At 43.3% G+C, this 259,606-nt stretch overlaps 3 protein-coding genes and 3 pseudogenes across 8 annotated transcripts; 2 read left to right on the top strand and 4 right to left on the bottom strand.

Moving 5' to 3' along the window:
• Positions 1-7,104: 7,104 nt before the first annotated feature.
• On the top strand, positions 7,105-9,501 carry LOC128596393 (BRCA1-A complex subunit RAP80-like; annotated as a pseudogene).
• A 10,890-nt stretch (positions 9,502-20,391) lies between these two features.
• On the top strand, positions 20,392-145,915 carry TP53BP2 (tumor protein p53 binding protein 2). Of its 6 annotated transcripts, none has more exons than XM_053605336.1 (18): positions 20,392-20,455; positions 100,677-100,824; positions 108,134-108,247; positions 112,129-112,211; positions 115,960-116,061; positions 120,272-120,446; positions 121,420-121,601; positions 121,990-122,154; positions 122,542-122,770; positions 124,063-124,173; positions 125,033-125,181; positions 125,941-126,394; positions 128,218-128,993; positions 130,552-130,689; positions 131,936-132,069; positions 134,665-134,831; positions 139,445-139,644; positions 143,224-145,915. In XM_053605336.1, exons 1-18 carry the CDS (start codon positions 20,420-20,422, stop codon positions 143,263-143,265), a joined length of 3,405 nt encoding a protein of 1,134 aa, XP_053461311.1. In that variant the 5' UTR covers positions 20,392-20,419; the 3' UTR covers positions 143,266-145,915. The 6 variants fall into 6 exon arrangements, with proteins under 6 accessions (XP_053461311.1, XP_053461316.1, XP_053461314.1 ...); XM_053605341.1 differs by lacking the exon at positions 20,392-20,455 and adding an exon at positions 24,388-24,404; XM_053605339.1 differs by lacking the exon at positions 20,392-20,455 and adding an exon at positions 24,495-24,551.
• Positions 34,696-34,752, bottom strand: LOC128598052 (uncharacterized; annotated as a pseudogene).
• LOC128596024 (deubiquitinase DESI2-like) lies at positions 85,563-86,293 on the bottom strand. Its single transcript, XM_053605364.1, has one exon. It carries the CDS (start codon positions 86,275-86,277, stop codon positions 85,693-85,695), a length of 585 nt encoding a protein of 194 aa, XP_053461339.1. The 5' UTR covers positions 86,278-86,293; the 3' UTR covers positions 85,563-85,692.
• On the bottom strand, positions 103,064-104,256 carry LOC128595595 (GTP-binding protein 10-like; annotated as a pseudogene).
• Positions 145,916-151,338: 5,423 nt separating the features above from the next.
• CAPN2 (calpain 2) lies at positions 151,339-219,706 on the bottom strand. The gene is made up of 21 exons (XM_053604890.1): positions 219,189-219,706; positions 212,904-212,973; positions 179,882-180,000; positions 179,168-179,301; positions 177,765-177,933; positions 175,555-175,638; positions 173,563-173,648; positions 172,579-172,653; positions 170,373-170,533; positions 168,033-168,202; positions 165,764-165,775; positions 164,484-164,695; positions 161,725-161,761; positions 161,136-161,201; positions 159,068-159,125; positions 156,043-156,107; positions 155,032-155,100; positions 154,405-154,483; positions 153,137-153,253; positions 152,823-152,881; positions 151,339-152,292 (listed from the first exon to the last, which is right to left on the bottom strand). The coding sequence occupies exons 1-21, from the start codon at positions 219,423-219,425 to the stop codon at positions 152,269-152,271; spliced, it is 2,103 nt and encodes a 700-aa protein (XP_053460865.1). The 5' UTR covers positions 219,426-219,706; the 3' UTR covers positions 151,339-152,268.
• Positions 219,707-259,606: the final 39,900 nt, after the last annotated feature.

Genomic DNA, 259,606 nt, shown 5'->3' on the forward strand with positions numbered 1-259,606 from the left:
GAAAGAGATTCACAGTAATAAAGTTTTGCCAAAAAGCCTTCAAGACACTCAGGCTAGAAAGGAACCACTTTTTGTTCCTAATGAAAAACAATATGTTCTTAGCATTACTTAGAGTCAATTGTTGGTTAGGCACTCAGTGTTAGTGGGTTCTTTTATGACCACATTCTAAAATCTTGCAATAAATGGTTTCTATCACAAAGTCTGATGAATCATTATAACACAGAGTTATCTCTGACAGTAAAACCGTTATCTCTGTGGCTTAAAAAACTTAATAGTCTCACTTCCTCTTGGTATTTATATAGTGCACAGAATTCTTTCCTCTAGAAAATATTGACTTCGAAATGCGTATATATCTATTTTTTTTTTGAGACAGAGTCTCACTATGTCACCCTCAGTAGAGTGCCATGCTGTCACAGCTCACACCAACCTCAAACTCTTGGGCTTAAGTGATTCTCTTGCCTCAGCCACCCAAGTAGCTGAAACTACAGGGACCCACCATAACACGCAGCTGATTTTTTGTTGCAATTATCATTGTTGTTTAGTTGGCCTGGGCTGGGTTTGAACCCACCACCCTTGGTGCATGTGGCTGGCGCCATAACCACTGTGCTACGGGTGTGGAGGCAAAATGCATATTTTAAATATTATTCTTTCAACACAGGGAATTACTTAATATTATTTTAGCATACCAGAATATCTTACTACTTTCCTACTTGGGCTTGATTTGAGGAACCCTCATTTACAGCTCCTCTTAACCCAAAGTGTTTGTCAAGATAGGGAAGAACAAGGGGTGCAATAAAAATACCATTCTTTAGGGAAACAGAGACTTAAATTTGTTTAAAAATTTTTTGTATTTACTTAATTTTTTTAATTGACAAAAATTGTACATATTTACAAGGTACATAGTGATGTTTCAATTCATATAATATATGGTGATCAGATCAGGATAATTAGCATATCCATCATCTCAAATATTTATCATTTCTTTCTGTTGGGAGCATTCAATATCCTCCTTCTAGGTATCTGAAATGAAATGACGTATTATTGGGTGGCGCCTGTGGCTCAAAGGGGTAGGGCACCAGCCCCATATACCAGAGGTGGAGGGTTTGGACCCCGAACCTGGCCAAAAACTGCAAAGAAAAAAAAAAAGAAATGACGTATTATTGCTTATTGTAGTCATCCTACAGTGGTATACAACATTAGAACTTATTCTTATCTAGCTGTTATTTTATAGCCTTTAACAAATAATTCCTTGCCTTTCCCTTCCCCCTACCCTCCTCAGCACCTAGTACCTTTTGTTCTAGTTTTTACTTCTATGAGATCAACTTTTTTTAGCTTCTGTGTGTGAGTGAGAACATGCATGATTTAATTTTTTATTCTTGGCTTGTTTGATTTACCATAATGTCCTTCGGTTCCATCCATGTTGTTGTGAATTACTGGATTTCATTCTTTTTATGGCTGAAAGTATCCTATGGTGTATAAATATATTTTCGTTATCCATTCATTTATTGTTGGATACCTAGGTTGATGCCATCTCTCTCTCTCTTTTTTTTTTCTGTCACCCTTGGTGGAATGCTGTGGTGTCACAGTTCACAGCAACCTCAAACTCTTGGGCTTAAGTGATTCTCTTGCCTCAGCCTGTGAATAGCTGGGACTACAGGCACCTGCCACAACACCTGGCTATTTTTCAAGACAAGGTCTCACTCTGGCTCAGGCTGGTTTCCAATTCGTGAGCTCAGGCAATTTGCCCACCTGGGCCTCCCAGAGTGCTAGGATTACAGGCGTAAGCCATTGCACTGGCCCAGCCCAATTCCATATGTTGGCTATTGTAAATAGTGGGGCAATAAACATGAGGGTGCAGTTATTTCTTCAATGTAATGATTTCCTTCCCTTCGGATAAATTCCTAGTTGTGGGATTGATGAATCATATGATAGTTCTCCCTCTTCAGAGAACCCTATAATTTGTATATCTAAATGCTTTGTGAAGTCTCACAATTCTCTGAATAAATGTTCTGCTTTCTCTCTCTTCTTTTCTGCCTCTTTGATTACCTGGGTTAGCTCATGAGCTTTATCCTCTAGCTCTGAGATTCTCTCTTATCCATGGTCTAATCTGTTACTGATATTTTCTACTGCATCTTTAAGTTCCCTGATTGACTTCATTTCCTTAAGCTCCACCATAACCTTTTAATATTCTTCATATCTTTCATCCATTTTTTTGTTCTGTTTTTCCACTTTCTTGTCAATTCCCATTATTGCCTTTACCATTTATATATATATATATATATTTTTTTTTTTTTTTTGTAGAGACAGAGTCTCACTTTATGGCCCTCGGTAGAGTGCCGTGACATCACAGCTCACAGCAACCTCCAACTCCTGGGCTTAAGCGATTTTCTTGCCTCAGCTTCCCAAGTAGCTGGGACTACAGGCGCCTGCCACGACGCCCAGCTATTTTTTGGTTGCAGTTTAGCCGGGGCCGGGTTTGAACCCGCCACCCTCGGCATATGGGGCCGGCGCCTTACCAACTGAGCCACAGGCGCCACCCTACCATTAATATTTTAAACTCCCTTTATGTCATTTCCATAGATGGAGTCCCCTGCAGTAGCTGCCTCTTGGTCCCTTGGGGGAGGAGTTGTTCTGTTTTGATTTTTCATGTTGTCAGACTTTTTGTTTTGGTTCTTCCTCCTGTGTGTTTTCTTTTTGTTCACTTGCTTCCCCTTTTTCCTTCTTATTGCCTCCTTTGAATTACCTTGAATTACCTAGTCTCAGAGATTAGATGATGAAGTGGCCTCTTTATATAAAGCCAAAATGAAAAGAATGGTAAAGAGTGAGAAGAGAAGAAGAAGAGAAAAAGAAAGAAAAACAAAAAACAAGGAGGGTAAAAGAAAAGAATTAGAGAAAATGAGAGCAGAAAAACAGTAAGAGAGAATGAGAGCAACAGGAGAAATGGTGTTGTTCGGCAGGGCGCTATGACCACACCTGAAACTCCAGGACTTTGGTGGGTCTAGGGGCAGGCTGGGCAGGCCCCTTGATGCCAGGAGCTCCTTACCAGTCTGAGCAAAAGGAAGATCACATCTACACCAAATATAGAAAGAGAATGAAAAGAAAAAAGAAAAGAAAAATTCAGCAGTATGTCATAGTGGGGACCTGCCAATACTGTCTTTCTAAAGGCCAAATCTAGAAGGACACCCTGGACAATGAGTGCATGACCTCCTTTTTTAAAAAAAAATTTTATTATTTTTTATTATTAAATCATAGCTATGTACATTAATGCGATCATGGGGCACCATACACTGGTTTTATAGAACATCTGACACATTTTCATCACACTGTTAACATAGCCTTCCTGGCATTTTCTTAGTTATTGTGTTAAGACATTTATATTCTACATTTACTAAGTTTCACATGTACCCTTGTAAGATGCACTGCAGGTGTAATCCCACCAATCACCCTCCCTCCGCCCATCCTGACCCCACCCTCCTCTTCCTTTCCCCCTTCCTCCTATTTTTAGGTTATAACTGGGTTATAGCTTTCATGTGAAAGCCATAAATTAGTTTCATATTAGGGCTGAGTACATTGGATACTTTTTCTTCCATTCTTGAGATACTTTACTAAGAAGAATATGTTCCAGCTCCATCCATGTAAACATGAAAGAGGTAAAGGCTGCATAATATTCCATGGTGTACATATACCACAATTTATCAATTCATTTGTGGATCAATGGGCACTTGGGCTTTTTCCATGACTTCCAAATTATGAATTGGGCTGCAATAAACATTCTGGTACAAATATCTTTGTTATGATGTGATTTTTGGTCTTCTGGGTATATACCTAGTAGAGGAATTATAGGATTGAATGGCAGATCTATTTTTAGATCTCTAAGTGTTCTCCAAACATCTTTCCAAAAGGAATGTATTAATTTACATCCCCACCAGCAGTGTAGAAGTGCTCCCTTTTCTCCGCATCCACGCCGAAATCTCTGGTCTTGGGATTTTGTGATATGGGCTAATCTTACTGGAGTTAGATGATATCTCAAGGTAGTTTTGATTTGCATTTCTCTGATGAGTAAAGATGATGAGCATTTTTTCATATGTCTGTAGGCCGTGTGCCTGTCTTCTTCAGAGAAGTTTCTCTTCAAGTTCCTTGCCCAGCCTGTGATGGGATCACTTGTTCTTTTCTTGCTTATATGTTTGAGTTCTCTGTGGATTCTGGTTATTAAACCTTTGTCAGAGACATAACTTGCAAATATCTTCTCCCATTCTGAGGGCTGTTTGCTTGCTTTACTTACTGTGTTCTTGGCTGTGCAGAAGCTTTTTAGTTTGATCAGGTCCCAGTAGTGTATTTTTGAAGCTGCTTCAATTGCCCGGGGGGTCCTCTTCATAAAATACTCACCCAGACCAGTTTCTTCAAGGGTTTTCCCTGTACTCTCTTCTGGGATTTTTATAGTTTCATGTCTTAAGTTTAAATCTTTAATTAAATGAGAGTCTATCTTAGTTAATAGTGAAAGGTGTGGGTCCAGTGAAAGGTTGCCAGCCAGTTCACCCAGCACCATTTGTTAAATAGGGAATCTTTTCCCCACCTAATGTTTTTAATTGGCTTGTCAAAGATCAAAAAACGGTAAGTAGCTGGATCCATCTCTTGGTTCTCTATTCTGTTCCAGACATCTACTTCTCTGTTTTTGTGCCAGTACCATGCATGTTTTGATCACTATTGATTTATAGTATAGTCTGAGGTCTGGTAGCATGATTCCTCCTGCTTTGTTTTTATTTCTGAGTAATGTCTTGGCTATTCGAGGTTTTTTCTGATTCCATATAAAATGAAGTATTATTTTTTTCAAGATCTTTAAGGTATGATAGTGGAGCTTTAATAGGGATTGCATTAAAATTATATATTGCTTTGGGTAGTATGGACATTTTAACAATGTTGATTCTTCCCAGCCATGAGCATGGTATGTTTTTCCATTTGTTAACATTTTTAGCTATTTCTTTTCTTAGAGTTTCATAGTTCTCTTTATAGAGATCTTTCACGTCCTTTGTTAGATAAACTCCCAAATATTTCATCTTCTTTGGCACTACTGTGAATGGAATAGAGTCCTTAACTGTTTTTTTCAGCTTGACTATTGTTGGTACATATAAAGGCTACCAATTTATGAATGTTGATTTTGTAACCTGAGATGCTGCTGTATTCCTTGATCACTTCTAAGAGTTTTGTAGTAGAGTCCCTAGTGTTTTCCAGATATACAATCATATCATCTGCGAAGAGCAAAAATTTGATCTCTTCTGACCCTATATGGATATCCTTGATTGCCTTTTCTTCCCTAATTGCGGTGGCTAAAACTTCCATTACAATGTTAAAGACAGTGGAGACAATGGGCAGCCTTGTCTGGTTCCTGATCTGAGTGGAAATGATTTCAATTTAACTCCATTGAATACAATATTGGCTGTGGGTTTGCTATATATGGCCTCTATCAGTTTAAGAAATGTCCCTTCTATACCAATTTTCTTAAGTGTTCTGATCATGAAAGGATGCTAGATATTTTCAAAAGCTTTTCTGTATCAATTCAGAGAATCATATGGTCTTTGTTTTTTAATTTGTTTATGTGTTGAATTATACTTATAGATTTACATATATTGAACCATCCTTGAGACCCTGGGATAAAACCAACTTGGTCGTGAAGTATAATTTGTTTGATGTGTTGCTGGATTCTGTTTGTTAGGATCTTCTTGAATATTTTTGCATCTATATTCATTAGTGATATTGGTCTATAATTTTCTTTTCTTGTTGGATCTTTTCCTGGTTTGGGGATCAGGGTGATGTTTGCTTCATAGAACGTGTTGGGTAGTCTTCCTTCTTTTTCTACGGAACAGGTTGAGTAATATAGGTCCTAGTTCCTCTTTAAAGGTTTGGTAGAATTCTGACGTGAAGCCATCTGGTCCTGGGCTTTTCTTTTTAGGGAGATTTTGTATGGTTGATGCTATTTCAGAACTTGATCTAGGCCCGTTCAACATTTCCACTTGATTCTGGCTAAGTCTTGGAAGGTGATGTTCTTCTAAGTATTGGTCAATTTCTTTCAGATTTTCATATTTCTGATAATAAAGTTTCCTGTAATATTCATTAAGGATTTTTGAATTTCTGAGGAGTCTGTTATTTTGTCTTTGTCAATTCTGATTGATGAGATTAGAGATTTTACTCTTTTTTTCCTGGTTAGGTTAGCCAAAGGTATTTTATTGACCTTTTCAAAAAACCAACTTTTTGATTTATTGATCTGTTGTATAATTCTTTTGTTTTCAATTTCATTTAATTCCGCTCTAATTTTGATTATTTCTTTTCTTCTGCTGGGTTTGGGGTTGGAATGTTCTTCCTTTTCCAGTTGCTTGAGATGTCATGACCTCCTTGAGCGAGACCCCTGCTGTGACCTGCCAGCACTCAGAAAAAAGAAAAAAAAATAAGAATAGATAAATTATAAATATATAAGATGAAGAAAGGGAGACTCTGGATGTTCTGTGGTTGCTCCCGACCCCCAGTTCCCTGGAGGAGGGGTTCTGCTGAGCGGCAGAGGAGGGGTTCCGCTGAGCAGCTTGTGGCACCTCCACACACCTCCAGGCCACCCTCTTTCTGCCTCCTCCTGGCCCTGAGGAAGGCTGCTGCCAATCCCTCACCCAGAGGGGCATTTCCTGATGCCGATGTAGGCCTCTCTGGATGCCAGAGTGGGCCCCTTCCCCCGTTGAGACAAAAGGATGCCACGGAGAAAGAAAAAAGTTAAAGAAATCGCTGAAGCTCAGAACCTGGAGAAGAAGGATGTAGAAACTACCTGTTCTGTCAGTGTGAAGAGGCAGCATTGACTTGAGGATACATTCATTGTGATATCTGATAGTGATGGAGAGGAACCAAAGGAGGATAATGGATGGCAAAAAATGAAGAGAAAACAGTCAAATAGAGCAAAGTGTTTGGCTAAAAGAAAAATTGCACAGATGACAGAAGAAGAACAGTTTGTTCTGGCTCCCTAAATGAGTGAGCAGGAAGCTATAGAGGCAAATAACCAGGAGGAGGAAGAAGAGGAACTCTTGAGGAAAGCCACTGTTGAAAGCCTGAATAGTCGTCAGCCTTCTGATGCTTCTGCTACCAGATCTCGACTTCTGGTCACTGGACCGTCCTCACAGTCCCACCAAGGGAAAAACCACAGACTCTGGGACCACTGAAGGCACGTCTCCCTGTTCTGACTCCTTTTACTCACTGAGTATTACCATGTAAGAGGGATCTCATGTTGAAAGTAGATATATAGAAATGCCCTAGTTCCTTTGGTGATTTTAAAGAAGTTAAATTAGACAGTAAATACTTTTATCTCCAAGGAAAAGCCAACATTTAGTTAAAGCCAAAGAAGACAAAGAAGAGCCTTTCTTAATCACATTATGTAATTCTTGGTAAGTGATAGCTTACCAAGTCCTCTTAATAAAAATGTTTGTCCTTAGCCTTACCTTTAATCAAATACCTACAGGCATATGGTAGCTGGTACCTCCATCACTATTTAAAGGCCCACATATCAGTCAGAGAAACAAGGTTGAGGAAAGAGAGAAGCCTTAGGACCACACTGAAAATATTGAAGAGGAGTTGATCTCTGGCAACTCAGGAAGCCGGGACAAGTCAAGCCTCCCAGTGTTTGAGAATGAGAACGTTGGATGTTTTGACAGATGTTCTGGCCACTTGGCTGAGCACACACAGTGTGGGAAGCCATGGAAAAGTACTGGGAGAGATTGTGTTTTCAAAGATGCCCAGGGTAGGGGGGACACAGTCTACCTACCCCAGCAGATGCCAGAGGTCTCCAGGACATTGGTGACACTGTGCACTACTTCTGGGGTGTTCTATTTTGCCCTGCTGGAGTAGACCCTAACCAATAAACCAAGGCCATTCTCTGCCAGCTGAAGTTTTATCAAAACAGCCTGAAAATAGGTGGTGCCCATAGCTCAGTGAGTAGGGTGTCAGCCACTTACACTGAGGTGGGTTCGAACCCAGCCTGGGCCAGGTAATGTCGACAATGACAACTGCAACAAAAAAATAGCTGGGCATTGTGATGGGTACCTGTAGTCTCAGCTACTCACGAGGCTGAGGCAAGAGAATCCCTTGAGCCCAAGAGTTTGATGTTGCTGTCACCTATGACGCCACCGCACTCTACCAGGGGCAACAAAGTGAGATGCCATCTAAAAAAAAAAAAAAGCCTGAAAATGTGTCAGAGGCAGCTTTAAAAAAAAAAAAAAAGGAATTAGAGAACCAGTGTTACCTAGACTTCCTTCTCTGAGCCAGAATGAATGTGGCCAAAGAGATCACGCTAGTGAAAAACAAATGAAGGCATCTCAGAAGATACTGGAGATGAAACCAAAGAGGAAAGACAGAAGTTTGGGGCACCTGTCTGGCACTCGAAAACCAAAGATTGTCAAGAAAGCCCTGTTAAAAGCTTGAAAGAGAAACTTTTGTTGGAGGAAGAACAACCAGTCATGGTTGGTCTTCTTAAGGACTATTTGTTGAAAAAACTTCTGAAGAAGGAAACTCTGTACCTGACTCACAAAGCATTGCTACTTTGACCAGTAAGAGAAGCTCAGTTCCTATGCCAGAGAATTCTGGAGAAGAAATCACTGTTTGTCCTGAGACACAGCTAAGTTCCTCTGAAATTCTTGACCTTGAAAAATAATTCTTTCTTCTTGAAAGAGAAGTCTCTCCAGGTAGCAGTGACCTCAGATGAAGTAAGAATAATAACAACAGATAAGGAGGTTGGTAATAAGGAAGATGCCAGGAAGGAAATGTCTGTTTCTACCTTCTCAACCAGTACCCAGGTAGCCTGCCCACTCTGTGACAAGGGCTTCCTACCCACAAAGATTGAGTGACATTCCACATACTGCAATGGTTTGATGGAGCAAAATACAGTATTGACTTGGAGACAAAAAGAGGCTAATATCAAGAGTGACAGTGGGACAGCTGCTCAAACTTCTTTAGACATTGACAGAATGAGAAGTATTATCTTTGTAAATCCCTGGTCCCATTGAGAGAATATCAGTGTCATGTGGACTCCTGTCTCCAGCTTGCAAGGGGTGACCAAGAAGGTGGGCCTGAAGGGAATGGAAGAGCATGCTTAACTGTGGAGAGAAAGTGGCAGGAGAGGCTGAGGACCCCAAAGGAAAGAGGCCATAGTGAAGGATGACTCCTCAGTCTCTTGGAACATTCTGAGCACAAGACTGTAGATGCAGAGATAAAGACTAAGTCTTCAGAAATAGGAACCTTCAGGGGAGGAACCTTCAACAACCAGTGGAGGAAGAGGCAGGCTGCAGCAGAGAGATGCAGAGTTTCCTCCTGCATTTCAACTTAAATGAGTCTCCTATCAAGTCTTTTGCTTCTATTTCAGAAGCCATAGATTGCTTAGTGGACTTTAAAAAGCAACTTACTGTCCAGCTGGGTAGCCAGACACAGACCAAAGCTGTCAGAGGAAGGAGAATTTTCCTTCCTCAGAATTTTCCCTGAATTTTCAGGGTCCAAAGGTTGAAAAAATCATTAGCAATAAGATAGCAGTAAGCCATAGTGAGCTCCTATAGTTGAACAAATTTTGGCCCTGCAGTTTTTACCACCAGCACCCACTAAATATCCTGGTTTTTCTTTTTATTATCTATACAGACAACTGGGTATAGCATTCTGTTTTATAATAGTCCATTTGAATTTACTTATAGTTAAAAGATAATTGAAATATATTTATGTTTGTATGAGATCTTAAAAAAAGATAAAGAAAGAAAAAAAGGATATCTTAGCTGTTGTATGAAAAATTTATGTGGGAAAAATGAGAAAAGTGGAAGAATCTCTACCAAAAGAGAGATAAAAGGAGAGAAATAAAAAAGAAAGTATAAAGGGCTCAAAAATGAGGGAACTCTTGCTACTGGAGTGAGTAAAAATGAAAAAAATAAAAATACATCCAACCAAACAAAAAAACAAAAACAACCACATCAATAAAAAGAGAAGGAAGGGAGGGGGGAGAAAAAATATATATATATATCAATTTATTGCTTGGACTCTAGGTGGTACTACGGTTTTAGGAGACAGAGGACACATGCTGGTTTTGTTGTGAGCAACGAGTGCTAGAAACAACTCTCTAGTTGCCATGGAAGTTGGGTCTTGTCTTCCTGACTTAGTTGTCCTCAATCAGGGCCTGGTTGTTTTGTCACCATTCAGTCTCTGTGGGATTGGAAACTTAAAGGTCTCACCAGATTATTTAGGTGGCACATCTCAATGCTCCCTGACAAGAATCCGTGGGAATGTGGGAGCTGCTCAGCTCACCACAAGAGTGGAAGCCCCAGCTCAGCAGGTGTGTCAGAGCTGGCCTTACAGTAGGACCCCGCAGACTATTTCTTCCACATGGTCTTCCCATTGGCAGCCCAGCTAGTAGCCAAGCGGTTGGTAGATCCAACCCACTTGGTATTTAAACCCAGCTACTGGACACTATTCAAGTCCATCCATTCATTTAAGTGTTCCAAGGCAGGTCCAGTGAGCAGTTTTGCCTCAAATCAAAAAAGTGCAGGACAGTTCCTTCCTATCCCCAGTCCTCTATGGGCAGGCCACCTGTTCCCACATACTCACCTTCTGTGCTGTTTTTCTTCAACTGCAGACCTCCTTGCTGGCTCCTGTGGTCCACCACTGCTTCACTGTGTCCCCAGAGTGATGGCTCCAGGTAGGTTCCCCCAACCAGAGATGGCTGGAGTTTTCTTTCCCCTGCTTTGTTGTGAGTGGCTAATAGGGAGGTGTTTCTAGTTCACCATCTTGCTCTGCCCCCTATTCCATTTGCCAATTTTTAAATAAAATTATTTGTATTTATTTATTTATTTATTTTTTTTTTGTAGAGACAGAGTCTCACTGTACCGCCCTCAGGTAGAGTGCCGTGGCGTCACACAGCTCACAGCAACCTCCAATTCTTGGGCTTACGCGATTCTCTTGCCTCAGCCTCCCAAGCAGCTGGGACTACAGGCGCCCGCCACAACGCCCAGCTATTTTTTTGTTGTTGTTGCAGTTTGGCCAGGGCTGGGTTTGAACCCGCCACCCTCGGCATATGGGGCTGGCGCCCTACTCACTGAGCCATAGGCGCCGCCCAAATTATTTGTATTTTTTTTTTGTAGAGGCAGAGTCTCACTGTACCGCCCTCGGGTAGAGTGCCGTGGCGTCACACGGCTCACAGCAACCTCTAACTCTTGGGCTTAAGTGATTCTCTTGCCTCAGCCTCCTGAGCAGCTGGGACTACAGGCACCCGCCACAACGCCCAGCTATTTTGTTGTTGTTGTTGTAGTTTGGCCGGGGCTGGGTTTGAACCCTCCACCTTCGGCATATTCACTGAGCTCACCTACTCACTGAGCCACAGGCGCCGCCCAAATTATTTGTATTTTTACTGTTGAGATGTTTGAGTTCCTTGTAGATTCTGGATATTAATCCTCTGTTGGAGCTAGGCATGATGGCTCACATATGTAATTCTAGCACTCTGGGAGGCTGAGGCGGGAGGATTCTTTGAACTCAGAAGTTTGAGATCAGCCTGAGCAAGAGCAAGACTCCATCACTACTGAAAATAGAAAAACTAGCCAGGCATTGTGGCAGGCATCTGTAGTTTCTCCCCATGTTTTAAGAATAACATTTTTATTTTAAAGGTTGACAGGAGCCATGATGGCTCATGGATGCAGTCCTTGCACTCTGGGAGGCCTAGTAGGTAGGTAGACTGTTTGAGCTCAGGACTTTGAGACCAGCCTGAGCAAGAGCAAGATCTCTACTGAAAAAGAGAAAAAAAAATTATCTGGATGTTGGGGTGGGTGCTTGCAGTCCCAGATCCTGGGAGGCTGAGGCAGGAAGATTGCTTGAGCAAAAGAGTTTGAGATTGCGATGAGCTAAGCTGATGCCATTGCGCTCTAGCCTGGAGACAGAATAAGACTGTCTCAAAAAAGAAAAAAATCCTCTGTTGGATAAGTAGTTTGCAAATATATTCTCCCATTCTGTAGATTGTGTTTTCACTTTGTTGATTATTATTTCTTTAGCTATACAGAAGCTTTTTAGTTTGATATAATCCTATTTGTTTATTTTTGCTTTTATTGCCTATGCTTTTGAAGTATTATGCATAAAATCTTTTCTCTGACCAAAGTCCTGACAGATCTGCCATAGGTTTTCTACTAGTAATTTTATCATTTTAGGTCTTTATATTTAGGTATTTGATCCATTTTGAATTGATTTTTGTATAAGACAAGAGGTAGGGGTCTAGTTTCATTTTTCTGCATATGGGTGGACTCCAGTTTTCCCAGTATGATTTATTAAAGCAACTTCCCTTTTGCTAACAACTGTTCTTGGCACTTCTGTCAAACATCAGTTGGCTGTAGATATGTGCCTTAATTTCTGGGTTCTCTATTCTGTTCCATTGGTCTATGTGTCTGTTTTGATACCAGTATCATGCTGTTTTGGTTACTATAGCATTGTAGTATATTTTGAGGTCTAGTAGTGCAATATCTCCAGTTTCATTCTTTTTGCTCAAGATTACTTTGGTTATTTGGGAGCCTTTGAGGTTCCTTACATATTTTGAGATTTTTTTCTATTTCTGTGAAGAATTTCCTTGGTATTTTTTGTAACAATTGCATCAAATCCGTAGATTGCTTTGGATAGTATTGTCATTCTAACAATATTAATTCTTCTGATCTATGAGCATGGATTGTCTTTCCATTTATTTACATCCTTTTCAATATTTTTTCACCAGTGTTTTATAATTTCTTCTTTGTTTTTGACTTTTTACAATTTGACTGTAAATGTACCTCAGAGAGGACCTATTTGGGTTGAGTCTATTTAGGGTTCTTTGAGCTTCCTGGATGTTCACCTTCAAAGATTGAGGAAATTTTGTATTATTTCATTCCATATATTTTCCCTTCTCTTCTTCTTCTATCACACCCACAATACAAATATTTGTTCTCCTAATGATGTTCCATAAATCCTTTAGGCTTTCTTCATTTGTTTTTATTCTTTCTTTCATTGCCTGTGTTTTTTCAAAAAACCTGTTTCAAATTCAGAAATTCTTTCTTCTGCTTAGTCTAGTCTGTTGTCAAACTTCCAACTGTATTTTTATTTTTCATTAAATTCTTGTTTGTTTCTCTTTTATATCTCTTTGTTAAATTTCTCATTCAAATCTTGAATTGTTTTCCTTATTTCCTTATTTTTACTCTTATTATTTAAATCATAACTGTATACATTGAAGCATTTATGGGGTGCAATGTGTTGGATATATGAATGCTTACATTAAACTGGTTAACATAGCCTTCACCTCACTTAATTATTGTGTTAAGACATTTATACTCTACACTTAATAGATTTGACATGTACCCTTGCAATATGCACCATAGGAGTGATTCCATCATTTACTCTCCCTCCTTCCCTCCTTCCCTCCATCCACCCTCCACCCTCTGTCTTCCCCTCCCTTCCCTCCTTCATCCTGGGCTATAGTTGTGTTTTATCTTAAATATGAAATTGTAGGTGATTATAAGTTGGTTTCACAATAGTACTGAGTACATTGGATAATTTTTCTTGAGATATTTTACTAAGAAGATTATGTTCCAGCTCCATCCATGCAAATATAAAAGAGGTAAAGTCTCCATCTTTTTATAAGTATGCATAATATTCCATGGTATACATATACCACAATTTATTAATCCATTCATGGGTCAATAGGCACTTGGGCTTGTTCCATGACTTGGCAATTATGAATTGAGCTGCAATGAACAATCCGGTGCAAATATCTTTGTTGTAAAAGTGATTTTTGGTCTTTTGGAAATATATCTAGTAGAGGAATTGCAGGATTGAACAGCAGGTTTACTTTTAGATTCTGAAGTGGTCTCCAAATTTCTTTCCAAAAGGAGCATATTAGCTTGCATTCCCACCAGCACTGCAGAAGTGTTCTCTTTTCTCCACATCCACACCAACATCTGTAGTTTTGGGATTTTGTTATGTGGGCTACTCATACAGGAGTTAGATGATATCTCAAAGTGGTTTTGATTTGCATTTCTCTGATGATTAAAGATGATAAGCATTTTTCATGTGTTTGTAGGCCATGCACCTGCCTTCTTCAGAAAAGCTTCTGTTCAAGTCTCTTGCCCACAATGAATTGGGATCACTTGTTCTTTTCTTATTAATAAGTTTGAGTTCTCTGTGGATTCTGGTTATCAAACTTTGTCAGAAACATAAACTGCAAATATCTTCTCCCATTCTGAGGGCTGTCCGCTTGCTTTACTTACTGTGTTCTTGGCTGTGCAGAACCTTTTTAGTTTGAACAGATCCCAGTAATGTATATTTGGTGTTGCTTGCCAGGGGGTCCTCCTCATAAAGTATTCTCCTAGGTCAATTTCTTCAAGAGGTTTTCCTTGCCCTCTCTTCAAGAATCTTTATAGTTTCATGTCTTAAGTTTAAATATTTTAACCAGTGAGAATCAATTTTTGTTAACGGTGAAAGATGTGTGTCCAATTTCAGTCTTCTACAAGTTGCCACCTAATTCACCCAACACCATTTGTTAAATAGGGAATCTTTCCCTCAATTTATGTTTTTGATAGGCTTATCAAAGATCAAATGATGTTAAATGTCTGGTTTTATCTCTTGGTTCTCTATTTTGTTCCATACATCCACCTCTCTATTTTTGGGTCAGTACCATGCTGTTTTGACCACTATAGATTTATAGTATAGTCTGAAGTCTGGTAGCGTGATTCCTCCTGATTTGTTTTAATTTCTGAGTAATGTCTTGGCTATTCAAGGTTTTTTCTGATTCCATATAAAACAAAGTACAATTTTTTACAGATCTTTAAAGTATGACAGTGGAGCTTTAATAGGGATTGCATTAAATTAGCATATTGCTTTGGGTAGTATGGACATTTTACCAATGTTGATTTTTCCTAGCTGTGAGCATGGTATATTTTTCCATTTGTTAACATCATCAGCTATTTCTTTTCTCAGAGTTTCATAGTTCTCTTTATAGAAATCTTTCATGTCCTTTGTTAGGTAAATTCCCAAATATTTCATCTTCTTTGGCACTATTGTAAAAGGAATAGAGTCCTTGACTGTATTTTCAGCTTGACTATTGTTGGTATATATAAAAGCTACTGATTTGTGAGTATTGATTTTGTATTCTGAGACACTGCTGTATTCCTTGATCACTTCTAAGAGTTTTGTAGTTGAGTCCCTGGGGTTTTCCAGGTATAAAATCATATCATCTGCAAAGAGTGAAAGTTTGATCTCCTCTGACCCTATTTGGATACTCTTTATTGCCTTCTCTTAGCAATGGCTAAGACTCCCATTACAATGTTAAAAAGCAGCAGAGACAATGGGCAACCTTGCCTCATTCCTGATATGAGTGGAAATGTTTTCAATTTTACTCCATTCAATAAAATATTGGCTGTGGGTTTGCTGTAGATGGCCTCTTTCAGTTTAAGAAATGTTCCTTCTATGCCTATTTTCTTTCTTTTTTTTTTTTTTTTGCAGTTTTTGGCTGGGGCTGGGTTTGAACCTGCCATCTCTGGTATATGGGGCCAGCACCCAACTTCTTTCAGCCACAGGCACTGTTCCATGCCTATTTTCTTAAGTGTTCTGATCATGAAAGGATGGCGAATATTATCAAAAGCTTTTTTTTGCATCAATTGAGAGAATCATATTTTCTTTATTTTTTATTTTATTTATGTGATGTATTATATTTATAGATTTACATATATTGAACCAACCTTGAGACCCTGGGGTAAAATCAACTTGGTCATGGTGTATAAATTGTTTGATGTGTTGCTGGATTCTGTTTGCTAGGATCTTATTAAATATATATATATATATATTTTTTAGAGACACAGTCTCACTTTATGGCCTTCAGTAGAGTGCCGTGGCCTCACACAGCTCACAGCAACCTCCAACTCCTGGGCCCAAGCGATTCTCCTGCCTCAGCCTCCTGAGTAGCTGGGACTACAGGCGTCCGCCACAACGCCTGGCTATTTTTTGGTTGCAGTTTGGCCAGGGCCGGGTTTGAACCCGCCACCCTCGGTATATGGGGCCGGCGCCCTACCGACTGAGCCACAGGCGCCGCCCAGGATCTTATTAAATATTTTTGCACCTATATTCATTAAAGATATTGGTCTGTAATTTTCTTTCCTTGTTGGGTCTTTTCCTGGTTTGAGGATCAGGATGATATTTGCTTCATATAATGTAGCACAGAATGTGTTGGGAAGTATTCCTTCTTTTTCTATGCTTTAGAAAAGTTTATGTAATATAGGTACTAGTTCCTCCTTAAAGGTTTGGTAGAATTCTGATGTGAAGCCATCTGGTCCTGGACTTTTTTTGGGGATTTCATATAGTTGATGCTATTTCAGTACTTGATATAGGTCTAGTCAACATTTCTAATTCTTTCTTGCTGAGTCTAGGAAGGTGGCATGCTTCCAATTATTGTTCCTTCAGATTTTCATATTTATGAGAATAAAGTTTTTTGTAATATTCATTAAAGATATTTTTAATTTCTGAGGTGTCTATTGTTATTTTACCTTTGTCATTTATGATTGATATTAGGGATTTTACTTTTATGTTTCTGGTTAGGTTAGCAAAAGGTTTATCAACTTTGTTAATCTTTTCACAAAACCAACTTTTTGATTCATTGATGTTTTGAATGATTCTTTTGTTTTCAATTTCATTTAATTCTATGTTAATTTTGGTTATTTATTTTCTTCTGCTGGATTTGGAGTCGGAATATTCTTCCTTTTCCAGTTGCTTGAGATGTCCCATTAAGTTGTTAACTTCCTCTATTTCTGTTTTCTTGAGGAAGGCTTGTAACACTATAAATTATCCTCTTAAGACTGCCTTTGTAGTATCCCACAGGTTCTGATAATTTGTGTCTTCATTATCATTTTGTTCCAAAAATTTAGTAATTTCCTTCTTAATCTCATCTATGACCCAGCTATCATTCAGCATAAGATTATTTAGTTTCCATGTCCTTGTATGAGTATGAAGATTCCTGTGTTTTTGAATTCAACTTTTATTCCATGATGGTCTGAGAAAATACGGGGAACAATTTTTATTCTTTTAAATTTGCTGAGGTTAGACTTGTGACCTAACATGTGGTCAATTTTGGAGGATGTTCCATGGGCTGATGAGAAGAATGTGTATTCAGTTTTGTTGGGATGAAATGTTCTGTAGATGTCTGGTAAGTCCATTTGTTGTAGGGTCAAGTTTAAGTCCAAAATTTCTTTCTTTGTCTATTGTTGGAGGTTCTATGCAACACTGCCAAAGGAGTGTTAAAATCTCCAACTATTATGGTACTGGAAGGTATCAAATTATTCATGTCCGTTAGGGTCTCCTTTATAAATTGAGGAGCATTCTGGTTGAGCACATAAATGTTAATAATTGAAATCTCTTCATGTTGAGTGTTTCCCTTGAGAGATATAAAGTGACCATCCTTGTCCTTCTTTACCTTTGTTGGTTTAAAGCCTATTGTATCTGTGAATAAAATTGCAACCCCTGCTTTTTCCTGATTTCCATTTGCCTGAAATATAGATGTCCATCCCTTCACCCTGAGTCCGTTTTTATCTTTTAAGGTAAGATGAAATTCTTACATGAAGCAGATATCTGGTCTGAGTTTTTGTACCCAGTCAGCAAACCTATGCCTCTTTAGAGGATAATTTAAACCATTCACATTAATTGAGGGAATTGATAAGCCTGGTAGTGTTTTGGGTGTCAAGTTTTTCAAATGTCCAGTGGACATTTTTAATATTTTCACCACTGTGGAAGTTGAGTTTTGTTCAAAAATTTCTGAGTGAGGCTCAGTGCCTGTAGCATAGTGGTTACAGTGTTGGCCACATGCACTGAGGGTGGCGGGTTCAAACCTGGCCTGGGCTAGCTCAACAACAATGACAACTGCAATAAAAAAAAATAGCTGGAGACAAAAACAAAAAAAAAAACAAAACAAAAAATAAATAAATAAATAAAATAGCTGGGTGTTGTGGTGGACATCTGTAGTCCCAGCTACTTGGGAGGCTGAGGCAAGAAAATCACTTAAGCCCAAGAGTTTAAGGTTGCTGTTAGCTGTGATGCCACACACTCTACTGAGGCATAGTAAGATTCTGTCTCCAAAAAAAAAAAAAAAAAAGAAAAGAAATGTCTGAGTGAGTTTATTTTGGTGGTAGAGCATTGTACTGGTCGTTGTGGAGGATGGGGGATGGGTCTGAGAATATCCTGGAGATCTGGTTTAGTTATGGCAAATTTCTTCAAGATGTGTATATCATTAAAGTATTTGATTTCTCCATCACAAATGAAACTCAGTTTAGCTGGGTACAGAATCCTGGGCTGAAAGTTGTTTTATTTTAGGAGATTGAGGGTCGATGATCATCCTCTTCTGGCTTGAAAAGTTTCAGCTGAGAGATCTGCAGAATATTAGAAGATCTAATATTCTTCCCCTTGTAGGTTACGATTTTCTGACATCTGGATGCTTGCAGATTTTTCTCCTTCATCTTAACTTTGGCAACATTAATTACAATGTGTCTAGGAGATGCTTTGTTTTTTTAATTGAGTTGTGCTGGGGTTCTGAAACTGTCTTCTATCTTAATTTGACTATGTCTTGCCATGCGTGGGAAGTTCTCCTCAATTATATCTTGGAGTAAAGCATGTGTGCCTTTAGGAACATCCTCTTTACCTTCAGGAATTCCTACAAGGTGGGTGTTTGCTCTTTTTTTAGTGGTCCCACAACTCTCTCAGGGAATGATCCATTGTTACTCTCCACTTCTCTGCCTCTTTAAGTGTTTGGGAGTGTTCAAAAACTTTGTCTTCAATGTCAGAGATCCTTTCTTCTGCCTGCTCCATTCTGTTACTGAGGGATTCTACTACATTTCTCAGATCTTTGAGGGCTGCAAATTCTTGCCTCAATGTGTCAAAATCTTTGGAGATTTTGTCTTTGAATTCATTGAATTCTTAAGACAACTTTTGAATTACTCCTTGAATTTCTAATTACAACTTTTCTTCAAGTCTATTAATTTTATTTGCCATCCAAATTCTGAACTCAATTTCTGACATCTCAGCCATTTGTTTATAAATGGGATCTTCTGTTGTGTCTCCTTTTTTGTTTCTAGGGGAGTTGATCTACTCTGATTATTCATGTTGCCAGAGTTTTTCCACTGATTCTGCCCCATGATTATTTTTCACTGTTTGGTTAGAGAAGCTGATATGGTGAAATTGAATTGAGGACTCCTGAAGTTGTAATTAACCAGTCCTTTACCAAAAAGCTGGGACTGGTGACTGTGGCTTTTCCTCTATAGCTTTACAAAGGTCCCATTTGGTACTGCAGCCCAAGTCTCTGGGGATCCACTTAATGTGATGGGGCTAGGTGGCTCTGTCTTGTATTCAGCTAGTCTCTATCCAAACCTAGTGAATCAGTGCCTTTGGGCTGAAATCTCTGCTGTGGAGAAATACAAGCAACAAAGACACCTCACCCCACCTTGAGCAACAAGTGAAAGAGAAGAACCAGACCCTCCAACTTCAACGCACAACTTTGGAGGGTCCCCAGGTGATCAGCCCAGATCAAAAGATCCAAATCAGTTGTTCCAGTCAGCACAAACCCAGATCAAGTGGGAGAGTTCAAAAGGTCTCCAGCAACTAGACAGCAGGGGACCACTGGAAGCTCAAGTGTGACTCACTCCAGTGCTCTGTGGAGTCAGAAAGGCCCACCCAAGCAAAAGAGTTAGTGCAGGGGTGCTGGTGCCTTCTTCCCCACCTGCACTTCCATCACACCCAGTCTTTGGTAACCCCATGGGGCTATGGCCCAGTTCCCTCCAAGTGAGCAAATGCACCAGGGATTTGCACCTTCCAGAGTCAAAGGAGAGTCAATGACTCCTTGGCCAGGCCACCACACTCAGCCACCAGCCAGCAGGGGGAGCTGAAGCCTGACTATCTCTGGTGTTCAATGGAAACTGTAGAGTGTTCCACCTAAGTTTGTTGCAAGCCAAAGGTTAACAAAGCAGCAAATATTTTTCTCTCTCCAAGGCTGTACCTCTGCCCCAGTCTCACTGCTTCTCTGTTACTCCTGCAGGGCAAGGCCTGGCTCCCTCTGGCAATCCACAGATTTAGGGAGGTGTCTCTCTGAAATTTGACCCCAGCGGGATTGCTCTACTATCGCTGATGCGGCATAGCAGGTGCCTCCACGTGGGTTCCTGAGACTCCACCTGCTGCCAATTTGCCCTTTCTCAGAGTCAGGCCAGACACCCTCCCCCCTCTGTCTTTCTGCACTGCTGCTAGAGTCACTGTTTCAGCACAGCTGCACTGCTGTGGCCCAGGGACTGCCCAGTCCTAGCAAAGAAATGCTGACATGCCAGTCTCTGCAGGGATTGGGCTTCTAGACTGCCAGGCAAGGGGAGAAGGGTGTACTGGAAGTTCAAAAATGGCAGGGAAAATATTTGTTCAACTTTCATGCCAGGTAAGAGAATGCCTAAGCTCACAGCCGGGTCTTTCTGGAGAGGGAGTCCCAGCCTCCAGTGACTCTCTCCTGTGGGGTGAGACAAGAGGTCTTCAGTTCACTGCTAGTTTGTAGAGATCATACAGCAAGCCACTCTCTTGGGGGAGGGAATGGACACTCATCCTCTTTGGAATGGGTTTTGTACCTGAAATTTGCTTCCTTGAAGTTGCAGCTTGCCTCAGCAGGGATGACATGCAGTTATCAATCTTTTCTCTCAGCTCAGCTCCCAACCTTCAGCTTTACTGGGTTCTTTCTGGCCATTACCTTTCCCTCTGGATGGGAGCTTCTCTTGAAATCTGGTTCTAGTCAGCCATCTTCCTCCACCTCCAAGGTTTCTTAATAGTTCAGTTCAGCGGGTAAGGTCATCATCAGTCTATCCATGAGTAACTCAGCTCTTGACTGGAATTCAACCTGTCGATTGGAAAGTAGGAACTCCTGGTCTGTTTACCTGATTTCACTGAATTATCTGTCTGTATTCTCTTGTATCACATTGTTTCGTTAAGATTGTTATTTTGATCCCCCCCACCACCGACATTACATATATTTCTTTATGATTAAGGTCTGTTACTGGAGAATTTTTTCCTTCAGAGATGGCATGTTTCCTTGCTTCTTTATGGTTGATGTGTCCCTACACTGATTTGTATGCATCTGTTGGAAAAGTTGCCTCTAATTTTATGGAGTAGATTTCACAGGGAAGGCCTTATTTGTGTGAATGGGTCTTGAAATATCAGTTTCATGGAGTGCGTTGGCCATTGTTCTAGGTGGTTGAGATACTGTAGTCTTTGTGTAGTTTCTTCAACTGTAATCCACACTAATGCCATTTATGAGTTTCTCAGTTGCCTAGGCTGAGAGAGTTTTTGGTGATGGTGGTTCAACATTGGCAGACGTAGGCTTTCCAGGCTGTTCCTCAGGTTGAGAGTGCTTGCGTGCACATGGTGGATCAGCCAACTTGAGGTCTGGCTCACTGGGGTTGTTATTCTGGCCAGGAGAATGAGCATGTGGCTGCTTGGCCAGCCTGGGTGTATGTCCACCAGCCCATGAAGCTGTTTCTCAGGGGCAGGTTGTGGGCACAAGGCTGCTTGGCAGGCCTGGGGGTATTTCTCTGGGGCATGACCCACTGGGCTGTTTCTTGGGCCTGGGTTTCTGAAACAGAGCTCCTCAGGTGGCCTGGGGCTTGCCCATCAAGGGCATTTTGCAGAGCTGTTTCTCAGTGCCAGGGAATGCAGCATAGCTGCTCAGCTGGCCTTGAGGCATTTCTTTCAGAGGAAGCCTGCAGAGGTGTTTCTCCAGCTCTGATTGTGGGTACAGGGCCATTGGCAGGCCAAGAGCTTGTCTGCATAGGGTTGGGAACCTAAGGACTGTTACTTAGGCCCTGGATACAGGCATGTAGCTGCTCTGCTGGTCCAGGAGCATGACAGTTGCTTGGAGGCTTAAGTGACTCTCATGGTTGGGGGATGGCATGCAGCAGTTTGATTGGTTCAAGGTTGGGTTCACCCTGGATGGGACATCTAAACCGTTCCTCTGACTGGAAGTGAGGGCAGTAGGAGTGGCTTTCCCTGCTGTGCAGGACCAGCAACACAGCTGACATGGACCCAGGCTCTGTGCTACTGGAATTGTACATCCATTCCCTGATATGGCCTTGGTAAAATAAAGATTGAGCCCCAGGGCTGGAGAGGTGTAGTGGTCACTGGCCTCCAGTGGAGGGTACACTCCAGGGATAGCTCTGGTTTCAAGAGGGCATTGTGCCCTAGCCCCTTGTCTCACAAGGAATGTTTGAGGAGTGGAGAGTGCATACAGTATGCTCCTAACCTAAGGCACTGCAGCTACATGAATTCTGGGCAGCTCTCCAGACTAGAAGACTGTGGGATTCTCTTAATGTAAGAACTGTTAGGTGTTCATGGTGGCAAGGCGGGATGGTGGGGATCTTCTCCTTATCTTTCCTGCACAACAGGAAGTCCCTCCTGACTGCAGACAGAACCCTTCTGGGTGGAAAAGTCAGGGATGCATAGGCTGGGTTCCTCCACATTGCCCTCCTGGACTTACGACCATCACAGGTGTGTCTACATTCCCCCACTGCACTCTAGCACTCTCCCTTGGACACTTCTGTCAAATCTAAGCTGTTTGTTCATTGCTTTGGTCCTTTCTTTTCTTTTTTTTTGTAGAGACAGAGTTTCACTTTATTGCCCTTGGTAGAGTGCTGTGGCATCACACAGCTCACAGTAACCTCCAACTCCTGGGCTTAGGCGATTCTCTTGCCTCAGCCTCCCAAGTAGCTGGGACTACAGGCGCCCGCCACAACGCCCAGCTATTTTTTTGTTGCAGTTTGGCCGGGGTTGGGTTTGAACCCGCCACCCTCAGTATATGGGGCCGGCACCCTGCTCACTGAGCCACAGGCGCCGCCCAGCTTTGGTCCTTTCTTGTTGGGGTGGGGGAGAACGCCAGGTGTTTCTAGTCATTCATCTTGCTCTGGAACATGGCTTCCATGAGGGAAGGCCCTTGTATGACATGACCAGGGTCTTAGCAGTTATTGCTCCTTTAGAATCTATCTCTAGCCACTAAAGGGTCTTACAAGATCTTCTGTGTGAGGACAGTCAGTTCTTTGGTGGGACTTCATTTTGCTGTCTACAATTATCTTCTCCCATTTCTACAACTTCTAAATTACTAGGTACTATCTTCTGTTACTAGAAAGCAAACATCCAGACTGAATAATTAGATCATGATCTCAACTTAAACAACATTACATTTAAATAGCTATGAGATAGTATCTACCTCATAGAGGTTTTGTAAAGATTAAATGAGTTCATGTACCTAAAGCACTTAGAATCACTGACATAAAAAGTGTTACTTACTATTAGTATCATTATTTTCTTCAGATTAATTTGCTGTAGCAATCTCATGTTTTTACAAGATTATTCCCAGCAATAGACTTAGTATATGCACTTGGGGCGTCAGTGGGTCTGTTCAACAAATACACATTGTGTAATAACTGACTCAGCAAAAAGACCCCTAAAGGCCCCTAATTGTCTCAGCCTGAGACACGTCTCAACTCCCCCCCACTTCCACCCCCTCAGCAAAATTCAGGAACAGGTTTCAGAATAGAAAAGGAAGTTCCCTGAGTTCCCAAAGACACCTAGCCACAGGTAAAACAAGCTTACTTGGGCGGTGCCTGTGGCTCAGTGAGTAGGGCGCCAGCCCCATATGCCAAGGGTGGTGGGTTCAAACCCAGCCCCGGCCAAACTGCAACAAAAAAATAGCTGGGCGTTGTGGCGGGCGCCGGTAGTCCCAGCTGCTTGGGAGGCTGAGGCAAGAGAATCGCGTAAGCCCAAGAGTTAGAGGTTGCTGTGAGCCATGTGACGTCATGGCACTCTACCCGAGGGTGGTACAGTGAGACACTGTCTCTATAAAACAAACAAACAAACAAACAAAAACAAGCTTACTCAAGCAGAGTTTCCCAAGCTACTGAGTCTCCCAAGTTGTCTCCATGCCAACTGCCATGCTGTAGCCCCCTGAGCCAACTGTAACCCTGCCCCAAGCTAACTGCCAGGTTCTGCTTCTGTGTTTGTTTGCTCGCTTGCCACACAGCACAAAGAGGGGTATAAAAATCAGCCTGCACTGCACTTTGAGGCTGTCTGCCCTTTTGGGCAGCAGCCCCTGTGCAGGTGTAATAAATCACCATCTGATTTATACCTGAAGTGGGGTCCGAGTTGTTCTTCAGGTGGCAATGAGTACATTTCTGGAGGCCCCAGCGTGATTGCCACCCCTAGACCCCCACCTAGGCCCCCGCCACCTGATGGCTCCAGGAAAAGGCCTTGGAGAGAACTTCCTCTGCCCCCAGAGTCCTTGGACATGTGGAACCAAGGGCATAGGTTTCCAAAACTTCTGTAGTTGGTAATCAATCAGTGACACCCAGGTGAGTTGCAAAATCTGTTCTCTAGAGATTTTTTGGGGGAGGGAACCAGACCAGTTGGACACAACTACACTGTCAGTTCCCCAGGTGGGAGGAGATGTCTCCCTGTCCCTGGTCTGTGTCATGCAGGACTCACAGGGGTGAATCCAGGTCTGTATCATGCAAGTCTGTATCATGCAGGGCTCACAGGGGGTGAGTCCAGGTCTGTATCATGCATGTCTGTTTCTCTTGGTTTCTTGGTCCTTTTTCTGTCTCTCGGTGAACTCCCTCTTTCATGTCAGTGAGATTGTGCGAAACCTGTCAGTCTTCTTTGTGCCTAGTCTGTCTCAAGTCTGTCTAAATTTTGGACTCACAAGGGTGAGTCTAGTCTGTCTCAAGTCTCCCTGGTCTGTCTCAAGTTTTTCCTTTTAGGACTCACAGAAGGTGGGTCTTCATTTTGTCTGGTTTTTCTCTTCTTTGGGCTCACAGAGGATGAGTCTTTGATCTGTCTGGTTTCTCTTTAGACTCATAGTGGGTGAGTCCCTGGTAAAACCCAAATTTATGTCAGCACTGCTGTGTGTGAGTTGTCAAATCTGTGTTTGCTGTTTCCAATGGTTTGTCAGAATTCCTTTCAAAGATTTATCAACTCCAACTTTGGATGTCAACATCTCTGTTTCCTTGTTGCCTGTCAATGTATTGATATACAATTTGTTTTAACCCAGGCTATGGCCACTGGTTGTGGCTGGGGCATAAGAGCTGATTTTCACCCAGGGGGTGGCAACTGAGAATTTCTCAGCCCCTGGTGAAAGACTGACTCTGTCCCCCTGCCTCACCCTACCAACTAGCCTTTTTATCTTCTCTCTCTTAAATCCCCTATGTCTCCCACTACCCTTGGCATTGCTTTCTGGGTGGGAGTTAAATTTTAACATTGTAGTGTAAATAACCCACTTGTGATTGAGACCCTCTCTTTCCAGCAATTAAAGAGTTACTACAAAGTTTATTAAAACCATTCCTCTTACCACACCTACAGTGCATCTTACAAGGGTACATGTGAAACTTACTAAATGTAGAATATAAATGTCTCAACATAATAACTAAGAAAATGCCAGGAAGGCTATGTTAACCAGTGTGACGAAAATATGTCAAATGGTATGTAAAACCAGTGTATGGTGCCCCATGATTGCATTAATATACACAGCTATGATGTAATAAAAAAAGAAAACAGAAAACCATTCCTGTTTTTGGCTGCCAAAAACTGGTTGCTATGTTACAAATAGTCTTGAGATAAAGTGCTGGCATTCAGCAAAAGACCCAAAGTCAATTACCCATTTAAAACTAAAAAAAAAAAAAAAAAAAAAAAAAAAAGAGAGAGAGTCCTTTTTAAAACAATAGCCGCTTGGCATTACTCTGGTTGGCATGTATTCTTCCGATCCTCAGGCAGCCTCCAGGAGGGGGACAGTCTGTGTGTGGTCCCTCTAAGGGGAGGCGTCCCCTGGAAAACATCCCAGGGTCCCTGGAGGACCTGGAGCCCTCAGGAGAATAGCCGATGATCACTCCTAAATTTATCTGTGAGTCCACCTCTGGAGGTAAACCACTTTAACATCTAATTTTAACTAGTGTCTGCAGACATTAATATAATTATTCATAGTATTTTTGTTGTGCTTATTTATTGTAAATTGTTAAAAAAAATATATAACTGTTTGTTAAATTCGATTATTGTAATTTGTATAGAGCCTCTGAAGGAAAACCAAAGAGACAGAGACCTCAGGTTGCTGGGCTATTGGCCTGTCAGAAGCTTTTGGAAGCATGAGAAGCCTCACGAGAAGGTGTTCTGTTTCTGGTTTTGAGAATATAAAAGTGTAAGAGTAAATATAAACTTTTAGACATTGTTCATGTCAGGCCTGTGTCTGCCATGTCATTTTATGTCATTTTTTCAGTGTTTTATGTCATTGTTTCAGGTCTCGGCCTGAAACAATCTTGTATTGAACTGAAGAGAAAAGGAAAACAAGTGTAAAAAAGTTAAAAAAGATTCCCTAGAACTCAGCATTTTATGCCTCAGGACACCTGAGTTCTAGTTCTTGCTAGCAATTAGAGGTTTCTTCCTCTATATTGTTAGTATAAATGTTTTTCTATTTTTTTTTTTTTGTTGTTGTTGCAGTTTGGCCGGGGCTGGGTGTGAACCCACCACCCTCGGCATATGGGACTGGCACCCTACTCACTGAGCCACAGGCACCGCCTATGTTTTTCTATTTTAATTCACTGTTTTCCTGCAACATTCTTATTCCCTTATGAGAGTGCTCCTCAGCACTCTGACTGATGCCATTCCCTAAAAGCCCTCCCGTACTAATTACACGGAGAGGAGGGCCCAGGAGGGTGGCAGGAAGGTCCCACGGTGGTTCTCTGTGACAACAGAGCACCAATAGAAAAATGAACATAAAAAGGAAAAGCAGGCTCTGACAATGAACCTACTTTTGTTAACTCCATCTCTGAAGTAAAAAGTAAAATACAACCCCGTGTATTCCACAACTTCCTCATCTCTAGAAAATAAAGTTTAATTACACCCCCACTGTTTTTATAGAATCTTAAAGTTAAACACCTAACTCCTTTAACATCACAGACTTTTAGAAAAACTTTACTGAAACTTTGTATACAATTTTCCTTTTCTAAGTTTAGAATTAAAAATAAAAAAGAACTAATAAATAGGGGATAGAAAGTTGTGTAAAAAGACATGAGTATAAAGATATAGTTTTAGTAAGGAAGGATAAAAGAAAAAAGAATAATTTAGTAGGAAAAATCTTAAGTCATAAATTTGTCTTAAAACAAAATAATTGTGTAAAAAAGTGAAAAACAAGACAAAGGTTAAAAAGTTTACATGTAATCCAGTTAACTTTCATTAGGAAGATAACATGTCTAAGAATATTGCTAACCTAACTTCAAACAGAACAGAAATCAGTTATATGAAACTGGACTAGTCTGTAATGACTTTTTGTTTAAAATATTGTTGATTCTTTCTGTGTTCTGTTTTACAGAAGTCAGGAAAATAATTTTCTGTCTTTTGAGCTATTTGTAACTTTTTAAGCAATGTATATACTTATGAGCAAAACGTGAAACATGTATTTTTTCTCTCTCCTTACTTTCTCTAAAATTTAAAAGCCATTTGTAAGTATTTTTAATTCCTGACAATACAGTTATTTGCGTAAGTTCAATAAGAATCTGTTTTGTTCTATGGAATAATGAAAGCACTAGCTTTGTCTGGAATAACATTTCCAGAGGTGTCCAGACTGCACTAAGGAATTGAGGTTAACTTTATAAAGCCAATAAAAAAAGCCCTTTAGAAAACTGGCCAGATACCTGTCAGTAACATTTCCTGATCTGTGGTAAGTAATGAAGGTCGCTTGCTAACGGGTCAGGGAATCGAAATATGCTTAGAGACCTTAAAGGAAGAGGAATTTACCCAATGCATACAGGTATCTAATGGCACAGATGAAACCTGGGCTCGTAAAAGGCTTTCAAGAAAGTCCAGCTGAGATTCCTTATAAAAGGTTCCAGCAAAGTCAATTTTAAAGGAAAGAAGTGCCCAGATGGCCAATAATTATTCTTACTGCACTCTATGCAAATAATTGAACTCAGTATACTGAAAGTATTTTGCTTTTAGTAAAAAGAAAAAATTAGAGAAAAATAATTCAAAGAGAAAAAAAAAGCTGTGACCCACCTGTATTAAATTCCAACCTTGTTTGTAATGTCAACTCATAAAATGAAACGTAACTGTTTTACTAAACTAATCTGTTAAATGGGGCTAAGAGACTAGTCAAAGAGTTTAAAATTATATATAGTAGTTATATTTCACTGTAACACCACATACTACTGTGCCTAATCTGTATACTCTGCTGAGTCTGCTGATGACAGAAGTCAAGTAGCCTACTTGCCTAGACTTAAAAGATGACATCTAAAGACAGTCAACATGCCCTTCTCCAGCCACATAGCTGGTTGGTCAACGCACGGCTGAAGCCTGAAGAAACTCCTCAAGAGATTGTCTTAATTGGAATTTTAGACTTTAGGAAAAAAGGAGGAAATGTCACAGGAAAAAGTAAAAACTCATATGTATATTAGCCCACCACCATGGTACTATTAAGGCTTGAGTAGAGAACCCAAGAAGAGTCACAGTCCCTAAGACCTCAGTGCTAAAATATCAACACCTGCAAAAACAAGCCGATATTAAAACCCTAAATTAAAACAAGGTATAATCAACTCCTTGGACATTAGATCACCAACAGGTCTGTTAAAAAGTGTATAAGAGTGTATAAGTGTGATGTAACTGAGAAAACTCTGAGGGTGGAGTTAGACCACCCTTCACAGGGTCTAGCGGAGTGTTAGTTTGCCTCCTATGGCTAAGTAACAGCTCAAGTGAGAAATCAAGACTGCCCTAGTTAAAAAAATGAGTTAGAATTGTATAAGTGTGAATTCTTAAAAAATAACTGAAATGAGTAACAATAGGTAGGGCTTCACTGCCCCCCCCACCATTCACAGGGTGAAACAAATGTGTGAGTGTGCCCTTCTTCTCCAACTTTTTCCCCTGGCTATTCTAAATGTTTAAAACTACTTTGTTCATGACCTTGCTGAGACTCAGAGGGTTTGTGCCTAAAGATAAGAGTCTAATGTCTAAGCTCACCTGAGTGTAAAAAATAAAAGTTCCCTGCCCAGCCCTAAATATTAGCCCCTTCCCAGCAACACAAATGAATCAAGGATTTGATTCCCCAAAAAACCAGAGGGGAATGTAATAACCAACTCAGCAAAAAGACCCCTAAAGGCCCCTAACTGTCTCAGCCTGAGTCCCCACACGCCTCAACTCTGCCCTCCCCCCCCTGCCCCCGGCAAAATCCAGGAACAGTTTCAGAACAGAATAAGGAAGTTCCTTGAGTTCCCAAAGGTTCCCAAAGTTCACCATTGTTTTACCTAGCCTCAGGTAAAACAATGGTGAAAGCTTACTTAAGCAGAGTTCCCAAGCTACTGAGTCTCCCAAGTTGTCTCCATGCCAACCGCCATGATGTAACCCCCTGAGCCAACTGTAAGCCCGCCCCGAGCTAACCGCCACATTCTGCTTCTGTGTTTGTTTGCTCACTTGCTACGCTGCACAAAGAGGGGCATAAAACTCAGCCTGCACTGCACTTCGAGGCCACCTGCCCTTTTGGGAAGTGGCCCCCTGTGCAGGTGTAATAAATCACCATCTGAAGTCTGAGTTGTTCTTCAGGTGGCAATGAGTACAACAATTGAACATCTACTGTGTTGGCCACTTACTGGAGCTGAGTAGATAAGGTGAGGGAGGCATTCTCCTATTTTACTGCAGCAGCCAACCTGTTTCTAGCTTTATCCCCTGTTTATCCATTCTCCACAATAGCTGGATTGCCCTTTCTAAAATAGAAGTCTAATTATATCATATCCCTGATAAGTTACTTGGACTTATGCCCAGGCAATGGAAAGCCATGAAAGCACTTTATCAGGGGATGATTGGAGAATGATGCTCTTTGCCTTGACTGAGATCGGGGAATGGAGTTGGAGAAAAGTGAATAAAATGAAGAAACATTTAGAGATCAAATTGACAGCCCTTGAAGATTAGCCCGTCTTTCCTCCTCCTCACAATCCAATTATTTCCTGGCTTCCTTTCTCATCCCTTTCCCACTTCACTTTGAAGTGCTAGGTGAGTTCCATTTCCTCTTCATTTATCATTAAAGGATTTTCTTTTCTTTCTTATCTTTTTTTTTTTTTTTTTTGAGACAGAGTCTTACTTTGTTGCCCTATGGTAGAGTGCTGTGGCATCTTAGCTCACAGCAACCTCAAACTCTTGGGTTTAAGGTGATTCTCTTGTGTTAGTCTCCCACATAGCTGGGACTATAGGTGCCTGCCACAACCCCTGGCTATTTTTAGAGATGGGGGGGTGTCCTCACTTTTGCTCAGGCTGGTCTCAAACTCATGAGCTCAGACAATACACCAGGCTCAGCCTTCCAGAGTGCTAGTATTACAGGTGTGAGCCACTGCTCCCGGCCTTCAAAAGATTTTCTTAATAAGACTCCATGGCTTTCTTACTTCATTTACTCATACTTGTTTCAAATTAGTTGTTTTTTTTTTGAGACAGAGTCTCACTGTGTCGCCCTCAGTAGAGTGCTTGTGGCATCACAGCTCACAGCAACCTCAAACTCTTGTCTCAGCCTCCAAAACAGCTGGGATTACAGGCGCCCACCACAACACCCCGCCATTTTTTGTTGTTGTTGCAGTTATCATTGTTGTTTAGCAGGCCTGGGCTGGGTATGAACCTGCCAGCCCCAGTGCATATGGCTGGTGCCCTAACCACTGAGTCATGGGCACAGCCCTGACTCCTAATTCTTTATACTATGTAGCAGATTTTCTTTTCTGAAATACTTCATGATCACCTCTTCATCCCTAGTGTTCTTTTTTTTTTTTTTTTGGATTTTGGCTGGGGCTGGGTTTGAACCCGCCACCTATGGCATATGGGACCGGCGCCCTACTCCTTGAGCCACAGGCACCGCCCGTCATCCCTAGTGTTCTTAAATGTTATGCACATGTGTTTTTTCTGTGGTTCTCTTTTCTTTTCTCTTCTCTTCTCTCTCTCTCTCTCTCTTTCTTTCTTTGAGACAGAGTCTTACTCTGTACAGTGGTGTCATCATAGCTCACTACAACTTCAAACTCCTGGGCTCAAGTGAACCACCTGCTTCAGTGTCCCAAGTAGCTGGGACTACAGGTTGTACCACAATGCCTGGTTAATTTTTCCTTTTTTTTTTAGAGATTGGGTCTTGCTCTTGTTCAGGCTGATCTCAAACTCCTGGCTTCAAGCAATCCTCCTACCTTGGCCTCCCAAAATGCAGTGGCTTACAGACATTAACCTCTATTTTAAAATATTGTGCTGGACATTAGATGGGTCCTTTCCATCTGAAAACACCTATCTTTAAGCTCCAGGAAATTTTCTTGAATTATTTCTTTGATAATTTCCTGTCCTATGTATTTTTTCTATTTCTTTATAGAACTCTTATTATTCGAATGTTAGACATTCTTGACTGATCCTTTTATTTGTATCTCCATGCTCTATTTTCTTTTTCTTTCTTTCTTTTTTGTTATTTTCCTCTACTTTCTGGGAAATTTCTTCAACTGTATTTTTCAAACCTTTCGATGAGATTTTCATTTCTACTAGTGGTCTCTAAATAGTCTTATTTCTTGAATACAATATTTTATCTTTCTGAGGTTATTGATTATAGTTTTATGATGACATATTTTTTCTGCAGTTTCTGTTTACACCAGGTTGGATGTTTAATTTTGTTTTCTGTTTGTATGTTGTGATCTGTTTTTCACACTGGACATTTTCCTCGTATGCTTGATGAACCTTAGATGTCTACTTATATTTATAAGAGTCAACTTTGCAGAGTGTTTGGAAGCTCTGTGGGTGGGGCTTGTTTGTGTTACTGTATGATGATCTGGCTAAGGCATGTCATTGAGGAACCCCTAAAGTCCAAATTCTTTGGTTTTTCCTCTTGGATTGGTTGAATTCTGTACAGAAGTATCCTCTAATATTTTGTCTGTAGGAAAAAGGCTAAGCAGTAAAGACTCCTTTTAATCCTCTGTAAATAATATTAAATTTCCTGAAAATGGAAAACCACCTTCAACAATGCCTTATTGTCCAGATAATGTACCTCCTACTAGTGAGGTAGGGAAGGAGCTGAAGGGATCTATTAGCTTCTTAAAGCAACCTTCATCCAATTGGTTTTTAGCTCACCTTCCTCCTCACTTCCAGTGGATCCTCATTCCTCCAAACCCTGAACTTTAAGGACTTTGGTGTTGCACATGGAATTGTTACTTGGCTTTCGTCACTCCTGCCTTACTAACTGGCTTTCTCAGATGGGTTAAGTTAGTTACCACTTATTTATCAGCTTTTCAAATTCCCAAACTTTGTTGCTGTTATGGCTTCTCTATTCTCCTTATCTGTGTGAGTCTATGCTTTAAAAAGAATTCCGTTGTGTTGATTTATTGGGTTTTAAGAGGAAGCAAAATTAGATGGAAGCTTCAGGCTACCCTCTTAATTTAGTAGTCCCTCCGCCAGGCTTCTGAGTTAACTCTTTACTTCTCTTGTCCTATTTCTTATTCCTTTTTCCCTGATGGGCCATTACTCATCCACTTTTACCTTGGGATTTTCTTATAGAATTTTTTTTCATTATCGTTTTTTTAAATTTCAAACTAATATGAGGGTGCAAGTTTTTATGTTACATTGTTCTCACTTCCAAGATAAAGTTCATGGTATAGTTAAGCTCTTCACCCGGGAGCATGCTGAACACCTTCACATTACACATGTTAGATGAGATCCCTCCAGTTGTCCTCCCTCCTCCCACCAATCATCCTCTCCACTCCCTCCCTCTCTCCCTCCTCTCCGCTCTCTCCCTCTCTCCCTCTTCTCACCTCTTCCTTGATAGACTATACTTGTTTTATCATTTGCACACATACCCTTTGGCGTGCACAATTGTGTACATTCTCACACTCCCCTGCAGTGTCCCTCACACACTTTTATGCCTTGTCTCTGTCATCCCTGATCTGTCCCACAGCCAACACCTATGTTCCCTTTTTCTCAACCTACTGACAGACACATGTCTGCATTTTTCTTTTCTTTTTTTTTTTTTTGTTACCACGAAAAAAATTTTTTTTATTGTTGGGGATTCATTGAGGTTACAAGAAACCAGGTTACACTGATTGAATATGTGGGGTAAAGTCCCTCTTATAATTGTGTCTTGCCCCCAAAAGGTGTGTCACACACTGAGACCCCCAACCACCCACTCCTTCCCTCTCTCTGTTCTTTCTTTCCCCCACTCCCTCCCTCTTTCTCTATCTTTCTCTGTTCTCCACTTCCCCCACTCCCTGTGTACTAGGTCATTAACTGTCCTTGTATCAGAATTGAGTACATAGGATTCTTACTTCTCCATTCCTGCAATGCTTTACTAAGAATAATGTGTTCCACTTCCATCCAGGTTAATACAAAGGATGTAAAGTCTCTATTCTTTTTTAGTGGCTGAATAGTATTTCATGGTATACATATACCACAGCTTGTTAATCCTTTCCTGGGTTGGTGGGCATTTAGGTTGTTTTCAAATTTTGGTGATTGTAAATTGAGCTGTGATAAACAGTCTAGTACAAGTGTCCTTATGATAAAAGGATTTTTTCCTTCTGGGTAAATGCCCAGTAATGAGATTACAGGAGCAAATTGGAGGTCTAGCTTGAGTTCTTTGAGAGTTCTCCATACTTCCTTCCAAAAATGTTGTATTAGTTTGCAGTCCCACCAGCAGTATAAAAGTGTTCCCTTCCCTCCACATCCACGCCGGCATCTGCAGTTTTGAGATTTTGTGATGTGGCCATTCTTGCTGAGGTTAGATGATTATCTCAGGGTGGTATTGGTTTGCATTTCTCTAATAATTAGAGATGATGAGCATTTTTTCATATGTTTGCTAGCCATTTGTCTTCTTTAGAGAAGGTTCTATTCATCTCCCTTGCCCATTGATATATTGGATTATTGGCTTTTTTCATGTGGATTAATTTGAGTTCTCTATAGATCCTAGTTATGAAGCTTTTGTCTGATTCAAAATATGCAAATATCCTTTCCTATTGTGTAGGTTGTCTATTTACTTTGATTGTGTCTCCTTAGCTGTACAGAAGCTTTTCAGTTTAATTAAGTCCCATTTGTTTATTTTTGTTGTTGTTGCAATTGCCATGGCAGTCTTCTTCATAAAGTCTTTCCCCAGGCCAATATCTTCCAGTGTTTTTCCTATGCTTTCTTTGAGGATTATTATCGTTTCATGCCTTAAATTCAGGTCTTCTATCCATCTTGAATCAATTTTTGTAAGTGGAGAAAGGTGCGGGTCCAGTTTCAGTCTTTTAAATGTGGATATCCAGTTGTCCCAGTACCATTTATTGAATAGGGAGTTTTTCTCCCAATGTATGTTCTTGTTTTGTTTAAAGAAGATTAGGCGGTTGTAAGATGTTAGTTTCATTTCCTGGCTTTCTATTCAATTTCAAATGTCTATGTCTGTATTTTTGTGCCACTACCATGCTGTTTTGACCACTATGACCTTGTATTACAGCCTAAAGTCTGGTATGCTGATGCCCCTGGCTTTGTTTTTATTACTAAAAACTGCCTTAGCTGTATGGCTTTTTATCTGGTTCCATAAAAAACAAAGAATTATTTTTTCCAAGTCTTGAAAGTACAATGTTTGTATTTTAATAGGGATAGCATTGAATTAGGAAGTGCTGACTTTTTTTATTTGCCTTCAGGTGATCAGCAATGAGTATTCTTTTCATTTCAGGTCAAATTGCCATCACCTCAAATACTTCATATTTGAAATGTAAGGTGGCATCCATAGTTCAGTGGGTGGGGCGCTGGCCATACACCGAGGCTAGTGGGTTTGAACCCAGCCTGGGGCTAGCTAAAAACAATTGCAACTGTAACAAATGGTTTGATGTAAGCACATCAGAAAGTATAAAAAATCAACTCATTGTACCCCACATATGCATAAATGTATTCATGACCTATGTGTATATGACTTAATAATAATAATAAAATAGCCGGGCAGTGTGGCAGGTGCCTACAGTCCCAGACACCTGGGAAGCTGAGGCAAGAGAATCGCCCAAGCCCTAGAGTTTGAGGTTGCTGTGAGCTGCAACACCACGGCACTCCATCCAGGGTGACAGCTTTGAGACTCTGTCTCAAAAAAAATAATTTTTGAAATGTAATTTTTCTCAGTTCACCTACTTCATATTCATGATTCATAAAATGTTTCATATTTTCTCCTGTAACTTTGTCCCATGTGTTGAACCAAGAAGAAACATTTTTAGCTTTGAGCAGAAAGTGATTTTCTCTACATGTTTTTTGTGGCTAAAAGTTTATCTGTCTTGCTTCAGATAAACTGGAGACCTGGCAGTGCCCAGATTTATCATGGGACAGATATGCAGGAAGCCTTGATCATCATTAATTGGATTTGCAAGAGAGAAAAATGCGCACAGTGGTTCTTCAGTGAATGTAAAAACATGGGATCCATCGCTGATGTTATAAAAGGAAATGTTCGGCTTGGCACCTGTGGCTCAAGCGGCTAAGGCGCCAGCCACATGCACCTGAGCTGGCGGGTTCGAATCCAGCCCTGCCCACCAAACAACAATGATGGCTGCAACCAAAAATAGCTGGGCATTGTGGCAGGTGCCCATAGTCCCAGGTACTTTTGGAGGCGGAGGCAGGAGAATCGCTTGAGACCCAGGAGTTGGAGGTTGCTGTGAGCTGTGATGCCACAGCACTCTACCCAGGGCGACAGCTTGAGGCTCTGTCTCACAAAAAAAAAAAAAAAAGAAAGAAAGAAAATGATTCCAATGTCCATATCCAGGAAAATGCCTACTCGGGTTAATGGGAATCTCCCTGAGAGGGGGGTTAAAAGCATAGTGCTAGCTGAAAGAAGCTCTTCGTTTCTCAAACCCATGGTCCACAAGCCAATATCTGAAGACAGTAGAATTGACTCTGGTCAATCAACAGATTCTTTGCAAATACCCAGGGCCCTTTCTTTGCTTGTCCCCATATCTACCTCCAGTAATGGCATTCAGAGGTGAACCGAGGGGAGCCCAGGACACAGATTTAGTGTTCAAATTTCTCAAAGCATTCTCTGTGATTCTGTGTGATATGTCCACAGTGGATGTGCCTCAAGTCATCAGAAATGATTAGTCGAATATTGGCTGTGTCAACATGGAAAGTCATATTGCAGAACTTCAGCATCCTTGGGTTCTGTTGTAGAATTGCTCTCAGCTGGGGCTCTAATTTCTTGACTTTGGAAACCATCCTCCTCAGTGGGTGATGGAGCCTGACGTCATTCTTCTGAGAGACCACAGAACAGAAAGGGCGTGAGATGCCTTCCCCATGGGGTTCCTTCTGGAGAGAGCCGATGCATCGGAGGCAGCAGATGTAGCCACAATTTAGGTACACGGGGTTTTCAAGATAAGCAGGCAGGACACTTGCTTCCTTCTTCAAATAGTTCAGCCATGGCCACTGTCTGTGGGAAAATGTACATGATATTGTAGTTCCACGAATTGAATGACAATACTCCTTGGGGCTCTTTCGTCTTTAAGTGAGTAGGCATCTCAGTGTCTAGTAATAGGTAATGACAGCATAAAAGACTCATGGCCCTGAACCTATGATATTTGGTCTGCTAGTCAGAATAAAGGACATGATTCTTTGGGAAGTTTGTTTAGTGAAAGGGTCCAGACCCTGCTGGCCAGCCCTTGGAATAGGGCTGATGGGAGTTGAGATGTGTTTCCCATGAGAAAAATGCATGCTGGATTTCTTTTTTTATGAGACAGAGTCTCACTTTGCTGTGATGGGTAGTGTACCCTGGCATTATACTCACAGCAATTCAAACTCCTGGGCTCAAGTGGATCTTCCTGGCTCAGCCTCCTGAGTAGCGTGCGCCACCATGCCCAGGTAGATTGGTTTTGTTTTTGATCTATTTTTAGTAGAGATGGAGGTCTTGCTCTTGTTCGGGCTGGTCTCAAACTCCTGAGCTCAAGCAATCCACCCTCCTTGGAGTGCTAAGATTACAGAATGAGTCACCACATTCTGCATATGATTCTTTCTTTGGGAAGCTAGTGTGGAGAACGGGTCCAGACCCAGCAGTCCATCCCTTGGAATAGGGCTTATGAAATTGAGATGTCCTTCCTCTCCTCCTTATATAGTCTCTAACTGTTTCTACTGACCATTTATAGGATCTTTTAGCACTAACAAGATGAGATCCAACAGGAGTAAATGGTAAGGTTTTATACTTGAAATAAACCCCCCAATTAAACAACACAGAATAGAAGAGGTATCCCTTTTTTTGTTTTTTAAGACAGAGTCTCACTTTATTGCCCCCAGTTGAGTGCTGTGGCATCATAGCTCACAGCAACATCAAACTCTTGGGCTCAAGGGATTCTATTGCCTCAGCCTCCCAAGTATTTGGGACTACAGGCACCCACCACTGTGCTTGGCTATTTTTAGAGATGAGATCAAACTCCGACTCAGGCTGGTCTCGATTTCATGAGCTCAGGCAATCCATCTGCCTCAGCCTCCCAGAGTGCTAGGATTACAGGTGTAAGCCACTGCACCTGGCCACAGAAGATGTATGCCCTTATGCCCACACATACAAAAGAAGACTATAGATTAACATATAGTAAGTAATTCAACGATGTGACATGCCTGCCCTACAAATGCTAATTCACATGTGGGCTGCATTAGAAATATATACTCAGAACAGGCTCAAGGACATAGTCTTTGTCCTCTCCTTAGTATTTGTCTGCAGATGCCCTGATGTGCCCCACTCCATACTTTAAGAAGGACAATGATAGCATATAACAGAAACAGATTAACAAGAATGGTTGGGGTCGGGCATAGTGGCACCCCAGCTATTCAGAAGGCTGAGGCTGGAAGATGGCTTGAGCCCAGGAGTTCAAGTCTAGCCTGGGCAATAAAGGGAGACTCTGACCCTAAAAAATAAAAACGAAAGTGAATGAGTGGAGAGGGGACTAAAACCTCAACACATGAGGAATATGTGAAGCAACTGTTTTGCTTGAGCTAGAGAATCTGAGAGGGGAATGTAAAGAGCTATCATATGGATTGAGAATTAAATTTAGACTGTGTTTTCAAGGGGGCTGGTGTTTGAACTAACAGTAGAAAATAGAGAGAGGAGTGTGGCAGTTCAAGATAAAGACCTTTGTCCTGATAAGAGCTATTTGGAAAGGGGGTGGGCTGGCCCAAGTGATGCTGGTATCTCTGTCCCTAAAGGATCAGTGGTTGTTTTACCAACCACTGTTGATCTGAATGGCCTTTTCATGCAGGGTGCGTGTGGTTGGTCAGGCCCTGATAAGGCTGGATGAACCTACATGCTGACATCTGGGGATTGTTTATTCGCCTCTGAGACCTACTGTCATAGGTAAGTTGGGGAACTGGACTCCATGGTACTGGTCAAGGACCTAGGGCACTCTGTGTGCCCAGTGAAGTGTTGACTAACTAAATTTAATTTGGAGTAAAAATGCTTTGAAGATATAGCCACTTTAAGATAGTAAGATACTGTATAACATTGTAACCTCTGAGGAGGAATCTGTTTAATGTGTTTTATGATGATTAATAACATTGCTGATGTTTACTCCTACTGTGAGAATAAAAGTAACAAAGGGAAACAGGAGGGCAAAACAGCTCTTTGAGGAGACTTCTTCACTGTTCTCCAGAATCGCTGGCTTTTCTGTAAATGAAAATGAAACCGTTGATCTCTCAACTGCTTCTCCGTTGATTGGCTTGGGTGACAAGCAGACCAACTCCTTGGTCCAGCAACAGTTGAATTAAGTAACTTCTAAAAGCCTTTCCAGCCCTGTAATTCTATGTCAAGGTCAAAGAATCGCACAGAGCTGAAAGGGCTATAAATGTGATATACAAGCACTTTCCTCATTTTTTACAAAGAAATTGAGAGCCATCTGGTCAGTGTCTAAGTTCTCCAACCGAGCCTTCTAGCTCCCCACCAAGCATTCCTTCCACACTAGCTTTTTATTGTCCAAACTACTTTTGTGCTTTTGTTATTTTAAAGATCCTAGTACATTTGACATTAATTTATTTTAGAGACAGAGCCTGGCTCTGTCACCCAGGCTGGAGTGCAATGGCATGCTCATAGCTGACTACAGCCTCAAACTCCTGGGCTCAAAGGATCCCCTTGCCTCAAACTCCTGAGTAGCTGGGACTTCAGGCATGTGCCACCACACCCAATATTTAAACCCAAATATTTGAATATTTGAACATACCTGTAGAAGTGTATGTAATTTTAGGTACCAGGTGTTTGTGTTTGTAAAGGATGAAGACCTTCCCATAATCTATGTACCTATTGTAGCCTCTCAGTACTCAGGTCTTAAATAAACACCAAACTTGTTGTCTTTGAGGCATAGTGACACTGTCATCCCAGCAACAGAGACTGCATATGACTGCATATTTTTGCCCTGTAATCCAAGGTGCATGTTGAGAGCTACACTCCATGTTCTGGGACCTAAGTTTGAAGTCTGTCACTTGTGAGTATCCTGACAATAGCTATAATACATATAAATATCATATGTATATGAAATCTAAGGTTGTAACAGCAAACTATATGGGCCCTTCACAAACATTTGTATGGTTACTGACTCCCTGCATTGTCTGTCCTCATTAATTATAAACTCTGGGCTTGGTTCTTTCTGTCTAAGAGTGTCTCCATTTTTTCCAGACTATACATATTGGCTTGGCGGAAAAGCCCTAAAATCAGAGTTAAGAATCTGGCAGCAAATAGGCATCTATGCACATAGGGCATGTGCTAAGGAGCATGATGTTGCTGCATGTTAAGAACAGTCCAGAAATCCAAGGGGGCAAGTCACAAGTTAAGGAGCAGGTGGAAAGTTGCAAATCCAGGGTCAGGCCCAACGGCTAGCAATCAGAGCACTAGGATGAGAACTCCCATCTAGGGCAAATCTGGGAGTACATGGGTATAAACTTGAAAGTCACTTGTCACTCTTGTGACCTTTGATCAGACAGGGAATCATATTCTTGGTAGGGTCTGGTGATTTAATTAAAAAATGGCTCTGAGAATGCTAATTCCTCCTTCTAATTAACCACGTAAGGATACTCATGATATTCTTGACCAAAACAGCAACTAATTCATTCTCTCAAATTTTTATTGGGGAAAATAATTTCGTTCTTCAGAGATAGGTAAAGAGTAGTTATGATTATAAATTCTCATGTTGCAGTTTTAGAAACTGAAGGTGGGAAATTGAAAACAGCTTTTCTTATGTGATCACAAGAAGTGAGCCACCTCCCCCCAATATTGAGGTCTTTTTTTATCTTCTCCTTTGTCCATCTGTGGAGGTAAAAGCAGAATGGCACCAATCTTTTTGATTGGGCAAGAGTCAGGAGGATATGGTAGAGAATAATAATCAGTGAGTAGCATTTCTCTGTAGTGAACTAAGTATCAATTTCTTCATAGGCCGGGTGGGTGACCAGAGATGAAAGGCTCGGTAATCTATGACCAGGCCACTGAGTCATCTAGTTTGAAATGACAGGCTACTATTAAAGTAAATCACTGATGAAAGGAGACCAAAAAAGAAGGACTGACCTTATTCTTTATAAACCTTCTTGTTTTCTTAGCTTAGCCTCTTTTTATTTTTAGAAAGTATAATTATTCCTCTTGAGTCAATCAAATAGGAGCTTCTTTTCTTACACTTTTTTGGCAAGACTTGAATATAATAATCTTATTCTAGGAGACTTCCTGATTATCTTTGAAATGAGAGGGGGAGAAAGCATAAGACAATTTACAGAAAAAAACTATGGTTGGGACAAAACTTTTAAAGATTATTTAATTGCTAACTCTCTTGAGTCATAGCTTCACTTGAAGCCAGGAGTATTTCAGGAAACTAAATTTCTTTACTTTTCTTTGCTTGTCTTTCTTTTCTCTTCTCCCCCCCTCCCCCGCCCCACTACTGTGTTCCATAGACTTTTATTTTTTGAGACAGAGTCTCACTTGTCACCCTCAGTAGAGTGCTATAGTGTTATAGCTCACAGCAACCTCAAAGTCATGGGTTCAAGTGATTCTGTTGCCTCAGCCTCCCAAGTAGCTTGGACTATAGGCACTCACCACATCACCCAGTTATTTATTTATTTATTTATTATTATTTACTTTTTATTTATTTTTTATTATTTATTATTTATTTATATATTTTTATTATTAAATAATACCTGTGTACATTAATGCGATACACTGGTTTTATAGACCATTTGACACATTTTCATCACACTGGTTAACATAGCCTTCCTGGCATTTTCTTATTTATTGTGTTAAGACATTTATATTCTACATTTACTAAGTTTCACATGTACCCTTGTAAGATGCACCGCAGGTGTAATCCCACCAATCACCCTCCCTCCGCCCATCCTACCCCCTCCTTCCCCTACCTCTCCCCCTTTCCCATATTCTTATGTTATAACTGGGTTATAGCTTTCATATGAAAGCCATAAATTAGTTTTATAGTGGGGCAGAATACATTGGATACTTTTTCTTCCATTCATTTATTTTTATTTATTTTTTTTATTAAATCATAGCTGTGTACATTGATATAATCATGGGGCATCATTCACTAGCTTCACAGACCGTTTACCAAGTTTCACATATACCCTTGTAAGATGCACCGCTGGTGTAATCCCATGAATCCCCTCTACCCACCTCCCTTCTCCCTCCCCCCTTCCCCCTATTCTTAGATTGTAACTGGGTTATAGCTTTCATGTGAAAACCCTAAATTAGTTTCATAGTAGGGCTGAGTACATTGGGTACTTATTCTTCCATTCTTGAGATACTTTACTAAGAAGAATATGTTCCAGCTCCATCCATGTAAAAATGAAAGAGGTAAAGGCTGCATAATATTCCATGGTGTATATATACCACAATTTATTAATCCATTTGTGGATCGATGGGCACTTGGGCTTTTTCCATGACTAAGCAACTATGAATTGAGCTGCAATAAACATTCTGGTACAAATATCTTTGTTATGATGTGATTTTTGGTCTTCTGGATATATACCTAGTAGAGGAATTATAGGATTGAATGGCAGATCTATTTTTGGATCTCTAAGTGTTCTCCAAACATCTTTCCAAAAGGAATGTATTAATTTGCATTCCCACCAGCAGTGTAGAAGTGTTCCCTTTTCTCCACATCCGCGCCAACATCTCTGGTCTTGGGATTTTGTGATATGGGCTAATCTTACTGGAGTTAGATGATATCTCAAAGTAGTTTTGATTTGCATTTCTCTGATGATTAAAGATGATGAGCATTTTTTCACATGTCTGTAGGCCGTGTGCCTGTCTTCTTCAGAGAAGTTTCTCTTCAAGTCCCTTGCCCAGCCTGTGATGGGATCACTTGTTCTTTTCTTGCTTATGTGTTTGAGTTCTCTGTGGATTCTGGTTATTAAACCTTTGTCGGAGACATAACCTGCAAATATCTTCTCCCATTCTGAGAGCTGTTTGCTTGCTTTACTTACTGTGTTCTTGGCTGTGCAAAAGCATTTTAGTTTGATCAGGTCCCAGTAGTGTATTTTTGAAGCTGCTTCAATTGCCTGGGGGGGGGGGGAGGTCCTCCTCATAAAATACTCGCCCAGACCCATTATTTCAAGGGTTTTCCCTGTACTCTCTTTTAGGATTTATATAGTTTCATGTCTTAAGTTTAAATCTTTAATCCAGTGAGAGTCTATCTTAGTTAATGGTGAAAGGTGTGGGTCCAGTTTCAGTCTTCTACAGGTTACCAGCCAGTTAACCCAGCACCATTTGTTAAATAGGGAATCATTTCCCCACTGAATGTTTTTAATTGCCTTGTCAAAGACCAAATAATGGTAAGTAGCTGGATTCATCTTTTGGTTCTCTATTCTGTTCCAGACATCTACTTCTCCAGACCATGCTGTTTTGATCACTATCGATTTATAGCATAGTCTGAGGTCCGGTAGCATGATTTCTCCTGCTTTGTTTTTATTTCTGAGTAATGTCTTGGCTATTTGAGGTTTTTTCTGATTCCATATAAAATGAAGTATTATTTTTTCAAAATCTTTAAAGTATGATAGTGGAGCTTTAATAGGGATTGCATTAAAATTGTATATTGCTTTGGGTAGTATGGACATTTTAACAATGTTGATTCTTCCCAGCCATGAGCATGGTATGTTTTTCCATTTGTTAAAATTTTCAGCTATATCTTTTCTTAGAGTTTCACAGTTCTCTTTACAGAGATTTTTCACGTCCTTTGTTAGATAAACTCCCAAATATTTCATCTTCTTTGGCACTACTGTGAATGGAATAGAGTCCTTAACTGTTTTTTTCAGCTTGACTATTGTTGGTATATATAAAGGCTACCGATTTATGAATGTTGATTTATAACCTGAGATGCTGCTGTATTCCTTGATCACTTCTAAGAGTTTTGTAGTAGAACCCCTAGTGTTTTCCAGATATACAATCATATCATCTGTGAAGAGCAAAAGTTTGATCTCTTCTGACCCTATGTGGATACCCTTGATCGCCTTTTCTTCCCTAATTGTGGTGGTTAAAACTTCCATTACCACGTTAAAGAGCAGTGGAGACAATGGGCAGCCTTGTCTTGTTCCTGATCTGAGTGGAAATGATTTCAATTTAACTCCATTCAATACGATATTGGCTGTGGGTTTGCTACAGATGGCCTCTATCAGTTTAAGAAATGTCCCTTCTATACCAGTTTTCTTAAGTGTTCTGATCATGAAAGAATGCTGGATATTATCAAAAGCTTTTTCTGCATCAATTGAGAGAATCATATGGTCTTTGTTTTTTAATTTGTTTATGTGTTGAATTATACTTATAGATTTACATATATTGAACCAGTCTTGAGACCCTGCGATAAAACCAACTTGGTCATGATGTATAATTTGTTTGATGTGTTGCTAGATTCTGTTTGTTAGGATCTTGTTGAATATTTTTGCATCTATATTCATTAGTGATATTGGTCTATAATTTTCTTTTCTTGTTGGGTCTTTTCCTGGTTTGGGGATCAGGGTGATGTTTGCTTCATAGAACGTGTTGGGTAGTCTTCCTTCTTTTTCTACATTTTGGAACAGGTTGAGTAATATAGGCACTAATTCCTCTTTAAAGGTTTGGTAGAATTCTGACGTGAAGCCATCTGGTCCCAGGCTCTTCTTTTAGGGAGATTTTGTGTGGTTGATGCTATTTCAGAACTTGATATGGGCCTGTTCAACATTTCCACTTGATTCTGGCTAAGTCTTGGAAGGTGATGTGCTTCCAAGTATTGGTCAATTTTCTTCAGATTTTCATATTTCTGAGAATAAAGTTTCCTGTAATATTCATTAAGGTCTTTTTGAATTTCTGAGGAGTCTGTTGTTATTTCGTCTTTGTCATTTCTGATTGAGGAGATTAGATATTTTACTCTTTTTTTCCTGGTTAGGTTAGCCAAAGGTTTGTCTGTTTTATTGACCTTTTCAAAAAACCAACTTTTTGATTTATTGATCTGTTGTATAATTCTTTTGTTTTTAATTTTATTTAATTCTGCTCTAATTTTGGTTATTTCTTTTCTTCTACTGGGTTCGGGGTTGGAATGTTCTTCCTTTTCCAGTTGCTTGAGTGTCCCATTAAGTTGTTAACTTCCTCTCTTTCTGTTCTCTTGAGGAAGGCTTGCAATGCTATAAATTTCCCTCTTAGGACTGCCTTTGTGGTATCCCAGAGGTTCTGATAATTCATGTCTTCATTGTCATTTTGTACCAAAAATTTGGCAATTTCCTTCTTAATCTTATCTCTGACCCAGCTATCATTCAGTATAAGGTTATTTAACTTCCATGTTTTTGTACGAGTATGCAGATTTCTGATGTTACTGAGTTCAATTTTTATTCCATGGTGGTCTAAGAAAATGCAAGGAATGGGGCGGCGCCTTTGGCTCAAGGGGTAGGGCACCGGTCCCATATGCCGGAGGTGGCGGGTTCAAACCCAGCCCTGGCCAAAAAACTCACACACACACAAAAAAAAAAAAAAAAAAAAAGAAAGAAAATGCAAGGAATAATTTCTATTCCTTTAAATTTACTGAGGTTAGACTTGTGACCTAAGATGTGATCGATTTTGGAGTATGTTCTGTGGGCTGATGAGAAGTATGTGTATTCAGTTTTGTTGGGATGAAATGTTCTGTAGATGTCTCTAAATCCAAATGTTGGATGGTTATGTTTAAATCTAAAATTTCTTTGCTCAGCTTCTTATTGGAGGATCAATCCGACACTGCCAAAGGAGTGTTGAAATCTCCGACTATTATGCAGCTGGAGGAAATCAAGTTTTCATGTCTGTTAGAGTTTCTCTTATAAATTGAGGTGCATTCTGGTTGGGTGCCTAGATATTAATAATTGAAATGTCATTATATTGAGTATTACCCTTAACAAATATGAAGTGACCATTCATATCCTTCCTTAATTTTGTTGGTTTAAAGCCTATTGTATCTGAAATAGAATTGCAACACCTGCTTTTTTCTGATTACCATTTGCCTGAAATATGGATGACCATCCTTTCACGCTGAGTCTATATTTATCTTTTAAGGTAAGATGTGCCTCTTATATACAGCAAATATCTGGCCTGAGTTTTTGTATCCAGTCAGCTAACCTGTGCCTCTTTAGAGGACAGTTTAAGCCATTCACATTAATGGAGAATATTGACAGGTCTGGTAAAATTTTGGGTATCGAGTTTTTTGTATGTCCAGTGGACATTTTTAATCCTTTCGCCACTATGGAAGTTGGAGTTTGAGCACAAGTTTCTGAGTGAGTTTACTTTTGTGGTAGAGGATTGGGGTGGTCATTATGGAGGATAGGTCTGAGAATATTCTGAAGAGCTGGTTTGGGTATGGCAAATTTCTTCAACATATGAATGTCATTAAAGTATTTAATTTCTCCATCATAAATGAAACTCAGTTTAGCTGGATACAGGATCTGGGGTTGAAAGTTATTTTGCTTCAGAAGATTAAAAGTCGATGACCACCTTCTTCTGGCTTGAAACTTTTCAGCAGAGAGATCTGCAGTCATTCTAATATTCTTCCCTTTGTAGGTAATGGATTTCTTACATCTGGCTGCTTTCAGAATTTTCTCCTTCATATTAACTTTAGTGAAGTTAATTATGATATGCCTGGGGGATGTCTTATTTGGATCGAGTCGTGCTGGAGTGCTGAAACTGTCTGCTATCTGAATTTCAGAATCTCTTGGCATGTCTGGAAAATTCTCTTTTATAATTTTATGGAGAATGGCCTCTGTGCCTTGCGAGGCCACTTCATCACTTTCAGGGATTCCAATGAGGCAGATATTAGCCTTCTTCAAATTACCCCAGAGCTCTCTGAGAGAATGATCCATTTTTGCTCTTCATTTCTCTTCCTCTTTGAGAGTTTGGGAGCGTTCAAAGGCTGTGTCTTCAATGTCAGAAATCCTTTCTTCTACTTGCTCCACTCTGTTACTGAGGGATTCTACTGTATTTTTTCAGATCTTTGAGTGCTGCAAATTCTTGCTTCAGTGCATCAAAGTGTTTGGTGGTTTTGTTTTGAAATTCGTTAAATTCTTGAGACAGGTTTTGAATTTCTCCTCAAATTTCTAATTCCAACTTTGGAATTGCTCCTCGAATTTCTAATTCCAAATTTTCCTCCATTCTATTAATCTTGTTTGCAATCCAAATTCTGAATTCGATTTCTGACATCTCGGCCAGCCGTTTATGAATGAGATCTTCAGTTACATCTAGCATATCTTTCCGTCAAGGAGTTGATCTATTCTGGTTATTCATGTTGCCAGAGTTTTTCCGCTGATTCTGCCCCATGTTTGTTTTACACTGTTTGATTTTTCCTCTGGAGCTTTGTTGAGGACCCATACAGTGCTATGGCCTGAGAAACTGGGGACCTGTTTGTTGTGATGGGGCTAAGTGGTTCTGTCTTGTTTTCAGCTGGTCTCTGTTTGACCCTAGTGAAATAGTTCCTCTGGATTGAAGTCTCAGTTGTGGAGAAATACCAGCAATTAATTTACCCTGCCCCCCACAGGCAACAATTTGAAAAGGAAAATCAAACCTTCCTACAACCACACACCCAGGGCATCACCTGAATAGTCCTCAGGTGATTGGCTCAGTTCAAAAGGTCCAAATCAATTGTCTCAGTCAGCACCTGTCTCAGGTGGGAGAATTTAAAAGGTCTCTGGCAATGGGATCGCAGGGGTCTTAGATATGGCTTTCTCCGGTGCTTCATGGAGTCAGGAGGACCCTCCCAGCAAATAGATCAGTCTGGGTAGGTTTATGCCTCCTTCCCCACCTTGCACCTCTTTCACCACCAGTGACTGATAGCCCGGCAGGGCTGTGACCCAGTTACCCGTAGTGAACAGATACTCCAGGGGTTTGCACCTGCCTGAATCACAGGGAAATCTATTTCTGCTCCACCAGGCCACTGCACTCTGCCTCTATCTAGCAGAGGGAGGTGAGGCCTGACAACCTCAGGTGCTTGATGGAGGCTGGGGGTGTTCACTCAATTCCGGCCTCACCCCTGATTTCTGTTACTGACAGAACAGAACAGAACAACTTTGCAGGAATTTGTTTCTGTCCCTGCTAAATTCCCTTGCAGAAGAGAAGCTGTTTTGAGTTCCCAGAGCCTGTGCCTCAAGCCCTGTCTTTGCTTCTGCAGGTTTGTATTCGATTACCTGTCAGTTCTAGCCTCCTGTTGTCCTTTGTCTATAGGCTGACAATCCCCTGAGGGTTGGGTGCATCTTAGGCTCAGTAAAGTGGTCCTCTAGGTCATCCCTGCCCTGGGAACTTACCGGCTCTGCACGTGCATTTCTAGTCCCTGCATTCCATCCAGGCCGGTACCGCCTCAGGCAAACCCTTTACTCACGGGGCCTATATTTCCGTCCCAGATCTGAGTAGATGCCCGGCCTCCTCTGGTTGCCCAGGGAGACCGGGGGTGTGGCTTCAGAATATCTGGGAGTGAGTGCTATTGTTGCCAAAAGACGGATGCTCCTCTGCATCTTGGGGCACTACCGCTCTGGTGTGGTTCCCTCTCAGCAGACTGTTGTCTCCTCACTCCCATGCCATAGAGTCAGCACTGACCAGCTGCAGTTTAGGCCCTGTCCACACCCCTCAAGAAATCACCCAAGAATCTGGACTCCTGCGGGACAGGCCTCCAGACCTCAGAGTGAGAGTGGAGGGGAGTGCTAGGAGCTCAGCATTGCAGGTAGAGAATATATAGCGTTTTATACTGTTTTACGCCTGGCAGGAGAACGATGTGGCACCCTAGTAGGGGAGGTAGGTCCAGTTTTTAGAGGGTCTGTCCCATGGAGTGTAGTGGGAGGACCTTTGAACTCTACTCGTTTGTTTGTGGGGCACTCTGAGCTGTTCTCATCCATCCGCTTGGTGATGGATTTTGTACTTTTTGTTTGTATCCTTGGGGTCGCAGCTCACCTCAGTGGGGTTGATGTGTGTTCTTCAGCCTTTTCTCTTGGTGCAGCTCTAATCCACCAGGTTACTTGCTAAATTTCTATCCTTTAACTCTCCTTCTGGATGGGAGCCTCTGTGGAAAGCTAGCTTCAGTCAGCCATCTTGTCTCTGCCCCCGAATTTAGTGCATTTCAATTTCCTTCTGAACTTTATCCCAATGTTTGTCTGATATTACTATTTGTCTTAGTTTGAGCATTTTTTTTTTTAGAGTGCCACTCTGTTGCCATAACTAGAATGCCATGGTACCAGCCTACTTGACAGCAACCCCAAAGTCCTAGAGTAGAGTGATCCTCCTGCTTCAGCCTTGTGAGTAGCTAGAACCACAGGTGGGCAGTATAGCTGGCTTGTCTTTCTTTCTTTCTTTCTTTTTTTGATTTATTTTGATTTTTTAAAAAATTTTTTTGTAGAGACAGATCTTATGTGGTCCAGGCTAGTCTTAAACTGCTTGCCTCAAATGATCCTCCTATCACAACCTCCCAGAGTGCTAGAATTATAGGCATGAGCCACTGTGCCTGACCTTCATTACTACTCTTACCTTTATAATAATCTCATGATTTCATCACTTATTCAATGACTTACTCTCAAATGATGGTTTGGTTAGGCATGTGATCTTTTTTGAGGGGGAAGATAATATACATAAAGAGACCTTTTCGAAAAGTTCTTTTAAACATCATACTCTGAAGAGAGGAAAATGGTTTCACCTCCAAGTTGCATACTGACCATTTTTGTGCATATGATAATTATAAAAACAGGCTCACTCTTCCTCAGCTAGGAAGCATGTATATTTTTTCATGTGGCAAGAACTTTATTCTGACTTGAAAAACAGTAATGTTAAAATTGAAAAAGTAATGTCTTTACAGAGTTCACAATTACATAAAATTAGGTCATTTTTCAATCCAATGAAAGTTTATTTTTGAAAATGTTTTATTACGTTACAAATTATTAATTCAATTCTTAACCTCAGTGAACTATTTGTAAAATCTTAAATAATTTGCAGTGTTTTTGCACATGTATCAGGTATTTCCCTGTGATATAGTAACAAGTCTGTTATTCCCTGGGACTGTCTCTTACAAACCTCTAGTTCCTACAAATCCCAAAAACTTTTTGGCAGCCAGGTGTCCATGGGGTACCTCAAAGATTATCTTGGTAAATAGTGTGGCTGCTGCTGCTTAAAGCCTCAGGATGGCATGTTGTTGGCAGCTACAACACCTACACTCAAGAGTCTGCCTGCCCTCCTTGTGGCTTTTCTGTTGTAGAAAGCACCTTGCTTCGAGGAGCAGTGAGTGAACAGCTGGGTGACCTTGTTCTACAGCCTTCTGGTTAACTGCTTTGGTCCTGGTGTAGAGTTAACCACCTCCTATACATTCTGTCTTGATCTTGGAACATTTTGGTTTTCTTTGCCTTTTCTAGTGCTGTGGCAGGTGGCCAACCTCCTTGAATTTTGCTCACTTGCTTGCTCTTTCCTGAAAAGTACCTTTCAACATTCCTTCCCACGTCTCCCCAGCTGCTGGTTCTTGAATTGAGTCAACCATTCTGAGCTAAGACCCATTTTTCTCTGGAGATTTCACTTCACACATATGATCCAGTGACATATGAGAAATCCAGTGACGTATGAGAAATGGGCATTATTGTCTCTATTTAAAGGCAGAACTGAGGCTTAGAAAAAGTCAAAGCCCTACCTCTGAAGGAATGACGTGACTCAAAGATCCTTAGGCTGTTTGTGCTGCAATAACAAAATACCTGAGACTGAGGCCGTGTCATTTATAAACAAAAGACATATATTTCTCATAGTTCTGGAATCTGGGAAGTCCAAGATCAGGGCACCGCCACATTTAGTGTTTAGCGAGGGCATGTTCTTTCTGCTGCCAAGGCAGTGCCTTATTGCTGCATCCTTAGAGAATGGACATTGCGTCTTTATGTGGCAGAAGGTAGAAGGACAAAAGGGTGAATTCTAGCTCCCTCCAACCATTTTATGAGGTCACTAATTCTTTTTATGAAGCCTTTGCCCTCATGACTTAATTGTAGCCTAAATAGCTCGCTTCTTTTTTATTTTTTTAAATTTCAGATTATTATGAAGGTACAAATATACAAATAATTAGATTACAATGTTTGCATTTGTTAGGTAAGGTCCCTGTTGTAGCTGTGCACATTATCCAAGAGGCATGCCATATACCCTTATGCCCATTAGGTGAGAGCACACCAACCCCCCTCCATTCTCCCCCTCCCTCCTCCCACGACCTTGCTCTTAACACTATCACATTGGTGATTAAGTTTCAACATAGGAATTTAAGGGGATACCATCAGGTCACAGCAGGTTGTTTGGGGTAAGACTAAACAGCTACTTTGCTTGGTGAATGAAGAATCTAAAGAAGAAGCTCATGGGACCTGGGACTCTGAGCCAGGGGAGACACAAACCCTGGAGAGAGAGATTCAGACTTTTCCCAGAGAGTTTGTTGTATATGATCAACACCAATAGCAAGTGGTTCTGGGTATGGGAATGGTCTGACTGATACAGGGTCAGAATAATTACAGCTACCCCTTTGGAACGCTTACAATAGCATTAGTTCTGGGCTAAATGTTTTACATAATCTCCCTTAATTCTCACAGTGACCTGAGAGCTAACTATTGATTTCCTCATTTTATGGATGAGGAAAATGTCCAATGCCACACAGCTATTTTTTTTTAATTTCATCTTTTCTTTTAATATATATTACTTTGGACTTGAAAAGTTTATTTTTATTTTGTACTATTATTTTTTTTAATTTTTAATTTATTTTTAGTGTTAAATCATAGCTGTGTACATTAGTGCAATCAAGGGGTACAATGTGCTGGTTTCATATACAATCTGAAATATTCTCATCAAACTGTTCAACGTAGCCTTCATGGCATTTTCTTAGTTACTGTATGTAGGCATTTGTATTCTGCATTTAGTAAGTTTCGCCTGTACGCATTCTAAGATGCACCTTAGGTGTGCCCCACCCATTACCCTCCCTCCACCACAACCTCCCCCCTCCCTTCCCCTTCTTTGGCCCTTTCCTCATAGTCTTGTGCTATAGTTGGGTTATAGCCTTCATGTGAAAACTGTAATTTAGCTTCATAGTAGAGCTGAGTACATTGGATAGTTTTTCTTCCATTCCTGAGATACTTTGCTAAGAAGAATATGTTCCAACTCCATCCATGTAAACATGCAAGAGGTAAAGTCTCCATCCTTCTTTAAGGCTGCATAATATTCCATGGTATACATGTACCACATTTGCTAGTCCATTCATGGGTCAGTGGGCACTTGGGCTTCTTCCATGACTTAGCAATTATGAATTGGGCTGCAATAAACATTCTGGTACAGATGTCTTTGTTATATTATGATTTTTGGTCTTCAGGGTATAAACCTAGTAAAGAAATTATAGGATCGAATGGCAGGTCTATTTTTAGATCTCTAAGTATTCTCCAAACATCCTTCCAGAAGGAACATATTAGTGTGCATTCCCACCAGCAGTGTAGAAGTGTGCCCTTTTCTCCACATCCACGCCAACATCTCTGGTTTTGGGATTTTGTTATGTGGGCTACTCTTACTGGGGTTAGGTGATATCTCAAAGTAGTTTTGATTTGCATTTCTCTGATGATTAAGGATGATGAGCTTTTTCTCATGTGTTTGTAGATTGTGTGTCTGCCTTCTTTGGAGAAGTTTCTCTTCAAGTCCCTTGCCCACCCTGAGATGGGGTCATGTGTTCTTTTCTTGCTAATACGTTTGAGTTCTCTGTGGATTCTGGTTATTAGACCTTTATTGGAGGTGTAACCTATAAATATTTTCTCCCATTCCGAGGGTTGTCTGCTTGCTTTACTTACTATGTTCTTGGCTGTGCAGAAGCTTTTTAGTTTAATCAGGTCCCAGTAGTGTATTTTTGATACTGCCTGGGGGTCCTCCTCATAAAATATTCACTGAGGCCAATTCCTTCAAGAGTTTTCCCTGCACTTTCTTCAAGTATTTTTATAGTTTCATGTCTTAAGTTTAAATATTTTATCCAGTGAGAATCTATCTTAGTTAATGGTGAAAGGTGTGGGTCCAGTTTCAGTCTTCTACAGGTTGCCAGCCAGTTCACCCAGCACCATTTGTTAAATAGGGAATCTTTTCCCCACTGAATGTTTTTAATTGGCTTGTCAAAGATCAAATAACGGTAAGTAGCTGGATTCATCTCTTGGTTCTCTATTCTGTTCCAGACATCTACTTCTCTGTTTTTGTGCCAGTACCATGCTGTTTTGATCACTATCAATTTATAGTACAGTCTCAGGTCTGGTAGCGTGATTCCTCCTGCTGTGTTTTTATTGCTGAGTATTGTTTTGGGTATTTGAGGGTTTTTTTCTGATTCCATATATAACGAAGTATTATTTTTTCAAGATCTTTAAAATATGACAATGGAGCTTTAATAGGAATTGCATTAAAATTATATCTTGCTTTGGGTAGTATGGATATTTTAACAATGTTGATTCTTCCCAGCCATGAGCATGGTATGTTTTTCCATCTGTTAACATCTTCAGCTATTTCTTTTCTTAAAGTTTCATAGTTCTCTTCGTAGAGATCTTTCACATCCTTTGTTAGGTATACTCCCAAATATTTCATCTTCTTTGGCACGGCTGTGAAAGGAATAGAGTCCTTGGGCGGTGCCTGTGGCTCAAGGAGTAGGGCACTGGTCCCGTATGCCAGAGATGGCGGGTTCAAACCTAGCCCCGGCCAAAATCCAAAAAAAAAAAAAAAAGGAATAGAGTCCTTGACTGTTTTTTCAGCTTGGTTATTGTTGGTGTATATAAAGGCTACAGATTAATGAGTGTTAATTTTGTAGCCTGAGACATTGCTGTATTCCTTGATCACTTCTAAAAGTTTTGTAGTAGAATCCCTAGTGTTTTCCAGATATACGATCATATCATCTGCGAGGAGTGAAAGTTTGATCTCTTCTGACCCTATGTCGATACCCTTGATCGCCTTTTCTTCCCTAATTGCAATGGCTAAAACTTCCATTACAATGTTAAAGAGCAATGGAGACAATGGGCAACCTTGCCTGGTTCCTGATCTAAGTGGAAATGATTTCAATTTAACTCCATTCAATATGATATTGGCTGTGGGTTTGCTGTAGATGGCCTCTATTAGTTTAAGAAATGTCCCTTCTATACCAATTTTCTTAAGTGCTCTGATCATGAAGGGATGCTGGATATTATCAAAAGCTTTTTCTGCATCAATTGAAAGAATCATATGGTCCTTATTTTTTAGTTTGTTTATGTGTTGAATTACATTTATAGATTTACGTATATTGAACCAGCCTTGAGACCCTGGGATAAATCCCACTTGGTCGTGGTGTATAATTTTTTTGATGTGTTGTTGGATTCTGTTTGTTAGGATCTTATTGAGTATTTTATCGTCAATATTCATTAGTGATATTGGTCTATAATTTTCTTTTCTTGTTGGGTCTTTCCCTGGTTTGGTGATCAAGGTGATATTTGCTTCATAGAATGTGTTGGGTAATATTCCTTCTTTTTCTATATTTTGGAAGAGGTTTAGTAGTATAGGTACTAGTTCTTTTTTAAAGGTTTGGTAGAATTCTGACGTAAAGCCATCTGGTCCTGGGCTTTTCTTTTTAGGGAGATTTTGTATAGTTGATGCTATTTCAGAACTTGATATAGGATTGTTCAACATTTCCACTTCATTCTGGCTAAGTCTTGGTAGGTGGTGTACTTCCAGATTTCTTTCAGATTTTCATATTTCTGAGAGTAGAGTTTCTTGTAGTATTTGTTAAGGATTTTTTAAATTTCCGAGGGGTCTGTTGTTATTTCATCGTTACTGTTTCTGATTGACGAAATTAGAGATTTTACCCTTTTTTTCCTGGTTAGGTTGGCCAAAGGTTTATCTATTTATTGATCTTTTCAAAAAAACAGCTTTTGGATTTATTTATCTGTTGTATAATTCTTTTGTTTTCAATTTCATTTAGTTCTGCTCTGATTTTGGTTATTCCTTTTCTTCTGCTGGGTTTGGGGTTGGAGTGTTCTTCCTTCTCCAGTTGCTTGAGATGTCCCATTAAGTTATTAACTTCCTCTCTTTCTGTTTTCTTGAGAAAGGCTTGCAGTGCTATAAATTTCCCTCTTAGGACTGTCTTTGCAGTATCCCAGAGGTTTTTGTAATTCGTGTCTTGATTGTTGTTTTGTTCCAAAAATTTGGTGATTTCCTTCTTAATCTCATCTATAACCCATCTATCCTTCAGCATAAGGTTTTTTTTTAGCTTCCATGTTTTTGTATGGGTATGCAGGTTCCTGTTGTTATTGAGTTCATCATTCCATGATGGTCTGAGAAGGTGCAAGGAATAATTTCTATTTTTTTAAATTTGCTGAGGTTAGATTTGTGGCCTAGGATATGGTTGATTTTGGAGTATGTTCCGTGGGCTGATGAGAAGAATGTGTATTCAGTTTTGTTGGGATGAAATGTTCTGTAGATGTCTGTTAAGTCCAGATGTTGAATGGTTGAGTTTAAATCTAAAATTTCTTTGCTTAGCTTCTTTTTGGAGGATCTATCCAGCACCGCTAAAGGCATGTTAAAATCTCCAACTACTATGGAAGTGGAGGAAATCAAGTTGCTCATGTCTGTTAGAGTTTCTCTTATAAATTGAAGTGTGTTGTGGTTGGGTGCATAAATATTGATAATTGAAATCTCATCATATTGTGTATTACCTTTAACAAATATGAAGTATTTATCCTCATCCTTAATTATTTTGGTTGGTTTAAAGCCTAGTGCATCTGCAAACAGGATTGCAACGCCTGCTTTTTTCTGCTTTCCATTTGCTTGGCATATAGATGACCATCACTTCACCTTGAGCCTATATTTGTCTTTTAATGTAAGATGCAATTCTTGTATGCAGCAGATATCTGGCTTTAGTTTCTGTATCCAGTCAGCCAACCTGTGCCTCTTTAGAGGACAGTTTAAACCATTCACATTAATTGAGAATATTGATAAGCCTTTTGAGAGTCCGGTGGACATTTTTATTCCTTTTGCCACTGTGGAAGTTGAAATTTGATCAAAATTTTTGGGGTGGGTTTACTTTTGTGGTGGAGGATTACATTGGTCTTTATGGAGGATAGGTCTGAGAATATCCTGGAGAGCTGGTTTAGTTATGGCAAATTTCTTCAACATGTGAATATCATTGAATTATTTAATTTCTCCGTCATAAATGAAACTCAGTTTAGCTGGGTATAGGATCCTGGGTTGAATGTTATTTTGTTTTAGGAGATTAAAAGTTGATGATCATCCTCTTCTAGCTTGAAAGGTTTCAGCAGAGAGATCTGCAGTTATTCTAATATTCTTCCCCTTATAGGTAATGTTTTTCTTTTGTCCGGCAGCTTTCAGAATTTTCTCCTTCATATTAACTTTAGTGAAATTGATTATGATATGTCTGGGGAGTGTCTTATTTGGGTTGAGTCGTGCTGGAGTTCTGAAACTGTCAGCTATCTGAATTTCAGAGTCTCTTGGCATGTCTGGAAAGTTCTCCTTCATAATCTCATGGAGAAGAGACTTTGTGCCTTGTGAAGCCACTTCGTTGCTTTTGGGGATCCCTATAAGGCGAATATTGGTTTTCTTCTAATTATCCCAGAGCTCTCTGAGAGAGTGATCTGTTTTTGCCCTCCATTTCTCTTCCTCTTTGAGAGTTTGGGAGCATTCAAAAGCTTTGTCTTCAATGTCAGGAATCCTTTCTTCTGCTTGTTCCATTCTGTTACTGAGGGATTCTACTGTGTTTCTCAGATCTTTGAGGGATGCATGTTCTTTTTTTTTGTAGAGACAGAGTCTCACTTTACTGCCCTTGGTAGTGTGCCATTGCATCACACGGCTCACAGCAACCTCCAGCTCTTGGGCTTTTGTGATTCTCTTGCCTCAGCCTCCCGAGCAGCTGGGACTACAGGTGCCCCAGCTATTTTTTGTTGCAGTTTGGCTGGTGGTGTGTTTGAACCCACCACCCTTGGTATATGGGGCCCGCGCCCTACTCACTGAGCCACAGGCGCTGCCCGAGGGATGCAACTTCTTGTCTCAATGTGTCAAAATCTTTGGTCATTTGGTCTTTGAATTTGTTGAATTCTTGAGATATCTTTTGGGTTACTGCTTGGAGTTCTAATTTGTTCTTATTTGCTATCCAGATTCTGAATTCAATGTCTGACATCTCAGCTATTTGTTTGTGTGTGGGATCTTGTGCTGTGTCTGCCCCATTGATCCTTGGGGGAGTTGATCTACTCTGATTATTCATATTGCCAGAGTTTTTCTGTTGATTTCACCTCATGATTGTTTTTCACCATTGCCTCTGGCCATCCTCAGAGTTGGGGAGGTTCTCTCCAAGATTAGACCCTAGCGGGATCACTCTATTGTTGCTGGATCTTTGTAGGGAGTGACCCTGTGAAGTTCCTCTGGGGCTGCCCCAGCTAGGGAGTACTGGTTGTGGAAGCAGCTCCGGAGTGTGACACACTCGGATCCAGCAACAGGGTGGGAGATGGTGCACAGAGTTCTGGAGTGCCTGGTGCCCAGTGACTTTGGCACAGAGAGGCCAAGGCTCCAGCTGTCTCTGGCCAGGGGAAGGGCTCTGTGCAGAGGCAGGGAGGGCTCCAGAGGGCACACAGCTACCAGTATCCCTAGCCAGATGAACGGGCCAGTGTGGAAGCCTGGAGGACACAGGAGTGAGGACACAGGGTTGTGCGGCTCCCGCAGTTCCTGGTCAGGGTATGCGAACGCCCGGTGGGTGCAGGTCGCAGGTTGGGGATTGTGGCACAGCTCTTATGGAGGTCTGGGCGGCACCAAACCCAGGAGTTTCAGGTTGCTATGAGCTGTGACACCACAGCACTCTACCCAGGGCAACAGCCCGAGTCTCCTGTGCCAAAACCCAGTCTCACTCTGCCCCTGAGGCTTAAGTCTGTAAGGCAGCTCAGTCCCCGCCTTTACACTGCTCAGTTACTAGGTTACTAGGTCCCTTGGGATCCTTACTCTGGGACCCTGAGGGCGGAGCTTGCCAGGGCAGTTCTCTCACAATGGCTTCCTGCGACCCAGCTCAGCGGCTCAGTCTGGGGCCCTAGACAATGCCCAACGTTCTCCACACTCCTGCTCAAGCTCTCCCTAAGGCAGTTCAACTGAGTGCCAAGTCCGAAAATGCTGAAACAGTTCATAGGTAAGGCCTTTACGGTTTGCAGTCTCACTGCTGCTTGTCCTTACGGTTGCCGGCGGGATTAGGTTGATCGAACACACGCAACCACTTGCCAGTTTTCCACTGTTTTTGTCCTCCTCTTGGGCTCCAGAAGTCCCTTGCTGACTCCCTGTATCCTCAAGGGGATGATTATAGGCAGATCCCACCAGCCAGAGATGCCTGGAGTCTTATCTCCCCAGATTTACCATGCCCAGTTGCAGGGAAGCTGTTACTCGGCCGCCACACAGCTATTAAGTGACACAGGTAGCTTTCATTATGGTTCTGTATGATTTTATCCTTTAGACTGTGTTTCTTTTCAGAGACTGAAGTTCTTGAACATGAAGTGGGCTTTTTTTTTTTCTTTTTTTTTTATTGTTGGAGATTCATTGAGGGTACAATAAGCCAGGTTACACTGATTGCAATTGTTAGGTAAAGTCCCTCTTGCTTTTTTTTTTTTTTTTTTTTTAATTTCAGGGGCATAGTTAAACAAGTGAATTGAGTCCGTTCCTAAACTAATTAATTTTCCCCTGCTTATGTTTGAGAAGCATTCATTAACAGAGATCCAGCAGGTCTTTGATCTTTTGAAAGACCAGTCCTTTGCTGTCCTGCCCTTCTTAGTCCCAAGAACTAATGTACTTGACAAAGGTTTTATTCTAGCCTGTTGAAAATTCTTCCTGTTGGGCAGCTCCTGTGACTCAGTGAGTAAGGTGCCGGCCCCATATACCGAGGGTGGTGGGTTTGAACCTGGCCCTGGCCAAACTGCAACAAAAAATAGCTGGGTGTTACTGTGGGTGCGGTAGTCCTACCTACTGAAGAGCCTGAGGCAAGAGAATTGCCTAAGCCCAAGAGCTGGAGGTTGCTGTGATCTTTGATGCTATGGCTCTCTACTGAGGGTGACAAAGTGAGACTTATTTCTAAAAAAAAAAAAAAAGAAAGAAAGAAAACCCCTTCTGTTTATTGCCCTGTACCTGCTTTGTCTTTGGAAACTTATTCTCAGACTTACTTAAAATTTATGATTTAGGTGCTAGCATTATCTGAAAGGAGCCACTTACCTTATCACTATCCACCAAGATCTACAAACACGTCCAACCATCTTTAGGTTCAACCAGTTTTGGGTTCACAGTCCTAACTTGGCACCCAGCTTAATATGCAGCTTAACCTCATCCTCATCTCCCTGCTCTCCCAGGCTACTGGTCAATAATGTCTTCTACACACACACACACACACACACACACACACACACACACACACACACACACTTCTAGAGATGATTGTACCAACTTGCCTGCTACTTTAGGAAGTAGCTATAAGGTCCCAGCTCATCTCAATCTTCCCCTCAGGGATTAGCCAGGCTGTCTGTCACCTGGTTCATCAAGTGCTGTCAGTTAACCTGAAGCTCAAGAAGATACTACTTATGAGTTGCACGAGCGTCCTTGCTGAGACATTTAGACCCACATGATGTATTTGTGCCCTACCTCAGGGCATTGTGGTTCATAACTCTCTTCATGGTCACCTAAAACTTTTGGTAGCCTTAAATTTAGGGAAGAAATCTGCTAGTTAGTGGACACCTATCCATTTTCAACCTTATAAGGATCCAGATAAGTTGACCAAGTCAGCTTATCCCAGTCCTTATGATATTCTCAGAGATGTTGAAATATTTCTTCAGAATTTTTAGTGCACATTCTATCCCATTTTAATTTTTGCAACCTTGGCAGGGTGCGGTGGCTCACGCCTACAATCCTAATAATCTGGGAGGTCAAGGCGGATGGATTGCTTGATCTCAGGAGTTCAAGACCAGCCTGAGCAAGAGCAGGACCCTGGTTCTACTAAAAAATAGGAAAACTGAGGCAAGAGAATCACTTGAGCCCAGAAGTTTGAGGTTGCTGTAAGCTATGATGCCATGGCACTCTACTGAGTGTGACAGAGTAAGACTTCGTCTAAAAAAAAGAAAAATTTTTTTTGTAACCTTGAACATTTGAACAAAAGCAATTCACCTCAGAACCTGCTGGGGAACCTGTAGACGTGTAACTGTTGTTTTTACTGCTGACATTTGCTGCTGCTCTGGAGTCTCCCTGAGGTTTCTTTCAGCTTTGGGAGGCACTGCCATTTATAGTTAGGAGCTGAAGCTTTCACTTTAATTCTGATCAAGATGTAATAATTGGTACTAGGCTAGCCTTCCTGCCATAAACAAGTATACACCTAGACATGTATGTGGAGCAGCTGTTTTTAGGCATTTAACAACAGCACAGGACTGTGATCCTTGAGGAGATGGAAACTGGTGTTTGAGCCCCATTTGCCCTGGCTCTTTGCCTGGGAACAATTTCTAGACTATGGCATTGCAGGTGGGGTGAAAGTCGAGCATGGAGGGGCCCTCAGAGCCTGGAAGCCAGAGTTCAGAGTTTGATGTTGTGTGGCAGGGCACTGGAAAGGAGGGCATATTCTGTAGGAGCGGGAGCCTGGTACTGTGGGACACATGAATCAGTGAGGACAGGATGGAGAGCCAAGGAATAAACCTGCATATATATATGGTTAGTTGATTTTTGACAAAGGGGTTAAGATAATTAAACAGAGAAAGGATAGTCCAGTCCACGGGTTGTCCAGTGTGAACTGGATATCCACATAGAAAAGAAAAAGAACTTTGCTATTGCATAACATATACATGAAGTAACTTTATTTTTTATTTTTTATTTTTTTGAGACAGAGTCTCACTTTGTCACCCTTGGTAGAGTGCTGTGGCGTCATAGCTCATAGCAACCTTAAACTCTTGGGCTCAAGTGATTCTCTTGCCTCAGTCCCCCCCCACCTTTTTTTTTAGTAGAGATGGGGTCTCACTCTTGCTCAGGCTGGCACAAAGTAACTTTAAATGGATTGTAGTGTAGACCTAAAATTGTAAAAGTTCTAGAAGAAAGCATGGAAGAAAAAATATATATTTAAAGGTCCTTTCTTGAAGAAGATCTCTGTTTCTATTTATTTATTTATTCAGAAAGAAAGTCTCACTCTGTCATCCTGGTAGAATGCTGTGGCATCAGGCCAACTCCTGGGCTTAACCAATCCTCCTGCCTCAGTCTCCCAAGTAGCTGGGACTATAGGCACCAGCCACAATGCCTGCCTGACTTTTCTATTTTCAGTAGAGATGGGGTCTCACTATTTCTCAGGCTGGTCTCAGAGTCTTGAGCTCAAGGGATCCTGCCACTTCAGCCTCCAAGAGTGCTAGGATTACAAGTGTGAGCCACCTCACCAGCCACTGGGAGAAAATCTTTGATTTCTTAGGATACAAAAAAGATGAAACATAAAAGAAAAAAATGATGACTTTAACTTCATCAGTTTAGAAGTTCTCTTTTTTGAAAGACATTATTAAGAAAATGAAAAGATAAGGTGCTCATGGGAGAAAATATTCTCAGTACTCATATCTGTCAAGGGACACTTTCCCAGAATCTATAAAAGATTCTTATAACTCAATCATAAGACACATAACCCAATTAAAGATGAGCTAAAGTCTTGGATAGATACTTCACAAAAAGAAATATACAAATAGCCCATAAACACAATGAAACAAGGCTTATCATAAGTCATGAAACAACACCAAATGTTCTCAAATAAGTGGAGCAACTGAAAATCTTTCATACATGGCTGGTGGGAGTGTAAAATGGTACAACCACTTGGAAAACAGTCTAGCATCTTTTTATGTAAGCAAATATACAATAACTAAATGATCTAGCAATTCTATGATTACATATTTATCAAAGATAAATAAAAATATATGTTCACTAAAAAAACACATTGTACATAATGTTCATAGCAGATTTATTCATGATAGCCAGAAATAGGAAACAACCCAGATATTTCTTTGCAAATGAAAGGTTAGAAAAATTGTGCTACATGTATACTGTGAGATAGACATGGTGCAGTGGTTCACACCTGTAATACTAGCACTTTGGGAGGCCAAAGAGGGTAGGTTGACTGAGCTCAAGAGTTTGAGACCAGGGGCGGCGCCTGTGGCTCAAAGGAGTAGGGTACCAGCCCCATATACCAGAGGTGGCAGGTTCAAACAGCCCCTTCCAAAACTGAAAAAAAAAAAAAAAAAAAAAAGATTTTGAGACCAGCCTGAGCTAGAACGAGACCTCATTTCTAAAAATAGCCAGATGGTGTGGCACGCGCCTGCAATCCCAGCTAGTTGGGAGGCTGAGACAAGAGAATAGCATAAGCCCCAGAGTTTTTTTTTTTTTTTTTTTGGTTTTTGGCTGGGGCTAGGTTTGAACCTGCCACCTCCAGCATGTGGGACAGATGCCCTACTCCTTGAGCCACAGGCGCCACCCAAGCCCCAGAGTTTGAGGTTGCTGTGAGCCACAGCACTCTACCAAGGGCAACAAAGTGAAACTGTCTCAAAAAAAAAAAAAAAAGTGAGATGCTACTCAGCAATAATAAGGGATGAGTTACTGATATATGCAATAACATGGATGAATCTCAAAAAATTGCGCTGATTATGTGAAATTTGCTAAGAGAGTAGCTGTAAATGTTCTTACCAGGCCAGGGTGGTGGTTCTTACCACCAGCTGTAAAGGTTCTTACCACGCCTGTAATCCCAGCACTCTGCGAGGCCAAGGCAGGTGGATTGCTAGAGCTCAGGAGTTTGAGACCAGCCTAAGCAAGAGTGAGACCCCGTCTGTAAAAATAGCTGGCAGTTGTGGTGAGCACCTGTAGTCCCAGTTACTTGGGAGGCTGAGGCGAGAGGATCACTTGAGCCTGAGAGTTTGAGGTTGCTGTGAGCTATGATGCCATGGTACCCTGCCGAGGGCAACAAAGTGAGACTCTGTCACAAAAAAAAAAAAAAAAAGAATTCTAACCACATACATAAAAATGGTAACTATATGAGGTGACTTGATTATAGTAATCATTTCATCATATATATGGGCTCATGTATCAAAGCATGTTGTATACTTCAAATATTTACACTTTTATTTGTCAGTTATATCTCAATAAGACTGAGAAAAAACTCACAAATTAAGAAAACGATAATAAATTTTGCTTTGAATAATACATGCGAGATTTCATGTTATTGGTGTTCTAAAATTTTTTTGTAGAAATGAGACTGACAATTGAAATCTCTCTTTGAGAAAAGGATGCTTGATTTTGTATTCATTTAGGTTATCTGGGCTGGGCACAAGTATCTCAAACTACAATTCCCCCGAGAATGCAACAATAACAACATTAACAAGCTGAGCAAAAGAAATCAGACACAAAAGAGTCTGTACTATTTGATTTATTCATATGACATTCTGGAACAGGCAAACCTACTCTCTAGTGTCAGCAATAAGACCACTGGTTGTCAATGTAGGGAAGGTTAATACAAAAGGGTATAATAAGGGTGAAGAAAATGTCATGTAGCTTGATTTGTTGATATTTGCGAAGGTCCCACATTTGTCGAAACTCAAATAACTATACACTTAAGATATGTGCGTCGCCTTGTATGTAAATTGTACCTCCATGAAGTTGACTTAAAAAATAAAAACACCAGCCTGAGCAAGAATGAGACCCTATCTCTAAAAACAGCTGAGTGCCTATAATCCCAGCTACTTAGGAAGCTGAAGCAGGATTGCTCGAGCCCAGAGTTTGGGGTTGCTGTGAGCTATAATGCTGCCACGGCACTCTATCCAGGGCAATAAAGTGAGACTCTTGTCTCAAAACCAATCGATAATAAATAAATAAATAAATGAATGAATGAATAAATAGAAATAAATAAAGCAGACTTTTTTTTTTTTTTTGAAATAGCCTCAAGCTGATGCCCAGGGTAGAGTGCTCTGGCATCACAGCTCACAGCAACCTCAAACTCTTGGACTTAAGTGATTCTCTTGCCTTAGCCTCCCGAGCAGCTGGGACTGCAGGCACCTGCCACAATGCCGAGCTATTTTTTTTTAGTTGTTGTTGCAGTTATTGTTGTTTTAGCTGGTCCAGGGCTGGGTTCAAACCACCAGCCTCTGTGTACGTGGCCGGCGGCCTACCCACTGAGCTATGGGCGCCGCCCAAAAGCAGGCTTTTGCAGTAGAGCAACCTGTTACTATTTCTCACTAATATGTGATTTACAAGTTACTTATCTAAGCTCAAATTTCCTTACCTGTAACTGGGAATATTAATGCTATTGATTTCACAGGGTTGCTGCGAAGATTTAATAAGATATTATGTGTTGTTCACTTTCAGGATCTGGCAGCTTAAAAACAAATGTAGTTTCTATAGTTACTATTCATGGATAGTTCCTAATCACATTGTGAAAGAATGAAAGAATGTGGTCATACATAGCTCACTAAAATTTGTTTTCAATTTTAGAATATTATGGTAGTACAGACAGCTCCTTTTTTCAGAGGTGCTGCCTCTATGGAACTCAGAGTGGATGTGCAACTTTGTCCACCACCCACAGATCATGTAAGCAGAACATACAATCACATTCTAGAACAGTGAATTTTCAACCAGTGTGCGTGTGCTGTGAGAGGACTTTTGGTGTGCCTGGAACATTTCAAAAGATAGTTAATTAAATTATCTTCAAAAGAAGTTCAAAGCACAGTACGTGTATTTTTTGTTTTACTCTTTTTTTTTTTAAATCAACATAATTTGAGTGTGCCACAGAAGCTTAACTATAGGTTCAAGTATGCTGTGAGATAAAAAAGGTTGAAAAACATTGCTCTAGAAAAACATCTTCTTTGTGTGTGTGTGTGTATGTTTGTTTTTTAAAAACATCTTCTTTTAAGCCAACTACCAGCAAGAAAATTGGGCTAAACTTCCTTCTGCAGCTGAGCTGGAGTACAGTGCCTGGACACCAGGAGGGGCAGTCTTTTAAGATGAAATGCGATCTCTTTAGAGCAAGACTATCCAGTTAAATCCAGGCTAACTTTAGTGAAAATGTGCTTATATGACCCAGCTAGGTGTCAGAACAGCGTGTCTGTCTTAGATTCATCTGTGGTGTTACATTTCACTAAGGTTTACTGCTGTCCTTGTCTAAGACAGCTTGCCTGGCAATTTGAGCCTGCCCTGCCCACAGTTTGATGCTGTGCTGCTGTCTGAACTTAGCACTCTTTCCCACACACACACCGGTTTGATCATAGCCGAGAGCCAACTCTGCACTACCTCCTGCAGAACTTCTCACCCTATGGCTCCTATGGGCTTGACAGCTTTTCCTCTGGAGCCACCAGAAATATGGACCCTTAAGACTGAATAGTTCTCACTTGGCACTTGTGAGAAACTGGGAGAATTTTTGAGATTAGCTTATCTGAATTTGTATTCTGAAATATCAGAGCTGCATTCCATCAGCCTTGTAAGGGATTCCGGTGTAAGATAAGACTTGAGGGTGCATATAGAGAAAGCCTTTCTGCTTGCAAGACTTTTCTGTTTTGATTTTAAAAAATAGACGTAAGGGGCACAAGTATAGATTTGATAGATGGATATATTGCATAGTGATGAAATCTGGGCTTTTAAGGTAATTTCTCATCCTGCTCCATCCTCTATTTTGACTTTTTATTCCATATATTCCCTAGTCTTTGGATATTGCTCAAATTAACTTAAAAATGCACAGAGTGATAACATGCAGAGTGTTCTATTTGTTCTTTTTTTTTTTTTTTGCAGTTTTTGGCCTGGGGCTGGGTTTGAACCCACCACCTCCAGCATATGGGGCCAGCACCCTACTCCTTTGAGCCACAGGCGCCGCCCTTGTTCTTTAAGGCTATATTGTGTAGTAGTAGAACATGGGACTTCATCCTAGGCAAATGTGGATTTGAGTATCATCTCTACTCTTTCTTAGTTGTGTGGTTTGGGGAAGGCCCTCTACTCTGGCCTTTCTTGTGCATCTCTCGCATACCAAGCTCACTTCTTTCAAGGGTTTTTTGCATTTGCTGTTCTCTCTGCCCAGGGTGGCTCTTCATCTAGGTCTTCTGAGCATAGCTTCTCCTTGTCATTCAGCTTTCAGTTCAAATGCCATCTCTTTGGACAGAGCTTTCCTGACCACTGTTTCTAAAATACCCTATTCCAGTCACTATTACACTGTCTTCTTTTGGGTTTTCATAGCATTTGTCTTATTTACTTGTCTATCATGTGTCAGCCTTAATTAGAATAACCACCTCTAGGGTGGCACCTGTGGCTCAAAGGAGTAAAGCACCAGCCCCATATGCCCGAGGTGGTGGGTTCAAACCCAGCCCCAGCCAAAGAAAAAAAGAATAACCACTTCTAGAGAACAGGACAGGACCTTATTTGCCCTTTTCATCATGGTATCCCTAGGGCTTAGAATTGTACCCAGCACATACATAGTAAGTTTTTAGAAAGTATTTATTGAATGAATCAGCGAGTTAGCATTTCTAAGCTTTAGTTTCTCTAACTATAAAATAGGACAGTATTATCTCCCCATAGAGTAAATGAAGATGAGAAAATATTTTAAAGGACTTGGAATGGTATTCAGCATATAGTGATTATGCTATAAATGATAGATCTAGCTATTTCTATCTTCATTTTCCTCCCCCTAAGCACATAAACTCTTCTAGGGCACAGATGATGTCTTATTTGAATTATTATATTTAATATTGCTTTGCATATAATAGACATTCAATAAAATTCAGTTTAAATGAAATAAAATTGCCTTCTAGTAAATGGGTTTCAAAAAAGTTCAATAGAAAGCACACAGACTTCATGGTAAGCTCATGTCTTAGACGTAGCCTGTGAGCCCTTCTCCCTATGACTGCTTTCTTGGGAGGGTCTATTCCCTGTGCTGACTTCAGCCAGAGCACCTGTGCATTTGATTTCACTCATGCACTAAACTGCACATGCTTCGGATTCTACATAAATGAGGTTTAAATGATGATACAGAAATGTATTCGATTTTTTTCTATTTTATCTGTTTATCTTTAGCAATGGAGAAAAACTTTTATAGCAGCAACATGACTACATTCATTTACTAATTAATTGATAGTGAAGCATTGTATGCTATGCTAAAGGGAATGTCAAGAACTTTAGCAAATGCTCCTTTTCCCAAAAGGACTTTAGCCACATATCTGCAAAACCAGTGTTTTCATAGGTATTCTTGAAAAATACTTGAATAAACCCTAAGTTTAAAAAAACCTATTTTTTTGTGTTTTTTTATTTTATTTTATTTTTTATTAAATCATAGCTGTGTACATAAAACTTATTTTTTTGAAACAGTCTCACTTTGTCAACCTCAGTTGAGTGCTGTGGTGTCATAGCTCACAGCAACCTCAAACTCTTGGGCTCAAGCAACTCTCTTGCCTCAGCCTCCTGAGTAGCTGGGACTCCAGGCACCTGTCACAATGCTTGGCTATTTTTAAAGATGTCTTACTCTGGCTCGGGCTTGTCTCAAACCTGTGAGCTCAGGCAACCCACCCATCTCAGCCTCCCAGAGGGCTAGGATTACAGGTGTGAGCCACTGCACCTGGCCTCAAAAAATGTTTTAAAATGTCTTAAAAAGAGGGGAGTGGGTAGAGCGCCGGCCACATACACCGAGGCTGGTGGGTTCGAACCTGGCTCAGGCCAGCTAAAACAACAGCAACCGTTAGGCGTTGCCTGAGGCTCAGTGAGTAGGGCGCCGGCATGGTATGAAAGTAAGATATGCTCAGGGATATGCTCAGGATACCGAGGGTGGTGGGGTCAAACACGGCCCTGGCCAAACTGCAACAAAAAATAGCCGGGCATTGTGGCAGGCGCCTATAGTCCCAGCAATTAGGGAGGCTAAGGCAAGAGAATCGCCTAAGCCCAAGAGCTGGAGGTTGCTGTGAACTGTGATACTACAGCACTCTACTGAGGGTGACAAAGTGAGACTCTGTCTTTTTAAAAAAAATGACAACTGCAACAAAAAAAATAGCTGGACATTGTAGCTGGGACTACAGGTGTCCACCACAACGCCTGGCTATTTTTTGTTATTGTTGTCACTGTCGTTTAGCAGGCCCTGGCCTTGTTCAAACCCACCAGTCCCAGGGCATGTGGCTGGTGCCCTGACCACTGAGCTATAGGAGCCATTTTTTTCAGTATTTTAAATGAGACTTCTCCTGCTTGTCAATACCAAAGCCTCAATTTAACTTCTTTCTATAATCTTATCAAGTAGATTTTCTTTCTTTTCAAATACTTCACAGAAATTATAAATACAATTCTTTATGAATGATGAAACCATTGGCCAGCTATCAGAAGGACAAGTACTTTAGGCTTGTATTCCAGCAAGGGGTCTGAAGATTGTTTCATCCTTGTTCAATGAGACTTCTTGTTGGCATTTATGAGATGGCCATTCTACCCTGTTTTCCCGAAAATAAGACAGTGTCTTATTTTAAGGTGTGCTCCCAAAGATGCACTAGGTCTTATTTTCAGGGGACATCTTATCTTTCCTGTAAGTAGGTCTTATTTTCAGAGGATGTCTTATTTTCAGGGAAACAGGGTAGGTATAAGAATAATCTACAGCCACAGCATTGAGAAACATACAAAACACTGACTCAAACTACACTAGCTACAGACGAATGAATAACTCATTCATTCATTCATTCATTCATTATATTACTATGTGTGAAGCCCTGTTTTAGGTGTTGAAGAATCAATGCTAAACAAGAATGAGTAGAAGTCCCCACTCTGTGGTTTACGGTGTTGTGGGAGAGACCAACAATAATTGACTAACACTAATACGCAAAGCAGTGTAAATATTCAGAGATGACACATGGTATGAAAGTAAGATATGCTCAGGGATATGCTGCAGCGTGTGCTGGAGGAAGTATGGAGGGGAAAAGGGCCTGTAAACAGATGGCTGAGTCTCAGAGAGGGAGAGAACTATGTTACCTGGTAAGGTTGAAGGATGAGTGGGGACAGACATTCAAGGGCTTGGATGCAGTGTTAAGAAGGCTGTTAAGCAGGCTATCATGATCAGATAGATGAGAGATGATGGTAGCTTGAAAGGCATGGTTGTGGTGATGGAAGAAAAGGAGTTTGGAGAGAGATTTAGGAGATAGAATGGAAAGAACTTGATAATTGAATGTCTTTTAGAGATGAAAGAGAAATAAGGTCAATGATTTCCGGGTTTGTGGCTTGAGAAAATGGAGGAAAACTTGCATCATCCACTGAGAAAGGAAATACTAGAAGAGGACCAGTTTTGAGAATAAAGACTATCATTAGGTTTGATGATGTTACTATGTCTCAGTCCTTTTGAGATAGCCAAGAAGAAATGGGCAAGCCGGCTGCTGGATATGACAGGATCCAGCACTTATTCAGTAGAGCTTTGTCATGAGGGAAGTATTCTTTTTGTTTTTTTCTCTTCTTTTAAATAAGCTTTTTAATATCTAAAATTAGAGCTTTTTATTATCTCTTCATACACAAGAAGAGAGAAAAGTGTATCTCTTGGCTTCCATGTGCACTATTTATCTCCCTGTCTCAACCCCAGTCTGCCCTATCCATGCCCTAGTACACCGAAAATGAAAAAATTTTTTTTCTTTTTACCAACAAAGAAATGTTCCTATAACATTGGATAGACTGAAATTTTTTTTTTTTTTTGTACAGACAGAGTCTCACTGTACCGCCCTCGGGTAGAGTGCCGTGGCGTCACACGGCTCACAGCAACCCCAAATCTTGGGCTTACGCGATTCTCTTGCCTCAGCCTCCAGAGCAGCTGGGACTACAGGTGCCCGCCACAATGCCTGGCTATTTTTTTGTTGTTGTTGCAGTTTGGCCAGGGCTGGGTCTGAACCCGCCACCCTCGGCATATGGGGCCGGCGCCCTACTCACTGAGCCACAGGCGCTGCCCTAGACTGAAGAATTTTAAGCACAGAACGACATGATTACATTTCTGTTTAAAATGTCATTCTTCACTGCCCTCTTAGAGGAAAAAAAAATTGTCATTTTTGCTGCTGGATTTTGCACGAGACAGCAAAACTTCTATTTTTTTTTTTGTGTGTGTGTGTATGTACTGCCGAAGCAAGCACAGCAAAACTTCTAGATAGTCAATATTTTAGACTTTGAGGCCAGTCATTGTGGTACATGCCTATAATCCTAGTACTCTGGAATGCTGAGGTAGAAGGATCGCTTGAGCTTAGAAGTTCTAGACCAGCCTGAGCAAAATAAGACCTCCATCTCTACTAGAAATAGAAAAAACTAGCTAGGTGTATGGTGGGCATCTATTGTCCCAGCTGAGGCAAGAGAATCGCTTGAGCCCTACAGTTTGAGGTTGCTGTGAGTTGTGATGCCACGGCACTCTACTGGGGGCAATGAGTGAGACTCTGTTTTAAAATAAATAAATAAATAAAATAAAAATAAAAAACTAGCTGGGTGTCATGGTGCCTGCCTATAGTGTCAGCTGCTCAGGAGGCTGAGGCAGAAGGATCACTTAAGCCTTAGTTTGAAGTTGCTGAGAGCTATGATCATGCCCTGGCACTCTATCCAGGGCAACAGAGTAAGACTCTGTCTCAAAAAATAAAGAGTATCTCATGTTTCAAGAGGGAGGTTAATTGGTGAAACATTAAATGTTCTTATATGTTCTTACATGATCCAAACACTGGCTAAATCTTCCACCTCTCTTTAGACTCCCCTCCTTATTCACCTGTCCACTGGTCTTTCTCCTATTTCCTTCAGATGCCGAACTTAAGACTGACGTAGACCCTTAGCCCTTGCTGTTCCCACTGCTGACAGTTTGATTCCCTCTCTCCCTTCAGTCCTCAGAGCAGTCTGCTGGCCAACCTAGTTCCTTTTTCCCCTCGTAGCATTATTACCTTTTCCATTTGTTTCTACACCCCACTTTCCCTCCACTGAATATAAGCTTCATGAAAACAGGGTCTTTGCTTTTTTTTTGTTTGTTTGGAGTCTAAAACAGTGCCTGGCAAAATATAGCTGCATGAGAGTATTAGTATAACAGATTTAAAAAAAGGAGTGGGATGGGGCGGCGCCTGTGGCTCAAAGGAGTAGGCCGCCAGCCCCATATGCCGGAGGTGGTGGGTTCAAACCCAGCCCTGGCCAAAAACTGCAAAAAAAAAAGGAGTGGGAGGAGGTAGGGAAGAGTGCATGCTGAGTTGAAGCCACAGGAAATGACGTGACGCTGCAGGAGTGGGAGCCGAAGTGCCTCTATGTCATTGGCCAAGTACCACGGGAGCCCATCTTCTGAGAGGAGAGAGGGATTCAAGGTTTGGAATATCTGTGTGAATGAGAAAGAGAACGTGGGAAGGAGATTGGGAACTTAAACAGTTGAACTCAAACCAGACTGATAATTAATTGAACTATGTCTAGGGGTGGGTTGAGGTCTGAAGGGAAAGATAGGTCCTCCTCACTCAGATGTGGTAATTTGATTTATCTTTCTTGGTGTCGAATACAGAATTATAGGGTGGGGAAAACTAGGTAGAGGCTCTCAAAAGAATAAGCAGGTGAGCGTGGCATGAATAAAAAAGTAAAACTTGGCACAAACAGCCCATTTGAGCTGTAACTCAAGTGGTACAGAATTTGAAGGAATTACAACAAAGCCCAAACAACAGTTTTTTTGTTTCATGTTTCTGCGATAAAAAAAAAAAAAAAAAAGCTTGAAAGAAAGGTTCTCAACATAGACATACTTGCTATTTGGCAGCTGGCAGCTGGGAATTCTCAATTGGCTAGGAGTGAGTTTCAGGACAAATTGCCAACTGCTGTCCCTTTTCCCCCTCCCTTCCTTGGGCAGGGCACTTGGGCAAACAGTAAAGAAATCAAACTGGACCATTCCTCTCCTTGCTTCCATTTCAATGGTAATCATTTTATTAAGTCACAGCTGCCAATAAAATGGTTAGTTTTCATGTCCATTGAACTTTAGTTTTATTCATTAATAATCCCCAGTACTTTCAAGAATACCCACCACATGTTAGGTACAGTATTTGATAAATATTTACTGAACGAAGAAAGGGACAAATTTCTTTTACTTACGTCAGGGTAATCCTCTTAAAATAACTAGAATTTAAACCAGATTTTTTGAGACCTTAAATTCTAATTTAATTAAGTGTAATTTAATATTTCCAGATACAGTAGCTGGAAAGGAGCTTAGGGAGTTTGAGGGAGATTCTCCTAAGGGGGTAAGAATCATCTCTTCTTGAAGCTAGATTAACCCAGGGGCTTTGCTCCATTTAACTTTCTAGAATCATGTATAAAGACAGAAGGAGATATGATTCAGAGTGAGCTTGCGCGGACACTGTACTAGAAATAAAGTTTCCTGGAGTTAGGGTTCCTGGAGCCTTGGTCCGCCTGGAAGGATAAGAGGGTGCCTGACCCCCCCTCTGCTGCTGGTCCAGAGGGAGCGCTGACATATCCCCTAGGCCTTAGCTTCACTCCCTGCAAAAGGACCGTATCTGCAGCTCCGGGTACCCGAGACCCTTTGCAGCACGTTTCATGCCCTCTTCAGAGGTGAAATTCAGTAGCCGAAAAGCACCTTAGAATGCCGCCGTAGACCTTTTTAGACCTCTTCTTTTTTGGGAGGAGATTGTTTTAAATTTTATTTTTAATGTGGTAAAACATACATAAAACCACTTTATCCAGTTAGAGGTGTACGTTTTTTAACATCATAGCAAGTAACACAAGAGTGTTAAATTAGAATTTGGACAACGACAAATGAAAGACGGAGGGGAGAGCTCCTTCATGGGGGAACTTTGGAAATGTGCCGCGGACCGAAGAGACACAGGAATCTCCATTTTGTCGGGATCGACCGGTCCTCGCCGACTCCAAGGAGTCAGGTCGCCTCGGCCGCGCGGCCCCGGCCTCCTCCGAGCGTCCGCTCGGCCCAGGCGCCGAAGCCTGGGCCGGCGGTTCTGAAGGCAAAGGGTCTAACCCCCTGGCACGGTTCGGAACTCGCGGCAGCCTCCATTATCTGTGTTTTGTGGACGCTCCGCCAGGAGGCGCGCGCCCCCGCCCTCATTCCGGGTCCAGAGGCGAAGAAAGAAAAGCAGCCGGGCCCCTGCTGCTCCTCCTTCCGGCTGCAGGCCGGCGCAGGCGCACGCCGCTCCGTCCCCGCGGCCTCCCCGCCCCCAAGCCGCCGGGCGCGCCGCGGGCGGGGTCAGCGCGGGGGGCGGAGCCGGCGCGGACTCTGCTGGGCCCTGGCCCGGGATTAGTTGGTTTCGGAGCAGAGGAGGGATCCCGGGACGTCGAGATCGCCGAGACAAAGCCGCGTCTGGGGGACCGGCCCGGGAGTGGGCCCTGGGCTTTGTGGAGCCCTAGCCCTTCGTGAGCGGAGGGCTGCGGACCTGTGTGCCGCAGCCTCGCAACAGGTCCGCTGCCTCCCGGCCGCCTCGCTCTCCACTTCCCTTCCCCGCACCCGCGACCCCCGGGCCGCTTCCTCTTGGCCCGGGCCGAGGTCTGGCCATCCGTTTCGATGAGGTTCGCGTCCAAAATGATGCCGGTAAGGGGCGCCCGGGGCGTCAGGCCCGAAAGTGTGCGGAGTCGCGGGGAGGAGGGGCTGGTTGTGCCCTAGTGCGCGTCGGGAAAGGAACCCCAGGGTGGGTGCGTTCCGAACTTCGGGCACGTTTCGGAGAAGAAGAGACTCTATCCACTGGCCTCCCCACCGGGTCTCCGGTGTGGGGTCGCGGCGAGACCCTCACGGCGAGGAGGGATCCCCCAACTGCCCCGGAGTTAGTCGAGCGGCCGGTGTGGGGCAGCCAGTGAAACTTTTCCTTTCTGAGTCCTGACTTTTTTGCAGTTCTGACTTTTTCGAAGGTCAAGATTAGGGAAACTGGAAACATTGTTCTTTGCTTCGTTTCTTTCTTTCTTTCTTTTTTTTTTTTTTAACTTTTTATTGGAGCGAAACATACATACTGAAAAGGGTAGCTTTGCTTTGTTTTAATTGAATTTTGATCTCGATACCCGGAATAGCAGCCAAGTCACTCTGTCTCTGTGCAAACTGTTTTTAGTAAATACAACCTCTAAAGTTTTAGATGGAAGGAAAACGTGTGTGTTTGGGCTCCCTTCGTTTTCCATACCTTACTTAGCAAGACCTCTAGAAAGGATTAGTGAGTTCTTTGCAAGTTCCGCAGGGTTTTGACATGGCCACCAACCAGGCCACAGATGAATAGCAGGTTTGAGCTATTTGTGAAATGTCTCCTTCAGCGATCGCAGAATCGGAGGGTTGCGGTGGCTTCTGTAGACATTAACAGGGAATTTCCTCGTGAATCTTGTAATCGCATCTCTCCCACTGAAGCAGGATCATCTTGCAGCCATCCAATGTTTTCTTTTGTGGCTTCATTTGGTTAAACAAGGAGACAGCTTTCCTTATACTTAATAAAATCTGTAGAATGGAACGATGACAAAGTTGATTTGCAGTCACACATACAAAGTATAAAATCCTGTCCCCTGGCCCCCTGCTTGTGTCACGGAGGGTGTCCTAAACTTTCACATACTGGGCAAAAAACAAGTTACTGGAATTGGTAATTGGATTTAAATGGTTTGGGATGTTTTCTTCTGCTAGGATTGAAGGAATTTTGAAGTGCTACTAGTATTGCGCATCTTACTTTAGTTTAATTCTTGGTTATGAAGTCAAGTTTGTAATGTGAATGCCCTGTGTTAAAATGCGTGCTATGGGTTTTGCTGTTAAGATTTTTATTTCTTGGATTTGCATTTCTTTGTGTTTAAATAACTTTTGCAGGTTGTGTTTTTTTCCTAAAAATTAGAGCAAAGAGAAGTGTTAGAGTTCCTATACGATTCCTTCCTTAAAATCCAGTTTTATCTTAAAGTATACTTTGGGGATTTTTTTTAAACGTAGGAAGGTTTCCTTCTTTCAGCTATATACCAGATCATCAGAATTCATAAAAAGTTATGTGGCTCTTGAGACTAAATTTAAGTTAGCAATATGGTTCTTCTGATAGCCTTATTCCTGTCAGGCTAGAATGTTAACACAGGCTCAGTTTGGTGTGGTGTATGTGCACCAGCGTTGTAGTCGGACTGACTCCTCAGTGTTTGCTAAGCTGCTACCTTTAGTGACCATAGGCACTTAAAAAAATGATTTGTTTCTCAATTTCATCATCTTAAAAATGGGGATGATAGTATTCAACTTATAGGGTGATTTTGAGGATTAGAATTACTGTTTAGAAAGGAAGTGGTTAGAATAGTGTCCAGCTTGGCATAGGCTGTGTTTGAAATTTTAATAAGTTACAATCTTGGTTAAACTAGAGATTCTTATGCTTGTGATACTTCAAAAATATGAAACAAATTTTGATTTAGTAGCCTCATGTATTTGTGTCTTTATAGTGTGACATTTTGGATGTTGGAAAATAAACTATTTTTCTTAAATATATTTCTCATCTTTAACCTTTAACATGCTTGGATTTTTATTACAATGAGAGTGAGGTTTTGTTATATTTTATTACTTTGAAAAATTCTAACCAGTTTATCAGGATGAGCATTCTGCTTAGTATAAAAAATGGATAGACTCAGAATATAGACAGTTGGTTTGATGCAGTTTTTTTTTCTTTTTCTTTTTTGTTATTCTTGGGGATTCATTGAGGGTACTTTTTATCTTTTTGAGACAGAGTTTCACTATGTCGTCCTTGGTAGAATGCTGTGGCATCACAGCTCAGCAACCTCAAACTCTTGGGGTTAAGCGATTCTTTTGTCTTAACCTTCTGAGTAGCTGGGACTACGCGTGCCCGCCACAACGCCTGGCTATTTTTTTTTAATTTCTATTTATTTTATTTTATTATTATTATTTTTTTCCCTGGCAATTTTTTTGTTGCAGTTGTCATTGTTGTTTAGCAGGCCCAGGCCTGGTTTGAACCTGCCAGCTTCAGTGTATGTGGCCAGAGTCCTAACTAACTGTTGAGCTACAGGTGCTGAGCCTTGATATAGTTTTTTTTTTTTTTTTCATTTAAAATTTTATTACATCAAAAGAAAAAAAAAACTCTTCACAAAACAAACAAAAACTCTAAAACCTACACCAAGTTAAAGACAGAAAATTATTATCAAGGTTCTAACTCAGTTCACCCCCCCACAACAACCTTACATTAAAAATCTGAAAGAAATAGAAATACTAGCTTCAAAAATATTTATCCAAAAAGTAAGGCATCCACTTTACAAAAAAATAATAATTCAAGGAGGTAAGGAAGTTGGAGGAATGAGAAGGAGCAGGAAGATGGTCCCCTGACCCTCTAGGGGCCAACCCCAGCCTGCCTAATTCTACTTGGAAGGGGCCATAACTCAGACCAAATCTGATGTCTCACCAACTATGGGGTAGGCAACCTGGGTGGGGAGCTGGGGACAGGTATGATAAAATACATATACAGGTGTCTTGGCGCCTGTAGCACAGTGGTTATGGCACCGGCTTCATACACCTAGGCTGATGGGTTGGAAACCAGCCTGAGGCCAGTTAAACAATGATGACAACTCCAACAAAAAATAGCTGGGTGTTGTGGCTGGTCCCAGCTACTTGGGATTCTCTCTCTTACATGAGAGAATCATGTAAGCCCAAGAGTTTGAGGCTGCTGTGAGCTGTTATGTGACGGCACTCTACTGAGGGTGACAAAGTAAGACTCTGTCTCAAAAAAAAACAAAAAACGGTGTAATACATAAAATATACCATTTTAACCATTTTTCAGTCTTCAGTTTTGTGTTAAGTACATTCTTAGATTTGCTTTTAAAAGCATTCTAAAGGTAATGGTTTGCTATTTCTGCATTATATTGAAAATACGCAAATAAATTGTGTTCATGTGTTTTTTTAACCAAATGGTGCAGGATCAAGTGGTTTTCTTTTATGTGAGATATGAAGTGATAATCGAATCCAAAACCAGAAGTGGGAGATTCATTTTATTAATAGAAGGCTAACTAAAAATAAAGAGGCAAACTCTGAGAATCACAGTAGAAGTAATGATAGTGTAATACCGAAATGGGAGTGATAATGACTCATTTTCAGATACCTGCATGGTTAGTGTAGAGATACTATAGTCTGCCTCTATGGTGTTTCTACAGTTGGTGAGGGGAAACTGATTAATCTTTCATACTTGATTCACTCATTGTATTTGATTATCAAATAAAGGGAGGCGATTATCAAAAGCAAAAATTCTCAGCCTTTTGAAAATTATGTCTTTTATTCATTACTTTCATCTCACCAAGTGTTATATTCAAACAAAAATGTATTTTTGTGAAAGAGTTTACCTAACTCTAAAAGCATTCTGTGCTCTTTTAAGATAATAGTTGCGTAAAAATTTTTGTTTATACCTGCTGCTGAAATAGTAAATTTTAAAAAAGTTACATACAAAACTGCACATGGTATTCAGCAATGACACATGGCTTGAGGGCAGAGGACGTGAATTTGCCTGTGTCACTTAGTAGTAGGGGTGCCATATATTCATATGTCTGGCTGCAGTAGAAGTGTTCTACATCTGTGCTGTCCATTGCAGTGGTCCCAGCTACTTGGGAGGCTGAGGCAAGAGAATCTCTTAAGCCCAAGAGTTTGCGGTTGCTGTGAGGTGTGACACCACCGCACTCTACGAGGGTGACATAGTGAGACACTGCCTCAAAAAAAAAAAAAGAAAGAAAGAAAGAAAGAAATTAACTTGAAGAGAACCTATCTGGAAGGGACACAGGATCATTTACTCATACACTGCTACTGGGAAGAACTGTTTTTCCCTCCCTCTTCATAGCCCCCTTTCCCCAGCAGTAAAAACAATAAAACAGAACTTCCTTTTCTGTAGCTTTTAAGGAATTCTGTGGACCTTTATCTTTTTGGGTAATCTACCATAGTGTGTGGCACTGCTTAAAAGCCTTTCTAAAGCCAATTTAACACTGAGGTGTTGTTGAGGCTCCCGTTCTTCAGCCTCTCTTCAGCTCTGCTTACCTGTGCATGCTGCTGTGATTTGTCATCACATCCTATCCACCTCTCACGAGCACACTAACAAGTATCTCAAAGAAGAAGAAGAACAATGGGATATAAGAGTTCGGGAATCCAGAGTGTCCTCTTCAGCTTATGCCACTTAGTTAAGTCAAATATTATTAAATACTTGTTTTTTGGTGGTATCCTAGGTACTAAGCAGAACATTTTTCTTTAATCAGATGTAATTGAGAAAAGAAAACATGCATGATATCATTGTGGATGAAATTTATACTTATGTTGGAATGGTAGGTGAGACATTAAAATTCTACACCTTAGGGTTAGCCAAAAAGTTTTTTCTTATGAGATCCTTTAAGAGCACTAGTGTAGGAGGCAGTGGTTCTTAAAACACTTTGAGTAGTCTCTTATCAAAAGAAACTTGTCTTATCAAAGAAATGCAAATTTTAATCATTATTAGATGATGGACATAAAAAGTTTTACAAGACTTAGCAACTCTGTGGTAATTTTAAGCTTTTTTTCTACATAAAATGTATTCAAAAGCAAATTATTTATTTGGGTGAGAACAGAACCAGTTTTTCCGTGAAAATTTTCATTTGGCCAGTAAGTACTGAGCTTTCCACTTTTGAAATATATATTTCTATTGTTTTTCTAGAAATAGATTTATAAATCTATTCAGTAAACTTAGTAAAACTTGTTTACATTTCAGATATTTCAACCGAAAGTCCTTTAAGGCAACAAGCGTAGAAAAGTAGTAGAAAACCATAATGAATAACCTGTTATAGAATATCGTTTTAAACTGCTGGTGACAATAATAAAAAATGATGGGCAATTTCCTGATCTTCTCAAACAGAACAAACTATTTACATGCAAATAGGGGTGACTCAGCTGTCCCCCAGTCTGACCTCCCTCCCAGGAATGGTGAGGAGCATCTTTATGTGCCTAACACTGTGCTTTCTGATTCAGCTTGGTCATCCTAGCTAATGCCCGTATTAGGCAGGGAAGTTGTGATCTTCTCATTCAACAGATAAGGAATTTAAAGCTCCCAGTGTTTAAGTAATTTACCTGTGGTCACCTGCAGAAATGAACTAAGTCCGCTTGTAGACACATGAATGCTGTGTTCATGATAAATGATTGGTTTAGAATATTTTTAAATGTTTGATAGGGCAAATGTCATGATGTTCTTTTGGCTAATGATAACTTTGAATATTGCTTTTTAAAGCATAATTATACTATAATTATTTTTGAAGCAGAAAAAGAAACAGACATCTTTTCTTACTATAATCTGGACTGTATGAGAAGATTGAAAGTTTTCTTATCAAAATTTGAATGATATGGATGTGGTTACCTCCCTGTGGGCAAAGGAAACATGTTAACTATTATGTTCTTCCTCTAACTGTACTGTAGAGACCTCAGATCTCCCACATCTGGCAGCAGGGAGGGGAAGAGAAAGGGTCTGATAATTAGCTTTTATATGAGGGGTGTTGGATAATGTTCTTTTTTGAGATGGTGGATGATGTGGGAAAGAAAGGAACAGGGAGGAATTGGCATGCTGAGAGATGAGAAGGACAGGGAAACGTGTAACATTTACTGTGAGATGGAGATGGCCTTCGTCATTCTTCACTCTCTTCCAATTGTTGAATGTGTTGTGACTACTTGAGGAAGTGTCGAGCTGGGAGTGCAATGAGTGTCTCCACATACAGCTTCAGGGTTCTGTAGTAAGGGGTTCAACATAATCAGATGAGGAGTTTGTTGGAAATAGGGACTGATTTTGAATGAAATCACATTAAATCATTGCTTTTCATTCTCTCTCATTAACCTGTTTATTGCTTTTGGGTGGCCTTTTTGGGGATAATACCTGTTCAAATATTTGATCACCTGCTGTATTCCAGACAGTGTTCTAAGTACCATGGGTACAGAAAGAGTAAGACAGTGTGAGGGAGCTTACCTTTCATGGTGCTTAGTGGGGGAGAGAGAAAATGGACAAGAAACAGTAACATGAGGAAAAAAGAAAAACATGATAGTAAAATGGAATTTAAGAAGGGCATTGTGACTGGATTGGCTGCTTTAGATATGATGGTCAGGGAAGTGGCCTTTTAACTGAGACCTGAAGGTCTCAAAAAGGACCTAGTTTCATGAAGATTTGCTGGTAGAGCATTTCAAGCGGGCAGAAGGGACTGGGCCGAGGCTTGGAGGAGGCATTGGAGGCTGGTGAGGGAGGTTGGGGGTGAGTGGCAAATGCTGTGGCAAAATTGTTGGCAGCATAGGTTTTCCTGGATCAGGGGAAGAGTGAAAGTGGCTTGGGAAGGGGTGTGGTAGCCACTGGAAGAGTTTTAGGTGGTAAAAGTGACAACCTGATTCCTTAGCAAAGCTTACTCTGTTGTGTGGACAACGGATCTTAGACATGGCTGGAGGGGAAGTCTTGACTAAGGTGGAAAGCATTAGAACTCCACTATAGGAAAGTCTGCAGAAGGCGGCCAAAAGAGACAAAATGTTATTTTACCGTGTCAGGGATCCCGCGGCCAAGGGTCTAGTCCATCTGGTAAGAATTGTTGTGAACACAATCAACACAGTTTGCCTGCCGCTTGATCTAATAACTTTGTTTAGTGACCTTCAGAAGCCCCAGGGGTGAGAGAAGAAACAGTAACACTTGCCCAGGGTTGAGAATATGAGCCAGGCAGGAATGTAGTGGAAGATCACTCCCATATCCCCAAGCTTCTTCCTGTGGAATGAAAGAGAAACCTAACTTTCCGTATTGTCATGAGACCGCTGAAGAGCTACACACAACAATTTGAATTTAGGTTTGAGAGAAAGCCTTCTGTCACCATAGTTCTTTAGCACTGAGTAGGACCTTTCAAGTTTCTCAAGGAAACCAGAACCTTACAAATGCTTTAGTTTAGAGCAGCCTAACTTTTTGACCACAGGACCAGACTGCCCTGGAAGTGTCTTACGCTTCCACCTAAAAGCTCTTAGACTGGTTTTTTGTTTGTCGGTTTGTTTGTTTTTTAAATCAGTCTTATCTTCATTTTCCTGACAGAAGTACAGAAATACAAGGTAGGTAGTGATCTAGGAAAATCAAGTCAGAGCTGACTTTAATTCTAGAAATGGTCTTTATGCCAGCACTTTTCTGCATCACAAAAAGATCTAAATTTTTAAAAGATTTGTTGATTTCCTAAAAAGGAAGTCTGTTTTAGATAAGTGTTGTTGTTTTTGCCTTTCTCTGTGTTCTGAGACACATTGTTATTTTAAAGGTAGATAGGATCTTTCTCTGATAGATTTTGCTTGTTGCTTTTTGATAGCCAGAGACCTGAATGTTTATCCTACTCTCCTTCCTCTGTTTTCTTCTGTAGCTTAGTCACCATGGTGTACAGATCCCTTCTCTCCAGCCCCTGGCGTTCTGTTCTGCTTTGCTCCTGTCCTGCCTGGATGGCTATAATGCGCTCCTTGTCTGTTTTCTGCCCCTTCAGTCAGTTCAGCGCCACTTGCTTGGTGGTCTTTCTGAACAGCAATGTCTCTTTCCTCTCCAGAATTCTTAAAGACTGATTTCTTTTATTTTCTTTGTAAAATAAACTCCTTAGCCAGACACACAGTTCCTCTGTTGTCTCCCCCAGTGGATTTCAGACTTTTTGACCTTGAGACATTTCCTTTCCAGAATTTTTAGCCATATAATAGAAAGACTCAGAACACCAACAGGTCAGCAGTTAAAACACAGCACTGCTGTGAAGCTAGTGAATGATGCCCCATGAATATATCAGTGTACACAGCTATGATTTAATAAAAAAAAATAAAATAAAACACAGCACTGGCTATGGGGGAGGAATAGTGTGAGTGCCTTGTCCTGTGCAGAACATGTGCTCACCCTCAAGATTCGTTTGGCTTCTTTCAGAACTGTGTGCAGTTCCTCCTCTGTGCTCTGAGGGGAATCTGTGTTTGGACCTTCATGAGGTTTCATCGGACTTTGCTATAACTGTGTGTTTGTGCGCTTGTGTGAAACAAGTCTCACACATTGAAAGTTTTTGCAGCACGTGGTGGTTGTGGATTGAGAATTGGCCTTGCCCTGCACCCCCATGCCTCAGCAATTCCAGGGTTGGAGTCAGGACAGCATTCTGGGTGTCCTCAGGCCTCTGTGCCTTGTGTTCAGTGTTTCTCTTCCTTGATAGCACTCTTCCGTTTGTCTTACTCTTCCGTTTTCAGCTTAGTGATACTTCGGGAAGCCCTGCTTTTGCAGGGGATTAGTTGTTTCTGTTCTCACTGGACCTGATACTTACCCCACCATGAAGTTTTCACGTCCTCACATTGTGTGCTCTTCACTGTTGGTAGTGCCTCTTTATTGTTCTGCAAGCCTTTGAGGGTATGGACTTTCATCTTCCTGTTTCCAGCACTTAGCACAGTGTTTGATATACCATAGGGATTTAATAAATACTGTTTGGGTGAATCAGTATTCTCATTTTTAATTTTCTTCTTTTTCTTTGCATTGGAGTCCAAGCAATGATTATGGACTTACTTTTGATTTTCTTTGGTGAGGATGGTTCTTGGCCATACTTCCATAGCAAAGTGGGAGATAGAAGGGAAAGAACTAGAAACAATGCATTGGTTGTACTCAGAGCATCATGGATGGAGCTTGAAAATGTAGTGCTTAGAGAATAAAAGTAAAAAGTAGAATGAAATATGTAATAGTTCCTTTATGGAAAATAAGGTACGTTACCAATGCTCAGCTTAGGAGGAAGCATACCAACACTAAACTTACACGTAGTTGAAGTGGGGGAGGAATTAACTAAATCTGTTTGTTTAGTTCCTTTACTTCATTTATTTATTGATTGTTTATGATAGCTTTTGAAAGCTGAGTAGCCTCATTTGCTTTGAAGGATATAGTCAGAATCGAAACCTGTCTAAATTCAGCTTCAGGCGTAGTTGAAAAAGAGGGAAAAGATTTCTTAATTTATCCCCAAATAAGCAAAATGCTTTGTTGAGATATTATTTGGTTTTGAAAAACCTCACTTTGAAATGATGCCGTTTATGCACAAACATTTCTTGATGCCTCGGGACGTGAACATACTTTGTCATGTTCTCGTCAGAATGTTAACTTTTGCATCCTCCATGGAACTTTGATTCCATGAATCACACTATCAGTTGAACAAATAGGTATTGCAGATATGCTGTGTGTAAGATCTGAGTTAGTTTTTTGAGGAAGTGAGGTGTAATGGAGTAGGAGAAAAACTGGAAGCATTTAGGAACTAAAACCTTTGTCCTAAAGAAATGTATGGATCAGTAAGACAGATAAGACAGAGGCACAAACACCTACATCGGGAGTGGTTGTTAGAGAGTTTACTTCTGGCTGGAGGTTGGTGTACGTGTAGGGGTGGGTTGGAGGAAGTTTTGTGGTTTTTGGATTATGCCAGAAGGATGAGGACAGCAATACTATGGGACAGGGTATAGGGATCAGATGAGTTACCCTGGGGACAGAAGTGAGGAAAATGTGAGGGTTTTCAGATTCCTCTAAATCTAAAATTTGAGGGTATAACTGTGGAGTAAATAATTTAAAATAAGTTTTACATCTTAGTATTACTTGAATTAAAATTCTCTGAAATGCAAAATATGCAAAATACCAGTGTGTATGGATCATGATTGTTTTTGATGTTGTTGGGTTAACTATTGGTATTATAATAGTTGATATGTACTATACAGATTAATATATGCTGCTGTTATCTGCTAATGTAACTAATACTGTACATTATTTATGGCAATTTACTCCAAAATTTAGCTTCATGTTACTTTCCTGCTCAAACCCTCTAATGCAGTGGTTTTTAAACTTGAATGTGATTACTGTTCCCCACCTCTAGGGTTTCTGATTCAGTTCTGGGGCATGGCCTGGGACTTTGTACATCTTCATTCCCTTCTTTCCCTTCCTTTCCTCTTTCATGTCCCTTCCAAAATAGGGGGTTTTATTGTTTTATTTATTTTTGAGACAGTCTTTCTTTGTCAGCCTCTGTAGAGTGCTGTAAAGTCATAGCTCACAGCAACCTCAAACTCTTGGGCTCAAGCCATCTTCTTGCCTCAGCCTCCTGAGTAGCTGGGACTACAGATGCCCGAGTCCCTGCTATTTTATTTTATTTTTTTTAGAGGTGGGGTCTCACTCTTGCTCAGGCTGGTTTCAACTCCTGAACTCAAGCAATCCTCCTGCCTCTGCCTCCTCCAGTGGTAGGATTACTGACATGAGCCCCTATGCCTGGCCCTTCAAAATGGTTTTAGAGATAGGGTCTAACAGACAGGGTCACCTAGGCTAGGGTACAGTGGCATGATCATAGCTCACTGCAGCCTTGAACTTGACCCTTTGTCAAGTGATCCTCCCACTTCAGCCTCTGGAGTAGCTAGGGCTACAGGCGCATTCCTGTAAAGTTAAAAATTTTAATTAAAAAAAAAAAAAGCTTTTTTATAAGGTAGGGTCTTGCTGTGTTGCCTAAGGTATGAGCCACTGTGCCCTGCTGGGACTTTGTATTTCTGGTAAGTTCCCAGCTGATGCTGGTCTGTTGGTCTGGGAACCACACTTTGAAAATCACTACTCTCGACTTTTGCTTTGTGATGAAATCTACACTCCTTCTTCTTGACCTACAAGGCCCTGCATGAGTTAGTCCCTGGCTCCCTCTGTGCCCTCATTGGCATGTGTCTGTATTCCTGCTGCATTGGCCTTTCTGGTCATGGAAATGGGCATGCTTATTCCCACTTCAGAAGCTTTTCATGAAATATCTTCTCTCAGATGTTTCAGGCTTCTTCAGCCTCAGCTCAGATGCTCCCATTCCCTTTACGTGCCTTTCCTAATCACGATTAGCCATCCGCCCTGTATCCCCTCTGTAGTTCTTTATCATATCACTTTATACACCATGCTCATTTGTATATTACCAGTCTCTTCTCTCTGCCCAAGAATGCAAGCTATATTCCCATTGCTTAAACTGTGCTTGCACAATAGGTGCTTAATAAATACTAACAGATAAATGAATAATGTCAAAGTTAGTAAAGAGTTAGGATTGAGAAGTAGGTGTAGAACCAGGAGCTTCCTTATAGTGGTTGACTTAGATACTACTCCTGTAAGTCTTAGTGTTACCTGTTACCTGCTACCTGCTATGTCTATGAAGTGGTTGTCTTATCAGACATCTGGGACTAGCAGGCTACTTTCTAATAGAACACTAGTTTTCATTTTTCTCCCCTAGAATGTTGATTATCACAGACAATGATTATGTGCTCTAGATAATAATGAATGGACAGGATAGTCTCTGTGCGATTAACGTTTTTAACAGAATATTGTTCAAATTGGTATTGAGATTTCATGTGCTATTGATGTTCACATTCGGTTAACCTGCTGTAAATGACCAGAGGAATAGTTTATGATGTAAAAATAAATCTTTTTTTTTTTTTTTTTTCAGTTATAAGAGTATCTTTATCAAAAAAAAATCTCACTTGTAGACCGATGAGGCAGCAAAGCCAGAAAGACAATATACCACCCGCCTAGATGGATGGATATTTGGGTAAAACTAATCCTCCATGGGCACCTTGGGAAATGTGCTACTCAGGGTGGGAGAGAACACGGAGGGGCAGTGGACTCAGGGTCCCAAGCCCTCAGGCCGTGCGTGCTCCTTCACCTCGGGACGGTTTGGGTCTCTGCATTCTGGTGCCCACAACGTTAATAAAACAAAAACAAATCTACATTCTTGATCAGGTAATAACCAACTTTGTACATACCTTTTTATGTGCCTACTATTTATGCTGTATCTCTGGCAATCGTCAGAAGTGTACAAAGATTACCTGCCTAAGTTATGAAGACATGAAGATTTTCTTTCACGGAGGCAGGAGTCCATGCAAGATTTGTAAACAGTGATACAAAATACTGTAAACAGGGTGGCACCTGTAGCTCAAGGAGTAGGGCGCCGGTCCCATATGCCGGAGGTGGTGGGTTCAAACCTAGCCCCAGCCAAAAACCAAAAAAAAAAAAAAATACTGTAAACATAACTTAACAGAGCTTGTAAAAAAAAAGAAGAAGTAAATCCAAATTTACAAGTGGGTAAAAAAAGCAGAGGGCAGCTTCATACAAAGTTCTCCCTCCTGCGCCAACTGATTTTTTTTTTTTTTTTTTTTTTTGATTACAAATATAATCCTGAGCTGAAAAACTGGGCTTTGGGGAAGAGCCATCTTTGCATACAAAATATCCAAAGGACGCTTACTCTGTTTACTTTTCCATATTTATATTCAACTGCCAGAGACAGTTCTGAAAGTGTGACTTTGGAGACATTTATAGTTTAGTGTGGCTCCCGGGTCTGGAGCCTGCAGCGGCACTCACCATGGAAGTGGATGCAGCAGCATCCTCCGCTTCCTCCAGTTCATCCTGGAGCTCTTGGCTGACACTAGACTGCAGGGCAGCAGGAGTGAGCCACTCCTTTGGGAGGCAACTCTGGAGAAAGGGTATACAGGAGCTGAAGTAGGCAAGTTGGTTGATCCAGCGAGGAATCTCTTTCCTACAAAGAATCTCTGATAACGCTGAAGAAAAGTGATTACAGTTTTTACGCATCCAATGATAAGCGTTGCCTTGTATTCTTTTCCCAGTTCTTCTACAATTTTTTTCTATACCATCTTCTAGAAAGTCAGTGCCCCCTAAAACAACAGCTTCTTTAAATTTAAATGTTTCTCCTAGTTCAGAAGCATTTCCTGGGGAAATTTCAAATATTCCAGAAAAGGGGTAAGGATGGCCACCATAAGCAAATTCTCTGCCATATATTTCAATTCCTGAATGAAAAACTCCAATTCCTATGGATGAGGTGTATTCGTTCATCCAGTACATGTCGTACACGTTGAGCACCACTAACTGGTTAGCCCCCATCTTCCTCCCCGCGGCCGCCGCCTCGTCTTCCACGGGACCCGAGGCCGCTGTCGCCCCCGCCGGCGCTTTTGGGGGCCTGAGCCGGGCACTAAGCGCACAGCCCGTCCCGCAGCGGCTGGGCGAAAGCATCGGGCAGCTGGGCAGCTCCGAGGCGCCGCCGACCCGGGACCCACGGAGGCTCGCTCCCAAAATAAATCTTTTGAATATGATTTTGTGATTTTGCTTTGAATAACTTAAATTTGGTTGGTAGAAACTGATGGATGATATTAAAAATATGCCATGATAAGGCCAGGTGAGGTGGCTCACCTGTAATCTGAGTTCAGGAGTTTAAGAACTGCCTGAGCAAGAGTGAGACCCCCATTTTTAATAAAAATAGAAACATTTAGCTAAGTTTTGTGGTGTAGGCCTGTAGTCCCAGCTGCTGTAGTCTTTAGCTACTTGGGAGGCTGAGGCAGGTGGATCTCCTGAGCCCAGGAGTTTCAGGCTGCAGTGAGGTATGATGATGCCACTGCACTCTAGCCCAGGTAACAGAGAAAGATTTTCTTACTCTATCTCAAAAAAAGACCAAAAAAAAGCCATGATTAAAAAATGGTACACTTAGGCTCGGTGCCTGCAGGTCAGTGGTTAGGGCGCCAGCCATATACACCAAGACAGGTGGGTTTGAACCCAGCCCTGCCTGCTAAACAGCAATGACAACTACAACAATAAAATAGCCAGGTGCTGTGGCGGGTGCCTGTAGTCCCAACTACTTGGGAGGCTGAGGCAAGAGAATCACTTATGCCCAAGAGTTTGAGGTTGCTGTGAGCTGTGACACCACAACACTCCACTGAGGACGACATAGTGAAACTCCATCTCAAAAAAAAAAGAAAGGTACATTTAGTATAGAAGTAAGTTTAATATCATTGAGCCTTAATAGAACATTGGTAGACCTAACTCATGGTATTTGATAAAGATTTTAAAAGCCACTTAATGGCTCCAAGAGTAAACTCTAGGTTGGAGAAATAGCTGAAAAATTATAACTTTGTAAGTGGTGATCCTGTGATAGCTGTAGTAAGGTTGGAACCAATCATCTGGGAGGTAGAGAGTGACTCTTTGAGAGAAAGGACTCAAAGATGGATGCAGTGTCCTGTGGCTCCTAAGGGAGGCCCCACAAGAGACCTCTCTGTGCTGCCCACCAAGCTTATTGGGGAGGTGTAGGACAGACTACGCTGGAGTGACTGGGCTGAACACCTTCTGTATAAGGCTGGAAACCCCACCCACAGCAGGAGTGGAGCTTGTCTGAATCTGGGAGCCAGATGACCACCTGTGCCTTCGGTGTGCAGTCCCTGCCAGCAGTAACCCCTGGAGCAGACAGACTAGGTCTTTGAGGAGCAGGAGACACGGTATCCTAGAAGACTGGAATGGTGTGCACCTCAGTTTTAAACCTCTTGCAATGTTGTAAGCCATGGTTGGTCTCACTGGCTAAGTGTGAGTTAGCGAGGTTGAAAGTTTTGGCTATGACTTAATTAAAGCCCTTTTTTATAATGTGATGATGAGAAAGGCATTTTGGCTTGACCAGGTTGTAAGAAGACTAGGTGTATCCTCTTATAGAAAGTAATCTGGGGCCTTCCTTAGAAGGGCACAACAAAATTTAAAAATGAAGTAGTGCTTTACACTTACCTCTCTACAAAGGAATTGTTAAACATAGAAATTATTCAGACTTTTCTTTGATCTCACTATTAGCACAGTTTCCTTGCTGTTCAGGGTTTGAGTTTTCTGTGAGTTGCAATGCAAAATTTGGGGATTTTTTTGAGACAGAGTCTCAAGCTGTTGCCCTGGTGTGGTGAAACCAGCTCACAGAAACCTCCAACTCTTGGGCTTAAACGATTCTCTTTCCTCAGCCTCCAAAGTAGCTACAAGTGCCCACCACAACACCTGGCTATTTTTTGGTTGTAGTTGTCATTGTTGTTTGGCGGGCCCGGGCTGGATTCGAACCTGTCAGCTCTGGTGTATGTGGCTGGCGCCCTAGCCGCTGAGCTACAGGTGCCGAGCCAATTTGGGGATGATTTATGTCACTCTTTTTACAGATGTTCATTTTCTTTAAAGCATTATTTTCACTTTTTTAGGTAAATCTGAGGGATTTGAGTTTTTATAACTCAGAAGACCAAAGCCGTTATTACACATCTTAATTTCCTTTCTGTTCTAGGGAATATCTTATACTTCTGATTCCTTTTTTCTTTCTGTGGAATTTCACATGATTTTCTAAATCAAATGAATAAACTTCAGCCTGCGAGTCAAAGTAAATCTCATGTAAATGCTCTAGCAGTTGTTTTGTATTTCCTCTTGGAAAAGTCTTCAAGTTTTAATCTGAAATAATTCTTTGAAAATGAGTTATTTTTATATCAATAGCATAGCAATGTAGTCACAATGAGCACATGCTAAAAACAATACTTTTTTTTTTTTTTTAAGAGACAGTGTCTCACTTTGTTGCCCTCTGTTGAATGCCGTGGTGTCTCAGTTCATACAACCTGCAGCTCTTGGGCTTAGGCGATTCTTTTGCCTCAGCCTCCTGAGTAGCTGGGACTATAGGTGCCTGCCACAATGTCCGGCTATTTTTTTGTTGCAGTTTGGCCGGGCTGGGTTTGAACCTGCCACCCTTGGTATATGGGGCCGGTGCTCTATTCACTGAGCTACAGGCGCCGTCCAAAAACAGCACTCTTAAAATAAATCTATGACCCATTGTGTTAAAATGAAAATTATCGGTAACCTTGAATTTTTGGGTCTTCATTTGAGTATGACTTGGGCATGGATTACTGTGCAGTTTATCTATAGGTTGTCTGGCACAACCTAAGTGTGTTTTTACCTTTTCCCTGAATTTTCTTCCTCTTGAAGTTGATTGTAAGAGGTAGAAACAAGTTGTAATCACACTTACCACTTTTTGTGAAATATTTCAACATTTTTTATCACAGTTTATATTAAGTATACTTTTAAATTGTAAATTATTGTAAAGATATTTTATCATTGAGATTCAAAAAATTTAAGAGTGATATCTGTACCTGCTTCTAATGACACTCATTTTATTTCTGTGTATTCCATACAATTCATTTCAGATGTACATACATTTTAAATGGTACATATATATATATATTTTTTTTTTGTAGAGACAGAGTCTCACTTTATGGCCCTCGGTAGAGTGCCGTGGCCTCACACAGCTCACAGCAACCTCCAACTCCTGGGCTTAAGCGATTCTCTTGCCTCAGCCTCCCGAGTAGCTGGGACTACAGGCGCCCGCCACAGCGCCCAGCTTTAAATGGTACATATATTTTTAAAATCATAAAACAACTTATTGTTTTGTTTTATAACTTTATCTTAACATTTTCTAACATTCTATACTTAAAATAGTTGGTAGCTGGATCATAGTCCTTCCAGCAGATGATTTTAACTTACTTAGATTTACCCAGTTTAAAATGTTTTCCATGTTGCTGGGTAGTTTTCTATCTTACTGTATATGATCTAACACTGTAGTGAAAATCTTCAGGCATTTAGAGTTTTTCTTCATTTCAGTTCTTTTTTAATTTATGTGATTTTTTTACTCCAAAATAGTAAGAGGATACGGTGTTTTTTGTTACATGGGTAGCTAGTATAGTGCTTAAATCAGGGCTTTTGGGTGTGTCCAACACCAGAATAGTGTTCTTTGTACTAATAGGTAATATCCCACACCCTACCCCTTCCCTTTCTTGGTTACTCATGCCCTTTATATAGCCTTGGGGCCATGTGTATCCGTTAGCTCCCACTTATTAGTGAGAACATGTGGTCTTTGTTTTTCCATTCCTGAGATACTTCATTTGGGATAATGGTCTCCAGTTCCAGTCAGGTTATTGCAAACTACATTGCCGTAGTATTGCAGTGAAATTGTTATTTCATTTCTTTTTATGGCTGAGTAGGCCTCCATTGTATATGAGGTCAGGCAATTAATTTTGAGAACTCATCCTAGAAAAAGTGTTACAGACCTCATTGCTGAATATCACTATGGTCAGTACTTTGAAGGGGACCATAGTGGTATGCAGCAACGAGGTATGTAGCACTTTTTATAGAATGAGTTCCCGAACTTAATTGTCTGACCCCACGTACATATCACATTTCTTTATATACTCACAAATTGATGGGCGCTTAGATTGATTCCACGTCTTTGCAATTATAACTTGTGTTGCTATAGTCATTCAAGTGCATATGTCTTTCTGATAAAATGACTTGATTTCCTTTGGATAGGTATCCAGCAGTGGGATACCTGGAAGAATGGAAGGTGGTCTTTATTTCTTTGAAGAATCTCTATACTGTTTTCCATAGAAGTTGCATAGTACTGTGTTTCAATTATTTCTCTAGGATAAATTCCCAGGAGTAAGGGCATGCGGCATACATTAATTCTCCTGCTCTTGATGTATGGTTTATTTTACCTTCCAAACGGGATTTTTTTTTTTTTTGTAGAGACAGAGTCTCACTGTACCGCCCTCGGGTAGAGTCCCATGGCGTCACACGGCTCACAGCAACCTCCAACTCCTGGGCTTAAGCGATTCTCTTGCCTCAGCCTCCGGAGTAGCTGGGACTACAGGCGCCCGCCACAACGCCCGGCTATTTTTTGGTTGCAGTATTGGCCGGGGCTGAGGTTTGAACCCGCCACCCTCGGCATATGGGGCCGGCGCCCTACTCACTGAGCCACAGGCACCGCCCCCAAACGGGATTTTTAATACCATCATCACATTTTTAAGTAAGTAACTTTCCTGCCACATTATCTGTGTTGGATCTTATCTTTTTTTTTTTTTTTTTTTGTAGAGACAGAGTCTCACTTTATGGCCCTCGGTAGAGTGCCGTGGCCTCACACAGCTCACAGCAACCTCCAACTCCTGGGCTTAAGCGATTCTCTTGCCTCAGCCTCCCGAGTAGCTGGGACTACAGGTGCCTGCCACAACGCCCGGCTATTTTTTGGTTGCAGTTTGGCCGGGGCCAGGTTTGAACCCGCCACCCTCTGTATATGGGGCCGGCGCCCTACTGACTGAGCCACAGGCACCGCCCTGGATCTTATCTTTTAATTGAAGTCAATTTAATGTAGGTAGAACATTCCTAATCCTGAAAATCTGAAAACCAAGTGCTCTGAAATTTGATACTTTTGAGTACCTAAATGATGTTCAAAGGAAATACTCATTAGAACAATTCAGGTTTTGGATTTTTGAGTTTAGGGATGCTCAGTTGGTTATCTACAAATACTCCAAATCTAAAATCCAAGGCACTTTTGGTCCCAAGCATTTCAGGTAAGAGACACTCAGCTGTTGCTCGCAGTGGTTCCTCCTTTTTAAAATTTACATTTATTTACACCCATGCTTTACTATTTGTATTGTCTTACCTGATTTTTCATAACCTCTGAGCTCTTAAATATCCTTTAGAATTTATTCTTTAATCTTTTCTTTTTTTTTTAAATTTATTTATTTTTATTGTTAAGTCATAGCTGTGTACATTAGTGCAATCAAGGGGTACAATGTGTGGGTTTCATATTAATCTTTTCTTTTTGTGGCTGTATTATGAAAATGAAGTTCCTGGTTTCTAAGTCTGAAAGAAGTTAATATTTTAATGTATATACGGTCACTGAGAAGGGCTATTCTAATATTTATTTCTCCTACTACTTCTACCAAGTATCTTTACTCTGTTGCCATCTAAGCTAGATGTTATGAGCATTTTGAGGCCCCAGCAATTTTTTATCTTTGTAGTAAGATATCTTTTATCTTTTATCTTTTTATCTTTTTATCTGCACTCTTTATGATGAAAATAATTTACCTCAAAAGTCGCTTATGGCTGTAATACTAGCACTCTGGGGGCTGAGGTGGGAGGATTGCTTGAGGCCAGTAGTTTGAGACCACACTGAATAAAGTAGCAAGACCCTGTCTCTACTAAAAATAGAAAAATTAGTGGGTGTGGTGCTAGGCACCTGCAGTACCAGCTTCTTAGGCTGAGGTTGGAAAATCACTTAAGCCCAGGAGTTTGAGGCTGCAGTGAGCTATAATGATGCCACTGCACTCTAGCTGGGGTGAGAGAGCAGAGCAAGACTCTCTCTCAAAAAAAAAAAAAAGAAAAAGAAAAAAAAGAAATAGTTGACTGGATCACATTTATAGCTTGAGTCAGTGAATATAGTCAGATTTCTCACAATAGCTTCTCAGAATTTAACACTAGGGAGGGAAGCTAATGAAGTCACCTCCATTTTCAGAAGAATATGGTATTTTTAAAAATGTAGTGTCAGGAAAAGATGACATTTTGGAAATACAGTTATTGCAGATAATTTTAAAAGTTATGTCTTTATGCTTTCTATTAATTTATGCCTGTGCTGAAATCTCAGTCTGCCTCAGATCACATTCATCTTTTTCATTCTGAATTCTATTTTACTAATCTCATTCATGTAATTTAGCATTAAATTATTCTCTCATTTTTCTAAGAGTAAATTTTAATTCCCTTAAAAGATTTTTGTTGTTGTTATTGTTGTTTTTGGTTTGTTTGTTTTTGTGACAAAGTCTCACTCTGTTGCCCTGGGTAAAGTGCTATGGCATCATAGGTCACAGCAACCCGAAATGCTTAGGCTCAGGTGACCCTCTTGTTTCAGCCTCCCGAGTAGCTGGGACTACAGGTGCTGCCACAATGCCTGGCTAGTTTTTTGATTTTTAGTAGAGAACGGGGTCTGGTCTTGCTCTTGCTCAGGCTGGTCTCCCTTAAGAGGTTTTTATATTTCTTACATACTAAGTATATAATGGCCTCTTTTTTTTTTTAACTATGATATAATTCACATTTCATAAAGTTCACTCATGCAAAGTATACAGTTCAGTGTTTTTAGTTTGTTGTTGTTGTTTTAGAGACAGTCTTATTTTGTCATCCTCGGTAGTGTGCCGTGGCATCACACAGCTCACAGCAACCTCCAACTCCTGGGCTTAGGCGATTCTCTTGCCTCAGCCTCCTGGGTAGCTGGGACCACAGGCACCCACCACAACACCTGGCTATTTTTTGTTGCAGTTTGGCCGGGGCTGGGTTTGAACCCGCCACCCTCGGTATATGGGGCTGGCGCCCTACCCACTGAGCCACAGGTGCCACCCTGGTTTGTTGGTTTTTTTGAGCCAGGGTCTTGCTCTATTGCCTAGGCTAGAGTGCAGTGGCATCTTTGTAGTTCACTGCAACCGCAGACTTCTGGGTTTAAGTGATTGAGCCTCCTGCCTCAGCCTTCCATGTAGCACCATGCCCAGGTAATTTTTAATTTTTTTTGAGAGATAGGGTCTCCCTGTGTTGCCGAAGCTAGTATGGAATTCCTGGCCTCAAGAGATCCACTGGTATTTTGCCTCCCAAAGTGCTGGGATTATAGGTGTGAGCCAGTGTGCTCAGTTTCAGTGGTTTTTTAGCAAGATTGTGCTACAGTTATACTAATTTTCATCACTGTAAAAAGAAACTTAGTACTCTTTAGTAGTCACTATCTATTCCTCTTCCCTTCTGCAGATAGCAATCATTAATATACTTGTTATCTTAAGAGATTTTGGATTTCAGCTCAGTGCCTGTAGCACAGTGGTTAAGGCACCAGCCACATACACCAAGGGTGGCAGATTCAAACCTGGCCTGGGCTAGCTAAACAACAATGTCAACTGCAACAAAAAATAGCCAGACGTTGTGGCAGGCGCCTGTAGTCCCAGCTACTTGGGAGGCTGAGGCAAGAGAATTGCTTAAGTCCAAGAGTTGGAAGTTGCTGTGAGCTGTGACAACATGGTACTCTACCGAGAGCGACATAGTGAGACTCTGTCTCAGAAAAAAAAAAAAAAAAAATGAAAAGAGGGATTCTGGATTCTGGATATTTCATATAAATGGGAATTATATAATACGTGGTCTTTTGTGTCTGGCTTCTGTTTCTTGGCATAGTGTTTTCAAGGTTTATTTACATTTTAGCATGTATTAGTACCTCGTTCCCTTTGATGGTTGAATAATATATTCTGTTCTAATGTAGTAGACTAATAAGATCTGTTTTTGACTGCTTGTTTTTAGTGGTCTCCCGACTAAAGTTGAGGCAACATGGTGACCCAAGAAAGATTCTTGTCTTGCATTTTTCACAGCAAAGATCCAGGGATGTAGTCATATGTGCAAATAAAAGTGGTATATATCTTATTTGCATCATTGATTTCTTTAAAAAATCAATCTTATTAGACAAGTGGTATACTCTAGAAAATTTAAGCATAGAAAGGTAAGTTCCCAAATACTTAACTTCAAATCTCACCACCAAAGCATAACTGCTGTTAATTAGGTGATTATAATTCTAGGCCTTTTTCTATGCTTATACTGTTAAATACAGACGGTGCCTAGAAAATGTTCACACATTTTTAGAGGTGTTATCTATGTTAACCTTTTAAAGTTCAATTGAAGGTACCATTACTGGTCAGGTATACCTGAACATGCTACACACATCCATTTTACCTGCAGTTTGTACGCTTTTTTGGAATGATTGATTTTACTTCCAACTAGATCTCTTAAAATGTGTGTACATTTTTTTGGCACCCCCAGTATATGCATGTAAGTGCAGTAGAACCTCTGAGTTACCAGAGAATGTGAAGAAACTGGTCAGCGTATAGAAGTGGTTGACATGAGAAGGTAGGCCTGGGCAGTACTGATGCATGTGGTGCATGTCTGGTCTGTGAAAAGGAGGTCAGTTTAGGGAAGCGGTCAGTGTGGGGAGCTGGTCAGCTGTGCAGTTTCTGCTGTGTGTTCACATGGTCAGTTTCACTTGCATGAGGTATGAAACAATACATTACTGGACATTTTTGAAAATTTTGTTTATTTACTTCTAAAGTATTTTGGTATAAGATACTGGAAGCTTGGACTTAACAGCTTTATTTTTTTACTGTTAGAAATCGTGAATTCAAAGCCAAAATTATTGTTCTGGAGGACTTAGTTGATAGAGTAGCCCAAATTAAAGCATGAAAGTAAATATTTCAATATGCCAAACAAAACAAAATGAAACAAAACCAGAACTATTTATCTTGTTATGTTTTTAGTCAGGGAGTTAACGTATGGTAGATTTTTGAAGAATTCTTTTACCATTTTGGGTTGCAGCACATTTGTAAACTAAAGGACGGTTGTAACATAGAACATGCCCTGCATTTTCTCATATCACCATGATAGGTTAGTCCAACCAGCCCTCTTTTGACTTTTCTTCTTTTGTGTTTCTCTTCCAAGTAAAGGAAGGAAAAAGAAATTGATACTTATATAAAAAAAAATGCCTATGTTTCACTTTCTCTATAAAATTTTAAATACTTGTAAATGGTCGCAATAAAGGCCATTATTGTGTCTAGATTATACTTTAAAAGATTTGAGGCTGGCATTCTTCCTTTCTCTTCTCTGGGATGCCACACAGTTCTCACTCCCTTTCTCACCCCACATCTTCCCGCTCAACTCCCTGCTCTCTCTTCTCTTTCTTTTTTCTACCCTTATTCTAATGTAAAATAAACTCATACTTCTATATTCTAAAAAAAGGTTTGAAATGATATATGATTTCCATCATATATGGAATCAATAATTACCATTCTATGGTTTTAAAATAAAAAAACCCATAAATATGAACTGACTTGATGATTTTATTATCTATTTTGGGTTACATAAAATAATTAAAGTGTTTTTGTTTATTTTTAGTTATAAACCAAAAAAGATCTTTGGGAAAGGGTTAAAAGTTTGTTTCAAAAAGTGATGCCCTTCATTTTGTTCTAATGGTATATTTCTAGGAGGGAAAAAATAGCAATTATAGATATTGTAGCCAACAGTAGCAGTTGGGACTGCTGGTGGCCCTACTCTATCCCATTCTCTCCTGACACTGACAGGTCAAAATTTTCCCTTTGGTTATGCAGGAAATGTCAGGTAGTTAGTGCTTAAAGCCACTTTTTCTAACTGTGTTGTTTCTGCCATGCTGTGGTGTCCAATTAAGAAATTTTCCGGCAGCGCCTGTGGCTCAGTTGGTAAGGCGCCGGTCCCATATACCGAGGGTGGCCGGTTCAAACCCCGCCCCGGCTGAACTGCAACCAAAAAATAGCTGGGTGTTGTGGCGGGCACCTGTAGTTCCGGCTACTCGGGAGGCTGAGACAAGAGAATTGCTTAAGCCCAGGAGTTGGAGGTTGCTGTGAGCTGTGTGATGCCATGGCACTCTACCGAGGGCCATAAAGTTAGACTCTGTCTTTACAAAAAATAAAAAGAAATTTTCACACTTGGCTCGGCATCCGTAGCACTACGGCGCCAGCCATATACACTGAGGCTGGTGAGTTTAAACCCAGCCCAGGCCAGCTAAACAACAATGACAACAACAACAACAACAAAAAAGCCGGGCGTTGTGGTGAGCACCTGTAGTCCCAGCTACTTGGGAGGCTGAGTCTTGCAAGAGAATTGCTTAAGCCCAGGAGTTTGAGATTGCTGTGAGCTATAACACCACCGCACTCTACCAAGGGCGACATAGTGAGATTCTGTCTCAAAAAAAAAAAGAAGAAATTTTCACACTTGATAAATTATCTTGATAATTTAAAAAAGGTAAATAAAGCCTGCAGGAGTTTAAGAGCAGCCTGAGCAAAAGTGAGACCCTGTCTTTACTAAAAGAAAAAGAAAGAAAGAAAAAGAAAAACTAGCTGGGTGTTGTGGCAGGCACTTGTAGACCCAGCTACTAGGGAGTCTGAGGTAAGAGGCTTGAGCCCAAGATTTGAGGTTGCTGTGAGCTATGATGATGCCACAGCACTGTACCCAGGGTGGTCTCCAAAAATAAAAATAAATAAATAAATAAGGTAAATAATTATTACAACAAAGAAAAGAAGCGACTGTGGCAGTTGGCCATGCTTAGTGAGAAGTGTTTGCGGTTCTCCAGATGGGGGCACACGGATGCTGGGTGAAGTGTGAATTTTCAGGGCTCGTGGGGATTCTGAAGGGTGGAGTGCAACTGGACAGTTAATACTGGTCTAGAATGCAGGAGACAAAGAATGGCTAAGAGATTCACTGTCATCAACACCATTTCCCCTTTTTGCTGGGTCATTCCCATCAATACTTTCTATAAAAACTCCTATCTTGAGATAGCAAAGCACTCCTTACTGAATAAATGGTTCCTTTTTCTCTGCCTTGTGTTAAAGTTAAACACATTGGAAGAGTTATCTGTACTGTTTCTACTCTCATCTCTGAGGTTTGCTAAAGGTGATTTCAACCAGGCCCTTACCCCATTACTCAATACTGGTCAGGGCAGTCAGCAGCCTCCATCTTGCCAAATTCTGTGATCAGTAATACTCACTCAACCCTTACTTCTTAGACCTTCTTGATCATATCTTCCTCCTTGGAACACTTTCTTTACTTGTCTTTACTTGGTTTCTGGAACACCACATTGCTCTGGGTTTCCTTCTGATTTTTACTGATGGACCCTCCACATGCTTCTTTGCTGGATCCTCATTATTCCATGGGGCCTCTGGATGTTTGTTTGTCTAGCTGAGAACATGGTCCTCAGCTTTCTTTTCTGACTCTAGCTGTCCCTAGCTGCTCTCATCTAGTCTTACAGCTCCAAATACCTCTATATTCTTGTTTCTTAATTTAGTATCTCATTCAAACTTATATATTAAACAGCCTCCTCTTGTCTCCATTTGAATGTTTGATGGGTTTCTCACGTTTAACATAGAGGCCTATGGGCCCTTCTCCAACCTGTTCATTCCCCTTTCCTCGTCTCAATAAATTGTACCACTTTTACCCTTTCTTACTTTCTTCTATTTTTACATCCTATATCTTGTCCATCAAGCATGTCTTGTTGGCTCTGCCTTCAAAACCTAACATGACTCCAGCCTTACTGTTATCTGTAGGCTGTGCTGTGATTGTATCTCATGTTGGGTACTGTGTTTTCCTCTTAACTGGACTTCCATGCCTTTCTTCCTGTAGTGCTTTACATAGTAGTCATAGTGATTTTTTTTAAAATGACATAAATCACTTCCCTATTCAAAATCCTCCAATGACTTCTTATTTTTAAAGACTGAGATATAATTCACATACCATAAAATTCATCATTTTGAAGTATGCGATTCAATGGTTTTTAGTATATTCACAAGATTGTGCAATGATCACCATTAATTCTAGAACATTTTCATTACCCCCAAAGTAGTCCAGTACCTATTAGCATTCACTCTCCATTTCCCTTTCCTGAAGCCCTTAGCGACCTTAGATTAAAATGTAGATTCCTTGCCCAGCCATTACACAGTGGTTCTCCGTGCAGGACTTCTGGACCAACACTGTCGCCATTAGCTGAGAGATTCGATTTTCAGCCCCTCCCCTAGATTTACTGAATCAGAAACTCTTTAATAACCCTTTGTCCACACCAATCTGAGATCATTGGCTTCTGCTTGCCTCAGTGAATTAATCTCCTATAATCCTTTCCTCTTGTTCCCTTTGCTTGGTACATTCTCTCAGACCTTAGCTGGGTTGTGCCCGCTCTTTGTTTTGGTTGTGCTGTTGCTCAAGAGCCCCCTCTCTGACTGCACCATAGAACTAATCTCCATACATGAAAAGTAGAAAGGGGACCAACTCATGTGTCTACTCCTACATATTCATACCACTGATAAGCCTGTGGGAAAAAGTAGCCTTAAAAGGAACACATCTCTTATCATTCCTATTTGTAACTGTAAATAAGTCAAGCTATTAGTTTTCCAGAAAGTAAAAGATAAGATCTTTGTTAAAGTTTGGGTAGTGTGGTTAAATGTAGCACTTCCTAATATTTTCTTGCTGTTATAAGGGACGGCTTAAAGAGTAGAGGATAGATCAGAACAGAATTAAACCCTGACCACCTCAGTTCAGTAGCTAAGTAGGTATTTCTGAGTCTTTTTCTTCATTTATAAAGAGAAAATAATACCTGTGCTCTTTATCTGAGATAAAGATGTAAATTCTGATGTAAGTTCCTGAGATACTATGTATGAAAGTGCTCTGAAAGGTGAAGCATACAAAGGTAATGTGCTGCACCTTGCATAGTAGTTTTTCATTGATTTACACTCTGCATTTAGTGTAGCCAGTATTTCTATAATTTAATCAACACTTTAAGTCTTGTATTTATAATAAAAAGTTAATTTTTTGAAGTGAGAACTTCAAAGAAAGTTTTCGTGTGGGTGGGGTGTATGGAGAAGTGCTATTTAATGTGTAAATTATTTGTCTTAATCCCAATACCCTGTGTGTTTTGCCCAGGGCAGCAGCAGTGTGGAATTCGGTGCTTAGTTAATAATCTTTGTTATTTTTTCAAGTGATTTTGTCAATGCTTTATGACCTTTTTTCTTTTTGTGAGACATAGTCTCACTAAGTCACCCTCAGTAGAGTGCTGTGGCGCCACAGTTCACAGCAACCTCAAACTCTTGGGCTTAAGCGATTCTCTTGCCTCAGCCTCCCAAGGAGCTGGGATTATAGGTACCCACCACAAAGCCCGGCTATTTTTTTTTTTTTTTTTGGAGTTTTTGGCCGGGTCTGGGTTTGAACCCGCCACCTCTGGCATATGGTGCCGGCGCCCTACCCCTTTGAGCCACAGGCGCTGCCCCTGGCTATTTTTTTTTTTGTTGTTGCAATTGTCATTGTTGTTTAGCTGGCCGGGTTGGGTTTGAACCCACCGGCCTTGGTGTATGTGGCCGGCACCTAACCAGTGAGCTACAGGCACCAGGAATTAATTCACTGAGGCTTTATGATTTTTGTGTGATAATTTTAAGTGCTGCCTTGATGTCTGAGCTGAGGGCTAGAACTATGTACTTTTTATTATTTAAACATACGACAAATTTTACTACATGAGTTAATTTTTATGTCCAAGCACAAGGATAAAGAAATATATTTTCCATGCAAAATATTATATACATTAAATAACATACGGTGGTAACAATGCAGTGTAGGTTTCCCGGTAAACAGACTCTGTGGTAGAAATATACAAGCAGGAAGTGTGTTTACTGGGCAGTGCTGTCTAGATGAGGACCAGTGAGAGTGGAAGAATGAAGCAGGACAGACAGAGCAAGAAGCTGAACTCTTATCAAAATCCTGACAAATATCTCAATTGATCCCTACTCAGTTGATTTTTTTTTAAATTTAGATTACTATGATAGTTTGGATGATTAGTTACATTGTTGGCCTTTGTTAGATGAAGTTCACATTATAGTTGTGCCTGTCACTGAGAAGGTGTGCTGTATACCCCCCACGTTGTGCCAGTTAGGTGAGAGCAGAAACCAGAAACAAAACCCAAATAGCCAAGGCCATTAGTAATAAAAACAAGTCTGGAGCATCACTCCATCAGATGTCAAGTTATACTACAAGTCCACAGTGATCAGACAACATGGTGAATAAACACCAATGCAGATAGTACTGGTAACTGTTTTTCTTTTAATTTTTAGATGTTTCTTACCGTGTACCTCAGTAACAATGAGCAGCACTTCACAGAAGTTCCAGTTACTCCAGAAACAACATGCAGAGACGTGGTGGATCTGTGCAAAGAACCTGGCGAGAACGACTGCCATTTGGCTGAAGTGTGGTGTGGCTCTGGTGAGAGACCCAGACAGCCCTGTGCTTTGTCCTGCTGTCTTGTGTTAGTGTTGGCTTATAAAAATGGTGCCGTGTGAATGCTTGGGTTTCTACAGAGAGAAGCTAGAGAGTAGTGTGTCCATCAGAACACAGTGTTTTCAGGCCAGCTTTATTGTGATGTACAGTCTTCTTTTGCTGTTTTTATTATCTGTAATAAAAGGAAAACACCACAATATAAAGTAAAGAAGGTCATCTGGGATGCTGTGATCAGATGGATGGTGCTCAGTATCTTTTGTATATTTAGGCTTTACTTATTTAGAAATCTTAGGTATTTTGATTGGTTTGCCCTCTCTAAGCTTTTGTAGGTTTTTAAGGAAAGCTACTCAGTGTTGAGGAACTATAGTGGCAGATGGCAGTGGTGAACTCATGCACATTATTGTAAGCCTTGAAATCAGTCCCTCAGTGTGGTTCTTTGGAGCTGTAAATGGGACAGCCTGGTTTCTTTTTGGCCCTGCAGGAGTTGGTAGATGTGGAGTAATTTTTCACCATTTCTGCCTTGTTTCTGGACAGACAGGGTGAGCTCTCACTGTTTCCTTTTTTTCCTTAGGGGGATGCCAACTGTACTGTCCCCAGAGCAAGTTACACACTGTGTTAATTGAGTTCATACCTTCACGGTATCTAATTTCAGCAGAACCCTTCTTTTCAAGCAAGTCCTATTCATCTTTGGTTGACTTTCCTATGATTGGATGTTCTACAAGGTCTTCTGTACTCTTTCTAAATTACTTTCCTTTTTTTCTTTTAAGGAGGAGACCAGATTAGAACAATCACATTAAACAGCCCAAGTGATGGTGGTGCCCATGGCTCAAGTGGGTAGGGCGGTGGCCACATATACCCAGGCTGGCGAGTTCAAATCCAGCCTGGGCCAGGTAAAACAACAACAGCTGCAACAACAACAACAAAAAAATTGTTGGGCGTTGTGGCGGGCACCTATAGTCCCAGCTACTTGGGAGGCTGAGGCAAGAGAATTGCTTAAGCCCATGAGTTTAAGGTTGAAATGAGTTTGAGGTTGCTGTGAGCTGTGACGTCACCACACTCTACCCAGGGTGACAGCTTGAAACTAAAAAAAAAAAAAAAAAAAAGCCCATGTCATCTTTTTTAAATGAAAATTAGATAACTTCACTTTCATGCTTAAAATTCTTTAGTGTCTTCTCTTCCCCTTAGAAGAAAATCCAAATTCTTTATCTGTGATTGTGAAGTTCTATAGATTCGTTGTCTTTTCTGTTGTCTGGTGCCATTGTCATCTTCGTTCCTTCCTGCAGCTTTTAAAATATTCCTTGAGTAGATATGCTAAGTTCTTATATTCTACCTAGAGTCATTTGTTGTGGCTCTTCCCACTGCCTAATTGCTGTCCCTCCAGATTGGTCATTTCTGGTTCCTTCTGGTCACTTAGATTTCAGCTAAAACATTACCTCCTTAGCGAGGTGTTTCCTGAGCTCCCTGCTAAAAGTAACCGTGAAATTAGTTCTCAGTTATATCACTCTGATTTAATTCTTTGCAGAATGTCTGACACTCTCTGATTTTGTGTATATAGATATATTAGTTTATTGCCTCTTTAATACCTATTGCCTCAACAAATGCATTAGAATGCAAACTACCTAAGAGTAGAGGTAGTTTTTTTTCCCTTATCTGTTGTTATATCCATAGCTTGAGGGGAGTGCTTGGCACCTAGTAGATGCTTAATAAATATTTACTGACTGACTAAATGAATTTCTAGCTGCTTCTGGTAACCTCATTGCATCTAGCAAGTTACTTTGCTTTGTACTTTACTGTGATAATCTAATCTATCCATTATATGCTTCCTCAGTTTCTCTTCTCTGTACCTGACATCTCTCTGAGCCACCTACTCTTTCTTCTCATTTTATTAGGAAGAAGTGTTTTGTTTGTTCTTTGCTAAGGCCTTAATATCTTTCCCGAAACTCCTAATTCCACCTGTTCTTTGCCTCTCTGGCGTCTTACTCATTGAGTTTAATAAAGCTTACTATGTGATGGTGAGGTGTAAAAGGTTTCTTTCTTATAGTTTTTTGTTTGTTTTTCGAGATAAAGAGTCTCACTATGTCACCCTGGGTAGAGTGCCGTGACGTCACAGCTCACAGCAACCTCAAACTCTTGGGCTTAAGTGATTCTCTTGCCTCAGCCTCCCAAATAGCTGGGACTACAGGTACCCGGCTATTTTTTTGTTGCAATTGTCTTTGTTGTTTAGCTAGATTTGAACTTGCCAGCCCAAGTGTATGTTTTTCCCAAATAAATACAGAAAATCTTTAGGATTCTAAAGCTGGTTCACCAATGCACGGAATTTATTTTGGCCATTTGGAAAGTCCATTTTATTAATTACCAGGAGGGCAGGTTTTGTCTGAAGTTCTTCTTAGTACAACTCCAACTCTTTTGTAAGCAATATCATAGTTTCAGAGGCAGTTCTGTATTGAGTTTTGGAAGAAAACTGAAATCCACAAATGTCAACAACAAAAAGAAATTGTCTAGTTCTTTCTATATGCTTCAGACATTTGTGGCCTATTCCTGTGTTCGTATGTGCTCCTTCTGTTAAACCTGGAAGGTCAGCTACTGATATCTGTTTGAAATCATTATACATAATCTTTCCAAGTTCAGGCTTTAATGTTATAAATGTATAATCTGCAATTGCAGGTTTTGCATGAGAAACTCGACTTAGCAAAGAGGATTTTCCAGCATTTGGGAATCCTACTAGGCCGACATCAGCTATAAGTGAATTATTTGTTTCTGCCTTTCAATGGTAAGAAATTTGTAAGTGATGGTGAATTATTTATTTCTGCCCTTTCAATGGTAGGAAATTTGTAAGTAATTTACCAAAAAGCTCTCCTTCAGCTATCAGAATTCTATCCCCTTCTTTATTTTACCATTTTCATCAGTTATTGAAATGCCCGCAGGTACAGGAATTTCCTAGTCCTTTCCTTTGGAGCCTTTCAGTTCACTAACCTATTTGCTCCTTCTTCTTTTTTTTTTTTTGTAGTTTTTGGCCGGGGCTGGGCCTGAACCCACCACCTCCGGCATATGGGGCCAGTGCCCTACTCCTTTGAGCCACAGGTGGTACCCCCATTTGCTCCTTCTTCAGTGACAAATTGTTTCTGAGGTTATTTGTCTTTAAGCTGTCTTAATGTCATTTTTTTGTGGGTTACAACCCAGACATCACCACCTCTTCCACCTTCATGAGGATAACCCATTCCACCACTTCCTCCCTTGGTGAAGAGTCTTAGGTATCAATGAAATTTCCATACTTCTGAACAACACACAACCTGTATACACCATGACTGTGTCCGGCCTGGATTCCCTCCCGCTGAAGCTGTAGGAACTTGATTTAATGATTTCTTTATTAACAGATATTTATTTTATTTTTTTGAGACAGAGTCTCACTCTGTAGTCCCTGGGTAGAGTGCCATGGTGTCATCATAGCTCATAGCAACCTCAAACTCATGGGTTTGAGCAATCCTCTTGGCTTACTCTTGAGAGTAGCTGGAACTACAGGTGCCCACCACAACCCCTGGCTAGTTTTTTGTGTTTTAGTAGAGACAGAATCTCACTTTTGCTCAGGTTGGTCTCCAACTCCTGAGCTCAGGCAATTCACCTGCCTTGGCCTCCCGAAGTGCTAGGATTACAAGTGTGAGCTGCTGTGCCAGGCAATACAAGAGAATTAATTTAAATGTTCATTATTAGGCCTGGCGTAGTGGCTTATGCCTGTAATCCTAGCACTTTGAGAGGCCAAGGCAGGTGGATTGCCTGAGCTCAGGAGTTCGATGTCAGCCTGAGCAAGAGCAAGACCCCATCTCTACTGAAAATCTAGAAACTAGATGGGCATGGTGGCTCACACCTGTAGTCCCAGCTGCTCAGGAGGCTCAGGTGAGAAGATCACTAGAGCCCAGGAATTTGAAGTTGTTATAAACTATGACACCATGGTACTCTAGCCTGGGGCAACAGAGTAAGACTCTTGTCTCCCCCCAGAAAAAAATTTTCTTGTGGTTATAAGTGGTTCAGTAAAAATCCTTTTAGGAACCTCTTTTGATTATGTGCAAGTATTTCTGTAGAGTTGATGCCAAGGAGTGGAATTCTGTGGTTAAAGGTTCATGTATTTATTTAAAAATAAATTTTATTATGTATATTTAAGGTATACAACATGATGTGTTATGTGATACGTAATAGTAAAAAGGCACTATAGTGAAGCAAATTAACATAGAGTTTCACATATTTTAAAATGCTGTATATAGTCAGATTTTCCTCCACAAAGGTTATATCACTTCCTACCCCTTTTAGTTATTTCTCAAAGTATCCCTCTTCAAGGATTATAATAATATTTTAACTTTTGTTAAACTGATAGTTGAAAACTTGTTTTTTGTTTAAATTTGTATTTTTCTGATTACACGTGAAGCAGCCCTTTTTTTTTTGTTTACTGGGCATTTGGTTTTCATATTTTTTTTTTTTTTTTTTGTAGAGACAGAGTCTCACTTTATGGCCCTCGGTAGAGTGCCATGGCGTCACACAGCTCACAGCAACCTCCAACTCCTGGGCTTAAACGATTCTCTTGCCTCAGCCTCCCGAGTAACTGGGACTACAGGCGCCCGCCACAACGCCCGGCTATTTTTTGGTTGCAGTTTGGCCGGGGCCGGGCTTGAACCCGCCACCCTCGGTATATGGGGCCTGTGACTGAGCCACAGGCGCCGCCCGGTTTTCATATTTTTAGTTGTTCTATATCCTCTGTTCAAGTTTCCTTTGGCTTTTGCCTTTCCCGCTTGATTTATAGGTATTTAAAAAACTTTGTTCTGGATCTCAGACCTATTTGTGTGTTATTTGAAAAAACCATTTCTTATTTCAAAGCTGTAAATGTATGCTTCTGTTATTTCATTCTGTGTTAAAGCTGTAGCTTTTCTTCTCCTTTCTCTTTCTTCTTTTCTTTCCCATTTCCTCATTACCCTCTCATGTATTTGCTTAGTGCACCTGTCTTGGATTCCTTTTAAGAGCTAGAGACTATGCTTAATTGAGAGGGTTACAGAGAGGAAAGTTACCTGCCATCAAATATCTTACCATGCACATAGAGAAACAAGTATCCACAGATATTTAAAATTCAGTGTGATAATTGCAAATAGATGTGCTCCATCTGCAGGAGAAAATGGTGCTGGGGAGGATGATGAATGCTAGGCCTGACGTGCAGATTCACACAGCAGGAATGCTATGGCAAGGAGATACAGTAATGTGTCACTTAACTATGGAGGTACGTTCTAAGAAAGGCGTCCTTAGGTGATTTCGTCCTTGTGCAAACTTTGGAAGGGTGTACTTACACAAACCTAGATGGTATACAGACAGTCTACTACACACCTAGGCAGGCGATGGTGTAGCCTACTGCTGCTGTTATTGTCCTGATACTGTAATATGGGCAGTTGTAACACAGTGTTACAGATGTGTGTATCTAAACATACCTAAACATAGAAAAGATAACAGTAAAAATACGGCGTTATAATTACATGTGGTCTGTCCTTGAGGGTGTTATAATTACATGTGGTCTGTCCTTGACTGAAATGTCGGTAGGTGTGGTGCAGCATAGAGTGTTAGTAGGCAGCTTTGGGAATCTTTGACATTTCTGTTTGAGCTTGTGTAGATCACAGGGCCTTTAGGTTGTTAATGCCCAGAACTTGCGAGAAGGTCCATACTCTTCCGGGTGAGTCGGCTTGGACTGGAAGTTCCTTCACTTCTTTGCATTCTCTCTGCTCCTGGAACCTGGAGATTTTTCTTCTCTTGAGTACAGCTTGTGTGTGGTGTATGTGTGTGCGCATGTGTGTTTGTTGTTTGGGGGTGGAAGAGGTCTACTCAGAATTTTCTTTTGGCAAATATCTCTTCAGCTTTCTCTTTTGGGAAGTCTTAGCATTTTTAAAAAAAATTTTTATTTCGGGGCGGCGCCTGTGGCTCAGTCGGTAAGGCGCCGGCCCCATATACCGAGGGTGGCGGGTTCAAACCCAGCCCCGGCTAAACTGTAACCAAAAAATAGCCGGGTGTTGTGGCGGGCACCTGTAGTCCCAGCTACTCGGGAGGCTGAGGCAAGAGAATCGCTTAAGCCCAGGAGCTGGAGGTTGCTGTGAGCTGTCTGATGCCATGGCACTCTACCGAGGGCGATAAAGTAAAACTCTGTCTCTACAAAAAAAAAAAAAAATTTTATTTCTTTTTTGTTGTTGTTGCAGTTTTTGGCCTGGGCTAGGTTTGAACCTACCACCTCTGGCACATGGGGCTGGCTTCCTACTCCTGTGAGCCATAGGCACTGCCCCCAAGTCTTAGAATTTGTGTCTGTGTCAACACAGTATGTTATGTTACTGTAGGAAGAAACAGAACCATATTTTGTTTGTTGCAGCTAAGCAGACTAAGCTCAGAGTTAGTTTACAAAAGTTGGCTGTGCTTAGCTGTTCCCTTCTCTGCCCACGTTGTTTATTTAAGGTACTGAGATAGTGTCTTTGACTACTGATAAGTGTGTTGAGTTTTCTTAAGACTATTTCAATGTTCTTGTACTTAAAAATTGTATTGATGTTTCTGGGGCTTCTTTGATTTTAAACACTTGCCTCCTTAAAGAGTATGTTTAGTTTTTATACCCAGTGCCCTTGTGATTGGAAGATTTTTTTGAGGAGACCTTGAGATATATTATTTCTCCTGAAACTCCCATTTTTACTAGTTGTGCCCTTCTCTTTGTTGTTAGAAATGTTTTGGCCACCAGCATTCTTTCCCGAAGAGGGGCCAAATAGATGTTTTCACTGCAGTAAATAGCCTTTTATTTGGAAATGGATATCTGTTTTAACATTGTAAAATTATAATTTCAAAAAGCCTATATTAAAAAATATAATTAAAAAACAAGGCTGTCTAGAAAGTTGCTTTTTAAGTTTTTCTTTGTGTATTTGAGAATCATACAGCATTAGTGTTAGAAAGGGCTGTATGATCTAATAGATTTTACAGAAACTTTTATAAACCACAGAAGTTAAATGGCATGCATGCCTGTGGCTGATAAGAAGCTGTTGGGTTAGACTTGAGCTCCTGACAGTGAGCTGAGATCTGTTCCTCTCTCTAGTACTCTACCTTAGCTTGACACTGATTTTATGTGTGGGAAGTCTGTGATTTTCTAAGAGTTCTTTTAATGAAAAATAAATGTATGTATCTAAGATGCTAAGTATTTTCTACATCCATAATGCATGCCTTATGTGAAGGATGGAGGTAAATGGTATGTTTATCATTCTTTACTGAAGACAATGTGATTTCTTCGCATTTATTTTAGAACGTCCAGTTGCTGATAATGAGCGAATGTTTGATGTTCTTCAACGATTTGGAAGTCAGAGGAATGAAGTTCGTTTCTTCCTTCGTCATGAACGCCCCCCTAGTAGGGACATTGGTGGGTACCATTCTGTGAATCATGACAGACATATGAGCTTTCATTTTTTTCACTGGAGTAACTGGGAGCAGTAGGTGGCACAAGACGAGGAGCCGGGTAATTTGAGAGGTGGAGGAGAGATTAGGAGGTTGTTTGGAGAGGAGAGAAGTTGGTGTATAGTTTTTTAATGTAGGTGGCTGGAGGAATAGAGCAGGTGGTTGAGACTTTAAGAAAGAAAGGGAATACTTGATAGGCCCAGGTCGCTGAGGAGGTGCTTCCATAGCCCTGATGGAGAGATTGGATTCCTCTTTTGTTATGACAAGACAGTAGAAAAACTGTGACAGATGGAATTAAATTTATGTGTTCTGTGGGAGTCATTTGAGGAAATTTTCATCTGGAAACATTTTTGTCTTTGAGGTGGGAGGCAGAGTCATCTGAAAGTGGTGGTTGTGGAGGTGGGTGGGAGTTGTAGCTGTGTGGAGAAAAGGAGAGGTGCTACCTCGGGAAGCCAGGCTGCTGGGGCCTGCTGTGCCTGTTGGGATTGGAGACCAGGACACCATATAGGATTCTTCTTCAGTGGTGGTCTGCAGTCCAGGCGAGTTATAACATGGATTGACTTAACTTTCCAGACAAATTCAGGGGAATGTCAGTGGACAGGGGAGAAGAGATAGGGTGACATGTAAGCTGGTTGGGGAAGAGTTGGAGATAAGAGAGGCAGTGGGGAAAGAAAGACAGGATTAGGAGACTGCAGGTTTCAGTTCTGTGAATGAACAGGTGCAGTGAGAGGAGGTTAGTGAAAGAGGCAGATTGAAAGGAGATTGTAATCCAAAAGAAGAATGTTTAAATTGGAAATTTCAGAAGTTTTAAAGTGCATCTAGGTGATGGGGACCCTGAGATGAACTGAACGGCCAGCATTTAGGTGGTAAAGTCATCTAGAATGAAGGAAGCCCTTAGAGGTAGAGAGAACCAGGGAGTCAGTGGGCCACATCTTCAGTGACTAGGGATTGTGACCAGAGTTTATAGTTGACAGTAAGAGTTTGGAGAGAGTGCTGGAAGTAGCATTAGACATTGGGGACACGGCTGTCCTATGGGTTGGAGGTCTGATAGGATGAGGGGGAATGAGCAGCTTCAGATCTGAGATCCACAGGGAGGCTCTGTTCTCAGTGGGAAGTCATGGGTTGTGAAGTAGGATTACTGTGTTCCTAAAAATGATGTAATTTTAGAAATGGAAAGTTAAGGGTAATTTGTGACTTTCATATGATTCTTGGGAGTAAGAATGTGGGTAATGGGTGTTAGTTATTGAATGGTATAAAAATCTCAGTTTTATTTCTGTTACCTTAATACAAGTGTCCATATAGTACCTGACCATTAAAAGCAATTAAATTTAGAATATGAGGTGGTGCCCGTAGTTCAGTGAGTAGGGGCACATACACTAAGGCTGGTGGGTTCAAACCCGGCCTAGGCCAGCTAAAAAGCAATGACAACTGCAACAACAACAAAAAATAACTGTCCGTAACTGTATTTTAAGTAAGCATGTATTTTTTTTTCCTAAGACCGTTTTTGTATTAATAGTTTTAAATTGGCATTTGCATCTAATTTTTATTTTGTTCTTTATTTACATTGCATACATCCTTCTCTAATTAATGAGTTGAATTTTACCCTTTCATCTACCAGTTCAGATATCTTGCTGTATAGTACTGAGTAAATTATTAAATAGTCTCTCAATAGTGCAATATACAGTTTCACTGTGTTTGTAATGTGAGAAATATAATCTGAAGATAAAGAAGTGTTTTCACATTGTTGCTAAACACCAGTGCCACATAGTGTTGAATTGGAGTAAAACAGGATTGCTTTTCAGTTTCCATCAATAAGGAATTAATTTATTCTTTTTGGTTTAGACAGGTAGGTTAAGGATTATGACTGTGTTCTTTTTCTGATTTAATTAGGATCCATGACCCAGAATGTATATGAAATTATTTTTAAAGCTCTTAATTTTTATTATAATTGTGTAACTGATTATATAAAGGAGAGATTACTTAATTGCTCTCTTTGAGGCAGCAAAGAAGGCAATTATTCTTAAATTATAAATTTTTTTTTCAGAAACATTGTGACAGATTACTTGAGTTATTTTGTCAGAGTGTGGAGTAGTATTTAAAAAATAAAGCAATGTATTAGAATTAGGTGTAAGTGTGATCCTTGGCTCTGAGGTAGCCATGTTTATTTACTGGCACGGGAATTTGTGCTAAGATTTTTGGCAGGTATTGTAGACTTGGATTCAAGAGAAATTTTGGTCTAAAGTTTCTTAAGAGGTAATTTGATAATTATTTTAATTTCTGGGAAGTATAGGTGTGAGCTCAATTTAATAGACTTAAAAAATTCTCCTGTTGGTATTTTTTTATTCTATTAGTTTAAGACTTTTCTTTTTATGATGCATTAAGTAACACTGAGAGACCCATTTATTTTGGCTTGAAATATTCTTTTAGCCAAAAAGTCAGAATATAGTGTTTTTTGGTCAGTACTTTCCCAAACTAAGAAAACAGACATTTTTTTTTTTAATAGAAATTGGGAAGTACTTCATAGTACTTACAATTACTACAAAATGTCCTTAGTAAACCAGGTAATCAAAATGTTCTATTTTCAAGTGTTTCCTTCCCATAATAGATTAAAAACACTGTAAGGAGTACAAGGATGGGTTGATTTAATTTTCGGTTATTTCTTTTAGTGACGCTCTTGATTTTGCTACTCAGTAGCTAAATATAGAGAACTAGGAGGAACAGCTATACACAAATGCTATGAATTACCTGTAGTCAGAAGTGCATTTTGTTAATATTTCCTTCTTTGATATGTGGATCAGGCAGGTTTCCTAAGGAATAGGTGGCATGTGATATTTTTCCCATCCAAGTACTAACCAGGCCTAACCCTGCTCAGCTCCCAAGAGCAGGTAAGATCTGGCACATTCAGAGTGGTATGACTGAGGATAAATAGTGCTAACTATTCACTGTTCCATGTAATTGATTTTCCAAAAGAGGCTGAATTAGGTGATAACTCCACTGACATTAGAAAATATTTTGTTTAAAATATATAGCTGGGTGTTGTGGCGGGCGCCTGTAGTCCCAGCTACTTGGGAGGCTGAGGCAAGAGAATCGCTTAAGCCCAAGAGTTGGAGGTTGCTGTGAGCTGTGTGATGCCATGGCACTCTACCTAGGGCCATAAAGTGAAACTCTGTCTCTACAAAAAAAAAGAAAAAAAATATATATATACTTTTGGGACTCGGCACCCATAGCACAGTGGTTACAGCGCCAACCACATACAGTGAGGCTGGTGTGTTCTAATCCAGCCCAGGCCAGTTAAAACAACAATGACAACTGTAACAAAAAATAGCCAGGCGTTATGGCAGGCACCTTAGTCCCAACTACTCGGGAGGCTGAGGCAAGAAAATTGCTTAAGCCCAAGAGTTTGAGGTTGCTCTGAGCTGTGATGCCATGGTACTCTACTGAAGATGACATAGTGAGACTCTCAAAAAATATATAAAATACACACACTTTCAGGCTGGGCACTGTGGCTCATACCTGTAATCCCAGCACTGGGAGGCTGAGGTGGGCGGATCACCTGAGCTCACAAGTTCAAGACCAGCCTGAGCTAGAGCAAGACCCCCCCACCTCTAAAAATAGCTGGGCACTGTGGTGGACGCCTGTAGACCCAACTACTTGGGAGGTTGAGGCAAAAGAATCTCTTAAGCCTAGGAGTCTGAGGTTGCTGTGAGTGATGGGCGACAAAGTGAGACTCTGTCTCAAAATAAAATATACTTTCAAATATACAGTAACAGAATTCAGAAATGAACTGGTACTTGAGATATCTTTCAAATCTGGTGTTAATACATAGTTTTTTAATTTTATGCTTAGTGACTGGACCAAGATCTCAGGATCCCAGTTTAAAAAGAAATGGTGTAAAAGTTCCTGGTGAACATCGAAGAAAAGAGAATGGTGTAAGTGATTGTTTTTAATCCATACTATATATACCTCAATGATACTGGTTTTTAAACAGAAAATACAAATTATTTGTATTTATATAAGTGGAAACATTCCGTATGTACTCTTTTTTTTGTCTGATTTCACTCAGCATAATTATTTTGATATTCATCTGTGTTATTGTGTATACCACTAGTTCCTTATGTTGCTGAGAATCATTTGGATATATTATAGTTTATTTATCTGTTCCCCTGTTGATGGACATTTAGGTTGTTTCCAGTCTTTGACTATTCCATATCAAGCTACTATAGATATTTGAGTATAGGTTCTTTATATGGACATGTTTTTAACTCCTCTTGAGCAAGTACTTACGAGTAGAATAGCTGGGTCATATGGTATGTGTATGTTAACTTTTTAAGATACTGCCAAATGTTTTCCAATGACTATTGCTTTACATTTCCACCGGAATTCCAGTTTTTCCACATCTTTGCCAACATTTGGTATGGTCAGTCTTTTAAATTTTAGCCATTCTAATATGTGTGTAGTGGTTTTGCATTTTGGTGTGGGTTTGTTGCTGTTGTAGTTTTTGAGACAGGATCTTACTCTGTTGCTCAGGCTAGAGGGTAGTGGTGTCATCATATCCCACTGCTGCCTTGAACGCCAGGGCTCAAGTGATCCTCTTGCCTAGTACTTTTTTTTTTTTGGGGAAACAGTTTCCCTAGGTTGAGTGCCGTGGTGTCATAGCTCACCACAACCTCAAACTCATGGGCTCAAGTGATTGTCTTGCCTTAGCCTCCCGAGTATCTGGGACTACAGGCACCTGTCACAATGCCTGGCTAGTTGTAGAGATGGGGACTTGCTCTTGCTTAGGCTGGTCTCAAATTCCTGAGCTCAGGCAATCCACCTGTCTCAGCCTCCCAGAATGCTAGGATTATAGGCGTGAGCCACCATGCCTGGCCTTCTGAGTTGCTGGGACTATAGATCTGTGCCACCACACTAAACTAATTTGTTAAATTTTCTGTTAGAGACAGGATCTTGCCGTGTTGTTCAGGCTAGTCTCCAGCTCCTGGCCCCTACCAGTCCTCCAGCTTTAGCCTCCCAAAGGGGTAGGATTAGAGGCGTGAGCCACTAAACTCATTCTGCTTTGTGGCTTTAATTTGTATTTCTCTAGTGATTAGTGGTGTTAGCCATCGTTTCAGGTACTTATTTGCCATCTGTGTATTTTCTTTGGTGAAATATTTGTTCAGATCATTTGCCCATTTGTTTTCATTATTGGATTATTTGCTTTTTTTGATTGCTTTGCTTTTTTTTTTTCTTGCAGTTTTTGGCCAGGGCTGGGTTTGAACCCATCACCTCTGGCACATGGGGCCTGCGTCCTACTCCTTTGAGCCACAGGCGCCGCCCCTGCTTTGCTTTTTTTGAGTTTGAGAGTTGTTTTTAATATATTCTAGATCCAAGATTTTTATCACATATATGATTGTGAAATTTTTTTTCCCTAGTGACTGTCCCTTTTTTTAAAGTGTCTTTTTGAAAAGTGAAAGCTCTTGATTCTGATGAGGTACAATTGGTTAATTTTTTTTCTTTTATGGAGAGTACTTTAGGCGTTGTTTTGAGAATTCTTGCCTAGAGTCAAAAAAATTTTTTTTCTTTGTTCTCTTTAAGAATTTTTGTAGTTTTAGGTTTTACATTTAAGTCTATGATCCCTTTTGAGTTAATGTTTGCAAATGGTATGAGAATCAAATTTGTTTTTTTTCAATGTGGATAGTAAGGTGTACAAGCAATATTTATTGAAAATACTATTCTTTTTCCACTCTGTTGCTTTTGCACCTTTGTCTAAAGTCAGTTGCCCCATGTAGGTGTGGGCTTAGTTTTATATTCTATTCTGTTTCATTAATCTATTAATATTTATCTGTTTTGACATCAATACCACACTGCATTGATTACCACAACTTTGTTAAGTCTTTTTTTTTTTTTAACTTTGTTAAGTCTTGAAGTCAAGTAGTGTAAATTCTCCAACTTTATTCTTTTCAAAGTTGTTTTAGCTATTCTTGATGCTTTGCATTTTTCTTTCCCTCCCTCCCTTTCTTCCTTCCTTCCCTTCCTTCCTTTCTTTTTTTTGAGACAGAGCCTTGTGCTGTTGCCCTGGGTAGAGTACCATGGTGTCACAGCTCACAGTAACCTCCAACTCTTGGGCTTACATAGTTCTGTTGCCTCAGCCTCCCAAGTAGCTGGGACTACAGGTGCCCTCAACAACACCCAGCTATTTTTTGGTTGTAGTTGTCATTGTTGTTTGGCTGGTCTGGGCTGGATTTGAACCTGCCAGCTCTGGCATATGTGGCTGGTGCCCTTGCCACTGAGCTACAGGCACCGAGTTGCTTTTCATTTATTTGAATCTTCTTTCTACCATCAGTGTTTTGAAATTTTCACTGTATAGATCTTGCACATTTATTAAATTTATCTATTTAATATTTTTGATACTATTATAAATGGTATTTTAAAAGAAATTTTAATTTCTTAATTTTTTTTTTTGTAGAGACAGAGTTTCACTTTATGGCCCTCGGTAGAGTGCGAGGCCTCACACAGCTCACAGCAAGCTCCAACTCCTGGGCTTAAGCGATTCTCTTGCCTCAGCCTCCTGAGTGCTGGGACTACAGGTGCCCGCCACAACGCCCAGCTATTTTTTGGTTGCAGTTTGGCCGGGGCCGGGTTTGAACCTGCCACCCTCGGTATATGGGGCCGACGCCTTACCGACTGAGCCACAGGCGCCGCCCTAATTTCTTAATTGTTTTTAACATATAAAAATACAATTGATTTTTGCAGTCTTTAATCCTGAAATCTTGTTATATAACTTATTAGTTCTGGTAGGTTTATTTTTGTTTTGTTTGTTTTCTTGCATTCCAAGTTCTGGTAGTTTTTTTATGGATTCCATAGTATTTTCTTCATAGATGATTTTGTTATCTATGAATAAAGGCACTTTAACTTCTTTCTTGCCAATCTGGATGCCATTTAGTTCTTGTTCTTATTTTATTGCATTGTCTAGAACCTCTAGGACAATGTTGAGTAGGTGTTATGAGGGTGGATGTCCTTTCTTTGTTCCTGAGGACTCAGTGTATCTCGATTTTTGTTTTTGTTTTCTTTTCTTTTTTTTTTTTTTTTTTGAGACAGTGTCTTGCTCTTTTGCTCCAAGTAGAGTACAATAGCATCATCATAGCTCACTGCAGCCTCAAACTTTTGGGCTCAAGCCATCCTCCTGCGTCAGCCTCCTAGGAAGCTGGTATTACAAGCACCCCGCCACAATGGCTGGTTAATTTTTCTATTTTTAGTAGAGATGGGGATCTTATTCTTGCTCAGGCTGGTCTCGAACCCCTAACCTCAAGCAGTCCTCCTGCCTCGGCCTCCTAGTGTGCTGGGATTACAAATGTGAGCCATCGTGCTGGGCCTCAAAATAGTATACATTTGTCTGTCCTGTATCTTGAATTTTTTAGTGCTATTACATTTTTAAATTATATTCTGATGACTGCATTCTGGATTTGCTGCCAATGCCTTCATGCCATGTTTAATAATGATCAAACACTACTGCCCTGATATAAGTTAGCTATAGAACAAAGTTATTCTAAATTGTTCCATTTATGTCCTTAACTGTTGAAACTATTTAATTTTAAATTTAAAAGATTATTGATCTATATAAACAGACCTATGGGGGAGGAATCACTATGATCATTTTATAGTAAGTTGGATTGTATATGTTTGTGTTTTTATTTGCAGGTTAATAGTCCTAGGATGGATTTGACTCTTGCTGAACTTCAGGAAATGGCATCTCGCCAGCAGCAACAGATTGAGGCCCAGCAACAAATGCTGGCTACTAAGGTAGCATCTTTTTTTGAAAAACATAACAGGCTACTATTATTAAAGTATGTGTAAAGTTGTTTAGATTCTACCTTCATTATTAAGCCAGTTACCTCACAGATACAAGTGGATATTATCAACCTAAAAGTCACCTGCTGTTCGATGCTTTCTGCAAACCCTTACTATAGCATTTTGTCAAAATCCTTTTATCATCCTAATTGTTCCAATATCTTTCTGATGACTGACTGTTCACAGTTAACCGTGCTATCGGTTGGGTATCAATCAAACAGGAGATGTATAAAGAGCCCTTCATCTTTGTTACTAGGAACTACTCTGGGCTATCGCGAGAGAAATTTTGGAGTTCAGCAATGCTGGTATTGTCCTCTTCTGCTGCTTGGCACTGATAACATCCTGCTTGCCTTTATTTAGGGATATTCTTTACCCACAATTTTATTCTAGGTCTGGCCTTCGACAGGAAAAATATGAGAAGCCACTCTATTACTCTCAGAACCAGTCTCACTGCTGCTTTTGCTAGCCATAAGCTTCTAATTCAGCGGTTCTCAACCTGTGGGTCACGATCCCTTTGTAACAATGAAAATACATCCTGCATATCAGATATTTACATTGCGATTCATAACAGTAGCAAAGTTACAGTTATGAAGTAGCAATGAAAGTAGTTTTATGGTTGGGGTCACTACAACATGAGGAACTGTATTAAAGAGGCATTAGGAAGGCTGAGAACCATTTAAACCAGATGCCCTCACACATATCTCTGTAAAAGGCTGCACGCAAATAGTTTAGACTTTGCAAGCACTGTTGCCTCTGTTGCAACTACTCAACTGGGCAGTTGTAAGCAGCCATAGGTGGTATATAAACAAATAGATGTGGCTATGTTCCAATAAAACTTTATGTACAAAAGCACATAGCAAGCTGGATTTGGCCTGTGAGCTGCAGTTTGTCAGCCTCTCGTCTAAACACCCATTATCTACAACTGACCATTCCTTTAGTGACTGTAAGTTCACTGAAGATGGTGTAGACGATTGGGGATTTGACATGGCATATGACCTAACGGGACTTTGAAATAATGGCCAATGGTTCTTTAAGACAGTTCTGAATCCATGTAATACCCCCTAGGTTTCTCTGTATCCATTTCTGTTTGTGATACCAAATACTGTCTTTTTCAAAATTGTGTGTATCATTGCTTTTAAAATTTCAATATGCATGTGAATCATGTAGGGATCTTGTTTTAAATGCATATTCTGAATCAGTAAGTATGGGGTAGGGCAGTGATTTTCAAATGGTGTACCTCGGCACCCTAGTGTGCCATGATAGGATCTTGGCTATGCCACAAACATTTTTAAAGGTCATTAATGAAATTATTATTTTTATTATTATTTTTTGAGATAGAGTCTCACTGTGTTGCCCTTGGTAGAGTGCTGTGGTGTCATAGCTCACAGCAACCTCAAACCCTTAGGCTTAAGCAATTCTCTTGCTTCAGCCTCCCAAATGGCTGGGACTACAGGCTCCTGCCATACACCCGGCTATTTTTTGTTGCGGTTGTCATTGATGTTTTGCTGGCCCAGGCTGAGTTCAAACCCATCAGCCTTAGTGTATGTGGCTGGCACCGTAACCACTGGCCCGGGCTGAGTTCAAACCCATCAGCCTTAGTGTATGTGGCTGGCACCGTAACCACTGCTATGGGCACCGAGCCTGAAATTATTTTTGAAAGAAGTTCAAAGCACAGTAAGTATATTCTTTTTTTTAACTCCTTTTTTTTGATCAACATAATTTACATGTGCCATGGAAATTTAACTGTCGGTTCAAGTTTGTGAGGTAAAAAAGGTTGGTGGGTGGTGCCTGTGGCTCAGTGAGTAGGGTGCCGGCCCCATATACCGAGGATGGCGGGTTCAAACCCAGCCTCGGCTGAACTGCAACCAAAAAATAGCTGGGCGTTGTGACGGCGGGTGCCTGTAGTCCCAGCTGCTCGGGAGACTGAGGCAAGAGAATCGCGGAAGCCCAACAGGTTGCTGTGAGTCCTGTGACATCATGGCACTCTGCCAAAGGCAGTAAAGTGAGACTCTGTGTCTAGACTTTAATAAATGGTAACAAACCATTTATTACATGGTAACAAACCATAACAAACAAACAAACAAAAAAGGTTGAAAAAATACTGGGTTGGGTTTGAGAGTCTGAATTTCCTTTTTACTTCCCTTTCCTTTTTTTTTTTTTTTTTGTTGTTGTTGTTGAAACAGTCTCACTCTGTCACCCTGGGTAGCGTGGTGTGATGTCATCTTAGCTCACTGCAACCTCAGACTCCTGAGCTCAAGTGATCTTTCTGCCACAGCCTCTGAGTAGCTGGGACTACAGGCATGTACTGTGATGCTTGGCAGATTGGTTTTTTTCATTTTATTTTTTGTGGAGATGCGATCTCACTTTTGCTCAGGCAAGTCTTAAATTCTTGACCTCAAGGATTCTCTTACCTCAGACTTCCAGAGCCCTGAGATGACAGATGTGAGCCACCATGCCTGGCAGAGATGTTGTAGTTCTAGCAAGCTCCCAGGTGATGCTGACATACCATTACGTTAAGGAGGAGGATATATACAGAGGGTGCCAAAAATCATATACACATTTTAAGAAAGGAACAAATGGTTTAAAATTGTAATACTCAGTATATACTGATAACATTTATTATTTTGTATATTGTATCTTGTTTCTCTTGTAATTGCAGAAGTCAAACATGATTTGAATATTACAATTTTTTTTTTTTTTTTTAAGAGACAGAGTCTCATTTTGTCACCCTCGGCAGAGTGCCGTAGCATCACAACTCACAGCAACCTCAAACTCTTGGGCTTAAGTGATTCTCTTGCCTCAGCTTCCTGAGTAGCTGGGACTATAGGCACCCACCATAACGCCCGGCTATTTTTTTTTTCTTTTTATTAAACCATAGCTGTGTACATTAGTATGATCGTGGGGCACCATACACTTGTTTTTTTTTTTTTTTTTTTGCAGTTTGGCCGGGGCCGGGTTTGAACCCACCACCATCGGTATATGGGGCTGGCGCCCTATTCAGTGAGCCACAGGCGTTGCTCTGAACATTACAATTTTAAGACCGTTTTTCCCTTGCTTAAGGAAATTTTTTTTTTTTTTTGACACCTTCTGTATTCATACAAAAAGGTTGTTACAGAATAAATCCCTAGCCTTTGGGTCTTTATTTTGAAATTATTTCCATGTTATTTATATGTTTAAGCATTGTGATCTAAGAAGTAATTTGTTTGATCATAAATTGTGTGGTTCTGTTAACTCATTTTTAGTTGGAAAAATTTCAGTTTTAAATTCCATAGTTTTCTAAAGATGTTAAGCTCTCTTGGTTACCATTTATTAAATGTATGCTATGTAAGCTACTGCTCAAAGAAATTTACATTTTGCATTCCATTTAATTCTCACTGCAGTAACAGAGGTAGTTACTATTGATCAGCCTTATGTTATAGATAAAGAAACATAAACTTGTATACATGGTGCAGTTACATGAATTTGTTCAAGGTCTCATCACTAAGAAGCGGCAGAGCTTGGGTTTGAATATAGATTTACTCCAAATCCTACTTTCTTATACTGCTGCTCGTTTGTTGCAGGCAGTTTGTGAAAACTGGCCAGGCAAGGTGGCTCACATTTGTAATCTCAGCGCTTTGGGAAGTGAAGGCAAGAGGATGGCTTGAGGCCAGGAGTTCAGGATAGCCTGCGCAACATGATGAGACCCTGTCTCCACACAAAACCCCCCAAAATTAGCAGGGCATGGTGGTATGTGCCTATAGTCTCAGCTACCTGGGAGGATGAGCTGGGAAGGTCCCTGAAGCCCAGAAGTTCAAGGTTACAGTGAGCTATGATTACACCACTGCCCTCCAGCCTAGGCAACAAAGACCCTGTCTCTATTAAAAAACAAAAAAGAAGAAAATAGCTCAAGTTCACTGCTTCCTTACTATGTGAGAACTGCTGGGATTGAAAATATGGATTCCTGGATCTTATCTCTAAGAGATTTTTGGGTAGGTTCAGGAGTGTCTATTATGAGCAGACTTCTAGTGTATTTCTGATGGCAGTATGTAGGACAGATGGTGAGATCCAGAGCAGTGTTACAGGTGTACCTCAATCTCAGCACCTGTAGGTTGTGGTCAGATTATTTTGAGGTTAGGGATATACCTGCTTAAAATGATATACCTAATATTGCTTTTATCCTTAGGAACAACGTTTAAAGTTTTTGAAACAACAAGATCAGCGGCAACAGCAACAAGCTGCAGAGCAGGAGAAGCTTAAGCGACTGAAGGAAATAGCTGAGAGTCAGGAAACTAAGCTAAAAAAAGTGAGAGCACTAAAAGGCCATGTGGAACAGAAGAGGCTAAGCAACGGGAAACTTGGTGAGTTGCTCTTAGTAGATTTACTTTAATACCAAAGGCTATGTGTTAAATTTTTTTGGTATAAAAGATTACTGTGGTGTGGTAGTAAGTTTATATAAATTGTCATAACAAGAATAAGGTAACTCTTTGTAGATAACTTTGAAAGAAATTCTTAGAAAAATATAATTCACTGAAGTTTTGATGCTGCGGCTTTTCTGACTTGAATTCAGCTATTAAATGTTTTAAACAAGATTTCTAAGATACCTTTAGAATATATAGTAACAGTTTTTTCTTTCTCTAAATATTTTTTGACTAAAAATTTGAAGGATTTTTATTCGTGTAACTCCATCTATTACAATGCCATTTTAAGCAAAATTTTAGTGAATTCATAGTTCCATATATCATTATAAAATTCAGAGGAAGGTCTAAAGAAATTTCATTGTTTCTAAATTTGTAGTTTGATATTTAATAATACTCATAATACAAATTCTGATAAAAGTTATATTGAGACAGAAGCACAGACATTTAGAGATAATCTGTATTGATTTCAGTTTCTTTGAAAAGAAATAGATTGGCTCTAAGATGTTCTGAAAAATTTTTAAACTTTTTATTAGAAGGTTTATTACAGGCTTGGCACCTGTGGCTCAAGTGGCTAAGGCGCCAGCCACATACACCTGAACTGGTGGATTCTAATCCAGCCCGGACCTGCCAAACAATGATGGCTGCAACCAAAAAATAGCCGGGTGTTGTGGCGGGTGCCTGTAGTCCCAGCTACTTGGGAGGCTGAGGCAGGAGAATTGCTTGAGCCCAGGAGTTGGAGGTTGCTGTGAGCTGTGAAGCCATGGCACTCTACCCAGGGCAACAGCTTGAGGCTCTGTCTCAAAAAAAAAAAAAGAAAGTTTATTACAAAGCTTGGTTGCCTGGGAAGTAGTCAGTTTTTGTTTTTATTTTTGTTTATTCAATGGTTGTTGCTATTCTCTCTCTCTCGTTCTAGTGGAAGAAATTGAACAGATGAATAGTTTGTTCCAGCAAAAACAGAGAGAACTTGTTCTGGCCGTGTCAAAAGTAGAGGAACTGACAAGACAGCTAGAGATGCTCAAGAACGGCAGGATCGACGGCCACCATGATAACCAGTCTGCTGTGGCCGAGCTGGATCGTCTCTATAAGGAGCTGCAGGTACACCATAGCCGTTCACTCAGTACCATGCAGCCTCCTCTCCAAGGACAGAGTTGTCCACAGAATCTGTGGGAAGTGCTAGATTTCATTTGCTTTTCCTTAAGAGGGTGAGGGTATGTGTGGGGAGAACCTAAACACCACAGAATCTAGAATAAACTTTCTAATACCTCAGACAGGAAGTTGAGACATTCCTCATAACCACAGCCAGTGGTCTAGCAGATGTCACTTAATTTTAAACCATGAGATGAGAAGTGTAGATGGAGAGGAAGGACCTGACATTTTTAGAAATTGTATAATAGTTAACCATGTAGTTATCTGTTTGAATGATTTTTCTTCCTACTCTTTGGCTACTTCTCCACCCCCCCCACCACCACCCTGTTTTATTCAGTTAAGAAACAAATTGAATCAAGAGCAGAATGCCAAGCTACAACAACAGAGAGAGTGTTTGAACAAGCGTAATTCAGAAGTGGCAGTCATGGACAAGCGTGTTAATGAGCTGAGGGACCGGCTCTGGAAGAAGAAGGCAGCTCTACAGCAAAAAGGAAACCTACCAGTAAGTGGGCTCTTTTGTAATGCGTGGGGGAGGAGGCAAAAAAGATGACCAGCCCAGTGAGGTCAGTTATTCGTGCGCAGCTTCTTCAGTCCTTACTCTGTGCCCTCAGAAAACAGAGATAGTGCTTATGGATCCTCAAGATAATCCGCTGCTTTTTAACTTTTCGATGTTATTATCTATGTGGCTCTGTCTTTCTTTCTAATACTTGTAATAAAGTGTGGGTGAGAGTTTATTGAGAAGTGTTTTTATTTTTGAATATTTCTTGTAGTTTTTCTGGCTAGACTCTGAATGTGCTTACTTAAAAGAATTATGAACATTTTACAGCTTTTTGTGAGTTACATCTGCCACTATGACTTAATACTAAAGGACTTGTGCTTTTTCCTTAAGGCTTCATCTGATGGAAATCTTCCCCAGCAAGCGGTATCAGCCCCAAGCCGTGTGGCTGCTGTAGGACCCTATATCCAGTCCTCTACTATGCCACGGATGCCCTCAAGGCCTGAACTGCTGGTGAAGCCGGCCCTGACAGATGGTTCCTTTGTCATGCAGGCTTCAGAGGGGCCAATGAAAATACAGACGCTGCCCAATATGAGGTCAGGGGCTGCTTCACAAACTAAAGGTAAAAAACGTGTTATTTCTAATTCCTTACATAATTTAATTCTTTCCCATCCTCACTATTCTTTTTCCCAAGTTTGAGTTTAAAAAAAATTTTGTCTTTGTATTCATTGTTTTTCTTTAATTTTTATACATTCCTTTATATTCTTTGCTAGTGCAATGATAAGTTTTAATTTTTCTAATTTTTAAATTCATAGACCATAGTTGTAATTGTATAATGATAAGTTTTTTAAATCCTAAATAATATAATTCAACTCAGGAAATGAAATATACTTTTGCAAATCTGAAAATTGTTTTCAAAAGTTCCTTCTTGTTATTAAGGACATTTTGATCTGATGTTATTAATAACTTGAGATCTTTTAGTTGTGTTGTCTTTGCAATATGTGAGGTTGTGAATCTATTCCGTTGATGAATGGTGTCAAATACTCATATATGCTCTCATATACATGAGAATTTGCTGAACATTTTTAAAATAAAAGTAAACATATTGTGTGATTAAAACTGAAAATAACAAAGGCTGTTTGTGTTAGTGATTTTTGCATACTGTGTGGTCTTCAGATAAGTGGGGAGGGACAAGCTAGAGTTTTGTGATGGGAGGAGAAAATAAAGGGAGACCTACAGGAAAAGCAGGACGAACCACCCATTAATGACCTTGCCCTCCAGACCCCTGGAGGAAGAAGTAATACTGAAAGTAATGGTCTCTTTTATGCAAAAAAGAACTAATTTTAAAAGTATTCACTATTTTGCCATAATTACGTAATACTGTGATGTAATAGTGCCATGTAGTCTGGATTTTATTGTAGAAAGTTATATTTATTTTTGTTTCTATAAGAAAAAATAAAAGCCATGGCTTTTAAAATTAGTTAAAACCTGAATATACTGATTTGGGAAAGACTGTGGTTGAAGTCATGGGTTAAAATTCCCCACGTTTGCCTTTTTGTTGTGTGTGCATCACTTAAGTTATGTATCAGATGTACCTTAGACCTTTAGGTCTGCTGAATTCAAACTCATTTTCTGGGTGTGATGGTGATGTTTTCTAACCCCAAGAAATAATGTGTCTTTACTGGTTCAAGCACACTTTCTATTTGCTATGACTAATTTTAAATTGCTTGAGTAAAGTGGGAGAGTCTTAGAAATAGAGAATCTAATACAGTGTTTTCTAAGTAAATTTACTGGGATGTTTTGAGTCTGGAATTTAAAGCTGTTTTTAGAAATTAAAGTCTTAGCAAGTAAGATTAACCATTAAAAATCTGTTTAGAATGTTGAATTATTTGTAGCTGCTTTTGTGTATTCCAGGCTCTAAAATCCATTCATTTGGCCCTGATTGGAGTCCTTCAAATGCAGAGCTTTTCCAAAACCACGGCTCAGCTTCTGTACCTCAGAGTGCTGGGAATACTCTGGACCAAGGTGAGGTTTATTTGTGCTACTCCTGAACATTGTATTTTCATCACATAGGACTCTGGGATACTGAGGCAGGTGAATTGCCTGAGCTCAGGAGTTTGAGACCAACCTGAGCAAGAGTGAGACCCGTCTCTAAAAATAGCTGGGTGTTGTGGTTGCCTGTAGTCCCAGCTACTCGGGAGACTGAGGCAAGAGAATTGCTTGAGCCCAAGAGTTTGAGGTTGCTGTGAGTTATGACACCAAAGCATTCAACCCCAGGGTGATTGAAACCCTGTCCCCCCAAAAAAAAAAAATTTTTTTTTTTTTTTGTTCATCATCTATAAGGCACTGTGTATTCTTTTTAGATTATTCATTTTCTAGTATTTTCTTTCTTTCTTTTTTTTTTTTTTTGTAGAGACAGAGTCTCACTTTATGGCCCTTGGTAGAGTGCCGTGGCCTCACACAGCTCACAGCAAGCTCCAACTCCTGGGCTTAAGCGATTCTCTTGCCTCAGCCTCCTGAGTAGCTGGAACTACAGGCGCCTGCCACAACGCCCAGCTATTTTGTGATTGCAGTTTGGCCGGGGCTGGGTTTGAATCCACCACCCTTGGTATATGGGGCCGGCGCCTTACCGATTGAGCCACAGGCGCTGCCCCATTTTCTAGTATTTTCAAACAAGTATCTAACAATATTTATTTCCAGAACACCTTCATTTAGTTGGGGGGATTAGTGTTTGAGTTGTTTTTATATCACTTTAATTTAAAAATAGGAAATCACTCAGTAAGTATAGAGTTTCAGAGACATTTAGGACAGATAAACTTTTCAGCAAATAAATTTTACTCCAAACAGTTGGAGTATCATTGTGATTTTTTTTTCCTGTCTTCAGTTGATGATGGAGAGATTCCACTGAGGGAGAAAGAAAAAAAAGTACGTCCCTTTTCAATGTTTGACACGGTGGACCAGTCTGCTGCCCCGCCCTCCTTTGGTACTCTGAGGAAAAACCAGAGCAGTGAAGATATCTTGCGGGATGCCCAGGTACTTAAGAATATCCTGGTTTTCAAAATGTAATGGTCATTTTATGATGCCACTTTTAGGAGGGATTAAGTATTACATGAGGGATACTAGAAGAACCAATATATCTGGAAGGATACAAAGTATACCAGTATTATGTTATTTTAGTTTCTCTTGCTTGAGTCACTTTGTGCTCTCACACCAGCCTTGGGAAAGGCTGACATACTTGCTTCTGAGTCATTTCGTCTCAGTGTGCTAAAGAACATTCTATTTGTGCTGTTCATGTATCTTATTTCTTCAAAATTTGGAGCTGAGGTTATGTCCAATGATTTGATAGTAAATGTTCTATAAATTTTAGTATCTTAACTTCTGCTAACCAGGTTATGGGTGAGTGCTCCAGGTTAGGTGTTTTTTACCACAGTGGTCTAGATTTCATGAAGTTCTGATGAGCAAGAATGTTTTTGTTCATTGGTGCCATCTGTGAATATGAAAGATGACAGCTAAAAGTTTTCAAGTGGGCACTTACAGTTGCCCATATAGGAGGTGGAAACAAGGAGAAAGTCATACAAGGGAGGGATTGTATTGCATTAGTGAAATCCTGTATTTAATGTGATTAAATACGGACATTTTAACAATTTGAAGATGTAGAGCTAATATTTTTATAGAGTATACTTACTTGTATTTGTGAAATTAGGTTATGCAGACCATTCTATGTACCAGGGTCTTTTTTTTTTTTTTTTAATTCAGTGCTTTAACTGGCTTTGCATTATGTGTGTGTTACAGGCTTCGAATAAAAATGTAGTTAAAGTACCACCTCCTGTTCCTACCAAACCAAAACAGATTAATTTGCCTTATTTTGGACAAACTAATCAGTCATCTTCAGACATGAAGCCAGATGGAAATCCTCAGCAATTGCCAACAACTGTCACATCTATGGGAAGCCAGACCCAGCGGCCACCCAGAGCCCTGCTGCCTCCCAGTGCACCTGCACCTGGCCAAGACCAAGCCCTTCCTCCAGGCTCAAAGCAGGAGAGTCCACCTGCTGCTGCTGTCCGGCCCTTCACTCCCCAGTCTTCCAAAGACACCCTATTTCCACCCTTCAGAAAACCCCAGACTGTGGCAGCAAGCTCCATATATTCCATGTATACGCAGCATCAGGCTCCAGGAAAAAACTTCCAGCAGGCCGTGCAAAGTGCGTTGACCAAGACACATACCCGAGGGCCACACTTTTCCAGTGGTAAGGTTCTCCACACTCACAGGAGTGTGCGTTGTGTTTAAATTCTATACCAAAGTTGCAAAAATAACTAGTCTCTAATTTGACTGATGTTCTGGAAATTTTGTTTCCTTGTGGCTTCTGATTTTAATTGGGAATTTAGAATGCCTGCTTAATGTCAGCTACTTCAGTAGGCACTGAAGATCATAGGTGAATGAAGTGTGTTCTCAGATCTGAAGGAGCTCACTGGTGGGCAGAAAACAAGTACACATGGGTTGTTACAATTTAGCAGGCTGTGCCTTCACTGTAGATTTAACCAGGTGTTCTTGGCACACAGAGGATTAGACAACTGCCCCTCTCTGAATGTTTTCTTCAGAAAGTAACACTCTACTGTATTTTAAGTTGTTCTAATGAGGGCACAGCCACTAGTTGAATGTAAAAACATAATAAGATGAGCTTGTGTTAAACATTTACATTCTGGAGATTTGTTGGGTTCTTCCTAAATTACTAGTTCATAGGACTTGAATAAAATTGACCATGTTTTAATTGAATGAAAATGGCTTTCTAGTCATGGAATAAGCATGATATTGGAACCTAAGATGTCAAATGGGAATTGGACAGCAAAGAATCAGTATACATGCTATCTCTTGCTCCTTTCTTTTTACGGGTCTTTGGTGAAAGTTTAATAATTTGGGAATTAGATAATTTTGATACAGTCAGTTTTTTTTTTTTTGAGACAGAATTTCACTTTGTCACCTCGTAGAGTGCTGTGATGTCATAGCTCACAGAAACCTCAAACTTGGGCTTAAGCAGTTCTCTTGCCTCAGCCGTCTTAGTGGCTGGGACTACAACAATGCCTGGCTATTTTTAGAGACAGGCCTCTTGCTCAGGCTGGTCTCAAACCTGTAAGCTCAGGGCAGTCCACCTGCCTTGGCCTCCCCAGCGTGCTAGGGTTACAGGCATGAGCCACCCCTCCTGACTGATACAGTCAGAATATTAACAGGGGTGGGAGGAATATAAGTGGTTCTTAATAATTTTATGAGCCAAATACTTCTCATACTAATTCACTTTTGAAAAGTGTGAAAGGGGCGGCGCCTGTGGCTCAGTCGGTAGGGTGCCGGCCCCATATACCGAGGGTGGCGGGTTCAAGCCCGGCCCCGGCCAAACTGCAACCAAAAAGTAGCTGGGCGTTGTGGCGGGCGCCTGTAGTCCCAGCTGCTCGAGAGGCTGAGGCAAGAGAATCGCTTGAGCCCAGGAGTTGGAGGTTGCTGTGAGCTGTGTGAGGCCATGGCACTCTACCGAGGGCCATAAAGTGAGACTCTGTCTCCACAAAAAAAGAAAAAAAAGAAAAGTGTGAAAGATAGGATAGTGCATGTTTAATTTTAATCTGGGCACATGAGAGGATTACCGATTTCATTGGTTCTAAATGTTTTTTACGTTTGGATGTTTTAAATTTGGATGCTACAGTCAATAATTTCTTAATAATTGGCAACATTTTCTTACTTTTTCCTGAGATAATGGTGTGTGTTATAATCAGTGGGGGGTTTGGGACCATTGCCTTGTCATTTGTTATTTTTAAAAAATTACTTTTGGGGGTGGCGCCTGTGGCTCAGTGAGTAGGGCGCCAGTCCCATATGCCGAGGGTGGCGGGTTCAAGCCCAGCCCTGGCCAAACTGCAACCAAAAAAAAAAAAAAAAAAAATTACTTTTATTTGAAAGGCATTATGTAATAATAACTATGAAATCAAAAGAGGGCTTCAGTTATTGTTAGCTGTTTCTGTTTTTTGCCAGTTTTGTTCAATTAATGCTAATCAGGGCTTCTTTTTTTTTTTCCCCTTTTCCAATTAGTATATGGCAAACCTGTGATTGCTGCTGCCCAAAATCCACAACAGCACCCAGAGAACATTTATTCCACTAGCCAGGGCAAGCCTGGCAGTCCAGAACCTGACACAGAGCCTATTTCCTCAGTTCAGGAGAACCATGAAAACGAAAGAATTCCTCGACCACTCAGCCCAACCAAATTATTGCCTTTCTTATCTAATCCTTACCGAAACCAGAGTGATGCTGACTTAGAAGCCCTACGAAAGAAATTGTCTAATGCACCAAGGCCACTGAAGAAACGTAGTTCTATTACAGAGCCAGAAGGTCCTAATGGGCCCAATATTCAGAAACTTTTGTACCAGAGGACCACTATTGCTGCCATGGAGACCATCTCTGTCCCATCATACCCATCTAAGTCAGCTTTAGTGACTGCCAGCTCAGAAAGCCCAGTGGAAATCCCGAATCCGTATTTACATGTGGAGCCCCAGAAGGAAGTGGTCTCTCTGATTCCTGAACCTTTGTCCCCAGAGGCTATGGGGAGTGCCGGTCCAGAGAACAGTGACATGCCAGTTCCTTCTCCAGGCCTTGATCATGTGCCTGAAGGAGTCCCAGACAGTAGCCCTGATCTCCAACAGAACGTGGAAGAACCAAATCCAGAGGCTCCCCGTCTGCTTGACGTGTACCTGGAAGAGTACCCTCCTTACCCACCCCCTCCGTACCCTTCTGGGGAGCCCGAAGGGCCTGGAGAGGACTCTGTGAGCATGCGCCCACCTGAGATCACTGGGCAGATCTCTCTGCCTCCTGTAAGTAATGCGGCATCTCTGGCCTTCTCAGGAGTCTTTTACCTTGTCATGGTCTTCTGGGTGCTCACATGCTTCTCCAGTTTTGCCAATTTATTTTATAATTCCTTTGGCACAGAGTTGATCTTATAAATGTTATCAAAATGCAATTTATTCAATATTGAGAACTTTTTTTGTACTTTAGACAGAAACCATTTCTTTGTGGAAGAAACAGAGTTTTGTTCTTAGCCCTATAAACACCACAGTTGTGTCCTCTCCAGCTGATGTCACATATTAGGAAAGCATCCCTCGGCTGGGACTGAAAGGACTAGCTTAGCTGTGCGAAATGAGGCAGATGATGTAACTTCCCTCATTGGTTATTTCTTCCTTTTTCAATTTTTTCTAGTAGTGGAAATTATTTTTTAATGAAACAGGTGAAATCTCAAACTTAAAACAGTGATAAAATTGGAAGGGTTCTGGATAAAGTGGCAAGAAGGAAGAACTAGACAGAGGGTGGGAGGGGCACATTGAAATTAGTATATTGATTGCTATTTAATATTTTTCAAAACTCCCTGGTTTTCTACATGTGAGAGAAAATAAAATTAGAAAGTAGGTGGAGTATGTAATATCACACCGTCGGAAATGTTTTCACTTTGTTAATTGTGTTTAAGAGATACCTGTTTTACAGGATGTTAGATCTGGTCTTTAAAATTTTGCCTTTTAAAAAAAATTATCTTCTTGGTATATCTCAGGTGGAGTAATCTATTGGACTAATCTATATTATTTACCTTAATTGTATATTTTCCCCTGAGGAAGCACTATAGTGTGAATTGGTTAAGAGGAAGGGGTTCAAAGAAAAATCAGTTTACCTGGATTTGCACTCTAGCTCTGCTGGTTTACGCTGTATGCCTTCATTCCTTGTGTGTAAACTAGGAAAGATCAGGGGGTATTTTTGTTTTGTTTTGTTTTTTTTTGCAGTTTTTAGCCAGGGCTGGATTTGAATCCGCCACCTCTGGCATATGGGGCTGGCACCCTACTCCTTTGAGCCACAGTCGCCGCCCCTGAATCGTTGGATTTTTGTGAAGATGAGATGATTAATCATTCAATATATGTTAGCTATTGTAATTCTGAGCTGTGTTGTTTCTAAATTTAAGAATGTGGGGTTTGCTATAGCACATCAGATAGGTAATTTAAAGACCAATCTTGGCTAATTAAAGCCAATGTATTTACTATTTAAGATTATACCTTTAGCTTAGTTTATGCTATAATGTATTAACCAAGCATAATTTCATTAGGTCCTATAAAGTCAGATTCCTTCTTCTTTCTTGCATAACTCTTTATGAAAATTCAAAAATTCGTTAAGCTGTATATTTGAATGTATACATTTCTGAATAAGGTTATAATTGAATAAGGTATGCTAAAAATGTATTTTTAAAATTCCTTTCACTATTCAGCTAAGGAGTTGTTCCTTCCTATTGTTGTTGATGGTCTCTCTTTAGCTAAGAGGTTCTTTTCCATTTGTTATGGTTGGTCTCTTTTGCTTAGACCGGGATCCTTAATTCTCCATCCATTTCCTTTGCAGGGCAAAAGGACAAACTTGCGTAAAACCGGCTCAGAGCGTATTGCTCACGGAATGAGAGTGAAATTCAACCCCCTTGCTTTACTTTTGGATTCATCTTTGGAGGGAGAATTTGACCTTGTACAGAGAATTATTTATGAGGTATGAGTATAATTAGTAAATTTCTTAAATATGAGCTTGTATTTTGCTTTAAAGCTCTAATTAGAAAGCTGGTGTAGAGAAATTGTACTTTTAAATGGTTTTCTTTTTTGAAGCATGCTCTAAAATAGGCTATGTCTTTTTTTTTTTTTTTTGAGACAGTCTCACTGTATTGCCCTCAGTAGAGTGCTGTGGCATCACAGCTCACAGCAACCTCCAAATCTTGGGCTCAAGCGATTCTCTTGCCACAGCCTCCCAAGTAGCTGGGACTACAGGCACCCACCACAATACCCGGCTATTTTTTATTGCAGTTGTAATTGTTGGTTTTTTTAGCTGGCCTGGACTAGGTTTCAACCCACCACCCTCAGTGTTATGTGGAGGGCACCGTAACCACTGTGCTACGGGCACCGAGCCCATAGGCTATGTTGTTTTAAAGGTATGATTATAAAATTTTGCTAACGCAGAAGCTCAGTTTTCACTTAAGAGTCCTCTAGAGTACTTTTCTTTCTTAAGGAGGTCATTATTCTACTTTAAAAACTGTTTATAGAGGGGGCGGTGCCTGTGGCTCAGTGAGTAGGGCACCAGCCCTATATACCAAGGGTGGTGGGTTCGAACCCGGCCCCGGCCAAATTGCAACAAAAAAATAGCTGGACATTGTGGCGGAGCGTACCCCAAGAGCTGGAGGTTGCTTTGAGTTGTTATGCCCTGGCACTCTGCCAAGGGCAACAAAGTGAGACTCTGTCTCTTAAAAAAAAAAAAAAACAGCTCCCAATGAATCCCCAACAATAAAAAACAAACAACAACAACAAAAAAAACAGCTGTTTATAGGTAGATTTATACTATATACTATCAAGTTAGAGACACAGTCCCTTCTTTTCAGAAGCCTACTATTTGAGATATTTTTAGTTGACCTTTTTTCCATTTCCATAGAAAATGTAACTTTTACTTAGAAACTAATTTGTGGTGGGGAGTTGGGAGCATAAATAAACAAAAATGACTTGTTTCTGGTACTTCTTCAGGTTTTTTAAAACCTTTTTATAGTGACTGCCTACTTAATGTGGTTATTCTGTCTGTCTTATTTCTAAATTTCTTCTTGGTATAGTTGTTTTGGCTCCTATAGGTTTTAATTATGACTTTTACAAACGCCACAAAGGTCTATTTCTGTTCTCTTTACCCTAAGGAGCTAGTTAGCTGTGACAGTTCTGGTGACAAGAAATTAGAATGATGCTTACTCTTCTTATTGATGCAGGTCGATGACCCAAGCCTGCCTAATGATGAAGGCATCACAGCGCTTCATAATGCTGTGTGTGCAGGGCACACAGAAATCGTTAAGTTCCTGGTACAGTTTGGTGTAAATGTAAATGCTGCTGATAGTGATGGATGGTAAGGTTTTCTTTTACGTTCCGATCAAAGTTTAGTTTTAAATTATAATGTGCTATTTTTGTGGAAGAATAAACAAAATTGAATCTTCCCTATGTAGGATTTTTTTTCTTTTGAGACAGAGTATCACTATATCACCCTTGGTAGAGTGCCATGGTGTTATAGCTCACAGAAACCTCAAACTCTTGGGCTTAAGAGATCTCTTGCCTCAGCCTCCCAAGTAGCCGGGAATACAGGTACCCACCACAATGCCCGGCTATTTTTAGAGATGGGTCTTGCTCTTGGTCAGGTTGGTCTTGAACCTGTGAGTTCAAGCAGTCCACCCACCTCGGCCTTCTAGAGTGCTAGGATTACAGGTGTGAACCACTGCACCCGGGCCCCTATGTAGGATTTTAAAAAGCTTTAATTATACTGTATTTAGTGTTATAATTTTATAGCCTGTTTTTATCTTAATCTGGAAAATAATTGTGGTATAATGTTACATTCTTGTGAGTATATATAAATTACTTTTGCAGTATACATAAATTTAAATTAGCCTCATTATTTTACCAAATGACTGTGTACTCATTTATTATGACCGTCTCCTTCTTGTTGGACATTAGGATTATTTTCTAATTATTTTGTTATAAATAATACTTGGAGAAGCATTTTGGTTGCAGTTTTTAAAAATTCATACTTACAAAAATAATGTGTGTGCATTGTGGAAAATGCATGAAATTAGAAATAAGAGGAAAACAAGCCACCTGTGTCCCCATAATGCAGAAGTAAACACCATTACTATTTTAGTATATTTCCTTCAAGTTCTTTTTTTTTTTTTTGTAGAGACAGAGTCTCACTTTATGGCCCTGGGTAGAGTGCCATGGCCTCACACAGCTCACAGCAACCTCCAACTCCTGGGCTTAAGCGATTCTCTTGCCTCAGCCTCCTGAGTAGCTGGGACTACAGGCGCCCGCCACAACGCCCAGCTATTTTTTGGTTGCAGTTTGGCCGGGGCTGGGTTTGAACCCGCCACCCTCGGTATATGGGGCCGGCGCCCTACCGACTGAGCCACAGGCGCCGCCCCAAGTTCTTTTTTATATACTTTTGCGAATGTGGTTAAGCTCCTGATATGTATGCAGTTTGTTTTAACATTACAGGGTAAATAGCAAATTCTAAATTTGTTGTGATGTCCTTGTTTCCCTAATATTGGACATTTACATTGTATATAATTGTTAATTATTAAAAACTGTGCAGTAAAAAATCTATAGTAATAATTACCAAATCATAAATGCTAGTGTTCTGGAATGGGAGACAAGGAATTAAAAACAATTTTTTTTCTTTTAACGATTGTATACCCCAGGGGAATAAAATAAAGGGGAAGGAAAGAGTAAAGAAACAAAATCTTAAGTATGTCAGAGCTTAATTAACATTCTAAAACTTGGGTGGTGCCTGTGGCTCAGTGAGTAGGGCGCCAGCCCCATATACCGAGGGTGGCGGGTTCAAACCTGACCCCGGCCAAACTGCAACAAAAAATAGCCGGGCGTTGTGGCGGGTCCCTGTATTCCCAGCTACTTGAGAGGCTGAGGCAAGAGAATTGCCTAAGCTCAAGAGATGGAGGTTGCTGTGATGCAACGGCACCCTACCAAGGGTTACAGAGTGAGACTCTGTATCTTAAAAAAAAAAAAAAATTCTAAAACTCACCTTCTAAGTTTAGGCAGTGGTACTGGCTCTTCTTGTATATGCAGGGGTGTCCAACCTTTTCTCTGCCACACTTTGGAAGAAAAGTTGTCTTGGGCTTTATGTTAAATACACAAATACTAATGGAAACTGATGAACAACCAAAAATATAAAGAAAGGTCTATGCATAATTTCTGTGATCTCTGCCATCACAGATAAGCAAAAAAGTCCTGACATAATCCACATGAAGCCCATGGGCCGCAGTTGAACACTCTTGTTAGCTTGGGGTCATTTATAATGTGTTATGAAATATTTGAGTTGTTGGAGAAGATTTTCTTTAATAACATTAATAGGTTCCTACTAACCAGTGACCTAAAATGGATTGAAATGTGTATATGTTACAGTTATTTTTCTGGTCTAAATTGATTTGACATCTTTTTTCAATTATAATTTAATTTGAGATTTTAAAAATACAAAAGTAGTTCATATGTACAACTTTTCAAAATTGATAATGATAAAGGAATATTTAAAGGCATGTGTTTTGAATGAAGTCATATAATTTAAGGACTGTTAGGTCTCTACTTTAGCAGAAATAATTAGGCAGGGTACTCCAGAATATAGACCTAAATTGATTTTATTATATGTGTTTTTTTACATTATTACACAGATTTCATTTCTTTTCATTCATTTCCTTGACTCTTTGCATTGTTCAAGCTGCTAGCCCTAGTGTGGTCCATTACTCTGTGATGTTTTCATTTGTGACTGTAATTCTTTGATAGATTTAGTCATCTGTGTTAAACTGGTTTTTAAAAACTGGTTAAGAGGTTTTCAGAGGAAAGAACTTAGTAGATGAGAGACCCAAAAACTCCCTTTACAGATGTCTTATTGCAGCCTTTCACTTCAGGGAAACATTTCCAGCCTTTGCTGTGCCTTACTTCACAGGACTCCATTGCACTGTGCTGCCTCGTGTAACAATGTCCAAGTGTGTAAGTTTTTGGTGGAGTCAGGAGCCGCTGTGTTCGCCATGACCTACAGTGACATGCAGACTGCTGCAGATAAGTGTGAGGAAATGGAGGAAGGCTACACCCAGTGCTCTCAGTTTCTTTATGGTATGTGATAAGTAGGAGTCAATGTGTTATAAGGATATAATATAAGTATTTTTATTATTTGGAAAGAATCTTTTGTGTTATATATACATAGTCCTGAGCATTGAAAATAGGATAGCCTTGGTCACAGATAATAATACCGCTTCTGTTTGTATCCTTGAAACGTCTATTGTCAGGGCCATCTTAAACTACAGATGCACCATCTGACCTACTGGTGTTAATGGCTTTTGACCAACAAAAGATGCTCTGTTGAGGCTTCAGCACTTACCCAGTGGTGGTGTATCTGTGCAAATAAGTAAACAGAATCCACCACCACCCACCACCACCCCCCGCAAGATAATCTGGAGAAATGCAGAATCATTATAATAATCCAAATGGTCCCAGTTTTCCTAGAAATCAAATTTGTCATAAAGTAAAATAAAAATAGGGCGGCGCCTGTGGCTCAGTGAGTAGGGCGCCGGCCCCATATGCCGAGGGTGGCAGGTTCAAACCCAGCCCCGGCCAAACTGTAACCAAAAAATAGCCGGGCGTTGTGGCGGGTGCCTGTAGTCCCAGCTGCTCTGGAGGCTGAGGCAAGAGAATTGCGTAAGCCCAGGAGTTAGAGGTTTCTGTGAGCTGTGTGAGAGAGCCACGGCACTCTACCAAGGGCGGTACAGTGAGACTCTGTCTCTACAGAAAAAGAAAAGTAAAATAAAAATAACATATATTTTAGAGCTACTTTTTTTAACTCTTTTGTTTCCTTGATTTTATGACTGTGATTGCTAGCGTTAGATCTATACCTAAATAAAACATGGATTTGAAGTTTTAGATGGTTACATGTTGGCTGGCATTTTTACTTACAAGGCTTAGAAGTTGAGATTAATTTTCCTCTTCAGTTTGACCTGAGAAGAAATGGGGGAGGAGGAAGGACAGAGACAGTTGAGGACGTCCAAGACCTCCATACTGCTCAAGCTCTTAGAAACTCCTTTACCAGTTTATTGAAAGACCCCTGAAGTTACAGACGTATGCCTCTGCCTTCTGTATTTAACAGTTTTCCCTGTCTTCATGCATGTTTCAAAGCTCTAGGTGAGAAGGGAAGGGACTAGAGTGAGAACCTCAAACTTCCAAGTTTTTTTCTTTATCTCTGTCAACTGTTAGTTTTTATTGTTGACATTTGTTTGCTTTGAACTACAAGCCATAAGATATATAGTAACATAATGTTTTAAAGTTGACATGACATATTAATATACATTTGCTCTATTAAATTTATTAATCATTGAGCTATATTTATGTGTGGGATATTGTAGCAACCCATATAGCCTATGGGTAGGAGGAGTGAGAGTTGTAAGAAATACCTGTATAGTTCAACAATGGAACACCTTGGTGAAAGGGGCATGGAGAGGGATTTAGCTCTCCTAACCAGCACCAGAGAGCTTGCGAGATGAGAGCATTACTGACTTGGCAGTCTTTCCACCTGTGGTGTTGAGAGGCATGAGATCAGCCTTATATTAGGCTGGAGGAGCAGGAAGTTGGGAGTGTGCGCAGTCTATCACAGACCTGCTTACTCTGACTGTGTCACTTCTTCTGCCTGCAGAACAGGAGATGATCTCTGCTGAAGATCACTAAACTCTGCTAAAGACTAAGATCTATCTTTCTAAAAAGACTGCTTTACTCTCAAAGACTCTCTCCCTTCAGCTAAAGTAAATAGCCCTCAGGCACTTAAGAGCAATTGTTTCTGAGCAAGGTAGCTTAGTGATGGAGACCAACCAGTCTCCTGGTAGGATATGATTTTTAAAAACATTAGGGATAGTTGGTCAGAGATTTTTTTTTTAATTTGTGAAGTATATCCTAGGTATCCAGGGAGTTTATGACACAGATGTGCAGTTTAAATAGTAACAGTAATAGAGTAAACACAGTGAGGAATCATGTACCCAGCTGTCTGTCTTCATCCAGACGTCCCTTTCTGATGTGGCCCTCTCATGGGATGACTGTTACTTTGAAGTTCAGCATTCCTTGTTTCTAAAAAACAGTCACAGGGCCGCACCTGTGGCTCAAAGGAGTAGGGCACCGGCCCCATTTACCAGAGGTGGCAGGTTCAAACCCAGCCCCAGCAAAAAACGGCAACAAACAAACAAAAAAACCAGTTACATCATTTGTATATGAATCCTATAACTAATATTTTTCATTTTCCCTGTTTTTAAGTGCTTATGTAAAATAAATCATACTGGTGCTTATATGGCCTTTTTTCATTGAACACTATTTGAGATTCACTTGTGTTGCATGTAGCTACAATTTATTTTCGCTGTGCTGTGCTATTTTCCTTCCTTCTTCCCTCCGTCCCTTCCTTCATCTGCTCACCTTCCCTCTGTTCTCCTATGAACGTTTTTGTGCTTGTCTTCTGGTGAATATCTATTGCCAGGTTGCAGTAATGCACATTTAGCAGAGAGTTCTTGTGATTCTTGGGTGGGTTTGGTCACACTTTTTTTTTTTTTTTTTTCTTTTTTTGGTTTTTGGCCCATGCTAGGTTTGAACCCGCCACCTTGGGCATATGGGACCGGCGCCCTACTCCTTGAGCCACAGGCGCCGCCCCTCTTGGGTGGGTTTGGAATGAAGTCTCATCATGGCTTTAGTTTGCATTCCCCAAATGACCAATGATATTGAGCATGTTTTTAGGCCCCTCAAATTTTAAAAGTAATTTGCATAATCTGCAGTTCTTTTTTTTTTTATAATCTGCAGTTCTTAATCTAGTAAATAGCAGAGTAATAAGAAATTTTCTTCCATTTCTAATAATTTCTTGGAAGTTGGCACTTGAACTATTATTTTCAGTATTCTAAAATATCTAAATCTCTCTCCTATCCCATTCTCATCCCAAACAGGTAGTACATCTGACTACTTTAAAACTTTGTAGACTTTTATATCAAGTTGTATTGTCCTTACCAGTCTGTCATGCTTTGTGTGTCTTATTTAAATAGGGGGAAAGTTGGAAATTTATTTGACCCTTTACGGAAGAACTTCTTTTGGAAAAATTTGTTCCAGTTTTATCCAGAGAGAGAGAAAGAGATGCTGTGTGCCATATCTGTTAATTGATACAGGAATAATATAATTTCATAATTGATAGTTTAGTGCTCACATAAGTTGAAAACTCAGACTATGCAAAAAGAAGCAGATATATTCCTGACTTCTTAAAATCAGGAATTTTAAGAAGCGGGGAGGGTGGTGCGTGTGGTTCAGTGGGTAAGGTGCCGGCCCCATATACCGAGGGTGGTGGATTCAAACCCAGCCCCGGCCAAACTGCAACAAAAAAAATAGCCAGGCGTCGTGATGGGCGCCTGTAGTCCCAGCTACTCTGGAGGCTAAGGCAAGAGAATCGCCTAAGCCCAAGGATTTGGAGGTTGCTGTGAGCTGTGACAGCATCGCACCCTACCGAGGGTTAATAAGTGAGACTAGGTCTCAAAAAAAAAAAATCATAAAGGGGAGACAGTAATGAACTGTGAATTGCTGAGAAGGTCATCATCTAATTCCTTTCCTTCTCACTTTCTTCCTTATCCTGCCCATTGGTGACTGTTACTTCCTGTTAGCATTGCCCTTTAGGATAGGAAGGTATAAATGGAGAAATGTAAAGAAATGTAAAATTTACTGTAGTAGCTAATTTGTAAATCTGTTGTTCTATAAAAGAGGACTTTTGAGGATTTTTCCCTCTCCAGTTTGTGAATTTCAGCATCTTCTAGAATTCTGATTCTCATTATTCTAGAGTTGACTGTATATAGATTTTTATATGTCTAAATGCCTTTTTTTTTTTGGACAGAGGCTCACTTTGTCATCCTCCATAGAGTGCTATGGCGTCATAGCTAATAGCAACCTCCAACTCTTGGGCTCAAGTGATTCTTTTGCCTTGGCCTCAAGTGATTCTTTTGCCTTGGCCTCTTGAGTAGCTGGGACTACAGGCGCCTGCCACAAAGTCCAGCTACTTTTAGAGTCGGGGTCTCGCTCTGGCTCAGGCTGGTCACAAACCTGTGAGCTCAGGGCAACCCACCTGCCTTGGCCTCCCAGAGTGCTAGGATTACAGGTGTGAGCCATCGTGCCCAGCCCTTAAAATGCCTTATTTTTGCATTCTAACATACTTTATAATTTTTTTATCTTTCTCCATTGGGAAATTGATCAAAACCACTTTAATAGATATAGTACTTTGGATCTTTTTTCCTGTCTGGTCTGAGTTTTAGGTAAAGAATGAAGTAGTGTAGTTAAGAGTACCTTAGTCATTACATTTAGGTGTAAGGTGAAATTTGACAGGCATATCATTCACTTTTTTATTATCCTAGGCTCAAATAGGTTTTTTATTTTTGCAAAGCTTTTGTACTCTGAATAAGGCCAGTTTTGATAGATGCTTATAACAGTGCTAGATTGGGAGCTGCTTTAGAGATGGTAGCAAGCCTTGGTGTGATTTTGGTGTGTTCCCTGTACTTACGCTGTTGGCCTTCTAGTACACCTTGCCCCTCACCTTGGGATGTTTAATTAGTAATTCTGACATTCCAGCCTGTATTTAATTGCTTCCCATTTTGTTTCCCATAGTTAAAAGTTCTAAAGAGTGGTATACTCTGAGTTACATGTTCTATGCTGTGTCTTACTGTCGATTTTAGGAGTGCAGGAGAAAATGGGCATTATGAATAAAGGACTCATCTATGCACTTTGGGATTACGAACCTCAGAATGATGATGAACTGCCCATGAAAGAAGGAGACTGCATGACAGTCATCCGCAGGGAGGATGAAGATGAGACCGAGTGGTGGTGGGCACGCCTTAATGACAAGGAAGGATATGTTCCACGCAACTTGCTGGGAGTAAGTTACTCCAATACTTACGATACTTTCATGTGTGTCAGAAAGGGGCTTTGCAGAACTGCTGTGGATATAGTGTACCTCACTGCCCTTTGTTAATAAGAGATAGAATTTAAAAATTTTGATAATCTTAGATTTAAACTTGTAGCTATACTTTCAATGATTCAATAGCATATTTATATTTTTGCCAGCTCCTACAGATCCAGGGTCCTGCCTACATTTATAAAGAAACTAGAGGCTCAGTGCCTGTGGCTCAAGTGGCTGAGGCACCAACCACGTACACCTGAGCTGGCGAGTTCGAATCCAGCCTGGGCCCACCAAACAACAATGACGGCTGCAACCAAAAAATAGTTGGGCATTGTGGTGGGCACCTATAGTCCCAGCTACTTGGGATGCCGAGGCAGGAGACTTGCTTGAGCCCAGGAGTTGGAGGTTGCTGTGAGCTGTGATGACATAGCACTCTACCCAGGGCGATAGCTTGAGGCTCTGTCTCAAAAAAAAAAAAAAGAGAGAGAGAAAGAGGGACTTTACCTAACAATTGCAATCAGTGTAACTGGCTTATTGTACCCTCAATGAATCCCCAACAATAAAAAAAAAAAAAAAAGAGAGAGAGAAAGAGGGACTTTACCTAACAATTGCAATCAGTGTAACTGGCTTATTGTACCCTCGATGAATCCCCAACAATAAAAAAAAAAAAAAAAAAAGAGAGAGAGAGAGACTAGAGATAACTGCATACTATGATCAGAATTAAACTTAGGACATTTGAAATAAGTCTTAAATCCGTCTACATCAGGATTTGTAAATCTAATAGTTTAAATGGGGCAAAGGGTAGGATTTTTTGTTTTTTCTCTATTTGATTTAAATTTCATAAAAACCCAGAAAATAATAGAGTCTCACCTACAGCTTCAAGGCCACACCTAAGGATCCAGAAGGCCACAGGTTCCCCACCCTTGGGGTAGAGTATGGTCAGACAGAGGAGAGGAAGCTGGAGTAACACGTTCCAGGGTTTTGTGTTAAGCTCTTTTGTAGATTCATCTGTTCTCTTGTGCAGTTGTATTTGCACAGGGGATGTGTTAGGTGTGTGAAAGAGAGAGAAATAGAAGGATGATGGAGAGACTGAGATAAAAGTATAAGTTAAAACTGCTTATAAGACTCACCTTTGGTGAGGAGGACTTGAGGGAAAGCAAAGTCTGGTGTGATATGGCATGCACAGTGTTTAGTCCTGGGCACCGGCTTCCATGTCCCTTCACAGCCGCCTGCAGTACTTACTATCCAGGCAGCTGGCTGCAGAGGGAAGGCAGGAGGCTGGGAGGATCCTGCCCTCTAAGATTATTGTCAGGATAACACAGGGATCTCGTATGGAGCAAATGGCAGCATTATTCTTGGTATTCTTGTCAAGTGCCAGAAAACAGACATGAGCCACTACTCTGGCATCTAGGAGCCTGCCTGTGAGTGATCCCACTGCCTAGGCTGTATTTTTCAACCATTTTAATCTCACTGCACACTTGAACCTATAGTTAGACTTCCATGGCACACTTAAATTATGTTGATAAAAAAAAAAAAAGTAGAAAAGAAAGGATATACTGACTGTTTTGAACTTCTTTTTTTTTTTTGGACCGGGCTGGGTTTGAACCCACCACCTCCGGCATATGGGACCGGCGCCCTACTCCTTGAGCCACAGGCGCTGCCCTGTTTTGAACTTCTTTTGAAAATAATTTAATTAATAATCTTTAAAAATTTTCGGGGCACACCTAAGATCCCCTCACGGCATACTGGTTGAAATCACTGGCCTAGGCCTTACTTTCTATGGGGTTTCTTGAGATGAGTACAGTGTTGGGACCTGGCTGGCTGGATGCTGACCAGCGTCAGTCTGACTCTGACTCTCCCTTCCCTGTTTTGGTTTGTCTCACCTGTGGAGTAAGTGACTTCAGACATCATGACTGCTGCCTTCCTGATAGCAGAATTTACAGTGAAACAAACATTCAGGGTTTAGACAGTATTTACTTCTGTGATCATAATTGAATTTATAAAGAATAATGAAAGTGAAAAAACTTAGGAAATGGAGCCCTTTTTCAAACAAAAAGCTTTCAGATTACCAGAGAAAAGTAGAAACATAAAGGTGGTTCTCTTTCAAGGACGTCCCTTAGCTTCTACACTGTCGCAGTCTCTTCTCACGCGGCCTCATCTAGTAGATAACAGTTGATAGGAAATTAAAGCACTTTTGATTGATTATATTTTCTTATTCAGGAAGGGCTCTACCTTCTTAGAACTAATTGCTTATTTGAGCCTTTTATTTTAATTTTTGTTTTAAACTGACAAATAAAATTGTGTATATTTATGGTATATGACAGGATGTTTTGAAACCTGTGGAATAGCTAAATCAAGCTAATTAATACATGTCTCACTTCACATAGTTATTTTTTGTGGTGAGAACATTAGAGCCTATTTTCTTAGCAATTTCCAAGTATACATTAATGTGTTGTATAGCTGAGCTCTTGAATTACTTAAAATTTCTAACAAAGAGGTCCTGTTAATGAAGCAGGGGATTATTTGTCCCCAAGTATGGAAGCAGTTGGTTAGAGACCCTGAGTCTTGTGTGTGTGGCTCTCAGAAATTCTGAAATTAACAGTCTAGCCCAAAGATTTTCCTTTTAGTCCTAAATTTAGATATTCTTAGTCCTTTGGAAATCTTTTCTAGTTAGAAGGGTCCTCTACAGAACCTTTTTTTCTTTCTTTTGATGTTTTTCCAAAAAATTAAAAGTGCATACATGTTGGATTTTTAGTCTGGTCTGAACTATGAGTCTAAAAAATCGCATTAGCTAAATATCTTTTCTAAGATAAGAAAATAGTCTTTTATTAGTCTGGCTCTGCTTTCTTTCAGTAAACCAGTTTTTTCTCTTGGAGGGCTTTTGTTCAGTTTGTCAGTTGAATTACTAGTTTGCATTGCTCCTGGCTTCAAGAGTGGAGACCTTGCAACCTTTGCTAACACTGTACTGTCTCCTCGAGCTCTTGTTATGGAAAACACAGAAGGACAAAATTCTAAAGAAAAAATTCCACCTATCTTGCCTTAAGTTTGTAGACTTTTAGCCTGTGGCATTTTGTTCCTGACAGTCTCAAATCCCATGACACAATGTTATGTCCATTGCAAGTAAAGTTAAAAGAGACTTCAGTTTCATGTCTTTCTTCTGTGCTAGTAGAAGCTCACAGTGCTGGCACGGACAGCATGTTGCAAATTGCCTTTGTCTCCCCTGTTAGACTTGATTTATAGTTCAACATGCTGTATAAATTGCTTCCCTGCCTCCTAGAACTGTTGTGCATCTATCATTGCTCCATGATATTGTCACAATGGATGGATCCTTGTGATCTCTGATTGTCCTTTGCAGTCTGGCTGATTAAAACATTGCTAAATGTGAATCTTTTGTGTACTTTGGAAGCTCTGGGTGCTTTACATGCCGGAAAGAATGCTTTTCTTACTTTGATTTCCTTCCTGACAACTGTCCCTAACCCCTCCATTATTTCTTGAAAATTTGTTGTACTCCCACACATCTGTATAGTAGGTAAATATTTTTTAACTCTCTTACAGCTGTACCCAAGAATTAAACCAAGACAAAGGAGTTTGGCCTGAAACTTTAACAGCATTTTAGTTAATGAAGATTTGATATCTGTTATCACTAAAAAGAAGAATACACTTGTTTTTGGCAAAAATTTCAAAAGACTTGTTTTAATGACTGTGTAGCTTCAAAGCAGTGAAGAATGTCTCTGGAAGAAAATGAAGGATTAAAGATTTCACTACTAGAGGACAGTCAGCATGATGAAATGGAATTTACAAGGGAGCAGACCATACTGTGTTGGAGCAAAGGTGTTCCATGTAGCACTCAGAAAAATATACAGTGATAATCCTGTTTTCTATAAAAAATAGGATGGGTGGTGCCTGTGGCTCAAGGAGTAGGGCGCTGGTCCCACATGCCGGAGGTGGCGGGTTCAAACCCAGCCCCGGCCAAAAACCACAAAAAAAAAAAAAATAGGACGTTTATTGGACTGTTGGGAAATCGGCTTCATATCCTGCTTAGTGGGCATTTTTAGCACTTGCTTGTATGCCAGGAAGGACTAGTGCCATTATGGCACCATCTCTGATGTTCCCCTAACACCAGGAGTCCCTCGGGGGCCTGTATGAAGGCTGGATGGTGCCATATACTTGTATATTATCAGCAAAGAACTGTCAGTTGGTTGTCCATGAGCAATAACTTTATTGTATGAGTTCTTGTAGCATCTTAAGGATTTTACATACATTTGAAATATTGAAACTAAGCTATACTTTCAGTAGTTAGACTTAGAATCTTATTTGTAGGCTGAATTTGAATTTATATTTATTGTCTTTTGTATCTCGATAATTAGAGACTTGGTATAGACTTACCCATAACGTTTGTCAAGTTCATAGCTAGCTTTAAAAATAATTGTAATAAATTAAACTTTTTGACTGTAAATTGTTCACTAGTTTTTATCTTTAATTTTCATAAAGAGACCTTGTTTAAAGGTCACAAGTTGGCTGGGTGTGGTGGCGGCTCATGCGTGTAATCCTAGCCCTCTGGAAGGCTGAGGTGGGTAGCTTGCTTGAGAGTTTGAGACCAGCCTGAGCCAGGGCCAGAGTGAGAAAAAAAAAAATAGCCAGGCGTTGTGGCAGGCGCCTGTAGTCCCAGCTATGTGGGAGGCTGAGGCAAGAGAATTGCTTAAGCGCAAGAGTTTGAGGTTGCTGTGAGCTGTGACACCACAGCACTCTACCAAGGACAACAAAGTGAGACTCTGTAAATGAATGAATGAATGAATGAATGGATGAATGTCTTACCCAGCTGAAAAATAACAAACTGCCTAATGTAAATGTATGTACTATAATAAGATTTCTTTAGCAGCCAAGTGATTAAATGTATATGTTTTTCTTTGCTTACTTTAAAAAACTCTCTGTTTTGCATTTCATGAGTTTGGGGAGTTTTTAAATATTTTGTTTTATCTTTTGTTAAAATGGGGACTTGATAAGTTGCAGAGGCTGGTCATGAACTCCTGGCTTCAAGTGGTCCTCCTGCCTTGCCTCCCAAGTGTTGAGCCACTGAGCCTAGCTGAGTTTGGGTGGTTTTTGGTATAGAACTAAGTTTTGTTTTTTAAAAAAAAGATCTTAGAGATCATGGTGATAGAAACCTGCTTTGCACTTTTTACCTAGAACCTCTAACGGACTGCTTTAGTGTCCTTATTTTATTTCAAGTTCTTCTTGATTTGTGGAGTAAAAAATCATGTGCACGAAGTCGCCACATTGTTTTATTAATATGTTGCCAAGTTCATCGTTTGTTTTGAAACCCATTTGCTTAGGGGAACTATTGTATTTAATAGAAGATACAAATTAAAAACCAGTAATCACTCATTTTCACAAGTAACATTTCTAACAAGGAAGGTAAATGAAAGAACATACCATACCTTTCAGGTAATGAAGAAGGAACAGCCTGAACTCAACGTCAAAAGACCCCAGTGTGGCAGGCAAAATTCCAAAGACGCCCCTTCTATCCTGTTCACTGGTTATTCAGTCTAGCACTAATTTAGGTACAGTAAGTCCTCACTTAATGTTGACATAGGGAACCAGCAGGCCCTGCTCACTAAGGAGTTACAAGGCTCAAGCTAAGGTCCCTGATAAAATAGGAGGCAGTCGCCTATAATCCTAACACTCTGGGAGGCCAAGGCAGGTGGATTGCTTGAGCTCACGAGTTTGAGACCAGCCTAAGCAAGAGCAAGACCCCGTCTCTACTAAAAAATAGAAAAACTGAGGCAAGAGGATTGCTTGAGCTCTAGTTGGAGGTTGCTATGAGCTATGATGCCATGGCACTCTACCCAGGGTGACAGCTTGAGACTGTTCAAAACAAACAAAAATGGGAAGCATTGGGGAAACTGACCAAGATGGCAATGAAAGTTACCTCTGGTTACCCTCACTGCTCAGAATACACTAATAATAATTCATTAGCATGCTAAGAGAAATTCCCACCAAAACTGTGACAGTTTACAAATGCCATGGAAACTCCTAGAAGTTACCTCAGAGGAGAGACCCTCAATTTCAGTAATTCCTTACCCCTTTCCCAGAAATCTTATGAATAATCCACCTGCTTAACATAAAGTTAAATAAGTATAAAATAAGACTCTGTGTTCTTAGAACGGGCACTCTGTGCCTGAGGAGGAGCCTTCCTTCTGTTCCTTTGTTACTTAATAAACTTGCTTTTGCTTTACTCTGTTGGCTCACTTTTTTTTTTTCTTTTTGAGACAGAGTCTCACTATGTCGCCCTCAGTAGAGTGCTGTAACATCACAACTCACAGCAACCTCAAACTCTTGGGCTTAAGCTATTCTCTTGCCTCAGCTTCCCAAGTAGCTGGGACTACAGGTGTCTGCCACAACACCCGGCTATTTTTTGTTGCAGTTGTCGTTGTTTAGCTGGCCCAGGTCAGGTTCGAATCCTCCACCCTTGGTGTATGTGGCTGGTGCCGTAACCACTGCTATAGGCACCGAGCCAGTTGGCTCACTCTTGAATTCTTCCCCATGGGAAGAACTATTTTTATTTTATTTTATTTTGTTTTTTATTTTTACTTTTTGAGACAGCCTCAAGCTGTCACCCTGGGTAGAGTGCCGTGACATTACAGCTTACAGCAACCTCCAACTCCTGGGCTCAAGTGTTTTCTCCTGCCTCTGCCTCCCAAGTAGCTGGGACTACAGGTGCCCGCCACGACACCTGGCTATTTTTTGGTTGTAGCCATTGTTGTTTGGCAGGCCTGGGCTGGATGCAAACCCACCAGCTCAGGTGTATGTAGTTGGCACCTTAGCTGCTTGAGCCACAGGCGCTGAACCTTTATTTTTTATTTTTTGAGACAGAGTCTCAAGCTGTTGCCTTGGGTAGTGTCCTTCCTCACAGCAACCTCAAACTCTCGGACTCAAAGCGATTCTCTTGCCTCAGCCTCCCTAGTACCTGGGACTACAGATGCCTGCCATAAAGCCCGGCTATTTTTAAGAGAGGTCTCGCTTAGGCTGGTCTCGAACTCCTGAGCTCAAGCAATCCGCCTGCCTCAGCCTCCCAAAGTGCTAGGATTACACGTGTTGAGCTACCCTGCCCAGCCTGTTTTTTTGTTTGTTTGTTTTTTAGCAGGGCCTAGGCCAGGTTTGAATCCTCCACCCCCGGTGCACAGGCTGGTGCTATACTGCTCTGCCATGAGGGACTTTTCAGATTTAATTAAGTTTAGTAATCAATTTACCTTAAAATAGGGTGATTATCTTGAATTACCTGGGTGAGACCAGTGTAATCGGAAGATGCCTTCCTTCAAGGCAGAAGAGGAAGGCAGGAGGCTGAGGCAGAGGGAAGTGCACATGGGAGCTGAGAAAAACCCCAGCTGAAAGCCAAAAAGGACATGGGGTTCTTGGTCCTATAAGCCAACTGAACACTGCCTACCTGAGCCTGAATCATCCTCGTCTCTAGAAGAAATGTGTCAGTCTAATGAAACTGGTGTTGTACTTCTAGTCTACAAAACAGTGCAATAATGGTTTTTTGTATGTTTTTTTTTGGAGACAGAATCTCACTCTATTGCCCTTGGTAGAGTGCTGTGCCATCACAGCTCACAGCAACCTCCAACTCTTGGGGCTTAAGGGATTCTCTTGCCTCAACTTCCCAAGTAGCTGGGACTAAGGCGCCCACCACAATGCCCAGCTGTTTTTTTGTTGCAGTTGTCGTTGTTGGTTAGCAGGCCCTGGCTGGGTTCAAACCTGCCAGCTCCAGTGTATGTGTTTGGCGCCTGGTGCCATAACCACTGTGCTACAGGCGCCAAGCCAATATTGGTTATTTTTCAAGCCACTAAATTTGTGTTATTATGTTACAACAGCAACAGGAAACATATTACATGGATTCTAGTCTAGAACTGTTTGGTTTACTAATCCATCCTGTGACCTTTCCTGGGATCCTTATTTTCCTAATCTGTGGAGTTTCATACCATTGCCACCACATGCTTCAGTTGTTGAGGAAGACCATACTAAGTACTACCCACGGAAGTACTTGGTAAATAGAGAATTACACAAATGTATGAAAAAGGAAGATGTGAAAATTAGAAAACTGGGGCGGCACCTGTGGCTCAAGGAGTAGGGTGCCAGTCCCATATGCTGGAGGTGGCGGGTTCAAACCCAGCCCCGGCCAAAAACCAAAAAAAAAATAAAAAGAAAATTAGAAAACTGATAGTCTCAGTTTTATATTTCTTAATCTCAGGATGCCGTTTTTTTTTTTGTAGAGACAGAGTCTCACTTTACTGCTCTCGGTAGAGTGCCGTGATGTCACAGGACTCACAGCAACCTCCAGCTCTTGGGCTTCCGCGATTCTCCTGCCTCAGCCTCCCAAGCAGCTGGGACCACAGGTGCCCGCCACAACGCCCAGCTGTTTTTTGGTTGCATTTCGGCCGGGGCTGGGTTTGAACCCGCTACCCTTGGTATATGGGGCCGGCGCCCTACTCACTGAGCCACAGGCGCCACCCATGATGCCGTTTGTTTTTATTCTCCCTATTTGTCATTTTACTTGTTTTATTATTAAAGTTTCCTTATATCAAAGCTTCTTATGGAAATATTTAAAAACACAGAAACAGTTACAAGTCATGGGGAAAGACCACTCTAGAGACTAGAGGCATCATTCACACGGGCATATTTCTTTTTTTTTTTTTTATTGTTGGGGATTCATTGAGGGTACAATAAGCCAGTTACACTGATTACAATTGTTAGGTAAAGTCCCTCTACACGGGCATATTTCTTTGTTGTCTTTTTTTTTTTTTTTTTTGAGACAGAGCCTCAAGCCGTCACCCTGGGTAGAGGGCTGTGGCATCACAGCTCACAGCAACCTGCGACTCCTAGGCTCAAGCAATTCTCCTGCCTCCTCCTCCCAAGTAGCTGGGACTACAGGCGCCCACCACAATGCCCAGCTATTTTTTGGTTGCAGCCGTCACTGTTGTTTGTCAGGCCTGGGCTGGATTCGAACCCACCAGCTCAGGTGTATGTGGCTGGCGCCTTAGCACCTTGAGCCACAGGTGCCAAGCCTGTTATCTTTCTTATCTATTTTTTTTTCCTGTAGTTCAGAGTGAACTGTTTAAACAATTCTGTATTCTCTTGCTTTATGCTTGACATTGTATCATGAATCTAAGCCTGACTTTTTATGGCTTCATAATATTCCATCACATAATTTATTCACCCATTTCTCTAATGTTGAACGTAGCTTACTAATGGCTTATTGTTTTCCGGTTCTTGTGACATACAGTGGATGCTATGGATGTGTTTTTATGGTAGCAGAATTTATAGATTTTTTTTTTTCCAAAAAAAAAAGAATAAAGCAGTGGGAGAATGGACTGTGCTAAAAAGGGGAGTGTGTAAACTTGTGCTGTGCTCAGATTCTAATGGCAGTGGAGCCGCTGGGGAATTTTACCTATGGGAGACAGGGAGCACCACACGGAAGGAGTCGGAGGCATCAAGAGAAGCAGCCAGAAGGAACCTGGGGAATGTAAACTGTCAAAACGGGCAATCGCGAATGGTGTTAAAGACAGCAGAAAGGTCCAGGGAGATAATGGCTACTATGTTTTTATAGGATTTAGCATTTGTAGGTAACTGGTGATCATAAAAAGCGGCAGTTTAAGAGCGGTAGGCAAGGCTCAGCGCCTGTAGCTCAAGCAGCTAAGGCACCGGCCACATACACTAGAGCTGGCGGGTTCGGATACAGCCCTGGCCCACCAAACAACAACAACTACAACCAAAAATAGCCAGGTGCTGTGGCGGGCGCCTGTAGTCCCAGCTACTTGGGAGGCTGAGGCAAGAGAATTGTTTAAGCCTGGGAGTTGGAGGTTGCTGTGAGCTGTGATGCCACAGCACTCCACCCTGGGCCACAGTTTGAGGCTCTGTCTCAAAAAAAAAAAAAAAAGCAGTAGGCAGTTAACGGAAGAGTCTATAGGAAATGAAGAATTGATATCTAGCCTGATATCTACCCTGGAGGAAGGGGAGGTCATGGCAGGGGGAGTTGTGAGATTAAGTACACCGTAGCGTGTCGGCACTTAGGTATATTTAAATGCAGTGGGGAAATACCTGTGGAAAGAATACCTAAAGATAGACTGAGGAGCTCACAGAGGGCCTAACCAATAGGCCTGAGACTGCCCTTCAGAGCAGAGATTCAGGGAGGGGAGCAGTGAGGGTTTAGGTTAGGGTGAGTTCACACTGGCTCAGAAAGTTGAGGTTCACTTTACTTACCTATGTTGAAAATTTGCAATGATAAGCACGAATCTTACTTCTTTTGTTAATGTTGTCTTTTATATTGTGACCATAGACTTTTAAAAGTAGAAAAGTGAACTAGGTTAGCTCTATGGAAGCAAGGGCAACAGGAGGCATGTGGCACCCGGCACGGCAGCCCAGGTTTGGAACATCCTCTGTGGGCTAGGAGGGGCTGCCTCTCTGTCCCCTCTGTACCTGGTTTCTGCCGACTCCTCCATTCCCTCAGCATCTAAAGCTGATCCTCCTGCCCTCCCTCCCTCTCCTGCCAGCGTGATGTGTGTCATCCACTCTCAGCACCCTCCATTCCTTCCTCTCTGGGCCTTCAGCCATACTCCCTTGACTACCTTCTATCCTGAGTCAGCCCTACCATCTACCACTCCATCCTGAGACCTGTGCAGCTGAACAGAGAAAAAGCACGGACCCGAGGGCACTGGGACCACTGCATGTTCATGGGCTTCATCCTCTCCTGTGCCCTTAAGATCCACCTGGAAGCCAGAAGAACTTGTTCGGGAAATCCATTTTATCTTTTCAGGAATGTTAGGGTGGCATTTGTGTATCTCAAATCATCTTACATTTTTCCTGTTTTTTATGATTTCCTCAAGGAGTACCAGCAGCAGACCAGTGATTTAATCTGCATGTTTTCTCAGCTCCCTTGCTTGTTCCTGACACCTGTAGGAGTTGGCTAAAGTGAAATGGGGTGGCAGGTAGAGCAGGGAGCTCCCTGAGAGACATGTGAGTCTGTGTACCTCCCTAAAGCAGACCAACAAGCAGGGGAAACCAGAGCTGCCCTGTTGTATGGTCAAATTATCAGTTTCTGTATTGGATTTTTCAAACATTTCATGGTTCAGTATTTTAAGTAAGATGCCTTTTCCTGGCCAGTTGCAGTGGCACATGACTATAATCCTAGAACTGGGAGGCTGAGGCCGGTGAATTGCTTGAACTCAGATCAAAACCAGCCTGAGCAATAGCAAGACCCCATCTCTACTAAAAATAGAAAAACTAGCTAGGTGTTGTGGTGAGCACCTGTAGTCCCAGCTACTTGGGAGGCTGAAGCAAGAGGATTACTTGAGCCCAAAAGTTTGAGGTTACTGTGAGCTATGATGCCACAGCACTCTACCCAGGGCAACAGAGTGACACTCTGTTTCAAAAAATGAAAAGATGCCTTTTCCTGGGCAGTGCCTGTGGCTCAAAGGGGTAGGGCGCCAGCCCCATATGCCAGAGGTGGTGGGTTCAAGCCTAGCTCTGGCCAAAAAAAAAAAAAAAAAAGAAAAGATGCCTTTTCCTCTGAATACATGAACAAGCAACTCACTTGTTAAAGGAGAAACAAGCTACCTTTGTGTGTTCTCATAAACCGGCCTCTGGGGCTACCCTCCAAGGAAGGAAAACACAGCATGGTGGGACTGCTTGGGGTAACTCTTTATTTAACAGTACAATTGGAAGAAGATAAGGCAACAAGGCAATATTTTTAGAACGTTGCTAGCATTTTTCCCAAGGTAAAGCCAGGAAACAAGCTTGTGCCATTTCCTCAAGAACTCTTAAGTGATGTCTCCTCTAATTTGGACAAATACCGATGGTGGTCATGTTCATAAAGTTTTGAGGTGGCAACAGCTTGATTTGTCTTTTATCATATTGGTTTGCAAGTTGGAGTCCTGGTTTTAGTGTGCTGCTTCAGCTGATCAAGAGTAGAATCTTTCTAGTATTTATAAGGTGAAATGCATAAGATATGGTCAAGGACTAAAAGGAGTGATTTACTGTTACTAATCAATATTGTATAAAACCTGTCGCTTGTTTAACCAAGTGACAGAGATTCCTTAGATGCCTTGACAAGATTTATTTCATAACGCATTATATTACCCGGTTTGCTCAAGGGAAGCGATAATACCTGGACTGCTGTTTGGTAGATGCAACAGCTACATTTTTAAACTTGAAGTTGCTTTAAATATTCCCAGCAAGGGCCTGTGTCCTTGGAAATTGACTTAATGTTTGCTCAGTTGTTAAATGCCTCCCTGCATTTTTTTCCTGGTTTAATATTGCTATAAACAGGAAAGTTTGGAAAAGTTAAAAAGTATGTACTATTTACAGATTTAAAGCTTTCTTTGAGGGTTAAGTGACTCACTTTCATTTAATATAATAATATGCAAATCTTTATCTTTATGTGAAAGTTCTATCTCCAATAGACAGTATCATTATTTTCAGCTATAATCATCAGTTTAAGTAAATGTTCCCCTAGTTTCAAAGTTCAGATACAAAGTGTTTTCTCTGTGGAAGCTTAGTCCTTAGCTGATTTTCTGTCAGGAGAAGTCTTCCAGCACATTAGTTACAACTTCAAAGTACTGAAAAACAGAGCCACTGTGAGGAAGAAAGAAAAACAAGTCAGCTTAGTGACAGGTTCTTAAATTAAAGGCTATTTAAATACCTATAGATTATTCTGAAAAACTGTTGTACCAGAAAAGCTGATCAAGGGCTAAAAACATCAGTGCACTAACTTGTCTTTTTTTCCTACTTAATTTCTAGTATCTGTCTTTAAAGGTCAGTAGTCTGTGTGTTATTTGAATCAGAGGTCATGAATCATATTACAAGGTTGATGGCACTCTGCTCCTCTGTTGCTTGTCTATACTAAAAATCTAGCCAGGCATTGTGTTGAGCACCTGTAGTCCCAGCTACTTGGGAGACTGAAGCAAGAAGATCTTTTGAGCCTAAGAATTTCAGGTTTCTGTGAGCTATGATGACACCACAGCACTTTACCCAAAGCAACTGAGTGAGACTCTGTCTCAAAAAAATAATAGTAATAAAATAAATAAATAAATAAAGCAGGTCACTCAAGTTAACAGTCTTCCCGCCCCATGCCTCCCCACCCCCATGACCAACCCCTGACATACAGAGATAATGTCGAGCTGTATAGTTCCAGTTTTCTCAGGGTCTAGCTGCTTAAATATATCTGTGGAGGGAGAAAAAGAGGATGGCAGAAGTGAGTGAGCTGAACTAGTGATCACATTATCCTCGTCTGTAATTTGGCAGCTGCTTTCACTGAATGACCCAGCTACTTCTTCCTTTTCTCAAAATTACTCAAGAGGGATTTTCATTCTCAACAGCTGGACAGACCTGTTGCTGCTTCGGGTGATTTCACCTGAGGTGACAGGCTGCTTTAACATCGGGAGAACTGACATGTCTCCTTCCCCAAATAGCCACTTACTGAATAGTGTTTCCAGGCGAACCAAACACCGAACAAAATTGTCAAAATCAATGGTGAGCTGGTCATCTGCAAACCGAGCAACGATGACTTGGTGAAGTTGACAGGGCAGCTTGAAACCTGAAGTTAAATGAACAAACAAAGCAATTGCTAAATATTGGATCACACCATTCAATTCATAGGCCATGGAACTACATGGTGTTTTAAATGATGGCTCTGATTGCTTTCACCTTTTGTACACTTTTCTAGGGAACTAGTTTTATTTTGCAAAGACAGTCCCTTCTGTTTCCAAACTGTTCACCTACACCCTGCCTGTTCCCTTGCTAACACATAAGAGTTTTCTTGCCTGTTTCTATTTCCGTGGTTGTTTGTTAACCATGCCTCCTTTGTCTGTTTAGCTCTGAATCAACTGAGACCAGTTTCTTCCTGGATATATGTGGCAGAAGCTGGTCACAGTAAACTAATACTCATTCTCCCTCTTCCCATAGTAAGATGATTTTTAGGGGCCCATGGCTGCCTAGCATCAAGACTGCAGCTTCCCTTTCACCACCTGGGGCCTTGTTACAAGGTCTGGCCAAGCGGATGTGTGAGCAGAAGTGACAAGGAGCTCTTCTGTCAGTCTGCTGGCAGCATGTGGGCTGATGGCAAGCTGTCCCAGATCCCCTAGATGAAGGCAATGTTTTTAAGGGCTGATAGGCAACATGAGAGGAGCCTGGGCCCTGACAGTAGGGAGCACCATCCCAGCTTTGGACTGTTGGGAGCTTGGATTGCTATTCGAGAGAAAGATGCACCTTATTTAAGCCACTATTATTTGGGAGTCCTGCTGCAGCATTATATCCCAGCTAATAGAATGAAGCACCTCATGTTGGAATATGTCTCCTACTGCTACCACAAGCTCGTGTCCTTTTCATTGATAGCTAATTCTGCTAGGGACCTACCGTAAGGGTTGAGCTGAGATGTTCTGCTTCTGCCTACCAACCCTGCACCAGAAAGGAGGAGCAGGCGGGGGAAGTCTGTTGAGGACTGGCTTTGCCAGCTGGCCCTGCCGGGCTGCTCCAGAGGAAATTTGGATGCAACAGTGCACGGAAGGCAGGACATCCTAGACTGCATTTCATTCTACAGTTAGTCTTTGATGGGGGAATGAAAAGGATGTGCCTGTACTGAACCAGCACCTACTTTATTTTATAGCTTACCAAACTTTGTATTGTAGTGTTCACATATTCTACATATAGATAAAACATGGGGAAAAACATGAAGTTATAAAGGGTTACCTGCTGCTTCTAATGCTCTCCGCATTTCATAGGAATTCATGGTACCAGACCTGTCTACGTCAATTTCCCGGTAAATTTTCTAGAACATGCAAGATAGTTATGAGAACCACAAACCAAAGCAAAACAGGCAGCAAGTTACCTTTGTGGTACGTGTTGAGTTGGGATGACATTTTCCAGCTCCATGCATCTAGTTTGGCCTTGGAAGAATCTCACATGTTTCTGCCTTAAATACCTAATATTTTGCCGTTGTCTGTGAGCTTGTTTGTAAATATGCCCATCAAAGCAGACTATCATGGACGCATGTTCTCATCTTACATTATTTTTGTATTTGAGCTGTCAAAAATCCAAGCCACACAACCTCTTCAGGAAACCCTTGATGGTGACCTTTGGGTGAGCCCAGTAATCATGAGAAGGCAAGGAATAGACCACGTAACTGGAAAAGTCCTTGTTACTGTTTTTTTGTTTGCATTTGCCCAGGTTTGTCTTTACTCATTCTGAGCTCCACTATGGGCAAAATTCCACTCTCCTTAGAAGTATTTCTCCACCTTTTAGAAGAAGTGCTGTACCTTTGAATGTTCCCTGACACAGACCCACTCTTGTCCCTCTCCCCGGGCCTTCTGATCTTACTTGGTACATCTGAATCTTCGTCCAGAGAATGTAGAACTCCTTCAGCCCCAGCTTGCCACTGCCATCCGACTGCCTTCAGTCAAGGAAAGCCCTTGAGTCTGGGTTCACTTGGGCATAGTGTCACCTGGTTTGTATTATCCACTGGATCATCTGAGGGTTTGCAGAAGGACCCCTTGCTGTTTTTCCCACTGGTCAAACCTCCACAGGTTGGAGGAGAGATTGGAAGAAGGCCGAGAGAAGAGACCACTGGCTCCCTGCTGACTGTGGTTGCTGTGCTCACTCCAGATCCTGCTACAAGTGAGCTATCAGATAGCATGAAGTGGGCTTCAGACAGCTTCTAACGACTGAGCCCACTCTGTCTTTTGGAGTATTTCTCAGAGGCCTTTTGCAAAGGGAGCTACCCTGCGTCCACTAGCTAAAACTTAGCAGAAGCTGGGACTGTCCCTTACTATCATTTCTCATTAAGTATCAGAAGCAAGGGGGAACGTGGATGACTAGTTTGCCTTGGGAACAGGCAGGCAGCACAGGAAGGAGCTAGAGCTGAGGGGTGGGAGAAAGCTCATGGAGGTGGACCCTTACCAACAAATCGAGGAGAAAATCTTAACCAGACAAAACAGATTAACCTGAGAAATATTATGGTTAGGGAATATTTTCCAAGGGGAGGTAATGGAAACACCGTCCTTCAGGAAGCAAATTAAACCTGCTCTGGGCAGACAAAGGTGGATGTATTGTCAGGAATTCCCTGTACCAGCCCCAGCAACAGGCTGGCAGGCCTGCACCGTGAGCTTATTGGAGTAGATAGGGGACTTGGTATCTGGCTTTCCTGTCACCCGAGGGTTCTCATGTTGCTCTAGTAAGGGAGGTCAGCGCTGCCAACAGACAGTCCTGCCCCTCAGCAGGTTGGGCATAACTGGCCTTTCCCAGGGGAGAGAAGGTGATGTGTGTGGATCTTTCCAAGTGAGAATGTTGGACTCCCCTAGTCGCTGTTCCTCAGGGCACATTGAAGGATACATCTAGCATATCAACCATGATTTTGCAGGTCTCAATGCTGAAGCCATCTGATTTGATGTCTTGGCCTGCAAGACAAAGGAAGTGTGACAGGAAAAGCGTCCTGAGTAATGCTGCCTAATAGAACATTCTACAGTGATGGAAATACTCTCTATCAGCTGGGTATGGTGGCTCACACCTATAAGCCTAATGTTCTGGGAGGCTGAGGTCAGGAGTTGGAGGTCAGCCTGAGCAAAAGCCAGATCTCATCTCTACTAAAAATAGAAAAACTAGCTGGACATTGTGGTGGGCACCTGTAGTCCCAGCTACTCATGAGGCTGAGGCAGGAGCATCAGTTGAGCCCAAGAGTTTGAGGTTGCTGTGAGCCAGGATAATGTCACTGCACTCTACCCAAGGTGACAGAGTGAGACTGTCTCAAAACAACAACAAAAAAAAAAGAAAAAAGAAAAAAATATTCTCTATCAGCATCTTCCAAATACAGTAGCCATTTAAATTATTTTAAACAGGCACATGTGGGCCAGTGGCTGCCATCCTGGGACAGTGCAGAAGATGTGGTACATTTGCCTGATTGCTCTGTGTGTGTGTCATGGGCAAACAAGGTGTAAAAAGTGCCTTTTAAATAAAAGAATGATAAAAGGCTGGGCCTTTAAGTGCTCACAGGGTATAGTCACCTATGGTTGTCAGACAGGGAAAAGAACAATGGAGAGCAAGTGTGTTCACCCCAGGCCACAACCTGTGAGAGGAAGAGGTTTACTTGAACTGTACATCTACAGCCATTTTTGGAGTGTCTGAGAAACCTGAGGACTTGGGATCTCCCTATGGGCTACTATCCTCTAGATGAGGCAAGTCCCACTTAGCTGGTGGTTGGCAGGTGGTAAGAGACCCCTGTCACAAATGTGAATCTAGTTACCCATAGCAATCATGAGGAGCCCAGCCCTTTTGTTATGACCTTGTAAAAGGTTAGAACCTTCTTTATCTCAAAGCTGCCCAACCCTTTCTTAGGTACTGGAACGATGCTATATCCCAGGGGCTGTGCTTGGAGCCCTTCCTCCAAAGGCTGGAGCCCCTAGGCAGCAGGGCAGCTCAATAGTCTTGTGGGCAGCAAGTGTTGCTCTCCCAAAAGGAGCAGCCTGACTCCAAGCCTGGCCTGATTTTTCCCCACCTCCCACCCCACCCTACATCTGTGCAGAAACAATGAGGCTTTAGTCTCCTCTGGCTCATGAAGGCTGCCTATCTGAAGAGCCCTGTAACCTCACTTGTGCCTGGTGGCCTCGAGAGTAAACCCAATCTTCTTGTCTTCCCTGAGAATTAAGGGAGGGAGATGCAGACCAGGGCCAGCCCTGGGGAAACCCTGCTGTGCCTGTCATCCCAGCCCTTTTGGCAGAGAGCTCTGGAATCACACAGCCTCTAATGCAGCCACAGGGCAGGGACCAGTTATCTGTGTTTCTGTGAAGTGCATGTTTCCAGCATACACTGAGACAGAAGACGTGGCTGGTCTTAGACTGTAATTTGGCTCTAAAAGGAAGATTTACTTTTATCTCCTGAGGTCAGGCTAGAAGCCATCTTGTCTGTAGTCTAAGGAAATGATGTCCCTAGGAGTCCATGAGACTTCTCGATGCATTTGTTTCTGATGTAGACTTACAACTTCTGATAGTGCCTAAAGCTCTGTCCACTGGATTCTGACTAAAAGCAGCATGATTCTTGTGATAATTGGAGGGGGAAAAACTGAGTGCGTGTTATATTTTCCCCCTTCCTCCCTAGAAGTGATCAACAACTTTGGGAAGCCTAGGCAGGTGGATTGCTTGAGCTCAGGAGTTCCAGACCAGCCTGAGCAAGAGCAAGACTCCATCTCTACTAAAAAGAATGGAAAAAACTAGGCATCGTGGCAGCAAGTCCCAGCTATTTGGAAGGCCTGCGCAAGAGGATTGCTTGAGCCCAGAATTTGAGGATGCTGTGAGCTATGATACCACAACACTCTATGAGGGCCACAAAGTGAGACTCTGTCTCCAAAAAAAAAAAAGTAGTTACAAGATGAAAACTATGGCTCTCATGCATTCTCAAGGCTCTATCCAGCTCTATGCATTCTGTATGGAAGGAAGCTTTCCCTTGGCTTAGAGCAGCCATTACTGGAGTCTCTAAGTCACCTGCTTGGCCCCTTGGCTCAGATGAAGTGACACTTCTCCCAGGAAAGAACTGGTCACACGAGGCATACTTAGATACCCAAGAAATGAGACTTTGTAATCCTTCCCTCTTAATTCAAGCATTAGATGGTCCCTTTATTTTTCATTCTGGCAGATCAATGAGATGTGGTCACTTTATCAATGATTCCCCAGTAAATACAACCCAGAAATTCAGGAACTCAGGAATGCCTCTGGCTCCCAAAATCTAAGCCGACACAGCTTTTTCTTGCCAGTTACCATAATGGTTGCCATTTGTGACATGGAGGCTTTGTGCTCGGCTTCTTACCTTTTCAGATACTCAACCATTCTTGTTTTGTTTTGAGACAGTCTCGCTCTGTTACCCGCTTTGAAGCATGATCATAGCTCACTACAACTTCCAACTACTGGCCTCGAGGGATCCTCTTGTATCCTAAGTAGCTGGGAGTACAGGTGCCCACCGTGATGCCCAGCTAATTTTTCTATTTTTAGTAGAGACAGGGTCTCCCTCTTGCTCAGGCTGGTCTGGAACTCCTGAGTTCAAAGGATCCTCTTGCCCTGGCTTCCCAGAGACAGAATTACATGCATGAGCCACCATGCCAGGCCTAGTAATATGCTCATTTTGCAGAGAGTTTATATAGCATGGTTTAGATCATAGAGCCAGTAAGTAGTTGAACCCTGGATTTGATCTGTAATCTCTGGGACCCTTGCAACCTTTCTTCTCTCTTGTCACATCACACAGAACCTCCTTTATCCATGTCTTTGGAGGCGGGGGTGGTGGGATGGTGGCAGTATTTACATAGGAGTTGGGAGCTGTGGATTTCCATGTTTCCTCCAGCAGGAGGAGGGGTTAGGAATGAGGGGACACTTACGCCTTGCTAGAACTCTTCTTAGGATAGTCTGCAACTCAAAGGCAGAAATTTCCGCATCCTGTGGATATGCAACCAAAGCAGTGTTACTGGCTCCCCATGGGAGCTGGACCCTGAGCTGGGCAGGAGCTGGACAGGGATGTGTGAAGCATTATGTGGCCCATGAATCTGCGTTTCTTTTCTTTTTTTTTTGAGACAGAGTTTCATTAAGTCACCCTCGGTAGAGTGCCGTAGTCTCACAGCTCACAGCAACCTCAAACTCTTGGGCTTAAGTGATTCTCTTGCCTCAGCCTCCCAAGTAGCTGGGACTACAGGCGCCCACCACAACACCCAGCTATTTTTTTTGTTACAGTTGTTAACTGGCCCAGGTCGGGTTTCAACCTGCCACATTTGGCGTATGTAGCTGGCGCCATAATCACTGTGCTACGGGTGCTGAGCCTGAATCTGCATTTTTAACCAGCCTCCAGGCCATGCTGGTGTTGTTGTCCCCAGACTACCCTTTGAGCAGCACAGACACAGCCTGGTGTCAGACACAGTGTTTTAATGTACTGTGTGCTTGAGGCAGTTTCCTCATCATTTGCTGTAAAGACCATAAATAACAAACACTCCACTCTACCCATGTTTGTGATTTTTCTGGATTTAGTTCTCCTATACTATTCCTCCTATCCCACATGCCTTCTTCAGTCTTTTAAACTCAGGTCTCAGGTTGTTTGAAAAAATGCTTAAAACTAGCTGTCTTGGCTCAGCGCCTGTAGCTCAGTGAGTAGGGCACCAGCCACATGCACTGAGGCTGGTGGGTTCAAGGCTGGCCCAGGCCTGCTAAACAACAAGGACAAATGCAACAAAAAATGGCCGGGCGTTGTGGCAGGTGCGTATAGTCCCAGCTACTCGCCTAGAGTTCTAACTACTCACCTTTAGTCCCAGCTACTCGCCTGTAGTCCCAGCTACTTGGGAGGCTGAGGCAAGAGACTCGTTTAAGCCCAAGAGTTTCTGTGAGCTATGACGCCAGGACACTCTACCGAGGGCAACATAGTGAGATTGTCTCAAAAAAACAAAAAACAAAAGACTGCCATCTCCAAGAACCAGCCCTGCCCATTATGTCAGGCAACTTACAACATAGTATTAGATTTCCCTGATCTTAAAAAAAAAAACCATCCAGCTCAGGAACCTCTGTTCCTTTCCATATTTATGTAACTGAGAGACAGGCCCCTGTTTAAAATGGAAACCGATTATAGTCATTGTGACCTTTTGGGGTGTGTATTTGTGTTATTCAACCCACTGGGAAAAAGCACGCTCATGGCTGCTTCCCTGGGGAATCTGGGAGGGAGAGGAGGGAGGTGAGGAGAGGAGCAGTGGAACAGACAGCACCTGCTCCTTGATGAGCCTCTCTGTGGCTAAGAGAAGAGAGGCAAGAGGAGCTGGAGGTAGATGCTGGAAGTACAAAACTTCCTACACATAGTGAAGAAATAAGACTTTCTCAGGGGACTTGTTGGGAAGAAAGAGGGCTAAATAACATCATTAAGGGCCTAAATGGCCAAGGATTTTTTTTTTTTTTTTAGGTCAGGGAAATCTAATACTATGTTGGAAGTTGCCTGCATCATTGAGATTTATTTATTTTTTTTTTTTTGTGGTTTTTGGCCAGGGCTGGGTTTGAACCCGCCACCTCCGGCATATGGGACCGGCGCCCTACTCACTGAGCCACAGGCGCCGCCCCATCATTGAGATTTAAAACCCTCTCCGCTCACTACATATTTAGGTGGAAATCAAAGGTAAGGGGCCCAGTTTTGTGGCTCAATTGGTATGGAACAGAGAAAATAGCCACAAGGTGAGCCCAGAAATCCTAAGGAAGGAGGAACACAGGGCCGGAGCTGACGCCAAAATGGAAGCCTCTGGCAGCATGCAGAGTCCTGGGAGGAAGTGGTGGGAGGAGTGAGTAAAATCTGAGTGAGATTTGAATTCTTCTTTGCTTTGGTTTCCTTTCCCCTTTAAACTGAAGTCTCCTTGAGAACAATCATTGTGTTTTCCTTGCATTCGCCAGAGTGCACAGCATACTGCACTCTGGAACACCTACCTCCCCTGCCAACTGGGCGAACAGCTTCCTGAATCCATCATCGATGTCATCCTCACTGACATCAATCTGAAGGTGAAGTGCAGAAACGGGAATGCATCAGAGTGATGGCAAGGGTCTGCCTCCCTTCCATGGCAGCCCTTTCCCCTTCAAAGTTCCCTTTTCTACCACACTCTTGGGCCTGAAATCTAATTTATTGTGATTGAGATTAAGGACAGTATGAAGAACTAATAAAAGGATTTCTTTTCAAGTTCAAATACATGAGAAGAAATATAAATTTATGTGAGAGGGAGTTATAGTCTAATTTCTCCCACAGGTATCTTCTCTAGCATTTAGACAAAGGGCCTTTTATGATTTATGCTAAAGGGGACCCAGAAGGATAAAGGCTAGCTGGAATGTTCTGGATGGATTTGGACAGTGGCTAGTGAGCACAGTGGCCAGTGTGGCTCAGGGAGCAGACTATTGGACTCCCCTGCAGTGCTGTCTCCTCAGTTCCAGGCTAGGGGCTTCCTAAACTTGGGGAATTATTTTGTTCTTCTCCTCTCTGTGCTGTCCAGGACAGAGTGGGTGGAATTCAGGGAGTTACAAGTACCTCTTCAACGTTGGCCTCGATTTCATCATCAACAGCTCTGGAAATAGAAATTATGCATTACTGGAAGGCAGGCAAGGGTGAAAAGGAAGTAATACAGAATATCTGCTAAAATTCCAGTGCAGGGCTAAATCCAACAGGGGGTGAATGGGAGGGATTTCTGTGCATCCCAAGTTTCTGTGATAACACCCCCTAAACAGCAAAAATAAAGGCAAAAATGATCTGAGGGAAGTATCATGACCAAAACAACGTGGGCAGTTCGGAGAGTTTTAGTTTTTGGTCTTTATCAAATTGCACTGTCTTTGCATGCAGTGTGGTGCTGGTACTCCTAGACAGCTCACTCAGTTCCTGGCTTTAAGGAACGGCTTTTAAGTTCCATTTGAAACGCTCTTGGCTAGGTGCAGTGGCTCATGCCTAGAATTCTAGCACTCTGGAAGGCCGGGTGTATTGCTTGAGCTCATGGGTTTGAGACCAGTCTGAGCAACAGCAAGACCCCGTCTCTAAAAATAGCTGGGCGTTGTAGTGCGCCCCTATAATCCCACCTATTCAGGAGGCTGAGGCAAGAGGATTGCTTGAGCTCAAGGATTACTGTGAGCTGCGACACCACAGCCCTCTACCCAGGGTAACAGAATGAGCTTCTGTCTCAAAAAAAAAAAAAAAAAAAGAAACTCTCTTTGCCATCCTGAGACTTGCACACTGAGAAGAATCATGCAGGGTAGATCATTGCCTACTTATTCCATTTTAGGTTGGAGAGGCAGGCAGCGTCAGGTCCTGTGTGTAATTTCAACTAAAGCTCCAGCAATGGTTAGGGTATTCTGTGCACAGCCCTTGTACAAGAGCAGCCCCTTCTGCCTCATAGTAAGCAATCTCAAACAAGGCTAGCAGGAGTCCCATCTGTAGGTCCGACATCTGGCAAAAGAAAGGAAAAGGGGGGTCGACACCCATAGCACGGTGGTTATGGTGCCAGCCACATACACCAAGGCTGGCAGGTTAGAACCCAGCCCAGGCCAGCTGAACAACAATGACAACTGCAACAAAAAAATAGCCAGGCATTGTGGCAGGCACCTGTAGTCCCAGCTACTTGGGAAGCTGAGGCAAGAGAATTGCTTACACTCAAAAGAGTTTGAGGTTGCCGTGAGCTGTGATGCCATAGCACTCTACCAAGGGTGACATAGTGAGACTGTGTCTCAAAAAAATAAAAAATAAAAAGAAAGGAAAAGGGGATCTGCTGGTGCTGATATTTGGGGTCTGAAACAGAAGGATTAATACCTTGGGCCGAAGAGCTGAGACTCCTTGGAAAATGGGGGTGTTCTGTCAGGTAGGGAGAGAATTGAGACTTCCCTGGGACAGGGAGGGAGAATACTGATTTGACAAAAGACAGAGTCATTCAAATGCTGCTGGATCATGATCCTATTTCCTTGTTAGTGAGGATGAAGTGGAACACACCAGGCTTCCTCCAAGGATCTTATAGCTGAGAGGAAAGAGCCCTTCTCCCATGATAAGCTTTTGCAGGAGGGAGCCTGTCAGTGACAGGGGAGCTGCCACCATGCTTGAGTGGCACTTACACAGTGGCTCACAGCTGCCCAGCATTGCTTCCTCTCTGATGTGCACTGTCTGGAGCCAAGGCAATTCCATGCTTCTGCTTCCAACTGCCTCTTCCCTGACACGGGCGAGCAGTGAAGGTGTCTGGCCCAGCCCAGTCCATCCAACACACTCAATGAGACCTTTGGACCTAAGCCCGTGGCCCAAGGCCAAAGGGGTCATCTCACACCTGGGGGCTTCAGCACAGACTTGACTCCTGCTCTTCCCAGCCCATCCCCCCACCTCCCCTCCATTCAGGAGCCTCCCTGTGGCCTTCCCATGAATTTCCTTTTGCTTACATTGTCCAGTGTTGACTCTGTCTTTGCCAATCAAGTGCTCAAATGAGCAGACATGGTTGAGGCAGTAGCTAAAGTGGCAGACACCACCATGAACTTAGGCCACCTGAACAGTGGCAGGAAACTATGATGTCAGCCAAAAAGGGTTCCCAAACAGACCCGGTGAGTGTGACAGGGAGAGATTCCAGAGACAGGGACCATTGAAATGGCCACTTACACCCTTAGTGGCTCTCCTAGGCGGGTGGCATGGGTAAGCGAGGATTACACCAGCACTGCCCACCTCTCTCTGAGTGATGGGACTGGGTTCATAGGTACTTTAAAATGAAAGTCACAACTTGATAATTCAGAGACACAACTGTGGAATTAGATTGTGCAATTCCCTCTCCCTCCACTCTTTCCAGTCAAAAATATCAGGAGTAGGGCGGCGCCTGTGGCTCAGTCGGTAAGGCACTGGCCCCATATACCGAGGGTGGCGGGTTCAAGCCCGGCCCCGGCCAAACTGCAACCAAAATATAGCCGGGCGTTGTGGCGGGCGCCTGTAGTCCCAGCTACTCGGGAGGCTGAGGCAGGAGAGTCGCTTAAGCCCAGGAGTTGGAGGTTGCTGTGAGCTGTGTGAGGCCACGGCACTCTACCGAGGGCCATAAAGTGAGACTCTGTCTCTACAAAAAAAAAAAAAAAAAAATATCGGGAGTAGCTTTTTTCTTTCTTTACGTGAATGTAACACTGAACATTCTTCAGTACAGAAGATCCCCACACTAACCCTTCCAGGTAGGCAGGTGTTATAGAAAAAGAAACTGAGGGGTCCAGAGCCCCCCATGGGCCAAGGACAGACCTGCAGACAGGGATGGGGAGAGGCGGGGAGAGAGAAGGCATTATGCGACCTACTGGTAGTCAGCTTTCTTTTCAGAGAAGACTCGGATGCAGAAATCTCCATCCTTGTTGGGCTCAAAAGTGGAAGGCACGAGGATATACTCTCCTGGAGGCAGCTTGAAGCGGTTGAGCACCTCCCGGAGGTTGATGAAGGTGTCTGACCGCTCCCTGGCCCGAGTGGTCAGGAAGAATTTTTTGCTGAGGTGGATGTTGGTCTGCCCGCTGAACTGGTGAAACGAGAGAGAAGAGCAAGTGTGGGGAGGGGGGAAGGCTTGAACAGAGATCATTATCACCCACTGAGGCAAAAAGATTCCAGTGGTAGCCTCTGGGTCATTCTAGATAAGAAGCAAACTTTCTACCCAAACCCTCTAACGCTCACTGAGGAACTCAGAGGCACAAGCAGCCGGGAGTTCCACATGCCTGAGCCCTGCCTGCAGAGACCTCCCCAGCCTTTCCCCTGCTCCTCAGCCTTGAAGTGACCCTGAGGGGTGTAGAGGCCACATGACAGCAATCAGTTTAGTTCTGTGTGATGTATGATGGTGGAGAAGAGGGCCCAGCTTCTAAACCAGGTATGGTTGGACCAAGGCTGGGGCAGGAACTCACAAGAAGCACCCACAAAAGCCCAACATGCCACTGTTCACACCTCCTTGCTGTGAAAGAACGGCACTGTGGCAAGTCAGGATGTGGGTCTACTACTTTAATGACTATGACACATAATGTCACACGGCCACCGTGCCTCCTATCTGATTCTGTTTTAACTCTGATTGTGAACCCAAGTGTTCTTGCACAAGCTAACTCATCTGGTGAGGTGGGCAGTTGATGAGTTTTACCAAAAAAAGAAACAGAACTGAAGTGCAAGAGAGGATGCACAACTTATCCCTGGTCACGCAGCCTGGGAGCTGGGTCTTCCTCTATCTGTGCTTTCATGTTGTCTAACAGTGCAATCTGTAGGGTTCATCATTTTCTCGATTCAGGCTTGTTTGAAAAGCCACATGGGACTCTGCGAAGAGCCTTCTGTAGTCCTCAGACCATGGGGATGTCCACCCAACCAAACTCCTGTGCTGGCTCTGCCACTTCACAGGAGGCAGCCAGCCCCACAGGGACTTCCCAGATACCTTGCTCTGAGCTTAGATCTAGAACCTAAGCAATCTCAGCAGGGCCTGGAGGGGGGCGGGAACTTGCCACAAGCCCCTGCCGGAGCTCCACAACATACCCCGAGCACCAGCCATCTAAGCCTCTTACACATGGGTAGACTAGAGCCCCCCAGGAACAGGACCAACGCATGGCAGACATACCTCCTCCGGAACCTGCAAAATAAAGGAGACACAATTCAGACCCCAGGAAAGCAGTGTATGAAAATGCCTTTGCTGCCATCTTCTCTTCTGCACCCTCTTTTCTCTGCAGCATTAGCAATATCCACTAAGTCAACAGAGTAATTGTTTTCCAAGGGACTCAAAGCAGCTCCACATTGAAAAAAAATCCTCTTATAACATGGCAGTTATGTGGATGAGCCCTTATCACCACTCCCAATTTGTAAAGCACAGCTCCAAGGCCAAGATGTGCGTTGACTTGTGCAAGGTCACTGGCAGGCTGCAGCACAGGCCATACTTTGCACCCATCCACAGAGGGGCCTGGGCCCAGCAAGAGATAGCAGCAGACTCTGTAAGCCACATCCAGTCTGTCTTTCAGCAAATCACCTTCCCTCTCCAGCCTCACTTTTCTCATCTCAAAAACAGGATCGCCAGGATCCTTCCCAACTCTGAAGCCCATGCCTAGATTCCCAAACCCATGAGGTGGTGGGTAGGTCTTAGGGTAGGCTGTGTGTTTGCATTTTCTTAGAAACTATTTGAGGGCAGCACCTGTAGCTCAAAAGGGTAGGGCGCTGGCCCCATATGCCAGAGGTGGTGGGTTCAAACCCAGCCCTGGCCAAAAACTGCAAAAAAAAAAAAAAAAAAACTATTTGAAATCCTCTGAATCTTTTTCAGAGATTGAGGGCTTGGGCCTGTGTGTATTTTTACAACTGATGATATCTGCCCTCTGCATTTAACAAGTGGGTAAACAGGTGTAAGATCAGTGTTCTATGACAGTGATAAGTGACCCCAGAGAGCCCCCTCCCCTGATACCTTGTCTAGGTTCTCTCTGTGGTTTGCTGGGAAACTGGCTCTTTTGTTTCGAAGACAGTCTCATTGTCGCCCTCAGTAGAGTGCTGTAGCATCACAGCTCACAGCAACCTCAAACTCTTGGGCTCGAGTGTTTCTCTTGCCTCAGCCTCCCAACCAGCTGGGACTACAGGCACCCGCCACAATGCCTGGCTATTTTTTGTTGCAGTTGTCATTGCTGTTTAGCTGGCCCAGACTGGGTTCAAACCCACCAGCCTCGATGTATGTGGCTGGCGCCGTAACCACTGTGTTATGGGCGCCAAGCCTAAACTTACTTTTTTACTTACTCTATCACCCTCGGTAAGAGTGCCACGTCATCATCAGAGCTTACAGTAACCTCAAATTCTTGGGCTCAAGTGATCCTCTTGCTTCAGCCTCCCGAGTAGCTGGGACTATAGGTGAGTACCACCATCCCTGGCTAGTTTTTCTATTTTTAGTAGAGGTGGGGTCTCAAACTCTTTTTTTTTTTTTTTTTTTGCAGTTTTTGGCTGGGGCTGGGTTTGAACCCGCCACCTCCAGAATATGGGGCCAGCGCCCTACTCCTTTGAGACACAGGCGCCACCCTCAAACTCTTGAGCTCAAGTAATCCACCCTCCTTGGGTGCCTCCCAGAGTGCTAGGATTACAGATGTAAGCCACCATGCCTGGCCCAAGAAACTGGCTCTTGAGGTAAGTTGAAGCCCTGATTTGTAGTCTTGCCATTTTCCATGGGTAAACACTACCCTCCACAGCTATTTTCAAGCTATCAGGACACTCTCATGGAACACATGGCCAAGAGAGGAGACGGGCACTCAGCTTTGGGGGCCCTGAGGAGGCAGCTCCAGCACATCCCTGGGTTCTGCCCTTAGACCAAATGCACCCCCAATCCAGCTACCCTATAGTCTGTCTCGCCGCTCTCTTTTCCCACTGCTAACCCAAGGCCTTGAAAAGTTCTGTGTTGCAGAAAGGGGTGGGGAGGGCCCAGGGACCCGGCATGCCTGCTGAGTTCAGGGTACTCCAGGCCCAGTTCCAGCCTGCAGGGGGAGAGAAGGTAGCCTTGGAATGACAGCTAGACATGTGCGTGGTGGGAGTGTAGGGAACTGGGCTTCAGCCAGCAGAGCCCTGGGGAGAGCACCATGACCGATCGTTCCCCTGTCCCTGAGCTCCCCCCATCCAGGCCAACATCTTTGTTGGGCTCTGGCCAATAAAGTCCTGCCCCTCAGTAGGCCCTGATGTGGTCCAGTAGAGTCTGTTCTTTGAAGTTGGTGGGCCAATCAGAATGCCAGGCCTGGAGGACATGAGAAGGGATGTGGGGGCTACCTGAGAGTACAGCTCCCAGGAGGCTGGCCATGGGGGCTGCCCTGTGTGAGCAGACGGCCCTGTCCCTGGGCAGGGGAGGTGGGCACTCCACTCTGCTCTGCCCTCACCTCGTAGATGCCAAAGCCAATGGTATGCATGTCCTCGCCCATCTTCCTCTGCCGCCGCCGGTGCTTCTGGATGAGCCCCACCAGGAAGGTGCAGCCACTCTCTCCGTCCTCCTGGTCCTCATCTTCCTCCTCCAGCTTGATCAGGTACTGAGGGTTCATCCAGAATGTGTCTGCAGCAGAGAGGGGCAGAGGGGCTCAGCTCTGAGCAGGCATGCCTGGGGGCAGGGAGATGGGGGAGAGCCCTGGGGCAGCCTGGGTCTCAGGGCTGGAGGCTGCAGGGAGAGGGAGGAAGATGAGGAGATGGGAAGAGACCGTGGGAGATGGAAGATGGTCAGTGACAGCAGGAGAGGTGGGAACAGAGAACCAGGGCAGGGTGGGGCCTACTGGTGGCAGGCTATGGATGGGGGGTGGCCTGGCCATGTCTAAATCATATGGAGCCCTAATTAGCAACTTACCCTTGCAGTTCTCTCTCTGGTCCTCAGACTGGCTTGTCTTGGGGACTGTTCTGTCACCCTGGGAGGCAGGGTGGTACCTTCCCCTCGCTGGGCTCTAATGTACAGGTGTGGGATAGGCCCAACTGGCCTGTCTGATGGGATGCAGATGTCTTCTCCCTACATAGCGGCCAGCCCATACAGGCCAGGACATCCTATGCACAAACTCAACTTCTTGTTCTGTGTCCTGTGTCCACTCAAGCCTGACCCCTCACCTACCCCAAGGTATTTCTCCCCTTGTCACTCCCAAAACCCATTTACAGGAAGGATTCATATTTAAGGGTGATTATGCTAATTGCTTTCCCATACCTAATGGGTTAAAACTCCTAACTGTGGGATTAAAGGCATCATCTTGGGTAGGGATTGGCAGTTACAGCCCTTCAGGCTGTTGCCTGGTTTTGCAAATGAAGTTTTACTGAAATGACCAGGTGCCCTTGCTTAACTATGGCTGCCTTTGGCTACAGCAGTAGAGCCGAGTAGATGCCATAGAGTCTGAATGGCCCACAAGGACAAAAGTGTTTACTATCTGGCCTTTCAGAGTTTGCCAACCCTTGATCTAGGAGGGGTATTTTTTATGGGGAGCAGAGGTCCTTGTGTCGTACTGGGGCACCTCTGGAACCACCACTTGGTGGCTGCATGCTTGAGGTAAAGTAGTGGAACTATACAGGTGCCAGGAAGCTAGTCCTAGCGTGACCACTTGCTCTGTGTTCTGGGATGCCACTTAGACCATGAGACTCCTCATCTCTAACAGAGAGTCAAAACAGGACCATGACCTGCCACCACAGTCCTGAAAGAGTGACTCCACAGTCAGACTGCCAGGGCACAAATCCCAGCAAGCCACTTAAACTCGCCAAGCCTCAGTTCCCTCATTTTCAAGATGAATTGTGTTGGGAAGATTAAATGAAATAGTCTTCAGGTCGAGTATCCCTTGTCTGAAATTCTGGGACCAAAAGTGTTTCAAGTTTTTGAATATTTGCATAAATATAATAAGACCTCTTGGGGATGGACCTCAAGTCTAAATGTGAAATTCATTTATGTTTCATATACACCTTATACATACAGCCTGAAAGTATTATAATTTTATATATAATATTTTTAATAATTTTATGCATGAAATAAAGTTTTAACTGTGACCTGTCATATGACATCAGGTATAGAAGTTTACACTTACAGTGTCATACTAGGGCTCAAAAAGTTTTGAATTTCAGAGCATTTTAGATTTTGGACTTTCAGACTGGGGATGTTCAACATGTATATAAAGCACTCAGGACAGTTCCTAGCACCTGATGTCTGCTCTATAATTGGCAGATGTCATTATCGACTGAGCCATCAAGGCAAAAGAATCAAAGGGACCAGCAAACACTGGACCAGAGGAGAAGTCCTCGCCACATCCTAGCAGGATACAGTCTGCACTTGCTGAGTGAACTGGGTATACGAGAAGGTTGCAGAGACCCCAGTGAGTGTGGTGAGTAAGGTTCCCTGGCAGGCTCAGCTGCCTGGTTTTGGTATAGGGTAGATGAGGTAGTTCATGGGTATAAAGTGAGATTGATCACAGCCTCCTTGGGCATGACATAAAGTCATGGTGGCTGCCAAGGAATCTTGCAGTCACAGAAATAACAAGTCTTGGATGCTGCCTGGGTAAGGTAGCAAATGAATGCAGGAGGTAATGGGGCTGAGAAAATAGAGAAGAGTGTTGAGATCAGGCTCAGGGAGAAGGAAGACAGAAGACAGAGAGCATCCCAGTGAGTAGCAGCTGCTTCCCCAGGGCTACCAGACTGGGATGCTGCACATCAGGGTGGGGTGCAGGGTGCTTTGGCCTCTGGTGGCCCCATGTGGCAGCAGCCCTTACTTGGGTAGTTCCTGCAGCCTCCTGCTGTGGAGCCCCGCCTCCAGCTCCCATCCATCTTGGTGAGTTTCCATTTCTTGTAGGTGTCGCTGGTGAGAGTGTCTGGGGTGAGGTTGCAGATCTCCAGGCGGGAATAGTGCCTCAGGAAGTCACTAAAAGACATCCTGGCAAAAGCAGAGATACAGATGTTCCAGATTATAAGAGGACACACTGGTAGGCCTACACCAGACTGGAAGCCAGTCAAGGCCAGGCACAGCAGCTCCGTGGGGCCCAGTGGGTGGGCACCAGGTCCAGAATCAGAAGTCCCAAATTTTAGTACCAGCATTGCCACTTTGTAGCTGGCTGGCTTTGAGCAAGTTACTTAAACCTCTCTGAAGCTCAGAACTCTTACCTTAAAAATGGGAGCCATGGGCTAGGCGTGGTGGCTCACGCCTGTAGTCCCAGCACTGTGGGAGGCCAAGGCGGGTGGATTGTCTAAGCTCAGAGGTTCAAGACCAGTATGAGCAGCAGTGAGCCAGAGTAAGACCCCGTCTCTACTAACAACATCAAAAACAGCCAGCACCGCAGAGGAAGAAGAAAATGAACAAAAAGGAGTACTTCAAATAAAAAAGAATGAACAAGCAAACTGAAATTAAAAAAATAATAATAAAATAAAAAAATGGGAGCCATGAATATCAACGAAGGCAATACACAGGCACTGGAGGGAAAGTGTATGTTGTGTACAGATGTCGGTGGTCCTCAGAGTGGCACAGACACACAGACACTTCTCACTAAGGGATGGGATGATTCTCCGGAACTAGTGGTGAGAAAAGCCCTACTTTTCCTTTCGTTTTCTCTTGGGACCTCAACATTACTGAAAGAACTCTTCTGATCCTTTTTGAGAAGCTGCTCAGCTTATAAACCTCATGGTTGAGATGGACAAATTGAAGAGGTTTAAGAATTTTTAAAGTTCGGGCGGCGCCTGTGGCTCAGTCAGTAAGGTGCCGGCCCCATATACTGAGGGTGGCGGGTTCAAACCCAGCCCCGGCCAAACTGCAACCAAAAAATAGCCGGGTGTTGTGGCGGGCGCCTGTAGTCCCAGCTACTCGGGAGGCTGAGGCAAGAGAATCGCTTAAGCCCAGGAGTTGGAGGTTGCTGTGAGCTGTGTGAGGCCACGGCACTCTACCGAGGGCCGTAAAGTGAGACTCTGCCTCTACAAAAAAAAAAAAAAAAAAAGAATTTTTAAAGTTCAAGGTCTCATAGTGAATTTAAAACAACAAAGCCGGGATCCCATGCCTCTGCTCTTGATATGATAAACTCACTTCTAGCAGACACTCTTATTAGCAATTCTCTTTTTTTTTTTTGGTCTCTTTTTTTAGAGACAAAGTCTCACTTTATCACCCTCCGTAGGGTGCCGTGGTGTCACAGTTCACAGCAACCTCCAACTCCTGGGCTTAGGCGATTCTCTTGCCTCAGCATCCCCAGTATCTGGGACTACAGGCGCCCACCACAACGCCTGGCTATTTTTTTGTTGCAGTTTGGCTGGGGCTGGGTTTGAACCCGCCACTCTTGGTATATGGGGCCAGTGCCCTACCCACCAAGCCACAGGCGCCACCAGCAATTTTTTAATAAAGAACATTGAGGCTTGGGTTGGCGCTTGTAGCTCAGCGGGTAGGGCACTGGCCACATACATCAGGGCTGGTGGTGCAAACCAGCCGGACCTGCTAAACAACAATGATAACAACAACAACAACAACAAAAAATAGCCAGGTGTTGTGGTGGGTGCCTATAGTCCCAGTATTTGGGAGGCTGAGGCAAGAGAATCACTTATTATTATTTTTTTAGAGACAGAGTCTCCCTTTATCGCCCTCGGTAGAGTGCTGTGGCGTTACACAGCTCACAGTAACCTCCAACTCTGGGGCTTAGGTGATTCTCTTGCGTCAGCCTCCCGAGTAGGTGCTCACCACAATGCCCGGCTATTTTTTGTTGTTGTTGCAATTTGGCTGGAGCCAGGTTTGAACCTGCTACCCTCAGTATATGGGGCCGGTGCCCTACCAACTGAGCCACAGGCACCGCCCAAGAGAATCACATAAGCCCAAGAGTTTGAGGTTGCTGTGAGCTGTGACGCCACAACACTCTACCAAGGGCGACATAGTGAGACTCTGTCTCAAAAAACAAAACAAAACATTGAGGCAGGTACATCTTTTGCTGAAGGCATTAGTGATCTCACCAGAATTCCCCATCTTCATGCCGTCTGGTCAGCCTTTCCTTCACCTCTGGGTCTATAGTGTTCCAGTTAGGGCAGCTGCAAAACAAAGTAATGACAGAGCATTAGAAATAGGTGTGTGACAATGACTTCTCCAATCTTCCCAATGTGGAGGAACAGGGACATCAGTTTTCACCTCTGAGTGCCAGACTCTAGAAAGCAGGAAAAAGTAACTCACATCTGCGTAAGAGCTGCACTTCAATACTCTTACAGCACTTTAAAGAGTACAGAACACTAGATGGATTCAACTATGGTGGCAAGGTGAGAGGGTGAGTTATCCTGCACCATGGTGCCGCAGAAGAGGCAGGAAAATGGAAACAGCCCATCAGAGAGGGATGAAGTTAGAATCAGTTGCCCATATTGAGATGGGCCTGGCAGCTTATTTAGGGACAACTGAAGATCTGATGAGGAACGGTTTGTCTAGGCCTCTGCAGCTGACCTGAGAGGAAGCCTTGGCAAGTGTCTCTCTGCCATGGCCAAGGTTGCTTGGGAAGAGGCCGGGGGGAGGGCCGCAGAACTGTAGGCGCTGGGCTGCAAAGGGGCAGGAGGGAACCCACGGGAGATGCTCAAACAAGTGTTTATCGAAATAGTTGAGTGTCCAAGTAGCCTACCAGTATGCCCTAGAAATCAATAGAGGGATGGCTCTCTGATCCTTGGCATAAATTCATACCCTTGGAAGAGACAAAGTGCCTGTGGAGAGGCAGGGTGCATTGTTTTCCCTAAAGGCCCAATATAAGGATGAGTTTGACCTGGGAGGGGCTGAACCAGGAGGTGATAAAAGAAGTGAACACAGCAGTGAGCCCCAGGCTTGTGAAATAGCCCCCAGACTGCTGGAAGTAGTGTCCTGCTTAAAAGACCTTTCAGGGACTTCTTTATCAGCAGAGCACAGGGGCCTCCCAGCAGAATACACCCCCACCCGACTTCCCCATCCCTGCACACCCTCCTCACTTGTCATTCCACCTCCCTGTCCACTCCACTTCTCCCCAGGGATTTCGGATGCGGATCAGTTTCTGCAGGCTTCCGTTACTTTCAACCTGTAGTGGAGAGAGGCTGAGTCAAGCCAGGCCTAGAAGTACTTGGAGCCCAACGCTGCCTTCAGCATGAGCCAAGAGGTAAGGATCTGACCCAAGATCTTCACTGCTGCCCAGCTTTGGAAAATGGGAATTAAAGTTCCCATGATCCAGTTCTTTTAAAAGGGTGTTCTTTAACCTTTATCAGGAGCCTGGGCCATGAACACAGCTTATCCTAGCATCTGTGCTGACACTTTTGCTCTGAAACTCAGCTTAACTAACTAGAATAGGATGTACCTTTGTTACCACTTGTTGAAGTAGCACTGGGTGGTTAATAGGCAAATGTAATGTGTGCATCTTGGTGGGGTGGGGTGGAACATGGAAAATGACATTTTGGGCAACAGGGAAAATGTAAATATAAATTTTGTATTATGCGATGCTATTGAATTAATGTTTTTCTTGGGCAAGGTAATAGTAGTGGGATTATGTAAGAGACAAATGGTGAAATATATAGGAGTGAAGTGGTGTCACCATGTCTGCAACTTACTTTCAACTGGCTCAAAAAAAAAAAAAAGACAAACATAACAACAAAACCCCACACACATACATAGATAAAGCAGATGTGACAAAACTTTTTTTTTTTTTGTCTTTTTGTTTGAGACAGAGTCTCACTATTTTGTCCTCAGCAGAGTGCCATGGCATCACAGTTCACAAACTCTTGGGCTTAAGTGATTCTCTTGCTTGGGCTTAAGTGATTCTCTTGCTTGGGCTTAAGTGATTCTCTTGCTACTTAGCCTCCCAGGTAGCTGGGACTACAATGCCTGGCTATTTTTTTGTTGTAGTTGTTCTTGTTGTTTGGCAGGCCCAGGCCAAGTCGAACCTGCCTGCTCTGGTGTATATGGCCAGTGCTCTAGCTGCTGAGCTACAGGCACCAAGCCAGATGTGGCAAAATGTTAACCATTGTTGAATCTAGGTGAGTAGTATTTGGATATTTGTTGTACTATTTTTTCAACTTTTCTGTAGGCTTGAAATTTTTTAAAATAAAAAGATGTGTGTGGCTCACGCCTGTGATCCTAGGGAGGCTGAGGCAGGTGGATTGCCTGAGGTTACAGATTCAAGACCAGCCCAAGCAAGAATGAGACCCTTGTCTCTAAAACCAGCTGGGCATTGTGGCAGGCGCCTGTAGTCCCAGCTACTCAGGAGGAAGAGAATCGCTTGAGCCCAGGAGTTTTATGTTGCTGTGAACTGTGATGCCACAGCACTCTACTGAAGGCGACAAAGTGAGACTCTGTCTCAAAATAAATAAAAAAGAAAATTAAAAAGATGTGGGGGTGGGGAAGAGTTAAAAAAGAACACTGGACATGTCAGAGGACTTGGGTTGCTTGGTAATATTTATATAACAACAGCAAAGACAGCTGCCTACTTACATCTGATGTATCAAGCAGTCTGAGCTCATTTGATTGAACCACCACACCCTTACAATGGATTTTTTTTTTTTTTTTTTTTTTTGCGGTTTTGGCCAGGGCTGGGTTTGAACCCACCACTTCCGGCATATGGGGCCGGTGCTCTACTCCTTGAGCCACAGGCGCCGCCCCTTACAATGGATTTTGTCATTTCCGTTTTAAAAGTGAGGAAACTAAAGGACAGAGAGTTCGAATAACTTGTCCAGGCCACACAGCTGGTCAGTGGCAGTCAGATTTGACTATGAATGCTTTTGTGAAATCAAATGTGAAAGAGCTTTATAGAGTACAAAACATTCTTCAGAAGCAAAGTGTGGCTTTGCTATTCTTAGCCGACCCGGGAGTAGGATGCACCGCGGCCGCCAGGCGGCAGCCCTTCTTTCCCCGCCCGGGAGGTTGCTGCGCGCTCCGGGCTGGATGACGCCGCGCCGGGGGGAGCAGGGCCCCGCACAGCCGCGCCGGGCCATTACCTCCTCGGCCCCGGTGACCGAGTACGCGTGCCCCTTCACCAGCTTCTGGAACGTGATGGCCTCCGAGTCCGCGGCGCTGGTGATCTGAAACAGCAACATCAGCCCTGCCGGCTCGCCGCTCCCTCCGCCGCCCTCACGGGGTCCGACCGGGGCCCGGGCGCAGCCGGGCAGGGCAGAGGAGCTGGGGTTTCTACCATTCAGAGGATTCCCGCTGCGGTTGTGCTTAGGCAGAACCGCCAAGAATCACCCGATAAAAGGTGAAACGCGACCCTCTGGGCATTAACAAGCCATCGCAGCGCGTTCTCCGATTGACGCGCTGCGGAGGGTGCGGAAAGGGCACCCCGTGCATACGGGGACATTGGGGGTCTCGATGGCACGGTGGGGGCTGACACCGGAAACTTGAGACCCTCTCCACCCGCTCATGCTCGGAGGCCTGGCCCAGTCCAGCTGCAGAATTTATACCAGGCTGGTTTTTTGTTCCTGCCTGAGTTCAGAATTTGCTCTTGTCCCCCATCTGTTATGAGGGAGCCTGTAAACCAGAAAGAAGGGCTGAGAGCTTAAAGTCTCCTGCCTCAGAAGAATTCCTGCCTACAGAGAAAGATAGATTTTTGGCCCCTTGATCCAGAGCTTCCTATCTCTGCAACTGGACACAACCTTTGCCCCCAGGCTCCTGGGGACTGTACATTGTCCCCACCTCCTCTCTCCTGCTGAGGTTTGCCAGCAAGGCTATTATGAGAAAAAGGTTTCTTCTGGTGCCTCCAGAAATCTCCTGTAGGCTCCCTAGAGCAGGTTGCAGGGGAGGCTGCACAGCTCTGCAGGTGGAGGGGAAGGTGTCAGGGTCACAGAGGGTAGGGGTTCTCAGGGGACCCAAAGTCTGCAGGGTGGGGGACGGTGGTTCAGAGCAGGCAGAGAGTGGGAAATGGGCTGGGGATGGGAGACTGAAGGTACCACCACCCCATCCACTGCACCCAGACAGGCTGACACCCCCTGGCCTCCAGGTGATAGCAGTTTGTTGGGTTTTGGGGCCCAGAAACTGGCACCCCAAACTATGGTGCTGTGACATGCTGAACTGAGGAAGAAACCTCTCCAGGTCTCTTCCTTTCCCCCATACTCCCCCTTCCCAAGCACAAGATGAAGTTGCTCTCTGAAATCCCCTTATCTGCCTGAAGCCCCAACCCGCCAAAGAAAAAAACAAATATCTGGGGCCCTCCTTGACTTTTCATTAACTGGACTCATATCCCAGAAGGAAAGACTGAAATCTACCAACCCACCTGGAGAGATTCTTGTCACAAACCATTCATTGTCTTGCTCTGCAGGCCTAAAGGACTTTGTCTCAGGCCATTGTATGCTCTTCAAACCCACTGAATTCTAAAAATCATTTACTGCCTCCCTAAAATCATCCACACTTCCCATCTCCCCTTCCCCTAAGAAGAAAGTCTATAGCCGGGCACAGTGGCTCATGCCTTAATCCCAGCACTTGGGAGGCCAAGGTGGGTAGACTGCCTGAGCTCACAGGTTTGAGACCAGCCTGAGCCAGAGCAAGACCTCATCTCTAAAAATAGCTGGGCATTGGGGGGAAGGAGGGCGTACATATAGTCCCAGCTACTAGGGAGGCTGAGTCAAGAGAACCTCTTAAGCCCAAGAGTTTGAGGTTACTGTGAGCTATGACATCATGGCATTCTACCAAGGGTGTGACAAAGTGAGACCGTCTCAAAAAAAAAAGTCTGGCTCACTGTCTGTAGCTCAGCCACTATGGTGTTGGATACATACACAGGGCAGGAGGGTTCAAAGCCTGGGCCTGCTGGACAACAATGACAACTACAACAACAACAAAAAATAGCTGGGCGTTGTGGAGAGCACCTGTAATCCTAGCTACTTGGGAGGCTGAAGCAAGAGAATTGCTTAAGCCCAAGAGTTTGAGGTTGCTGTGAGCTGTGACGCCACCGCACTCTTAAAAAAAAAAATTAGTCTATAGCCATCATACAGCTCAGTGTGGGAGGATGATCACTGCTCCCTGCCCCACCACACCCTGGCACGTGCTCATAAATTTGTATGCCTTTTCTTCCATCCACTTGGAAGGGAAATTTTCCACTGGCCCCCCCTCCCCGTGAAAGGGGTGCATTACGTTGTAAATGGGCTGGTGGGTTTTCCTGGACACTTTGAGGGCCCCCTTTAACAGACTGGGAGGGGGTGGGGAGTGTGGGCCTTACATCGATGGAGCAGCCAAGGAGAGAGCCTTTTTGCAGAGCCTTCTGGATGATCTTGAACAGGTTGGCAGGGGCTTTCTTCAACTCATACCACTCAGCAATGCCTCCAGTGAAGTCTTCGAAGCCCTCAGTGGTAGCACCCCCTGAGAGCGCTTCATAACATCCATTGATCCTACATGAGAAGGTGATGCTGCCACCGTTGACACTGCTCATGCTGTTACCTTTCAAAGTACCACCTCTCACCTCCTGACGCCCCCTTCATTTGCTGCTCCAGGAACCCTCGCTTGCCTTTGTCCCCAACTCAGGGTGCCCAAAAAGGCAAGGAATCATGTTAACAATTACCATTTCCCTGGTACTTTGTGAAGTTAAAAAAAAAAAAAAATCTCATGGAACCTAAGAGTTAGAATGACCTTAGTGATTTATCCGGACCAACCTCCCGTATTGCTTCTCTCTACATCCTGACAGGAAAAGGGAGGTCTACTAATTTGCTGTTTGGCATTTATAGCTTAAAGAAAGAAAACAATACCAAAAGCAATTTTTAGCGCATTCCTGTAGTTCCACCTACTCAAGAGGCTGAGGCAGGAGGATCATGTGAGCCCAATAATTTGAAGGTGCAGTGAGCTGTGATGATGCCATGGCACTTCAGCCTCAGTGACAGAGAGAGACCTTGTCTCCAAAAAAAAAAAAAAGGGTTTTCCCTGAGAAACCAGCACTATATTGGCAAGGGCATATAGCTTCTGATTACTGATGCTGGAGTCCTTAGAAGCATCACTCAGACCCTAGATTCTCACGGCTGGGCATGTACACACGACGCCTCCTTCCTGGCATGGGACTGTAAGGAACAGAAATCCACTTGCTGCCTTGGAGTGGAGCCAGTTTCACAGAGGGAACCAGGCAGCATGGCCAACACCACCACTGTGCAGCAGGGCTGGCCTGGGGCTTCCTGCTGAGAGGGGCAGCCCTGGACACTGGAGAAACTCACCTCTGGACAATCCAGGTGGGAAGCAGCTGGGAAATGGGGAAACCATTTCTAATTAGCAATACCATATATTCAGGGCAAATTCTCACTTTTTCCTACCTCTGCAATGTGTAGTTTTGTCACTGGCAAAAACTCTGCTTAGAGTTGATAAAAATGTAAACTATGTCCGGCCGAGGAAGCAGAACTCCTTCTCAAGCCTGCACAGTTGGCGCCAGGACTTGTTCCTGTGTACTTGCTTAAAAATAGCATTAGCTGCCATTAGCAGTGTGTAATTATCTCCTTGAACTCAGAGCCCAATTTTAGCCAAAACAGTCCTGTAGAACAGGACTTCTACTCAAAGGAGTCCTTGAATGGTTCCTGTTTTTCCTGAATCTGGGGCAGTGGGGGCAGCATGGCAAGTGGGGGTGGGTTGGGGACAGCCACTTACTTGGCGTAGGCCTTCTCCAGCAGAGCACTCCAGAACTCACTTCCCTCAGCCGAATGCACAAAGAGCAGCTCCCCATCCTTGGTGGGCAGCCTGTCATCCACTACCACCTCGACCCACTCACCATACTGCCAGAACTGTGGGACGAGAGAGAGGGGTGGTGTGGGGCGGGCTGGAGGAGGAGCTGGATATAGCACTGGGACCCTGAGACCCAGCTGGACCTGGCTCTCCATCCGCCATACTGGCCTCTTGGCCCAGGTTCCATGAGCCTATCCTCCGAGGTGATGCCTCCTTTAACTCTCCTGCCACAGGTGGGTCCTTGCTAAGGAAGCAAAGATCGTGGAGGCACTTGTCCATCCCTCCAAATCCACATCCACCTCTTTAGCATTCTGCCCTGCACCTTAGTCTTTTAAAAATATTATTTCTCACTTTCTAGCATAAAAGGAGGCAAACCTTAACATTTTGTCTCAAACCTCAAATAATAAAGGTTTTTTTTAACTTGTGAATTATTTCCTAACACCCTACTCTATCTCCCTCTTGCATGCCACACTGACAGGGTCCCAAGGAGCTTCCTGCTCTCTCTCAGTGTCCCCTGAAGAACAACACTGGTCCTGGGAGTCTCCCAACACCAGGGACCAATGAACTCAGCCAAGCCAGTGGGCTGTTCCTAGCTCCCAGGGCTGGCTAAGGAGAAACCTGAACAAACCACTGAATTACCTGGAAGTGGAAGATCCCTGCATAGTTCTCCTGGAAGCTCTGGTTTACGGGGACCACTCGAGCCAGGACCTCTTCATTCAAGGTGAGAGATGCGATGGCTGCCAGCAGCCAGCAGTCACCTGTGAACACCACATAAGAAGCTCTCACTAGAGAGGGCTCAGAATCAGAGGGTGTTTTGAGATCAAAGATCTCAAAAAGAGGTGGGGACCTCTGGGGTCTTGAAACCTAAGATGACCCCTCAATAGACAGAATGATATTTTAGGCAGAAATTACCTGAGGGGTAGGGCAGAGGGTTTGGGTGCTATACTGAGGGAAATGTGGAGGAAAAAAATGTTTTTGTTCAGCTGTGGTTGAGTCAAGATGGAAAAATTCATTCCTGGACAGATCAGGACTCTGCAGTGGCTGACCTATATCTGAGAGCCTAGCCCTGTGCGGGGTTCATAGGAGATGCTCGGTGGGGAGCATCTGTAGAGTGGAAGAATCTAGCTGACAGCACAGGCTTCTGAGGACACAGACTTTCAAGGGGAGTCTGAGAGAGAAGAAAACATAGTGATAGGTGGGAAGGATTCAGAGGCAGGGGCAGAGGCACCAGGAAACAAGTCAATGGCAGGGAACACAGGCAAAGCAGATGAAATAGCCCTGGGTCAGAGCAGAAGGCCGACTGTCTCCAAGGGTCCCGTGAGGAGGGGCAGAGGTCACTTCTGAGGGTGGACAAAGATAGGGACAATGAGAAATCACAGGACCCTCTCCTGTGACATGATAAATGTGAGGATAAATGAGAGCAGTATGGAAAGCACTCAGCACCCAGATGGCACCTGTTAGGTGCGCAGCACAGCAAGTACCACAGTCATTTCACATAGTTAGAAGCAAGCTGATGCTGGTGACAGCAGCAGATGGCTTGCAGCCAGGGATCATGTCTACTACAAAAGGAAAATGAAGGGGAGGGGTCTGGGAAGAGGATAAAGAAGTTACTCCATTCTTAAGGAATGTACATTTTCCTATGACAATAATAGGAAATAGCCTCAGATGAGTCTGTTGGACTTATTTTTTGCTAATTGACAGGCTTATCAAAAGTGTTATTAAAAGAAAAAAAGTGGGCTCGGCGCCTGTGGCTCAAGCGGCTAAGGCACCAGCCACATACACCTGAGCTGCCAGGTTCGAATCCAGCCCAGGCCCGCCAAACAACAATGACAGCTGCAACCCAAAAATAGCCGGGCGTTGTGGCGGGCACCTGTAGTCCCAGCTACTTGGGAGGTGGAGGCAGGAGAATCATTTGAGCCCAGGAGTTGGAGGTTGCTGTGAGCTGTGATGCCACAGCACTCTACCCAGGGTGACAGCTTGAGGCTCTGTCTCAAAAAAAAAAAAAGTGTTATTGAAGTTCACTAAATTCTTCAAGTTCTGATTGATTGCCCAGCATCCTGATAGTTCTTAAACTAGACCATCCTCTTAACACTTAGGCATGATTGTATATAAGGTGTTTGAGGCCATATATGCTAGTGACAAGTCTTGTGGTAGGTAGACACACATCTCTCCTTAACTGGTCAGTTGGTAACCAACAGAAGTTAAAGAAATCCTTTTGCTCCTTAAACTGCATGAATGCCTTGGTGCTGTGGATATACCACTTAGCAGCCATTTGCTCTCTTCTTGGTAACACTGATGTCCCTCTGGGAGATGACTTTCCCTGCATTCCCTTCCTGCATTTTCTTTCTTTCTTTTTTTTTTTTGTTGTTGTTGCAGTTTGGCCGGGGCTGGGTTTGAACCTGCCACCCTCAGCATATGGGGCCGGCGCCCTACTCACTGAGCCACAGACGCCACCCCCCTTCCTGCATTTTCAAGCTGTGAGATTTGCACTGACACTGCCCCCAATTCCAGAGGCAGCCTGAGGAATCTACACTTCACATTTGTCTGGCTCCAGTGGTTGGTCGTGCTGTGACCCAGGCAGAGCCAGTGAAGTGTGAGCAGACTCCTACTAGGGCTTGTGGGAGATTGGACTGGTGCCCTCTTCTACTGCACTGAGACTATAAAGATGTATGGGCTGCTGCTGCTGGGGTCACCTCGCTTCTATGAGAGGAGCAGCCTGTCTGAGCATGGAGCCAACAAAGAGGAAGAGAGCCGAGAGATGGAGTTCCTGAATCAAGCTGTACCTGAAGTCAGACCTGCTTTGGACTTTTCAGTTTCACGAACTAATAACTTCCCTGTTTCCTTACCCATTGTGCAGGGCTACAAGTTCCTGCCACCTTACTGCGAGGGGAACTTGGGCAGTAGCTAATATTTATTGAGCTCTTCCTATGTGCTGGCCCCTGTCCTGAGGGCTTCGGATTCACGGTCTCATTTAGTTCTCACCACAGCTCTATGAGGACTGTACTATGACCATTTCTATGTTAAAGTGGAGTTGACTGGTCCTACAGACATACTTGCCTGGTGCCTACATACTTACATGATGTAAAACATCTATTCTTGGGACTAAGGGAACTAGAACAGGAAGGGCCTAAGATGGCCTCCCCTGGAGTCAGACTCAGTAACCCTTAGGAAGATGCTCTGGAGTATAAAAAGGCCGAGAGAGCTTAAGGGCACTGCCAACAGTTAAACAGCTGCAAGAAAAAGTGTAAAAAATATAGATAGCTGGGCGGCGCCTGTGACTCAGTGGGGAGGGTGTCAGCCCCATATATCAAGGGTGGCGGGTTCAAAACCGGCCCCGGACAAACTGCAACAAAAAAATAGCCGGGCGTTGTGGCAGGTAGTCCCAGCTACTCAGGAGGCTGAGGAAAGAGAATCGCCTAAGCCCAAGAGCTGGAGGTTGCTGTGAGCTGTGACGTCACAGCACTCTACTGAGGGCGATAAAGTGAGACTCTGTCTCTACAAAAAGAAAAAAAAAATGTAGATAGCTGTCAGATCTAGGAGACAATCTTTTAGGTTAGTGAGGGCTTTATATAAACCAAACTAGAGACTCTGACATGTTGAGAAGAAGGTGCGTGGGAAGAAATTTGGCAGTGCCTGCATTTGGCTCCAGGTAGAGGGAAGAAGCTGAGGTGTCCCTTTCTGGTGGGGATAGACATGTGTCCGGAGGGGCTTTTTCTTCCTAATTCCATGGGGGCACCTGATGTGGAGCAGGTGATGAGTAAAACAGATGGCCTTCAGTCCTTTTCTAAGCAGCCGCTGTTTTCTCATCTGACTTTATACTGTCCATCCTGGAGGACAAATTCACCACGTGCCAGCCATTCCTGAGGTCATGAGATCATCCTCCTCAACCCATTCCTCTTCCTCTAACATTGGGCCACTTCATGACTTGAGGCCTCATTTAAGATCCTGCAGATGCCTGTGATTCTTATTTGATTGTGCTTATTTGAGATTGTATAGGCATCTTGCAAACTGCTTGGATTGGAGTCTGTCAACCAATGGAGACAGAAAGATTTATGGGTAGAATGGACCCAAGTATAGGAATTCCAGATATAGGACTCCTGAACTAAATGCTTCCACACTTCCTAATTGTTTCCTATCAAATCCCAGAGCATCTTCCTAAGGTTTACTAAGTCTGACTCCAGGGGAGGCCATCTTAGACCCTTCCTGTTCTAGTTCCCTTGGTCCCACGAATAGATGTTTTTACATCATGTAAGTATGTAGGCACCATGAAAGAATGTCTGTAGGACCAGTCAACTGCTGCATAATCTTGAAGTCATGGCCAACTATGCTGCTATTCATGAGATAATGACTCTGACCAAGTGCATGAAGGTTGGCTTCACAGTGGCACTATTTTTTTATTTTTATGGGTCATATAACTAGGTGCACTGCCAATATGCACCTATCTCAGATGACTGCTCACCACCAGACCTGGGTGCTCTTGCCTCATCCCAGAAATCAGTGCCCCTGTTTCGGGGCTTCCAGTTTTATTTCTTCATGTCCCAAAAACATAATCTCCTAGTTACCCCAGTGGAATATTTCCCATTGCTGTTTGGACGGGATTGCTTTTTTCATATCTTGCTATTATGAACTAACTTGTTTCATCTAAAAGGATTCATAATCCTAGAACATTTCCCAGATGATGAAAACTATGGTTGTAAGAGACTAAGTTACTTGCTTGAGTAACTGTCCCCCAGGAAGGGACAGAACCAGGATCAGAACCTGGATCTCTCAACTTCTAATATATATCTTTCCATCAGCAAATTAAAAAAAAAAGATGGCGCCTGCGGCTCAAGGAGTAGGGCGCCAGCCCCATATGCCAGAGGTGGTGGGTTCAAACCCAGCCCCAGCCAAGAACTGCAAACCCCCCCAAAAAAAACTAACAAGTAGATAATGCTTGTATACTACTTTATAGTTTACAAAGAACATTGTACACATTTATTTAATCCTCACAGAAATCTTTTTTTTTTTTTTTGTAGACAGAGTCTCACTTTATGGCCCTCAGTAGAGTGCCGTGGCGTCACACAGCTCACAGCAACCTCCAACTCCCGGGCTTAAGCGATTCTCTTGCCTCAGCCTCCCAAGTAGCTGGGACTACAGGCGCCCGCCACAACGCCCAGCTATTTTTTGGTTGCAGTTCAGCCGGGGCCGGGTTTGAACCCACCACCCTCGGTATATGGGGCCGGTGCCTTATGGACTGAGCCACAGGCGCCGCCCCTCACAGAAATCTTATAAGATGATTTCCATTATTATCATCCCCTTTTGAGATGAAGAAACTGAAGTTCAAGAGGTCTAGAGTAGAAAATTGGCAGGTTTTGTATGCACATCCTCTGAAACAATTCTTAGCTTTTAAGAACTAAACTCTGGGGGAAAGTGGTGGACAGGTGAGGGGTGAGGTGGCTCAGGCCTGTAATCCTACACTCTGGGAGGCCAAGGTGCATGGATTGCTTGAGCTCACAGAGTTCAAGACCAGCCCCGGCAAGAGTGAGACCCCCATCTCTAAAAAAATAGCCAGGGGTGGCACCTCTGGCTCAGTGAGTAGAGTGCCCGCCTAATATACTGAGGGTGGCAGTCAAACCCAGCCTCCACTGAACTACAACATCAAAATAGCTGGGTGTCATGCCCGGCGCCTATAGTCTCAGCTACTCGGGAGGCTGAGGCAAGAGAATTGCCTAAGCCCAAGAGCTAGCGGTTGCTGTGAGCTGTGACACCATGGTACTCTACTGAGGGTGACAAAGTGAGACTCTGTCTCTACAAAAAAAAAAAGCTAGGCCTTGTGGCATGTGCCTGTAGTCCCAGCTACTTGGGAGGCTGAGGCAAGTGAATTACTTGAGCCCAGGAGTTTGAAGTTGCTGTGAGCTATGACGCTATAGCACTCTACCAAGGGTGACAAAGTGAAACTGTCACCAAAAAAAAAAAATCTATACTCTGATAACAATTTTTTTTTGCTTAAGAGTATCTGATTCCTTTAATTAAGGAGAGATCCACTATAGAAATATCCAACTGCAGGGTGGTGCCTGTGGCTCAAATGAGTGGGGTGCCAGTCCCATATACCGGAGGTGGTAGGTTCAAATCCGGCCCTGGCCAAAAACTGCAAAAAAAAAGAAAAGAAAAGAAATATCTAACTGCAATTCAAATTTAACAAGAAAGGTAAAAAGCTGGCAGCTTCATTAAATTCTATATCATATATATGTGTGATACATATATATTTATTTATTTATTTTATTTATTATTTTTTTTTTTGTAGAGACAGAGTCTCACTTTATGGCCCTCAGTAGAGTGCCGTGGCCTCACACAGCTCACAGCAACCTCCAACTCCTGGGCTTAAGCGATTCTCTTGCCTCAGCCTCCCGAGTAGCTGGGACTACAGGCGCCCGCCACAACGCTCGGCTATTTTTTGGTTGCAGTTTGGCGGGGGCCGGGTTTGAACCCGTCACCCTCGGTATATGGGGCCGGCGCCTTACCGACTGAGCCACAGGCGCCGCCCAGTATATATATTTATTTATTATTATTACTATATTTTGAGACAGAGTCTCACTCTAGCCTGGGCTCAGCCTAGCTCACAGCAACCTCAAACACATGGGCTAAAGTAATCCTCTTGCCTCAGCCTCCCATATAGCTGGGACTACAGGTTATCTGCCACCACATCCAACTAATTTTTTTATTTTTAGTAGAGATGGGGGTCTCACTCTTGCTCAGGCCGGTCTGAAACTATATATTTCAATAACTGAATACCCATTGGCTTATGAAATATTAAAGCACATAACCTATTCTATGTAATGTTATTCACCAGAACAACATGGTGGTCTGCTGTTGCACAGCCAAGACAATGGCAAAGGCAAGAGGGAACAAGAATTATGTACATTTCTGGAGTTGAGGGAAGCTTAGAAGCTACTAAAGAACATCTTGATTTCTAATAAGGCAGGAGCATTTGAAATCCCATTTTACACTTCTGATTCCTTAATTCTCTTCTAAACCAGTAAAATGTTTGGAACTAAGTTGGGAAGCTCCTTTTTACCCCGCTGATTTCTTTCTTTATGTTATTTTACTTTTTTTTTTTTTGAAATAAGAGTCTCAAGCTGTCGCCCTCCAAAGACTGCTGTGGTGTCATGGCTCATAGCAACCGCAAACTCTGGGCTTAAGGGATTCTTTTGCTTCAGCCTCCCAAGTAGCTGGGACTTCAGGCACCCACACAATGCCTGGCTATTTTGTTGTTGTTGTTGCAGTTGTCATTGTTGTTTTTGGCCTAGCCGGGTTGGAACCCGCTAGCATCAGTGTATGTGGTGTGCTCCCTACCCACTGAGCTACAGGCACTGCCCCTTTACTTTGTTTGAGACTCCTCTCACTTTGTCGGCCTTGGTAGAGTGCCATGACATCATAGCTCACAGCAACCTCCAACTCTTGGGCTCAATCAATTCTCTTGCCTCAGCTTCCCAAGTAGCTGGGACTATAGGTGCCTGCCACAATGCCCAGCTATTTTTTTTTTTTTCCAGATTTTATTTTTTGGCCAGGGCTGGGTTTGAACCCGCCACCTCCGGTATATGGGGCCAGCGCCCTACTCTTTGAGCCACAGACCCTGCCCTTATTTTTTTTGAAGAGACAGAGTCTCATTTTGTCGCACTCGGTAGAGTGCAGTGATGTCACAGCTTGCAGCAACCTTCAGCTCTTGGCTTAGGCGATTCTCTTGCCTCAGCCTCCTGAGTAGCTGGGACCACAGGTGCCCGCCACAATGCCCAGCTATTTTTTGTTGCAGTTTGGCCAGGTTCGGGCTGGAACCTGCCACCCTAGGTACATGGGGCCGGCAGCCTACTCACTGAACCACAGGTGCCACCCAATGCCCACCTACTTTTAGAGGTAAGGTCTGCTCTGGCTTAGGTTGGTCTCGAACCTGTGAGCTCTTGCAATCCACCCGCCTCTGCCTCCTAGAGTGCTAGGATTATAGGCGTGAGCAACCACGCCTGGCCCCCAGCTGATTTCTTTTACTTATTTTATTCTGATTTCTTTGAGTTATTTTATTATCTGCTCATACAAGTTTTCTCAGTAACAAGTTCTGCAACATGATTACAGCACTTTATGTGCACAAAGGCCGCGTGCTAAGCTTTATGCACATTATCAGGTTATCATTTCATTGTCTCTGAACAATCCGAAGTAGATACTATTCTCATTCCACTTCATAATTGAGGAAACAGGTTTAAGGAGGTTTAAACAGGTTTAAGTTGCTCACCCAAAGGTCCCCACCGATGAGTAGCCATCAGGTCTGTCTGTGCAAGACACATGCTTTTAGGCTCAGTGCCTGTAGCTTAGTGGCTAGGGTGCCAGCCCACATACACCAGAGCTGGTGGGTTCCAACCCACCCTGGGCCCGCCAAACAACGACAACCACAGTAAAAAAAAAATAGCCGGGCATTGTGGTGGGCCCCTGTAGTCCCAGATACTTAGGAGGCTGAGGCAAGATAATCACCTAAGCCCAGGAGTTGGAGGTTGCTGTGAGCAGGGTGACACCATGACACTCTAGGGAGGACGACAAAGTGAGACTCTGTCTCTTCAAAAAACAAAAAAAGCAAACTGACATTTTTGGGTGGTGTCCATAGCACAGTGGTTACAGCACTGACCACATGCACTGAGGGTGATGGGTTCAAACCAGGTCTGGGCCAGCTAAACATCAATGACAACAACAACAAAAATAGCTGGGCGTTTGTAGCAGGTGCCTGTCGTCTCAGCTAGTTGGGAGGCTGAGGCAAGAGAATCACGTAAGCCCAGAGTGTTTGAGGTTGCTGTGAGCTGTGACATTACAGCACTCTACAGAAGGCAACAAAGTAAGACTCTGTCTCAAAAATAAATAAATAAATAAAAAATACACATGCTTTTTTTTTTTTTGAGACAGAGTCTCAAGCTGTCTCCCTGGATAAGAGTGCCATGGCGTTACAGCTCACAGCAACCTCCAACTCTTGGGCTCAAGTGATTCTCTTGCTCCACTTTTTTTATGTTTAGTAGAGACTCTTGCTCAGGCTGGTCTCCAACTTAAGAGCTCAAGCAATCCACCCGCCTCGACCTTCCTGAGTGCTAGGATTATAAGCGTGAGCCACCGCGCAGGGCCCATGCTTTTTTTTTTTGTTTTTTTTAAAAACAACTATTATATTTTTTCATGCTACCTCGTCTAAGGACATGTGCACTTTTAATGTACAATTAAAACAGTCTCCTTTGCAAATAGGCTGGTGTCAATTTTTAATTCACCTCATTCAAAGAACACTGTCATGGAGTATTCTGTACTTGAGAGGTGACTCAGTTATGCTTCTCAGTGTCTGGGCTGCACTGTGATCCACCGGACTGCCCTTGTCCACAGGAGGGTTTGGTTTCTCCCGAGGAGGAAACCTGTTCTACAGACTTATAAGCTGCTTACTCAGTCCCACCCTTCCCCCTGTGGGTTCAGATCCTTGTTCTCCCCATCAAGGTCAGAATCTACCTTCCCTAAAATCATTTATGAAAACCTTTCTCTTCTAGAAAATCCTGCAGTGACTTGCTCCCAGACAGCTGCCCTGATTGGATCAGTCCACTGCATGTCCTCCCAGCACTGCCAGTTAGGTCCAGATCAAAACAGGCTGGTTAATCCTATGGGGTGGGACTACCATGTTTATTTAACTTGGATGCCATAAACCCTATGGTTCTAGCTAGTTTAGCTGCAGGTAAGCCCCAGAGGGTGCCTCCCAGTCATTGAGGCCTCTTCTGTAAGGTTGGGGCTAGAAAAAGAAAGACGTATAGGTATTAAAGTACACATACGCATCTACAGGAGACTCTGCACCTAGGCAAATAGTGTTCTCCTGGTGCTCATTGTATTTAGTTATTTTGTTTATTTAATTGTTTTGGTCCTGCTCTCTAGTCACACACAAAATTTTGACAGAGGAGAGGGTCGAATGGCCACCCAGACCACCTTGGGCCACCTCATAAGACTGTCTTTTAACAGTGCACCTCGCACAACCAAAATTCCTGCCTGCCTCTCCTGGAGGCAGTTGTCACACATTTTTAGCCTTCCTGCCTAGGTACAAAGTCTGTGTATACTGGATTACCCCTGAACAACTTTTCTTTTTTTTATTTGACACAGAGTCTCACTATGTTTCCTTCAGTAAAGTGCTGTCGCATCACAGCTCACAGCAGCCTCAAACTTGCCTTAAATGATTCTCTTGCCTCAGCCTCCCAAGTAGCTGGGAGTACAGGCACCCGCCACAATGCCCAGCTATTTTTTTTTTTTTTTTGTGGTTTTTTGGCCAGGGCTGGGTTTGAACCCATCACCTCCGGCATATGGGACCGGCACCCTACTCCTTGAGCCACAGGCGCCGCCCCCCAGCTATTTTTTGTTGCAATTGTTATAGTTGTTTAGTAGGCCCAGGCCAGGTTTGAACCTGCCTGCCTTGGTATATGTGGCCAGTTCCCTAACCACTGAGCTATGAGCGCTGAGCCATGGACAAATTTTTGATCTTTAATTACTCCATTTATCTCAGAGTAGAAGCTATTGTCTTGGGGACTTGAGTCCCATGATCATAGTAAGCTGGAGTTGAGTGCCAGATACCATATGGTTGCTTCCTTGTGTCTAGACCCTACCTTCCAATCCTGCTCACTGTCTAGAAGCTGCTATCAAAAAACCTCACTGGGCCCCTGAGGTCCCTGGCTGCTGGTGGGATTAGCCAGTGGGAGCTCTGGGGACCAGAGGAAAGGAGGTGAGAGATTAAGGTGTTTCTCTCCTGGCTCCTTCAGTGGGGCCACACTGCTCCCTCAAGGTGACACCTGTATGCAATGCACTCCCAGCTCTAGAATCCTGACAGCTGCTCCCAACTCACAGATCCAGGCCCTCTTCTGGCAGGGTCTCAGCTATGCTTCCTTCTAGGATTGATTACAGAGGCCCCCAGACATAAGCTGTTTGTCTCCAACAGCAGTCTGTCTGTCCAGCAGTCTGCTCCTTGTCAGCTGTCTGCCATTTATTAACTAACTTCAGGTGCTCTGAGAGGCTGCCTGGAGGGGCTTGGACACTCATTTACCCCATTTAGAAGACCAACTATATTCTTGGCTACAAAGAGTAATTACCATAAAAATGGCACTTCTTAAGTTGTATCTATAAATTTAATGTGATCCCAATAAAAATAATAGAAATAGGATTATTTTCAAATTTGTAACTTATCTGATTCTATGTTTATAAGGAAAAATTAAATATGAAGCACAGTCAGAAAAAAATCTAAAAGGCAAGGAAGTCTAGCTCTATCAGAAATTAAAACATGACAAAATAGTATAGAACTTGTGCATAAGTATACTGATGGATAAATGGGACATTTTAAAAGGTATTCACCCTAATTCATTATAAAAGAAATATAAATTAAAGCCATAGAGATATGATTTTTCACTTTCAGATTGCAATGATCCGAAAATGTGCTTATCTGGAGAGGCTGCAGGGAATAAACCAGGTCAAGGAGCACAGAGACCCTGGTAGACTCTCTAAAGACCATTTGACAATGTCATCAATATGACCAGCAATGCCATTTTTAGTAATCTGCCCTGCAGACATTCTCACATGAAAAATGACACATGCCATGCAGCATGAGTTGTACTAGCGAGACTGGAAACAACATACATGTCCATGCGTAGGGGACTGGTGAGATAAACTGTGGCACACCTCTGCAATGAATTTCTATGTATGAAGATGCTATTTATTTATATGAAATGATCTCCAAGGTCTGTTAAGTAAAACAAAGCAAGGTGCAGAACAGGATGCCTGATATGCCAAAAAGAAAAATATTAGGAAAAAGGAAAACTAGAAAAAGAAAAAAGAAAAAATGGGGGAACACAGAGTATTGTTCCCTTTGATAATTCCATTCTTCATAATCCAAATCTTGGATTATGTATTATACAGAAGAGCAATATGTCCTCTTCTGTGTGTTTGGATTATGGGTTTTGGACCATTATGGTTTTTGGACCAGTTTATTTCTGTCGATAGATAACTGATTATGTTAGTACTTATAGTCAGAAAGATTAGCTTAATATCAATTATTCTAAAATGAAAATTAATGTTTGGTAGAAATCTCCATAATAATTGGTCTATATTGAAATAAGAACAAATAGGCAGTGAACTGGCTTATTCAAGTGTAGCTCCAAAGTGTATCCTAGTTTCTCAAGAAATGAACAGGTATTCCTTGAGAAAATGTTTCATGGACAAGTAAATTTGGAAAATGCAAAGCTAACCAGGTCAAATGCAAGGACTTCTCAGAGCTTATCTTTTCTTTCTTTCTTTCTTTTTTTTTTTTTTGAGACAGACTCTCAAGCTGTCGCCCTGGCCTCATAAGCTCACAGCACCCTCCAACTCTTGGGCTCAAGTGATCCTCTTGCCTCAGTTCTTCTATTTTTAGTAGAGGTGGGGGGTCTTGCTTTTTGCTTAGGCTGGTCTCAAACTTGTGAGCTCAGGCAATCCACCCACCTTGGCTTCCCAGAGTGCTAGGATTACAGGCATGAGCCACTGTGCTCGTCCTCTCAGAGCTTTTCAATAAATTCACATGATGACTTTCCTAGGGCTCACAGAGGGGGCATAAGATGACTCTTTCTCAAACTTCCTTGACCCTGGACATTTCACAAGGCCCCTGCCTGTGGAGGCCGTTGGAAATGCTGGATCACTCAGTGTGTGTGTGGGTGTCATTTTGCAACTGGCTCACCCTGGTGATAAAGGGTTTCCCCACTCAGTGGACCCCCCCCCCCTTTCTATTCTCTAGGCCCAGGTAAGCTCAGAAATCAGACCCCCATCTCTAGGCACAAACAGGCTGCCCTTTCCAGGCCACACCCTCTGGGCTCTAGCAAGGTCAGGAACAAAACAGTCTGAAAAGTTTTGGGTGGTTCCACCTTGAGTAGGGAGCCACACCCTAATTCCTTCCCAGAGGGGAAAACTGTAAAGGCCTAATAACCTTGCTCCAGCAGAGGGACTGCATTCATTAGTTAATATACTCATTAACTTTAAAAAAGTGTTTTTCCACCTACCAAGTCCTGGCCAAAATATAATATATACCCCCAGACAAAGGACCCTTTCAAAGACTTCCAACTTGGGTCTTCCCCAAGAGCACCAGAACTCCGGTGCTTTTTAATCCTTCTGTGTTCTTCTGTCTAATAAATCCTGTCTTACCCCTGATCTGTGGTTTGTGAGTTCATTCTTCAAATCTCCGAGACCAAGGACCTACTGAAGAAAGAAATTCCGGTAACACTGGTGGGTTCTCTGGGAAGCTGGGCTGCCCTTCCCTGGGGAGGACAGTGAGGTTCTTTCGAGGTTCTTGGGCATGAACACTAAATGTAGGGCTTACCCTGTTCTTTTTTTTTTTTTTTTAAGAACAGATTGTTTTACTTTATAGTAGTACGTGGTTTTATTGTATATTTTCTTTGCTTCTTCTTTTTTTTTTTTTTTAGAGACAGAGTCTCACTTTGTCACCCTCAGTAGACTGCCGTGGCATCACAGGTCACAGCAACCTCCAACTCCTGGGCTTAGGTGATTCTCTTGTCTCAGCCTCCCGAGTAGCTGGGACTACAGGCGCCCGCCACAACACCCGGCTGTTTTTTTGTTGTGGTTTGGCAGGGTCTGGGTTTGAACCTGCCACCCTCGGTATATGGGACTGGCGCCCTACCCACTGAGCCACAGGCGCTGCCCTTCTTTTCTTTTCTTTTTATGAGGGTCTAACGTCTCTGGAATAAGGCAAGGCATATCTGTAAATACTAACAAATCCTGAGTCACTTGTCACTCATCATCTCTTACCTGCCTTTCTCACCTTGGGAGCCTCACGCCTACCTTTACCTGTCCAGCACCCTGTGCCAGGACAAGTGCCACTGCAGGGTCACTACAGGACCTTGATTGTCCATGGAACAGACTCTGTGCTTCCCTAGGAGAGGGAGTGGGTTGCCAGTGATGCTGCTGCCCACATCTATTACTAAATGCAGCATACATGGCCCTGGCCAGAGGTTCCTGGGCTGAATGGTAAATTCCTGACCTCAGGCTCAACAGATCGCCCATTCCATGGGCCAGGCTGTCCCCACACCTGTCTAAGCTTCTGTCCTGGAAGACATTCAACTGCCAGGGGCCTGAAAGGCTGGGGAGGGAGGCTGGTGGGCTTTCCTGCCCTACTTTCCTGCACAGGAAAAGCCCACTTGGGTACCCCACCAGTCTCATGCTTAGTCAAGTGGGGGCTGCCCACAGTGAAATAACAGAAAAATTATTAACTCATAGTTTTTTCAGCAAGGGCTAAAAATCAATCTCTCTTTGATTTCTGTTCTCTCTTGCTCGCAGGCACCCTGTAGAATTACATTTTCACAAACCACTGAAAAGAACTGACTGGAAGGAAATGTAAATTTTTCTTTTGACAGTCACCCTCTCACTGCTTTTGAGAACCTGTTCCACAGGCTTGGAGTTTCCGGAGGAACAAAAGGGTGCAAATGTCAGGCCCCAGGGTCAGAAACACCTGTGGTAAATCTGCCTCCAGGGGCATGTCAGCTGCTGATCATCCAGCAGCTAAAAAGATTGGAGGTGCAGATGCAATGATTTCACAATATCCTGTTAATTTGGTAACAATTGCTGTTTTCTTTCTCTTTCTAGCTGCTTGATCTCAGGGCTGGCATTCTTCCTTTCTTTGGGATACCAGGCTGTCTCCCTGTTCTTTTTTCTCTCTCCCCACTCTCTTCCACGCGCTCTCTCTGTGGAGCACCTACTGAGCTTTCCCATCCTAACAACAGGATAGGATTTTAGGGGCCCCCTTCCTCTACATACCTCTGTTACATCTAGTCTTAATTTTGAAAACAGCCTTTCACCCTGCCATTAGAGATCACACTTGGGCTGCAAATACCACAGGAAAGGGATCCCTGTGATTTAAATGCTCTAGTATGAAAGGGACAGAAAGCGGGTTTACAAGGCAAGTTGGGAGATGAAGGATTCTTGGAGTTAGGAGCCAGCAATGTTGAAAGGAAATTACCCAGGTGAGGTGGTCCAGGTCCTCAGAGGTGAACTTGCCCATCTATCTTCTGCTTAGTTTAGCACTGAGATTTCTGCCTTTTCCCAGTGGCATGTCTCACCAAAGGCTGGTCTGCTGCCTGATCCCTCAAGGAACTGAGCTCTCTGGTTCTGAATCTTGCTTCTCATTCCAGCTGCCACCTCCCCACACACCTTTTAGCCTCCAGGGATCAGAAGGCAACTGCAGTAGCTCCAGACTCCACCCTATTGGGGTTCTTCAGATTATAGGCTCCTGGCTATCCTCTCACTCCTCTTTGGCTAATTTTGCTCCTCCAGCCTAGCCCCCCCCTTCTCCCCGGATCTACCTTCCACCTTCCTTCCTCCCCAGAGCCATGTGCCACCCTTTCTACACCATCTCAGCACCTGTTTGTCTGCTCTGTGCTGGGAAGAGGCAAACAATCCCAATAGGCAGGTCCGCCCTGGCCTGGTAAATGACAGCAGGGGCGCTGGTCAGGCTGGGTGGTGAAGGGGCCAGTGCAGGTGGGGCGATGTGCTCCCTTACAACAGCAGGCTCTCAGGGGTCAGGTCTTGCTACTCGCCACGGAGAGTCCGGCCACCTGTCACTGTCAGCCTATATGCAGAGACAGGGATAGGTCCACCAAACTTTGTCAGAAAGCTGGGATTCTGGAGAACCATGAGAGTAGCCTCTCCAAGACTGTTCTGTTCTTCCATTTCTAAAAATCACAGTTTTATACATAAAAGTTCAAAGTAAAAGTCATAGCTCAATTTTTATCTTAAACAATAATAATCAGCATTACCCATGACCCCAAACAACATTCCAATTCAAAAGTTAATCTTCAAAATCAATTGCCTAAACTACTTAAGATATACATTTTTAGGTTAAAGCTGAATTTACAAAACTTGGAGAATGGGAGACTGGAGGAGCCCCTGGAGGCCTGCCCAGAGGTGGGGGACTGGGCACCGCTGGGGGTTAGAGGACCTGGCATTAGGCCTAATCCTGCCATGGAAGGTGGCATGTGCCAGGACATTTCTCTTCCTGTCAGCTGTGGAAGGGAGATAATAGTCAAGCATATCCTGGGAACTGTCAGGATCAGATGAAAGACAGAAAACTGGGGATCCGTGGTGCACTTCAGAGATCTGGAGCCCCAAACACTTTGTGCGTATTTTGCATGTATGCAAATATATGCTTTTTTAAAGGGAGAGCAGTCAGGTTTCTCAGCTATCTCCACCCAAAAAGGTGAAGAAACACTGACAGCCAAGAGGCGGAGTTCAAACCCTGGCTCTGACCTGAGAGACTGTGACCTCTGTCTCAGTTTCCTCATATATAACATGGGTTTGAAAAATGAACTGTGTCATGGAGTTGAGAATTAAGTGTTAGAAAATATGTAAAGCACTTAGAACAGTGTCTCTAAGTGTTTGCTGTTTTTAATTTCTGATTTTATGAGGGGTGAAAACTGAGACCTAGGAGAAGTGAAGCCTCCACCGAGAGTACATTACATGGTGACCCTTGGCCACATTTGGCAGTGTTGTCCTAGAACAGTGGTTCTCAACCTTCCTAATGCTGCAACCCTTTAATGAAGTTCCTGTGGGTCGCGACCCACAGGTTGAGAACCGCTGTCCTAAACAACAGTGGAAAGGGTAGGGTGCGGCATGGCCCAGCTGGGGGTGAGGAGAGGGAGTTGTGGGGTGGGGGGAGGGTGAGTGAATGAGTGCTTATGGGGTCTGTTTTGTCACTTTAAGCCTCAGTAAGCTCTTCTTCTTCATGAATAACAGGGGGGCCAAACTGGAAGAAATAAAGGTAAAGGATGAGAACTGAGGAGGGCGTGAATCCCAAACCCTACAGTGGAGAGCTCTGCACAGGGTGCAGCAAGGTCACCCCCTTCATCTCGTGTTTCTGAGAACTGCAGGTTCTGGAGTGGAGCTGGCTTTGCAGTCCCTCTGTGCTTTGTCCCCTTACATAACAAAGGCTCGAAGGGCCTTCAGGCTCCCAGCCCCTGCCTCCCTTTTCCTGAGTGGCAGTTTGTAACAGTTTCTCTCCCTTCAGGCCTTGGCTATGGGTCTCCCAGGGAAAGTTCACTGTTTTTGTGCCTATGGCAGGAAAGCATTCATGCATTAATTTACTTATGTTTCAACAACTATTATTTTTCTTTTTTTTTTGAGACAGTCTCTCTCTCACCCTGGCTAGGTAGAGCGCAGTGGCATCATAATAGCTCATTGCAACCACAAACTTGCTGCCTCAACCTCCTGGGTAGCTGGGAGTACAGGCACCTACCATGATACCCTGCTAATTTTTCTTTTCTTTTTTTTAATTTTTGGGGCAGAGTCTCACTTTCTCACTTTGTCACCCTCAGTAGAGTGCTATGGCGTCACAGCTCACAGCAACCTCCAACTTTTGGGCACAGCGATTCTCTTGCCTCAGCCTCCCAAGTAGCTGGGAGTATAGGCAGTTGCCACAGTGCCCAGCTATTTTTAGAGATGGAGTCTTGCTCTGGCTCAGGCTGGTCTTGAACCTGTGAGCTCAGGCAATTCACCTACCTCGGCCTCCTGTACAGGTGTGAAAAACCAGGCCCCCTGCTACATATATATATATATATATTTTTTTTTTTTTTTTTTTTTAAGAGAATGAGGTCTTGCTCTGTTGCTCAGGCTGATCATGAACTTCTGGCCTCCCAACTTGACCTCCTAAAGTTCTAGGATACAGGCAAGAGCCATCACATGAGTCTTTCAACAATATTTAGAGGCATTCTCTCTGGTCCACACTGGGGCACCAGCAGAGATCACATAAGCCACTTTTGCATCTGGGCCTCCAGGAAATCCCCTCCAAATTCAAACTTCTTCCATCCCTTCTAATATGTTTAGGAAAAGGAAGTTAGAGTTAGACTTTTAAATCATTAAGCCCAGCTACCTTCCCCTTCTGGACTCAAGCTACTTGGATAAAGGCTTGACTGTCTCTGACAGGGCATGCCTTTCTTTCTCTGGGCTCCGCCATGAACACATCAGGTACCCAAGGCCTGTCCTCTACAATCAGCTCTCAGACAAGACTGGTAACAAGGGGCCAGCCCAGACCCTCCTCTGAGGGCAGGCGCTCCCAGTGAGGCCTTATGAATGACTCCTTTAAACTCCAGGGCCCTCTTCTGAAAAGATAAATTCATTCAGGGCCATGTCAGTAAATTTCCAGAGCCAAGCTAGGTGTCTGTGTCCTGAAGGTCACTTCTGTGCAGTGGCTGCTGCTGCCTCAGGCCATCTCAGGAAGCGGGATGCTTTTGCCTGCTGGAGGTTTTCCAAGAGAAGAGCAAAATATTTGCTGTTTGTTTTCTCCTCGTTTCCCCTCCAAGATTGCTGTCTTTCCTTCACAAACAGGACATAGGGCAGAGTTAGGAAGCCACTGGGGATTCCAGAAGATGCCAGGCTCACACACCGGTAGTAGCTGTGGCTTCGTCACCTTAGGGCGTAGAGTGCAGTGGCCTATTGACAGTCTCAGCAGAAGGGAAGGGACGGTGTCTGTTTGGGTCACAGTGAAGCAAGCACAATCACACACTTCACACAAGGATCAGGGAGTTCTTCACCTTGAAGAGAGCAGCCCAGCTCCAGCCTGATGTTCCCCCTCCCTCAGTACTTCTCACCTGTACTCTCAACTGGGGCCCCACTTGCTTCTGAGCACATTTGTCCTCCCCCATGAGTCAGGTGTATGTGTACCTCTTCTTCCTCTAATCTAGTCCCAAGCTTCTTGTTATTCACTCATTTGCTCCATGCCAGGGCTACTTAGGTCTAGAGAAGGGCACTGGCTTTCAGGCAGCAGCTCAGCCAGCAGGGAACAGATATGGAAACAGGGATTGCAGAGGACAGTGGGGAGCCTGAAGTGGTATACTAGGACTGTAGGAGGGCCAGGGTTGACTTAGTGGGAGCTGGGTGAGAGGGAAAGTCAAGTTCAGACACCTAAAGGTATAGGGAGGGGCACAGTCCAGGCAGGCAGGCAGCAGGACAGACAGGTGGGCCTGAATGCTGAGCATGGAGAGGGCTGAGGCTAGACAGATCAGGTTAGATGTCTAGGCCAGGTTAGGGATCTGGATTGGCCTCTGAGAGTATTTAAGGCATGTTTCCTTCAAACTCTTTCCTTTTCCGTACCTGACCTTCTAGGGACAATAAAACACTAGCACATTCCAGAGTGAACCCCTTCCTGCTTCTGCCCATGGACACCCTCCCTCCATCTCTCTCCTTAGTCCTCCTTGGGGGACTCGTCCCTCTTAACCTCTCACTGTTCCCCTCCCAGGTCCTCACACTGCATCCCAGCCAACCCTACCACAGCATGATTAAAACTTAGATGCAGGGCGGCGCCTGTGGCTCAGTGAGTAGGGCGCCGGCCCCATATGCTGAGTGTGGCGGGTTCGGACCCAACCCCGGCCAAACTGCAACAGAAAAATAGCCGGGCATTGTGGCGCTCGCCTGTAGTCCCAGCTGCTCGGGAGGCTGAGGCAAGAGAATCGCGTAAGCCCAAGAGTTAGAGGTTGCTGTGAGCCGTGTGACGCCACGGCACTCTACCTGAGGGCGGTACAGTGAGACTCTGTCTCTACAAAAAAAAAACAAAAAAAAAAACTTAGATGCAATTTGTTTGCTGCCACCAGTGCTGCCACCCCTGGCGGTAATGCCCAAATGGATTAGAGACAAGCACACATGCCTCTCAGTTTATGATGGGCAATTTATGTCCCAAGAAACCTACTGTCAGTAAAAATATCATAAATCAGAAATGCATTTTATTTATTTATTTATTTGAGACAGAGTCTCACTATGTCACCCTCAGTACAGTGCTGTGGCGTCACAGCTCACAGCAACCTCAAACTTTTGGACTTAAGCGATTCTCTTGCCTCAGCCTCCCGACAGGTGCCCGCCACAATGACCGGATATTTTTTGGTTGTAGTTGTCGTCGTTTGGCAGGCTGGGCTGGGTTTGAATCCTGCAGCTCTGGTGTACATGACTGGTGCCCTAGCCGCTAAGCTACAGGCACCAAGCTTCAAAAATGCATTTAATACACCTAACCTACAGAACATTGTAGTTTAGCCTAACCTGGCTCAAATGTGCTCAGAACACTTACATTAGCATACACCTAGGCAAAACCATCTAATTAAAAGCCTATCTCATAATAAAGTATTGAATAGCTCCTGTAATTTATTGATAACTATACTGAAAGTGAAAAACAGAACTGTACCCAAATACAGTTTCTACTGAACGTATAATTGCTTTTGTGCCACTATAAAGTCTAAAAGTCGTAAGTTGAACCATTGTAAGTTGGGGACTAGCTGTAGGCACCCTGAGCAGGAATCCAGATGTGAATCCGTCCCTGGATTTATGGAAGAATAAGAGGGAAAAGAGGCTTGGAGAGATAAATTAAAAACCTAGAATGTGGGCGGTACCTGTGGCTCAAAGGAGTAGGGCGCTGGTCCCATATACCGGAGATGGAGGGTTCAAACCCAGCCCTGGCCAAAAACTGCAAAAAAACCCCAAGAAACAAAAAAACCTAGAATGAAGAGAAGTGTTTAGATGGAGTGGGGTGGGGTAAAGGTACCGTAGGGAGAGGACTGTGTTTTTCTTTTGTCTTCCTTTGCCTGAAGTCCTAGCCCACTGTTCTTCCTGTATCAGGTGTCCCATAGAGCCAGCTGAATGGAAGCAGAGAGGGATTTGCTGGCCTGTCCAGTGAGGGCTCCTGGGCCCTATAGATGTCTTAGAAATGCTTGGGGCGAGGTGGTGGTGAGTGGAGTCCTGAAGCTGGCACATCAGCCCAGCTAATTCAGTCCCCCACTGGAAGTTCGGTCCACATTGGAAGTCCCAGAAACCATTCTCCCGGTTCCCCGTTTCCCCAAGTCAGGATGAGCCAATGTCCAAGCAGCCTTGGATTCCCCCTGGTTAAGGACAAGAAGGCCATTATTCAAAGGGGAGGGACTGTGATTGTTTCCCCAAAATGGCAGCAACAATGTTTCTGGTTTCACTTGCTCTTTAGAACCTTGCCACTCTCCATCAAGAGGTGGGAACTGTGCCCCTTCCTTTTGGTCCTAGTCTTTGTCTGTTTCAATGAATAGCATAAGTGGTGCTAAGCGATTTCCAAGGAGGCTGGTGAGAGGTAAGACAGCTTTGTGGAGTTAAGCAACCTTCAAATCCCAGTGGTAGACAGACCACATAGAGGCAAAGAGCCCTGGGTCCCAGCTGATCCAGCTTCCAGCTCCAGCTCCAGCACCAGACATGTAGGAGAGGGGGCCTTCAGAAGACTCAGTCCTCATCCCTATCTGACTGCAGCCACCTGAGAGACCTGGAGGGGTCAGCCAGCTCAGCCCAGTCAGGATCAGAATATGAGAGAGATCCAGGAAATGACTTCTTGTTTTAAGCCATGCCTTTTGGGCTGGGTTGTTACTCAGGTATAACAATACAAGAATATTCCTAAAGGCTATGACCTGGAGGGAGCCAAGGATGATAAGATGCACCTGCGAGCAGTGTCTCCCTCTCTCGAGGGGCCAGCAAAAGAATGAAGCCAACACTGAGAGATGGCAGCTGTCAGGCTCTTCTCCAGTCCCCAGGGCACCCTGCACCTGAGATGTCCTCACACTCTCCCTCCTGATGTGTGCTTTGGAAGGGTGCCTAGACCCGGAAGCTGAGGATAGCCAGGCCTGCTGGGGGAAGTGCTCTCCAAAAAGCCCAGGCCTGCTGGGGGAAGTGCTCTCCAAAAAGCGAGGAGGGCCCATCTCCTCTTTTGCTGTTGCTCCTCCCAAGGCTGGTGGGAAGCTTGGAGCTGCTCTCCTATGAGCTCAAATATCCCAACAATGTTGCCCTGACGCTGCACTTTCAATGTTTTCTCCTTTCCTACAATATTTACTCATAATTGTGGCTGGGTTAGGCTGAAGCCCTGCTGGGGAGTAGGTTTAGTTTGTCTCCAGTAACTCACCCGTTGAGTTGAGTTCCACTGCTGCTCTCACCCCATTTGGGGACCCTTCTCCTGGCCATTCCCTTACACTAGGCTCCCTAGGTGGGCGTTCTGTGCCCCGGAGGCCCAGTGACCCCAGCAATACTTCTCCCTTCACTCCTTTCTACCAGTGGTTCCCAAGTAGGGGCGTTCCCATCCTCCTTACCCAGGGACATTTGATGATGTCTGCAGATATTTTAAGTTGTCACACTACGGCATTCTACTGGCATTTAGTTGGTAGAGGCCAAGGATGTCATTAAACTTCCTCAATGCGGGCGGCACCTGTGGCTCAGTCTGTAAGGCGCCAGCCCCATATACCGAGGGTGGCGGGTTCAAACCCGGCCCTGGCCGAACTGCAACAAAAAAATAGCCGGGTGTTGTGGCGGGCGCCTGTAGTCCCAGCTACTTGGGAGGCTGAGGCAAGAGAATTGCTTAAGCCCAGGAGTTGGAGGTTGCTGTGAGCTGTGTGATGCCATGGCACTCTACTGAGGGCCATAAAGTGAAACTCTGTCTCTACAAAAAAAAAAAAAAATAAATAAATAAACTTCCTCAATGCACACGACAGCCCCTCACAACAAAGCATTAACCAGCCCAACATGTCAGTAGTGCTAAGGTTGTGAAATCCTACTTGTCTGTGTCTCATTCCTTTATGCTTTGATCCTTTGCCTTCCTGCTGACAGCTGGATAAATGATAAAGGAATCAGATACTGCAGCTTGCTCCTGGCTAAGTTTTATCCTTCCTGAGACAATGGTGTTTTAAACAATTCCAGCAGACTCGACAGAGCCACATTCGTAGGTAGCTGTGAGTCTTCCCTTTGGGAGGGAGGAGGCAACTTGGGGCCACCCCTCTGCAGCTGCGGGGAAGGGCCTTCTCTGGAGGAAGTGCACACCCTGCTTGCTTGCCAGGCCTGCAAGAGGGTGAGTCACACTGGGCTGTCCCTTCATTACTCATCTCATGGCTAGCCAGCAGCTCAGCAAAGGATACCCCCAAACCGGAACTCTGCCAGCACATGCAACAATCACTTCTCATCTAGACCAGGGTGGGAAGTGGGGCCCCAAGGTTTTCCACCCCACTCCCATCCCAACCCTTATGGAAATGAGGTCTTCTGCCTGTTTCTGTAAACTCCACTCAGAACTGTGAGCAAGAGCAAATGATCCAAACCACATGTGCCCTGCCTTTCTCTTCCCACTTGCCTCCCCTGCTGCAAGAGGACCTGTAAGGGAGGGAGGAGGGAGATAAGGGCACCAGGACCTGCTTCAATCAGCACAGCCCCTTCTGGGCAGTAGAGGCAACCCGCTGCGGATTTCATCTGGTTTTCATCCTTGTGCCTGTGTTCCCTGCAGCCCTGACCTTGCTGGCTGCTGCCCCCACAGTCAGAACTTTTATCTCCAGTGCCCCAGCAGAGGTGGCACCCCATTCCTTGCAGCTGCCTTCCCCCAAGGCACAGTCAAACCCACCCCCTTCCTTCCTGATCGCTCACTGCTGCCTTGACTGACCCCACAGGAAGGGGGCCTCACCCTCCCTGCCAACTCCTGTCCTAAATCTCTACTCTTCAGGAACTCTACTTCCTCACTTCCTGGAGGAACCAGAAGGGCAATATAGACAAGATCTATTTTCCTGACTTCTTGGGAGCAGTCACAGTGTTAAAACTCAAGGAAAAAAGTCCCACTGGAGGGCAGCACCATAGCTCAGTGGGTAGGGCACTGTCCACATACACCTAACATGGCCCTGGCCAGCTAAAACAACAATGATAACTGAAACAACAACAACAAGAAAAATAGCTGGGCATTGTGGTGGTCGCCTGTAGTCCCAGCTACTTGGGAGACTGAGGCAAGAGAATCAAATTTAAGCCCAGGAGTCTCAGGTTGCTCTGAGCTATGACGCCACAGCACTCTACCCAGGGCGACAGCTTGAAACTCTGTCTCAAAAAAAAAAAAGTCCCACTGGGGCTGGGGCAGCAAAATGCAGGAGACCCATTATATAGAGGATGGGCCCAACAAGAATGAATGTTGGACACTTGCTGACTCTGATCCTGATCCCCCATACAGTTTTAAAGTTCTGCACCTTGTGGGGAAAAGAAAAGGAAGGATGCAAACATGACCATTGTTCCCAATTCACAGATGGGTAAGTGGAAGCTGATGTCTAAAAAATCACAAGGTCTTGGAGCCAAGTGCATGCTCTGGGAGATGAGAGAGCCCAAACTCTGTGACACCAGGAGGCAATGACCTTTGCCTGGTCGCAGAAAGTTGGAGCAGGAGACTTAACTGAGGACGCCTTCACCTCCAATGTCACACCCCACTCAAAAACTTTGGTGGCTGCTAATGCCAGGTCTAAACCTGGGACCCAGTCAGCATTCAAGAGCTGGCATGGGTGGTGCCTGTGGCCCAGAGAGTAGGGCACTGGCCCCATATACCGAGGGTGTTGGGTTCAAACCGGCCCCGGCCAAACTGCAGCAACAACAACAAAAAATAGCTGGGCATTGTGGTGAACACCTGTAGTCCCAGCTGCTCGGGAGGCTGAGGCAAGAGAATCACCTAAGCCCAAGAGCTGGAGGTTGCTGTGAGCTGTGACACTATAGCACTCTAATGAGGGCAACAAAGTGAAACTCTGTCTCTAAAAAAAAAAAAAAAAAAAAAAGAGCTGGCACCATGTGACTCCACTTTGCCTATCCAAGCCCAGTAGACAGTGCTCCCCTCAAGCCCTAATCTCCCCAAAGGTAATGTGCAGTCTCCATTTATTAAACCTTGACTGTGTGTCAGCCTCTGGTGCTCTGAGCCCTGTGTCTATCATTCCATCTTCTGGAGGTAGAAGTAGCTGATACTACTACTACCCTCATTTTATGGATAAGGAAAGTGAGCCTTGAAGAGAATAGTGACCCACTCACAGTGACAAAGCTAAAACCTGAGAGAAAGTGGCCTGGCCAGCTGGCATGCAGAGAGGAAGACTCTAGACCAGCACTGTCCCACAGAACTTCCAGCAATGAGGAACATGTCATATATCTGCACTGTCCACTATACTGGCCCTGTGTGGCTATGGAGCACTTGAAATGTGGCTAATGCAACTGAGGAACTGAATTTGTATTTGTAATTTGGGTGTAAGTAGCCACATATGCTGGTGGCTCCGTGGGCATCCAGATCCCAGGAGGCCTGGCTCCTGTCATAGGAAGCTGGTGGAAAGGCTGAGGAAGCACCCAGGTAGGCAAAGTCATCCTGGGATCTAGAGGCCCAGGGGTAGCAGGCTACAGACCTGGGCACCCACCCTGGCATCCCGTGGCTCCTAGAAGAAAGTATATGGGGAGTGGGGGAGTTTCCAAGGGGGGGTTCCATTACCCCTACTCTAGGAGGTGGGGCCAGGGATCCGTCAGACATCGGATGAGACTGTAGTGCAATGGCGGGGTGGGTGGGTGGGGGGGCGGCAGCACAAGGGCCTCTGGGCAAAACAGCAGGGTTAGCGGTTCCTCCCACCCTTTTTAGGAACTGTCTGAGATGTAGCAGGGCAGGAGGTTGGGAGTGTGGGTAGTGGCCACAGAACAGAAAAGCGATGAGAGAACACTGATAACCAGAAGAAAAGCTGTGGGGACATGAGGGCCCATGGATAGAGTATGTCGGCCCTGGAATGCTGGCAGGGGCCCCTCTGGGGTGGTGAGGGGAGTGCTGAGGAAGTCACTTTTTTTTTTTTTTCAGACAGAGACTCAAGCTGTCGCCCTGGGTAGAGTGCTGTGGCATCACAGCTCACAGCAACCTACAACTCCTGGGTTTAAGTGATCCTCCTGCCTCCGCCTCCCAAGTAGCTGGGACTACAGGCACCCGCCACAACGCCCGGCTATTTTTTGGTTGCAGCCGTCATTGTTGTTTGGCGGGCCAGGGCTGGATTCGAACCTGCCAGCTCAGGTGTATGTGGCTGGCACCTTAGCCACTTGAGCCACAGGCTCCAAGTCAGCAGTCACTTTAAAAAAAAAAAAAGAATGGATTTACTTTCTCTATCAAACCAGCTAACATCTATTTTCTAGTCTTTTGAAAATTTTAACTACAGTGGTGCCTGTGGCTCAAAGGAGTAGGGCACCGGCCCCATATGCCAGAAGTGGCGGATTCAAACCCAGCCCTGACCAAAAAAAAAAAAAAAAGATAAAAAAAAGAAAATCTTAACTACATGCATAATTTTTTTTTAAGATTCTACAGACTAACTTTGTGGTTAATGATTTGAAAGTAAAGCAACATTTACATTAGGAAGACTCTCCTGGCATCGTAGAATGATTTTGACAATACATATTCACTCCTGCCTTTGGTCCTTTGACTTTAAGCAATAGATTTCTGGTGGAAGAACACAGATGTCAAGAGTCCTGAGTTCAAGTCTTACCTGTGTCACAAGCTGTGTAACCCCGGGCAAGCCTTGCCTGTTAGTCTATTCCAGCCTTAGTTTTTTCATCTGTGAAATGACATAGTGGAACTACCCAATATTTTAGGCCTTACTTGGTTCTACAACTTCCCACCTCAGTGAACGCTTTATTTTTTTTTTATTTGTTATTTTTTGCTTTTCAAGATAAATGTATTACTATGGAGTGACTTTGGAAATTTATGTAATTTGGACATTGTCAGGCCTAATCCCATCTTGAGTTGTGGTCTTTTATTTTAGTATAAAATATTAGTGGGGTAGCCTGTACCTGGGGCAAGACTCTGCCCATTCCCATCCCCATTCACTGAGCATTTCAACACACAGCTCACTTACTATTTACTAACACAAGTGTTAAAATCTTTCATGTCAACAGGTTGGGGATCTGGCGCCTGAGTCATTGGGGGCATTTTGTTGCCTTCATAGGGTTTTTACCCAGGAGATCAAAGGGCTGCATTATGTTTCAATACATAACTTTATAGGACAGATGGAATCCACCTTGAAAGACCCATGACACTTAAAGCCAGATTATCAAAAGTTTCAGACACTAAAACCTATTAGCTTGCTGGAAGCTCATCCTCACACCGTCAGCCCTTTGTAGCTTCATTTATAGGTAGTGGCCGATCCAATTTGAAATTTAACTACTGCCAAAGTTCAATCATGGGTTAGAAGGGTGGCCACTGAAGTGAATGCTTTATTTTATAAGCATCCATGGCATCCACTCTGCTCCTCCTGTGGTCTTTAGTGGATTAATCCACATTCTCAGAGCAACTAGTAATTTAACTTCCTCCATCACTCTCTTTCTGACACTTTATGTGAGTACTTCATAAAGAGCAGACATGCATAACTTTTTTAAAGGCACTTGCAAATTGCAGTAGATGGGCAGCCAACAAAATCCCTGGCTGGTACTCCTCAAGCCTGTCAAGGTCACCAAAGATAAGGGAACACCAAGAAACCATTACAGCCCAGAGGACCTGAGGAGCCACAGTGACTGAGTGGGTTGTGGTCCTGGAAGGAACCGGGGAACACAGAAAGGACACGAGGTGAAAGCTGAGGGAATCTGATCGACTGGAGCATGGACTGCAGACTCAGTGTATCAATGCTGGCTCACGAATCGTACCACATGTGCCACACTAATGTAAGATGGTAACAACTGGAAACTGGGGGGGAGGGGTGCGTGGGGAGGTACGTGTGACTCTTAGTACTATCATCTCAATCTTTTAATAAATCTAAAACTGTTCTAATAAAAATAAAGTCACATAACTGCAATCAGTAAAAATCACAGTCACTTGGATTTGTTTAGGATTCTAGTGTGCCAAGTGTGACTGCCTATATTAATATCGTTTTTTTTTTTTGAGACGGAGTCTCACTCTGTCGCCCTGGGTAGAGTGCCCGGCATCATCATAGTTCACAGCAACCTCAAACTCCTGGGCTCAAGCAATCCTCTTACCTCAGCCTCCTGTGTAGCTGGGACTACAGATGCCTACCACAATGCCTGGCTATCTTTTAGAGATGGGGTCTCCCTCTTGCTCAGGCTGGTCTCTAACTCCTGAGCTTAAGCAATCTACCTGCCTCGGCCTCCTAGAGAGCTAGGATTACAGGATTGAACCACCATGCCCCGCTATTAATCTCATTTTTCACCACAGCCTTGGAAAGGGAGCCTTTTCATTACTCTCATTTTTTTTTTTTGTAGAGACAGAGTCTCATTGTACCGCCCTCGGGTAGAGTGCCGTGGTGGCACACAGCTCACAGCAACCTCTAACTCTTGGGCTTACACGATTCTCTTGCCTCAGCTTCCCGAGCAGCTGGGACTACAGGCGCCCGCCACAACGCCCGGCTATTTTTTTGTTGCAGTTTGGCCAGGGCTGGGTTTGAACCCGCCACCCTCGGCATATGGGGCCGGCGCCCTACTCACTGAGCCACAGGTGCCGCCCCTTCATTACTCTCATTTTACAGAAGGGGAAACTAAGACTCAGAGAGGTTGGGTAACGTATCCAAAGTCACACAGGCTAATAAGCAGTAGAAGGAGCAGGACTGGAATCTTCTGGCGACCCTGCAGCCCAACCCCTCCCAGTTGGTATTCTGGGGCCTACGTGCCTCTTGAGGCAGAGGCAGGGTGACCCAACTCTGAAGGCACTAGGGAGCATTTGCTGAGTTACAATGAAATGGGGGTGTGCTGTTTAAACAGTCTTGACAGGGTCAGCAGCCTCGGCTCTCCCCCAGGAAGCCAGGGGCCAGCTGGGGCACAGTGCCCTGTTCCTTCCAGGCTTGGGGGGCTACTTTAGGCTGTGAGCTGTGAGGCTGTGGGGAGCAGAGAGAGCCTTGGAGAAAGCCCAGCAGCAGCTCAGCAAAAGCCACCAGATGTAATGGGAGTTCAGCCTTTGAATTTCTTGGTCCCTGGGGCCCATTTCAAGTGGCAGTCACCTGTAAGACCATGGTTACTCCCAGCAATTACACAGCCATATTTAGCTGTGGGGTGGGAAGGGATGAGGCTTTCCAGACCTTCCTCCAGCCGGGCCGATTTTTCTCCTCTGCTGAGTGGTTTCATTTTGTTTGTTTTCTGAGACAGAGTCTCACTATGTCACCTTGGGTAGAGTGCCATGCTGTCACAGCTCACACAAACCTCAAACTCTTGGGCTTAAGCGATTCTCTTGCCTCAGCCTCCCAACTAAATGGGACTATAGGCATCCGCCACAATGCCTGGCTATTTTTTTGTTGCAGTTGTCATTGTTGTTTAGCAGGCCCGGACCGGGTTCGAACCCACCAGCCCCAGTATATGAGGCTGGCACCCTAACCACTGAGCTTACGAGTGCTGAGCCTGCTAAGTGGATTCTTAGCACAACAGAATTCTGCAGGTGGCTCATTGTCAGAGTAGCTCTGCAAACATGGTTTGAATTACTTTGAGTGACGTTTCAAAGCTGAGCCTTCTGGGAAAAAGGGCAGGAGGTTGTGGGCTAACCACTCCTGAGCAGCACAGCAAGGCAGGGTGCTAGGGAGGGGACATATGTAAGGATGTAAAGATGAACCAAGTGCATCTCCAAGTAGAAAGTGCAGGTAGAGAAAATGAATTTTGCTGAGAATTGCTCCTCAGCTCAGCATCCTGGCAACTCAGATGGAGCAGGGAGTTATGAAAAGAGTGCGAGTTTGTTTGTTGGTTGATTTGTTTTTTGAGACAGAGTTTCACTTTGTTGCCCTCGGTAGAGTGCCGTGGTGTCATAGCTCACAGAAACCTCAAACTCCTGGGCTCAAGTGATTCTCTTGCCTTAGCCTCCAGAGTAGCTTGGACTATAGGCGCTGCCACAACACCCGGCTATTTTTAGAGATGAGGTCTCGCTCACCCCTCATTTTTAGAGATGAGGTCTCGCTCTTCTTGAGCCTGTGAACTCAGGAAGTCCACCTGCCTCGGCCTCCCAGAGTACTAGGATTACAGGCATGAGCCACCATGCCTGACCTTGAATGCACCATCTTGGGGGACTTTGAAGTCACCTTTCTTGTCCATTTTCAGAAGAGACAGATGTTCTGACTGAAGACTTTCCCAGTCTGCCAACTACTGACAGAGCTGAGCCTCAGCTATTTCTGGCCACGTGGCTGGGTGTCACTGCCATCCCCTGCTTTCTGACACTTCTGAGGCTTCTGGAACATGATGATAATCACTACCCCATCACTAGCCTGTGCCTCAAGGCCAGAGTCAGGTGAGAGTCGGTAAACAACATTTCACAGACTGTCATTTAATCGCGATCCTCCAAAGTAAAAGGCCAAGAGAACTAAATAGCCAATATGACATTTAAAAAAAGACAAAACAGGGCGGCACCTGTGGCTCAGTCGGTAAGGCGCCGGCCCTATATACCAAGGGTGGCGGGTTCAAACCCAGCCCCAGCCCCGGCCAAACTGCAACCAAAAAATAGCCGGGCGTTGTGGTGGGTGCCTGTAGTCCCAGCTACTCAGGAGGCTGAGGCAGGAGAATCGCTTGAGCCCAGGAGTTGGAGGTTGCTGTGAGCCGTGTGAGGCCACGGCACTCTACCGAGGGCCATAAAGTGAGACTCTGTCTCTACAAAAAAAAAAAAAAGACAAAACAGGGGCTAGGTACAGTGGCTCATGCCTATAATCCCAGCACTCTAGGGGACCAAGGCGCGTAGACTGTCTGAGCTCACAGGTTCGAGACCAGCCTGAGGCAGAACAAGACCTCATCTCTAAAAATAGCCAGGCGTTGTGATGGGTGCCGGTAGTTCCAGCTACTCTGGAGGCTGAGGCAAGAGAATTGTTTGAGCCCAGGAGTTTGAGGTTTCTGTTTGCTTCAGCACTCTACCGAGGGCAACAAAGTAAGAATGTCTCAAAAAAAAAAAAAATCTTAGAGATTACAGACTGGGTACTGTGAAATTTTTAAAAGGTTTACATTTTAGCTAGTTTACAAATCCCCTGGGAAAGGAATTTCTCCCGGGAATGTAAGCTTTGCCTGTCTTTTCTCTAAATAGATTGGTGGTATTTATAATAATTAATTTATTTTTATTTTTTTGAGACAGAGTCTCACTATGTCACACTCCGTAGAGTGCTGTAGCGTCACAGCTCACAACAACCTCAAACTCTTGGGCTTAAGCAATTCTCTTGCCTCAGCCTCCTGAGTAGCTGTGACTATAGGCACCCACCACAACACCTGGCTATTTTTTGTTGCAGTTGTCTTTGTTGTTTAGCTGGCCTGGGCTGGGTTTGAACCTGCCACCCTCGGTGTATGTGGCTGACACCATAATGCTGTGCTACAGGCCCCAAGGACTGGTGGTATTTAAACAGGACTTAAATCATGGATTTGTCACTTGAAATTTGGCCCTGAAGGGCGGTGCCTGTGGCTCATAGGAGTAGGGCGCCAGCCCCATATGCCAGAGGCGGTGGGTTCAAGCCCACCCCAGCCAAAAACTGCAAAAAAAAAAAAAAGAAATTTGGCCCTGAAAATGTTAAACTTGGAAGTAGATGTTTAGTCCAGGTGTGGTGTTTAGCAGTCTCTTGTGTTTGTCTCTGGATTTTCTAAGGCCCCCAGTGTTGGTCAACGTTCCCATCAACTTCTCACGCCATTAATTTCTATTTTCTCTTATCAGTGGATTTTCCTGGAGCCCCTACTTTCGGTGCCCAAGAGGTCTTTGAGGTCACCTCATTCACTCTATCTTTTGTTGTCCAGGGAAGTGGGGAAACAGAAGGCATGTTTCTGCAGGTAAGACTGTGCTCTGGCATCTCAGGAATCTTCAGTCTGAGCTCAGACCAGTTGGACTTTCCAGAGGGTCATGTTCTGCCTCACAGGCCTTCTGCCCTAATGATTCACACAGCTGCCTCGACATTCCTCAGGGGCTGAGATTTTTCCAGGCCTCCTTCTAGGGAGTCCAGATCAAGGTTTAAAAACAGAGGTCCTGGCATCAGACTGACTACATTTGTATAGGAGGCTCACACTTCAGGTGTGAGATGGCCTCAGCATCCTCATCTATAAAATAGTAACAATCATAGTGCCTTAGAGATATTGCAAGCATAGTTTAGGATCTGGCAGGTAGTTTATGCTCACCAAAATTTTTTTTTTTGAGACAGTCTTACTTTGTCTCCCTCGATAGAGTGCTGTGGAGTCACAGCTCACAGCAACCTCAAACTCTTGAACTTAAGCAATTCTCTTGCCTCAGCCTCCCAAGTAGTGGGGACTATAGGCATACGCCACAACGCCCAGCTGTTTTTTTGAGACGGGGGTCTCGCTCTTGCTGAGGCTGGTCTCAAATTCGTGAGCTCAGGCAATCCACCCACCTTGGCCTCTCAAGTGATGGGATTAAAGGCGTGAGCCACTGCACGCAGCCTATGGTGACTAAATTTTAATTGTTGTAATTAGGAGTGCCAGGATGGGAGGTACACAAATTTAGTTGATCACTTTCGTTACTGATGCTCTTGTTTGGGGAGCCAGTTGAGGCTGATGGTAGGAAACAGGCTTCTAGTTTATCAGAGCAAATAATCTGTTCCAGTAATTATAAGCCCATAACATTTATTATGGGCAAAAAACCCATTGAGGGTGAATTCTACTGCTTGTGAAATAAAAAGTGATCTCGCTGCATTTTATTTATTTATTTATTTTTGAGACAGAGTCTTACTCTGCTGCCCTGGGTAGAGTGCCGTGGTATCAAACAACCTCAAACTCCTAGGCTCAAGTGATCCTCCCACCTCAGCCTCCTGAGTAGCTGAGACTACAGGCACCCACCACAATGCCTGGCTAGCTTTTCTATTTTTAGTACAGTCAGGGTCTCATTCTTGCTCAGGCTGATCTTGAACTCCTGAGCTCAGGTTATTCTCCCACCTTGGCCTCCCAGAGTGCTAGGATTACAGGTGCAAGCCACCATGCCCAGTGTATGAGAATCTTAAATAGCAGTTCCAGGCCCCACTGTTGATACTTCATAGAAGCCTTGAGAACTTTCCTACTAACGCTGCATGTTCAAATCCTCAGCAAGCACTATATCCAGAAACAAGTCAGAACTTAGCTTTAGGAAGCAAGGTTTCAGCCCTTGCTATTGAGCCACTCCACTTGATTTTACTCAATGAACACTACAGCACCTTTATAACAGCATGCAGTGTGTCCTGCTTCTGTGACAGCAGGGTGAGCCTGACCTGCAAACAGTGAGGATGCTCCGGTACCTTAACTTCCTCTCAGCAGCCAGCACTAGGGTTTCCTCTTCCTTTACACTGGCCTCCTTGCCCTCCCTGACCCTCAGCCGGAGCCTGTTTTATGAACCACTGGTAACGTCGGCCCCAGGAGGTACAGAACCAAGACTTGAAATCCAGAAGGCCCTGCTCCTCCCAGGGGCAACATCTTTGTAACCTGAGCAACTAGCCCAGTGCAGGGGACAGAGGAGGCCTCAGTTATGTGCTTCAGAATGGTGATGAGGGTAGAACTACTGCCCACTAGAGATAAGAAATTCCAGGGATCTTTGGAAATAAAAGTCTCCAAACTGCTTGGGAAGGTAAAGAAGCCAGACAGTAGTGTTTTTCAGCCTTTAAAAAAAATCTCTCGGCACACTTGAACCTATAGATAAACTTCAGTGGTACACTTAAATTATGTTGATCAAAAAAAAAAAAAAAAGAGTAAAAAGAAGATACTTACTGTGCTTTGAACTTCTTTCAAAAATAGTTTAATCAATGATCTTTAAAAATTTTTGTGGCACACCTAAGATCCTCTCATGGCACAGAAGTGTGCTGCAGCACACTGGTTGAAATCGACTGCCACAGATTGCTCGTTCCTCAGCCCCTCCAAGCACAGCCTTGCACAACCCCCACAGCTCACTCTGGATCCCATCACTTACCCAGGGCTCCTTGGCAGATGTCTGTGCGGGTAGCTCCTCCAACAATAAATTGGGGATCAGCGCAGATATCCTGGGAATGAGACCCAAAAAGTGCTGTCAGCCCACCAGGCAGGAGCTACTGTAGTTAGGATGCCTCAGATTCCAGGAGAAGCTTCTAAATAGCTCCCCTCCTCTCTCCCTTTCCCCCCTTCCAAAAAGTTTGGTAGTCCCAGTCAGAGCTCTTTGCCTTGAGGTCCTTCAGACCCTAGCTCTGTGGGCCCCAGTGGGTAGGTGGGGGATCCCCTGACTGAGAGGGGCAGTCAGTGGAGCCCACACACTCTACACCGCCCCGAGCCTCCTTCACTGTGCTGCCTCCTCAGGCCACAGCAACATCAAGTCCAGCCTTTCCTGCCAGGCGTTGAGACTCTCCCTGCTCTGAGCTGCCCTATGAGCCACACCAGCACCCTCTCCTCTGTTCCTTTGTTCAACTTGATCTGTTTGCCTGGAACTCCTCCCCTTCCCACCCTGTTTCCTCCTTTTCCACATTGTATCATATTTCAAGGTTCATTGCCACCTCTTCCATGAAGCCCTCCTTCATAGTCCAAACCTTACTACTTATCCCTTCAAATCTGTTCCCAGAGTCTTTGTACTCTGTAATTCAGTGCTTAATTGTGCACTGTCACTGGTGCTTATGAGTATTACTGTCTTTCTAACACATATCCTTTTGGGGGTCAGCATTAGGCCATGATGCTTAGCCCACCCACATGTTCTATACCTGCTGTATATCAGATACTGTAATTAAACTGTATCTCAGTCTTCTCAGGGACACAACATGGGCATTACCCCCATTGTTCAGGTGTGGAAACAGCTCAAGGAAGGAAAGTGAGGTGTCATGCAGCTCACAAGTGATAAACAGCACTGGCATTTGGACATACCAGTCTAACAGCACTAACTCTTTCCATTCCTGCCCCACCTGATTGTTTACTAACAAGCTTCCATAAAAGGGTGTTAAAACCACAGGGGTGATTGTTACAAGCAGCCTGATGGAAGCCAACCTTGGACAATTCTGGCCCTTTCAGCAGCCCTCTCTGAATGTGTTTCTTGATTGTGAAGCACCCCACCCCAAGAGGAAGTTGGGGCACACATCTAGGGCCCTCTTGGCTCAAGCAGCCCTGATCTGGAGGAACGGCATTGAGTCTCACATCCGCTACAGCACTGCACGTGTGCACCTCCACCCCACAGCCCGGACGTGCCCCTCTGCCAAGCAGGTTTCCTGGGTGAGACTTAGAGCCCTGTCCATCTCAGCTCAGAACATGGACGTTCTTCCAGAAGCACAGTCTGCTGCAGACCCTGTCCCCTTCATATCTCTGCATCTTCTATTTCTGTCCAGATCTATCTGTTTAAGGGGTGACAGAGACAATGAGAATGTTCTTCCGCTGAGACAAACAAAGTCAGCTCAATCCCAATGCCTGCCAGGCAAGCACTTATCCAACTGATGGAATATCTTGGGCTTGGTGCTGGGAACCTCTTTATTATAATCATATTGATAATCCTGAGTGTGCCAGGCCCTTATCCCAGGAGGATTTTTCCATTATGTTGCACAAAACTTTCTCATGCCTCTGGCAGCCTTTTCAGAATAGTCAAAGTTCAAAGTGGTGCTTAGAGATGTTTCAGTAAACTGAATCTTAGGCACAGCATGCAGGGTGTCAAGTTAAATATGAGAAATAAGAGTCAGAGAAAAAAGAGTTGAGGGCTTAGGCTTTGGATTCCAATGACTTGGGCTTGAATCCTGGCTCTGCCACCTTTTTTTTTTTTTGAGACAGAGCCTCAAGCTGTTGCCCTCAGTAGACTACCGTAGCATCACAGCTCACAGCAACCTCAAACTCCTGGGCTCAAGTGATTCTCCTGGATCCACCTCCCAAGCAGCTGGGACCACAGGCACCTACCACAACGCCCAGCTATTTTTTTTTTATTGCAGCTGCCATTGTTGTTTGGTGGGCCCAGGATTCGAACCCACCAGCTCAGGTGTATGTGGCTGGCACCTTAGCCGCTTGAGCCATAGGTGCCGAGCCTCTGCCACCTATTAATACAGGTTCAAGGACCTTAGCATGTTACTTAACCTTCTGAAGCTTCAGTTTCCTCCTCTGTAAAACGAGGTTGTGATATAACCTGATTTTATATCAGAGGATATCTGTAACAGAGGATTGTTCTGAGAGTTAAAGGAGCTAACTATGTAAAAATGCCTTGGGGGAAGCACTCCATAAAGATGATCTATTATTATTACTATTAAAGAAGTTAATAGGCTTAGCACTCTGGGAAGCCAAGGTGGGAGGATCTCCTGAGCTCTGGAGTTTGAGACCAGCCTGATCAAGAGTGAGACCTTTTCTCTACCAAAAAATAGAAAATTAGCCAGGTATGGTGGAATGTGCTCATAGTCCTACTTGGGAGGCTCCACAGGAGGTTGAGGTAGGAGGAGCGCTTGAGCCCTAGGAGTTTGAGGCTGGACTTGTTGTAGGAAGACAAGGCCTAATGGAGAGAAAGAACACCCAAACACCATGTTTATAAGAGGAAGGGCTTTATTTCAGCAGGCGGAGCAAAAGGCATAGAAGAATTCAAAATGGCCACACTCCCCAACTGGTTTGGTCTTTCCCTTTTTATCTCCAGTCAAAAAGTTCTAATCTGGGTGGTGCCTGTGGCTCAGTCGGTAGGGCACTGGCCCCATATACCAAGGGTGGTAGGTTCAAACCCAGCCCTGGCCAAACTGCAATATAAAAATAGCCAGGTGTTGTGGCGGGCGCCTGTAGTCCCAGCTACTTGGGAGGCTGAGGCAAGAGAATGGCCTAAGCCCAGGAGTTGGAGGTTGCTGTGAGCTGTGTGACACCATTGCACTCTACAGAGGGTGATAAAGTGAGACTCTGTTTCTACAAAAAAAAAAAAAAAAAAAGTTCCAACCCACAGCTACCTTTCTCATTGGTCAGTTTGAATCAAGCAGGAGAAACTGTTCCAGACCCCACAGAACTACAGGATTTCACAGAAGTGGAAATTTCCAGGTCCCAGGAAGTTAAGTCTACAAATTCCTAAGAGCTGTGTCACCATGGCGAGGACCCCACCGGTGTATCCTTGGGATCTCCTTGAGAAGAGAGGAGGTCTCTAAGACCTCACCCTTCCCAGGTATCCTCTGTCACAGTGAGCTATGATGACATCACTGCTCTCTACCTGGGATGATAGAATAAAGCTCTGTCTCAAAAAAAATTTGATGATGGGCGGTGCCTGTGGCTCAGTCGGTAAGGCGCTGGCCCCATATACCGAGGGTGGCGGGTTCAAACCCGGCCCCGGCCAAACTGCAACCAAAAAATAGCCAGGCGTTGTGGCAGGCGCCCGTAGTCCCAGCTACTCGGGAGGCTGAGGCAAGAGAATCGCTTAAGCCCAGAAGTTGGAGGTTGCTGTGAGCTGTGTGAGGCCACGGCACTCTACTGAGGGCCATAAAGTGAGACTCTGTCTCTACAAAAAAAAAAAAATTTGATGATAATCACTGGAGACAGCAATTAGAGACAGGGTATATGGGTTTGAGGCTGAGTTCAGCCATCTAAATAGAAGCAAGTGATAAACCCTCAGGGATAAGGTTCTCTCAGTGGAAAAATGGGACTAACAATACCTGCCCTTGCTCCTACCTGCCTGGTTGCTGGGAGGATCTGATTTGCCACCTGTGGATCATGCCGGCTTTCTCCTTACTGTGCCTCTGCATAGCTCTTGGACTCCACCATGACTTTGACCACTTCCTGCCTTATCTCCCTTCCTGCCCCTGGAGCCACTCTGTGGCCAGTGTTGTGAAATCCCCTTTTGGAGGAAAAGCAGTTGGCGCCTCCTGGCTGCAAGGTGAACCATTCTGCCCCACTGCCCCCATCCTCTCCTCCTACTTCCTCAGGGTCCCTGCTTCACTCACCACACCCCCACCTTTACCTTAAATCCCTTCTGCTCTGGTGACTCAGCATACAACACATTCAAGTTGCTCTTGTCTGAAGAAACAGCCTCTGAACCCCAGGTTACCCTTTACCCACCAGTCTCTCTTTCTCTCTTTACAGATGCCCTTCTTAACTGAGTGATCACATTCTTCATTTCCAATTCCCTTACTTTGGAGTCTGCAGCAGCCTGACTTCTATTCTCACCTTTCCATTGAAATTACTCTACTAAAGTCAACAATTACTTGCTAATGTCCAAATCCAGGGGAAACATTTTTTCTTTCATTTGCCTGCCCCAGCAGTGCTTGAAATGGTAGGATGGAGGCAGAGCTAACGGCCATAAGGGTTGGGCTTCAAACATGCTCAGGCTGGATACAGTCCTGGCTACAACCTGTCCATCTGTTTGCCTCTGAGCAAGTATTTAACTTTCACAAACCTTCATTTCTTCAGCTAATGAATAGAAATAATAAAAGCCACAGTTCCTCTCGGTTGTGCAGTGCACACAGCCTGTGTGCCCTAAGCAATGGCCCTGAAATGGCTCTAGATCTGTTTCCGCATCTGAAAGTCCTATAGGCACTTCCAACTGTTGGAGTAGCTGTTTGTCTCACCTTACTAACCTCTAAAAGTCTTCACAAGCAGAAAGTATATGCACTGTGTGTAGCATACAATAGGTATTTAATAAATGCATATGGAGTGAAAGAATAAATGAACGAACATGCAAATTCACTGTATAAGTTGTAAAGTGCCGTACAAATGTTAAGGTGGACACATTCTCTTGTTTGTATATCATTTTCACAACCACAATTTCATTAGAGGCTCATTACAATCCTGCATTCATTCATTCTGCAAATAGTCACTATTTTTTGTGTTCCCTGATGTATCTCCTAAGCACTTAGGGCAGTGCCTGGCATATAACAGGCACTCAATAAATATTGTTGAATGAATACCATGGAAGAGCACTGACCATGCTAGGCACTGGGGAGGTATTGGTAAGTAACCCACATGTGGTCCCTGCAGTTTAGCAGGAAGGACAAAAAAATACATGTCATTATATTTATAAACTGTGATGCTGCTATGAAGGAGGGCAGCAGGGTGCAGTGTTAGACAGTAATGAGGTAGGGAGGCGGCTGCAAAGAATGGTCAGAGAAGGCCTCGTTGGGGAGGGGACATATGACTAAGTCCCAAGGAATGAGAGTGAAGCACACTCAACAAACCCAGGGAAGATCAAGCCTGGCAGGTGAGAAGACCTGAGGTAGGAAAACACTGGTCCTTGGAGACACTGGGTCTGGTAAGTCAGAAAAAATATCTAGGCATCACCTCTTCTTTTAAATGAAGAAATGGAGCCACAGACAGGTTAGACGGCTCACTCAAGGTTACCCAATAGGTTAGCAAGGATAAGAACCCAAGTGCTCTGAGTCCTGGTCGGGTGTTTCCTGCCACTCTTGCTACCTTGCCTGGATTTAGGATAATAGAAGGTGGTCTGGAGGCTTGGGTGTGTGGACGTCCTCATAATGGGAATCTAGAATTTGAATTTCCCAGGAAGTCTTTGGAGGCGTGATAGGGGAAGCCTGGGGAAGTCGCTGGTAGTGGGATTTCATGGGCAACAGAATCCACAAGTAGATTGGGGAGCAGAAGTCGTCCCATGGTCTGGGAGGGCCAGAGGAGAAGAGACCCTGAGGGATGGGATAAGGGCCCTTGGAGGGGTCCCTGAGGTTCCTCCTGAGCATCTTGGGCCAGTGGAGTAGTGATGAGGCACTGGCTCCTTGGAGAACCCAAGACCTTTGGTAATTACCAGTGTAAAAGTTACTGGGAGGTTTCTCTAGCTCCCCTTTGGAAAAATAAACAAGAAACTCTGATTGGATAAATCTAAACACTAGGACTGTATGAGACAATCCTTAGCCCCCCTACTGACGCAGGCAAATTAGAACCCAAATTAGAGGCAAACTTTCCTTGTCAGATATTGCCTCCCACCCTCCTTATCCCGCAGACCCTCTTCCTTTCACATCACCTCCCCGCTGGCATCCAGTAAAGGTTTCACCACAGCTGCTTTTGGTCTTTTTGTGAAGTCCGAAGGCAGCTCCCCTCGCGGGCCTGCTAACGGCATTTGAGAGCGAGATGCGCCCCAGGCCATCCAGGGAAGCGTGGTGGGTGGAAGAGGGAACAGACCCGCTCCGTGGACAGCCCGCCACCGGGGCCTCCTGCAGGGCTGCACGGAGTCCCGGGTCCCAGGCGGCTTCCCCGCTGCCGAGTGGGGGGTTCCGCACCACCGCCGCGCGCTCGGCTCGCTCCCACAGGCGGGGCCGGGACGCGGCCTGCACCACGCCCTGCCCGGCCGCGCGCTGCCTACCGTGGGTCGCTTCCATTCGATGCCCTGCGTTTTGCTGGAGTAGGGTCCCAATTCCTTGAAGCCCAGGGACGATGGGCCGGCTGGGAAGGCAGGGTCCTGAAAGAGCGTCCCGGCCTCCAGGCACTCGTCCCGCAGAGCCTCGTAGTCCTGGTTGAGGTACTTGATGGCTCTCTCGTGCGAGCCCAGCCCCTCGGCTGCCTCCCGGTCCTTCACCAGCTTGGCCGCGATGCCCGCCATGGTGCGGCCCTCGGAGCCCGCGCCGCGCGGAGAGCGAGGTCGGGGCAGTGAGGGCCCGGCGCGCTGCAGCGGACTGCGGACGCCGCCGGGGCGGGCGGTGATTCACCCGGAGGGAAGCGTCTCGGCCCGCGGGGTGTGGTCTCGGCCGCTGCAGGCCCGCTGGGCGCCGGGCCCGGGACGAGGCCAGCCCACAGCCTGCAGAGCCCCGGCCGGACCGCTACAGCCCGCGGGGGCGGTGCTGCCATCTGCGGACGGCTCCGGGGATGCCAGCTTCCCACCACCCGGGGTGGAAGGCTGGGATGGTTGTGACTCTGCAGAAAGCTCTCTTGAGTCAGTAGAGGATCAGGGCGGTAAGGCGAGGAGACTAAGCCAGCTACCACCTTTCTGCCGAACACCCCCTGCAAGGGCTCTGCGTACATCATCTCATCTAATCCTTCCAGCAACTCTGTGAAGAAGGTCCTGGTATTGTCCCAGTGACAAAGCGCAGCCTGAGAGAGGTAAATGTCATTACCCAGTGTGGCACAAATAGTCACAGGCAAAATGAGGATTGTAAGCCACCAAGGCTTACAGGGTGTTACATTTGGCAAATAAAAAAGTAGAATTCTCAGTTAAATTTGGATTTCAAGTAAATCCAAGGATACTTTTTTAGTATCTGTATGTCCCAAATATTGCATGAAGCATACTTAAACAAATAAACAAACGAACCGAATTATTGTGAATCTGCCAGTGTTGGCCACTGTAATCACTGTTGTGGAGGCAGCCTGTGATACTCAGCTCACAAACAGGGAAGGAGTGCCAATGCCGATTGAAGAGATTGCCTTTTCTCCCTCCCTACACTAATAGGGAAGAATGTGAGTTTCACTGGAAAACTATGTGTTGTTTAAAGCAGGGATATCGACTGGGGCAATTTTGTCCCATGCCAACTGAGGGGACATTTTGGAGTATCTAGAGACATTTTATATTGTCACAGTTGCGCAATAGGGTGCTACTGGCCTACTGTTGGGTAGAAGCCAGGGATGCTGTTAACATCTTACAGTGTCCAGGACAGCTCCCCGCAGCAAAAGAATGTGTAGTCCAAAACGTCAAGAATACTGAGGCTGAGAGACCTGGTTCAGGGCACCTCCCGTCAGGTTATCAGGTTCTAGCTCTTCTTTTTTTTTCTTTGCCTTTTCTTTTCTCTTCTCTCTCTCTTTCGGCAGTTTCTGGCTGGGGCTGGGTTTGAACCCACCACCTCCGGCATATGGGGCCAGCGCCCTACTCCTTTGAGCCACAAGCGCCGCCCATCTTTTCTCTTTTTTTTGAAACAGAGTCTCACTATGTCACCCCAACCTCAACCTTTTGGGCTTAAGCGATTCTCTTGCCTCAGCCTCCCAAGTAGCTGGGACTACAGGCACCTGCCACAAAGCTCAGCTATTTTGTTGTTATTGTTGTAGTTGACATTGTTGTTTAGCTGGCCTGGGCCAGGTTTGAACCTGCCAGCCCCAGTGCATGTGGCCAGTGCCCTAATCACTTGAGCCTCGGGCGCCTTTGATCGTTTTTGAGTTATTTTGTAACTTTAAGATGTTGATAACAATGCAAGACAAAATACTTTTTCTATAGATATATAAAGAAATTCTGTCCAGTGGGCATGTGGATTACCTGAGCCCACGAGTTTGAGACCAGCCTGAGCTAGACTGAGACCTTGCCTCTAAAAATAGCCAGATGTTGTGGCAGGTGACTGTAGTCCCAGCTACTTGGGAGGTTGAGGTAAGAGAATTGGACCCCAAGAGTTGGAGGTTGCTGTGAGCTGTGAGGCCACAGCACTCTACCCAGGGTGACAGCTTGAGACTGTCTCAACAAAAAAAAAATTGTGTAATTGTGTTCAGGGGAGGTACTACTTTCACGCCTATGGAGAAGCCAGTTTTTTTTCTTTTTTTTTTTTTTTGTGGTTTTTGGCCGGGGCTGGGTTTGAACCTACCACCTCTGGCATATGGGACCGGCGCCCTACTCCTTGAGCCACAGGCGCCGCCCCCAGTTTTTTTTTTTTCTATTTGCACATTCAATTTCAATATTCTCAACTCAACCAGGAGCTGTGGCTCTTGCCTGTATTCTTAGCACTTTGGGATGCTGAGGCAGGAGGATCACTTGAGGCCAGGAGTTAGAGGCTGCAGTGAGCTATCATTATGCTATTGCACTCCAGGCTCAGTGTCAAAGCAAGTTCAAGGCTGCAGTGAGCTATAATAGTGGCGCTACACTTTCTTTCTCTCTTTTTTTTTTAAACAGAGTCTCACTTTGTTGCCCTCAGTAGAGTGCCATGGTGTCGTCACAACTCATAGCAACCTCAAACTCTTGGGCTCAAGTGATTCTCTTGCCTCAGCCTCCCTAGTAGCTGGGACTACAGTCACCTGCCACAATGCCTGGCTATTTTTAGAGGCAAGGTCTCAGTCTAGCCCAGGCTGGTCTCAAACTCGTGGGCTCAGGTAATCCACATGTCCACTGGGCAGAATTTCTTTATATATCTATAGAAAAATTATTTTGTCTTGCATTGTTATCAACAACTTAAAGTTACAAAATAACTTTATGCCTGGCTAAAAAAAATATTCTTAACTCCATATTAATTGTGCTTTCTTTGAATTCTCCTTTGAACTGGTTATATGCCAGGTTGTCTCATCTAATCAGTGAGTTAAAAGAAATCTTTGAAATGTGTTCATTTGATATCAATATGAGAGTCAGAATTTTGCCTTTTAAAAAAAAAAACCTTTATCAATATTATTCCCCCCACACCCATCTATTCTTGCCCTTAACCAGATCCAAAGTTGCCCTTTTCTTGTTCCTTGCTTTGCTTGACCTCAAGGAGAGAAACAGTCAGGTTTCTCTCCTTCCTGCAGGTCCCAGAACTCGGCTTGCCCCCCATGCTCAAGCAAGCACAAACAAGTGGGGTGTTCCTCTTGCCCCCATCAGTTTCTCTTGGAAATTGGCTGAACACAGAGAGACGCTTTTCCTGTCAGACCTCACTGGTCATTTCCCTTTCTTTGTCCAGTATCCCCTCCAAAGAGTCTGCTTAGCTCTGTTTGCCCCGCCTTTATTCTAGAAAAGAAAACCTTTTTTTTTTCCGCCTGATTTTGAGATGCTTGCAGATTCTTCCTATTGCAACAGCCCTCCTTCCTTCCTTCCTTCCTTCCTCTCTCTCTTTCTCTTTCTTTCCTTTCTGAGACAGAGCCTCAAGTTGTTGCCCTGGGTAGAGTGTTGTGGTGTCATAGCTCACAGCAACCTCCAGCCCCTGGGCTTAAGTGATTCTCTTGCCTCAGCCTCCCAAGTATCTGGAACTACAGGCGCCTGCCACAACCCCTGGCTATTTTTTAGTTGTAGTTGTCATTGTTGTTTGGCAGGCCCAGGCTGGATTCAAACCCACCAGCTCTGATGTATGTGGCTGGCACCTTAGCCGCTTGAGCTACAGGCACTGAGACTTCTTTTTTTTTTTGAGACAGAGTTTCACTATGTTGCCTTCGGTAGAGTGCTGTGGCGTCGTTGCTCACAGCAACTTCAAACTCTTGGGCTTAAGCCATTCTCTTGCCTTAGCCTCCCAAGTAGCTGGGACTACAGGTGCCCGACACAATGCCTGGTTATTTTTTGTTGCAGTTGTCATTGTTGTTTAGCTGGCCTGGGCCAGATTCGAGCCCTCCACTCTCAGTGTATGTGGTTGGCACTGTAACCACTGTGCTACAGGTGCTGAGCCAGTCTTTCTTTTCCTTTTTAAAAAATTTTCAGAATATTATCACAATCAGTCATCCTTTTTTTTTTTTTGTAGAGACGGAGTCTCACTTTATGGCCCTCGATAAAGTGCCGTGGCCTCACACAGCTCACAGCAACCTCCAACTCCTGGGCTTAAGCGATTCTCTTGCCTCAGCCTCCCGAGTAGCTGGGACTACAGGCACCCGCCACAACGCCCGGCTATTTTTTGGTTGCAGTTTGGCCGGGGCCGGGTTTGAACCCGCCACCCTCGGTATACGGGGCCAGCGCCTTACCGACTGAGCCACAGGCGCCGCCCCACAATCAGTAATTCTTTCTAACGAAATTCTCTCCCTATCAAAGTCTGGATTTATTTCTATTTGACAGCCTTCATCTCCAGTTTGTAAGTCTGGGCAGGCTGCCTGATGGACATACTGCCTGTCACAGGCTCTGCTTTCTATACCTGTGAATGAGATGGGGATTCAGCTTCCACCGTAAAATGGTTAACACTCTGGACTCTGAATCTAGATATGGAGATAGAGGCATTAATTTCTAGCTCACGAGTTTCTGGTGCAAGGGTTTTATGAAACCATCACAATTGAGAACAGAGGACAGGGACAGCCTTTCCCTGGAATCCATTAATTTGCTCCACTGTCTGATTTCCATTGGCCCACCCCGATTACTTCTGGGCTCTGGGCTGTTGGGAGATAGCTTGTCCACCTGTCCAGTGTGACAGAATTTAGACTTCTCTTGCCAGTCTCCTCAAGGACAGCTCATCTCTGGAGGAAGTGCCTCCTTCCCGGCAGGTGGAGATAGTTTTCCTCCCAAGTCCTTTTAGCAACAAATGGACAGACTGGATCATTCCAATTAAATCAGAAGCTTCATGCAGCCTTGGGGCAAAGAACCTCCCTAGTCACACTGAACTTCCTTTTCCCCGCTGGGCAACACTCTCTTGATGCAGCTCTGGCAGCGGACCTAACCAGCTTTCAAGGGGACACTGTGCACACAGGACTCTGCTCGCCCAGGGCCTTAGGCTTAGGGTCTTAAGCCCCTAAAATTTACTGGCACACACACAGTGATTACTGCCCTCTCCATCTGGATGAGGTCCAGTTTTTTTTTTTTTTTGCCAGGGCTGGGTTTGAACCCGCCACCTCCGGCATATGGGGCCGGCGCCTTTGAGTCACAGGCACTGCCTGAGGTCCAATTTTTAAACCTGAGCACACAGCTCTTTGTACTTCTCAGAGCCTCTCACACTATGTTATCTCAGTGGACCCAGCAAAGTCTCCTCTCTCTCTGACCACACAATCCTTTTCATAGAGAAACTTAGGCACAGACAGGCACTTACTTTATCAGTACTGCTCTGGAAAAGTAGAAAACCTTCCTGGGGTGAGTCACCTGTCCCAAGGGCAGGGGTGAGTCAGAAGCAACTGAGATTATCCAAAACTTCCTGGGTTTAGGCCATCATTTTAACCAACTTTACTCAGCAAAACATAAGTTTCATGAGATGTGCATGGGAGGTTCTGTGATGCGAGTATATGGTTCTTACTGACCAACTAAAGTTGGAAAACATTTCATATTATGTTCCCCTCTTGATGAGTCATAATGTATATTTTTATAGTACAGGCTTTTTTTACAGACAGGGTCTCATTCTGTTGCCTAGATTGGAGTGCAGTGGTGTGATCATAGCTCACTGCAGCCCTGAACTCCTGGGCTCAAGTGATCCTCCCATGTCAGCCTCCCAAGTAGCTAGGACTATGGTTGTGCACCACCATGCTCTGCTAATTTTAAATTTCTTTATAGAGATGGGTCTCACTGCATTGTCCAGGCTGGTCTTTACTCCTGGCCTCAAGTGATCCTTCTACCTTGGCCTCCCAAAATGCTGGGATTATAGGCATGAGTCCAGGCCCAGAGGAAATTTTTCTACGGATTTAGGGATATTTATTTTATGACTTACTTCTGTAGTCCTAGCTACTCAAAGGCTGAGACATGAGGATGGCTTGAGCCCAGGAGTTCAAGGTTACAGTGAGCTACACTGTAACCACTGCATTCCAGTCTGGGCAACAGAGTGAAACACTAACTCTAAAAATAAAAACAGGCTCGGCACCTATGGCTCAAGTGGCTAAGGTGCCAGCCACATACACCTGAGCTGGCGGGTTTCAATCCAGCCTGGGTCGCCAAACAACGATGACAGCTGCAACCAAAAAATAGCCGGGCGTTGTGGCGGATGCCTGTAGTCCTAGCTACTTGGGAGGTGGAGGCAGGAGACCCGCTTGAGCCCAGGAATTGGAAGTTGCTGTGAGCTGTGATGCTACAGCACTCTACCCAGGTGACAGCTTGAGGCTCTGTCTCAAAAAAAATAATAATAAGAAAATAAAACAAGGGCGCCGCCTGTGGCTCAGTGAGTAGGGCGCCGGCCCCATATGCCCAGGGTGGCGGGTTCAAACCCAGCCCCGGCCAAACTGCAACAAAAAAAATAGCTGGGCATTGTGGCGGGCGCCTGTAGTCCCAGCTGCTCTGGAGACTGAGGCAAGAGAATCACGTAAGCCCAAGTGTTAGAAGTTGCTGTGAGCCGTGTGACGCCACGGCACTCTACCCAAGGCCGGTACAGTGAGACTCTGTCTCTACAAAAAAAAAAAAAAAAAAGTGGGCGGCGCCTGTGGCTCAGTTGGTAAGGCGCTGGCCCCATATACCGAGGAGGGTGGCGGGTTCAAACCCAGCCCCAGCCGAACTGCAACCAAAAAAGAGCCGGCCAAACTGCAACCAAAAAGTAGCCGGGCATTGTGGAGGGCGCCTGTAGTCCCAGCTACTTGGGAGGCTGAGGCAAGAGAATCGCCTAAGCCCAGGAGTTGGAGGTTGCTGTGAGCTGTGTGAGGCCACGGCACTTTACCGAGGGCCATAAAGTGAGACTCTGTCTCTACAAAAAAAAATAAATAAATAAAAAGAAAAGAAAAGAAAAATAAAAAAGAGAGATAGTTATATATTCGGTTTTTATTTATTTATTTATTTTTTTTCAGGGTCCAATAAGTGTTTACTAAAGATATATTCGGTTTTTAGATATTAATTTGAGCTTTCAGACACAGCTAGTCCTCTACACAGATTAAAATCCTGGAAGGACAGTCTTTCACATCAGCCTGTCCTGAGAATGAGCCAGTGAGTGGCTGAGCCCATTCCTGGCTGTCAGAGTCGAGTGTCAGGCCACTGAGGTTCTCCTTGGCCCAGAGAGAGGCTCTGCCCATCAGTTGTCAAGAAAGAACATGGAAACCCTGCTTGGGGCCAAATAAGGGCATATCACTAAAGGAGCCTCCGAACTGAGTCTGGGTCTGAGTCACACCTTAGCAATGTGGCCACACAGATTCTGACTCAGAGCACAGATCTTCAACTCTTAATAGCAAGCAGGAGAATCACAGGAGCACAGACTTAGAGGTGGACCAGTAGGGCAGGACCATCCTCTCTCACATAGTTTTACCACAGCTGAGAAGCTGAGGCCAGGTACAGGCTGTGACCACTGGGTCCAGCAGCCACAGGGAGGGCTGGAGCCGGCTAGGGCTTCTCGACTTGCAGGAGAGTCCCACCCTGCTGCACCCTCCTCAGGCTGAGCCTAGTCTGCTAGGACGCTGGTGGGTGTGGAGGCCCCGTCACTCTGCCTCTGACCTGGCCACGAAGGGGAGACCTCTGCCTCCTGACTCATACCCAGCAGGGAGTGTGGGAGCGGAATTTCTTTCCTCCCTAGAGTTATAGACTGATAAAACATACAAGTCATGTCAAAACGTAAGTGTTCTCTACTGCGCATTCTGTGTTGTTCATTTGAGAATAAATTGAAAAAAGCACACTAGTGAATAATTAGAGCTGTCACCTTAGTGTTTTTTCTATAACGTCTATTAGAGCACTTATCCGCTGGGCTACAGGTATTTACATGTCTGATTCTCTGTCACTTGTCCATTTCTAAAGTGGAGAGACTGTGTCTTTCTTACTACTCACCTGTTGTGATCGTGGCAGCGTGCCTGGCACCCAGTGGGTACTTCGTAAAGGTTTACTGAGTGAAGGCTCATAGGCACAAAGCTTTCCCAAGGCAAAGCCCATTGGCATCTTCCAAGTCAATATCATTGACATGGGGTGGGGGAAGAACCGTCCTGCTAAAGGAGTCCCTGAATTGAGAGTTTTAAGGAGCCCAGATTTCATGTCCACCAAGTTTGTGTTTAGAGTGGGATGGGATGCACTACCCATCTTTACAATAGAACCAAAAAATTCCTCCCCCAGGTTAGGAGCTTTTGTCTGCTCCAGGAGAAAGGTTAAAAATGCTGCTCTTCCTCTCACTCTTGGGGGCTGGACTGGTCTGTCCCTAAGGAATGGGTGCTGGTATAGGTATGGAGGAATGAGAACCTGAGGAAATCTTCAGGGTTCTGCTTGGGACCACACTGGCCATCAACATACAGCCCAGCTGCATCATTCCACTGCCACCTTGGGGGCATTGATAGGCCCAACTACCAAGTCCCGACTGCCAACTCTTTGGCCTCCTGAGAATTCTGTGCATGCAGATTGGGGTGGGGGGGTGTAGGTGGGTTGCTGGGGGTGGTGGTGATGGTGATGGTAGTGTGGTGAGGGAGGAGTCCAAAATTTAATTATCCAATGACACTTGTTAAAGCTTGGTAAGGAAGACTTTGTTCAGGACCATCACAATAGGTATAGGGTCCACTGCAATGGAATTTTGCAGTGGGGGGCAGAGACTAGACTCAACTCTGAATATGGCATGGACAAATGGGAGCTTACAGTAAAGGAGCAGCGGATGTGGTGGTTATTGAATGGAAAATTATTAAGAGGAAGCATCTGAGGTAAGGGGGATTCTGGCTAAGACAACCTAATATGATTTTTGTTGAAGAGAGGCCAGGATGATCAGACTGGGGCCTGACAGAGGATAAGGAACCCCATTAGATATTGAGGATGATTGGATATTCAGGATGGGAGGTTCTAGCTAAACTATCTTAGGGTTCTTTCCAAAATCAGGGTGGTGGGAGGGCTATTGCAGGGTTAAGGACATGACTGTGGTGGGCAGGCTGGGTGGGGAGGAGGAGGGGCCTGGGCAGCTCTGGTGGAGAGGCTCTGTTCCCCATGGCATGAGGGCCCTGGGCAATGAAGTCTCCTTCCTGAAAGCAGAGCTCTGGACAGGAATGTAGACCCTCCACCCCTCGATCTCCAGAGCCCACCCACCCCTCAGAGGCAGGCCCTCATGGAGAGGCACTTGGCTCCTTCAGAAGCCAATGATCCTCTGTGGTTTCTTCTGGTATATCCTCATTCACAGTGAGACACAGCCAGCATGCTCATCTCTGCACCAACAGGACGGCAAGCTCTCACTAACTCTTGCCACACTTTCTTTTCTTTCTATTTTTTTTTTTTTTTTTTTTTTTTTTTTTTGCTGTTTTTGGCTGGGGCTGGGGCTGGATTTGAACCTACCACCTCTGGTATATGGGGCTGGCACCCTACTCGTTTGAACCACAGGGCACCGCTCCTCTTGCCACACTTTTGTGGAGTTGGGATGATTTGTTCAAGTCTTAGGAAGTTTTTTTTTTTTTTTTTTTTGTAGAGACAGAGTCTCACTTTACCACCCTCGGTAGAGTGCCGTGGCGTCACACGGCTCACAGCAACCTCCAGCTCTTGGGCTTAGGTGATTCTCTTGCCTCAGCCTCCCGAGCAGCTGGGACAACAGGTGTCCGCCACAACACCCGGCTATTTTTTTGTTGCAGTTTGGCCGGGGCTGGGTTTGAACCCGCCACCCTTGGTATATGGGGCCAGCACCCTACACACTGAGCCACAGGCGCTGCCCAAGTCTTAGGAAGTTTTGACAATCACCAGGATTTCCTGAATAACAAAAACAAGCCGTCAGTAAAGTCTTTACACCCAAGTCATGTTCTCCACTGTGAACAATGGTGGGTGATGTCACACACCCAGTCAGATGATGAGGATTAAATGACGCCACTGAAGGGCTCTTTGATGTGGCATTGGCTCCACCACATGGCAAAGTGTGGAATTGGCTTTTTGTTTGTTTTTAACTTGCCGCCCTAGGTAGAGTACTCTAGCATCATAGCTCACAGGAACTTCTAACTCTTGGTCTTAAGTGATTCTCTTGCCTTAGCCTCCTGAGTAGCTGGGACTACAGGTGCCTGCCACAATGCTCTGCTATTTTTAGAGATGGGGGTCTTGGGCTTGCTCAGGCTGGTCTCAAACCTGTGAACTTGGGCAATCCACCCACTTGGCCTCCCAGAGTGCTAGGATTGTAGGTGTGAGCCACTGTGCCGGCCTGTGTTGGCATTTCAAAGCAAGAAAAGCCCTAATTTAGATGTGGAAGAGGAAATATGTATCTCAAGAAGGCCTTTGATAGTTTTCAGCATCAACAACTACAAATGGCAAAATGTATTGCTGTGGATCATTGGCAATTATGACTACAAAGCCCTCTGGAATCTGACCCTTGAATCTTGCAACTACCTATTATCTTTATCTATCTGTTAATATCCATCTTGCAACTACCTATTATCTTTATCTATCATCTGTTAATATCCACCTACCTATTTTTTTTTTATTTTTATTTTTGTAGAGACAGAGTCTCACTTTATGGCCCTTGGTAGAGTGGCATGGCATCACACAGCTCACAGCAACCTCCAACTCCTGGGCTTAAGCGATTCTCTTGCCTCAGCCTCCCGAGCAGCCGGGACAACAGGCGCCCGCCACAACGCCCAGCCATTTTTTGGTTGCAGTTCAGCCGGGGCCGGGCTTGAACCCTCCACCCTCGGTATATGGGGCCCGTGCCCTACCGACTGAGCCACAGGCGCTGCCCCCACCTACCTATTATTATGTGTGATCAGATTATATGCCCTGAGGCTTCTACCATGAACATGACACAGCACTGACCTCACAGGGAAAACAGACAAGTAAATGAGCAATTACAGTTCACCATGGTAAGTGCTGTGGTGGGAAATGAATTATCCGGGACCCTGACCCAGATTTGGGAGTCTTGGCCCATTTCACTTAGCATCATGTCCTCAAGGTTTATCCATATTGTAGCATGTGGCAGAATGCCTTTCCCTCTAAGGTGGGATGACACCCTATTGTATGGACATACCACACACATTGTGGAAATCATCATTGAGGAGAGCTGAGTTCAATGGGGAGAGGTTGGAAAGGAAATAGGGTTCCACACTGATGGAGTGATATTGGGTCAGTGACTGAGAGAAGTTTCGAGGGGCTGGAGTGTAGAGTTTTAGATGGGGGTGGTGATGGAACGTAAGGATGGGAGCCGGAACACACAGGGCTCTGAGTTGCCTGAAGGATTTTGTCCAATGCCCAGTAGTGGTGGTACACCCACTAGTTCTCATGGCATGATTTGGACTATGGTTCTGCCGCCTGGCCTCTTTGTATCTGTTTTCTCAGCCAGATCTCCTCTGAGTAAACAGGACTTCAAGAAGACCTACATGGAAAGGGCAGACCCTAGAGAGCTTATGAGCAACCTTTAATTCAGCCCAGCACATTGTCCTTACTCTGGGATGTGCTAGGACTGGCTCATATTGGCTCCTAAGACAATAAAAGGGAAGGACAAAAATGTATACACATATTATTTTTCAGTTTGCAGTTGGTTGGACCATGTCAGCCCATCAGGATAGGGCTAGTATGGCAATGTGCTTCTCAGAACATTTGAGGATGGGGATTGCCACTGAGAAATAAAGACAATAATGACAAAATAAGCTTATTAAAGGACCCAGTAGGACTCTCAGCCCTACTGTTGGGTACCATTGGCAGGGGGTGGGCAGCTTTCTCGTCACTTGAAGGCTGGAGGAGCTTAACTCTCCACTGGGGAGAATATGACCAAGTATCTTGTTTTGTGCACTTAAATTCTGGTGTGTTCTAGAGGAATTCTATCCTTTTGCTATATCTGCTGATATTTTTACATCTATCAACATTCCTCATGTAACAATCACAAATCACAAAAAGTGTTTTTCTGGTTAAGTTAGCTTACAATCCTTTCTTTCCTTTGTTTTTTTTTTGAGACAGAGTCTCATTATGTCACCTTCGGTAGAGTGCTGTGGTGTCACAGCTCACAGCACCCTCAAACTCTTGGGCTTCTTCATGAAGAAGATTGCCATGGCAATTGCAACAACAACAAAAATAAACAAATGGGACTTCATTAAGCTGAAAAGCTTCTGTACAGCTAAGGAGACAATAACCAAAGCAAAGAGACAAGCTACACAATGGGAAAGGATATTTGCTTCAGCGATTCTCTTGCCTCAGTCTTCCAAGTAGCTGGGACTACAGGCACCCACTACAATGCCTGGCTACCTTAAAACTCTATCATTTTGGTTTTTTTTTTTTTTTTTTTGTAGAGACAGAGTCTCACTTTATGGCCCTCTGTAGAGTGCTGTGGCCTCACACAGCTCACAGCAACCTCCAACTCCTGGGCTTAAGTGATTCTCCTGCCTCAGCCTCCCAAGCAGCTGGGACTACAGGCGCCCGCCACAACGCCCGGCTATTTTTTGGTTGCAGTTTGGCCGGGGCTGGGTTTGAACCCTCCACCCTCGGTATATGGGGCCGGCGCCTTACTGACTGAGCCACAGGCGCCGCCCCATTTTGGTTTTTTTTTAAGAGACAGAGTTTCACTTTGCCACCCTTGGTAGAGTGCTGTGACATCACAGCTCACAGCAACCTTCAGCTCTTCTGCTTAGGTGATTCTCTTGCCTCAGCCTCCCAAGTAGCTGAGACTGCAGGTGCCCGCCACAAAGCCCAGCTATTTTTTGTTGCAGTTTGGCTGGGGCCAGGTATATGGGGCCGGTGCCCTACTCACTGAGCCACAGGAGCCGCCCTTTTCTATCATTTTTTTTTTTTTTAAAGCAAAACTCTTGTGATAAAGAGCAGCCCCCTAAAAGACCCAGGTTTGTCTCAGCCTGTTTCAGCCTTAGTCCCCCGCATGTTTCCCCTGGCTAATTTCAAAGGCAGGTTTCAGAATAGAAAAGGGAAGTTCTCCGAGTTCGCCCAAACCCCTAGCAATGGCTAAACAATGGTGGAAAACTTGCCCTAAACCCCTAGTAATGGCTAAACAATGGTGGAAAACTTACCTAAACAGAGTTTCCCAAGCTACTAAGTCTCCTAAGTTTGTCCCCATGCCAACCACCACGTTGTACGCCACGTAGTCACCATGCTGTAGCCCCCTGACTGTTAACTCTGCTCCAGCTAACTGCCACGATCTGCTTTTGTTTTTGCTTGCTTGAATGGCAACAAAAAAGGTATAAAAGGCAACCTGCTTTTCTTTTGGGGCCGTTTGCCCTTTGAGCATTGACCCACCTTCGCAGGTGTAATAAATCATCATCTGATTTATACATGAAGCGGGGTCCAAATTTTTCTTTCAGGTGGCAAAAGAGTACAACACTCTGATGAGTATAAGCCCCTTTTATCATAATTCTAAGACTTTGAACCTTGGATGTTTAATGTTTGAAAGTATTTTCCTTCATGAAAAGATCCAAGAGAGTAAACTGCAACTGTCCACTGAGATTCCAAGTTCCCCTTCTCCCTGTTCCATACTTCTTATTCTTTTAATTAAAAAAATTATTTTATTTTTATTTTTTTTTGAGACAGAGTCTCACTTTGTCACCCAGGGTAGAGTGTGTGGCGCTCACAGCAACTTCCAACTCTTGCGCTCAAAGAGATTCTCTTGCTTCAGCCTCCTGAGTAGGTGGGACTATAGGCAGCTGCCACAACACCTGGCTATTTTTAGAGACAAGGTCCCCGCTCTGGCTCAGGATAGTCTTGAATCCGTGGGCTCAGGCAATCCAACTGCCTCAGCCTGCCAAGTGCTAGGATTACAGGCATGAGCCACTGTGCCTGGCTGCTCATACTTGCAAGATGTCCAAGGTGCGTAGTGCTTAGGAACAATATGTTAGTTTGTGGAGGCTCAGGATGTAGAGTGTTGGGGCCAGAGGAGGCCAAACTTCCTTTCCACCGGTCTTTGTGTGTATGTGGGGTGACTGCTGCAACATGGGCTGCCTCTCTCAGTCACTGAGAAATGAGCCCCATGTGCTGGACAGCTATCTGCTACTGGTGCTTTTTGCCTAATGAGACAGAGAGGAGGGTGGTGTCCCCTCAGCCTTACTTGTTCCCTGTTAGTTGACTGGGAGGTTTGGACCCCACTCCTGGGCACTGATATCCAGTCTGCCCAAGACTATACTCTAGACTGTGATGGAAGTTGACAACAATCTCTTTTTGTTTTTTTTGGAGGGTTATTTGATAAATTTCAAATTTATGGAAAAATTGCAAGACTAATACAAAACCTTCCTGCAGAGCCTTTACCTAGATGCACCAATTATTTACTGCCTGCTTCATTTATGCTTTATTATCCTATATATCTATCCATATATTTATCCATCTGTCCACACATACATAACATTTATGTATATACATTTCATCATATATGCATATATGAGCTGTGTGCCTGTGTTTGTATAGTATATTTTTCTGAATCATTTGAAATCAGTTGCAGACATTGTGCCCACTTATTCCTAAATACCTCAGGGTGTATGAAAGTCAGGATATTTAGATCAAGGTACTGCTATTATCTAATTTAGTTCATATTCAAATTTCATCAATTGCTCCAATAATGTTTTTTTTTTTGAGACAGAGTCTCACAATGTTGCCCTTGGTAGAGTGCTGTGGTGTCATAGCTCACAGCAACCTCAAACTCTTGGGTTTAAGCACTTGTTTTGCCTTAGCCTTCCTAGTAGCTGGGACTACAGGCGCCCACCACAATGCCCAGCTATTTTTTGGCTGGAGTTGTCATTGTTTCTTTTTTTTTTTTTTGTAGAGACAGAGTTTCACTTTATTGCCCTCAGTAGAGTGCCATGGCCTCACACAGCTCACAGCAACCTCCAACTCCTGGGTTTAAGCGATTCTCTTGCCTCAGCCTCCCAAGTAGCTGGGACTACAGGCGCCTGCCACAACGCCCGGCTATTTTTTGGTTGCAGTTTGGCCGGGGCTGGGTTTGAACCCGCCACCCTCGGTATATGGGGCCGGCGCCTTACCGACTGAGCCACAGGCGCCGCCCGGAGTTGTCATTGTTTAGCAGGCCCAGGCCAGTCTTAAACCCTCCAGCCTCAGTGTATGTGGCTGACACCCTACTCACTGAGCTATAGGCACAGAGCGTCCGATAATGTTTTTTATAACTCATATTTTTTTCTCAGGTAAATAAGGATCAATGTAGGATCATGAAATACATTTAGTTGTTGAGTCTTTTTAGTCTTCTTAATTTTTTTAATTTTTTATTTTGTTGCAGTTTTTGCCCAGGGCTGGGTTTGAACCTGCCACCCTATTCCTTTGAGCCACAGGCGCCGCCCACGTCTTCTTTATTTTTCACTTGTTTTAAGTTGTTTTTTGATGCAGGGTCTTGCTTTATTGTCCAGGGCAGAGTGCAGTGGTGGAATAGTAGCTCACTGTAGCTTCGAACTCATGGTCTCAAGCAATCCTCCCATCTTCTTAGTAGCTGGGACTACTGGTGCACACCATCATGCCTAGATAATTAAAAACAATTTTTTTTTTTTTTTTTTTGTAGAAATGGAGTCTCACTACATTGACCAGGCTGGTTTTGAATTCCTGGCCTCAAGCGATTCTCCCACCTCGGTTTCCTGAAGTCCTGGGATTACAGATATTGAGCCACCACACCCAGTCTTAGTCTTTTAAAATCTAGAACAGTTCCTTAGCCTTATTTTGTCTTTCACAACCTTGACATTTTTAAAGAATACGGGCTAGTTAGTTTGCAAAATGCCCCACAATTTGGGTTTGTCTGATGTTTCTTTATGATTAGATTCAGATTATGCTTTTTTTTGAGACAGAGCCTCAAGCTGTCACCACAGGCAGAGTGCCATAGCATCACAGCTCACAGCAACCTCCAACTTCTGGGCTCAAGCGATTCTCCTGCCTCTGCCTCCCAAGTAGCTGGGTCTACAGGCGCTCACCACAACACCAGGTTATTTTTTGGTTGCAGCCATCATTGTTGTTTGGCAGGCCTGGGCTGGATTCGAACCCGCCAGCTCAGGTGTATGTGGCTGGCGCCTTAGCCACTTGAGCCACAGGCGCCGAACCCAGATTATGCATTTTTGGCAATAATATCAGAAAAGTGATGTATCCTTCTCCAGACATTATATTAGGGGGCTTGTGATATTGATATGACTCATTTCTGATGACATTAATTTTGATTACTTAGTGAAGGTGGTATCTGCCAATTTGTCCATTGTAATATTACTGTTTTTCCCTTTGTAATTGATCAATTACTTGTTGGGAAATACTTTGAAATGATATATATATCCTATACCTCATTAAACTTTCACCCACTAGGTTAGTGTTCATCACCTGCACCAACCATTACTATGATAATGACAAAATAGTGTTTTGAAATTTAAAATTATTTTTTTCGTTTATTGGCTGGCTTTCTACTATAAGGAAGAGTTTTTGCTTCTCTCCCAGTTATTTATATAAATAAAGACACATGGATTCTTATTTTATTTAACAGATTATAATGCATTACTATCATTTATTTTGATGCTCTAATTGCTCGAGGTTCTGCCAGAGCGAGTCCCTTGAAGACGGCTCCTCTATTCTTCTGACACACCATCATCAGCATTCTTGGAGCACTCCCTTACTTTTTGGAACATAAGGTTGGAATTCCACTTATGCCCTAGATCTGGAATTAACAATTTCTTCAAGGAGCCATTTTTTCCTTTTAGTGAAGAATGGTATTTAGAAACCAAGATCTGGGTGCTTATTGCTATAGATCTCTGTCCTCTGTATGTAGGGGACACTCTTGTCCACTCTCTAGTTAATAGGCCTACCCCAGAATTTTATTAATTAGGGGAATGTACCTTTGTTTGATTTGTTATTCACTATTGAATAGAACTAAGACTCTATAAAGTTACATATTAAACACGTGGCTTTTGTCTAGCACAGATACTTATAATTTCTTTCAGGAAAAACCCCCACAAAAACTAAAATCAAAGCAAAATCAAAACCAAAATTCCTATACCCTAAAGGTTACAATTTTCCTATATGACATTAACCAGTTTTGTATATAGTCTAGAAATCTTGTTTTAATATTCCTTTTTTTGGAATGTGGAGGGACTTGCTTGTCTCCAGGAAGCTCTGAGCCTCCTCACACTTCTCCTACTAGCCAGCATGTAGATATTCTATTCTACGGTTTAATTTCTTTGGCTTAGTCTTTGTTTATAGTTAAAATTTTATTTTATTTTAGTTTAGTTTAATGTATTTTAGTTTTTGAGATGGAGTCTTAGTTATCCTGGGCTTGAATGCCTGGCACTATAGCTCACCCAACCTTAGACTCTTGGGTTAAAGCAATCCTCTTGTCTCAGCCTCTCAACCAGCTGGGACTACAGGCACCTGCCGCAATGCCCAGCTAGTTCTGTTTTTCTATTTATAGAGACAGGTTCTTGCTTTGCTCAGGCTGGTCTTAAACTCCTGAGCTCAAACAATACACCCACCTTGGCTTCCTAGAGTGCTAGGGTTACAGGTGTTAGCCACTGAGCCTGGCCTAGTTAAAATTAAAAAAAAAAAACAAAAAACAACAAAGAAGGAACTTTCAAGTTATAAAAAGACATGGAAGAAACCTAAATGCTTATTACTAAGTGAAAGGAGCCAGTATGAAAAGGCTATGTAGTGTACGGTGCCAGATGTGACACTCAGAGAAGCCAAAACTGTGGAGACAGTAAAAAGATGGTTGCTGGGTGTTTAGTGGGAAGTGAGGTGGAGATGAATAGACAGAGCACAGAGGGTTTTTTGGGCATCAAAATTACTCTGTATGACTTTGTAATAGTGGATAAATGTCATTACACATATGTCTATGCCCTGGAATGTATATCACCAAGAATGAAGTCTAATGTAAACTGTGGTGATAAAGATGTGTCAATGTTTGCTCATCAATTTTAGTAAATGTACTCCTCTGGTGCAAGAGGTTAGGGAAACTGCATGGGAACTCTTTACTTTCCCCTCACTTTTTCCGTAAACCTAAAACTTCTCAATAAAAGTCTACTAACTGGGAAAAATTACTAGGAGACAGGGAAGGAAAGTACTACCAAATCCAAAAAGTGGGGGGGGGGGACCAGATATGTAGCAGCACCCCTCGCCCCCTACCATAAGAATGTGACCTTTTGTAACCGTCCTAGGAAATAGCCCCGAGCTGAAGCAGATAACCGGTAACTGGTTCTGAAAGAAAAAAGCTAAGCAAATGTTTAACTGCTGATCTTGTCTTAAGACAGATGAGTAATGAACCAGAGTTGTTCTTATCTGGAAAAGCCCCTATGTCTGCTACCCCTCCCTAAAGCCCCTGCTATGTCTGCTACCCCTCCCTACTTTGTGGTTTTTGCCTTTATAAGCTTGTAAAACCTGCTGTTCAGGGCTTGACTCCTCGGCTCCTAAAAGAGTTGCGAGTCAAGCCCCAGCATGCTGGAATAAAATCCTCTTGCTATTTGCATCGAGCGCCGTCTCTTGCGGTTGATTGGGGTCGTCATCGCTCAGGGCAGAGTGGGGGGTCCTGCCCCAAGTCTTTCAACAGTATACAGAGATTCTTTTTGCCCCCCCCACCCCCTGCAAACAGAAACCAACTCAAACAAAGGCAAAAGTAAATACATGACGGCACTGGGTCCTGCTGAATGATGACTTAAATCCAAGGTCTAGGCAAAAATTTCTGAAATTCATTGCCAGGCATCAATCAAGTATGGGCAAAAGGTGCTCAAGCCATCAGGACTATGGGGTAAGTGTTGGTCAATTTTGGTAAATGCTGCAGTGAATTTGAAAAGAATACGGATGTGTGTCATCCATATTCTATAGATGCCAAGGGGCTATGCTTGTTAATTGTCTTGTTCACATCTTCTCTATCCTTACTGGTATTTTTGTCCACTTGTTCTACCAGTGGCTAAGAGTGTTGTATCAAAATATTATTAGGTTATGTATTTTCCTTTTCTGTCCTGCTAATTTTTACATTATATATTTTGCTATGTTGTATTAAGTATACAAATTTAAAATTACTACTTATCTGCCTAATCTTTTGTTATTATGAAATATTTTTCTTTCTTTTTTTTTTTTTTTTTGTAGAGACAGAGTCTCACTTTATCGCCCTTGGTAGAGTGCCATGGCGTCACACAGCTCACAGCAACCTCCAACTCCTAGGCTTAGGCGATTCTCTTGCCTCAGCCTCCCAAGTAGCTGGGATTATAGGCGCCCGCCACAACACCCGGCTATTTTTTTTTGTTGTTGCAGTTTGGCAGGGGCCAGGTTTGAACCCACCACCCTCGGCATGTGGGGCCGGCGCCCTACCCGCTGAGCCACAGGCGCCGCCCTTTTTTTTTTTTTTTTTTTTTGTAGAGACAGAGTCTCACTTTATCGCCCTCGGTAGAGTGCCATGGCATCACACAGCTCACAGCAACTAAAACTCCTGGGCTTAAGCGATTCTCTTGCCTCAGCCTCCCGAGCAGCTGGGACTACAGGCGTCCGCCACAACGCCTGGCTATTTTTTTGTTAGTTTGGCCAGGGCTGGGTTTGAACCCACCACCCTCGGCATATGGGGCCGGCGCCCTACTCACTGAGCCACAGGCACGGCCCTCACCCGGCTATTTTTTTGGTTGCTGTTCAGCCAGGGCCGGGTTTGAACCTGCCACCCTCGGTATATGGGGCCGGCGCCTTACCGACTGAGCCACAGGTGCCGCCCTGAAATGTTTTTATGTCTAGTAGTGCTTTTGTCTCAAGGTGTTTCTTTTCTGATATCAGTATAACTATATCAGCTTTCTTTTTCTTAAGTGTTGTCACATTCTTTTTTGTCCTTTAATTCTTAACCTTTCTATATATTTATAACTAAGCTGTATCACTTTGTTGTTTTTAACTAGACTGAAAACTTTGTTCTTTAAAATGTCATTTAGGGCTTGACGCCCACAGCTTAGTGGTTGGGGCGCCAGCCCCATATACTGGGGCTGGTAGGTTTGAATTGGCCTGGGCCTGCTAAACAACAATGACAACTACAGCAACAACAACAACAAAATAGCCGGGTACTTGGGCTCCCAGATACTTGGGAGGCTGAGGCAAGAGAACCCCAAGAGTTTGAGGTTGCTGTGAGCTGTGACACCACAGCTCTCTACTGAGGGAGACATAGTGAGACTCTGTCTTAAAAAAATGTCATTTAGATTTAATATAATTACTGATATATTTGTATTTAAACCTATTATCTTATTTTTGCTTTTTATTTTCTCATCTATCCTATGTTTTACTTTCTCTTTCTCTTTTCTTGCTTTCTTTTTCTTTCCTTTATTATTTTTTTAAGACAAAGTCTTACTTTGTTACCCTTGGTAGAGTGCTGTAGTGTCATAGCTCACAGCAACCTCAAACTCTTGGCCTTAAGCAATTCTATTGTCTTATCCTCCCAAGTAGCTGGGACTACAGGTCCTGCCACCACACCCAGCTGTTTTTAGAGACTAAGTCTTGCTCTGGCTCAGGCTGGTCTTGAAACTGTGAAGTCAGGCAATCCACCTGCCTCGGCCTCCCAAATGCTGGGATCACAGGCGTGAGCCACTATGCCTGGCTCTTGCTTTCTTTTGGATTGACTTTTTTATTATTCCATTTTACCATTAGGTTGTTTAGTTATATTCTCTTTTAATATTCTTTTTCTGGTTATCGAGCCCAAAATGTCTATAATGCAAAGATTAAGAAACTCCGCTTAACCTCCTGTTTTCTGTAAACTGGCAGTAAAGGTTTGATTAGATTTAATTTACTTTTGGGGAGAGGGAAGAATTCTTCACAGGTGGGCCTGTACTGTACACTCCATTATATGGTACGAGAAGGCAATAATGGCCTGTGCAGATATGCACAGATAGGTAAGTGGGTTTAGGTGTTTTCAGCCTGATCAGTTCATTATAAAGTTCCTCATTAGTCTTTGATCTAATCGTGTTAGCATCCACTAGAGATGCCTACCGAGGTTCGTTGTTTCATCAAAGGTTGCACAATGGTGATTCTTTATCAGTTGTTCTCATAGCAACTGTAATTCTCAAGAAAAGTGTTGCCTTACCAACTATTTCATTACCCTGAAATACAGCCCATATGGGGCCAGATAAACCCATGGTTCTTTATCAATTTTCAGAATCCTTACTCATTTAAAAATGTTTAAAATATCCTTTATAGACTTGGCGCCTGTAGCTCAGTGGATAGGGCGCTGGCCACGTATATGGGGGCTGGCAGTTCGAACCGGGCCAGGGCCAGCCAAACAACCACAACTACAACCAAAAAATAGCCAGGTATTGTGGTGGACGCCTGTAGTCCCAGCTACTTGGGAGGCTGAGGCAAGAGAATCGCTTCCAAGGTAGGTTGCTGTGAGCTGTGATGCCACGGCACTCTACCCAGGGCGACATAGAGTCTCAGAAAAATATATATCCTTTATATTCTTCATAGGTGCCTTCAGAAAAATCAGCACCAATCCTCTGAGGAGTGGGACAGGAAAAGGCTATCACTGAACAATTTCATGCCAAGCACTTGGTTTTTAATGAGTCCACAAGGCCTGTTGGGAGGAAACTGACCTCTAGGGGGCAGCAGAGACCACCAGCTGCTAGAGCCCTGGGCTTTTGACACCTTTCTGCCCACATGCCTGTTGTTGCTGCTTGCAGCCTAATCTCAGCTAGCTGGAACCTCAGCTGTTCTGAGGCTACATTCCTGTGCTGGCTGCAGGGAGGAGCAGGGGCTGTTTGATGTGCCCTGGGCCTTTGCCACTGCTGCTGGAAGGTGAGGGAGTATTTCATGCGGGACTAGCAGTAGGAACCCAGCAGCCCTGTCTGTGACAAGAAGGCAGCCTCCACCAGTTCAAGTCCCTGGGTATATTCTACATGTCATAAAGAGATGGTCAGTATGGTATCTTGGATAAACACAAGTGCTTTTAGCTAACACGAATCTAGGTTCAAATCATGGTTCTGCTACTAAGGAACTGTGGCTGAAACACAGTTTTCCCTCCTGTAGAATGGTTGCTATTGTACAGGGTTGTTGTTGCAGGAATGGGATATGGTGTGTGCAAAGGGCCCCTCGGGGGCTGGCTGTGTGGGTGTGTGTGTGCACCTGCATGGGAGCTGTTCCCTGGCAAGGCTTGGTCGGGCTCCAGGGCTAATGGCTGTTCTGGGTTTGCCCAGGGCCTTGTTGCCTCCAGAGAAGTGTAGCTAGAAGAGCACCCAGCAGGATCTTGGTCTGGGCCTCATGCGTGTCAGATAAGCAAAGGAAGACCCAGGATTAGAGTGACCAGGTGACCTGAGAATGTGGCCAAGCAGAGGCTGAAATCCAGATCTGTGGAATCTTGGTCATGAGCTCTCACTACATCTAAGATATTATTTTCTCTAGTTACTGTTAGCACTTCTCTAAACTCTTCTTAGGCTGTTCTGGCTTAATTCCTACTGGCAAACATTTTCAGAGAATCACACTTGAAATGAGTCATCAAGATACATTTGTATTTAACTTCCTACAGTTACACCCATCCTGGGCTTAATCACACCCTGTCTTTTGCCAGTCCAAGGGTATGAGATACAAAGTTTGAATATGAGTTGTGTACTTAGTTAGTTATTAAGTCATGAAGCATATATTAAACATCTATTGTGTGTCAGGTACTAGGTTACAGAAAGGGGCTAAAGATAAGGGGGAATAGAGATATAGCAATGAAAAATATGGTCCCTGCATTTGATGAACTTGGGCTTTAATGGGAGGAGTGGAGAAGATTTGGAACTGAGAAGCCAACCAGTGGTTACAATGCAGTGCGATACACAGAATGGCCTTTACCTTAAGAGATTTTCTGGAGGAGCAATACTTGAACTTAATCTAGAAAGATGAGTCATGGCTAGGCAGGGAGAGAGCAGAGTGACAGTCCTCCCATCAGAGGGAGCATGGAGGTGTGAGAAGGCCTTGTGGGTGTGGGGGAGCTTCCCATAGTAGTTCTGCACAGAGGAGGTATGGGCATATAGGTGATGGTATGCGGCTGGGACAGCCAGACGCTGAAGGTCTGGGGCTGTGTCAGGGAACTGGGACATCATCTCCAAGGCAAGGTAAGGGGTGCTGAGTATTTTAGTGACAGGATCAGACTGTGGGGATGTAGGGATTTGAGAAATGTGGAAGACTATTGCTGTGATCCAGGCTAGAAAGGGTAAAGAATTGTACTTAACTTGTGGCTGTGGAGACAGAGAGGAAGGAAGTGACTCAAGGTACATTTAGGGGAAAAAGACTGGACAGGGCAAGTGTCAGACAGAAACCATGAGAAGGATCCATGGCAATGTTTTGGCATGCGGAGCCCTGTGAAGGTGCATGGTGGACTTGAAATGCACACAGCTCTTGCTTTCATGGCCTTGTTTTCTACAGCAGACAAGGTGAGGGGAGCCTCCAGCTCTGTGCCACTCTTGTCTAAGAAGTAGTGTTCTTTCAGAAGAAATCACAAAGTCTCTCCTATTTACTTGAAACACGATCTTTAAGTGTTCTCCATATCTCTTTCCAAAAGGAATGTATTAATTTGCATTCCCACCAGCAGTGCAAAAGTGTTCCGTTTTCTCCACATCCACGCCAACATCTCTGGTCTTGGGATTTTGTGATATAGGCTAGTCTCACTGGAGTTAGATGATATCTCAAAGTAGTTTTGATTTGCATTTCTCTGATGATTAAAGATGATGAGCATTTTTTCATATGTCTGAAGGCCATGCGCCTGTCTTCTTCAGAGAAGTTTCTCTTCAAGTCCCTTGCCCAGCCTGCAATGGGATCCCTTGTTCTTTTCTTGCTAATGCGTTTGAGTTCTCTGTGGATTCTGGTTATTAAACCTTTGTCGGAGACATAACCTGCAAATATCTTCTCCCATTCTGAAGGCTGTTTGCTTGCTTTACTTACTGTGTTCTTGGCTGTGCAGAAGCTTTTTAGTTTGATCAAGTCCCAATAGTGTATTTTTGAAGCAGCTTCAATTGCCCGGGGGGGTCTTTCTCATAAAAAACTCGCCCAACCCAATTTCTTCAAGGGTTTTCCCTGCACTCTCTTCTAGTATTTTTATAGTTTCATGTCTTAGGTTTAAATCTTTAATCCAGTGAGAGTCTATCTTGGTTAATGGTGAGAAGGGTATATGTGAATCCTAGTAAATGTGGAATGTAAAGGTCTTAGCAAAATAACTAAGAAAATGCTACAAAAGCTATGTTAACTAATGTGATGAAAATGTGTCAAACGATATATGAACCAAGTGTAGGGTGCCCCATGATCATACTAATGTACACAGCTATGGTTTAATAAAAAAAAAATAAATAAATAAAAATAAAAAATAAAAACACAAAACAACAACAACAAAAAAAGGAACACGAGTTCCTGGACTGTCCTGCTCCTGGGGCGGGTGAGGTTAGGGTCTCTGCCGAGTGACGGCATTCAGGGGTGCATAAGAGACGCTGGGATTGTTCTCTATTTACACCACGTTTCACTTCTGACGTCAGATGTGTGTTTGTTCCCCCTACACGGATCAATTTTCCAACACCTGTTTGTGTCCTGCAATTTAATTCAAATCCGACACTATCTGCCTGGAGTTAGTACTGGGTGAAGGTTCCATCCTACCAGACTGCCAGTCATGGTCCAGTCATGAATGATCAGTCTCACAACTTCTGTCTCACTTGTTTACAAATTGGAGGCTGTCATGAGCCCCTTCTCATGTTCCATCACTTGCTAGAATAGTACACAAAATTTGGGAAGAGTTTCCTTATTCAATTATGGGTCTATTACAAAAGGATACTTCAGGAACAGCCAGATGGACAGAGGCAGAGGGCAAGGTGCAGGGGAGGGGGTGTGCAGAGCTCCTGTGCTGCTGTGGCCCTGCCACCCTCATGTGTCCTGTGCCCTCTCTGGGTGTGCCACCCACACGTGTCCTGTGCCCTCTCTCGGTGTGCCACCACACATGTGTTCTGTGACCTGGGCATTCTGTGAACCCTGCACCTCAGAGAGTGTCATTGCAGCTTTATCACACAGGTGTGATTGATTATTAATTCAATCTCTAGCTCTTGTCCTCTGATCGGAGGATGGGGAACAGGGCTGAAATTTTCAAGCTCCTAACCATGGCTTGGTTTTAACAAGAGCATCTCCTGTCTCCCAGGATATTAGAAGCTCTGGGTCAGGTACTAGGGTCAAAGATCAAATATTAGAACAACAAATGCTCCCAGCATGTTTACCACTTAGGAAATTATAAAGGTGTTAGGAGCTCTGTGCTAGGAACTGAGGACAAGGACCTAGCTATGTACGTATCATAAGAGGCATTCTGCTCCATCCATGTAAACATGAAAGAGGTAAAGTCTCCATCTTTCGGAGCTGGAACATATTCTTCTTAGCAAAGTATCTCAGGAATGGAAGAAAAAGTATCCAATGTACTCAGCTCTACTATGAAGCTAAATTATAGCTTTCACATGAAGGCTATAACCCAAGTATAGCACAAGACTATGGGGGAAAGGGCCAAGGAAGGGGAAGGCAGGGGGGAGGTTAGGGTGGAGGGAAGGAATAGCGTGGGGCCACATCTATGGTGCATCTTAATGTACACAGCTATGATTTAACAATAAAAATAAATAAATTAAAAAAAAAGAGGCATCTGGCCCTGTCTTCTCTTCCCCTTGCCCAGCCTGGAAGCTTGGGAAATCCCCTCCCCACCTGCCCAGTGCCACTGCCCTATGGAAGCCCTCATCACTTCTTGCTTGGTTCCTAGCAACTGCCCCCTAACTCTAGAGAATAAGTGCACACCCGGCAGAATGGGTTTTGAGACACAAGCGTCCTTTCCCCTTGTCCCTGACCCCTTGCCTCGCCACTGGCACTTGGGGGCATTGCTTTTCTCTGGCACCATGTGCAGGTCTTTTTCTCCCTGCTGTTTTCATGCTGCTCCCATCTCCAATGCTCTTTTCTCACTACCTTATTTGAAAATCGTCATTCCTCAAATGCCTTAACCTTCAGACCTAAGTGGAATGCCACCTCCGTGAAGCCTTTTTTTTTTTTTTTTGTAGTTTTTGGCTGGGGCTGGGTTTGAACCCGCTACCTCCAGCATATGGGGCCAGCGCCCTACCCCTTTGAGCCATAGGTGCCGCCCCCTGTGAAGCCTTCTTTATCACTCATCCTCAGAATTGAGTGTTGCCCAGTCTCTCTGTGTCACTGAAGTTCCTTGTGGGCAGATGTGGTGTTTATTTGTCCAGCATTGACCCCCACACAGCCTAGTATCAGCAAGGAGAGGGCTTGCGGCTGGAGGTCTGCCTGAGCCCCTGGGTTTCTTCCTCTCAGGTATCACACCTCCCAGCCCTAATTGGGGAGCCTCCCTAGTAAGTGTAGGCCTTGTGTCATGGAAACAGCATGGAATTTACTGTTGGAAGTGCACTCAAGTTTGTCACTTGGGTGCCATTGAGTAGCCTGACAATGCAATGTCCCTTATAGACTTGCCATGATTCTGCAGTCAGCCATGGACAGAAGAATGCTGCACAGACCCTGCGTTCTACTCAGATGAATGCATTGCTCAGTGGGGGTCCGTCTCAGTGGGGCTCCCCACCAGACCAACAGGGGCACTTCCTGCCAGGATGAGGCCCTGGAGTGTGACACAGACACAAGGATTGGCCTCATAGAACTGGACAGGGATGAGCCTATACACCCTCACCCATTTGCAATTTGTATACATGAGACTTACCATTTAAAAGTGTGCATTTAGGGCAGCGCCTGTGGCTCAAGGAGTAGGGCGCAGGACCCATACGCCGGAGGTGGAGGGTTCAAACCCAGCCCCGGCCAAAAACCACAAAAAAAAAAAAAAAAAGAAAAAGATAAAAGTGTGCATTTAGAGACCTCTGGAAGAGCTCTGCTGGCCCGGGATTGGCACCCTCCCTGACCTCTGGAAGAGCTGCGCTGGGACTGTGATTGGCACCCTCCTGGACCTCCAGAAGAGCTGCACTGGGACCTGCGATAAGCACCCTTCCAGACCTCCGGAAGAGCTGCACCGGGACTCGTTATCGGCACCCTCCCAGACCCCGGTAAGAGCTGCGCCAGGACCCTCCAGGACCCTCCAGGACCCTGGTAAGAGCTGCGCAGGGACCCGCTACCCCGCCCACCGGGCCTCCCTTCACCCTGACCAGGAATGCAGGAGCCTCGCAACCCTGCATCCTCCCTCCTGTACCTTCCCTGCCTTCACACCGCCCGCTCGTCTGGCCAGGGACTCTGGTAGCCGCATGCCCTCTGGAGCCCTCCCTGCCTCTGTGAGGAGCCCTTCTCCTGGCCAGAGACTGCTGGAGCCTTGGGCCCTCTGTGCCAAAGTCACTGGGCACCAGGCACTCCCAGAACCGTGTGCACCACCCCCCGCCCTGTTGCTGGATCTGGGGGTGTCACACTCTGGAGCTGCTCCCACAACCAGAACTCCCTGGCTGGGGAAGCCCCAGAAGAGCTACACAGGGTCACTCCCTACAAAGATCCAGCAACAATAGAGTGATTCCCTTGGGTCTAATCTCAGAGAGACACCACCCCAACTCTGAGGACAGACAGAGGCAACGGTGAAAAACAATCATGAGATGAAATCAAAGGAAATACTCTGACAATATGAATAATCAGACTAGATCAACTCCCCCAAGGATCAATGGGGCAAACACAGCACAAGATCCCATGCACAAACAAATAGCTGAGATGTCAGAAATCGAATTCAGAATCTGGATAGCAAATAAGATCGAATTAGAATTCCAAGCAGTAACCCAAAAGATATCTGAAGAATTCAACGAATTCAAAGACCAAATGACCAAAGATTTTGACACATTGAGACGAGAAGTTGCAGCCCTCAAAGTTCTGAGAAACACAGTAGAATCCCTCAGTAACAGAATGGAGCAAGCAGAAGAAAGGATTTCTGACATTGAAGACAAAGCTTTCAAATGCTCCCAAACTCTCAAAGAGGAAGAGAAATGGAGGGCAAAACAGATCACTCTCTCAGAGAGCTCTGGGATAATTTGAAGAAAACCAATATTTGTCTTATAGAGATCCCCGAAAGTGGTGAAGTGGCTTCACAAGGCACAGAGTCTCTTCTCCATGAGATTATGAATGAGAACTTTCCAGACATACCAAGAGATTCTAAAATTCAGATAGCAGATAGTTTCAGAACTCCAGCATGACTCAACCCAAATAAGACATCCCCCAGACACATCATAATCAATTTCACTAAAGTTAATATGAAGGACAAAATTCTGAAAGCAGCCAGACGAAAGAAAACTATCACCTACAAGGGCAAGAATATTAGAATAACTGCAGATCTCTCTGCTAAAACCTTTCAAGCTAGAAGAGGATGGTCATCGACTTTTAATCTCCTAAAACAAAATAACTTTCAACCCAGGATCCTGTACCCAGCTAAACTGAGTTTCATTTATGATGGAGAAATTAAATACTTTAACGACATTCACATGTTGAAGAAATTTGCCATAACTAAACAAGCTCTCCAGGATATTCTCAGACCTATCCTTCATAAAGACCAGCATAATCTTCCACCACAAAAGTAAACCCACCCAGAAAATTTTGATCAAATGCCAACTTCCACAGTCACGAAAGGATTAAAAATGTCCACTGGACTCTCAAAAGGCTTATCAATATTCTCAATTAATGTGAATGGTTTAAATTGTCCTCTAAAAAGGCACAGATTGGCTGACTGGATACAAAAAAATCAAGCCAGATATCTGCTGCATACAAGAATCTCATCTTACATTAAAAGACAAATATAGACTCACTTTGAAGGGATGGTAGTCTATACTCCAGGCAAATGGAAAGCAGAAAAAAGCAGGCATTGTAATCCTATTTGCAGACGCAGTAGGCTTTAAACCAACTGAAATAAGGAAGGATAAGGATGGACACTTCATATTTGTTAAAGGTAATACTCAATATGATGAGATTTCAATTATTTTTTATTTTTTATTTTTTTGTAGAGACAGAGTCTCACTTTATGGCCCTCGGTAGAGTGCCATGGCCTCACACAGCTCACAGCAACCTCCAACTCCCGGGCCTAAGCGATTCTCCTGCCTCAGCCTCCCGAGCAGCTGGGACCACAGGTGCCTGCCACAACGCCCAGCTATTTTTTTTTTTTTGGTTGCAGTTTGGCCGGGGCCGGGCCTGAACCCGCCACCCTCGGTATATGGGGCCGGCGCCCCACCTACTGAGCCACAGGTGCCACCCTGAGATTTCAATTATTAATATTTATGCACCCACCAGGACGCACCTAATTTATAAGAGAAACTCTAACAGACATGAGCAACTCGATTTCCTCCACTTCCATAGTAGTTGGAGATTTTAACACCCCTTTAGCGGTGCTGGATAGATCCTCCAAAAAGAAGCTAAGCAAAGAAATCTTAGATTTAAACTTAACCATTCAACATCTGGACTTAACAGACATCTACAGAACATTTCATCCCAACAAAACTGAATACACATTCTTTTCATCAGCCCATGGAACATATTCCAAAATTGACCACATCCTGGGCCACAAATCTAACCACAGCAAATTTAAAAAAATAGAAATTATTCCTTGCATCTTCTCAGACCATCATGAAATAAAAGTTGAACTCAATAACAACAGGAATCTGCATACCCATACAAGAACATGAAAGCTAAATAACCTTATGCTGAAGGATAGATGGGTTATAGACGAGATTAAGAAGGAAATCACCAAATTCATAGAACAAAACAACAATGAAGACACAAATGATCAGAACTTCTGGGATACTGCAAAGGCAATCCTAAGAGGGAAATTTATAGCACTGCAAGCCTTCCTCAAGAGAACGGAAAGAGAGGAAGTTAATAACTTAACTCAAGTAACTGGAGAAGGAAGAACATTTCAACCCCCAACCCAGCAGAAGAAAAGAAATAACCAAAATCAGAGCAGAACTAAATGAAATTGAAAACAAAAGAATTATACAACAGATTAATAAATCCAAAAATTGGTTTTTTGAAAAGGTCAATAAAATAGATAAATGTTTGGCCAACCTAACCAGGAAAAAAAGAGTAAAATCTCTAATTTCATCAATCAGAAATGGTAAAGATGAAATAACAACAGACCCCTCAGAAATTCAAAAAATCCTTAATGAATATTACAAGAAATTTTACTCTCAGAAATATGAAAATCTGAAGGAAATTGACCAATACTTGGAAGTATGCCACCTACCAAGACTTAGCCAGAACGAAGTGGAAATGTTGAACAGGCCTATATCAAGTTCTGAAATAGCATCAACTATACAAAATCTCCCAAAAGAAAAGCCCAGTACTGGATGGCTTTATGTCAGAATTCTACCAAACCTTTAAAGAAGAACTAGTACCTATATTACTAAACCTCTTCCAAAATATAGAAAAAGAAGGAATACTACCCAACACATTCTATGAAGCAAGCATCACCTTGATCCCTAAACCAGGGAAAGGCTCAACAAGAAAAGAAAATTATAGACCAATATCACTAATGAATATTGATGCAAAAATACTCAGAAAGATCCTAACAAACAGAATCCAACAACACATCAAAAAAATTATACACCATGACCAAGTGGGATTTATCTCAAGGTCTCAAGGCTGGTTCAATATACGTAAATCTATAAATGTAATTCAGCACATAAACAAACTAAAAAATAAAGACCATATGATTTTCTCAATTGATGCAGAAAAGCTTTGGATAATATCCAGCATCCCTTCATGATCAGAACACTTAAGAAAATTGGTATAGAAGGGACATTTCTTAAATTAATAGAGGCCATCTACAGCAAACCCACAGCCAATATCATATTGAATGGAGTTAAATTGAAATCATTTCCACTTAGATCAGGAACCAGGCAAGGTTGCCCATTGTCTCCATTGCTCTTTAACATTATAATGGAAGTTTTAGCCATTGCAATTAGGGAAGAAAAGGCGATCAAGGGTATCCACATAGGGTCAGAAGAGATCAAACTTTCACTTTTCGCAGAAGACATGATTGTATATCTGGAAAACACTAGGGATTCTACTACAAAACTTTTTTTTTTTTTTTTGTAGAGACAGTCTCACTTTATGGCCCTTTATGGTAGAGTGCCATGGCCTCATACAGCTCACAGCAACCTCCAACTCCTGGGCTTAAGCGATTCTCTTGCCTCAGCCTCCCAAGTAGCTGGGACTACAGGTGCCCGCCACAATGCCCGGCTATTTTTTTTTTTTGGTTGTAGTTTGGCCGGGGCCGGGTTTGAACCCACCACCCTCGGCATATGGGGCCGGTGCCTTATCGGCTGAGCCACAGGCGCCGCCCTCTACTACAAAACTTTTAGAAGTGATCAAGGAATACAGCAATGACTCAGGCTACAAAATTAACACCCATAAATCTGTAGCCTTTATATATACCAACAATAGCCAAGCTGAAGAAACAGTCAAGGATTCTATTCCTTTCATAGTAGAGCCAAAGAAGGTGAAATATTTGGGAGTTTATCTAACAAGGGACATGAAAGATCTCTATAAAGAGAACTATGAAACTTTAAGAAAAAAAATAGCTGAAGATGTTAACAAATGAAAAAACATACCATGCTCATGGCTGGGAAGAATCAACATCATTAAAATGTCTATACTACCCAAAGCAATATATAATTTTAATGCAATTCCTATCAAAGCTCCATTGTCATATTTCAAAGATCTTGAAAAAATAATACTTCATTTTATATGGAATCAGAAAAAACTCGAATAGCCAAAACATTACTCAGAAATAAAAACAAAGCAGGAGGAATCACGCTACCAGACCTGAGACTGCACTATAAATCGATAGTGATCAAAACAGCATGCTACTGGCACAAAAACAGACAAGTAGATGTCTGGAACAGAATAGAGAATCAAGAGATGACTCCAGCTACTTACCGTTATTTTATCTTTGACAAGCCAATTAAAAACATTCAGTGGGGAAAAGATTTCCTATAATTGGCTGGTGATCTGTAAAAGACTGAAACTGGACCCACACCTTTCACCATTAACTAAGATAGACTCTCACTGGATAAAAGATTTAAACTTAAGACACAAAACTATAAAAATACTTGAAGAAAGTGCAGGGAAAACTCTTGAAGGAATCAGCCTGGGTGAATATTTTATGAGGACGACTCCCCAGGCAATTGAAGCAGTATCAAAAATACACTACTGGGACCTGATCAAACTAAAAAGCTTCTGCATAGCCAAGAACACAGTAAATAAAGCAAGCAGACAGCCCTCAGAATGGGAGAAAATATTTACAGGTTATACCTCCGATAAAGGTTTAGTAACCAGAATCCACAGAGAACTCAAACATATTAGCAAGAAAAGAACAAGTGATCCTATCTCAGGGTGGGCAAAGGACTTGAAGAGAAACTTCTCTAAAGAAGACAGACGCACGATCTACAGACACATCAAAAAAAGCTCATCATTCTTAATCATCAGAGAAATGCAAATCAAAACTACTTTGAGATATCACCTAACTCCAGTAAGAGTAGCCCACATAACAAACTCCCAAAACCAGAGATGTTGGCATGGATGCGGAGAAAAGGGCACACTTCTACACTGCTGGTGGGAATGCACACTAATATGTTCCTTTTGGAAGGATGTTTGGAGAACACTTAGAGATCGAAAAATAGACCTGCCATTTGATCCTATAATTCCTTTACTAGGTATATACCCAGAAGACCAAACATCACAATATAACAAAGACATCTGTACCAGAATATTTATTGCAGCCCAGTTCATAATTGCTAAGTCACGGAAGAAGCCCAAGGGCCCATCGATCCACGAATGGACTAGCAAATTGTGGTACATGTATACCATGGAATATTATGCAGCCTTAAAGAAAGATGGAGACTTTACTTTCATGCTTACATGGATGGAGCTGGAACATATTCGTCTTAGCAAAGTATCTCAAGAATGGAAGAAAAAGTATCCAATGTACTCAGCCCTACTGTCAAGCTAATTTATAGCTTTCATATGAAGGCTATAACCCAACTATAGCACAAGAATATGGGGAAAGGGCCAAGGGAGGGGAAAGGAAGGGGGGAAGTCAGGGTGGAGGGAGGGTAATGGGTGGGACCACACCTACGGTGCATCTTAGAATGGGTATAGGCAAAACCTACTAAATGCAGAATACAAATGTCTACATACAATAACTAAGAAAATGCCATGAAGGCTACGTTGAACAGTTTGATGAGAATATTTCAGATTGTATATGAAACCAGCACATTGTACCCCTTGATTGCACAAATGTACACAGCTATGATTTAACAATTAAAAAAAAGTGCATCTTCCAGAAATATTACAGCAAAATTCAGTGATATAAAATGACACTTTTTATATATTTGAAAAATTAAAGAAGATATCAAAAAAGAAGTGTGCATTTAAAGTGTAGTTTTTAGTTGTGAAACATTCACCACTATCTAATTCCATATTTCCATCACACCAAAAGGAAACCTAAGTCCTCAGTCCTGCTCCCCCTTTCTGCTCACCCCCTAGCAACCGTAAGTCCATGTTCTGTCTCTATACCCCTTTCCTATAACTGGAACCATACAATATGTGGCCTTTTGTGACTAGCTTCTTTTACTTTGCATGTGATTGTTTTTTCTTGTCCATTGAGGCATTTTATTTTATTTTATTTTTGTAGAGACAGAGTCTCACTTTACGGCCCTCAGTAGCGTGCCATGGCATCACACAGCTCACAGCAATCTCCAACTCCTGGGCTTAAGGGATTCTCCTGCCTCAGCCTCCCCAGTAGCTGGGGCTACAGGCGCCTGCCACAACGCCCGGCTATTTTTTGGTTTGCAGTTCAGCTGGGGCCGGGTTTGAACCCGCCACCCTCTGTATATGGGGCCGGTGCCTTACCGACTGAGCCACAGGCGCCACTCCGAGGCATTTTATTTTTAAGCATGTATTACATCCCTAGAAAAAGAATCCCAGGATTTTCCCTCCCATGTGTTTTCTTCTTGCTTCTTTGTGGTACGTGATGCTGGCTGAAGTTATCAGTTCAAGGAAACCAAACTGGCAGTGTGGGAACAGATTATTCTGCCATTTTTCTAGATCTTTGAGGTGCACATCAAATCTGGGGCTGATCAGTCTATAGTTGTTTAACCTGCCTGTGAGGTTCACAGCAATTTTCCCAGCTCTGTGATCATCAATGATTTCAAATTTGCCAATGTAACCATGCTCCATCAATGCAGTTAGAAATAGGACAGTGACTTTGGAGCATGGCCTTCTAAGAACCTGGCGTTTGCCTCCCTTTCTGGCATAGTTGATGCTCTTAAGAGTATCAGCCAGGATGCTCACGTGTACCATTATGATGGCACGGAAAGATGGTGGAAAGAGGACCAACTTTGCACGTTTTCAAGTTCCTCAGTGCTGTAGCAGGTAACAGTATTTCGCTCCTTTCATGGCTGAATAATATTCCATTGTATGCGTATATCACATTTTATTTGTCCATTAACAGGCGTTTGGTTGTTTACTCTTCTTGATTATTATGAATAATGCATTTGTGCACAGTTTTTGCGGGGACATATGTTTTCAACTCTCTTTCAATTCCTAGAAGTGGAATGTTACTTGGAGTTACTCTGTAACTCTATGTTTAGCATTTTTCAAAACATCTGCACCATTTTACATTCCCACCAGCAATGCATAAGAGTTCTGTAATCCTTTTGACACATGATTCAAGCCCTGCTTGCCTTAGCATTTGGAAATGAGAAGGCTCAGGAGAGAGAATCCTGCTGCCAGCTTTCACTCATCCCTTTCCCAAAGTTATAGTTATGCAAGACAACAAGCTTTGCAAACTTTAATTGTGTGAAAAGCATATTTGGACCCTGGGGTGCAACCCAGGTGCACCATTAGTGGTGGGAGGATACAGCCTTGATCCTTCTGATGGAGGGGGAGCCAGCATCTGTGCGTGCAGCTCAGTGTTCCGGCTTGCTGGTGTGCAAGGAGAAGGGGGTGCCATTCACCAGGCTGTGTGTTGAGAAGCATCCTTGTTAGATAGGTGCTGCCAGGCATGTATCAGGCATGTGTCTTGACAGCCTCATCAGTCTCTTCATGGTTCTTCAGGCTTCCTGGCAGGGAGCTGGTGCTGGCTTTTGTGGTGGTCTGGGGTGTTTATGAAAGACGTCCGTGCAGATGGACAGAGATGGTGGGCGTGGGCTGCTTCCTCTGGGGTGCCTGCCTGGATATCAGGGAGACATTCACTGTTTGCTCACAAGCGGCTGGGAAGCAGAGACTTCTTGACTCCACTGGTTCCTTTTGTGACTGTGTACGCCAGGGCTCTATTTGCAGAGGCTCAGACCTGCCAGCTTGGATGACGAAGGGTTTGTTTTCGCAGCATCTGGATATGGGAATAAGGTAATTTAGGCAGGTGGGGTGGGAAGGAGATTGCTAACCCCAGAGGAGTTCCCTTGTGAAGAAGGAAGATTAGCAGCTGTGCTTGTTCTGTGACTGGATGGAGGGAGGGCTTGCTCCTTAGTCAGTCTGAAGGGCAGGCTTCTGGGAAGTGCAGGGGAGAAACAGCCAGGGAAGCAATCCCACAGTTTTGAGCTCCTTGCTGATGAACTAATGACCCTGCTTGAAGGTGTCCTGTCATTATACCTGGTGCACACTTATCCAACCTCCTGTGAGTGTTTATTCATTTACCAAGTCCCTACTATGTTCCAGGAGCTTTGTAAGAGCCGTAGAAACAACAGTGATGAGCAAAGCAAACACGGATAATTCTCTTGGTGGGGATCAGAGCGTGGTGCAGGAGAGAGGCAGTAATTGATTGAAGGTTGCTCTGAGAGTGTCTAAGAGGAGAAATGGTTTAGTATGCAGGGCGTTGTCCAGAAAGCCTTTCTTGGGCACCCAGGTCTGTGAGATGAGCAGGCTGGGGTGAGGGGGGGAGAAAAGCATTTTTGGTGGAGGGTGCAGCAGGTACGAAGTGCTGAAGTGGGGCAGAACAAGACATCCTAGGAACGGAAAAAGAGCCAGGATGGGTAGCAGCGAAGGAGGAGAGGCATGGGAGGAGGACAGGCAGGCAGGCAGGGCCAGTCTGATCCGGGTCTGATAGGCCAGGTAAACTCCCTCCCTCTTTCTCTAATCCTAAGAGCGGGGGCAGCCGCTGGGGGTGAGGTGGGATTTAACCTCAGCAGAGACATGCTCAGTTAATGTTTGCAGTGCCTGCTTTGGGTAGAGTTAAGATTGCTCACAGAGTGTAGGCACAAGCTTCAGATAATTAGGCAGTACGTGTAGATCTGAAAGCAAACATAAATATTTCTGTTCCTTTCCCACACAGAGTTACTAGATTTCTCCTGGAATCCCATGTGGAGGAGGGGATTCTGTGTTGACTGAGTGGAGTTGTGGTTCTGGCTTTAGGGGAGATGGGGCCACCCAGATGAGAGGAGGACTGATTCTGTGGGCTGGTGAAAATGTGACTGTGAACTCTAGAGGAGCTTAAGCATGGGAAGACTTCAGATTGGGCAAGAGTGATGTCTCAGGAATAAAGGGAGGGTCCCCCAGAGGCAGGGGCCATACCACGTCCTGCTGATGCCTGATCCAGCCTCTGAAGCCATTTGGTCTGGATCTTTCTGCTTGCTCAGACCTACCCACCTAGCTAAATGCTTAACATGGTGACTCTCACAGGTTGAGAAGGTCAAAGCCCGAGGCATCTGAGGTCAGCAGGCCCAGAGCTTCTGAGAGTGTGGCCCTTGGCCCTTTGTATGAACATAGCCTCTGAGTAATGGTGTGAAAATTGCAGATTTCTGTGTCTTACCTCAGACCTCCTGAATCAGAACTCTTTCTGGGGTGTAAGGGGGTCGGGAGGGGGGGTTAGTGGTAAGACCTTTTAGGTGATCATCATTTCAAGCAAGTGTCCCAGGGACTTTTCTGCATAGTGCATTAGTTCCTCAGAGATGCTGTAACATATCCTCACAAATGTGGGGGCTTAAAGAAACAGAAATACATTCTCTTACTGTTTTGGAGACCAGAAGTCCGAAATCAGTTTCCTTGGGCTAAAATCAAGGGCCACACACTCCCTGGAGAGGCTCTAGAAAAGGATAGAGGCTGGGTCAGCCTCCTTCCACTCTCTGCCCATCTCATCACGTGACCTACATCCCGGGTCAGCCTCCCTCCATTCTCTGCCCGTCTCATCACATGGACTGCAGCCCGGGTCAGCCTCCCTCCACTCTCTGCCCGTCTCATCACGTGGCCTGATCTTCTCTCATCTGTTGTCCAGGCTCTCTCTGCCTTCGTCCTAGGAGGACACTTGTATATTTAGGGCCAGGATGTTCTCCCCATCTCAAGATCTTTTTTTTTTTTTTTTTTTTGTGGTTTTTGGCCGGGGCTGGGTTTGAACCCGCCACCTCCGGCATATGGGACCAGCGCCCTACTCCTTGAGCCACAGGCGTCGCCCCCATCTCAAGATCTTAAGCTTGATCGTTTCTACTAAGATCCTTTTCCCAAGTAAAATAACACTTACAAGTTCCAAACTTTAAGACCTGGTAGCTTTTTTTTTTTTTTTTGTTAGAGACAAAGTGTTACTCCATTGCCCTCGGTAGAGTGCTGTGGCGTCACAGCTCATAGCAACCTCCAACTCTTGGGCTTAGGTGATCTTCTTGCCTCAGCATCCTGAGTAGCTGGAACTACAGGCGCCCCCCACAATGCCTGGCTATTTTTTGTTGCAGTTTGGCTGGGGCCAGGTTTGAACCCACCATCCTTGGTATATGGGGCCAGTGTCCTACTCACTGAGCCACAGGCACTGCCAGTTTTTTTTTTTTTTTTGAGACAGATTCTCACTTTGTTGCTCTCAGTACAGTGCCGTGGCATCACAGCTCACAGCAACCTCCAACTCTTGGGCTTAAGTGATTCTCTTGCCTCAGCCTCGCAAATAGCTGGGACTACAGGTAATCGCCAAACGCCCGGCTATTTTTTTGTTGTAGTTGTCATTGTTGTTTAGCAGGCCTGGGCAGGGTTTGAACCCACATGCCTCAGTGTATGTGGCCAGTGCCCTAACCACTGAGATATGGGCACTGAACCTTTGGGGGATCATTTTCTAATCTGCCACAAACAACCCAATTCCAAAATTATCAGTATGGCTTTTCCTTTCTTCTCCCTTCTTGTTGCTTGCTGTGCGGGTCTGCGTCCTCCTCCTGTGCACCTGCTCACCATTCCTCAGAAAATTGAGGAAATCAAGGACTTTGTGCCTCCAGCCAGGTAAAAGGATGCCAAGTCCATCAGGATCAAGAAAAATAAGGATGTGAAGTTTCAAGTTTGATCCAGCAAATACCTTTATACCTTGGTCATCACTGATAAAGAGAAGGCCAAGAAACTGAAGCAGTCTCTGCCCACTGGCTTGACAGTGAAAGAACTAAAATGAACCAGACATGTTGGTTTGAATTGCATTACATATTAAAAAAGAAAAAGAAAAACAAAAAAGTCATTGGTATGCTTCACATCCTTAGCAGAGAGTAGGCATTGGAAATTGGAGCCCATGGAGAAGTGTTAATCCAAGATCACACAGTTTGTAAGTTACTCCTGAGATTAAGACTTCAGACTTTTAGGCTTTTCTGGGAATCCTGGCTGCAAGGGACAATGATATCTGACAAATGGTATTTGATACTTTTTTGTGCTCTGCTAAGCAAATTACCTGTTCTATCTCATCACTCCTTTTTTTTTGAGACAGAATCTCACTTTATTGCCCTAGGTAGAGTACCATGACATCACAGCTCACAGCAAACTCAAACTCTTGGGCTCAAGCGATTCTCTTGCCTCAGCCACCTGAGTAGCTGGGACTACAGATGCCTGCACAATGCCTGGCTATTTTTTTTTTTTTAAACTTTTTTTTTTTTTTTTTTATTGTTGGGGATTCATTGAGGGTACAATAAGCCAGGTTACACTGATTGCAATTGTTAGGTAAAGTCCCTCTTGCAATCATGTCTTGCCCCCATAAAGTGTGACACACACCAAGGCCCCACCCACCTCCCTCCTTCCCTCTGTTTCCCCCCCATAACCATAATTGTCATTAATTGTCCTCATATCAAAATTGAGTACATAGGATTCATGCTTCTCCATTCTTGTGATGCTTTACTAAGAATAATGTCTTCCACGTCCATCCAGGTTAATACGAAGGATGTAAAGTCTCCATTTTTTTTTTAATGGCTGAATAGTATTCCATGGTATACATATACCACAGCTTGTTAATCCATTCCTGGGTTGGTGGGCATTTAAGGCTGTTTCCACATTTTGGCGATTGTAAATTGAGCTGCAATAAACAGTCTAGTACAAGTGTCCTTATGATAAAAGGATTTTTTTCCTTCTGGGTAGATGCCCAGTAATGGGATTGCAGGATCAAATGGGAGGTCTAGCTTGAGTGCTTTGAGGTTTCTCCATACTTCCTTCCAGAAAGGTTGTACTAGTTTGCAGTCCCACCAGCAGTGTAAAAGTGTTCCCTTCTCTCCACATCCACGCCAGCATCTGCAGTTTTGAGATTTTGTGATGTGGGCCATTCTCACTGGGGTTAGATGATATCTCAGGGTTGTTTTGATTTGCATTTCTCTAATATATAGAGATGATGAACATTTTTTCATGTGTCTCTTAGCCATTCGTCTGTCATCTTTAGAGAAGGTTCTATTCATGTCTCTTGCCCATTGATATATGGGATTGTTGGCTTTTTTCATGTGGATTAATTTGAGTTCTCTATAGATCCTAGTTATCAAGCTTTTGTCTGATTGAAAATATGCAAATATCCTTTCCCATTGTGTAGGTTGTCTCTTTGCTTTGGTTATTGTCTCCTTAGCTGTACAGAAGCTTTTCAGTTTAATGAAGTCCCATTTGTTTATTTTTTTTGTTGTTGCAATTGCCATGGCAGTCTTCTTCATGAAGTCTTTCCCCAGGCCAATATCTACCAGTGTTTTTCCTATGCTTTCTTGGAGGATTTTTATTGTTTCATGCCTTAAATTTAAGTCTTTTATCCATCTTGAATCAATTTTTGTGAGTGGGGAAAGGTGTGGGTCCAGTTTCAGTCTTTTACATGTAGACATCCAGTTCTCCCAACACCATTTATTGAATAGGGAGTCTTTCCCGCAAGGTATGTTCTTGTTTGGTTTATCAAAGATTAGGTGGTTGTAAAATGTTAGTTTCATTTCTTGGTTTTCCATTCGATTCCAAGTGTCTATGTCTCTGTTTTTGTGCCAGTACCATGCTGTCTTGAGCACTATGGCTTTGTAGTACAGACTAAAATCTGGTATGCTGATGCCCCCAGCTTTATTTTTGTTACAGAGAACTGCCTTAGCTATACGGGGTTTTTTCCGGTTCCATACAAAACGCAGAATCATTTTTTCCAAATCTTGAAAGTACAATGTTGGTATTTTGATAGGAATGGCATTGAATAGGTAGATTGCTTTGGGAAGTATAGACATTTTAACAATGTTGGTTCTTCCCATCCATGAGCATGGTATGTTCTTCCATTTGTTAATATCCTC

The sequence above is a fragment of the Nycticebus coucang genome, chromosome 10 (genome assembly GCF_027406575.1).
Source record: "Nycticebus coucang isolate mNycCou1 chromosome 10, mNycCou1.pri, whole genome shotgun sequence".
In the NCBI taxonomy this organism is placed as follows: domain Eukaryota; kingdom Metazoa; phylum Chordata; class Mammalia; order Primates; family Lorisidae; genus Nycticebus; species Nycticebus coucang.

Excerpts from the sequence above, each read along its gene's own strand:
- TP53BP2 (XM_053605336.1), top strand. The coding sequence starts at position 20,420 with ATGGCAGGGAAAATATTTGTTCAACTTTCATGCCAG. Across the intron at positions 100,825-108,133 it reads TGAAGTGTGGTGTGGCTCTG|AACGTCCAGTTGCTGATAAT; the intron begins GTGAGAGACCCA and ends CATTTATTTTAG. Across the intron at positions 126,395-128,217 it reads AGGGCCACACTTTTCCAGTG|TATATGGCAAACCTGTGATT; the intron begins GTAAGGTTCTCC and ends TTTTCCAATTAG.
- CAPN2 (XM_053604890.1), bottom strand. The coding sequence starts at position 219,425 with ATGGCGGGCATCGCGGCCAAGCTGGTGAAGGACCGGGAGGCAGCCGAG. Across the intron at positions 175,639-177,764 it reads TCCTTGGCTGCTCCATCGAT|ATCACCAGCGCCGCGGACTC; the intron begins GTAAGGCCCACA and ends TTGCTGTTTCAG. Across the intron at positions 170,534-172,578 it reads CATGAAGATGGGGAATTCTG|GATGTCTTTTAGTGACTTCC; the intron begins GTGAGATCACTA and ends TGCTTTTGCCAG.
- LOC128596024 (XM_053605364.1), bottom strand. The coding sequence starts at position 86,277 with ATGGGGGCTAACCAGTTAGTGGTGCTCAACGTGTACGACATGTACTGG.